The 288,358-nt window shown below is 49.1% G+C and overlaps 2 protein-coding genes and 1 pseudogene across 13 annotated transcripts; 1 reads left to right on the forward strand and 2 right to left on the reverse strand.

Annotated features, from left to right (window-relative positions):
• Positions 1–2,045: 2,045 nt before the first annotated feature.
• Positions 2,046–132,049, reverse strand: coa1 (cytochrome C oxidase assembly factor 1). 7 transcript variants are annotated; one of them, XM_072508798.1, is made up of 8 exons: positions 131,863–132,017; positions 98,569–98,657; positions 69,774–69,859; positions 19,536–19,604; positions 8,245–8,357; positions 6,567–6,730; positions 6,157–6,233; positions 2,046–3,934 (listed from the first exon to the last, which is right to left on the reverse strand). In XM_072508798.1, exons 5-8 carry the CDS (start codon positions 8,336–8,338, stop codon positions 3,844–3,846), a joined length of 426 nt encoding a protein of 141 aa, XP_072364899.1. In that variant the 5' UTR covers positions 8,339–8,357; positions 19,536–19,604; positions 69,774–69,859; positions 98,569–98,657; positions 131,863–132,017; the 3' UTR covers positions 2,046–3,843. The 7 variants fall into 7 exon arrangements, with proteins under 7 accessions (XP_072364899.1, XP_072364897.1, XP_072364898.1 ...); XM_072508796.1 differs by lacking the exon at positions 69,774–69,859 and having other exon boundaries at positions 132,007–132,049; XM_072508797.1 differs by lacking the exon at positions 69,774–69,859.
• On the reverse strand, positions 10,205–11,914 carry LOC140425016 (rab GDP dissociation inhibitor beta pseudogene; annotated as a pseudogene).
• blvra (biliverdin reductase A) lies at positions 131,468–218,817 on the forward strand. 6 transcript variants are annotated; one of them, XM_072508785.1, is made up of 9 exons: positions 131,469–131,745; positions 138,237–138,361; positions 162,226–162,352; positions 185,006–185,125; positions 187,952–188,049; positions 196,742–196,927; positions 199,340–199,447; positions 217,149–217,320; positions 218,502–218,817. In XM_072508785.1, exons 2-9 carry the CDS (start codon positions 138,295–138,297, stop codon positions 218,761–218,763), a joined length of 1,140 nt encoding a protein of 379 aa, XP_072364886.1. In that variant the 5' UTR covers positions 131,469–131,745; positions 138,237–138,294; the 3' UTR covers positions 218,764–218,817. The 6 variants fall into 6 exon arrangements, with proteins under 6 accessions (XP_072364889.1, XP_072364886.1, XP_072364891.1 ...); XM_072508786.1 differs by lacking the exon at positions 138,237–138,361 and having other exon boundaries at positions 131,473–131,745; XM_072508787.1 differs by lacking the exon at positions 196,742–196,927 and having other exon boundaries at positions 131,477–131,745.
• The last annotated feature ends 69,541 nt before the right edge of the window (positions 218,818–288,358 follow it).

Below are 288,358 nucleotides of genomic sequence, written 5' to 3' on the forward strand. Positions count from 1 at the left end.
GTGCTGTGAAGCCACAGTGCTATCCACTTGTGCTGCCCAAAAGGATTGTGACTTGTACCTTAGTACCATTGATAATTAGACTCTAAATATTGGAGGCCTGTGCTTTGCAGGCTATAATTAATGGTCTTTGTTAACATAGAACATAGAAAAATACAGCACAGAACAGGCCCTTCGGCCCACGATGTTGTGCCGAACCTTTGTCCTAGATTAATCATGGATTAACATTGAATTTACAGTGCAGAAGGAGGTCATTCGGCCCTTTGAGTCTGCACCGGCTCTTGGAAAGAGCACCCTACCCAAACTCAACACTTCCACCCAACACCAAGGGCAATTTGGACATTAAGGGCAATTTATCATTGGCCAATTCACCTAACCCGCACATCTTTGGACTGTGGGAGGAAACCGGAGCACCCGGAGGAAACCCACGCAGACACGAGGAGGACGTGCAGACTCCGCACAGACAGTGACCCAAGCCGGAATCGAACCTGGGACCCTGGAGCTGTGAAGCAATTGTGCTATCCACAATGCTACCGTGCTGCCCTTGAGAACAAATAAATCTACACTATCATTTTACTGTAATCCATATACCTATCCAAAATAGCTGCTTGAAGGGCCCTAATGTTTCCGACTCGACTACCCAGAGAGTAGTGGGGGCATGGAATGCACTGCCTGTGGAAGTAAAGAACCTACCTCTGATATCCCTCCTATATCTTCCACCTTAAATTTATGTCCCCTTGTAATGGTTTGTTCCACCCGGGGAAAAAGTCTCTGACTGTCTACTCTATCTATTCCCCTGATCATCTTATAAACCTCTATCAAGTTGCCCCTCATCCTTCTCCGTTCTAATGAGAAAAGGCCTAGCACCCTCAACCTTTCCTCGTAAGACCTACTCTCCATTCCAGGCAACATCCTGGTAAATCTTCTTTGCACCTTTTCCAAAGCTTCCACATCCTTCCTAAAATGAGGCGACCAGAACTGTACACAGTACTCCAAATGTGGCCTTACCAAAGTTTTGTACAGATGCATCATCACCTCACGGCTCTTAAATTCAATCCCTCTGTTAATGAACGCGAGCACACCATAGGCCTTCTTCACAGCTCTATCCACTTGAGTGGCAACTTTCAAAGATGTATGAACATAGACCCCAAGATCTCTCTGCTCCTCCACATTGCCAAGAACTCTACCGTTAACCCTGTATTCCGCATTCATATTTGTCCTTCCAAAATGGACAACCTCACACTTTTCAGGGTTAAACTCCATCTGCCACTTCTCAGCCCAGCTCTGCATCCTATCTATGTCTCTTTGCAGCCGACAACAGCCCTCCTTACTATCCACAACTCCACCAATCTTCGTATCGTCTGCAAATTTACTGACCCACCCTTCAACTCCCTCATCCAAGTCATTAATGAAAATCACAAACAGCAGAGGACCCAGAACTGATCCCTGCGGTACGCCACTGGTAACTGGGATCCAGGTTAAGTAGAGATATGTAATCCTTGAAAATAAATTTGTCCTCTTCTGATAAAGCACAATTATGGTTTCTTCCTTTTGCCCAGCTTCACATCTAAATAGGGGAGTTATTCTATAGAGAAAACACTGGAGCACTGATCATTTCCAAAGGTTTATGCTTGCATAAGGGTGTTTCTTGATTTTTGACACCAAAGAGCTGTGTTGAACATCATGATAACTCCTCTGCTCTATGAAATAGGGATTGTTTATGTTCATCTGAGAGAGCCAAAGGGGTTCAACATCTCATCCAAAAGATGGTATCTCCAACAATACAGCACTCTCTTGGTATTGCAATAAATTGTCAGGCTGAATTTCCCAACCCTTTGGGGATGGCCTGAGGAATGACAGCTATGTTATGGTGGGGAAGATGTCAGGAGGCGAGCTTTGTCTTTGTACCATCATGGCATATTGCCAGTGGCAAGAACCTCAGCAGTGTGGCTGGGTCAACTGAGCCACTGATGGTAAAACCTGGCAATGTTTTGTTTATGTAGACAAGGCAGGTCTTATCAGTGTAGTTCACTTCCCATACGTTCTGCTATGTTTGAGTCTGATGCTGTCTGAAACTTTATTCAACTTAGATTTCTCATTTAATACACAAATGTTACCGTTCCGGTCAGAAGTTCAGGATCTAGCTCACAAGGCATTATACATGATGGGAACAGCACTCAATACAGGCACACAAAAGATCTGAAAGGTACATGTTTGTTGATTTACACACTAGGAAGGAAATGGTTCCATATTTGCCAGTTGAACGACAAGCAATTTGCAAGTGAATGTTTTCAAAGTAATGGCTTCGCTTAGTATCAACATACAGTTGAAGTACTTTCTTAATTATACATATTCTATGAAAATAATAATCTAGCGGTTTAACCTATTGTTGGCTTTACTGATTAAAGTAACTTGAACTCTTCACAAGAATGACAGGCTTCCAGGGCAAAAAGGAATGGAGCAAGAAAAAAACAAAAAAGATGTGCCCAGAGCCAGGGTTCTGCTACCTGAAAGGAAAATAAAATGTAACCAACAAAGAAAAGGAAACAAGGTGGGGAAAATGCTTACAGTCTGAAATTGTTGAACTCAGTGTGGAGTCCAGAAGGCTGTACTACCACATGGACAAATGAGGGCGGGAGTCTCCGTCTTGCCAGCCGGCCAATGGGGTTTCCCATTGTGGGCAGCCCACGCCGTCGGGGAAATCCCCGGGCTCGGTTTCGCTGCCAGCACAACAGAGAATCCAGACAGTGGAGAATCCAGCCCGAGGTCTATTCAAGTTTACGTTGAGCGTCACAGGAACTAAATAGTTGGCCAAGGACAGAGATGTCAGCGCGAGAGCAAAGTGGAGAATTAAACTGACAGGCCATTAGAAGTTCAGGTTCATGCTCGTGGACTGAATTGAGGTGTCCTACAAAGCGGTCACCCAATCTGCGTTGGGTCTCTCTAATGTAGAGGAACCAGATTGTGAGTAGTGAATACAGTAACTAAATTGAAATCACTGCTTCACTTGGAAGGAGTGTTTGGGGCCTTGGATGGTGTGGAGAGAGGCAGGTGTGACACCTCCTACATTTGCATAGGATGGGGCCCTGGCGATGGAACAGGGTATTGAGGGTTACTGTGGAATGGACCAGGGTACAACAGAGGGAAGGGTCCTTTTGCAATGCTGAGGGGAAGATGTGTTTAGTGGTTGCATCAAGCTGAAGATGACAGAAATGGCTGAAAATGATCCACTGATCGTGGAGGCTGCTGGGGTACAATGTGAAGACACGAGGAAGCCTTTCATGGTTCTGGGAGGGAGGGGAAAGGGTGAGGGCAGAAATGCGGCCGATATGGGTGGGAGGGGAACGATCCTTGGTTGAGAAAAAAACATGTCTCAGAAGCACTGTTGTGGAAGATTACATGATCAGAACGTAATCGGAGGAAATGGGAGAATGGAATAGAGTATTTACAGAGCCAAGGATGGGAAGAGACAAGTTGGAGATGAACCATCTAAAGGTAAGAGATGGGTGGAAATTGAAAGCATTGTTTCTGCTCATTCTGTCATTTTCAATCCTGTCTTCCATCCTATAACAGATCTTTTTATTCTTGTTGTACCCACCACTTGCTCAAAACCAATTACATCTCTAACTTTCCCCAGTCCTGGTGAAAGATCATAGAACTGAAGCATTCTCTCTCTACATAGATTTCGCCTCAGCTGCTGAACGTTTTTCTAGAATTTTCTGTTTTTATATCAGATTTCCATCATCACGGTACTCTGCTTTTCAATTCACTTTTTAATTGGCTGTTTTTTTAAAAATAGCATCAGAAATTGAATTGCATCCTGAAGAATCTAGTTTTGTACAAGTATTAACATTGGTGGTCTTCATCCTTGGTCGTGGGGTAGACTGAAACTTGTTGACCATCCCGCAACTGCAACACAGCTTCTCGGAGAAGCCACCTAACAAAAATTAACAACACAGGTAGACTCATAATTGACAATTCTTCAGAAAAATTCCCACTGTTTCTCATAAGCGTGAGTTTTGTTCAGCCACAGACCTAGTGGTGCTGCCTATCCTCAGGTGTCTCATCCAAGTGGCTATTCTTTATGATTTCATAATGAGTGAATGTGCATCATCAGGTCACTCATTCAAAGAGTTCCGCCACAGCCAAGCTGAACCCTGCCCTCACACGATATCAGATGCGCACATTTTTCAGTGGGAATCATTGAATAGAGATGGGTCGGGATTCTCCATTTGGAAGTCTCCCGCCAGCATAGAATCAGGACTGGTCTCCACTGGCGCTAGGAGAGTCCCTGACATGCCATTCCATGGCATTTGGAAAAAAAATGTTTCCGCAAACCAGGTTTTCCATGCCGTTCCGTGGCACACCGGGATCCACGCTGCAACTGAAAGGGGCAGGAGCTAATCTTTCAGGCAGGTCCCGCACCTCGATCAGAGTGCTGTTTTTAAAGTGCGCTCTGATCTCCATTAGCTGCTGCAGCCCCCCTCCCCACCCCAGATCACAGGCAGGGAACCACCCCACCCTAATCACTGGCACGGCCACTCCTCCGACCCCCCCCCCCCCTCATTTAGCCCCCCTCAGACGGCTCCTTCATTCCCCCCTTCAGGCCCCACCCCTTGGCAGTGCCAACCTGCTACCTTGCCATCCGAAGGGTGGCAAGGTGGTGGGTACCCTCCCAACAATTGCTGCCAGGGGCCCGAGGGGGGTCCTTCATGGGAGGTGAGGGTCAGGGGGGCTTGGACTGGATGGGCTCAGGTCTGAAGGGGCTCACGTCTGGGGTCTTCCTTGGAATAGGGCTCCACAGGCTGCTCTCCCCATTTGCAGCCTTGAAAAACCATTAAACAGTCAGTCAGTATGTAAAAGTTAAAGCTTTCCCGTAATAAAGGGAAAATATGCTCATCTGTACCCTTACACCATTTAGACAGTCACTCATTATCTCATAAATACACACCCCTAATAATAGTAAAAATGTTCACATCAGCATCCCTAAACCCTTTAAACAGTAAGCCAGTGTGTATGAAATAGTTTTCTCATAATAGGATGAGTGTGAAAGTGATCCTATCTGTACCCCTAAACCCTTTAAAAACTGCTAGTATGTTAAAAGCCTGTGAGATGAACGTGAAAATTATGCTTTTAAAGTGGTGGAAACCTTTGAAGTGGTTTTCACACAGTCAATTTCATTGCCTTTTAAATAACTGAAGGCACTGCGCCTATGGCTAGGAGGCTGAATGCTTTGAACTGGATTGTTTACATTGAATTTCACACTCCGTTACCTGCTAAAAGCATTGTGATCGACTGCTCGCTAGAACTTCAAAGCGCTGAATCAGATTGTTCATTTTTATAGCTCTGCAGGGATCCATTAAGTCAGGGTAGCAGCTGTTTCTCCAACAGCAATTTTATTTACGGGTCTGCCTCTTTGTTCTCCAGTGCTTCATAGGGACAGCCCCCACAACTGTTCTTTCCTCAAGAAGAGAAACTGCTGCTACCATGACATAATGGACCCGCCTCCACAAACACCAGAGACAGACAGACACCCCCCCCCCCCCCCCCCCCCAAATGCAGCTCCCAGAGGACCCACCCCTGGAAGTCACCCCTGCCAGGGGTACTGCCAATGTGGAACTGCTGGGGGTATGTCCTTCTTCCACCTGGGGTTACTGCCAATGTGGAACTGCTGGGGGTATGTCCTTCTTCCACCTGGGGTTATGCTTAACTGTGCATCCTGGCGAGGTCCCCTCGACTACTTCACATTTTTAAAAGCAGTTGTAAACCTTGCCGACGTGATATTATGTCTGCGAGGGGGAAATTCTAAACTTATTGTGGGGAAGCTAATTTTATTAAAATGTATTAAAATAATCATGATGTCACCGGCGAGGGTGGGGGAAATTTAAAATGCAATCTCGCCGGTGAAAATCTCATTTTCTGATCTTCAAGAGAATTTGCGCCCATGAAGCTGTTTGCACTCACAGTTAACACGGGTACAAAACCACCCCCATAAAACAAAAATATGAGTTGAAGCTGATATCTAGTGTCCATCGCCAGATCCCTTCCTACATCATAACTCTTGCAAACAGAACAAACTGAATACATATTTATAACATCAAAGTGATTTTTAAAAGACATTCAGCATTCAATTAGTTGGTTACACTCATTATAGGTTACCTCTTCTGTACACTGTCTCTAACAGAATAGGTGTGGAGATATCCAGCTGACCTTGTTCCACATACTGGGATTTTGATCTGTAAATCAATAGAACACAATTACTTAGTACATTAAATTTATCTGGATTCCAAAGACTGGCATGCAATTTTTGGAATTATGCACCCCAAATTATACATTCACTCACACCCCTAGTCATGATTTAAAGGAGATCTGTATCCCCTAACATAACATCATTGCAGGGAAACTCTGAGTAAGGTGAGAGGTTAAATCAAGGTGTGAGGTTAAATTAAGGTGTATGAAAACTCCAATGTACACATGGAAGAAGAAAACTGCTTCATGGAATTTCTGCTCCGCATGCAAAGAATCTATAAATCAGGTACAAAAGCATAGCTTGGGTGAGAAATACTAACTGAAAGCTGTACCCTTGCACTTATTCCATCCACTCGATTGTTCCTGTCAGTGAGTTTGATATTTCGGACTTGCAGTGGTGGAGCTCCCAGGGCTTCTAGTGCAGTGTCATGTTTGTTGAGTTCTTCGATCGCCAACTTGTAGTATTCTGACTTGGCAAAATTTTCTATAAAACCAATTATTCATGAGAGATTTGCACCAAATCCACAATCTAGTATAGCATTAGACTATATGTAGGTCTAACTCAGCAACAACATATTTCTGGCAATCAAATGGAACCATCTACTCAGCTACTGATACTAAGAGATAATGGTGAATTTTGAGGAAATTATTATTGTAATGGCAAGGTAAACTGAGGTAAAGTTGTAGTTACCAACGATCATGATTCAGTCCATGAAAAAAGGGAAGGCAGGGTTTCCTGGAGAAGAACTAGGCTCAGGTGGTGACTTGGGCGAGGCAGACAACAAGGAAAAGCAAGAAGGGTAAAACAAAGCAAGGCGTTCAAAAGAGGTGTTGGAGGAATAGGAAGAAAGACAAAGGGGTGAGTTTCTGGTAAGAAACAACAAATGCCATGATTTAAATGGCCATTATTCAATAAAAGGCAAAATATGACTATCTTTGAGCCAAGTAAATGCCAGTCATCCACATGATATGCTATCTGAACAGAAGTAGGCCTTTTAAATCCTGGAGCGTGTTCCACTATTGAATTAAATCAATGTTGATCATTACCTCAATTCCAATTACCCACCGTTGCTGAATATCCCTCGTGATTCCCTTACTTAACAGCTACTGATTTCAGCCTTGAAAATTCCCATTGACCCAGCGTCCACAGTCTTTTGTTGGAGTGCTAGATTTCCAATACCCTTTGTGTGAAGAAGTGCTTCCTGATTTCACACCTGAATGGTCTAATTTTAATATTGTTCTGGATTGCCCCTACCAATTTGCAAGTGAACAGACATTTTGGAGGAGAGTGCAGAGCTGAGGATGAGCTTTGATCTGTTAACAGAAGCTAGTGTGAGCAGCAAGGGAAGGAAATTGGTGACGATAGTTCCCAATGAGCACCACCACAATCCATCATATATGGTCCTTGTATTAGACAGTAACAGACAAAATGTGGTGGGGGTTGTTTCAGATATATATGAGCTTTTCAGTCTTCAGGCGACATCTTTAAATACCCTGATTGTAAAGGGTGTACAAGAGCAATGATTCTCCATCTAATCAGCTCTGTTAGGAAGCCACCTAACTTCAACATGATGACACAAGTGAGGTCAGTAATTGATTGTTTGGGCAAATTGTGAATCTGAACCTGCATTCTATCACTCTGCAGTACACCATCTGGCACTCAAACATGTCGTGTGACATGAGAGGTTTACAAATTAGTACAACAACAAAGATTCTAGACTTTAACCAGGATATATCTGTCCTCAGTGACACAGCAATTACAAATGTTAGCAAGGAGGACCTTGCTAGCATCACAGCAGGCTGAAACAAAGAAGTTTGCTTTCGAACCAGTTTAAGAATTACAAACTATTTTTGAAATTGGCTTCAAGTAATTCAGTCTACTACTAGTGCAGGTGAAGTGTGTGATATTTGTCTTCTGAATACCTACTGCATGTCAGTGGGAAAAAGGTGTCTTGGAAGCAGAACTAGGTTTAGCAGGTTGTGTTTGTGTGTACTCACGCTGCATAAGGTAATACATAACTGCACATCCTCCTCCAGACACTATTCCCAAGTATATAGCCATCTGCTGCAAAGCACTCGTTGGAACCGGCATCCTCCAAGAGTTGCAAAGACTAATAAAAAAAAGAATAACATTCAAATAAACTACAGTTTCAGATATGTTTGTAATGTTATATCTGAGCGAATATAAAGAAACCCTTGCTATCAGAAAAATATATATAAAATGCTGGAAATAACAACAGGGCATTCAGTAAAAGAAAGAGAAACAACAGGTTAATCTTTCAGGTCTGCATCTTACATGAGAATTGGAATTCTGCACATGGATTATATTAATTTATTTTTGTCTATGAGTTGCTGACAAATACACATTGTGATTCCAGCATTTTCTGTTCTTATTTTCAGCTTGCTAAAGGTCCTTCATGTGGTGCCCTGAGCTTCGATTTAATAATATGGTGTTTCTCCACAAGAAAAACTCTGGGATATACTTGTGGACAGTATCCAATATATCTTTATATCCAAAATTTTCTTCCAGGTCTTGTGGTAAATCCTGGGACATTGACAGTTTTAACATTAAAATTGGTACTTGATGGAAAGGAAGGAGAACCTAGCATATGGATACACATACGTACAAAGACAGTATTTTTAATTTAAATAAAACATATATTTTAGAAACCAGTAAAGTGTCTGCCACATCAACAAACCAGGTCAATTTGAACAAGCTGTAAATGCGTGAGCAATATTAAAATGTGACTGTACCCCATTCTGAGTGTAAACTACTTTTACTTCACTAAAAGTGCTTGGCAAATCTTTCTGGTTAGCCTGGTTCAGTTATCCACTGTCCAAAGTCAGCGAGCCATTTTATATTCCTTCGGACATAAAGCCTAGATTTTCCTCCAATTAACCGTGGAATAATATTAATGCCTATGCTAAATTGACATCCCATCTGTTCTGGATATAAAAGATCCCGTGGCATTAATCATAGACTAACAGCATGGCCAACATTGCTAAGGCACTTTAATTGGCTATTTATCTCATTATTGTTTATGGAGCCTTGCTGTGCAAAATTGGCATCCAGGCGTTCCTATCTTACAAAAGTGACTGTACTACAAGGGAATTTTGATTGGTTGTGCAGCACTTTGGAACATCCTGAGACCATGAAAGACGCTCTATAAATGCAATGCTTTCTTTCTCCTTCCTTTATTTACCCAGATGTCTCTGCTGCTAAATGGATGGTCTCGTGGTGCAGTGGGTAGCGTCCCTGCCTCTGACCCAGAAGCTCAGAAGATGCGTTTATAACGCGGCCAAACAGGGTGAGCATCAACCTGTAAATCCTTCCAATATGCCAATGGCAGATGGTAAGAGAGGGCATCTCCTGGTCAGACATGCTTGACGCAGAGTGGTGTTCCTCAAGCTACAGCCTCTCGTGACAGGCTGGTGATCTGTTAAAACTGGTGACCAGGAAAAACTAGTTACGGAAACAGACGTAACCACATGCTTTGTCTCAACCGACGTGAGAAGCAATCTAAGTCTAAATCTGCTAACCTACCAGATATTTCATCCTCATTTGTTATGCTGGATGGGCCTTTGGAAAGGAAGGGAATTCAGTATCAATATAACCTCTAAAAGGCCTGTTAAAGAATGTCTTTTCTTTTTTTTTAAAGAAAAGGCTGGTGGTACATACAAGTTTTTATTGTGACTTGTAGTTCTACATAGAATCAATCCATTATAAACTGTTAGTCGATTACACAAATGAATTTTTAACCCATTAAATGTTAGAGCTGATGTTAAAGCAGATGGCAGTAAATACTTCCACAGACAATATGGAATATTGATTTAGCATTTTTACATCTTTCCACGTTTACAGTAAAGAATGCATCCGAATCAAGTCCTGGCTTCCCCAACAACGCCCCCCCCCCACCCAACAACCCCACTACTCCTCCTGCAGAATCTCTGATCAAATCTTTTCATACATCGGTAAATTGTCTTCTTTGGACAGCACTCCGAAGATATTAGCAAAATTTACACATGATGCCAAAGACAATTGATGGGGTTTCCATCTAGAATCAGTGCAATAATTGTCAGGATCTTGAAGACGCGATATAAAAAATAAGCCGGCCCCACAATATAAACTTCCTTTTCTGCAGTGCTCATTAATTTCCTTAATGACACCAAAGTTGAATCAACCAATTAAGTACAAGATTTCAGGGGGTTTTACTTTGAAGGTTCATTCGGCGCATCATCTCCGAAGATATCATTCTGCTTTCGCTTCATTTCTTCAAAGTCAAATTCAACACCCATCATCCTCCTGTAAATATCTTTGATATCATCACAAGTGGTCTCAAAGTGAGTGGTTGCATCATATGTTCTAGATATGAAAACCTGGCTTTCAGTCCCCACTTCAACAGGAGCACACAGATAACTGATGCCAAAAAAATTCTGTTCCACCGTCTCCAGAAGATCCAACGCTGGTTGAATTTCACTTTCTGGATCATTGGTCTCCACTGTTGTGCTAATAATGGCAATGTACTTTCCTTGAGCAGCTACATTGTGGGCGTAGGAAATCATGCAAATGTAGATGTCAGATTTTCTGTTGACCTGATTTTGGGGAATGATAATCTGACAGGAATTTACATCTGCTATGCTCTTAATGGGATGACTCATGATGCAGATGACTCTAACCACCTGGCTGACTTTCTTCACACGGTCAGACACATAACTGGGGTCACAGATCAGCTGCTTGCAGCGGGCAATCTCTCCCTCAGACTTTACTCCAACCACTTGTCCATTTTCCATAATTATTTCTTCAATCGGCTTGTTTAACATATAGGTGCCACCATAAATGGCACTTAACCTGGCAAAACCCTGAGGCAATTCCCCAAGGCCATAAAGAGGGTAAAGGGATGGACTCTTCCCATAGCGAGCCAGTGATTCACTGTAAAGCTTAATTCTGTTTAACGACTCTAGGCAAGGTTGATCAAGGTAGTCGTCAGTCCTATACAAGGCAAGATCATAGCCTGTAAAGTCGATGACATCCTTCCCCAAGCCAAATTTCTCATACACACCCTTCATTGTTGTATTCTTAGGGTCAATGCCATCCCAAGTCGTGGGGTCATTTTCATCATAAAGGGAAACGCGCTGTAAAAGCTTCCTGAATTGATTTTTTTTCCATAAAACCCAACAAGTTAGATGCCAAGGCTTCCTTTTCAGTAGATAGGACTTTGTAGATTTTGCCTTTTTTGTAAACATAGCTGCCTTCAATGACCTTAAAGTCAAGCTACCGAGTGACTTCAGTATACAGCAGCATCTTCACAAGTTGACCATTCGCCATTAGAAACTTTGGAATCAGATCCACGTTCCAGTCTCTTCCACTGCCCATGGACTCTGGCGGTGAACCAGGGAGATTAAATCTTTTGTACAGATCATCCAGGGGCGTCATAGATGCACTTTCACCTCCATAGTAAGAGTTGCGATCCATGTGCAGCACCTTCTTCCCCTTCACCGGCATTAGACCAGAAAGGGTGCATTCCGTGAGCCCGGTGCCCAGCACGATCACGTCGTATTCCTCATTCATCTTGCAGCCGGGGCGATTTAGAGGGTGGGTGGGGGTTTATTTTCCGAAAGGGGAGGGGTGTGGGGAAAGCGCTCGACTCCGATCTGGAACAGTCGCTGCTCGCAGCGAAAGATGTCTTTTCAACAACAGCAGAATGTGTCCAGCAGCTTACTTTCATCTCCATATCATCGCCCGACTTCACAACTGCCTCAGCCTATCTGCTGTTAAACCCTCGTCCATGCCTTTGTTACCACTGGACATGACTATTCTAATAGAAACATTGGCTGCCCTCCCGTATTTCTACCCTTCCTGAGATTAGTCAAAACTCTACTGCCTATGTCGACGCTCAGACCAAATCCGATTCATCCGTCACCCGTACTCGCTGATCTACAGTGGCTCCCGGCTAAGCCACATCTCCATTTTTAAATTCTTATCCTTGTTTTCAAATCCCTATTTGCCCTCACCCCTCCCTATCTCTGTAATTTACAACCCTACGAGATACGTATACTTCTTTAATTCTGGCCTCTTGAGCACTCTCAATGGTGGCTAAGTGTTCAGCTGCCCTGTGAAGCACTGTAATGCTCTGTAAAGCATTTTGAGGTGTTTAATGCAATTAAAAGTGTTATACATTTAAGTCGTTGTTACCAAAGATCCAGTGATAAAGACAATCACACAGTTACATCATTGGAGATCCGGTCAGGAATTGGACTGGTCACTTTTCTAAGCTCTTTGAAAAGCAGGGCAGGATTTCTTCTGGTCCCATCCGTAGTTTTCGACCAAGAACATGCAGTTCCCTATACTATGAAAAGGAGGATGGGGAGATGGATGAGGTGAAATTGCTCACCTGAACATGAAATGCCTTCTCAACAAGGTTTGTTGATCAGGAAGTTTTTAATTTGAGTGCCTCAGAAGGTGGCACAACACCCAAGAGATTATTGAGAAAATTTGTCAATTGTTGCTTGAAGACCCACTTCCACCAGGAAAACACAATTGTCCAAATCACTAAATATGTAGATATGTAGGCAAAGTAACTCTAATTTTCAGTTGCAACAAACAGAATGCCTTCTTCAAGTAAAGTTCATCTCATGCATATGTAACACCAGTGCCCACTTGATTCTATTGAATGCAGTGGACCTTAAAAGGGACATACTATTTTCTGCCATGTATATTGTGAAAGCCTGGTGTTCAAGGTGTGCACTTTCTCATATACTCACAAATTTGGTAGTTTAAAAAAATATTAACAGCCTGAAACATTTAAAGCAAAGAGCTATATAAAGCAGAGTCAACTCTCGTAAAATCTACAATTTAACTGGAAAAGGTATTTAACAGGCAATGAGTCAAGCAAAGAAAATTATCAAATAGTTTTTCCCTTTTCCTCCTTTTTTCATGGTTTTTCTCCCCATCTCCTCCTTTGTTGAAGTCATTAACTTTTTCTTTGAGACTGGTTCCATATCTCCTGCTCACCAACTTACCCGAGTGTCCATTTCTCATAAATCTGCTTACACAGTGAATTTTCCCCGCCCTCCTCACTTCAAACCAGCAATTTGCAATTCAGGTTGTTTCGCACACATTGGGGGAGGAATTCATCCCTATGGGCCTGTTTTTTAGTTGCAAAATTCATATTGGCCAGACAGATTTCTGGACACGTTCTCATGTCCCCGATCATCGCTCCGCTCCCCTGCCCTAGAAGTATGACAGCTGCATAATTGGTAACCAGGAATTTTTCATGTTTGGCACCTTTATCAAAAACAGGAAATTATTTAATTTGAATAAGCTAATATGGGCCTACAGCCAGTTTTAGAACTTCAATGCCAAATTCGGCAAAAGCAGACTGGATTCACTCGGGTTTCTGGGCCGACCAATTGATCCTTGAAGAGATTGCTGGAGGTCAAAGAACAGGCAAGATGTTATTTTTTTACTGACATTAATGTGGCACCAAGAAGGTCAAGAGTACTTTTCCTAGTATCACAGCAATACTGTGCACATCTGCAGTTCAGTCATAAAGAGCAGAAATAAGATGATTGTGGTTGTTGGATGTTAATCATCTCAGCCTTGAGACATCACTGGAAGAGTTCCTCAGGTACTGTTTTAGGCTCAAACATCTTCAGCTGCTTCATTAATGACCTTCCATCCATCATAAGGTTAAAGAGAGGATGATCATTAATGACTGCACAGTGTTTAGTTCCATTTGCGACTCCTCAGATAAAAAAGTCGCACCAAGATGTAGGCAACATTCAAATTTGGACTGGGACGTGACGAGTAACATTTGTGTCACAAAAGTACAAGGCAATAACCATCTCCAGTAAGAGAGAATCTAACCAACTTCCCATGACATTGAATGGTACTACCATTGTTGAATTCCCCACTATCAACTTTCTGGGGTTACCATTGACCAGAATCTCAACAAGACCAGCCATATAAATATTGTAGCTACAAGAGCAGGTCAGAAATGAGGAATTCTGCAGCGAGTAATTCACCTCTTAACCCCCCAAAGCCTGTCCACCATTTACAAGGCGCAAGACATAAATGTGTTGGAATACTCTCCACTTACTTGGACGAGTGCAGCTCCGGCAACATTCAAATTATGACACCATTCAGGGCAAAGCAAGCTGTTTCATGAGCACCCTAACCACCACCTTAAACATTCATTCCCTCCACCACCAGTGGCAACTGTGAGTACCATCTACAGAATGCACTGTAGCAATTCACCAAGACTCCTTTGTAGCACATTCCAAACCCATGATCTCTACCATCTTGAAGGACAAGGGCTGGAGATGCATGGGAACATCACCACCTGCAAGTTCCTCTCCAAGTCACAAGCCACCCTGATTTGGAAATATATTGCTGTTCCTTCACTGTCACTAGGTCAAAATCTTGGAACTCCCTCCGGCACAGTAGCACAGTGGGTAGCACTGTTGCTTCACAGCTCCAGGGTCTCAGGTTCGATTCCCGACTTGGGTCACTGTCTGTGTGGAGTCTGCACATTCTCCCTGTGTGTGCATTGGTTATCTCTGGGTGCTTCGGTTTCCTCCCACAAGTCCCGAAAGACGTGCTGTTAGGTAATTTGGACATTCTGAATTCTCCTTCTGTGTACCCGAACAGCGCCGAAGTGTGACGACTAGGGGCTTTCCACAGTAACTTCATTGCAGCGTTAATGTAAGCCTACTTGTGACAATAAAGATTAGTGGCAATAGTTAAGTGGCAATAAATGTTGGCCTAGTCAGCGATGCCCACATCCCATAAAAAAGTATAGTCACTACTGTAATGTAGGAAACACAGCAGTCAAAGTCCCACAAACAGCAAAGTGATAACGACCAGGTAATGTGTTTCAATAAGACAGCCATCAATACCGTCTTGCAAAGTCAGAAGAGGTGCATTCCGGGGTGAGGTTAGCACAGTGAAGGATGCTTGAAACACTGCCAATTTATAGAAGCTAAGAATTTCATATTACATTTGTGCTGAAATCACTCCACAATGCACTACTTCTGATGATTCATGACTATTTCAGTAGTTCTCCCATTTGATTTATGAGACCAGTCCACCCTTCTCCTGTCCTGCCGTCACTCCCTTGCCCACCCCATTGATTACGTCAATGTTCCAATCCACTTTGGGATCTTCTGAACTAACAGAATATTGTGCCGGGGGGATCCTTATCTCTGATTCAGAAGCCCACACCAGGAGTTGAGCATGTAATGTAGGCTGACACATCACTGCTGCAAGGTTAGATCTTAAACTAAGATTCTAAATGTCTGTTCAGACAGTTGCTGCACTTTTGTGAAAGAAAAAGGAATTGTCCCAGTGCCCTGGTCTACATTCCTCCCTCAACCAACATCACCAACTGAGATTATCTGGTCACTTATCTCACATGCTGAATGTGGGATCTTATTTTGCACAAATTGTTCGTCACATTGGACACTATAACAAAAGGTGCCACACTTCAAAAAGCAATTCATTGGCAATTTCTTTCTTCTTTCATTTTTGATCTAGGATAAAGACAAAAGTCTTCACCAAAAGCAGATTCCCCACACTTCAACCCATTGTTCTTTCCAGGAGGACGTGGCTTCTTCTTTAATATGGTTCAATGGGACTAGCAGCTTGCCAACACCTCACATAGATAAGCATTCTTTGGAGAAGAGTCCAGCTAGTGATTGTGACTGAGGGGAATCAAGATATTCTGATTCTGTTCACACACACGTGCATTTCAAAGAGCTGCAGCCTTTATACCATCAATATATCATTCTCTGTGCATGTGTTATATTACAGACATGCTATAATATGAGTGACATAACTACAGTAGTTAACTACACTAATTTATTTTAATGTTTGTGACTTGTTACTTTATAACATAGCAAAAATTACCAGCGATACTGAACCATTTTTAAAAATCTGTCCAGTTACTTGTTTTATTCGCTTCCCCTAACAGATACTCAACTAAATAAAGTAGCTGTATAAATGAAGTATCTTTCACAGCTTGCTCCACTAATTTAAGGCAATTTTAGAGTATCTTATTCAATTTTATTGTGAAGCTCATACTATCTCTTGGTAATAAAATGATGTAAATTAGTTTCAAACAGCCTGTCCAAGACAGTTTTTGATAACATCCAATTACTGTCACAAATTGGTGCAGGATGGGTATCCATCACAACTCACTCCCACCAGTGTGATGTGGCTTTAGGTTATTTTTAAAGCTTTTTTTCTCTTTGCCACAATCTTGCTGCATGCCTTCTAGAACCCAGAAGTTGCTGACCTGTGATTTTCAGCTTTTTGTATCCTTTAGAACTGGTACAATCCTAGAGCGCTAATTTTAGTTCTCTCTGGGTGAATGGCATTCTCAACATAAATAAACATTTAGGACATTTGCAGAACACCACATGCTTATGGATAATTGCAGCTGCAAAGGTTGATATTTTAAAATGCCGTTCTTCTCCTGACAGTAGTGAATGATTTTTAAAATATATTTTTATTGAAATTTTCAAATCTTTACAAATATCACAGCAAAACAAGGAAAAAGTGAAAAAAGCCATAGGTATCAATGTAAATAGGTACAGCACATCACAGGAGCCATTACAAACATCCCCAACATGTTCCCTTCACGGATACAAGACCCGTCAGCACCAAAACAGAACACTGTCAACAAGAGTTACATCATACGCATCACTTCAACGAAAAACAACAGAGGAGAAAAACCCACAAGAGCCCCAGTGCTAGGGGGAAAATTACATTACATTGATAGCCCACAATGCAATCATCATATGACTACAATAGTACAAAGACAGGGTTGGTTACCACACATTCAAGTAAAACTCAGACCCCAAACCTCGGACCCTGGGTCTCCCATAGAGAATCACGAAAAGAGAAAGGAGTGAGAAATAAATAACCGAGTCAAGGAGGGTGACCCATATTAAGAGAAAAGACTGACTCGGCCCTCAGGAAAAGTCAGATAAACCCAGTCCTCATCAAGATAACGTGCAGTCTGCTGGGCCCAAATGTAGCTATCTGGGATGGCCACATCCCGATTACAAAATGGACACTTGCAAAGACTGCAGGGAAAATTGGACAATGCTAAGAAACAAGCAGGTGCAAGCTCTGTCAGTTGATTAGAACCTTAAAAGTTCAGACAGGACAGAAACTACCAAACGATTTACATACTAATGAGCCATCTCCGGGGACAAAAAGGAAACATTTAGATACACAATGTTAGGACAGACTCCCCGGCGCCAGAAGAAGCTAAGACAAAGCTGACTGACAGTCACCAGGACACGCCCAGCGATCAGGGAACCACCCCTCTATTGGAGGAAAATCGATGCCGATGATTGAGAAAGACCCAATTAGTTGAGGCCACGTTCAAGGCCCGCCCAAAAGAGCGCGAAGCCCTTTTGGGTATAAAAGGTATCCCCCAAGGGAGAACGCCCTCCTTTGGCTTTGGCTCTCGGCGAAGAAAGAGACCAGCCTAGCAGCTACAGCAGACCAAGTAAGTTCCAAGTCAACGCACGCTACGAGATAGACGCTCCTAGTTGCTACCCTGTAAACAGCTCAACCCAGCAGCCTCAGAATCGAGCAACGGCCATTGTTCCTCTGACTGAGTGGGCGCCCAAAGCTAAGTATAGGCTTTAGTAATAGTGGTAGTTTAGTTTGTAGAGTTTATGCATGAGTAGATTTGATTGTGTGTAAATAAATGAGCATTGCTTTTGAACTTACTAACTGGTGTATCGAGTCATTGATCAGTATTCGGTTCTGAGCCTTGTGGCGGTGTCGAAAGATACCTGGCGACTCTTGAGCAAACGTGATTAAATAGAGACAAATTAAGAACCAACCAAAAGTTAGCAACACAAAAAGGATTAAAGCATAGCTGTTCAATATCAAAATTAAAAGATTTTTTAAAATCCGAAACCGATTAGCTCTAACTGTGGCCCATTCCTCGATCATAGCAAGGACAAACTACCCTTCCAACCCCAGCCTTCCGCCCTTCACCCCGTTCCAGCTCTGCTCACCTTCCTTTTATACATTTAGGATAAAAACTGTGCACAAATCCAAAATTCAACATTCATGATAGGAACTCGTTAAATCAGGATAACCTATGGTACCGGCCATCTCAACCACATTATATACTTCCCTATAAAAGCAAAAACATTTCTAACATCAAGCAGACATGATCAACAAAGTCCAGGATAACAACTGAGATGCAGGGCAGTCCTCAGGATAAAGATTTCTTCATTAGCACACCGAGAAAACAAAATCAAGGATGAAGCAGGATCAGGATTAATGACGACGCCTAACGATTTCTCAAGCATCCCAAAGGTTAATGCACGAGACATCATTACTTCCAACATGCTGTCGCACCCGAATCCAGGCTGTCACCAACCTAGGCTCCAGCTGGGGGATGACTCGACCGGCTCGGCCATCTCCATCCCCTCATGACCAACATCCGGAACTGGACAACACAGGTCAGAAGGCCAAACTGGCCCCAAGCCTCAAAGGTAAGATTAAATGTGCTCCATCAAATTCAGGTGGGCTCCCAGCAGGGACTGTGCTCTCTCCACTGCAAGAACCTCCTTGTGCATCTCCAGCGCCTCCATAAAAACACTCCGCAACTCTTGGAACTGGGCCCTGATGACGTGCACAGCAGAGCCGAGACCTTTAGCAAAAACAATATCTTCGCTGGCTGCCATCATCCGTCGATGCACACCGCACCGTCAGGGAAAGACCCCACTCGAAAGCAACAGCGCCACTAGTGGCAGGGCTCCACCCTGACTTCTAGCTGCCACGACCAGCGAGGATTTAAACATTCTATCTCGGCTCCATCATGCAGAAATATCAGCCAACAATTCTCAGAACAAAGTACAAACCATGTACACCAGGAAAAGACAAAAAGTAATGTGCACAAGGATGAAACAACGGATTAAAAGATGAGCAGAACCAGAGCTCGTGAAAACACAAGCGCTCCTGTGCTCACATCACATGACCTCCAGCAGTAATGAATATTAATCTCTCTAACACCATAATGGAACACATAGCAGACCCAATTTGCAATTCTGTTTGTTTCAGAACCACCATTGTTTCCATGTTCACATTGTTAATTCTATATAAATTGGGTTTTAAACGTATATCTGTTGAGTATTTGCAGCATTCTCTAGTATTCCTAAGAGAGCACTCCTTGTTGGTCTCTGCACAGCTTTGGGTGTGTCCCAATCCAGGTGCCAGCCATGCAAATAAATCCATGTGGTATCAAGATTTGACTGACCTGAAAACTTTGTTGCAGTGATGATAATTATTTCTCAGCCAAGCCACATCACATGTTTTCCGTCAAAATCTGGAATCAGAAAAAACTACACACTTAATTTAGATTGCATACAACCTGGGTGTACTAAGGTACTAAAATAATATGATGTGGAGATGCCGGCATTGGACTGGGGTGGGCACCGTAAGAAGCCTTACAAATTAAGGTTAAAGTTCAACAGGTTGATTTGGAATCACTAGCTTTTGGAGCATAGCTCCTTCATCAGGTGAGTGATTCCAAACAAACCTGTTGGTTTTTAACCTGGTGTTGTAAGACTTCTTATTAAAATAACAGGGGGGGGGGGGGGAGATGCTAAATATTCAATTTCAGTTTCAATCCGGAGGAGCATTGTGGCAAATTTTAAAATGGCATTCATAAATATACAGAAAGGACATATAAATTGCAAATTGACAAGTGCCATCCATTACATTCTGGTAGAAAAATCAGGAGGTTGCTTTTCATTTAGAAAATAAGGAGCTATACTGGGTACAGTAGTAACAGGAAACGGAAGTACAAATACACAAATCACACAGGTTAATAAGGCCATGAAGAAGGCAAACCAAGCACAGGGGTTTACTTATAAAAAGATAGAATTGAAAAGCAGAGAAGTTATGCTAAAATTGTATTGAACATTGGTCAGACCACGTTTGAAGTGCCATGTGAACTTGTGGTTGCTATATTATAAAAAGAATGTGGAGGCACTAAAGAGAGTACAAAAAGGATTTGCAAGCATGATACCAGGACTGAGAGAACATGCTAGATCTCTTCCCTTGTAAAGAGAAGCTGAGAAGTGGCCTACTAGGTCTTGAAAATTATAAAATGTTGATAGAGAAGACAAAGCAAGATTGCTTCTTTCCACTTTGCAGAAGAGCAAAATGCAAGGCCATCAATATAAGATAGTCATCAAAGAATCAAGGAGGAAACTCAGGAGAAACCTCTTTACCCAAAAAAGTATCACTGGGTGTATTGAGGCAAATGGTCTGGGCTCCAGGTTCCAATAAAGATTCCTGATGATCTAATATCAGGATGTCTCATTACCATTACACTGTTGCAAAGATTGTGCTTCAGATCTTTTAACATACACAGTAATGTCACAATAGCCAGTAACCTAATCAAGGCCCTTATCGAATAAATCTTTAGATCAATACATTGACAAGTTCTGAAATCAGGGCTACATAAAATTTGAACCAGGGTGAGATCTTCCGGCTGTTCACACTGGTGGGATCTTCCCGTCCTGCCGACGGCGTACCCCCACTGCGGGTTTCGGGGCAGAATGGGGCGGATTCAATGGGAAATCCCATTGACAGTGGCGGGACCAGAAGGTCCCCCCTCCGGCCAATGGTAGGGCACCTCCCACCGCTGAGAAATAGACCACGGGAAGGCCAGGGAATCCCGCCCCAAATTTAAAAAAATACATAACTCAGTGATTTCTAACACCTTTAGTTATAATTATAAAATTCCTCCCTCACACAGAAGCAGAACGACTCTTGTTCACCTTAACTACAACAGCAATTTGTATTTTCATGGAAACTTGAAGATGGTAAAATGTCCCAAGGCATGACTGACACCAAGCCACATAAGGAGCTATTAGGCCAGGAAACCAAAAACTTGGTCAATGAAGTAGCTGTTCAAAAACATCTTAAAGGAGCACAATAAGAAGTCTTACAACACCAGGTTAAAGTCCAACAGGTTTGTTTCAAATCACTAGCTTTCGGAGCACAGCTCCTTCCTCAGGTGAATGAAAAGGTAGGTTCCAGAAACATATATATAGACCAAGTCAAAGATGCAAGACGATACTTTGAATGCATGCATTTGCAGGTAATTAAGTCTTTACAGATCCAGAGAGAGGGGTAATCCCAGGTTAAAGAGGTGTGAATTGTCTCAAGCCAGGACAGTTGGTAGGACTTTGCAAGCCCAGGCCAGATGGTGGGGGATGAATGTAATACGACATGAATCCAAGGTCCCGGTTGAGGCCGTACTCGTGTGCGGAACTTGCCTATAAGTTTCTGCTCGGCGATTCTGCGTTGTCACGTGTCCTGAAGGCTTCCTTGGAGAACGCTTACCTGAAGATCAGAGGCTGAATGCCCGACAGGCAGGAATGTTCTCTTCCAGTCGGGGAACACTTCAGCAGTCAAGGGCATTCACCCCCTGATCTTCAGGTAAGCGTTCTCACTGGAAACATTTGTGACAGGTTTGTAAAAAATACTTTCAAGAATGGTTTCCACATTTGGAAAGGTTGCCTGCAAGCCATCACGTACAAGTCGGTACAAATCAGCTGATGGTCTCAAAGCACAGAGCTCCTCATTATCAATGAAATGAATGAATTGTTTCACTTCATCTTCAAAAAGATTTGTGTCTATGTCCTCCTGGTAGAATTCAATTAATCTCTTATCGCAGCGGCTCTTAGCATTTGCATTTGTCGAAAAGTACACAAAATAATTCAACACTTTCCTTCAGATTCACTTCTACACTACAATTGCACCATTGTTGTGTCACAAATAACATTGACAGTCCCAATAATAATCTTCTCTTTCCCTTTTAAAGTAATTTAATTGTCTCTAGTTTATTCAAAAAATATCCCCCTGTGGCTTGTATGCGTCTCATCATCAGAGGGCCCTGTATTCTTTTTTTTACTATTAGTGCCCCTGCTTCCCCTGAGGTACAGTCATTTCGACCTTCCACGACAAAACATCTAACTCTGGCGAGCAATTGGGAAGCATTCAATAAAGTGTTTTCAACATTTTGCAGTGATTTGCTGATGGCATTAATTCTTTGAGGTAAATAAATCCACAAAGCAGCAAAACTTCTTTGTTAAGGATTTTGCTTCAACTTTCACATGTGGTTTACTGATTTTGATGTGGCTATGTCTGATAAGCATTCCTTTAAATTGACAAAGTTCAGTTTCAATGTTGAAACAGTATCTGCAGCAGCGGACCACCTGGTGTCACAAATTATTTTGACCGCTAAATGTTTTCCATGTGCTTGATCCAAGCATGATTGCAGCATATTCCACTGATGCGTGGAAACTAAAAAAAAGGCATACACGTTTTGAACAAATTCAAATAAATATATGGATGCTTCACACGATTCAGCTGTTGTGTTGCAAATTAAATTCAAGGGATTCAACAGAAATGGGATGAATAATGCACACGGGCTTGCATTGTTCAGTCTTGCTTGTAGACGTGAATATGTTTCTGCCATATTTGCAACATTGTTGAAGCTCTGCCAAACCTAAATTTGCAATGATTTCCAAAACCGTTGTCTCCAGGTATTCAGAAGTGTGGGATTGTAGCTGGAAAAAAGAGAAATCGCTCTACAATTTCACCATCACTGGTCACATATCTTAAAATTAATGTCAATTGGTCTACATGACTCACATCTGGTGTTGAATCAACCATTATGGAATAGTCTTTGGCATCTTTTACTTCATTAGTGAATTGGTTTTTGAGTCACTCTGCCATTATAATGATAAAGTCGGCGTAGATTCTGTGCATTAAAAAGTTGGTCTTCCCTGAGCCACAATATTGACTTTTCAAATGTTCTTTCAGAAGCTCGTCAAATTCACAGAGATATTCAAGACATTCCTTTTCAAACTGACCTGATACCCCAGAACCAATTCTTCCAGAAAATTTACATCTTTGAACGAACGCATATAGCCTTAATATGACTTTTGGAAGTTTCATGATAAGCAATATCTCTTCCAACAATTCTCCAGTTACAATACCCGTCGATAAATAATTGCTTCTCTTTACTAGCGTCAGAGAATAATTTACAAACATAACAGACTGTCTTAGAGGTTTCCGAAAAAAATCAACCAATTTCTCCTTTCCATCATGCCATTTCCTTCACCCTCAGAGAGTAGGGCTCATGAAGCCTCCTAAACTGCATTACTCCTCTATCCTCAAACCCTTTTCTCAAATTTTCCATATTACCACTGTTCCCTGGCCTATTTATGGTGAAATATTCAAACATTCCCAGTAGAACAGATTTGGCCACAGATGGTGTTTTCAGGGTACGTTTCTTCCCCCACTTCAGCTGCATAGCAATGACTTTGAGCAGTATCTTGTAGTTGTATTCCCATTTCAGAGTCCACTTTTTCTTGTTCAAGTTTTTCAGGCGATGCATTGTCTCTGGAAATTGGCAGGTCAGTCATCAGACAAGTCACCAAAACATTTGGTGGATGTTGTTGTTGAGGACAAATGTGCAGATTAGGCACGATCAATGCTTCAAACCTTTAAAAGTGCCAATCTGTCCTTTTGCCTAGCTTTATCCTATTGCCTCACATTCAACTTTCTGCATTTTTGACTGCCAGATTCATAGTGTCCATAGTATCTTTTCATATTGACTGATCTGTCTTGATTTCAACAAATATGAATGTCAGAAACCTGGCTGCTGTTTCACTCAATGAAAATCAGAACCTTCACTCCAATTCAGGAGATCTATCTGAACCGCTCTTGGTCTCCACCACCTCTCAATATCTGGCACACTGTTTTCCCACTCTAAATGGGTGTCCACCAATCAGAGCCCAATATTGTTCTGCATTGACTTCTGAGCCTATCAGAAAATTCAGAGCTACCAGGCTCTGATTGGTGCTCTTACACCACAGTCGCCTCTCAGTATAGGGCCCTCCCAATGGCCAGGGTCCCGCACTGCAGCCCTGTATGTTTCATTGCAAGTCCACCTCTGCCCCCGCCCACCTCAGTATCACTTCAGTCAGCTGAAATGATACAGTCAACTACACTTACACCTGTAATTTCCAGGACACTGTAGCTTGAGTATATGCAGTGTGGTAATTTTTGCCAGATACATAATCAGTCTTCAAGCTATAAAAGGGTTCTGAATATACATCTCCAATGCTTCATTGGTGGCATTTAATTCCTCTCAACATTAACTTTTTTTAAATTACACTTTTTATGTTCACATTTAAATGGGAAAATCTTACATTAATTTAACATTTTGTAAAGGCGAACTCTTAGGACAATATTTGATGATGAGAAAAGTCCAGGTCAATATTTCCTTGTCATGCAGTAACTGTAGGCCTCTCCCAACTAGGAGAGAATGTTGTAAAGGTGACCCAGGTTTTTCCATTATTTTGTCTTTTACAACTGATTTTCAGGTTTACTTCAGCCAATTTCACCAGCATTTTGACAAATTTAGGGGTATTCACGTAATTTTTCACATAAAACCTGTTGCTTGCAGCTGTCTGACTTCTGATCTTCAACAATAGCCACTTGTTCCTGACTACCTTCTTCCTTCAACAGAAGTGGGCTTGCCTCGTTTTTAGCGCTATCTCGTGGATCCATTCCCTGTGCCTTGATCAGCTTTGGGGTCATTACCTATATTAACCCCCTTCCTACTCAGACTTTCTTTTGGCATTAGTTGAGCCCACAGCGACTTTTTCCTCGGGTGGATGTAGCTGTTACTGGGAGGCATAACTATAAGGGTCATGGTGGAAGATATAGGAGGGATCTCAGAGAATGGTTGGGGCGTGGAACGCACTCCCAGCTATGGTACTGGAGTCGGACACTTTAGGAACTTTCAAGCAGTTATTGGATAGGCATATGGAGTGTACTAGAATGATTGGGAGTAGGTTGATTTGATCTTAGTTTCAGACTAGTTTGGCACAACATCGTGGGCCGAAAGGCCTGTACTGTGCGGTACAGTTCTATGTCCTATGTTCTGGGCGCTGGCTCTTTTTCCCACAAATGCCAGACCTCCTACAGTTCAAAAATACCTAATAATCTTTTATTAGTGTCACAAGTACGCTTATATTAACACTGCAATGAAGTTACTGTGAAAATCCCATAGTCGCCACACTCTGGTGCCTGTTCGGGTACACGGAGGGAGAATTCAGAATGTCCAAATCACCTAACAAGCACGTCTTTCGGGACTTGTGGGAGGAAACCGGACCACCGGAGAAAACTCCGCCCAGACAGTGACCCAAGCCGGGAATTGAACCCTGGCGCTGTGAAGCAACAACGCTAACCACTGTGCTCCCGTGCCACCCACTCTCTCCTCGGCCACACTCTCAGTATATCTTGATGCCAATACTGTTAGCTAGGCTTCCAGATCTCATCATCTCCATCCATCATGCTCCCAGAATCTAACATTCATTCATGTGATCCCACAATCTGCTGCTGCGTGTGCATCATCCTACTTTGTAATATTCCTAAATCCAGGGATTCCATCCAAGTGCTCCGTATTATTGGACCACAAAGCCCAGAGAACCCGTCCCAAAGCAGTTCATTTTTAAAAAGCATCTAACCACAATTTTTAGTTTTGAGATCAGCTAGAATCATTCATATATTATGCTGACAGCAATTTAAAGTTCCGTGCCATTTACTTGAGAGGCACATAAAACCAGCAAACTGGGTTGGAGACAGAGGGAAATCAGCAAGAGAAAAGATGACAAAAGGAGTAGTCTACAATCATTTGTAGCATATAGTTATGGAAGTCACATGACAGGAATACAAAGCACTACATTGAGGTCACAAGCAAACTATTAATTATAGAATGAAAGTTGACTAGTTATTTTGTTCATTACTATACCCTGACTATATCTGGCCTCAGGCTGTATCCCCGCTAAGAGCTGCTTATTCTTTGAATGTGATCCTCACTGTTTTAATTATGATTTTATAGTCCAGGATGGTAGTGCTAGAGAGCTCAGCTAGCTACTCTTAAAGGTGCAGTGTCTTCATTAAAAAAAGGTGTTTAATAAATCTTTCTTTATTTGATTACAAACATGTGATGAAATAGGATAAAATGTGGCTAAATGTCGTCACACTGACATAAGATCATTATGATAAATTAAAGGGGCCTCTTCTACTGGCACAAATATTTACATTTTTTGATGAAATAGAGCATGTTGATTTTTGAGGTGATAAACTGAGGTTTGGAAATGGTACGCACACACAGCACGCGCACACAGCACACACACCCACACACAGCCTTTTCTGCTCATTAATAATGAAAAGATGATGCAATAAGTTTATTAATTTGAAAAAAAACAAGTAAGCAACTGGTATGTTTATTTTGCAGTTTATGAGAAGCTACTTTCTTCAAGTGGACCTACAACCAGCACAAAATTACTGATTTCCACTAAAGGAGGACTATAGCAGTGTAAATTTGTCATGTCATCAATGCTCAGCCGAATGTGTAGTAGTTATGGCAACAACCTTGCTATTGAGCCAACCTTTTTCTCATGAACCAGGCTAAAGATTGTCAAAGAAAAGGAAGGCTGAAGCAATCCGGATTGTAAACACTCAAGTCTCAATAACGATAATTTCTGCAGATCACAACCAGCTCGATAAACTATAATTATACTTTTGGTTGAATGCTAAATGCACAATTGCAAAAGGCTACCAGTATGGCCCAAAGGAGCTTCAATTTATCATACATTAAGAAAATATTTGACTGGATAGATTGGAAAATTCAAAACTTGAAAACATGACATGTGCCATTTATCTTCCTGTGGCTTTCCTTCTGCTGAATTGCACAGTTGTAGCAGTCATTCCCAGAAACAATGTGGCACAGTTCACAAAGTTTTAATTACTGCTTCAGTTTCAGAATTATGTAACTACCTCTTCTAACTGTCCCTTAGTAATGTTCAGACAAAGTGATAAACATTGAGGAATATGACGTTTTGATAAACATTTGTTTCTTGCCAGAGCTTTCTGCATGAGTGTTACTGCGTCCGGTAAATGCTGGTACCGAGCACTGTTAACCCACTCATTTATTGCTGAAAACCATAATTGGAAATAGCATCTTACTTAAAGGCCACCTCATCTTAATGTGCTGTGGAGTATTGGGAAGTCTGAAAGTCTTTATACTGATTCCCAATTTCAGTCATGCTACACAGTGTCAATTATAACATTGTTGACAAAGTTGTTTGCTTTTTCCATGTGTAAGTATTTTTAAGTAATTGTTTATTCTTGGATTCAGTCACATCGTGCCTAAACTAGGAAGAGAGGTGGTGTACTGTGGACAGCCTCAGGCACAAAGAGGTAAGTAACCCGAGTTTGGATTAAGTACTTTAAATGTATTGAAACTCAGCAGATATCAGTCTGTTTTTGCAATCTTTCACTCCCAGCAAAGAGGATGGGAATCTTTGTGGTTAAAGTGTAAGATGCACTAACAACTAGCTGGACACTGGTTACAATGGAGCAAACACACGTTTTCCATGTTGATCAGAGTTTCCATAAATGTTGTCACATCCATACAGCATATTAGACAAGTCTTTTCCCTCTGGAATCTTTTTCTTAATAAATTTAGAGTACCCAATTATTTTGTTTTCCAACTAAGGTGCAAATTAGCATGGCCAATCCATCTACCTGCACATCTTTGGGTTGCAAGGGTAAAACCCAGGCAGGTACAGGGAGAATGAGCAAACTCCACACAGACAGTGACCAGAGGCCGGGATCGAACCCGGGTCCTCAACATCGTAGGCAGCAGTGCTACTCACTGCACCACCGTGCCGCCCTGGAATCACGGGTTGAATTCTCCACACCCCGACGCCAAAATCGCATTCGGCGACAGGGCAGGGAATCCAGTTTCCCGCATGAAATTGGGACCAGCGTCGGTTCAGCGTTTCTCCGCCCCCCCGAAAAGTGGCATACTTGGGGAGTACGCCGCGCCGATTACCTCCACCTGCGGCCACTGCCTGAGGCCTGTCCCCCTATTCTCCACCCCCAACTGGCCGAATTCCTGACGGCATGTGCCACTCATGGTCCTGCTGGTCGGGATACATGCGAGATGGCTGTGGACTCAGTCCGTGGCCGCCACAGTCGGGGGCGGGCCAATCGGAGAGCAGGTAGGGCCTCATTCGGGACTGGGGTATTTTTGAGCGAGCGGTCCGGGCCAGGCGCGCGGCCGATCAGGGCTCTATTTCCGCGGTCCAGGTCCGCGGTCTGTGTCCGCCATGTACACGGCGTGGCCGCTGGAAGCCGCCGTTGCGCGCGTGCGCGTGCACGGCCTCTGACCCGAAAGTGTGGGGAGGGGGGCGTATTGGCAGCTGGAGCTGCGAGCTCCACGACAGCTGCCTGTTAGCCCACTCAAGGTTGTGAGAAAGCTCACATAGCAAGACATGAACATGGTAATTCGATTTGATACAGAGCTGGCGCAAGATACCACAGTTTTCACAACGGCGTGGGGACCATGGGCGGCATTCTCCGACCCCCTGCCGGGTCTGAGAATCGCCGGGGGGGCGGCGTGAAACCCGCCCCCACCGAATTATCCGGCACCGGGGATTTGGCAGGGGCGGGAATCGCGCCGCGCCGTTCGGCGGCCGCTGGCAGCGGACCCCTGGTGATTCTCTGGCCCCGCAATGAGCCGAGTGGCCGCACGTTTTCGGCCGGTCCCGCCGGCGTAAATTAGAGTAGGTACTTACCGGCGGGACCTGGCTGCGCGGCGGCCTCCGGGAGGCGCGGGGGGGATCTGGCCCCAGGAGGTGCCCCCACGCTGGCCTGGCCCACGATCGTGGGCCCACCGATCCGCGGGCGGGCCTGTGCCGTGGGGGCACTCTATTCCTCCGCGTCGGTTGCTGTGGTCCTCCGCGATGGCCGACGCGGAGATGATCCCCCCTGCACATGCGCTGGGATGATGCCAGCACACTTCGCCGCCGGTTGGCGTGGTGCCAAGCCCCTTCCACGCCAGCCGGCAGGACGCAAACCATTCCGGCTCCGCACCTTCGGGGAGGTCCGACGCCGGAGTGGTTCACGCCACTCCTTCGTGCCGGAGTTGCCCGCCCCGCCGGTTTGCGGAGAATCCCGCCCATAGTCCCTGAAACGGAGAATCCAGCCCTACATCGTTGTTGCATGGTATGTACTATCATTATTTTTCCTTTACTGCTGTAAATATGGCAAAAATGGTTAGAAAGTAAGTAACGTGTATTCACAAAAGACATCTGTGGAGTAAATTGAAGTGCCCCCTTTCCAACTGACAGTAAACAGAGAGTAAATATTATTTTATTCACATGTGTCATGTCAGCAGCCTTGTTCAAACTTGCATCTTTTCATTTTACAAACTTGTGGGAAAAAATGGCTTTTTTGATCTATCGTTGATCCCCTTTGGCATGTGGATTGTGATGCGCAATTGCACAGTGGTTAGCACTGTTGCTTCACAGCACCAGGGTCCCAGGTTCCATTCCCTGTTTGGATCACTGTCTGTGCGGTGTCTGCACGTTCTCCCTGTGTTTGCGTGGGTTTTCTCCGGGTGCTCCAGTTTCCTCCCACATGTCCTGAAAGATGTGCTGTTAGGTAATTTGGACATTCTGAATTCTCCCTCAGTGCCGAACAGGCGCTGGAGTGTGACAGCTAGGGGCTTTTCACAGTAACTTCATTGCAGTGTTAATGTAAGCCTACTTGTGACAATAAAGATTATTATTAAATTATTATCTGTGCCTGTTTACTCCAATGATGCCAGGATACCAGGCATTGGTCTTACGTGGCTTTCTGCCTCTGCTCACACTACAGCTGGTTGTTGAGGGAGTGGTATCCCGATTGGTTTCAGTATTCTGCAGAGTTAACATGCGGCACCTGCAAAGCAATGTGTGTGTAGTCAATGGAACCCTGCACCATGGGGAAGCCTTCAGTGGCCTCTGACATGCAACAGTGGACAACAAAATGTGCAATGTGGCAAACATCACCAGCTTCAGCCTAGATATTACCAATATGACCCAACCTCTGGTCTGAGGTTGCAGTTGTGGTGCCGATCGATATCACAGACATTCTTCATCGCTGAGGCTCAGATAGCAGAATTGTTCCCTGAACACCCATGGTGTATATTGCCTTCTGCAACAAGCCCTTCTCCCCCTCCCCCACCCTCCTCCCTCCAGTAGCTTCATCCTGCTCTGCGTGACCTCTGCCAAGTTAAATGGATACCAGTGGAACCATGTTTGGAGCAAACAGTTTGTACAAACACCTTGAAGTCAGCAAAACCTCCTTCAGCACTTGGCACACCACTTCTTGTAGATTTTGGCAACTTTAAATAACTACAAAATTACCGAAAACTTGTAGAATCGAAGCAACAGAGAGAAGAAATCAACCATCAATTAATTCTCAAGTACTTGATGATCCATTTATATAGTGTTGGGTGAGGATTCTTTCCATGTATTCGGCTGTTATGAGCTTAGAAGACAGCATTAGCTAGAGCGATGAGCTAAAAAAATGGCACGGCTGCTGTCAAATACCATGATCTGTCTGTTCGATCTACTCCCAATGGGTGCTTACCAATATGGGGCACGATCTAACGGAAATGTTTTAGGTGTCATTTGTTTTGCTGGGGGTTTCCCCTCGGCTCTGCCCGTTAGTTCGCCACCACTATCTAACCACACTTAATCACATTTTTGTACCTTTGGGAGTTTCTCCCCAGTCAAGCCCACACTTATAATTATTTTCATCACTGGGGAGTTGAACTTGCTGGCCAGATCGCTCCTCAGAGATCGGACTGCCATTTTGAAAGGGTTCCCCTTACAGGACCCCCCAGCTTCAACCCCCCAACCTCTCAGAGGCCCCTTCTTACATGCCCTGCACCATCCCCACCCCCTTCATAACCCTCCTTCACCTTCCTTTCATGGGCATGGTCCCCCTTAAACCCTGACCCTTGGCAGTGCCACCCTGGCACCCTTGCACTGCCACCGTAACAGTGCTCCTGGTGGCTTTGCAGTGCCACTCGGGCAACTTGGCAGTGTCGGGGAGCCAGTTCCAAAGTCCCCATGTCCCAGAGCGAGGGCCAGGGAACCCCCTGCACTGTCTCAAGCCACCCAGAGGCCTCCGATGGCCTTCGAAATCCCCCGGTGCCGTTTCGCCTGGTCCACCTTAGTGTGGACCAGTACTGAATGGCGCCCAGCTGGCAGTAGATCCCGAGAGGCCAGCAGATCTTGGGTGAGCTAGTTTAAGCAGATTTACAACCTACTTGAGCGAGCGCGGCTTGATTCTGCATGGTGGGCAGGATCTTGATCTTGCAAGGCGTACTGGCTGCCAAGAAACCCGTGGGAGGTTTCACCAGCATTTACCGGCCACACTGCGCTCCCGGTCGAGCACAATGCGGCCGGTAGATCATGCCCATAGTATCCCGCACAACTCACCTGAAAATAGTGTGTACATCTCATGGACACCATATTAGACACCAAACAGCGGCTATTTCACCCAAAGAGCACTACCAGTTCAGATTTCATGACAATCTAGCTGTCACCTATATGTTGCCCATTAGTAATTATTATCTGAAGATATGAGATCAGCAAGGTGATCCAGTTCTGTGTTTTTCCTGATCCCTCCATTACTCTGGCAGATTGCCCGTCTGATGTGTGCTGGTCTTGGTTCAGTGGCAGAACTCTGGTCTTTATGTCAGAAGGTAGTGGATTCAAGCCCCACTCCAAAGGCTTGAGAGCACATGAGAAAGTGTTGTACTGTCAAAGGGATCATCTCCCAGGTAAGACTTTAATCCAAGGCCCCGCCTGCCCTCTCACGTGGACATTGACGGCCCCAAGACAACTATCTAAAGAAGAGTTAAATTCTGCTGGTGTCCTGGCCAACATATATTGGAGAAGCTAGGATTATTCTTGAAGCGGAGTGTTGAGAGGAGATTTAACAGGGGTGTTCAAAATCGTGATGGATCTGGACAGAGTAGATAGGGGAGAAAATGATCCTATTGTCAGAGAAGTCAAGATCTAGAGGACACCAATTTAAGGTGATTGGTAAATGAAGAAACTGTGACATTGCAAAAAAACTTTGATACATAAGAACGAAGAGCATGAGTAGCAATTCAGCCTACTTCGCCATTCAAACCTGCTCCGCCATTCAATACAATCATGGCTGATCTCATTTCCACCTTCCTGTCGCCCCCCATGACCATTTATCGCACTACTAATCAAAACCTATCTATCTACTCCTTAAATTTAATCATAGAATCATTAAATTTACAGTGCAAAAGGAGGCCATTCGGCCCATCGAGTCTGCACCGGCTCTTGGAAAGAACACACAATTTAAGCCCACACTTCCAACCTATCCCCGTAACCCCACCTAACCTTTTTGGACACTAGGGCAATTTAGCATGGCTAATCCACCTAACCTGCGCATCTTTGGACTGTGGGAGGAAACTGGAGCACTCGGAGGAAACCCACGCAGACACGGGGAGAACGTGCAGACTCCACACAGACAGTGACCCAAGCTGGGAATCGAACCTGGGACCCTGGAGCTGCGAAGCAACAGTGCTACCCACTGTGCTACAGTGCTGTCCAGCGTACACTACACTCTAGGGTAGAGAATTCCACAGATTCATGACCCTTCGAGTGAAGTAATTCCTCCTCATTTCAGTTTCAACTTTTTTAGTAACCCTTTGTTGGTCTTTAAACATTTTCCAATCCTTCAGCCTGCCACTGACTATTGCAATATGATGTACCTTAGCTTTGACAACGAGTCATCGGACTCGAAACGTTAGCTCTTTTCTCTCCCTACAGATGCTGCCAGACCTGCTGAGATTTTCCAGCATTTTCTCTTTCGTTTCAGATTCCAGCATCCGCAGTAATTTGCTTTTATGCCTTAGTTTTTGTCTTTATGTAATTTTTAACCATCTTGCTTAGCCATGGATCAAATTCCCTTCTCTTAAAATCTTTCTTCCTCTCTGGAATATATTTCAGTTGGGAGGAATTGAATATCTCCTTAAATGTCTGCCACTGTTCATCAACTGTCCTATCTTTTAATCTTTCTGCCCAGTCCACTAGGGCCAGATCGGTCTTCAACTTGGTTTAACACCAGAACATTAGTCTGGAACTCATGTTCATTGTCCTCAAACAGAATTTGAAATGCAAGCATGCAATGATCACTCTTCCCGAGAGGATCCTTTATTGCAAGATCATTAATTGACCCTCTCACATTACACAAAACTAAATCCAAAATAGCCTGCTCCCTGGTTGGAACAACATAATATTCCAAGAAACAATCTTGAATACACTCTATGAACTCTCCCTGGAGGCTACCCTTGCCAAGCAGGACGGGTTGCATCTGAACCAGAGGGGCACCAATATCCTGGGAGGGAGGTTTTCTAGTACTCTTCGGGAGGGTTTAAACTAATTTGGCAGGGGAATGGGAACCGGATTTGTAGTCCAGCAACTAGGGTAACCGATATTCAGGATGCCAAAGCGTGTAATGAGGCAGTGGGGAAGGGAACACTGACAAAGGAGAGTACTTGCAGGCACAGAGATGGGTTGAAGTGTGTATACTTCAACGCAAGAAGCATCAGGAATAAGGTGGGTGAACTTAAGGCATAGATCAGTACTTGGGACTACGATGTGGTGGCCATCACGGAAACTTGGATAGAAGAGGGGCAGAAATGGTTGTTGGAGGTCCCTGGTTATAGATGTTTCAATAAGATCAGGGAGGGCGGTAAAAGAGGTGGGGGGGGGGTGGCATTGTTAATTAGAGATAGTATAACAGCTGCAGAAAGGCAGTTCGAGGAGTATCAGCCTACTGAGGTAGTATGGGTATAAGTCAGAAATAGGAAAGGAGCAGTCACCTTGTTAGGAGTTTTCTATAGGACCCCCAATAGTAGCAGAGATGTGGAGGAACAGATTGGGAAACAGATTTTGGAAAGGTGCAGAAGTCACAGGGTAGTAGTCATGGGTGACTTTAACTTCCCAAACATTGAGTGGAAACTCTTTAGATCAAATAGTTTGGATGGGGTGGTGTTTGTGCAGTGTGTCCAGGAAGCTTTTCGAACACAGTATGTAGATTGTCTGACCAGAGGAGGGGCAATATTGGATTTAGTACTTGGTAATGAACCAGGGCAAGTGATAGATTTGATAGTGGGGGAGCATTTTGGAGATAGTGACCACAATTCTGTGACTTTCACTTTAGTAATGGAGAGGGATAGTTGCATGCAACAGGGCAAGGTTTACAATTGGGGGAAGGGTAAATACGATGTTGTCAGACAAGAATTGTAGTGCATAAGTTGGGAACATAGGCTGTCAGGGAAGGACACAAGTGAAATGTGGAACTTGTTCAAGGAACAGGTACTACGTGTCCTTGAAATGTATGTCCCTGTCAGGCAGGGAAGAGATGGTCGAGTGAGGGAACCATGGTTGACAAGAGAGGTTGAATGTCTTGTTAAGAGGAAAAAGGAGACTTATGTAAGGCTGAGGAAACAAGGTTCAGACAGGGCATTGGAGGGATACAAGATAGCCAGGAGGGAACTGAAGAAAGGGATTAGGAGAGCTAAGAGAGGGCATGAACAATTTTGGCGGGTAGGATCAAGGAAAACCCCAAGGCCTTTTACACATATGTGAGAAATATGAGAATGACTAGAGCGAGGGTTGGTCCGATCAAGGACAGTAGCGGGAGATTGTGTATTGAGTCTGAAGAGATAGGAGAGGTCTTGAACGAGTATTTTTCTTCTGTATTTACAAATGAGAGGGGCCATATTGTTGGAGAGGACAGTGTGAAACAGACTGGTAAGCTTGAGGAAATACTTGTTAGGAAGGAAGATGTGTTGGGCATTTTGAAAAACTTGAGGATAGACAAGTCCCCCGGGCCTGACGGGATATATCCAAGGATTCTATGGGAAGCAAGAGATGAAATTGCAGAGCCGTTGGCAATGACCTGTTCGTCCTCACTGTCAACAGGGGTGGTACAAGGGGATTGGAGAGTGGCGAATGTCATACCCCTGTTCAAAAAAGGGACTAGGGATAACCCTGGGAATTACAGGCCAGTTAGTCTTACTTCGGTGGTAGGCAAAGTCATGGAAAGGGTACTGAAGGATAGGATTTCTGAGCATCTGGAAAGACACTGCTTGATTAGGGATAGTCAGCACGGATTTGTGAGGGGTAGGTCTTGCCTTACAAGTCTTATTGAATTCTTTGAGGAGGTGACCAAGCATGTGGATGAAGGTAAAGAGACATAGATAGGATGGAGAGCTGGGCTGAGAAGTGGCAGGTGGAGTTTAACCCTGAAAAGTGTGAGGTTGTCCATTTTGGAAGGACAAATATGAATGCGGAATACAGGATTAACGGTAGAGTTCTTGGCAATGTGGAGGAGCAGAGAGATCTTGGGGTCTATGTTCATACATCTTTGAAAGTTGCCACTCAAGTGGATAGAGCTGTGAAGAAGGCCTATGGTGTGCCAGCGTTCATTAACAGAGGGATTGAATTTAAGAACCGTGAGGTGATGATGCAGCTGTACAAAACTTTGGTAAGGCCACATTTGGAGTACTGGGTACAGTTCTGGTCGCCTCATTTTAGGAACGATGTGGAAGCTTCGGAAAAAGTGTAAAGGAGATTTACCAGGATGTTGACTGGAATGGAGAGTAGGTCTTACGAGGAAAGGTTGAGGGTGCTAGGCCTTTTCTCATTAGAACGGAGAAGAATGAGGGGCGACTTGATAGAGGTTTATAAGATGATCAGGGGAATAGATAAGAGTAGACAGTCAGAGACTTTTTCCCCAGGTGGAACAAACCATTACAAGGGGACATAAATTTAAGGCGAATGGTGGAAGATATAGGGGGGAAGTCAGAGGTAGGTTCTTTACCCAGAGAGTAGTGGGGGCATGGAATGCACTGCCTGTGGAAGTAGTTGAGTCAGAAACATTAGGGACCTTCAAGCAGCTATTGGATAGGTACATGGATTACGGTAAAATGATATAGTGCAGATTTATTTGTTCTTAAGCGCAGCACGGTAGCATTGTGGATAGCACAATTGCTTCACAGCTCCAGGGTCCCAGGTTCGATTCCGGCTTGGGTCACTGTCTGTGCGGAGTCTGCACATCCTCCCCGTGTGTGCGTGGGTTTCCTCCGTGTGCCCAGGTTTCCTCCCACAGTCCAAAGATGAGCAGGTTAGGTGGATTGGCCATGATAAATTGCCCTTAGTGTCCAAAATTGCCCTTAGTGTTGGGTGGAGGTGTTGACTTTGGGTAGGGTGCTCTTTCCAAGAGCCGGTGCAGACTCAATGGGCCGAATGGCCTCCTTCTGCACTGTAAATTCAATGATAATCTATGATTAATCTAGGACAAAGGTTCGACACAACATCATGGCCCGAAGGGCCTGTTCTGTGCTGTATTTTTCTATGTTCTAATCCAGTTTATACGTATACTAAAAATCACCTATGATTATTGTCACACCTTTCTTACAAGACCCCAGTACTTCCTGATTACACTGTGTCCTACTATAGAACTACTGTTTGGGGAATCATAGATTACTCCCACCAGGGGCATCTTTTCCTTGCTATTTCTTATTTCTACCCAGACTGATTCCACACCTTGATCTCCAGGGCAAATATCATTTCTCAGTACAGCACTGAGCCCTTCCCTTACTAAAAAAGTGACACCACCTTCTTATCTTTTCTGGCTATCCTTCAGAAACACTGAGCGCCCACAGATATTCAACTGCAAGACCTGGTCTCCTTGTAACCATGTCTCAGTAATCACCTCCAAATTAGACCCCTTTGTATGTTTTTATTTGAAATGCGTCGTGTATTCAGATACAATGGGCGCAATCTAATCAAATCTGTTCTACATGTGGTAGCGAGCGGAAAATGCCAGAAGTTCTATGACAGCCAGCCCAGCAAGGCCGTCACCAGCATCGAACGATAATTAGGCCACTTAACAAGGCCCCATGGGCTTCATGCTGCAAATAACTGTCCTACCATTAATTCCCCAGGACCACCCTCGGTAGCTCCTGCTAACGAAGGGAAGCAGCACTTAAACTGGTCCTGCAGAGCAAACACCAGACAGCACTCAGCCATGTCATTAAGGAGACCAGGTCCACAATTCGGGGATGCAGACCTGGCCGGGCTCATGGACGCAGTGGAGTCGAGACGGGACTCCCTGTTCCCACAAAAAGGGCGGAAGGTCAGACACAGGGCAGCCAGTGCGGTCTGGGAGGCAGTAGCAGGAGCTGTCAGCTCAGGGAGTGTGGCCAGGAGGACCGCCCCACAGTGCTGCAACAAGCTCAATGACTTCCATGGGCCGCTAGGCTGAGATGGCATCGGCCCCACGTGTTACCCCCGGGGCCCCTGAATCACCCTGCTCCTGCCCCCACCCCCCCCCCACGCGCCGCCCTGCACTCACCCCCGCCCCCCCCCCAGTACAATACCGCCATGTGCCCCAGCATGCCCAGGCATCCACCGGCACACCCCACCCATGCCCAGCGGTTGTGCACCTGCCTGTCCTCTGCCATGCCCTCCCGCAAGCATGATGCATGAAGCATGGAGCCTACAAAGCCCTCTCTCTGTCTCTACAGGAGAAGTTGGCCGACAACAGACGAAAGAGGGTCCTGATGGACGGCGGGATGCCGGATCCCAGGGTCCTCACCCCCTTCGAGGAACAGGCCCTGGAAGTCACAGGGGTGGCCCAGAACAGATCGGTCACCGATGTCGAGATTGGCCTACGCTGCAGACGTGAGGATCCACCTGCCCCCACCCAGGTGACATGTCAGACCTGAGTTGTCCATGCCAGGATGATAATCCTCCCTTCTCACTGACCACACATTCATTCTCCCGTAGGATCACAACCCGGCGATGCCAGCTCATCTGGGGTGGGCCTCTCCCCAGCTTCCCAAGAGAACACCTCGGAGGAGAGTTCCGAGGATGCCACCATCATCGCGTCATGGCTGTTGTCTCCACCCTCCACCAGCGCAGGTACAAACCTCAGTGGGCGAAAGTAGTGGAAAGGCTTCTGGGCACATTCTGCTGAGCACCACACAGTTGCTGATATACACCAGGTGGAGGCAAGTAAGTCAAGGCGATGCAGCAGTCGGAGGTCTGCTGGATCCCAGGACCAGTTAAGTCTCAGTCGGATGCTGAGCCTCTAGACCAGGTTATCCGGAGTTGATGCAGCCGATGGAGTGCGGCCGTGAGATTCAGAGGGGGTGTCAGCGACACTCCAGCAGTCCATAGTTGGCGGAGACCCAAAGGCTAAGGACGTAGGAGGCTGCGCCGGCAATGCGTGACACTGAGGCCAACACTGCTAGGGCGGTGACCACAGTGGAGAGCCTGGAGCACAACATCAGCATCATGATTGTTGGTGTCCAAGGCATTGCCCAGTCGGCGATGGCCATATCTTAGCACCTCGACAGCATGTCCCAGATGCTGGGGGACATGTCCTTGGTGCAGGTGGACCTTTCCCAGGCACTGTGGAGCATGTCCCAGTCTCAGGTGGGCATTTCCAAGGTGTTCCTGAACGTGTCCCGTTTGCTGAGGACCATGCACAGGCATGATGGGCTGAATAGCCTCCACTGGACCGTAAACTGGTCATCCATTTCACAGCAATTCGTGGGTGATTGTAAATTCTTTCTTACATTACAACGGCAGTTACACTTCAATCATATTTAATTGGCTCTAATGAACTTTAGTCAGGCGATGTTTAAGTGTAATTTTTTTTTCCTTTTCTGACATCCAATGTTGGATGAGCAGTGATTTCTCTGATTCACATTGGGAAACTGAAATCATTGGTTGGGGAGGTTAGGCGACGCGAATAGAAAATATCGTGAGGAGGTCAAAGCAGTGTTTTACACATGGAATGAAATCTTGACATGTTGGTTCCCCCTCCCCATCAGTGGTGGGCTGCGAATCCCACCATTCAATGTCGGGAACCTCCTCATGTGAATACATTAGAATCTCATTTTCGGGCCCATAGGCCAGAACCATACACCCTCCCTAACCCGTCAAAATTTCACCCATGACTAGCTTCAAAAGGAGTGCACCTGGAAAAAACACGTCTGAGGGGAGCTCGGCGATGTGTGCAGTGCTCGCAGAGCGGCTCCGCGTATTAAGGAGGCTGACTTGTGGGTACCGGCTCTGACCTGGGGGCGACTAGGCTCTGACTGGGTGTGACTGTGTTCAAACTCAGGGGTGACAGGAGTCACACTGGAGAGAGATCGGAATCACACCGGAGGCAGACCAAAGTCATACTGGAGGGAGACCGCGGTAACACTTGTGGGAGGCTGTGTAAGGGCCGTTCGTGTTGATTTCCCATTTATTTTATTTTGCTGTTATCAGTTTGATCCATCGATGTTTAATGGAAACATACCTTTAAGTCGAGCAGAGGAAGTGAGGAACTCGCAGAGGAAGCGAGGAACTCAAAAGTTGCAATATAGTACACTGTGCTATCTTTTGAACAGCAATACTCAGTCAGACCTTTTGGCACCCGAGAGAGATTGGATCGATTCAGTTCGATTGGTTGGCTGGTGACCAGTGAATTTGCAAATGGCTGTTTTCTGTGAGATTGGGTCCTACATAAATGGGAAGAAGCTGTGAAGAACAGAGAAGAAGCTCACTCTCTCTCTCTTTTGCCAGAAAAGCTGCATACTTGCTGTATTCCTGAACCTACAGAAAACCTGGATGAATCTACAGTGAAAACCATTACAGATTGAAAGCAGAAACTTCAAACTTAAAGCCGAGACTGAAAGAAGGTGTGCTAGAAGACAACCATCTGAAATAAAGACTCTTCATCTTTACTCTCATCATTATTTTTACACCCCTCTTTTCCCCTCTGTGTTTGTCTGTCTGGTGTGTGTGTGTGTATATATATATATATATATATATATAGAGGGTGGGGCAAGTTAAAGAAGGGGGGTGAGGAATTAGATAATAGTTAACCAGTTGTATTTGCTACTTATTTATTTATAGTTATTAATAAAATGAATGGTGTTTAAATTTACAAACCTGGTGACTGTGGTTATTGGGCAGCCAAGGGCCAAAGACTTTGGGTGTTTTTCTAAGAAATATTTGTTAATTTCAATTGTATTGCGACTCCAGGTCAAGTGGGACTGGAATTAACCATGCACTAGCCAGAGGTTCGTAACACTGGGTTCACACTGGAAGGGTACGAGGGGCCTAGGGGGAGGGTACCAGGGGCATTTAGTCAGGGGAGACTGGGGGCGTTGACCCAGGGAAGACCAGTGGGGAAGCAGGGGGCAGTTGACTCTTGGGAATTGACTTTGGAGATCAGGGGATTGACTCGAGAAGACCCGGGGTTGACTCAGGGGAGACAGGGAGAGGGAGTTGACTCGGGGAAACGGGGGACTTTACTCGAGGAGCGATCGGGGGATGATGACTCGGGGAGGGAGTGACTCGGGGAGACCAGGTCCCTAGCACTGTGAGGCAGCAGTGCTAACAACTGTACCACCATGCCACCCCAAATCTGCCACATTCTGCAGGATTTGGCACCATGGAGACGTGGAGGGCAACCATTACCAGTATTGATTCCTGGCCTCCTGCAATCCTCTGATTGCCAGCATCGTGGGATGTCCCTGTTTCTGCCTGTTGTGGCTCTGGGAGAGTGATGTGCTCACCAAAATGTGACCCTGAAGCTACTCTAGAACTATGTCCCATTGAGGTGCGTGTCTCTGTGCTGATGGAAGGTGTGGCTGAGTGCTGAGACGTGTCTTCTATATAAGGGTCCATGAATACCTCCACTGTGCTGTTCTTGCGGGTGGGGTCAAGGACTTGACTGGTGATCTCCCTGGGCTGCTTCCCAGATATGCCTGTGAAAGGTCATTAGTGCATGGTACGTGTAGCCATCTAAAATGGCCACCTGCAAAGTGCCATGGGAATTGTGGTCAACTTGGACACAGACAAGTACACAGCCTCTGTGTATTGTGCAAAGAAGCCAGACCTGACAGAAACTTGCACCCATTAAAGGTCAATCACCATTTCCCCCAGGACAACAAAACTCGAATCAAGGAATGGCAACAGTAGCAGACTAACCGGCTCCACTTCCCCTTATTTGGAAAGGCCTACGTGCGTGGGACAATGACAGCTAGGACCCGCCCAGCCACCGATGTATCCGCCCCCTAATTGGCCAGGATCAATGAGGGTGATCAAAACCCTATCGATCCATTGGATCTGGAGTTAGGACCGCCCAAAATGGCACGAAAGAGAAGAAGGATAAGAAGCCCTGCGCACTAGGGATCGGCCTCTTTTGGACCGGCCTGTGTGCGACCAATTGCAGCATATCGACCAGCCAAGTTCAAGGACCCGTGATCGCTACCTGAAGGACGAGCCCAGACGAGACGAACCTGACGACTTCCAACCGACCCACGTGGACACAGATAAAGGCCTTATCTCCCGCACAGAGCCGGTCACCCCGAAGTTAAGTAAAGGTCATCTTAGTTATTAGGTCTAGTTTAGTGCGTAGCCACGTATATCATTGCATATAGAAATAAGTCTTGTGTTTGTTAATAAACTGGCTTTTGAACTAATATACTGGTTGTGAGGTCATTCGCTCAATATAAGAAACAGCTTGTGGTTCACATAGAAATAAATAAGTCAACATAAGGACCTTTAGAAACAGGAGACATGATCCACAGCATTGTTTTCTGATGAATATTGCCATGCTAGAATGTCACACGGTTTATCTCCCCAGCCAGTTTGATGGCTCTCCTCAAACTGTGTAAGGACCCAGTTCTGGCATCCCTCGGCCTGTCTGGGATCTCTCCCTCTTGTTGTGTGCCAGCTTCTCCTTCATGACAATAGATGGAGAGAGTGGAAGCAGGATGCAAGCACAGGAAGATGATAGGAATGCCTGATATGAATGGGATCAGCGAGGTGATGAGGACACGACCAGCAGGTTCTTGGAGGTGGCATCTCTCAGATGAGATAAAAAATGACATTTTGTGATTCTGGCATAGTTCAGCATGTACAGTTGTGTGTGATAATCGTCAAAATTGACAGTCTGACTGGAATATTCCATAATTTATTTATATTTATTTTTCAGATGTGGAAAATTCTGGTAATTGTTTGTACAACTGTGTGTTGCATGTGGGAGAGCAAGTGGTGGTTTTCTTTGAGCTGGCAGTGAGTGAGATGCCTGTGGATGTGTGATGGGTGTGTGAATGTGCGAGTTGAGAGTGATGAAAAGAGTGACTTAGCCTGGCAGAATGGAGATCATCATGCATCCCCGGCTGTCCTCTTATGCATGGCGTTGGCACTGGCAACTGCTGCTACAGCCTCCCATGCAGCATTGGTGACCTTGATAGTTGATTTTCTTCCTGGACGCGGGTACAGCACATCACGTTGGGCCTCTAGTGCATCGAGCAGTCTCTCCAAGGAGGCATCCAAAACATCAGGGTAGATTTCTTTGCAGCTGTCACTTCTCGTTGACCTACAAAGTGTGGCTGGTGTGCGCTGAGGCAGCCTTGAAATGATTATTGCAGCACTGAGGTAATGGCAGGGTATGGCATGGGACTCGTGAATGAAAATCTTTGGCACTGAGTGTCGTACTATATGGCAGGAAAAACTGCCATTGCTATCAGAAGGAACGGCCTGTTCTCCTTTCCAGTTGGCCAATTTCCACACTCTACAAACATGGGTCTCATAGAAAATTCTCGATTTCATTTTAAGTTTTATTTTCATAGACTAGGAGAATTAGAAGGTTGTCAGTACAATTCCTACTCCAGGACTTCAGCCCAGAATCTAGGAAGCCATTTTGGTGCAGCACTGAGGGAACTCAGTTCTTGGAGGTGGCATCTTTCAGATGAGATAAAAGAATTACATTTTGTGATTCTGGAATAGTTCAGCATGTACAGTTGTGTGTGATAACCATCAGAATTGACAGTCTGGCTGGAATATTCCATAATTTATTTATATTTATTTTTCAGATGTGGAAAATGCTGGTAATTGTTTGTGCAACTGAGTGGCTTGCTGGGCACTTGAGCGATGTTCAAGAGTCAAGTCATAGTCACACGAAAGCCAGGGCAGGGAGGAGTAACATGTTCAGCAGCAAACCAGCTAGACAATCAATTGTCGAACCAATCCACCATGATTATGCAGACATCTGGTTTAATTGCAGTGGTTTGGGATCAGGCAAGTAAGGATCATTAATTTTTTATTTATCAATGATGTTGAGTGCCTCAGATTGAAGCAGCCATTTGGATTTAACAGCACAGGTCTGGTTTACCAGGGCTTGAGAAACGTATCACGTGAAGAAAAGCAAGAATTGCCAGTGCCAGTAGGGAAGTGCTTTTCCGGCACTGCTTGTGGACCAAGAGGAACAGCAAGGCTTCTCTCCTGTCCTTTCAATTAATCTGCTTCCCTTCCTTCACCCTTGGTCACCCTTCTCTTCAATCTAAAGACTCCCCTGTTCTCTGTGCTTTTGGCGTATCTTCACACATTTCTTTTCCCTTTGGGGAATAGTAGGCAGGTGGTGGAAGGATTCCTAGGCTGATAATCAGCATGTCGAACCTTGTCATGAATACTCCTTTCATGGCCAACAAGTACTGATGCAGGACTCAAACTCAGAGCTTCTGGTTCATAGAGGCACTACCAGTGTGCCACCTCTCCAATGTCTCCCCCTGCAATTCATGTCTCTTCCCACACCATGACCCCAGGCCACTCTATGATCTCTCTCTGGTTCTTGACTGCATTCTTGTACTGCAGACCTTAGTTAGCTGGCCAGCCTCATGATCTGACCGGCTGCTGCGTGGGAAATTGGGTATAAATATTCAAGTGAAGTGCTGGTGTTAAGTTTGGTTTTCTCGCCGTTGATTCCTTCTCCAGATCCCCATAAATATTGAGCCATGGTGGTCTGGGTTGCTATTCCAGTATCATAACCACAGCACTACTATATTCTAATCAATTATTTTAGTTACCACAGCACGATTTTGACAATAAGAGACTTCAAAATGGTATTATGACAAAGGTTTGCCTGAGTCACTTTGCAACAAAAACCACAGATACAAAGAGTATAACAGATACAATCAAGTTAATAAAGTTCCATCCCAGAGATTACTAACTAAAATAATTGAGGCATATCGGAATTGAAATATTGTAGCACAAATAAGAAACTGCTTGAAAAATAGCAGACAGAAACTTGGGATGAAAGGGACATTCTTGGATTGGTTACAAGTGGCGAGAAGTAATTTTCCTAAGCGATTGGTGTAAAGATTCCTGATTTTTCCATGGGTGTGCATGATACCTGGGATAAAGGTGATGATAAATAACTGGGTAAATTTGAGATATACATAGATACATAAGTAGAAGATCGTAACAGGAGGAGGCCTTTTGGCCCTTTGAGCCTGCTCTGCCATTCATCACGATTATGGCTGACCATCCAACTCAATAGCCTAATCCTGCTTTCTCCCTATAGCCTTTGACCCCATTCTCCCCAAGTGCTATATCTTGAATATATTCAAAGTTTTAGCATCAACTACTTCCTGTAGTAATGAATTCCACAGGCTCACCAATCTTTGGTTGAAGAAATGTCTCCTTATATCTGTCCGAAATGGTTTACCCTGAATCCTCAGACTGTGACCCCTGGTTCTGGACACACCCATCATTGGTAACATCTTCCCTGCATCTACCCGGTCTAGTCCCATTAACATTTTATAAGTCTCTATGAGATTCCCCCCCCTCATTCTTCTGAACTCCAGCGAGAACAATCCCAACCTAGTCAATCTCTCCTCATATGATAGTCCCGCCATCCCTGGAATCAGTCTGGTAAACCTTTGCTGCACTCCCTCGAGAGCAAGAACATCCTTCCTCAGAGAAGGAGACCAAAACTGCACACAATACTCCAGGTGTGGCCTCACCAAGGCCCTGTATAATTGCAGCAACGCATCCCTGCTTCTATACACGAAACCTCTCGCAATGAAGGCCAACATACCATTAGCCTTCTTTACCGCAAGCTGCACCTGCATGCTGACCTTCAGCGACTGGTACACAAGGACACCCAGGTCCCGCTGCTCACTTCCCTCTCCCAATTTACAACCATTCAGGTAGTAATCTGCCTTCCTGTTTTTGCTTCAAAAGCAAATAACCTCACACTTATCCAAATTATACTGCATCTGCCCTTGATTTGTCCACTCGCCCAACCTGTCCAGATCACGCTGTAGGATCCCTGCATCTTCGTCACAATTCACCCTCCCGCCTAACTTGGTATCATCTCCAAACTTAGAGATGTTACATTTTGTTCCCTCATCCAAATCATTAATATATATTGTGAATAGCTGGGGTCCCAAAACCGATCCCTGTGGTACCCCACTAGTTGCTGCCTGCCAATTTGAAAAGGACCCATAAATCCCTACTCTTTGTTTCCTCTCTGCCAACAAGTTTTCTATCCACCTCAATATATTTCCCCCAATCCCATGTGCTTTAATTTTGTACAACAATCTCTTATGCGGGACTTTGTCAAACGCCTTCTGAACGTCCAAATATACCACATCGACTGGTTACATCTTCAAAGAATTCCAACAGATTTGTCAAGCATACGACATGTATGATCGACTGGTAGAAAGGGTCGACACCGTACTGGCACAACAAGAAAGGAATGGGAGGAAGACCTGGGGATTGAAATAGGGTGGGGACTCTGGAGCGAAGCACTGCATAGGGTTAACTCCACCTCCACGTGTGCAATGCTCGACCTGACGCAACTAAAAGTGGTACATAGTGGCACTTAACAAGAACTCAAATGAGTAGGTTCTTCCCGGAGGTGGAGGATAGATGTGAACGGTGCCAAGGAGGCCCGGCCAACCATGCCCACATGTTCTGGTCTTGCCCCAGACTTGCGGGGTACTGGACAGCCTTCTTTGAGGCAATGTCCAAAGTGGTGGGGATGAGGGTGGATCCATGCCCGAAAGTGGGGGTCTTCAGCGTATCAGTCCAGCCAGAACTATTCCTGGGGAGGAGGGCGGACGCCCTTGCCTTTGCCTCCCTGATTGCCCGCCGTGGAATCCTGTTCGGCTGGCGGTCAGCAGCACCACCCAAAGCTGCAGACTGGCTGTCCGACCTCTCAGAATCTCTCCAAATGGACAAAATCAAATTCGCCACCAGAGGGTCAGACGACGGCTTCCACAGAACGTGGGAGCCATTCACCCAATTGTTCCGGGACCCGTTTGTGGCCAACGAACAAGCAGAAGAATAGCTAGGTAGCCAAGAATCAGGGGAAAGTCGCCAAGGCGTGAGAGGGAGGGATAGACAGGGGGGTGGGGGTGGGACAGCTAAACCTAAGAGAAAAGAAAAGCGAACCACGGGATAAGGGGAGGGGGAAGGGGGAAAGGAGGAAGGGGGGGGGGGAGAGGGAAGAGGGAGGAGACAGGGAACAATAGAGGGGAACCAGAGGGGGGGGGGGGCAAGGGAATGATAGCCAGAAGGCGAGCGCGGGAAACAACAACAAACTGGGCAAATGCAGTAACAGTGAACAAGGAAAATACGGGCGAAAAACAGGACGAACGACCGAAGCGGAGGTGAGAAGTAAGTAACAACACCAACACCAGATCCATTCTCGTATTGCCCTCTCTGTATTCGACATAACTAACGTAATTGTTTCTCCGGCACCCAAATGTATATGTACCTCGTACCTCCCCAGTTTACCCACCCCCCTCCCCCCCCCCCCCTCCCACAAACAGGTGCCTACTTATTTGTTAAAAATATTATTGCTAACTGTACAGAGTTACCATTGTTAAGCTAGTGCACAATATCATACCAGGTTTTTTTTTTCTCTTCTCTTCTGTATATATATATATATATATATATATGTTATTTTGTGTACATAACTGTAAATATACTCTGTTCAAAAACCCAATAAAAAACATTTATAAAAAAAAAGATTTGTCAAGCATGATTTTCCCTCCATAAATCCATGCTGACTCTGACTGATCCTGCCACTGCTTTCTAAATGTTCCGCTATAAGGTCCTTGATAATGGATTCAAGCATTTTCCCCACCACCGATGTTAGGCTTACTGGTCTATAATTCCCTGCTTTCTCTCTACCTCCCTTTTTGAATATCAGAGTGATGTGAGCTACCCTCCAATCTGCAGGGACAGCTCCAGAGTCTATAGAGTCCCGGAAGATGACCACCAATGCATCCACTATTTCCAGAGCCACCTCCTTAAGCACTCTGGGATGCAGATTCTCAGGCCCTGGGGATTTATCCGCCTTCAATCCCATCAATCTTCCCAGCACCATTTCTCTACTAATGTTGATCTTCCTCAGTTCTTCCCTCTCACTAAACCTTTCATTCTCCAGCATTTCTGGTATCTGATTTGTGTCCTCATTTGTGAAGACAGAACCAAAGTATGTATTCAATTTCTCAGCCTATTATGCATTCCCCTGTTTCTGTCTGTAGGGGGCCTACATTTCACTTTACCAATCTCTGCCTCTTCACATATTTGTAGAAACTTTTAGTGTCAGTCTTTATGTTCCCTGCAAGCTTCCTTTTGTACTGTACTTTTCCCTTCTTAATCAATTCCTTCGTCCTTCTTTGCTGAATTCTAAACTGCTCCCAATCTTCAGACCTATTATTTTTCTTGGCCAATTTGTATGCTTCTTCCTTGGATCGGATACTCCTTCTAATTTCCTTTGTAAGCCATGGATGGCTATGGGTATGTGAGCCGAGGATGTTTTGGTGTATTAAAATGTTAATGCAAAGAATTTGATTGGGGACCATTATTTCTTCTTGTAATGGAGATGACATTGTTTTAGGATTTGAGCTAATTTGGTTAAAAGTAAATCGAGGGGAAAGTTCTTCACACAAGGGCTGCCCCCCACAAAGCTACAGATACATTTGGGAGCTTTTTCATCTAATTTGCTTGACAGGAGTGGGACAGGTTCCATTTGGAGTCCACTGATTGAACACTTGGAGGGCATGTTATATGGGTGATATGTTATAAGGACATCCAAGCCAAGCTTGCCCCATAACCAGCAGGCAGGTTAGGTTAAAATTATCCTCAAAGCCAAATGAGATATTTGGATTTGTTTATTTTACAGTCATGTGTACCGAGGTACAGTGAAAAATATTTTTCTGTGAGCAAATCAAACAGATCATTTAGTACATGAAAAGAAAATACATAATAGGGCAACTTTAAATGGGAGATAAGTTCTCACTCGGCTCATACGGTTATTAACAAATATGGAGTTAAGACAAGGAATTTGCATTAAAAAACTAGAACAGTAAAGATGGGTGAAGCAAGTTTAATGGTATGAGTGACCTTGCTCAATTCCTATGCAAGAGATTTAATTCAAGGCATTAGGAGAGAGATGTTGACTGAACTCACTGGTGTCAGTGTTTAGACATTGATTGCTTTTAATCTCCCTCCATGACCTGAATATCAAAACCAAATGTAAGATTTTGTTAATCAGATTAATATAATGAAAGCTGCAGAGATGGGTGGTGCTAAATATTTGCAATTGAGTAGACAAATGGCCATGAAATTTAATGCTCATAAATACAAAGGTTCTCAGTGTCAAAAACACTTAAGTTTGCAATAACAATACAAAGTAGATTTGTTTTAAACTTTTGGAAATGAAAGCCGATATCAGTAAAAGTGAAAGCTCTCAAAGACAATTAAAGCAGTCACCTGTTGTGAAAACCCAACAGGTTCACTGATATCCTTCAGAGAAGGAAACTTGCCGTCCTTACTGGCCTGACCTGTAAGTGACCGCAATCCCACAGCAACTGAAATGCCTTCGCAAACCACTCCAACATATAAAACCACATATAGTTCAAGAAGATGATGAATACCGTCTCAGGGCAACTAGGGAGAGGCAATAAATGTAAGCATTGCCAATGGTGCCCACATTCTGAAAATTTATGAAAGGTTCAGTGACAGCTTAGCTGGTGAAGTGCAACCTCTTCATGCAGTTATAAAGGTTGGTCCTGTAGGCTGGAAAAGGATTTTTACAAGCATCACGCCCTCACTTGCTTCTGGTAACAGGCCTAACTGTTACTCCTCCTAACTGTTCAACCTGTTGCTGCTCCTCTACCCTCATTCAAATGAAAGCAAAGCAGCAAGAATGTCACACATCATAAGCTCAGTGTGCTTGTTCACAGTGAGCAAGGCAAAATAAATATCAAAGATCACATGGCATTCCAAAATGTACAATAACCCAGAGACCCCTATGCTATGAATGTCAGCAGGCGAGAGCCTTTTAAAACAGTGATTCCAATGGTCCTCTGAAACAATTCTGACTAGCTGTTCCTCACTGGCGCTGGGCAATAAATCCACTATTTTGTGTTAATATTGCATCCGGGCTCGAATAACATCTCAGGACATGTATTCACGAGGCACCCACATGCTTCCTGCAGGAGCCCGGATGGTTATTAAAAAATACATTTAATGGTTTAATAAGCAGGCCATAGATTTGGCATGACCAACTTCCATTCAATTCATTCATGAAGAAGTGAGCAGCAAAGTTGAGGGTCAAGTTGTCATTTAGGTTTAATCTATGATACTTGATCTTGAGTCCAATTTGAACTGATAAGACAAAAGCTTCCTTTGCTATTGATGATTCTAGCTACTTGGGCATGGCCACTGGGGGTTAAAGATCGGCAGAATAAAGAGACAGAAATTTGGCAATCTAAATCACAGAAGCCATTGGGTCCTCGATCTGTTGTGAGGAATGAAAATGGAGTACAGGAAAGATACTCTTCTGATTTTAGGATGGAGTTTGTTGTGGTGGTGTGTAGAATCAATTCTCTGTCTCTTCTACCTGTTATACCTGATTCAGGAGTACTCAATTAAGATTTTGGACAATAAATGTTTACTCACTAGCATGGACATAACACAAAATATTTTGTCCCATGGTCTTTGCGAAAGGGTATTTGACTACCTTAACTTGAGATAAAAGAAGTGTGTGTTATTTTCAATGTTAAGGGCATGTACTTAAATCATGCTTTTTAAACAAAAATATACCAAAGGGTGTTGTGCATTTAGTAAATAAAAGCCTTGTTGTTAAATATTGGAGGAATTTCAACTGTTGGCCACTCATCTTTCACCTGAAAAATGGGTAAAGGCAGAAGAATATCAGAGTGGCTTCTTATGCAGCCATTTCCAGGACTTTAACTGGGATGCTCTTTAAATATGCAAATTGCGGTCCTAAATAGGATACCAATTAGAATTTTCATGGAGAAATGGCTGGATCAAGCAAAGTGATGCCCAGTTTTTCAAGGCATTAAGAGGCTTAACCAGCGATCTTTAAAGGAAACACTTAAGGACGCTTGGAAAAATTATGATTTTCTAGGTATTTTTTGCGTCCAGGAGGAGCATTTGTTCAAATTCTTTCTGCCTGCTCCCAGCCCATTCTCTGTTTCTTCCCCCCTAGGATCTGGCCCCTATAGCCTTCTACAACCCAAATTGGAAAATGGTCAACTTAGCATTAATCATATGTGCCTCCTGCCTCTGCTATTTTCCATTTAGAATTTTTCCTTGGTGATTGATGCAGGAGAATCAATTGTACCAGCCAGTTTCAACTGAACTGCCAGTAAAAGCTATTTTTGTTGCCACACATCAATTTAAAGTAAATTACTACGTTTTCCAAATTTGCTTTAAAATTTAGCAGCAGACTGAGACAATTAATAGTATTAACATCAGAGACTCCAAAACAATGCAACTCCCTGGCAATTGTCTTGGGTGCGGCACTTAATTGTCACAACACAGTTCCTACTATAAGGTAGCTGACTGTGGTGATATGCATCACTGTAAATACATAAGGGGTTAATGTAAATACACTATGACTAAGTAAACACTAGAGGGAGCACCAGAGACATCATGACATGCAGACATACAGCTAATGAACACATAGAATAGGACACGACCAATGGGCAGCCAAGACACCCAGAGGTGACACTACCACAAGGGGGCATTACACAACCCATATATAGGGACAGGGCACACATGCTCTGTCTCTTTCCACAGGCGACACTTAGAGAGTAGGGCAGGGGTAGATCAGAAGCATCACACCCACCACGTGGCTTAGAGCAGACTGGTTAGTTAGACTGAGTTACTATAGCAAGATTAGCAGGAGAGTCAAACTCATAGAGAACTGTGCTAATGGTTCAATAAATCACATTGAACTTACTTCAAAGTCTGGAGTATATTTTGGTCAAAGCTGCATCCAGTTGCAGCCTGTGTTATCCCAGAGTACCTAACACAACATTGATAAAATGGAAGCAGCTTGGAAAGTTTTAATACCTACAACTACACTGTGCACTGTCTCTCCTTCACACCCAAACTCCAAATTATTCATGGTTAACCCTATTATTAGACCAAAGAAAGTTACATTGCATTATGAACAAATCCATCAGAAAACATGTATCTGTGAATCTCATCACAGACAGGAAGCAACGTTTTCGAGTCGGTCAACTTCTTCAGTTCCATCATGCGTCAGTTTTCTTTTTAAATGCTAGGTGGTTTGGTGGTTCAGACTTAAATGGGGATAATGGAAAAAATATAAATTATATTAGAGCTTTGCTTTTGCAAAAAAAAATTAACATAAATGGTAAGGGGTTAGCAGGGGAGGTTGAATATCTATTGGGACTACTGCTCCAAGATAGACAGTAGCATAGTGGTAATGTTACTGAGCTAGTAATCTAGAGGTCTTGACTCATCCTCTGGTTACACGAGGCAAAACTGTTGGCATCGCGGAGCTTCCCACCTCTTAGTGGCTACTTAAAGGCATCAGCTGGAGCAAGGACAGGCAGGTCACCTTAGGTCTTACCTGCATCACCCCCATCCCCGCGCCTCAATAAAGTTGCGGACAGATGGAGTCATGTGGGAGGGTGGCAGGAAGACGACCCAGGGAAAGTTATGGGCCAGGTCGCAGGCCAGGTCACTGTGGATCCCTCTGCCCCCCCATTTGGACAGCCCCCGCAGCCAGAACTCTGAGGTCCCGCCGGGTAGGACCATACGTAACCTACGTCGGTTGGACTCGGCCGAATGCGGCGGGCACCTGGCCCGTCGAGGCACGGAGAATCGCCGGGGGGGCGCTTTCAAAGGCCCCCGACCGGCATGGCGTCAATCCCGCGGGCGCCCGAGAATCAGCGCCAGAGAATCGGCGGTCCGGCGACGGAGCGGCGTGGCGCAATTCTTGTGGTGGGGGATAGGAGAATCCCGGCCAGGGTGTTTAGACTCTTTAGCAACATCAGTTCACCTAACAGTAAATGAGTGACATCAGTGACTGGCAGCTGCCAATTTATATTGCAATACAAGAGCCATTTTTCAATATATCCAAATTCAGGACAAATGATATTTGACTACAGCTGCAAATTCAGTCAGCTACTTTCAGCAGTTTCCTATATTTTTCTTCTGCAACATACTGTGCATTGTAAAAGGATCTCAATACGTTAATGTCATTTAATTTGAAAGAATGCTTTTGAGCTTTTTAATTAAATGCTCTCCATAATTTTGCATATTTCTACCTATATCATGCAGTATTATGACTTGAGAGTGTATTCAGTGTTTCTCCGAAACGTTATATTTGGACATACATGTATCTGACACATGCAAACACATCAACACTGTGAAACTACTCAGATACACACAGGTATCATTTCTATTTCCATTTTGTGCAGTGCAAATCTTCCCAAAGAGACAGACCGCACTTAACTCAGCCTAGAGATCGGTGATAGATCGAAGGCAAAGGGGTTTTGCTGAAACTGTACTAACTAAATCTGTAGTCTGCTCGCACTTCATACTGCTTGTCCAGTCTGGAGCACACAGGCTGTTAGGGCTTCTAAGGTTACGTGAAGTAGAGCGGGAAGAATCACATTTCCCTCCCATGACAGACAAACTGGTTTCATTGCTAAGTCAGGTTTCATTACGAAGTCAGACTGGCCGGACACTCCTCGACAGTGCCATGAAATATTAATAACCTGCTCAGCACAAGTATTGGACTCCAATACAAATGAAAGGTCATTGACCTGAAACATTGGGGTAGTTTTCCCAGGGTGGTTTAAAAGTTGGTGGGAATGAAATGTAGGAATAAAATGCGGGTTTACGGTTGAGTTTCCGCTTCCAGCCGCTTTTCCTAGAGGTGGACTGGATTTGATGCCAGCAAATGGCACATCCGCAGCGAGAAGCTAATTATTGATTGATTGATTTGTCACATGTGCCGAAATACAATGAAAAGTATTTTTCTGCGGCCAAGGGAACGTACATAGTACATACACAGTAGACAAAAATAATAATCGACAGATGGTACATTGACAAATAGTGATTGGTTACAGTGCGGAACAAGGGACCAAACAAAGCAAATACATGATTAAGAGCAGCATAGGGCGTGGTGAATAGTGTTCTTACAGGGAACAGATCAGTCCACGGGAGAGTCGTTGAGGAGTCTAGTAGCTGTGGGGAAGAAGCTGTTCCTACGTCTGGATGTGTGGGTCTTCAGACTTTTGTACCTTCTGCCTGATGGAAGGGTCTGGAAGAGGGCAAAGCCTGGGTGTGAGGGGTCTCTGACAATGCTGCCTGCCTTCCTGAGGCAGTGGGAGGTGTAGACAGAATCAATGGGAGGGTGGCAAAATTGTATGCTGCATTGGGCTGAGTTCACCACACTCTGCAGATTCATACGATCCTGGGCCAAACAGTTGCCATACCAAGCTGTGATGCAGCCGGATAGGATGATGCTCTCTATGGCACATCTGTAGAAGTTTGAGAGAGTCGATGCAAACTTGCCGAATTTCTTTAGTAGAGACGTAGGGCTTTCTTGATTGTTGCATCAACGTGAGTGGACCAAGACAGATTGTTGGTGATGGTGACCCCCCAGGATCTTAAAGCTATTGACCATCTCCACTTCAGAGCCATTGATGGGATGGGTGGGTGGGTGGGGTGGGGGGGGGGGGGGGGGGGGGGGGGGGGTGTCGTGCTACACTTTCTGAAGTCGATGATCAGTTCCTTGGTTTTGCTGACATTTAGAGAGAGGTTGTTTTTGGTACACTATGCAACCAAGTGATTTATCTCACTTCTGTAGTCTGACTCGTCGATGTTTGAGATACGACCCACCACAGTCGTATCATCCGCAAACTTATAGATCGAATTGGAGTTAAATCTTGCTACACAGTCATGTGTGTACAGGGAGTATAGTAGAGGACTGAGCACACATCCTTGCGGGGCCCCGGTGTTGAGGACTATTGTGGAGGAGGTGATGTTACCTATCCTGACAGATTGCAGTCTGTTGGTGAGGAAGTCAGGAATCCAGCTGCACAGGGAGGGGCCAAGTCCAAGATTGCAGAGTTTGGCTATTAGTCTTGTCGGGATAATGGTGTTGAAGGCGAAGCTGTAGTCTACGAACAGCAGTCTGACGTAGGTGTCCTTGTTGTTGAGGTGTTCGAGTGATAATTGTAGAGCCAGGGAGATAGCATCTGCTGTGGACCGGTTGCGACGATAGGCGGCAAGACCGTTTGGGAGGCGGGTGTTGATACATCTCATGACTAGCCCCTCGAAACATTTCATGATAACAGATGTCAGGGCCACCGCTGAGGCCGCTACCTTGTTCTTCTTTGGTACTGTTTTTATGTTGGTCTTCTTGAAGGAGGTGGGGACCTCAGAGCGGAGAAGTGAAGTGGTGAAGATATATGCAAATATACTCGCCAGCTGGTTGGCGCAGGCTCCGTGTGCTCACCCAGGGACTCCGTCAGGGCCCGTCACTTTCCGTGGATTCACTTTCAAAAAGGCAGCTCTTACCTCTGAGGCTGTAATAGTGGGTATGGGTGTGTCCAGGGCTGTTGGGTGAGGTAGCACTGATATATTGGCTGTCTGTTCAAAGCGGGATGCTCCAGCTCCAGAGAATCTGCCTGGCCTTGCTTGTAGCCTGTCATTTTGTGTAAGCCCTGCCAGAGACGTTGTGGGTTTGTGTAGTTGGCCTGGGACTCTAGTTTGATCCGGTATTGTCTTTTGGCGTCCCTGGTGGCTTTCCATATGTCGTACTTGGATTTCTTATATAGGTCAGGGTCGTCAGGCCTGAACGCCTCTGTCCGGGGCTAAGTTAGTTGGACAATCAATTTTCAGCAATTTACCCAGCACAATAATTATTGCCAGCACCGCATGGGCTGTGTTCCTAACCTGGTAACTCAGATGAGGTATTGCACAGCGGGAGGTCAGAGCTGTGTGAGTTGAGACTTTTGGCAGCTAGAAATGGCAAGGCTCCTGGATACTGTTGTCCCCTATAGTGCTGGGACTGATGTTGTTTCAGCACTATCTGATAATGATGGCTCCTTTATTGTGTCCTGACTGTTCCTGCTGCTTACCCCTCAGCAGTGCTCTCATTGGTGACACTGTAAAGACACTCGTCACCTGAGTTACATCCACCTCTGACTATGGAACCTGCCTGAGGGACAGCACTCACAAAGGTGGTTCAGCTCGTATAAGATCACGCCCGAGTGCCGCTGCAAATGGAGTGGAGAGCCTAAAATGATCCTGACGCAAAACATTTTCAAAGTCCGGAAGATTCAATCTATTAACTATTTCTCTCTCCAGAGATGCTGCAAGATCCGCTGAGTATTTCTGTCATCTTCTGTTTTTATTTGAAGGATTTTGACAACTGTATTTGCCAGAGAGCTTTCTCGCTTCTAAACGTCACTCGTCAGGCACATCACATTGGAGTCACTTCAACTTCAAAGACACAACGGCTCCCACTGGAGACAAGCTGGGAGGTGGGAGGCCTTGTAAAATGGCAGCAGAAGGGGAGCCTGACATCCTCTTGCTACCAAGGGATATTGTCCATAGTGGGAGTGGTAGCAGGATGGCTCCCTACCAACCAAAGGAGGGAAGCTGATTAATGGAATTATTTGGCCAATTAAAGGCAACTTCCCACCCCACCATCATTTTATTGGCATTAGGACTGGCCCCCACCTCATGGTGTAACTATCAGGTGAACCATGGTGGCCTCCACCTGCCCACTCCATGGAAGGCCTGCCACTGCCATTATTGAAGGGTTTACTCTGTCCATAGTCAAGGCCTGCCTGGCCCATTAAGGGCAGCACGGTAGCCTTGTGGATAGCACAATTGCTTCACAGCTCCAGGTCCCAGGTTCAATTCCGGCTTGGGTCACTGTCTGTGCGGAGTCTGCACATCCTCCCCGTGTGTGCGTGGGTTTCCTCCGGGTGCTCCGGTTTCCTCCCACAGTCCAAAGATGTGCAGGTTAGGTGGATTGGCCATGATAAATTGCCCTTAGTGTCCAAAATTGCCCTTAGTGTTGGGTGGGGTTACTGGGTTATGGGGATAGGGTGGCGGTGTTGACCTTGGGTAGGGTGCTCTTTCCAAGAGCCGGTGCAGACTCGATGGGCCGAATGGCCTCCTTCTGCACTGTAAATTCTATGATAATCTATGAAAAACAAACTTACCCAGCTTTCTGGGACACCTCAAGTTGAATATAAACTCTCTTTCACCCGCTAGTTTGACTAGCGTCACTTCTATTGGTGGCGATGCAGATGTTGTCAACCTGCTGGCCTTCTGATTGGGTCAGAAGCTTTGAGAGACAAGCTAGCCTCCTCAATTGAACGACAGCCACCAGCAGTAAAATCCTCCCCACCCCCACTTCTCGGGGATCCTGGCATTCACAGCAGAGGCTCAGGATCTGCTTTTTGTCCATGTAGCAGGACTACCTTTTGGAAAATTCCAGCCCCACATTTTTCCTCTCCAAGGACTTTGAACTGCATTTTAAGTTCCAATAAATACTTTCCGTTTTTATGCCATGGGTTCTTAAATACCTCTGGCTGCCCTTATTAGTTTAAAACACACAAAAGAAAAAGTATAGTCTTGATGATCACGTTAACTAAAAAACAACAGCCAAAATACAAAACTTACTTCATCTCCACGTGTTTGAAATTGGACTATTTATGCAACTATTAAATCTAATGTAGTTTCTTCAAATCCTGATTTATTGCAAGCTTTACTTTGTCCAACAGATGTGGTAATTTGTCAAATGGACAAACATTCAGAATGGCTGAATTGCATGATGTTACGCTTTTGATGTAAGGCCTCCTGTAGGCCTCAATTAAAGCTCAGCTTCTTCCGCAGCAGCAACAGGTGGTCAAGTTTAAAGCAATTTCTGACAGTCAGCTATTTAAACCATCACTAGCACTTACTCCCATTTTTGGAAAATCATAGCCCTAAATTTGGCAGATGCTTACTTCTAATCTCCCACAGCCTGCAACTACTGAAAAGGGATTATACTGTAACTGACTGGCTGGTCAACTGTACGTGCCATTTAGTGAATCAAATACCCTGTAGTTACAGCAACTTCAAACAGGTTCACAACCTTCAAATTACCCGAGTCTTTCACATTGCTTCCTCACATACACTCCACCCACCACAACCCTCGGGAGCAATACGTGTTAACGTGTTACAGCTAGGTGCCTTCGTAATGCAGCATGAAGTGGAATAGGGAGAAGTGCTTAGCTCTGGCTTTGTAACTAAGCTGTTGATACACAAGAGTTTTATAATGAATGAAAAATACAAGTCTTTGATACCATAAACAAAAGAAAACAGACTTCAGACAAGTTGCCCTTGGATCAATTAACTGAATATTTCAAACACCTTTCAGAAGTGAAAGAATACAACATGGATTCATCTAATTTTCATTAACCATTACACAGATTAAAGATAAGAGGAAGAGAAATGTGCATCTATATAGTACCTCTCATAACCGCCAAATATTGCAAAGTGCTTTACAGCCAATGAAATACTTTGTGAAGTGTAGTTATTATTTTACGAAATGTGGCAGCCTATTTGCGCAGATCAAACTCCACAACCAGCCATGTGATAGTGAGCAGATAATCTCTTTTTGTGATTTTTAAAGTTTATTCTTTCATGGGATGTAGGCAGCATTTGTTACAAATTCCTAACTGCCCTTAAACTGAGTGGCTTGCGAGGCCATTTCAGGGGGCAGTTAAAAGTCAACTACATTGCTGTGGATTTGGAGTCGCATGTAGGACAAGCCAGGTAAGGTTGATAGATTTCCTTCCTTAAAGGACAATAATCAACTAGGTGAGTTTTACAACAATCATGGCATCATTTCTGAGACTAGCTTTCAATTCCACATTGTGGGACTTGAACTTATCCCCAGAGCATTAGGCTGGCTCTGGATTACTAGTTCAGTGCAACATCACCATCAGGACACCAGGGACACCCTGCTCTTTTTAAAAGTATTGCTTTGGGATCTTTTGCATCCACCTGAGGGCAGAATGTGATTGTGGGGGGCTGAGGTTTGAAGACTCATTGGAAACTCAGTTTCTGTGGGTTTTTATCATATTGTACTGCACAACAGCCTAGTATTCAGATTTCCAAACATGCTCAATGCCGTGCTGAACTGGGGATTTCACAAAGGAAGTTTCCAAATTTAGGAGCAGGTAAATCTCAGCGATTCCAACCGAAACTGTATCCTTCAAAGCCAATTACTGATATTCTGAGGCATCTTTACTTTGAGAAAATGCTTGAAAGCTGTATAAAAACAGGAGGCTAACAGTGACAGAGTGGATACAAAGGGCGTGATTCTCCCAAAGGGAGACAAAGTCCCGACACCGGAGTGAAAACCGGAGTGTTTCACTCCGGAGTCGGAGCCCGCTCCCAGCGCCCTATTCTCCCGCCCCCGGGGGGCTAGGAGCGGGGTCGCGTATTTTACGCATGCTGGGCATTGGCGCCGCATAAAAAGCGGTGCCGCGTAAATGACGCGGCCGGCGTCGCGTAAATGAACTCACCCGTGCATGCACGGTTGCCGTCCTCCCAAAGGCCGCCCCGCAAGAAGATGGCGGATGGATCTTGCAGGGCGGCGGAGGAAAGGAGGTCCTCCTTTAGAGAGGTCGGCCCGCCAATCGGTGGGCCCTGATCGCGGGCCAGATCCCGTCGGAGGCCCCCCCCCCCGGTGAAGGAAACCCCCTCTCCCCACAGGCCACCCCCCAGGTGTGGACGGCGCCGGCGGGAACCTGTCGTGTCGGAGCAGCCGCTCGGCCCATCCGGGCCGGAGAATAGCCGGGGTATCGGAGAATCGCCGTTGTGAGTGTCTCGGGCGATTCTTCGGCCGGCGCAGCGCAGAACTTGACGGGCCGTTCTCGCCGGTTGGGAGAATAGTGGGGCGGCGCCGGACCGGCGTTGGCGATTTATACAGTGAATGGTAGAACCCTCAAGAGTATTGAAAGTCAAAGAGATCTAGGAGTACAGGTCCACAGGTCATTGAAAGGGGCAACACAGGTGGAGAAGGTAGTCAAGAAGGCATACGGCATGCTTGCCTTCATTGGCCGGGGCATTGAGTATAAGAATTGGCAAGTCATGTTGCAGCTGTATAGAACCTTAGTTAGGCCACACTTGGAGTATAGTGTTCAATTCTGGTCGCCACACTACCAGAAGGATGTGGAGGCATTAGAGAGGGTGCAGAAGAGATTTACCAGAATGTTGCCTGGTATGGAGGGCATTAGCTATTAGGAGCGGTTGAATAAACTTGGTTTGTTCTCACTGGAACGAAGGAGGTTGAGGGGAGACCTGATAGAGGTATACAAAATTATGAGGGGCATAGACAGAGTGGATAGTCAGAGGCTTTTCCCCAGGGTAGAGGGGTCAATTTCTAGGGGGCATAGGTTTAAGGTGAGAGGGGCAAGGTTTAGAGTAGATGTACGAGGCAAGTTTTTTTACGCAGAGGGTAGTGGGTGCCTGGAACTCGCTACCGGAGGAGGTAGTGGAAGCAGGGACGATAGGGATATTTAAGGGGCATCTTGACAAATATATGAATAGGATGGGAATAGAGGGATACGGACCCAGGAAGTGTAGAAGATTGTAGTTTAGTCGGGCAGCATGGTCGGCACGGGCTTGGAGAGCCGAAGGGCCTGTTCCTGTGCTGTACATTTCTTTGTTCTCCCAACCAGCGCGGCCACGGATTATCGCGCCCAAAATATTTCAAAATTAAAAGACATAAAAATTAAAATCCAAACTGACAAGATAGGTTTTGCATACAACACAGGGAATGAAATGTGAGATATAAGCCAGTTTCAGCTAAACAAATTCCTCAGAGTTAAATTGTTTCTCTCCTCACAGATGCTGTCTGACCTGCTGATTGTATCCCAGTATTTTCCATTCTTATTTTATTATAAATTGCATGACAGGACTTGAGCTAAGCTGAGGCGATGCTCAGCAACTGAGCACAAATGAGGCGGGTATGAGGTCATGACCCTGACAACAGGCATCATCGTAGTCATGAGGCACCTCTTCTGAGCATCACCTCCAGAAAACATTAAATTGCATAATAAGGAGGGCAAATATAAGGGGACCACAAAAATATTAAACTGGAACTTTTACCCAAGAGACTGAATATCACAGCAATGCGTTAGCATATGATCCTTTCACCACAGAGCTGCATTCTGATCTCGGTCGGGCTGATATTTCAGAAACAGTGTCAATCCAGACTGCTGTTATATATTCCCGAGTTGAAGTGGCTCAAGAGGGAGAGGTAACACAATGAGTTGCCATCAGTCTCTTGCTTGGTAATTGACACAGGTTGTGGTGAATTTTCTGCCAATTATTTGCAATGAAATTTTAAAGGTGTTTTTTTTATTGGCGTTAACTATATTCATTCAAATTGAGATCAGTGAAAGTTTTCTCCCACAGGTGACCTAATGCAAACAACAGAGTGGTTGTGGGAGAACTTCTCTGATGGGGTTGAGGATGGGAACCACAAAATGATGAACACGCTCTGTAAAGCATCGTTAAACAAATAACCTACATCCAGGAAATGTGCAGTCAAAAGCTTGCGCCAACAACTGCCAAGCTCTACTCTGAATTATTCAAAACGTTTCAGTACCATCAGTTCACATAATTTAGGCGAGTCCAATGAAATAGAAGCACATATTTTAATCAGCACCATGCCGTGCCACAAAGCTTAATGTTGTGTAATTAATAACATGCAAATTTCTGAGTAAAGGCACTTCCAGAAGGTTAAGTGGACGAAATACAGAATCAAATCCACTGATGCCAAAGCTGCATCTTTAGTCTTTGTTATCTGCACCCTTAATAAGTGATCCCTTGCGATGAATATGGGAGGGAGCAGTGCACAAGCCAAACTGACAGCCAAGCCCTTTCCTGTTATAGGATACTTATTAAGCAGCGACACATCCCAGAGCCAGGAAGCAGCAAGGATGCTACTGGGAATAGTTAGAACCTATCATATTCCTGTCAAGAGAAAAAAGGAAAATTTATACTGGCTGTTCAAAACGGGCAGTCCACGGTCCTCAGACACACCTCATGAAGGGGCAACCAAACAATGCCACTTACAGGAGTATCTATTCAGATCACCACAGACTGAAACTTCCCACCCGCCCAACGGGCTGGAATGCACTTGGACATTACAGAGTAAGGGAATGGATGGAATCAAATTGCAGTGAAACACAAGTTAAATGAAAGACAACTGGTGTTGATTCAATTGAACAACAACAAACCTGCATTTGTATAGCATCTTTAGAATAATAAAACATCCCACGGCACTTCACAGGAGCAGTTTAAAGCAAAGTTCAGCAGAGCCATATAAGGAGATACTAGGGCAGATCACCAGAGGTAGATTTTAAAACGCAACCAATGGGAGGAAAGAGAGATAAAGAGGCAGGGAGGGTGAGGGAGTGAATGCGAGAGCTTAGGGCCAAGGCAATTGAAAACACGACCATCAATGGTGGAATTAATAAAATTGGGGAGGTACAAGAGACCAGAACTGGAAGATCGGAGGGCTCTTGGGAGGGTTATGTGGCAGGAGGAGATCATACAGATTTAGAGGTGCAAGGCCTTGGTGGGATTGGAAAACAAGGATGAACTATTTTAAATTGAGGTGTTGCTTAACTGGGAGCCAATATACATGTGTGATGGGTAAAACAGGACTGTGTGCAAGACATGGGCAGTGGAGCTTTGGGTGGTCTTAACCTGGAGTGTAGACCATGGGAGACCAGCCAGTAGTGGGTTCGAACATTCAAACCTAGCGTAACAAAGGCAAAGATGAGAGTCTCAGCAGCAGGTGATCTGAGGTTAGAGGGGGAAAAAGGCAGTCTTTGTAATGACATGGATGTTCACCTTGGGGTCAAATAAGACACCAAGGTTGTGAACAGGCTAGTTCCAGCCTCAGGTAGTTTCCAGGAAAAGGGCTGGAGTCCATAGCTAGGGAATGAAGTTTGGAGTGGGAAGTGAAGACAATGGCCGGAATTCTCTGGTCATTGCGATTCACTTTTCCTGCCGGCAGCGCAGTCCCGCCCGCAGTTTTCCCAGCAGCGTGAGGTGGCGACAATGGGAAATCCCATTGACAAGCGGCGGGAGATAGAATCACGCCACCAGTGAACAGCGCACGGCTGAGAAACACACAGCTGGGGAACTGGAGAATCCAGCCAATGACTTTGATCTTCCAATATTCAATGAGAGGACATTTTTGCTCATCCATTATTGCACATTGGATAAGAAGCCTTATAACTTAAAGAAAATGGAGAAGTCGAGAGATGTGGTGGTGAGGTGTCATCAGCATGCATGTGGAAACTCATACTGTGTTTTTGGATGATCCCAAGGGACAGCATGTAATTGAGAAATCGGAGGGGGGAGGAACAAGTACGGATTTTTGGGGGACACCAGAAGTAACAGTGCAGAGCAGAAAGAGAAGCTATTGCAGGTGATTCTCAGGCAACAACATCGACAGATATGAATGAAACAAAGCGAGTGTATTCCAACCCAGCTAGGCATCAGTGGAGAGACATTGATGGGGGATGGTGAGGTCAACCATGTTAAAGGCTACTGACAGGTCAAGAAGGATGATGAAGGGAAAATTTACCTTTGTGATGGTCACATAGGATGTCATGCAACTTTGATAAGAGTTGTTTTGACAGAATCAGAAACCTGATGGGAATGATTCAAACATGGAGTTCTGGGGAAATGGGCATGGATTTGGCAGGTGACTAGATCAAAGGCAAAAGGAAAATACTGCAGATGCTGGATATCTGAAATATAAACAGAATGCTAAAAATGCTCAACAGGTCAGGAAGCAAGGACAGAGGGAACAAGGGTTGATTTAGTCATAGAGTACAGAAGAGGCTCTTCGGCCCATCATTTCTGCACCGACAAAACTACACTAAATCTACACTAATCCCACTTTCCAGCACTTGGCACATAGCCTTGAATGTTATCGCATTCCTTGAATGTTATGGCATTTAAAGTGCTCATCCATGTACTTTTTAAATGGTCATTAGGGTTCTCGCCTCTGCTACCCTCCCAGGCAGTGCATTCCAAATTCCCACCTTCCTCTGGGTGAAAACATTTTCCTCAAATTCCCTCACCTTAAAATTATAACCCTTCGTTATTGACCCTTCAACTAAGGTGAACATCTGCTTCCTATCCATCCTATCATACCCCTCATAATCTTATACACCTCAAACAAGTCCCCCCTCAGCCTTCTCTGCTCTAAAGAAAACAAACCAAGCCTATCCAGCCTTTCTTCATAGCTCAAATGTTCCATCCCAGGCAAAATCCTAGTGAATCTCCTCTGCATCCTCTCTAGTGCAATCACATCCTTGCTATGTTGAGGCGACCAGAGCTGTACACAGTACGTCAGCTGTGGCCTAACCAAAGTTTTGTACAGTTCCAACATAACCTCTCTGTTCTTATAATCTATGCCACGACTGATAAAAGCAAGTGTTCCATATACCTTCTTAACTACCCTAATAACCTGTCCTGCTGCCTTCAGCGATCTGTGGAGAAACACCCCAAGATCCATCTGAACTTCCTCGTGTCCTGCCATTCATTACACATTCCCCTGTCTTGTTATTCCTTCCAAAGTGCATCACCTCGCACTTTGCAGGGTTAAATCCCATCTGCCACTGATCTACCCATCTGACCAACTTGTCACCCTCTATCTCCGACCACTAAGCCAGATTTGGATCTAACTTGCTGTGGTAGTATGTATTGGGGGTCATGTGGGACTGGAAGCCCTAATGTCATTGGCTAACAGATCCCGGGTCCTGGTTGGCCGTTGACCTCATGCTCCGCCCTGAAGGCGAAGTATAAGAAGCCGGTGCCTTCCCCCGCAGGCCAGTTTACTATCGGGCTGCTGGGGAACAGACACGCTTAATAAAGCCTCATCGACTTCACTCTATTCGTCTCACGGAGTCTTTGTGCGCCACAATTTATTAAGCGTGCCTAAAAAGGACTATGGAGCTCAGGATCATTCCGGAATGCCTGAGGATCAGCCCCCACGCAGTGAATGCGGCAGCAGCCTTCAAACACTGGCAGACTTGCTTTGAGGCCTACATCAGATCGACCACAGGCCGAGTCTCAGACGAACAAAAACTGCAGGTCCTGCACTCGAGGGTGAGCACGGAGATTTTCACCCTCATTGAAGACACCGACGATTTCCAGACGGCGTTCACAGCACTGAGAAGTCTCTACGTTCACCCAGTTAACCAAATCTACGCTCGCTACCAGCTCGCGACGAGACGGCAAGCTCCCGGAGAATCGATGGACGAGTTCTACGCCGCGCTGTTGATTTTGGGACGAGCCTGCAGCTGCCCGTCGATGAATGCAAACGAACATACGGACATGTTAATGCGCGATGCTTTTGTGGCAGGTATGCAATCCTCCCAAATCCGCCAAAGACTTCTAGAAAAAGAGTCCCTAGGACTCTCAGAGGCACGGGCCCTGGCAGCCTCGCTGGACGTAGCCGCGCGTAATACCCGCGCCTACGGCCCCGACCGCGCAGCAGGCCATTGGGCCCCGTACGTACCCGTCGCGGCAAAACCCCCCCCCGGACACCCCACAGGCTTGCGCAGTCCAAACCCCGAGTCGCACCGGGGGCGCCCGCTGCTATTTCTGCGGCCAGGCGAAGCACCCCCGACAACGCTGTCCGGCCCGCGCAGCCATCTGCAAAAGCTGCGGGAAAAAGGGCCACTATGCGGTGGTGTGCCGATCCCGCGAGGTCGCCGCCGACCCGGGGCCACAGGGAGCCCTACAGGCAGTCTATGCCTCCCAACCCCCCCAGCACGCCATGTGCGACCCGCAGGCGCCGCCATTTTGGGTCCCGACCACCGCGGCCCCGGGAGAACTGGGAGCCCTGCACGCCGCCTACGCTCCCCAACCCCCCTCCCCGCAGTCCATGTACGACCCGCCGCCGGCGCTCCCGATTTGGGTGCCGGCCAACACTCTCCACGGAGAGGAAGGAGTCTTTCGCGTCCCGAACGCCACCCTCACCCCCGTCCCATGCCCCACGCCTGACCCGCCGGCGCAACCTACCTGGACCCCGACCACCGCTGTCCCCGGCGAGGGAGCTCCGCACGGTCCCAGCGCTCGCGGCCCCACGTCTGACCCGCCGGCACCGCCGACCTGGGCCCCGACCACCGCTGTCCCCGGCGAGGGAGCTCCGCACGGTCCCAGCGCTCACGGCCCCATGACTGACCCGCCGGCGCCGCCGACCTGGGCCCTCACCCCCGTCCCGCGCCCCACGCCTGACCCGCCGGCGCAACCTACCTGGACCCCGACCACCGCTGTCCCCGGCGAGGGAGCTCTGCACGGTCCCAGCGCTCGCGGCCCCACGACTGACCCGCCGGCGCCGCCGACCTGGGCCCCGACCACCGGCGAGGGAGCTCTGCGCGGTCCTAGCGCCCGCGGCCCTGGCGCTCGCAGTGAAGGAACTCCGCGCGGTCCTAGCGCCCGCGGCCCTGGCGCTCGCAGTGAAGCAACTCCGCGCGGTCCTAGCGCCCGCGGCCCTGGCGCTCGCAATGCAGGAACTCCACGCGGTCCTAGCGCTCCCCAGACCCCCCAGCACACCATGTGCGACCGCAAACGCCGCCATTTTGGGTCCCGACCACCACGAGGGGAGGATGGGCGCCGCCACCTTGGACCGCCCCCGACCTGTACGACGCATGGGGGCGGCCATTTTGTCCACCCCCGACGCCATCTTGTGACCCCCCCAGCCACGTGCGATGTATGGGGGTGGCCATTTTGTCCATCCCCGACGCCATCTTGGACGGCAACAACGGACCCCACCCCACTAGTACAACCACGGCTCGCTTCGGTTACGCTCGATCAGGCTCGGCCCCGGACTCTCCAGACGACGACGACAACGGTCCTAAGTAACGGCCACGAGACGCCATGCCTAGTCGACTCCGGGAGCACGGAAAGTTTTATACATCCCGACACGGTAAGACGCTGTTCCTTAACTACCTACCCTAGCGCACAAAAGATTTGCCTAGCTGCAGGATCCCACTCCGTACAGATCCAGGGATTCTGCATAGTTACCCTTACGGTGCAGGGGAGGGAATTCAAAAACTACAAACTTAACGTCCTTCCCCAACTCTGTGCCCCCACCTTGCTGGGCTTAGATTTTCAATGTAACCTACAGAGCCTTACGTTTAAATTCGGCGGCCCCATACCCCCACTCACTATCTGCGGCCTCGCCACCCTCAAGGTGTAACCCCCGTCCTTGTTTGCGAACCTCACCTTGGATTGCAAACCCGTCGCCACTAGGGGCAGACGGTACAGCGCCCAGGACCGGACCTTCATTCGGTCCGAAGTCCAGCGGCTACTAAAGGAGGGCATAATCCAGGCCAGCAATAGTCCCTGGAGAGCGCAGGTGGTAGTAGTGAAGACAGGGGAGAAACAAAGGATGGTCATTGACTATAGCCAGACCATCAACAGGTACACACAACTAGACGCGTACCCTCTCCCCCGCATATCCGACATGGTCAATCGGATTGCCCAGTATAAAGTCTTCTCCACCGTGGACCTCAAGTCCGCCTACCATCAGCTCCCCATCCGCCCAAGTGACCGCAAGTACACAGCCTTCGAGGCAGACGGGCGATTATACCATTTCCTACGGGTCCCTTTTGGCGTCACAAACGGGGTCTCGGTCTTCCAACGGGAGATGGACCGAATGGTTGATCAACATGGGTTACGGGCCACGTTCCCGTACCTCGACAATGTAACCATCTGCGGCCACGATCAGCAGGACCACGACGCCAACCTCCAAAAATTCCTCCAGACCGCCAAAGCCTTGAACCTCACCTCACGTACAACGAGGACAAGTGCGTTTTTAGCACCGATCGGCTAGCCATTCTGGGCTACATAGTGCGCAATGGGATAATAGGCCCTGACCCCGAACGTATGCGCGCACTCATGGAATTTCCGCTCCCGCACTGCCCAAAAGCCCTGAAACGCTGCCTGGGGTTCTTTTCGCACTACGCCCAGTGGGTCCCCCAGTACGCAGACAAGGCCCGCCCCCTAATACAGACCACGACTTTCCCTCTGTCGACAAAGGCTTGCCAGGCCTTCAGCCGCATCAAAGCGGACATCGCAAAGGCCACGATGCGCGCCATCGACGAGTCCCTCCCCTTCCAGGTCGAGAGCGACGCCTCGGACGTAGCTCTAACGGCTACCCTTAACCAAGCGGGCAGACCCGTGGCCTTCTTCTCCCGAACCCTCCACGCCTCAGAAATCCGCCACTCCTCAGTGGAAAAGGAAGCCCAAGCCATAGTGGAAGCTGTGCGACATTGGAGGCATTACCTGGCCGGCAGGAGATTCACTCTCCTCACTGACCAACGGTCGGTAGCCTTCATGTTCGATAATGCACAGCGGGGCAAGATCAAGAACGACAAGATCTTGCGGTGGAGGATCGAACTCTCCACCTTCAACTATGAGATCTTGTACCGGCCCCGAAAGCTGAACGAGCCGTCCGATGCCCGATCCCGCGGCACATGTGCCAACGCACAAATTGACCGCCTCCAAGCCCTCCACGAGGACCTCTGCCACCCGGGGGTCACTCGGTTTTACCACTTCATCAAGTCCCGCAATCTCCCATACTCCTTAGAGGAGGTCCGTACAGTCACAAGGGACTGCCACATCTGCGCAGAATGCAAACCGTATTTTTTCAGGCCAGATGGAGCGCACCTGATTAAGGCTTCCCGCCCCTTTGAACGCCTCAGTCTCGATTTCAAAGAGCCCCTCCCCTCCACCGACCGCAACGCGTATTTCCTTAATGTAGTGGACGAATACTCCCGCTTCCCTTTTGCCATTCCCTGCTCCGACATGACCACGGCCACAGTCATTAAAGCCCTGAACAGCATCTTCACGCTGTTCGGTTACCCCGCATACGTCCACAGCGACAGGGGGTCCTCTTTCATGAGTGACGAGCTGCGCCAGTTCCTGCTCAGCAAGGGCATAGCTTCAAGCAGGACGACCAGCTACAACCCCCGGGGGAACGGGCAAGTAGAAAGGGAGAACGGCACGGTCTGGAAGGCCGTCCTACTGGCCCTACGGTCCAGGGATCTCCCAGTTTCACGGTGGCAGGAGGTCCTCCCGGACGCTCTCCATTCCATCCGGTCGTTATTATGTACAAGCACTAATCAAACGCCTCACGAGCGTCTCCTTGTCTTCCCTAGGAGGTCCTCCTCTGGAACGTTGCTGCCGACCTGGCTGGCGGCCCCAGGACCCATCCTGCTCCGAAAGCACGTGCGGGCACATAAGGCGGACCCGTTGGTCGAAAGGGTTCACCTCCTCCACGCAAACCCCCAGTACGCCTACGTGGAGTACCCCGACGGCCGACAGGACACGGTCTCCCTGCGGGATCTGGCGCCCGCCGGCACCACGCACACACCCCCGACACCATCAACCCAACCGCCCCCCTTCCTGCCACCGCCGCACCCCGCGACCGCCCCCTTCCCAGGAGGATCAGTCCCCCTCCCCTTTGCACCGACAGCTGAAACCGTGCGGCTCCCGGAGGCGACAACGCTGGTACAAGCACCACCACCACCGCCGGGGCCGAGGCGATCGACACGGACGACCGGCCCGCCCGACCGACTCGTGGCGTCGATGTAAAACAAAGATGGACTGTCCAATGAACATTTTGTTTTCCCTATACACTCTGTAAATAGTTGTAACAGGACAATACTGTACTACCATGTAACTGTTCTATCCTCCCAGGACCAGCCCTGTAAACCCTTACCACCATACGAAGCATCACCCCGCCGGGTTCATTTTGACAAGGGGTGAATGTGGTAGTATGTATTGGGGGTCATGTGGGACTGGAAGCCCTAATGTCATTGGCTAACAGATCCCGGGTCCTGGTTGGCCGTTGACCTCATGCTCCGCCCTGAAGGCGAAGTATAAGAAGCCGGTGCCTTCCCCCGCAGGCCAGTTTACTATCGGGCTGCTGGGGAACAGACACGCTTAATAAAGCCTCATCGACTTCACTCTATTCGTCTCACGGAGTCTTTGTGCGCCACACTTGCCAAGTTACCCGAGATCCTATGAGCTTTTACCTTCTTTTTCAGTCTTTCGTGTGGGACCTTGTCAAATGCTGTGCTGAAATCTATATAAATTACATCAACTGCACTACCCTCATCTACACACCCAATTACCTCCTCGAAAAATTCAATCAAATTCATTAGGCATGACCTCACTCTGACAAAACCATGTTAATTATCCCTGATCAAATCTTGCTTCTCCAGCTGGAGATTAATTTTCTCCTTCTGAATTTTCTCCAATAGTTTCCCTACCACTGATGTGCGACTCACCGGTCTGTAACTCCCTGGTTCATCTTTACCAGCCTTCTTGAGAAGTGGAACCAAATTAATTGCCCTTCAATCCTCTGGCACCTCCCCTGTGGCCAGAGAGGAATAAAAAATTTGAATCAGTGCCCCTGTCATTTCCTGCCTTGCCTCCCCACAGCAGCCTGGGATAAACTCATCCATAGATGTTGATTTGTCCATCTTTAAGCTCGCCAAAATCTCCAATACCTCCTCACTCCCTATGCCAAACTGTTCAAGAACCTCACAGTCCGTCTCCCTGATTCTGTACCTATACCCTCCTTCTTCCGTGTAAAGACAGATATGAAGTACTCGTTTACCAATGTCCATTGCCTCCATGCATAGATTGCCCCTTAGTCCCTAATGGGCCCTAATCTTTCCCTAGTTATCCTCTTCCCTTCATATACTTACACAATACCATGGGATTCTTCCTAATCCTACCCAGCAGTGCTTTCACGTACCCCCCTTTGCTCTCCCGATTGCTTTCTTAAATTCCCCCCCTGCACCTTCTATACTCAACTAAGGCCTCTGCTGATTTACTCCCTTTGTGCTTGCTAAATGCCTGTCCTTTTTTTCATATCCAGTCCTGAATATTCCTATCCAGGGTTCTCTGGGCTTGTTTATCCTACATTTCACCCGGGAACATTTTGGGCCTGTATTCTCCCAATGTCTTTTTGAACACTCCCCCCACTGCTCTGCTGTAGATTTTCCCACAAGAAGCTGACCCCAGTCTACTTCGGCCAGATCATGCTTGGGCAGCATGGTGGCATAGTGGTTAGCACTGCTGCCTCATGGTGCCAGGGACCCAGGTTTGATTCTGACCTCGGGTTACTGGCTGTGTGGAGTTTGCTCCCTGTGTCTGCGTGGGTTTCCTCTGGGTGCTCCGGTTTTCTCCCACAGTCCAAAGCTGTGCAAGTTAGGTGGACTGACCATGTTTAATTGACCCTTAGGGTGGAGTTGCAGGAATAGAGTGGGGAATTGGGCCGAGGTAGGGTGGTCTTTTGAAGGGTTGGTGCAGATTCGATGGGCCTCCTTCTGCACTGTAGGTATTCCATTCTAATTAAATCTGCCTTCTCCAATCCAAAACCATTTTTGTAGACCACCTTTTTCTTTTCCATAACAAACTTAAATCGTATTTTTTGTTGGGGTCGTTATCACTAAAATGCTCCCCCACTGCCACCTCTAACAGTTGTCCTGCTTCGATCCCCAGAATCCGATCCAGTACCCTTATCGCAGGGTTTTTCAAACTGTGGGTCATGACCCGCGAGTGAGTCGTGGACGGGTATCGGGAGGGTCACGGCATTCCCGATCACAGCGGAAGAGCCCAATGGCCGAGATCAGTTTTTAAATTGAGAATGCCAGCGGCGACCAGCTTTTAAATGGAACAGAAGCGGAGGCAGAAAGCAGGTCACATGCCCTCTATGTCCGTGCTTTTGGCACAAAATCACAGAGGAGAGATTCTTCCATTTTCTAGCTGCAAGCAAGGCAACAGGACTATAAAGAACAGAAGATGGATCATTTTAAACAAAGACAAACTGAAATCAGGAACAAAGAAGTATAAAGGTGATTTCTTGAGCTATGGCTTTGTTAATTGTGTCAATGCGATTCAAGATGCAAAGCCCATGTGTGTCATATACAGGGAAGTACTTTCAAATGAAAGTTTAAAACTTTCAAGACTTCAAATGCAGTTGAAGACTAGGCAGTTGAAGACTCAGCATGGCGAGTTTGAGGACAAACCTCTAGATTTTTTTCAAAGGATGCAGAGAGAACTTAAATCATCAGCTGAAGCTCTTAGCAGAAATGTAACATTGAATGACAAAGCAAGTGAGATTGTGAGGACCAAGCAGGCTCACCTGCCACATTAAAGGTAAGCGAACATGGTGTGTCGCGGTGTGAGTCGGGAAGGTTGGTAAATTGAAAAACACCGTCTTATTGGATCCTCTACATATTGACATAAAAGCCTTCCTAAATATATTTCAAGAAATCAACCCCCTCTAAACCCTTTAAACTCTGACTATCCCAATTAATGTTGGAGAAGTTGAAATTCCCTAATATAATTACATTATCATTATTTTTACACACCTCGGGCGTCATTCTCCGCCGGCGGGAGTCTCCGTTTTGCCGGCGCCCGGGGGTTTCCCGACGGCGTGGGGCTGCCCCACAATGGGAAACCCCATTGACCGGCCGGTGTAACGGAGCATCCCGCCGGCGGGTCGGGGCAGAAATGTGGCGGGGCGGGATGGAGAATTTCGCTCCTCTTGTCTACATGAATAAATGAATAGTTTACATGTCTGCTCCACTATTGCCCGCTGACTGTTTGGGGGCTGGTTTAGCACACTGAGCTAAATCGCTGGCTTTGAAAGCAGACCAAGGCAGCACGGTTCAATTCCCGTACCAGCCTCCCCGAACAGGCGCCGGAATGTGGTGACTCGGGGCTTTTCACAGTAACTTCATTTGAAGCCTACTTGTGACAATAAGCAGTTTTCATTTCATTTCATTCATTAATATGAGGCTGTTTGGGCGGCACAGTTTCGGGTGCTCCGGTTTCCTCCCACAAGTTCCGAAAGAATTGCTTGTTCGGCAAATTGGACATTCTGAATTCTCCCTCAGTGAACCCGCACAGGCACCGGAGTGTGGTGACTAGGGGATTTTCACAGTAATTTCATTGCAGTGTTAATGAAAGCCTACTTGTGACACTAATAAAGATTATTATTATAATACATCCCCAGCAAAGTGACGAATCCCTTTTTATTCTATGCTGCAAAGCCTTATTTGAAGATCCTTCCAAGGTATTGTCCCTCCTTACTGCAATAACGGATTCCTTAATTAATAATGTGACACCACCTCCTCTTTTACCCTCTCCCCCCGTGAAGATCCTACCCTGGAATGTTGAGTTGCAAGTCGTGCCCCTCCCTCAGCCACATCTCTGTGATGGCAACAATATCACAATTTCACATGTCAATCCACCCCCTTAACTCATCATTCTTACCTTTAATACCCCTAACATTAAAGTAGAGGCCAGTCAGCCTCGCCTTATTCCCCGGAACCCAACATGACTGAACTCCCTCGGTCGAGGCTCCTTTACTAAAGTATGCTGTGTCCCTATTGTACTAACGCTCTGTGTCCTCTGCCCTGCCAAACTAATTTAAACTCCTCCCAACAGCACTAGCAAACCCACCCACAAGGATGGTCACATTCTGGTTCAGGTGCAGACCATTCCTGCTTGTATATGTCCCACATTCCCCAGAAATGGTCCCAGTGATCCAGGAATCTCAAACCCCCTCTCCTGCACCAACTCTTGAACCACACATTCATCTGCCTTATTCTCCTGATTCTGCACTTTCTAGCATATGGATGGCCCCGTGAATAATCCAGAGATTGCAGCCTTGGAGGTCCTGTTTTTTAATCTGGTGCCGAGCTCCCTGAATTCTTGATGCAAGATCTCATTCTACCTATATTGTTGGTATCAACGTGTATCATGACCTCTGACTTATCATCCTCCCTCTTTATGATGCCATGCAGCTGTTCAGTGACATCCCTGACCCTGGCCCCAAAGAGGTAACAAATCATCCTGGAGTCACGCTTGCGGCCACAGAAACGCTTGTCAGTTCCCCTAACTAATGAATCCACAATCACTCTTCCTTCCTTCTTCCTCCCTTCCTATACATCAGTCTGGTAATGGAGCCAGAAACTTGGATCTGACTGGACTTCCTTGAGAAACCACCATGCTCATCAGCTTGAGGACATTTGAAGGAGATGGGACAAGATGAGTTCAGAGAGGGCATGAGGAGAGATAGGAGAGAAACGGGGGCGGGATTCTCCTCAATCGGCGCGATGTCCGCCGACCGGCGCCAAAAACAGCGCGAAGCAGTCCGACATCGCGCCGCCCCAAAGGTGCGGAATTCTCCCCATCTTGAGAGGCCGCGCCCTCACCTTGAGGGGCTAGGCCCGCGCCGGACTGATTTCCGCGGGAAAGGCCTTCGGTGCCCCACCAGCTGGCGCGGAAATGACTTTGCCGTGTGGCGCATGCGCGGGAGCATCAGCGGCCGCTCATGGCATCCCCGCGCATGCGCAGTGGAGGGCTCTCTTCCGCCTCCGCCATGGTGGAGACCATGGCGAAGGGCGGAAGGAAAAGAGTGCCCCCATGGCACAGGCCACCCGCGGATCGGTGGGCTCCGATCGCGGACCAGGCAACCGTGGGGGCACCCCCCGGGGCCAGATCGCCCCGCGCCCCCCCCAGGACCCCGGAACCCGCCCGCGCCGCCTTGTCCCGCCGGTAAGAGAGGTGGTTTGATTCTCGCTGGCGGGACAGGCATTCCAGCAGCGGGACGTCGGCCTATCGCGGGCCGGAGAATCGCCAGGGGGTGCCCGCCAACGGGCGCGGCGCGATTCCCACCCCCGCCGAATATCCGGTGCCGGAGAATTCGGCAACCGGCAGGGGCGGGATTCAGGCCAGCCCCCGGCGATTCTCCGACCCGGCGGGGGGGTCAAAGAATCCCGCCCCAGATGTGAGTTCAGGTCTAGCACAGGGGAGCAGTATAGGAAGTTGGGGGGAAATGATCTTGCAATCCAGGCTGATCTGGTAATAGTGAGCAATGCTCAACTGAAAGAGTGCTTCTCTACAAAGAATATATCCTATTAAGGTCCATCCAGACCTAGAATTGGATGCTGGTGAATGGAGAGTAAGGAGTCTTAACTTCTTAATCCTTTGTAAAAATTGAATTTTGTTTGTAGTTAGTATGTACCCGAATCCAGAGTTTAAGTTCTAAAGTTCACAGCCTTAAGCAAGGTTTTAGTTAGGCTTGCACTGGAAGAGCTGTTGGGCGTAGTTAATTAATGGTAGCTCTAACTGGTTCCTGTGTACCTGACACAGCTAGCCTTTGTCCCAGCAGCATGTAAAGTCGCACTCGTGTGTTGAGTAAGGCTCAACACACGAGTGCGACTTAGAATAAAGTGTTGGGAGTTGGGTAGTTGAGGAAAGAGGTGGAGCGCGATTCTCCGACCCCCCACCGGGTTCGGAGAATTGCCGGGGACTGGCATGAATCCCGCCCCCGCCGTGTCCCGAATTCTCCACCACCAGAGATTCGGCGGGGGCGGGAATCGCGCCGCGCCGGTCGGCGGGAATCGTGCCGGTCAGCGGGCCTACCCCCGGCGAGTCTCTGGCCCGCGATGGGCTGAAGTCCTGCCGCTGTCAACCCTCGCCCGCCGGCGTGGATTAAACCACCTTTTGAACGGCGGGACAAGGTGGCGCGGGCAGGCTCCGGTGTCCTGGAGGGGGGGGGGCGCGGGGCGATCTGGCCCCGGGGGATGCACCCATGGTGGCCTGGCCTGCGATTGGGGCCCACCGATCCGCGGGCAGGCCTGTGCCGTGGGGGCACTCTTTTTCTTCCGCCTTCGCCATGGTCTTCACTATGGCGGAGGCGGAATAGACCCCTCCTCTGCGCATGCGCGGGGATGCCGTGAGCGGCCACTGACGCACCCGCGCATGCGTCGCCAAGCGAAGACCTTTCGGCCATGGCTGGCATGGCGCCAAAGGCCTATCCCACCAGCCGGCAGAGCGGAAACCACTCCGGTGCGGGCCTAGCCCCTCAAGGTGAGGGCTTGGCTCCTAAAGGTGCGGAGAATTCCGCACCGGAGCGGCCCGACGCCGGAGTGGTTCCCACCACTCCATTACGCCGGAACCCCCCGCCCCGCCGGGTAGGGGAGAATCCCGCCCGTGTTCCTTTGCTTTTTGCTTTCTAACTTTTGAATCCTTCAGGGATTGGTCTTGCTCTCCTACAAGAGAAGAAGCTAGTTATTTGGTGAATATCTGGTAATTGACCAAGGTTTATTCTATTCCCAAGGTTCAAAATAGTATAACAACTGGTGGCAAGATTAATAAAATATATAAAAACAGAAGTAAAATATTTAATTGAATTAAATAGTTAACTACAACACATTAAGGGTGGCTGTACAGGTAATGTGTCACAGTTGCAGCATGTTGGAGCTCCTGGATGCCATTTTTATCGAGGGCAAACACATCTGCAGGAAGGATTTGAAGTTCGAGCTGCTTGAGTTCAGAGTTTAAGAGCTGGAGGGTGAACTACAGACACTGCAACTCATCAGGAAGAGGGAAAGTTACCTGGATTCTTTGTACCAGGAACCATTCACACCTCTAAGGACAGGGTCTTCTGATTTGATCAGCGGTCAGGGCCAAGAGAGTGTGACTGCAAGGGAGGCAGGTAAGCAGACACGGAGGGAAGGAATAAAGGACCTTCAGCTTTTACAATTATCCAACAGGTTTGAGTTTTTTCCCGCTTGTCTGGATGAAAGTGGGGGCTGCCTGGTGGATGACCATGGCACCTTGGTACAGAAAGCCATTCAAGTGGGGGGGGCAAAAAGGAATGTAGTGGGAGTAGGGGATAGTATAGTCAGAGGGATTGACACCATTCTCTGCAGCAAACGGTGTGAGTCCAGATGGTTGTGTTGGCTGCCCAGTGTCAGGGTTCTGGACATCTGCTCAGGGCTGGAGAGGATCTTGCAGTGGGGGGAGGAGGGCCCAGTCATTGCGGTCCATGTAGATACCAAATTCAAAGGCAGGACAAAAGAAGGAGATTCTGCATAATCAGTATGAGGAGCTAAGCACCAAATGAAAAAGCAGAACCTCAAAGGTCATCATCTCTGGATTATTGCCTAAGCCACGTGCAAACTGGCATAGGACATACCAGAATGGAGAGGCAAATGCGTGGCTCAAGGACTTGTGTGGGAGAAGTGCATTCTAGTTCCTGGAGCACTGGCACGAGTACTGGGAAAAGTGGAATCTATACCGTTGGGACGTCTACGCCTGAAGAATTATCTTCCTGAGAAGGTGGTGGAAGCAGAGTCTTTGAATATGTTTAAGGCCGAGGTGGATAGATTTGGGGTGATAGGTTATCAGCGGTACGTAGAAGGGGGATTTGAGGTTACTGTCAGATCAGCCACGATCTTACAAAATGACAGAGCTGGATCGAGGGGTTGAATTGCCGATTCCTACATCTTGTTCGTACAACAGCCAGTGACAATGCCAAGGGGATCAGTTAGACTCCTGGAATAGGCCACCTCAAATCATCCTGTTGAAGTGTCATTGTCTGGGCCAGTAGTTAGTTCAAACTGTAGTAGGCGTTCTACCTCCTGCATCGCAAATCTGTACGTTTGCTGTAATCTTAGATAAGATTGACGGGTAAATCTCATCCCTGCACGTACTCTATTTCTATTGAGGTTATTCATGAAGACCCTGCCTTCTCAACCTTGACCCTCGCCCGAGCTGTGCTGATCCTCAGGTTAAATCACCACCAGGCAGCTCTCCCCCTCAAAGAGGAACGCAGCCTATGGTTATCTGGGACGATGGCAACTTTACCTTTTTTGAGCAGTCGATTGAAGGGGAACTAGAATTTAGGTGGGAAAATGCAAAATTAAATACTCCAAAAGTTATTATGCTGATTAATGGGAGAATTCAAAAGAAGCTTCCCAACCAGTCCAGTTAAATTCTAAATAAAAGCAAAGTACTGGAATGTCTCAGCAGGTCTGACAGCATCTATGGAGAGAAAACAGAGCTAACATTTCGAGTCTGGATTCGTCAGATTTGATGAAGAGTCATCAAGACTCAAAACATTAGCTGAGTTCTCTCGCCACAGTTGCTGTCAGACCTGCTGAGGTTTTCCAGCATTTTCTGTTTTTGTTTCAGATTCCAGCATCCACAGTAATTTGCTTTTAAACTCTAAATATGCTGTCAGGGGGCAGCATTCCTATCCTCTGCCACATCACATAAACCAAATAGAAGACATCTGCATCGGTCAGCATGAGGCTCTATTTTGACCAGCTTCCTTCCCATTCAAGATCTTAGTTTGTTCCAACATCATCATAAATACAGTATTCAATTCCTATGCCTGCAGAGCAGTACAATAGCACTCTGTAAAATTGTTGCAATTTCGTCAACAGCTTCCAAACCTATGGCCTCTACCACCAGTGACCTCTTTTTGAACTTCAGGTGGGTTTTTTGGCCCAGCCTCTTGAAGCTTCTCTGATCAAATTGCCAGGTGGCACCCACGTGTATGTTCACAGAAATTCATTCATGAAGAAAGTGTGAGCTTTGTTAGATAATCTAGAGCCCAAATAGTTAACAGCACCCGTTGTATATTGTATGTTTTGGCTGACTTGCCGTACTTCGTGAGCCAGTGCATTGTGGGATCGCAGGATCCGCGTTTTCTCATTAGTTCGATTGCAACATCAATAAAGAACAGTGGCAACGTTATTCACCAGACTTGTGTACTGATTGATCTTTACCAGGACCAAAACCATAACAGCACCAATCAATCATTGGTTGGGGGGAAAGAAAATAGGCAAACATACACACATATAAAGGGAAATGGCTGCAGAGAACACTAGTGGCGAACAAAGAACGTGTTACTTGTAAACTTTCCAAGGGCCATTCGCCAAGGCACCAGAGACTTTGGCATTCAATCCCTTTGTCTCAGGGACCTTTGCGAGTGTCATTTGGTACTAGTCCCCACAAACGGGAACCAGACGGAACGGCACTCATGGGCTCTCCTAGGGGATTGGAGGCCCCCAGCCATATGCCTTTGGGCAGGGTGGTGCCCTGGCACTGCTGGTGCCACCTGGGTATAGTGGCAGTGTCAGTCTGACACACAGGCAATGGCACACTGGCACTGTCAATGTACTGCATGCGCAATCGGGCCAGGGTTGCCTGGTGTGGGTGATGGGGGGCTGCAGGGGGACACTCCCAAGTCGTGCTTGGGCTGGGAGGGAAGGTCAAGGATTCTTTTCAGGGCCTCTCGCTACAATGGGGAGTTCCGGCGAATGGGGCTGTGTATGGCCTCGGCCGAGCGTTTCCCATTCAGGCCCCTTATTCAAAGCGAGTCACGTTGAATAGCTAAACACGCTCACTCAGTGACTTTGTTGCCTTTTAGGAAGATCGTGCCCTATATCGCATTCCTTCACTGTTGCTGGGTGAAAGTTATGGCACTCCTTCTCTAACAGCACCGTGAGTGCACTTATGCCACATGGACTGCTACGGTTCAAGGTGATGGCTCATCATCACCTTCTCATGGGCAATTAGAGATGGGCAATAAATGCTGTCCAAGCCGGCGACGCCCACATCCTTATAAATAGAAAAGAAATGATAGCATTTCATTATTACACGGTTTGGTGGTGATTTTAATGCTATATTTCCTTTTCAAATCATGTCTAACATTCATTTAGTGTCCATAGCTGCGCTTAATGTGGCAGGGAAGGCCTGTTGAGAGAATGTCTTACTAATTTTAAACAGTGACATTGTCCCTCTGGTTTTCAGTCAAGCAGTGCCCTCTGCAGATGACGTCTGGCATCAACCAGTGTAACAAAAACTCATATACAGCCTTTCAACAGGCTGGTAATCAGCTCATGAATCCACTCTTACCCAAAGGGAAAAAGTGTGCGTGTGACGATATGCTTTAAAAAAAAGTGCAATGAGACGTCTCAAGGGACTTCACAGGACCACTTTAAAACAAAATGTGACACTGAGCTACATAAGGAGATATGAGCTCAGATGACCAAAAGCTTGGTCAAAGATGTAGATTTTAAGGAGCATCTTAAAGGAGGGAAGCAAGATGGAGAGCAGGAGAGAGATACAGGGAAGCAATTCCAGGTCTTAGGGTCCAGGCTGATTAAAACACGGCCACCAGTAGTGAAGCAATTAAAATTGGAGATGCACACAAGGCCAGAATTAGAGGAGGAAAGATATCTCAGAGGCTTGTGGGGCTGGAGAAGATTACAGAGGTAGGGAGAGGTGAAGCTATGGAAGAACGTGAAAGCTAAGGACGAGAATTTTAAAATCAAGATGTGGTTTGACCCGGAGAGGCGGTGGAGGAGGATGGTGTGGTTATCCCCGTCAAAGGCTGCAGATAGCTCAAGGAGGGCAAGCAGGGATGGTTTACTTAGTCACGGCCACATGGGATGAATTTGGTAAGAGCTATTTCAGTACTATGGTGGAGAGGAACGCTGATGGGAGGGATTCAAACATGGGGTTCTGGGAAAGAACAGCACAGATTTTTGATGTGAACTACACTGTAATTCAGCCTTCAGGCTACAAACATATTGGGGCTAATACCGACATACACCCCCACGCCAAAGTGCCACTTCAACTGGTTCCAAAACTTGAGGGACGATGACACCACCGGGCTCACCGAGTACTTACCTGGGAGAACGGAAGTGGACTGTAGCCACGGCCCTTAGGCACACCCCAAATACGAAGCCTCCTCCACCTGCACCCAATAGTAGTGTGTTAGATTTTGGCACCAGCCACCCCCCATTGTCTCCTCTGTAAAAAAAGGTGGGGTGTGGAGGGCACAATGACCCCCTTATAGGTGCATTGGAGGGGGGGCGTCTGGGGGCCATGTTAGGGGGGGGGGGGTCTCGAGATCACAGTGCCATCTGTTCCTGCTCTGGCGAGAGGAGCTAGTTTGTGCCGGAAATGGGACCGAGTGTGGCTTCAGCAGGGCGTTCCTCACCAAGGTTCCGAAATGAAATCCCGTTGGATAGCAGGGTCATTTTCGCCGATGCCGGGAAACATCCGGCTAAATGCGCTGTTTTATTTCTGTTAAATCGTGCCCACAACTACTTAGCCCTCCTCATTCCTTTACTATTGGGCTGGAAACATACTATTGTAGAAAATACTCCTGAATGCACTTATTGGGCGAAATTCTCCCGAAACGGCGCGATGTCCGCCGACTGGCGCCCAAAACGGCGCCAATCAGACGGGCATCGCGCCGCCCCAAAGGTGCGGAATGCTCCACCTCTTTGGGGGCCGAGTCCCAACATTGAGGGGCTAGGCCGACGCCGGAGGAATTTCCGCCCCGCCAGCTGGCGGAAACGGCCTTTGGTGCCCCGCCAGCTGGCGCGGAAATGACATGTCGGGGCGGCGCATGCGCGGGAGCGTCAGCGGCCGCTGAAAGTTTCCCGCGCATGCGCAGTGGAGGGAGTCTCTTCCGCCTCCGCCATGGTGGAGACCATGGCGGAGGCGGAAGGGAAAGAGTGCCCCCCACGGCACAGGCCCGCCCACGGATCGGTGGGCCCCGATTGCGGGCCAGGCCACCGTGGGGGCACCCCCCGGGGCCAGATCGCCCCGCGCCCCCCCCCCCAGGACCACGGAGCCCGCCCACGCCGCCTTGTCCCGCCGTTCAAAAGGTGGTTTAATCCACGCCGGCGGGACAGGCAATTTATCGGCGGGACTTCGGCCAATCCGGGCGGGAGAATCCAGCGGGGGGGCCCGCCAACCGGCACGGCCCGATTCCCGCCCTCGCCGAATATCCGGTACCGGAGACTTCGGCAACCGGCGGGGGCGGGATTCACGGCAGCCCCCGGCGATTCTCCAACCCGGCGGGGGGTCGGAGAATGACGCCCATTAGTCTTGCCCCTCTCTGCTCTTTACACTATCCCAGTGTATATTTGGATAAATAAAGTCCGCCGTTCCAACAACTCTAATTTTTGAACCTCCCTGTAATTTTCTTGCAATTTGTTCCTCTCCACCTTTCTCAATAGTTGATGCCCTCTAGACCACATCAAGAAATGTAACTCCACCTTTTTTGTTCCTAAACTCTAACCAAATAGATTCTGTGCTTTAATTCTTCTGGGACGTCCTCTCTCCAGCTCTGCATTATTCACCTTAATCAATATTGTCTTCCCTCCCCGTTTTCTAACTTTCTTTGTATCCAGGAATATTTAATAATAATAATCTTTATTGTCAAAAGTAGGCTTACATTAATACTGCAATGAAGTTACTCTGAAAAGCCCATTAATACCCAGTCCTGCCTTCTTTGAGCCAACTATCCCAAGTTTGATTTTCTGAAAGCTGGAGAAAGGAGTCAAGCTACTTATGAACAAACACACATTGTAATTTACTTAGTTATATTTAGTGTGATCAATTGTTTTCAAATGTAATAATTAAAAACCCAGCTAATTATGGTAATTTTTGGTAATTTTTCTTTGCAGAATTTTCAAGAAAGTTGTTTAAGCAACCACCAGTTCCTGCAATAATAATTAATACAAGACGAAAACTTCCACTGCTTGTCAATGGGAATTCCCATTGAAGCCACCCCACGCCACCGGGAAACCCACGGGCAGGGTGAGCTGCCTGCGGGACCAAAGAACGCCACTGTCAGTGACCGCCAGAGAATTCCGGCCACTGTCTATATCTACTCATTCCGCCAAAGAAAGGTTTTGTGTAATTGTGACCTTTTAGTTTTCTTTTTTCAGGATTATTAATGTAGATACATAATGACTATTAGCTATTATATCGGTCATCTCGTGTTATAAATTCACTCAACAACTTAAACGCATAGCTGCACCACGTCAAATTTTATTCAATTACTCAACAAAGAAGAATTAAAATGTTATATCTCTGGGTTTGTCACAAAGAGAAACAGTATGGAGGTGCCACACATTTGGATTCTTACAAACAAGATGTTTTATTCGGGATGTTGCTCATACAATCGAAGATGGAGAACTAAAGCCCACACAAACACTCACTGCTGACCTCACTACAGATCACGTGACGATCCACCAGCAGGGATGTATTCTCTGATACATTACATAAAATAATCAGAATTAATGTTCTGTTCAATGTTGTGGGGATGCTACTGAAAGGTTACCTTGAAGTCAAGACTACTGAAAATCCCATCAAAGGCAAAGCGAGTTGGGCATCACCTATCAAAGTAACCTAAAGTACAAAAGCTGACTAAAATCTAGTACACATGAGCCAGGGCTTATGTCATGCTTCATTTTATTTTTTTTCAGCTACATTAAAACATCTCTGTAATAATGCTAAGGAAGTCAAAGACAATCATTTTACAAAATAAATTGGAAAGGAAACGGGAAGTTGAGCAAAGGAAACTGCAAATTCACAACTCTCAAAGCTGTATGCAGACAGTAGTACACCTGTCCTGTGGTTCTGCTTAACTTCACAGACTGCTCAGTTGCAGCTTTTATAGCTAATGGAATCATCAAAAATTCTCTGCCTGCAGCTTTGAACTCTCAGCTGCCTTATTCAAATCACCAGAATGTACAACCATCCTGAAATATTCCTTACGTGCTGCAAATTACAGAGCACTGCATAGCTTCAAGGAGATAAAAACCATATCTAATGTAACACACACTAGTTAATAATGTATACTGAATCCATTGATGCAGTGCCCAGCTTGGTGAATGCAACCGCATGCACATATTCTAGGGGTTTTTACATTTCATGTTTTCTCAATTGCTCTCACTGGTCACTCACATTAATGAACCTGCCATCTCCTCCAATCTGCCGTGCGCATTTTCTACTCGGCATCTGAGTGAGAGCATTGGGCCATGGACGATAACGGAGAATCCTTATTACATATGCTGCCAATTGGAATGTATCACATGCTGCTTTGTGAATTATCTTCTCTTTAGAGATAGCACATTGGACAAGTTCTCTATTGAATCAAGATAGGGCTGGATTTCACATGATCCCCGCCCTACCCAGCTAAAAAAATCATGGAACCATTTGCAACCATTTAATGGGCTAAGGCTGAGGGCTGGATTCCCATCCCTCAGGTTCAAGCTCAGAGTATTGTCGGCCAATTAGAGGTTGGTAGCTCTCTAGTACTGGCAGCGCTCCCGGTAGTACAGTCCACTGTCTGTACTGCACTTGAGGAGATGTTCAGCACTGGATCGGGTGTTGAGAAGTGTTTGGAGTTTTCACTGAGGGAGGTGAAGGGCTGGGATTTGAGAGGCCATGGGGAAGGAAGCCTAGGGAAGTAACACTTTGGAGGAGGCACCCTCCAAAGGGCACAGAGGCCCAGTTAAGGAGGACCCGTCACCAGGCACACAGGGAATCTGTGACACTTGGTCTGGGTCTCTCTGCCGTCTGTTAAATCCTGGCAAGAGCTGGACAGGGGCCCTTAGGTGGGCATTAACTGCAATCAGCAAATGCTATAATTATATAAAGTACATGAATAACAAACACAGGGAGATATCTTTTCTTTACATTCCTTTATATGTAAAAAACAAAAGTTCAATTCTCTTATGTTTTCCCCAAATATAATTACTAACTATACATTCAGGGTGGCAAGGTGGCACAGTGGTTAGCACTGCTGCCTCACAGCACCACGGACCCAGGTTCGATTCCAACCTTGGTTGACTGTCTGTGTGGACTTTGTACATTCTCCCCGTGTCTGCGTGGGTTTCCTCCGGGTGCTCCGGTTTCCTCCCACAGTCCAAAGCTATGCAGGTTAGGTGGATTGGCCATGATCAATTGCCCCTTAGTGCCCAAAGGTTAGGTGGGGTTATGGGGATAGGGCGGGAAGCGGGCCTAGGTATGGTGCTCTTTCGGAAGGTCAGTGTTAACTCAATGGGGCGAATGGCCTCCTTCTGCACTGTAGGGATTCTCTGAATCTATGATGTATCATAGCTGCAGTGAATGAGTCCAACTCCATTCATCAGACTGCCACAAAACTTGAAAGTCACTCAACAATGCTTCTAGTAGCGACATAGTGTAAACTCATTGGGGGTAATTTTAAGACCCCCTCCCCACTATAAAGGGCTGCACAGGATCAGGGTGGAGGTTTGATGAGTAAGTGGTCATGTTTTCAAAACCCGACCCAACCCACCATAAACGTGACTGCTTCTGTTTGAATTGTGGATGTCTGAGCAATCTGTTCCAGCGAGGTGGTTCAGAATAATAATATTCAAAGATGATTCTGTGACTGATATTTAACACCTCATTACACATTTCTCCAGTGACCCAGGATCCAGCAGCTCCAGAGAGCATGAGCATCCGGATCCAACAGAAAATGCATTTCACAGCACTGATTGTGGACTATGAGGTGCAGGAGTACTCCAAACTCCCCCCCCCCCCACCCACTCAGGTCCCTCAAACAAACCTTCTGCGGTGATTAACTCTGTTTCTCTTTCCTCACATTTACCTCAAGTGTTTTTAACATTCTGTTTTTTTCATTTTATAAATAGAATGACACCCAAAGTAATCAAGTGTTGCAATGCTATTCCTATGTGACAATGGACCAGCTACAAAATATGTTTAGATTGTAAATGCTGGCCACCTCTGAAGTGATTAATACTTCAAATCACTAATGTGCAAACAAAATTAATTTGAATCTTGACAATCATCTACTAAAGAAACAGAGTAGTCCAGTTTTCTCAAAAGCTATTTGATAAAGCACCACATCATAAACACATTGACAAAACTGAAGCCCATGGGATTACAGGGACAGTGGTTGTGTGGATATAAAATTGGCAAAGGGACAGAAAGCAGGGAGTAGTGGTGAATGATTGTATTTTCAAACTGGAGACAAGAAAACAGTGGCGTCTCCTCTGGGTCGGTATTAGGACTGTTTTTTAAATATATATTAATGATCTGTGCTTGGGTATACTGGACATAATTTCAAAGCTTGGAGATGACATAAAACTTGGAAATCTAGTAGACAATGACAAGGATAGTAAATGGACTGCAGGGGAACACAAACAGACTATACAATGGACAGATACAAGGTAGAGTAAATTTTTAACGCAGGTAAGTGTGAAGTGATTCATTTTGGTGGGAGCACTAAGTGGCAACACAAGTTCAATTATACAATTTAAAAGGAATAGGATGCCCTGGAGCATACATACACAAATCTTTGAAGATATCAGGACAAGCTGAGAAGGCTGCTTTAAAAAGACATATGGGATCCTTGGTTTTGTAAATAAAGGAAGAGTGTACATAATGCCCGAGCTGGAGTATTGTGGCCAGTTCTGTGCATCACACTTTGGAAAGGATATCAAGGCCTTGAAAAGGAGGCTTACTAGAAAAGTACCAGGGAGATTGGATTTTGGTTACAAGGTGAGATTTAAAAAACTGTTCTCCTTAGAGAAGAAATGGTTAAGGAAAGATTTGATATAGGCAATCAAAATCATCAAACGTTTTGAACGAGTAAATAAGGAGAACCTGTTTCCTGTGGAAGAAGAATGAGTCATTCTAATGAGTTGCATTACTAAGACCTGTCTTTGAGTATTGGTGAATAAGGTCAGGAGCAAGATAAAGCCAGAAATTTCAGCTCTTCAATGTGGCTTTGTAGGAGATAAAGAAATAAGAAATGATTTATTTATGGTATGCATGCTATCAAAGAGCCAGAGAGATGAATAAAGATATGTTTTATTGATTATAGTAAGGCATTTGATAAGATGAAACATGAGGAACTGAGCATATTACAGGCTCTTGACCTTGGTGGTAAATATCTTAAAAGTGATAAGAAATTTTTATTGGGAACAAACTGCAGCAAACATAAATCTGAGAATGATCAAAGCAACTTTGTGAAGATTAAAAGAGTGATCAGATAGGGGAGTGCTTTCTTCCCAGATTTATTCAATTTGTATAATGAAAATATTCTTAGAGATTGAAGACCTTCCTGGATTATTAGTTGGAGGTTACAACTTTAATAATATAAGATACGCCGATGACACCATTCTTATTGCCAACTCTGAAGAGAAACTGCAAAGACCTTGGACAGAGAAGGGAGTGAAAGTGAGAAGAAAGGGCTGAGCATAACTTGTCAGAAAACAAAATGTCAAGTCGTGTCCAAAAAGAAAACCATAGCAGGATGTAAAATTACAGTGAAGAATGAAAAGATCAAACGGGTAGACAAATTTTATTACCTGGGAAATATGTTAACATCAGACAGAAGATGCGACCAAGAAATAAGACGAAGGATTAGAATGACCAAAGATTCATTTTTAAAAATAAAGAAGATTATGATCAACTCAAATCTGATGATCCTGGAATGTTACATCACAGAAACTTTCACATACGGGATTGTTGATGGTCAGTGAAGCAATGCAGGGAAGAATTGAGGCTGCAGCGTTGGTGGTTTTTGAAGTCAATAATGGAGATTTCTTGGACAAGTCACATTACCAGTGAAGAGATGATAGTAAAGTCTGAGACTAGAAGAACTCTACTGACCAAGATCAGGACGAGGTAGTTGGAATTTCTTTGGCACATAATAAGAAATCATGATTTAGAAAGTCTGATGCGGATGGGAAAGATCGATGATAAAAGAGAGCGAGGTAGACACAGAACGATCTTTTTCAAAAGTCTTGCATTGGATGAATCTACCATAAACGAGGGGGATCACACCTCTAGAGCAAGGTACCTGAAGAGAGAGAAGGTATCCGCACAGGTATCCACTATGCGGAGTCTGCACGTTCTCCCCGTGTGTGCGTGGGTTTCCTCCGGGTGCTCCGGTTTCCTCCCACAGTCCAAATATGTGCAGGTTAGGTGGATTGGCCATGCTAAATTACCCTTAGTGTCCACAATTGCCCTTAGTGTTGGGTGGGGTTACTGGGTTATGGGGATAGGGTGGAGGTGTGGGCTTGGCTAGGGTGCTCTTTCAAAGAGCCGGTGCAGACTCGGTGGGCCGAATGGCCTCCTTCTGCACTATAAATTCTATGATTCTCTATGATCAAAGGAGACATGAGAATTTTATTTAATGCAGCAAGTTATGATGATCTACATGGCACTGCCTCAAAGGTTGTGAAAGGAAATTCTATGGTAACTTTCAAAAGGAAAGGATACTTCAGTTTCTGGTAAAAATGCCCTCCCTCTTCATTCCTGGAAATAATTCTGTTCTCCAACTCCAAAGCCTCGATAAATCATGGGTAGAAAAACGAAAGATTGTGGTGCACTGTGAGAAGCCTAGTTAAAAAACAAAACTGAGGCATTTATATGCAAACTGAGTTTCCTTGACATTGGCTGCTAAGTGAACCTTAAGCTAAGTGTACCATGATCGAGGAACTGCTTGTCAGCAAATATGGTGCTGAACTGAAGCCTAAGTTCTTATTCAGAATAAGCAGAGTATCATAGCTGTTTTCATACTTAAATAACTAAATGTAAAGACATATAGGTGCCATCTCAACCGCTGAAACAAGCAGAATGACTGCAATCTCCATAAACAGCATCATTCTGGTCAAAGAGTGCACTGATCACTGTTTGTTCCTTGTCTTTTTTCCCACTCAACCTTTGCCTTTTTCATAAGAATCATAGAATGGTTACAGCAAGGAAGGGACCCTGTATATTTATCATCTTCAGGTGCATCACTGATTCTCTTTTGAAAACCACGATTAAATCTGTCTCCACCAGGCTCTTGCACAGTGCATTTCAGATCCTAACTACTCACTGTGAAAAATAATGTTTTCGCTTGCCACTTTTTTTCGTTGGCCAATCATCTTAAATCTGGGCCCCTGGTTCTCCACACTTCTTTCAACAGCAACTGTTTCTGTCTAGCGACTCTGTCCGGACCCTTCATGATTTTGAACAGCTCCACCATATCTACTTTCAACCTTCTCTTTAAAGAGAACAACCCCAGCTTCTTCAGTACATACAAAAGCAAAATACTGCAAATGCTCAGAATTGGAAATCAGAACTGAAAATACTCAGCAGGTCCAGCAGCATCTGCGTAACGAGAAGTTGGACTAATTTGCAAGTTTATGGGGAAAAAGCTGGATTTGGGACTAAACAGCACAACTCCTTCAAAACGTCAGCAGAGCTGTTAGGTTCCATGGAGGTAAATTGGGTTGTGCAGTGCCACTTGTTAGGCCATTCATCTTCCCCAGGACATTGAGCCAGTGACAGTGAAGGAAAGGGTGATATGGTTCCAAGTCAGGACGGCATGCTGGCACAGTGGTTATCACTGCTGCCTCACAGCGCCAGGGACCTAGCCTTGGGAAACTGTCTGTGTGGAGTTTGCACATTCTCCCTGTATCTGCTTGGGTTTCCTCTGGGTGCTCCAGTTTCCTCCCACAGTCCAAGGATATGTAGGTTAGGTGAATTGGCCATACTACAAATTGATCCTTAGTGTCCAAAGATGTAGTTAGGTGGGGTTATAAGGTTACAGGGATAGAGCAGGGGAGTAGAGAATATTTCATCACACTGTTGACTTCTGCCTTGTAGATCGTGGGCAGGCTTTGGGCGTTAGGAGTTGAGTTATTTTCTGCAGAATTCCCAATCTTTGACCTGCTTTTGTAGCCACGATATTTATATGGCTGATCCAGTTCAATTTCTGGTCAGTCATAACCCTTGGGATGTTGATTGTAGGGGATTCAGTGATGGTAATGCCATTGAGTATCAGGGGGTGATGGCTAGATTCTCACTTGTTGAAGATGGTCATTGCTTGTCATTTGCCACTCATCAGCAGAAGCCTGAATGTTGTCCAGGTCTTGTGGCATATGGACAAAGACCGTTTCAGTATATAAGCAGTTGCGAATAGTGAATGTGAATATCCTCACTACTGACCTTATAATGGAGGGAAGGTCATGGGTGAAGCATCTGAAGATTGCTGGCCCTAAGACCCTGCCTGAATCCAAGACAATGGGCCTCCCCCAACGACAACAATCTTCCTTTGTGCTAGGTATGACTCCAACGAATTGGGAGTCTTCCCCCATGCTTCTTATTGACTCCATGGTTCCTTGAAGCCACACTTGGTCAAATGCTGACTTGGTGTCAAGGACAGTCACTCACACCTTACCTCTGGAATTAATCTCTTTTGCCCATGTTTGGAACGAGGCTGTAATAGGTCGGAAGCCAAGAGGTCCTGACAAAACTCAAACTGAGCAGGTTAATGCCAAGTGAGTACTGCTTGATATAATGTCGTCAACACCTTCCATCATGTTCCCATTGTTGACACTGTACTAAAACAGCTTGGCTAGTGGCATGGCTAGCTCCGGAGTACAAGTCTTCAGGCCAATTTCTGGGATGTTGTCATGGCCCCTGGCCTTTGTTGTATCCAGTGCCTACAGCTGTTTCTTAATTAACCAAAATCTGGCATCCGTGATGCTGGACATCTCAGAATGAAGCCGAGATGGATCATCCACTCAGTCCTATTGGCTTAAGATGGTTGCAAATACTTCAGCCTTATCTTTTGCACTGGCCACATAACCACATGGTTTGCCCATTTTCTAGGAGCTACCGTCCCAGACAGGCAGTCATAGTTTCAGGAAACTCACACCTCATTGTGCAGGCCCCTTGTAATCACAAAAGACCAGGAGGTGAGCTCACCAGAACTCATCATGCCTAGAGAGCTGCTGACAGATTTATATCACACCAGGGACTGGCCAGGAACATTGCAAAGGGGAATCAAAGGGGAGTCATTTGCATCTGACCAAACCACCTTACTAGCGGAGACAGTGGGTCCGCCTAGACAAAGATTTCCCAAGACCAGACCCTTAATATGGAAGCTAACTCTTTCAACAACCAATGACTATCAGTCCTGAAATCAAAGTCAGTTCCAGACACTGGATAAACATTCCTTTTGAAGTAATTGTGGCGAAAGAAGGTCACATGACTTGAATGACCATTTTGAAATCTCTATGTCCCTGAGAACTGGGAAATCCTCAGACTGTTGTTTTATCAGCTGAACAGAACACCAGCAGCCTGGCTGAGTAAATAGTATACATGTTTTTGCAGTCAGCTGGGAATTGAGAAATGTTATCCCACCACCTCTCCCCGACATAACACCATATCTCCCCAAACATGCAGAAATACATACGCACAAGAAAATATGTTTTCTAGAGATGTAACATGCACCGGAATTACTAACAGCGTAACAAGAAATAAGTCACCTATTTTTAACCAGTCCTTTATGAAAATGAAAATCGCTTATTGTCACAAGTAGGCTTCAAATGAAGTTACTGTGAAAAGCCCCTAGTCGCCACATTCCGGCGCCTGTTCGGGGAGGCTGGTACGGGAATTGAACCGTGCTGCTGGCCTGCCTTGGTCTGCTTTCAAAGCCAGCGATTTAGCCCTGTGCTAAACAGCCCTGCATAATAATAATTGTCACAAGTAGGCTTCAATGAAGTTACTGTGAAAAGTCCCTAGTCGCCACATTCCGGCGCCTGTTCGGGGAGGCCAGTACGGGAATTGAACCCGCGCTGCTGGCCTTGTTCTGCATTACAAGCCAGATGTTTAGCCCACTGTGCTAAACCAGCCAAGATGGAGGCGGAGGAGCATTACAGACCTAAAGAATTTGTTCTCTTTGTTCTTTGAAGATAAATGGAGGTTAGAGCTTTTTGGCATTTTCAACAAAATTGTGGCTAAGTCCGGCACAGAAGAAATGTATAATCTTGCAGGTAAAACAAATTAACCCAATTTTACTGCCTGAGTTGGTTGGTTGTTCGAAGCAGGGTTCTTCTCTTCTGGCAGGGTGTGATCCCTCTGTGCTGCTGGCCCCAGACTTGCCGGGTTCCCTGATAGATTAATGTGTTTCCACCAACATCTCCCCTCGCTCCCTCGCTCCCCCGCGCGCCCCCCCCCCTAGCTATGATGTGGAGATGCCACCACTCTCTAGCTATGATGTGGAGATGCCGGCGTTGGACTGGGGTGAGCACAGTAAGAAGTCTTACAACACCAGGTTAAAGTCCGACAGGTTTGTTTCAAACACTAGCTTTCGGAGCACTGCTCCTTCCTCAGGTGAATGAAGAGGTATGTTCCAGAAACATATATATATAGACAAAATTCTAGCTAGTTTTGATCATGTGATGACATTGTTCATGCAATGGTTTGGAGCGATATAACTGAAACACAACGGGAGGGGTGGGGGGGCACATAATTGATATATTGATATCCCAGCAACATTCTAGCAGTGACTATCCTCACTGAGTGGCTTTCTTTGGGGTTCCATCTTCATGGGGCTGACAGGGCTAGTAGCCATTGTCCCTTAAATCTCTTCCATCAAAATGGTGAGGGGTAGTCATTTGCACCTGGGGAAATCTATTTCCACTTGTGACTTGCCAGATATATTGGCCGAAATTCTCCGAGCTGGATCGTGGTTGGGATTCTCTGGTCCCAATGAAAGTGAATGGAGTTTTGGCTGGGACACCAAATTCCCCCTTCCCTCTGTGACAACAGATGAGATCAAAGAATTCGAGCCATTATCTCTGTCTATCCAGAAACCACAACAGAAGTCACCTGACTTTCTAGTATCCATTTTGTGAGGGTACAGCATCGGTTATTCCATGTTGCTTGCTTTTTAAGAGTACAATGTCCACTGCACAATCATCTTTGTGTGCATGAGGGGACCGTCAAACTGGATAAAAGTTGGCAGCTTTCCTTTCCTATAGGAAACCAGACAGAGTTTATGAAAATAGTTTCATGGTCGCTGTGGTGTTGGGTGTTCTGACACACAGATGAGCCAACACGGTTGTATATGGTACAACGCTATTTTATTTAAACTTACTATGTACAGTTTTGTCTTTGCACCCTGCACGTGGGGGTTCCCTGGTTGTGATGTTTTAACAGCTCTTTCTTGTTTCTTTGTCCCCAGACCTACTGACCACCAGGTGTCGTGCTCGTGCTTTTTATGTGGTTGGTGTTCTTGTCTGTGATTGGTTGTGGTGTTGTGTGCTCTGATTTGCCTGTTGGTGTGTCCATCATGATGTGTGTGTTTGAATATCATGACATCCCCCCTTTTTACAAAGATATGTGCCTACGTGGTAATAAATATGATCGTGTCGTGAGTGCATCTAAGAGTGTGTGTGTGTCGTGTGCAGCATGTGCATATGACGGAACTATGTACATGGGGCGATGTCGGGTGCGTCACATGAACCAAGTTGTACCATAACATAACATAAATGCGAGCGAGAGAAGAAGGAAAAAAAAAAACTTGAACAGTTGTCCAGTCAGACGACATCTGGAACGATAAACAACAACAGGTTATCATGTAAAATTGTGCAACTTGTTAAACATATGAACGGTATTATAAGTCCAGTCTAATGGGCTTGCGACGAGTTCGGGTTGATCGCCTCAAGGGTGGATCAAGAACCACCGGCTGCTGTGCAGGCATGGCCATGGGTGGCGATGGAAAGGGCGTGATGTGCGGCAGCTCCACAAAGTCATCCTCGGAAGCCTGTTGAGGATCTGGCGTGTGCGTACTGTGTGGCTGTGAGCGTGGAAGTCGGCGAAGGGCGCGCCGATTGCGGCGACGCACGGAACCATCCGGCATGCGAACCAGGAACGAGCGGGGAGCCACTTGTCGGAGGACTTCGGCCGGTGCTGACCAGCCACCATACGGTTGATGGACGCGTACTTTGTCTCCGGAGGACAGGGGGGGCAGGTCCGTCGCTCGTGTGTCGTACCGACTTTTCTGGCGATCACGCTGCAGTTGCATGTTCCGAAGAACCGCCTCATGGTCTGTTGTTGGTGCCAGGATGGAAGGTACCGTCGTCCTGAGGGAGCGACCCATTAGTAGCTGCGCTGGCGAGAGACCCGTGGATAGCGGGGCCGATCGATAGGCCAGCAAGGCAAGGTTAAAGTCCGATCCGGCAGCAGCCGCCTTGCACAGGAGCCGCTTGGCGATGTGGACACCCTTTTCAGCCTTCCCGTTCGATTGTGGATGCAGAGGGCTGGATGTCACATGAGTGAAACCATATGCTGCGGCAAAGGACGACCATTCACGGCTGGCAAAACAGGGTCCATTGTCTGACATGACAGTCCTTGGAATGCCATAGCGAGCAAATGTTTCCTTGCAGGCCCCAATGACTGCGGACGACGTCAGATCATGGAGAGGCATGACTTCCGGGTAGTTTGAGAAGTAGTCTATAATAACGATGTAATCTCTGCCGAGCGCGTGAAATAGGTCAACACCCACCTTCGCCCAGGGGGACGTCACCATCTCGTGTGGTAGAAGTGTTTCCGGAGGTTGCGCCGGCTGAAACCTCTGACAGGTTGTGCAGTTGAGCACCATGTTGGCTATGTCTTCATTGATACCCGGCCAATATACCGCCTCCCGGGCCCTTCGTCTGCATTTTTCGACGCCCAAGTGGCCTTCGTGTAGTTGATGAAGAATCATCTGGCGCACGCTGTGCGGAATAACGATCCTGTGTGATTTCATAAGGACCCCGTCTATGTTGGTAAGATCATCTCGCACATTATAAAACTGGGGGCACTGCCCTTTGAGCCACCCTTCCGTCATGTGGCGCATCACTCGCTGCAGAAGGGGGTCAGTCGCCGTCTCTGCGCGTATGTGGGCCAGACTAGGATCATCAGCTGGCAGATTTGCTGCTGTCAGAGTTACGTGTGCCTCAATTTGACGCACGAACCCCTCCGCATCTGGTGGTGTGCTCACTGCTCGGGAAAGAGTGTCCGCCACGATGAGCTCCTTCCCCGGAGTGTAGATCAGTTCGAAATCGTACCTCCTGAGTTTAAGTAAGATGCGCTGGAGGCGAGGAGTCATGTCGTTCAGGTCTTTGTTAATGATGTTGACCAGGGGGCGGTGGTCAGTTTCGACCGTAAATCGTGGCAGGCCATACACATAGTCGTGGAACTTGTCCAGTCCAGTTAACAAGCCCAGGCATTCTTTTTCGATTTGCGCGTAGCGCTGTTCGGTAGGGGTCATGGCTCGTGAGGCATATGCAACCGGGGCCCATGACGACGTGCTGTCTTTTTGCAGGAGTACCGCTCCAATACCAGATTGGCTGGCGTCTGTTGAGATCTTTGTAGGGCGAGTCGTGTCAAAGAAGGCCAGCACTGGTGCCGTGACCAGTTTGTGCTTGAGCTCCTCCCATTCCCGCTGATGCGATTGGTGCCAGTTGAATTCTGTCGATTTTTTTACGAGATGGCGCATATTTGTTGTATGAGAAGCCAGGTTGGGAATGAACTTCCCAAGGAAGTTGACCATGCCCAGGAATCTTAAGACAGCCTTCTTGTCAGCCGGCCGTGGCATGGCTGTGATGGCGCTAACCTTGTCTGCATCGGGACGGACCCCTGACCTTGAGATGTGGTCCCCGAGGAATTTCAGCTCCGTCTGGCCGAAGGCACACTTCGCACGGTTGAGACGCAGGCCATTTTGTCGTATGCGGGTGAAGACACGTCGTAGACGATGCATGTGTTCCTGCGGAGTGGTGGACCAAATGATGATATCGTCCACATATACACGTACCCCTCCGATGCCTTCCATCATCTGCTCCATAATGCGGTGGAAAACTTCAGATGCTGAAATGATGCCGAATGGCATCCGGTTGTAGCAGAATCTGCCAAAAGGGGTGTTGAATGTGCATAGTCTTCGGCTGGCCGGGTCCAGTTGGATCTGCCAGAATCCTTTGGACGCATCCAATTTGGTGAATATTTTGGCTCGCGCCATCTCGCTGGTGAGGTCCTCTCGTTTCGGGATGGGATAGTGTTCCCGCATGATGTTGTTATTCAGATCTTTAGGATCTATACATATACGGAGCTCACCAGAGGGCTTCTTTACACAGACCATGGAGCTGACCCATGGCGTGGGCTCCGTGACCCTGGATAGGACCCCTTGGTCCTGAAGAATCTGCAGTTGTGCCTTGAGGCGGTCTTTGAGTGGCGCAGGAACCCTGCGAGGTGCGTGAATGACAGGGATGGCGTCCGGTCTGAGTCGAATCTTGTACGTGTATGGCAATGTCCCCATGCCTTCAAAAACCTCCTGGTTGTGAGCAAGGAGGGAATGGAGATTTGCGTGGAACTCAGCATCCGGGAAGTCGGATATCTCATCTGGAGAGAGAGACATAATGCGCTGTACCAGGTGAAGGACCTTACACGCCTGTGCGCCCAGTAACGAGTCCTTTGATGAGCCGACAACTTCGAAGGGGAGTGTGGCCGTGTACAGCTTGTGGGTCACCTGTAGCTGGCAAGATCCTATGGACGGGATGACGTTCCCGTTATAGTCAACCAACTTGAGCCGGGATGGCGTGATGGGTGGTTTGACCTTCATGGCCTGGACTGCAGAATATGCAATCAGGTTGGCGGATGCGCCGGTGTCCAGACGGAAGGCGACGCGCGATCGGTTGACCGTCAGGGTTGCACACCACTCATCGGCTGGATTGATGGCATTGACCTTGTTGACATCGATGACGGAAACGCGGAAGGCATCCTGGTCATCTGCATCACTTAGCTGGAAGTCTTGATGCGTGGGCTGGACGGTCCTGACTTGTCTGCGAGATTGTCGAGGATGCGCCGGATCCATGGGTTGAGCCGAACGACAGTGGGCTGCGTAGTGGCCCATCTTGCCACATCTGAGGCACTGTCGGTTTTTTGCAGGACATTGCCCTTTTAAATGTAGAGCTCCACAATTGCCGCACGTCATGACGTCACGGCGTTCGTTGCGCCACTGCGCATGCGCAGTGCGATCTTGCGGTGGGCGCGCCTGCGCAGTGCGTCTCTCGTTGTGGCCGTTATTTTTGGCGCGCACCTGCGCGGGAGACCGCGAAAAGCGCGGGAAGCGGCCGCTGTCGTCCGGGCCGTGGGTCGGGAAGTGATCGACGGCCTGGATGCGTTCGACGTCGTGGGCGGCCTGGCTTGCCGATTCGACGGCTGGGGACCCCCTCCGTGCCAACTCGGACGCCTGAAATTGGGCAAAACGGCAGGTAGCATTTTCGTGGAGGACACAGGCTTCCACAGCAGATGCTAAGGTGAGGCTTTTTATTTTAAGAAGCTGCTGGCGTAGGCCACTAGAGGCAACGCCAAAAACAATCTGGTCCCTGATCATGGACTCTGTGATGGTGCCGTAACCGCAGGACTGCGCTAGAATCCGGAGGTGCGTCAAGAAGGGTTGAAAAAGCTCCTCCTTACCTTGCAGGCGTTGCTGAAAGAGGTATCTTTCAAAACTTTCATTTACTTCAACTTGAAAGTGCTGGTCCAGCTTGAGGATGACCGTGTCATATTTGGATTGGTTTTCGCCTTCTTCGAACACCAGTGAGTTGAAGACGTTGGTGGCGTGCTAACCTGCGTAGAAGAGGAGCATTGCAATCTTCGTGTCATCCGAGGCACTCTGTTTTTCGGTGGCACGGATGTACAGGTCAAATCGCTGCCTGTAGAGCTTCCAATTGGTGCCTAGGTTCCCCGCGACTTGCATCGGCTGCGGTCCGTCGGTGTGATCCATGTCCAGAATGGCAGGTTAGTAGGCAGGTATCGATCCACTCCTGTACCATGTGGTGTTGGGTGTTCTGACACACAGATGAGCCAACACGGTTGTATATGGTACAACGCTATTTTATTTAAACTTACTATGTACAGTTTTGTCTTTGCACCCTGCACGTGGGGGTTCCCTGCTTGTGATGTTTTAACAGCTCTTTCTTGTTTCTTTGTCCCCAGACCTACTGACCACCAGGTGTCGTGCTCGTGCTTTTTATGTGGTTGGTGTTCTTGTCTGTGATTGGTTGTGGTGTTGTGTGCTCTGATTTGCCTGTTGGTGTGTCCATCATGATGTGTGTGTTTGAATATCATGACAGTCGCCATTACTGGGACTAGGTTTCAATTCCAGATTATGAAAACTAATTAATTGAATTTATTAATGAATCCTACTTAAGTTCCACCAGCTGCAAATGTTGGCGTTTGAACCCATGACCCCAGGGAGGACTTTGCAGGGTCAAACAGAACTGGATGCGCTAGTGTCAAAGTGAATGTCAAATAGTCCATCAGGTTTTATTCTTATTCTACTTTTCGGTATCCATTGATACAACTGAGCAGACTGCTGGGCCGTTACATAGAACAATTAAGAATAAATCACTTTGAGTTGCACTGCAGCACTCAGACTTTTGATGAATGCTGCTTGTGCTTCAGTGGAAGCAGAATACCCATCAGTCTTTCATAGAATTTACAGTGCAGAAGGAGGCCATTCAGCCCATCGAGTCTGCACCGGCTCTTGGAAGGAGCACCCTACCCAAGGTCAACACCTCCACCCTATCCCCATAACCCAGTAACCCCACCCTACACTAAGGGCAATTTTGGACACTAAGGGCAAATTATCATGGCCAATCCACCTAACCTGCACATCTTTGCACTGTGGGAGGAAACCGGAGCACCCGGAGGAAACCCACGCACACATGGGGAGGATGTGCAGACTCCACACAGACAGTGACCCAAGCCGGAATCGAACCTGGGACCCTGGAGCTGTGAAGCAATTGTGCTATCCACAATGCTACCGTGCTGCCCCACAGTCTTCTGTTGTAGCCTGGCTCATTGAAGTACTCATCTGATTACTTTGCGGCATAACTAGAAATATAGAATTCCTACAGTGCAGGAGGCCATTTGGCCCATCGAGTCTGCACCTACCCTCTGAAAGAGCACCCTACCTAGGGCCATTCCCCCACCCTATTCCCATAAAGCCACCTAACCTGCATATCTGTTTTTTTGGACTCGAAGGGATAATTTATCATGGCCAATCCACCTAACCTGCATATCTTTGGACTGTGGGAGGAAAAAGCCACACAGACACGTGAAGAATGTGCAAACTCCACACAGACAGTAACCCAAGGCTGGAATTGAACACGGGTCCCTGGTGCCGTGAGACAGCTGTGCTAACCACTGTGCCACTGTGCGCTATTAATTAATAGGATCATCGTATAGAACAGCACAGAAGGAAGCCACTCAGTCTATCGAGATTGCCCAGGACCGTGTGAAGAGCAATTGAATTCATCCCATTCCCCCACACTCCTTATATCTAATTTTTTTCTCTTAAACATATCTATCAAACTTTCTTTGGAAAGCTAAAATTAAATCTTTCCACCACCTGATTTCAAATCCTAACCACGCCAGGTATTAAAAGGTTTCTCCTTGTCACCTATGGTTCTTTTGGCAATCATCTTACATCTGTGCCTTTTTTTGACCTTTCAGCTATTGGAAACAGTTTGCTCCATCCAAGCTCTTTCAGATTTTAAATATTGCTTTGTAACCTAAATGCTGTGGGGTCTCCTAAATGCTACCCTCTCCTATAATATGAACACTAACAACCAAGCTTACCTTATTTCCATCCCACCTTTTCAATGTTAGCGTGTCCTGGACTGTGACCTCAATTTCGCAGTCAAATCAATGGAATTATTTCACTTACTCTGCAAAAGAAACACACATGTTGGACAGGAATTGCTGCAAATTATATACTTGTACTCTCAAATTGTACATAATAGAGATGGGGGCGAGGATTTATTTCTTCTCCTATCAAAGCCAATCAATAGCTTTAGATTGAAACAAAAATTGAGAACAAGTTCAGGTGAGATGACACCTGCGCTATCATTTACACCTATCCTGACTCCTGTGCACTTGTGCCTAGTGTCTCACAACCTGTAGATCCCTCTTCCAACTTCGACTCCTAAATATGCAGAATGCCAGTGTCCAGGCTGGTGACTGCAAGATCACATCATGTTCTCTTCACCATCATTGTCTTCTTCCTCCAGTGACTGGGCAGTTCATGAGCTTTGAAATGAGAAAGGGACAGACATGGAATTGGGGTGAGGAGTCAGAAATGTCTGTTTACACCACCTGCTGCACATAGCGAATCAGAAGAGATTGAGGGATGAGGGAGAAGAGGAATGAGAAAAGGAGAATTAGGTATGCGGATACTCTCATTATCATTCACTTCAGGGTCACCTGTGGCCATGGGCTCAGTGCCACTGCTTCCAATGATGAACGTCAGTGTCTCTGACCTGCCTACAGGTGCACTCACTATGCGGTTATGCACCACTTTCTCCTGCAAAAAAGAGGGAAGTGTGTCAGTAAGTGTCACGCAATGTTTTGGTGACACGGCTATACAATTCAATAGCTTCCACTGCATGTGTGCTGTGAGCTGTGGGGCGAGACCGGCAGCAGTGTTAAGTGTGTGAGCTTGATGCAAAGTTTAAGGTTGAGCACCGATTAATAGATTGTTGGTAGATGGGTGATGTGGATGTAGAGCTGAGCAGCAGATAAAGCTAGTGGTGCAGTTGAGAGGATCTGCCATTTGAAGATGAACTCACTTATCGTAACAACTTGTATGAGCTCATTAAACCTCTTCCCGCACTACATCCATGTTCTTGGAGCAACACTCTCAGCATTGAACTCCACCACTACGGCCTCCTAAATGTCACCTGACACAACCAAACTCTCTGGAGATACACAATGTCTTCTTCTTTCCATCTCTTCCACCAAGACCTTCAATGCACTGTCTGAAAACCTTGTTGATTACGCTCTCACATGTTAAGCCACTGTATCATAATCAATTTGACTTTAGGAAATCTTCCATTACTTCTTGCAGCCACAATACAGCTCCCCATTTAAGAGGTGCAGGCTGACTAAGCAGCTAAAGTCATTCACAATATCAGTTCCCTGCTGAGCATGCAGCCAATGAACATACGGACATATAAAGAGTCGCAGAAGGCCATTCATTCCCTCAAGCTTGCTCCACCATTTGATAAGATCATGGTTGATCTGATTGTGACCTTTACTTTGTGTCTTCCTCCTATACCCTTTGACTCCGTAGTTAATCGAGAATTTATCTAATACAGCCTTCAAAATATTCAATGACCCAGCCTCCACAGTCCCTAAAGACGTGCTGTTAGGTGAACTGGATATTCTGAATTCTCCCTCTGTGTACCCGAACAGGCGACAGAACGTAGCGACTAGAGGTTTTTCACAGTAACTTCACTGCAATGTTAATGTAAGCCTACTTGTGACAATAAAGATTATTATTGTAATCACTTACAATGTACCTGCATACTAACATTTTGTGATTCATGTACCAGGACACCCAGAAGTCTCTGTATCTCAAGAGCTCTCTCAATTTAAATAATATGCAGCTTTTATATTCTTCCTTCCAAAGTGGACAAGCTTACTGTTTCCCATATTCCATCTGCCAAATTTTTACTCACTTACTTAATCTATTTCATCTCTGCAGACTCTGAGGGCGGGATTCTCTAAAAATGGGGTTATGTCCCCACGCTGGCGGGAAAACTGGCGCCAACGACTCCGGCGTCAATGACCGCCGAAAGTGAGGAATTCTCATCTTTCTAGGGGGCTAGGTTGCCGCCGGAGTCGTCTTCACAGTTCCAGCCAGCGCGAGTTCACACATGTGCGGAACGGCCGGCATGACCTCGCACAAAGTGCGGACCGGCCGGCGTATTTCTGCGCATGCACGGGGGTTCCCTTCTCCGCGCCGGCCCCCGGGCAACATGCTGGAGCCCTACAGGGGCTCACTTATCGTAACCTCACGGAACCAGCCCACCCGCAGATCAGTACGCCCCAATCGCGTTCCAGGCCACTATGGGGGCCCCTCCGGGGTCGGATCCCCCCCCCACTCTCTCTCTTCCCCCCCCCCCCTCCACCACCAAGGATGGCCCCCGCACAATTACCTGCCCTGTCCCGCCGTGTGTGAGGTGAGTAATCCACGCCGGCGGGACTGGGCAAAACTTGACAGCCACTCGGTCCATCGGGGCCCGGAGAATCACCAGAGGGGCCGCTGTCAACGGCCCCCAACCGGCGTAGCAGGAATTCCACCGTCGCTCGAATAACAGCACCGGAGAATAGAGAAGCTGGCGCGGGGCGGGATTCACGCCTCCCCCCGGGAATCTCCAACCCAGCGCAGGGTCGGAGAATCCCGGCCCTTATGTCCTCTTCACAACTTACTCGCCTACCTATCACTATGTCATCAGCAATTTAACAACCATAAATTCGGTCCCTTCATTCAAGTCATTGATATGGATTGAACAGTGGGTAACATTAACTGCATGCAGAAAGTATGTAAAAAAGCAGGTGCCACTGCAATGCAATGCACTATCAGGGTCAATCGCATACTTCAGTCCCCACACCCATTTTCGGGAGTTGGTCATGTTCTCCCCCTAAGACTATTTACTGTAAATTTCACCCAAATTGAGGTTTACAAATAGTCTTTTATAGCGATCTTGTCAAATGCCAGATAAAAGTTGAATTATTCTTCTTGTAAAGTGAGTGAAATTTGCATTCTTTCACCCTACAATTATTTTACATTGCTTTATCAGAGCTCTCATCTATTCAAAAACCTCAGACTGGTAACATATCATGCAGGAACAGTAAAACACAATCAGGCATGGAATCAGGAATTTTTTAAAAATATAAATGAGCCATGAACTGGAAGATGAAAAGAGCTGATTGGTGTGATTAAATATTAAGACATAAAGCAGACTTCCAAGAAGGAACTCATTTTGTTAAAACTAATGCACTATTTAAAGTGTGAATTTTAAAAATTGCAATATTTATTCAATCCAAATTTCCCAAGATTAGCACCTTCTGTCAGAATACATGGTGGTGCTTTTGAAAGCAATTTTTGTCATCTTTGGAAATAACATGGTAAAATAAGATATGGTGCTATCCCCTATCCTAAAGGTCCTGTGCACAAGCCAAAATCAGATAAAATGCTTCTGAGTAATTCAACTAGAATGTAAGTACTTCCTTAAAGGGAAAGGAAAGGATTTTTCCAAAGTACTCCTCAATTCTTTATGTAAAAATAGATAATGGCTATAAAAATGATTTGACTTCTTGTAAAAAAAAGGTCCTTGGTATATTAACACTTTGGCAGTAACTTGTCTTCCTGCAGTATTACAACTGTACCAGCAGCTGTTAAAGTCCCTCATAGCCACTCTACAGGGAAGGATTGGATTGGATTTGTTTATTGGCACGTGTACCGAGGTACAGTGAAAAGTATTTTTCTGCGAGCAGCTCAACAGATCATTAAGTACATGAGAAGAAAAGGAAATAAATGAAAATACATAATAGGGCAACACAACAAATACAATGTAACTACATAAACACTGGCATCAGATGAAGCATACAGGGTGTATGTAGTGTTAATGAGGTCAGTCCATAAGAGGGTCATTTAGGAGTCTGGTGACAGTGGGGAAGAAGCTGTTTTTGAGTCTGTTCGTGCGTGTTCTCAGACTTCTGTATCTCCTACCCGATGGAAGAAGTTGGAAGAGTGAGTAAGCCGGGTGGGAGGGATCTTTGATTATGCTGCCCGCTTTCACCAGGCAGCCAGAGGTGTAGATGGAGTCAATGGATGGGAGGCAGGTTGGTGTGATGTCCTGGGCGGTGTTCATGACTGAAGTTTCTTGCGTTCCTGGGCCGAGCAGTTGCCATACCAGGCTGCGATGCAGCCCGATAGGATGCTTTCTATGGTGCATCTGTAAAAGTTGGTACGGGTTAATGTGGACATGGCGAATTTCCTTAGTTTCCTGAGGAAGTATAGGCGCTGTTGTGCTTTCTTGGTGGTAGCGTCGACGTGGGTGGACCAGGACAGATTTTTCGAAATGTGTACCCCATGGTATTTGAAACTGCTAATCATCTCCACCTCGGCCCTGTTGATGCTGACAGAGATGTGTACAGTACTTTGCTTCCTGAAGTCAATGACCAGCTCTTTAGTTTTGCTGGCATTTAGGGAGAGATTGTTGTCGCTACACCACTCCACTAGGTTCTCTATCTCCCGCCTGTATTCTGACTCGAAGCATTGGTCTATGCTAGTTAAAGAAAAAAAAGTCAAGTATGAAAAGCTTTCCATCTCTCATTTCAGGTGGTGCACTTCAACTGAACAATACTATAAGTAAAAATGTAAGAGAGTTAATCACTTTCTGCTAGGTTTTGTAAATTGTTCTTCTGCCCAAGAGTAAACGCTGGGGACTTACAAGCAGCTACTGATCTACAGAAACTTTTGGTGGAATTAAAATGAAAAAAAAAGTTGAATTTGAATTCAATAGAATCTGGAATTCAAAATCCAACGGTGATCATGAAACCATTGTCGATCATCGTAAAAACCCACCTGGTTCACTAATATTGTTTAGGGAAGGAAATCTGCCATCTTTACCTGGTCTGCCTACATGTGACTCTAGGTCCACAACAATGTGGTTGACTCATAAACGCCCTCTGAAATGGCCTAGCAAGCCATACAGTTCAAAGGCAATGGGCAATAAATGCTGGTCAGCCAGCAACACCCATATCCCATTCACCAAAAAAAAAAGTAATTAGCCTCGAACAAGCCTCTGGATGTACCTAGTCAGGCCACTTCTCCATATGCAGAGTCCAAACTTTAATCTTGAAGAGACAGGCTAAATGAAACAACATATAAATGTTATGTCCCCCTTGGGGGCAAAGGATTGTGCTGCATTCGATTTCCCCCTTACAAAGCCGATAACTGATACTGTCCCGGTAATTGGGAGCAGGGTTCCCCCTACTCTGTATAAAATCCATGACCTGGGTGCAAGACGAGGAGGGTGGCCCTTAGAGGAGAGGAATAGTACTTTTGTTAATTTGTGTATACCACAATAAGTCAGTCATTTATTTTTATCCTACCGTGTGTTCCTGTTGTCTCTCCCCCTTGGGTTCTACAATAAACGCCATCCTGAGCCCCAGACAGTCAATGAGGTTCACCACAGAAAATTAGCTGACATCATTTCTCATATATATATATATATATATATATATCCACAAGATGGCAGTCTTGATTACAAATGTAAAACAATCTTTTGAAATCGCCTGAAATTTACAAATTACAACATGCTGTAAAATACAGGAAAAGCTTACCAATAGCACCAGAAAACCTGGCAACAACCCCAAGTAGCTGCTGGGATGAGAAGGGTTCTGATAAGTGAAGACAAATCATTGCATGTAATATGATTTAAGTGGTGTTGTCACACAACATCCCTTCATTTGCATTGGAAATAAATAAAAGCTTGGAAATCCAAAAGCTGAAAATGTTTTAAACACCTCTACATTTTCCTTTCTCCCAAAATTAAACAAACTAGCCCAGATCATTCCAAAGACAATTTCAGTCTTTACTCTCCCCCACATATATTCTCTTGATCTCAGTTGACAGATGTTCTACCACTCAGGATCCACTTCATAGGCGGGCTCTTTACCATAACTCTGCCAATTCAGTTCATCATTTGTCTCCCTCGGTGTTCAGCCTATTAAGCTGTTACTCTTCTCCCACACTGCCCAATTAATACTGACAGTCCTCCCACTCCATTAGTTAATGCTTGCCATTTCCACCCCATCTCCAAAGTGTCCCCCTCAAGTTTCTTATCACATCCTGCACTCACCCCCATTAATGCTCCCAGCTCCTGGGAGTAAAGCACGAGTCCCAGCCTCTGCTCCTTTCCTTCTCCCCTTCATTACCTTCCATTTCCCCATTCCCTCAATGCCAATAATTTATTACCCTTTTCATTGCTAGCACTTGTCCTCTCATTTGTCCCAGGTAGTTATTAGTTTTAAGTATTACTGCTAGACAATACTCAAATGTAGTTTAATTTAAAAAGAAAATACATAAAATTCCACCTGCTATTCCTGATCTCATCTGTGTCATTGTCATTGTTTACATCACCCAACCTGGTAACCTGACAATACAGTTTTGTGTCAACAAAGACTTATAAAAGCGTGCCCAGATCACAAACATCATACTCTGATCATAACATAGACCAAGAATAGACCACTTATCTCCTCCAGCCTTTTCCACTATTCAATAAGATCATGGCTGACCTGTGACCAAACTCCATGTAACCCACTTTATTCCATATAGAAATATAGAAAAAAGGTGGAGTAGTAAGCCATTCGGCCCTTCGAGCCTGACCCACCATTCAATATGATCATGACTGATCAATTTGATCAAATTCAGTATCCCATCAGCCTGTCCAAGTCACCCTGTAGCCTCTTTGCTTCCTCCTCACAGCACACACTGCCCGGTAGCTTAGTGTCATCTGCAAATTTGGAGATATTGCATGCAATTTCTTCATCCAAATCATTAATGAATATTGTGAACAGCTGGGGTCCCAACACTGAACCCTGCTGTACCCCACTAGTCACTGCCTGCAACTTTGAAAATGACCCCTTGTCTGCCAACCAGTTCTCTATCCAAATCAATATATTACCCCAATGCCATGAGCTTTAATTTTGCTCACTAATCTCTTGCGTAGGACCTGGTCACAAGATTTTTGAAAGTCCACATACACAACATCTACTGGTTCACACTTGTCCACTCGACTGGTCACATCCTCAAAATATTCCAGAAGATTTGTTAAGCATGATTTCCCTTTAGTGAATCCATGCTGACTGACTTGGACCGATCCTGTCCCCACTTTCCAAATGCTCAGTTATTTCAACCTTAACAATTAACTCCAGCATTTTCCCCACCACCGATGTCAGGCTAAACAGTCTATAATTCCCCATTTTCTCTCTCCCTCATTTTTTTAAAAGTGGGATTACATTCGCTAACCTCCAATCCATTGGAATTATTCCAGAGTCTATAGAATGCTGGAAAATGATGATCACCAATGCATCCACTATTTCTAGGGCCACTTCCTTAAGTGGGCAGGAGCAGAGCATCAGGCCCTGGGGACTTATCGGGTTTTAATCCTATCAATTTCTCCAATACAATTCCTGAATGACAAGTATTTCCTTCAGTTCCTCCTTCATGCTAGACCCTCCCCTAGTATTTCCAGAATGCTATTGGTGTCGTCCTTAGTGAAGCAGATCCAAAGTATTTGTTCAACTGGTCTGCCAAATCTTTGTTGCCCATTATGAATTCACATGTTGTGGCCGGTGGCGTTCATGAGTGGATTGGTCGCAGCAAAAAGGCTCCCGCAGTTTTTAAAGTTTCCCGCAAAACCGGGAGCAGGGGAACTGGGCCCTGGAGAGAGGAGCGATCCTGCGGCACACACCCCCACGCACGGCAGCAGAGCACAGGGCAGGACAAGCGGTGGCCAGGACTGAAGCGGCTGCCAGGACTGAAGTGGTGGCCAGGACCGAACCTGTGGCCAGGACTGAAGCGGCTGCCAGGACCGAAGCGGTGGCCAGGACCGAACCTGTGGCCAGGACCGAAGCGGTGGCCAGGACCGAAGCGGCGGCCAGGACCGAAGCGGCGGCCAGGACCGAAGCGGCGGCCAGGACCGAAGCGGCGGCCAGGACCGAAGCGGCGGCCAGGACCGAAGCGGCGGCCAGGACCGAAGCGGCGGCCAGGACCGAAGCGGCGGCCAGGACCGAAGCGGCGGCCAGGACCGAAGCGGCGGCCAGGACCGAAGCGGCGGCCAGGACCGAAGCGGCGGCCAGGACCGAAGCGGCGGCCAGGACCATAGCAGCGGCCAGGAACGAAGCGGTGGCCAGGACCGAACCTGTGGCCAGGACCGAAGCGGCAGCCAGGACCGAAGCGGCAGCCAGGACCGAAGCAGCAGCCAGGACCGAACCTGTGGCCAGGACCGAAGCGGCTGCCAGGACCGAACCTGTGGCCAGGACCGAAGCGGCGGCCAGGACCGAAGCGGCGGCCAGGACCGAAGCGGCGGCCAGGACCGAAGCGGCGGCCAGGACCGAAGCGGCGGCCAGGACCGAAGCGGCGGCCAGGACCGAAGCGGCGGCCAGGACCGAAGCGGCGGCCAGGACCGAAGCGGCAGCCAGGACCGAAGCGGCGGCCAGGACCGAAGCAGCAGCCAGGACCGAAGCGGCGGCCAGGACCATAGCAGCGGCCAGGAACGAAGCGGTGGCCAGGACCGAACCTGTGGCCAGGACCGAAGCGGCAGCCAGGACCGAAGCAGCAGCCAGGACCGAACCTGTGGCCAGGACCGAAGCGGCTGCCAGGACCGAACCTGTGGCCAGGACCGAACCTGTGGCCAGGACCGAAGCGGCGGCCAGGACCGAAACGGCGGCCAGGACCGAAGCGGCGGCCAGGACCGAAGCGGCGGCCAGGACCGAAGCGGCGGCCAGGATCGAAGCGGCGGCCAGGTCCGAAGCGGCGGCCAGGACCGAAGCGGCGGCCAGGACCGAAGCGGCGGCCAGGACCGAAGCGGCGGCCAGGACCGAAGCGGTGGCCAGGACCGAAGCGGTGGCCAGGACCGAAGCGGCGGCCAGGACCGAAGCGGCAGCCAGGACCAAAGCGGCGGCCAGGACCGAAGCAGCAGCCAGGACCGAAGCGGCGGCCAGGACCATAGCAGCGGCCAGGAACGAAGCGGTGGCCAGGACCGAAGCGGCAGCCAGGACCGAAGCGGCAGCCAGGACCGAAGCAGCAGCCAGGACCGAACCTGTGGCCAGGACCGAAGCGGCAGCCAGGACCGAACCTGTGGCCAGGACCGAACCTGTGGCCAGGACCGAAGCGGCAGCCAGGACCGAAGCGGTGGCTAGGACCGAAGCGGCTGCCAGGACTGACGCGGCTGCCAGGACCGAACCTGTAGCCAGGACCGAAGCGGTGGCCAGGACCGAACCTGAGGCCAGGACCGAAGCGGCAGCCAGGACCGAAGCGGTGGCCAGGACCGAACCTGTGGCCAGGACCGAAGCGGCAGCCAGGACCGAAGCGGCAGCCAGGACCGAAGCGGTGGCCAGGACCGAACCTGTGGCCAGGACCGAAGCGGCGGCCAGGACCGAAGCGGCAGCCAGGACCGAAGCGGCAGCCAGGACCGATGCGGCGGCCAGGACCGAAGCGGCAGCCAGGACCGAAGCGGTGGCTAGGACCGAAGCGGCTGCCAGGACTGACGCGGCTGCCAGGACCGAAGCGGCGGCCAGGACCGAACCTGTGGCCAGGACCGAACCTGTGGCCAGGACCGAAGCGGCAGCCAGGACCGAAGCGGTGGCCAGGACCGAACCTGTGGCCAGGACCGAAGCGGCAGCCAGGACCGAAGCGGTGGCTAGGACCGAAGCGGCTGACAGGACTGACGCGGCTGCCAGGACCGAAGCGGCAGCCAGGACCGAACCTGTGGCCAGGACCGAACCTGTGGCCAGGACCGAAGCGGCAGCCAGGACCGAAGCGGCGGCCAGGACCGATGCGGCGGCCAGGACCGAAGCGGCGGCCAGGACCGAAGCGGCGGCCAGAACCGAAGCGGCGGCCAGGACCGAAGCGGCGGCCAGGACCGAAGCGGCAGCCAGGACCGAAGCGGCAGCCAGGACCGAAGCGGCAGCCAGGACCGAAGAGGCAGCCAGGACCGAAGCGGTGGCCAGGACCGAAGCGGCAGCCAGGACCAAAGCGGCGGCCAGGACCGAAGCGGCAGCCAGGACCGAAGAGGCAGCCAGGACCGAAGCGGCGGCCAGGACCGAAGCGGCAGCCAGGACCGAAGCGGCAGCCAGGACCGAAGCGGCAGCCAGGACCGAACCTGTGGCCAGGACCGAACCTGTGGCCAGGACCAAAGCGGTGGCTAGGACCGAAGTGGGGGCCAGGACCGAAGCGGTGGCTAGGACCGAAGCGGCAGCCAGGACCGAAGCGGTGGCTAGGACCGAAGCGGCTGCCAGGACTGACGCGGCTGCCAGGACCGAAGCGGCGGCCAGGACCGAACCTGTGGCCAGGACCGAAGCGGCAGCCAGGACCGAAGCGGCAGCCAGGACCGAACCTGTGGCCAGGACCGAAGCGGCTGCCAGGACTGACGCGGCTGCCAGGACCGAAGCGGTGGCCAGGACCGAACCTGTGGCCAGGACCGAACCTGTGGCCAGGACCGAACCTGTGGCCAGGACCGAAGCGGCAGCCAGGACCGAACCTGTGGCCAGGACCGAACCTGTGGCCAGGACCGAAGCGGCAGCCAGGACCGAACCTGTGGCCAGGACCGAACCTGTGGCAAGGACCGAAGCGGCAGCCAGGACCGAACCTGTGGCCAGGACCGAACCTGTGGCCAGGACCGAAGCGGCAGCCAGGACCGAACCTGTGGCCAGGACCGAACCTGTGGCCAGGACCGAAGCGGCAGCCAGGACCGAACCTGTGGCCAGGACCGAACCTGTGGCAAGGACCGAAGCGGTGGCTAGGACCGAAGCGGTGGCTAGGACCGAAGCGGCAGCCAGGACCGAAGCGGTGGCGAGGACCGAAGCGGCTGCCAGGACTGACGCGGCTGCCAGGACCGAAGCGGCGGCCAGGACCGAACCTGTGGCCAGGACCGAAGCGGCGGCCAGGACCGAAGCGGTGGCTAGGACCGAACCTGTGGCCAGGACCGAAGCGGCAGCCAGGACCGAAGCGGCAGCCAGGACCGAACCTGTGGCCAGGACCGAAGCGGCGGCCAGGACCGAACCTGTGGCCAGGACCGAAGCGGCAGCCAGGACCGAAGCGGCAGCCAGGACCGAAGCGGCTGCCAGGACCGACGCGGCTGCCAGGACCGACGCGGCTGCCAGGACCGACGCGGCGGCCAGGACCGAACCTGTGGCCAGGACCGAACCTGTGGCCAGGACCGAAGCGGCAGCCAGGACCGAACCTGTGGCCAGGACCGAACCTGTGGCCAGGACCGAAGCGGCAGCCAGGACCGAACCTGTGGCCAGGACCGAACCTGTGGCCAGGACCGAACCTGTGGCAAGGACCGAAGCGGTGGCTAGGACCGAAGCGGCTGCCAGGACTGACGCGGCTGCCAGGACCGAAGCGGCGGCCAGGACCGAACCTGTGGCCAGGACCGAAGCGGCGGCCAGGACCGAAGCGGCGGCCAGGACCGAAGCGGCGGCCAGGACCGAAGCGGCAGCCAGGACCGAAGCGGCAGCCAGGACCGAAGCAGCAGCCAGGACCGAACCTGTGGCCAGGACCGAAGCGGCTGCCAGGACCGAACCTGTGGCCAGGACCGAAGCGGCGGCCAGGACCGAAGCGGCGGCCAGGACCGAAGCGGCGGCCAGGACCGAAGCGGCGGCCAGGACCGAAGCGGCGGCCAGGACCGAAGCGGCGGCCAGGACCGAAGCGGCGGCCAGGACCGAAGCGGCGGCCAGGACCGAAGCGGCGGCCAGGACCGAAGCGGCAGCCAGGACCGAAGCGGCGGCCAGGACCGAAGCAGCAGCCAGGACCGAAGCGGCGGCCAGGACCATAGCAGCGGCCAGGAACGAAGCGGTGGCCAGGACCGAACCTGTGGCCAGGACCGAAGCGGCAGCCAGGACCGAAGCAGCAGCCAGGACCGAACTTGTGGCCAGGACCGAAGCGGCTGCCAGGACCGAACCTGTGGCCAGGACCGAACCTGTGGCCAGGACCGAAGCGGCGGCCAGGACCGAAACGGCGGCCAGGACCGAAGCGGCGGCCAGGACCGAAGCGGCGGCCAGGACCGAAGCGGCGGCCAGGATCGAAGCGGCGGCCAGGTCCGAAGCGGCGGCCAGGACCGAAGCGGCGGCCAGGACCGAAGCGGCGGCCAGGACCGAAGCGGCGGCCAGGACCGAAGCGGTGGCCAGGACCGAAGCGGCGGCCAGGACCGAAGCGGCAGCCAGGACCAAAGCGGCGGCCAGGACCGAAGCAGCAGCCAGGACCGAAGCGGCGGCCAGGACCATAGCAGCGGCCAGGAACGAAGCGGTGGCCAGGACCGAAGCGGCAGCCAGGACCGAAGCGGCAGCCAGGACCGAAGCAGCAGCCAGGACCGAACCTGTGGCCAGGACCGAAGCGGCAGCCAGGACCGAACCTGTGGCCAGGACCGAACCTGTGGCCAGGACCGAAGCGGCAGCCAGGACCGAAGCGGTGGCTAGGACCGAAGCGGCTGCCAGGACTGACGCGGCTGCCAGGACCGAACCTGTAGCCAGGACCGAAGCGGTGGCCAGGACCGAACCTGAGGCCAGGACCGAAGCGGCAGCCAGGACCGAAGCGGCGGCCAGGACCGAAGCGGTGGCCAGGACCGAACCTGTGGCCAGGACCGAAGCGGCAGCCAGGACCGAAGCGGCAGCCAGGACCGAAGCGGTGGCCAGGACCGAACCTGTGGCCAGGACCGAAGCGGCGGCCAGGACCGAAGCGGCAGCCAGGACCGAAGCGGCAGCCAGGACCGATGCGGCGGCCAGGACCGAAGCGGCGGCCAGGACCGAAGCGGCAGCCAGGACCGAAGCGGTGGCTAGGACCGAAGCGGCTGCCAGGACTGACGCGGCTGCCAGGACCGAAGCGGCGGCCAGGACCGAACCTGTGGCCAGGACCGAACCTGTGGCCAGGACCGAAGCGGCAGCCAGGACCGAAGCGGTGGCCAGGACCGAACCTGTGGCCAGGACCGAAGCGGCAGCCAGGACCGAAGCGGTGGCTAGGACCGAAGCGGCTGCCAGGACTGACGCGGCTGCCAGGACCGAAGCGGCAGCCAGGACCGAACCTGTGGCCAGGACCGAACCTGTGGCCAGGACCGAAGCGGCAGCCAGGACCGAAGCGGCGGCCAGGACCGATGCGGCGGCCAGGACCGAAGCGGCGGCCAGGACCGAAGCGGCGGCCAGAACCGAAGCGGCGGCCAGGACCGAAGCGGCGGCCAGGACCGAAGCGGCAGCCAGGACCGAAGCGGCAGCCAGGACCGAAGCGGCAGCCAGGACCGAAGAGGCAGCCAGGACCGAAGCGGTGGCCAGGACCGAAGCGGCAGCCAGGACCAAAGCGGCGGCCAGGACCGAAGCGGCAGCCAGGACCGAAGAGGCAGCCAGGACCGAAGCGGCGGCCAGGACCGAAGCGGCGGCCAGGACCGAAGCGGCAGCCAGGACCGAAGCGGCAGCCAGGACCGAAGCGGCAGCCAGGACCGAACCTGTGGCCAGGACCGAACCTGTGGCCAGGACCAAAGCGGTGGCTAGGACCGAAGTGGGGGCCAGGACCGAAGCGGTGGCTAGGACCGAAGCGGCAGCCAGGACCGAAGCGGTGGCTAGGACCGAAGCGGCTGCCAGGACTGACGCGGCTGCCAGGACCGAAGCGGCGGCCAGGACCGAACCTGTGGCCAGGACCGAAGCGGCAGCCAGGACCGAAGCGGCAGCCAGGACCGAACCTGTGGCCAGGACCGAAGCGGCTGCCAGGACTGACGCGGCTGCCAGGACCGAAGCGGTGGCCAGGACCGAACCTGTGGCCAGGACCGAACCTGTGGCCAGGACCGAACCTGTGGCCAGGACCGAAGCGGCAGCCAGGACCGAACCTGTGGCCAGGACCGAACCTGTGGCCAGGACCGAAGCGGCAGCCAGGACCGAACCTGTGGCCAGGACCGAACCTGTGGCAAGGACCGAAGCGGCAGCCAGGACCGAACCTGTGGCCAGGACCGAACCTGTGGCCAGGACCGAAGCGGCAGCCAGGACCGAACCTGTGGCCAGGACCGAACCTGTGGCCAGGACCGAAGCGGCAGCCAGGACCGAACCTGTGGCCAGGACCGAACCTGTGGCAAGGACCGAAGCGGTGGCTAGGACCGAAGCGGTGGCTAGGACCGAAGCGGCAGCCAGGACCGAAGCGGTGGCGAGGACCGAAGCGGCTGCCAGGACTGACGCGGCTGCCAGGACCGAAGCGGCGGCCAGGACCGAACCTGTGGCCAGGACCGAAGCGGCGGCCAGGACCGAAGCGGTGGCTAGGACCGAACCTGTGGCCAGGACCGAAGCGGCAGCCAGGACCGAAGCGGCAGCCAGGACCGAACCTGTGGCCAGGACCGAAGCGGCGGCCAGGACCGAACCTGTGGCCAGGACCGAAGCGGCAGCCAGGACCGAAGCGGCAGCCAGGACCGAAGCGGCTGCCAGGACCGACGCGGCTGCCAGGACCGACGCGGCTGCCAGGACCGACGCGGCGGCCAGGACCGAACCTGTGGCCAGGACCGAACCTGTGGCCAGGACCGAAGCGGCAGCCAGGACCGAACCTGTGGCCAGGACCGAACCTGTGGCCAGGACCGAAGCGGCAGCCAGGACCGAACCTGTGGCCAGGACCGAACCTGTGGCCAGGACCGAACCTGTGGCAAGGACCGAAGCGGTGGCTAGGACCGAAGCGGCTGCCAGGACTGACGCGGCTGCCAGGACCGAAGCGGCGGCCAGGACCGAACCTGTGGCCAGGACCGAAGCGGCTGCCAGGACCGAAGCGGCTGCCAGGACCGAAGCGGCTGCCAGGACCGAAGCGGCTGCCAGGACTGACGCGGCTGCCAGGACCGAAGCGGTGGCCAGGACCGAACCTGTGGCCAGGACCGAAGCGGCAGCCAGGACCGAACCTGTGGCCAGGACCGAAGCAGCAGCCAGGACCGAACCTGTGGCCAGGACCGAAGCAGCAGCCAGGACCGAACCTGTGGCCAGGACCGAAGCAGCAGCCAGGACCGAACCTGTGGCCAGGACCGAAGCGGCAGCCAGGACCGAACCTGTGGCCAGGACCGAACCTGTGGCCAGGACCGAAGCGGCAGCCAGGACCGAACCTGTGGCCAGGACCGAACCTGTGGCCAGGACCGAAGCGGCAGCCAGGACCGAAGCGGTGGCTAGGACCGAAGCGGCTGCCAGGACTGACGCGGCAGCCAGGACCGAAGCGGCAGCCAGGACCGAACCTGTGGCCAGGACCGAAGCGGCAGCCAGGACCGAAGCGGTGGCCAGGACCGAACCTGTGGCCAGGACCGAAGCGGCAGCCAGGACCGATGCGGCGGTCAGGACCGAAGCGGCGGCCAGGACCGAAGCGGCGGCCAGAACCAAAGCGGCGGCCAGAACCAAAGCGGCGGCCAGGACCGAAGCGGCGGCCAGGACCGAACCGGCAGCCAGGACCGAAGCGGCAGCCAGGACCGAAGCGGCGGCCAGGACCGAAGCGGCAGCCAGGACCGAAGCGGCAGCCAGGACCGAACCTGTGGCCAGGACCGAACCTGTGGCCAGGACCGAAGCGGCAGCCAGGAGCGAAGCGGCGGCCAGGACCGAAGCGGCAGCCAGGACCGAAGCGGCAGCCAGGACCAAAGCGGCGGCCAGGACCGAAGCGGCAGCCAGGACCGAAGAGGCAGCCAGGACCGAAGCGGCGGCCAGGACCGAAGCGGCGGCCAGGACCGAAGCGGTGGCCAGGACCGAAGCGGTGGCCAGGACCGAAGCGGCGGCCAGGACCGAAGCGGGGGCCAGGACCGAAGCGGTGGCTAGGACCGAAGCGGGGGCCAGGACCGAAGCGGGGGCCAGGACCGAAGCGGTGGCTAGGACCGAAGCGGGGGCCAGGACCGAAGCGGGGGCCAGGACCGAAGCGGTGGCCAGGACCGAAGCGGCAGCCAGGACCGAAGCGGCAGCCAGGACCGAAGCGGTGGCCAGGACCGAAGCGGCAGCCAGGACCGAAGCGGCAGCCAGGACCGAACCTGTGGCCAGGACCGAACCTGTGGCCAGGACCGAAGCGGTGGCTAGGACCGAAGCGGGGGCCAGGACCGAAGCGGTGGCTAGGACCGAAGCGGCAGCCAGGACCGAAGCGGTGGCTAGGACCGAAGCGGCTGCCAGGACTGACGCGGCTGCCAGGACCGAAGCGGCGGCCAGGACCGAACCTGTGGCCAGGACTGAAGCGGCAGCCAGGACCGAAGCGGTGGCTAGGACCGAACCTGTGGCCAGGACCGAAGCGGCAGCCAGGACCGAAGCGGCAGCCAGGACCGAACCTGTGGCCAGGACCGAAGCGGCGGCCAGGACCGAACCTGTGGCCAGGACCGAAGCGGCAGCCAGGACCGAAGCGGCGGCCAGGACCGAACCTGTGGCCTGGAACGAAGCGGCGGCCAGGACCGAACCTGTGGCCTGGACCGAACCTGTGGCCAGGACCGAACCTGTGGCCAGGACCGAAGCGGCAGCCAGGACCGAACCTGTGGCCAGGACCGAACCTGTGGCCAGGACCGAAGCGGCAGCCAGGACCGAACCTGTGGCCAGGACCGAACCTGTGGCAAGGACCGAAGCGGTGGCCAGGACCGAACCTGTGGCCAGGACTGACGCGGCTGCCAGGACCGAAGCGGCGGCCAGGACCGAACCTGTGGCCAGGACCGAAGCGGCAGCCAGGACCGAAGCGGCTGCCAGGACCGAAGCGGTGGCCAGGACCGAACCTGTGGCCAGGACCGAAGCGGCAGCCAGGACCGAACCTGTGGCCAGGACCGAAGCAGCAGCCAGGACCGAACCTGTGGCCAGGACCGAAGCGGCAGCCAGGACCGAAGCGGCAGCCAGGACCGAACCTGTGGCCAGGACCGAAGCGGCAGCCAGGACCGAACCTGTGGCCAGGACCGAAGCGGCAGCCAGGACTGACGCGGCAGCCAGGACCGAAGCGGTGGCCAGGACCGAACCTGTGGCCAGGACCGAAGCGGCAGCCAGGACCGAACCTGTGGCCAGGACCGAAGCAGCAGCCAGGACCGAACCTGTGGCCAGGACCGAAGCAGCAGCCAGGACCGAACCTGTGGCCAGGACCGAAGCGGCAGCCAGGACCGAACCTGTGGCCAGGACCGAAGCGGCAGCCAGGACCGAAGCAGCAGCCAGGACCGAACCTGTGGCCAGGACCGAAGCAGCTGCCAGGACCGAACCTGTGGCCAGGGCCGAACCTGTGGCCAGGACCGAACCTGTGGCCAGGACCGAAGCAGCAGCCAGGACCGAACCTGTGGCCAGGGCCGAACCTGTGGCCAGGACCGAAGCGGCGGCCAGGACCGAAGCGGTGGCCAGGACCGAAGCGGCTGCCAGGACTGACGCGGCTGCCAGGACCGAAGCGGTGGCCAGGACCGAACCTGTGGCCAGGACCGATGCGGCAGCCAGGACCGAAGCGGTGGCCAGGACCGAACCTGTGGCCAGGACCGAAGCGGCTGCCAGGACCGAAGCGGTGGCCAGGACCGAACCTGTGGCCAGGACCGAAGCGGCAGCCAGGACTGACGCGGCTGCCAGGACCGAAGCGGCTGCCAGGACTGACGCGGCTGCCAGGACCGAAGCGGTGGCCAGGACCGAACCTGTGGCCAGGACCGAACCTGTGGCCAGGACCGAAGCGGTGGCTAGGACCGAAGCGGCTGCCAGGACTGACGCGGCTGCCAGGACCGAACCTGTGGCCAGGACCGAAGCGGCGGCCAGGACCGAAGCGGTGGCCAGGACCGAAGCGGCGGCCAGGACCGAACCTGTGGCCAGGACCGAAGCGGCGGCCAGGACCGAAGCGGCGGCCAGGACCGAAGCGGTGGCCAGGACCGAAGCGGCGGCCAGGACCGAAGCGGCAGCCAGGACCGAACCTGTGGCCAGGACCGAACCTGTGGCCAGGACCGAAGCGGCGGCCAGGACCGAAGCGGGGGCCAGGACCGAAGCGGGGGCCAGGACCGAAGCGGGGGCCGAACCTGCAGGGAGGAAGGAACGGAGGAGCGACCGACACCCCCCCCCCCCCCCCCCCCCCCACAGCAGGAGAGCGCAGGGTGCGACGAGCGTTGGCCCGGATCGAGCAGCGGGGACAGCAGCGGGGAACGAAGCGGGGACCGTCTGACCAACCCCACCCCCCCCGCCCCGCCCGGCGGCGACCACCACGAGGCAGGAACAAAGAGGGACTCCGGACCAGAAGCCACTCTCTCTCTCTCTCTCTCGATCTGGGTGAGTGAGGGAAAGGAAGGAAGAAAGAACTTTTGCAAAAACAAAACTCCGAAAAGAAAACTTTAAAATTTTAAAAACTTTTTAAAAAAACTCTTTTTGCACTTTTCTTGTTCTCACCCAAAACAAGTTCACCTGAGAAGAATTTTATAAAAGAGGGAAAAATAAAGTGGAGAGAAGGGAGGGGAGAAGAAAAAGGGAAGGGGGGGGGGAAATAAATAAATAAATAAATAAGAGGGAGGGGGGGAATGCCAGAAGGGAGCCAAAGCAGAGGGAGAAGGGGCACCAAAGGCAGACGAGGCAATGGACGAGCCAGTTCAGACGAGCCAATCAGCGAGCAAAGCGGCAGAACGGAAGTATCGCCGCATCAAAAAGAGCTGGGCAGACAGGTGCTGTCTCCCCCGGGGCCAGGGGGGAGCTGGAACTGGAAGACAGCCTTTGCCGATGCGCTGAGGGAACATCAGCAGGTAAACAAGTCAAAGGCTAGGGCAGACATAGAGGCCGCAGTGCAGGCAGCAATGGCCAAGGCCCTGGCGGAGGTGCAGCAGACCCTGGGCAGAGCAGAAGAGAAATTGGATGCCCAAGGGAAGAAACTGGAAGCCCAAGAGGTGACCATCAAGGAGCTGGAGAAAGCAGCGACTGACGTGAGCGACTGGATCATGGTCCTGGAGAGGGAGGTGGCGAAACTGGGCACAACACAGGGGAGCCTGAAGGGCAGAGTGGATGACCAGGTAAATCGCTCAAGGAGGCAAAATGTCAGGATAGTGGGCTTACCAGAGGGGATCGAGGGTAGAAACCCCACGGCATACGTGACCGAGATGCTGGGCAACTTAGTGGGGAAGAAAACCTTTCCCACCCCACCAGAAATGGACAGAGCACACCGGTCGCTGCGCCCGAAGCCCAAAGCAGGGGAACACCCGAGAGCAGTTATAGCTAAACTGCACCGGTACCAAGATAGGGAAACAATCCTATGCTGGGCCAGGAAAAACAGAACCTGCAAATGGGAAGGACATGCCATTAGAATTTATGAGGACATTGGGGCAGACCTAGCCAGGAGACGGGCCGAATTTAATAGAGCGAAAACAGCTCTTCACAAGAGCAACGTGCGTTTTGGTATGCTGTACCCAGCGAAACACTGGGTCACATACCAAGAAAGAGAATACTTCTTTACAGCCCCTGCCGAAGCAAACATGTTTGTCGAGGAACACGGGCTGGAAAACCACCAGCGAAGGTAGAAATGAGGGGCCCCTGGCAGGGGAAACAACACGCCGACGGGGTGGGGGGGGGGGGGGGTGAGGCAACGCCAGGCCCCCCCCCGCCACGGCGAGCGCACCCTGAACTAAGAACAGACCACTGCCCGAGGGACCGCTTCAGGTGGGAGGCCAGGCCCCAGCACGAGGGAACAAGAGTAGCGGAGAAGGGAGAGCAAGCAAGAGGAGTGCAGGGTAGGCTATGGGAAGAGCGGGCAGAAAACCACAGAGGCCGGGCAAGGGAGAAGCGAGACAGTAACTCCCGAAAGGAGGGCCACCGTACTAGCGGGAAAACTAGCGCCGGGGGCATGCAACAAAGCAGGGCCACAGCGCGCCCCCAACAGGGGGAAGGGGCCAGGCTGGAGGTGGGGGGGGACCACTCAACAGAGACGGGAGAGCAAACTGGGACAGGAACAGGGGAAAGAGGGACAAAGGAGGGGTACAAGGGAGGGGGGAAAGGGGAGAGACCGGGAGGGGAGGGGACACAGGGAAGGAGAGACCAGGGAGGGGCGACACAGGGAAGGAGACAAAAACAGGGCTAGAAAAGGAATTGGGCTACAAAGTGCCACAGCCAAGGGCTCGAAACAAGGAATCGCTGCAAGCATCCCCCAGTAGTCTCTGGGCGAAGGGAGACCCCAGAGTGCAGGGGACTACCCGCGTGGCGGACGCACAGAGGGCAGCCATGTCGGGTGCCCCGGGACAAAGGGAAATCCTGGAGCGCAGGGATCCGACCGCATGGAGAGAGCAGTGACAGCGGCCACCTGGACGGCCCAACAAAGGGAAACCCCAGAGGGCAGGGGCGCGTCCACCAGGTAAGTATGGTTAATCCCACAGGAGCGAGGGGGCAGAAGCCCCCCACCAGGATAGTCACCTGGAACGTAAGGGGACTCAACGGCCCAGTGAAGAAATCCAGAGTCCTCACCCACTTTAGAAATATGAGGGCCGACATAGTCTTCCTCCAAGAGACACACCTGAGAGAGCAGAACCGACTGCGGGTATGAAAGGGCTGGGTGGGACAAACCTACCATTCCTGCTATGGAACAAGGGCCAGGGAGGTGGCGATATTGATCGGCAAGAGGACGACGTTTAGGGCGACAAAGACAGTTACGGACCCAGGGGGACGGTATATCATGGTCAGCGGGGCCCTGGTTGGGGCACCGGTAGTACTAGTTAACATGTACGCACCCAACTGGGCCGACACGAGCTTCATCAAGAAGACCATGGCAGAAATCCCTGACATAGCGACGCATCGACTAATCAATTGTGATATCAGACCATGCTCCACACTACATGGATGCGAGGCTGGAGACGGGCAGGGCCCAACGCCCCACATGGAGGTTGGACGTCGCCCTACTAGCGGATAAGGCCTTCAACGAAAGGTTATCACGGGCCATTGCAGAGTACACAGAGAACAACCAGAACGGGGAGGTCTTACCCTCCACGCTCTGGGAAGCACTAAAGGCCATACTAAGAGGGGAAATCATCGCTTTCAAAGCGCGAAGAGATAGGGAGGAAAGGGTGGGAGGCAGCAGCTGGTTGACTCCATACTGGAGGTAGACCGTAAATACTCCGAGGCCCCGACCATAGAGCTCCTGGCGGAGAGGAAAGAGCTACAAAGGAACTTTGACCTACTCTCCACCAGGAAAGCAGTGCACCAACTCCGCCAGGCACGTGGGACCCTATACGAACACGGAGACAAAGCCAGCCACCTGTTGGCACACCAGCTGAGAAAGCAGGCAGCCACCAAAGAAATTGCACAAATCAGGGATACCAGAGGCACAATAGAAACAGAACCAGAAAAGATCAACAAAACCTTCAAGGCCTTCTACCAAGGGCTGTACACCTCAGAGCCCTCAATGGGGGAGTCTGGGATGAGACGGTTCCTTGATGGACTGGACATTCCAGTCGTGGGGGAGGGCAAAAAACGGGGCTTGGAAGCACCACTAGCACTGGGAGAGATCATGGACAGCATTAGCTCCATGCAGGCGGGGAAGGTGCTGGGACCAGACAGGTTCCCGGCAGACTTCGACAAAAAATTTGCGACAGCACAGGCCCCGCACCTGCGGGAGATGTTCACAGACTCGCAGACCCATCTCACTGCTGAATGCAGATGCCAAAATACTGGCCAAAATCCTAGCCAAAAGGCTAGAAGACTGTGTACCTGAGGTGGTCGCAAAGGACCAGACGGGCTTTGTCAAAGGTAGACAGCTTACCTCGAACATCCGGCGCCTGCTGAACGTGATAATGACCCCCTCCGGGGAGAGAACACCAGAGGTGATCGTCTCCCGAGATGCAGAAAAGGCCTTCAACAGAGTCGAATGGAAATACCTCATAGAGGTACTGGAGCGGTTCAGGCTTGGAACAGGGTCCACCTCCTGGGTAAAGCTCCTATACAACGCTCCCATGGCGAGCGTACGGACCAACAATACCAACTCCCGATACTTCCAGCTGCACAGGGGCACCAGACAAGGATGCCCACTGTCCCCGTTGCTGTTCGCTCTAGCGATCGAACCACTAGCAATCGCGCTCAAAGCAGCAAAAAACTGGAGGGGGATCCGAAGGGGAGACAGAGAGCACAGAGTCTCACTCTATGCAGATGACCTGCTCCGCTACATTTCGGATCCACAGAGCAGCATGGACGGAATCATCGCGCCCCTGAAAGAGTTTGGCGCCTTCTCGGGCTACAAACTCAACATGAGCAAAAGCGAGATCTTCCCGGTACACCCACAAGCAGGTGGGGCAGCCCTAAGGGGACTGCCGCTTAAACAAGCCCGACACAAATTCCGCTACCTGGGGATCCAAATAGCCCATGACTGGAAAGGGATCCACAAATGGAACCTCACCAGTCTGACAGAGGAAGTAAAAAAGGACCTGCAAAGATGGACTCTCCCTCGCGGTGAGAGTCCAGACGATCAAAATGAACGTGCTGCCCAAGTACCTCTTCCTATTCAGATCCATCCCGATCTACATCCCCAAGGCCTTTGTCAAAGCACTAGACAAACTAATCATGGCGTTCGTATGTGGGGGGACTACGTCTTATAGTCCTGGACTCTCCAACCAAAGAAATAGTTTCTCTCTAGCTACCCCTGTCTGTTCCCCTCGACAACTTGAAAGCTTCAGTCAACCTTTTAATTCCATGGAATAAAATCCCAGGTCGAGTACTCTCCCCCTGTAATTTAACCCTTGCAGTTCAGGTATCAATCTGGTAAACACACACTGCACTTCCTGGAAGGTCAATGCTGAGGTACCCAGAACAGCTCATAGTATTCCAGGTAGTGTCATGTGAGAGTACCTTTAAAAAATGGGTGTTTATAAATGGGTGTGTATATAAATATCTGTAGTGAGAGTACCTTTAAGAAATGGGTGTTTACTACTGCAGTGATGTCAGAGAGTGGGTGGAGCTTTTTACTTTTGTTTTGAGCAGGCTGCAGGGTGTGTTTTAGTTTCGTTTTCAGTGTTGGAGCTGAAGCCAGACCAAGCAGGTGTACTGCTGTTCTCTCTGCCATCAAAAGACTATCTCTTGACCATTTGGTGAATTCAGAATTATAAATGTTTTCACTGCTGAATGTAACCCCAATGTGCTTCTGTTAAAAGGTGTTTCTTAAGTCTTCTGGATGTTAAAAGGACAGCTTACGGATTACTTAGTGTTGATTTCTTTGGGGGTTAGATTTGAATTAATGGTTGCTAAGTTGTTCACTGTATGTTTTAAAAAGGTTAACTTGAGTTCACTGAATAAACATTGTTTTGTTTTGTTTTAAAAACTTTTCCATTTCTGCTCTACCACACCTGTGGAGTGGGCCGTGTGCTCCCCATAACCACAATCTATTAAAAGCTGTGGGTCAGGTGAACTCCATGATACACTTTGGGGTTCTCTGAATCCTGGCCCATAACAGTAGTCCAATTAGGGCTTTGTATAGCTTCAGCAGGACTTCAACCTCCTTCTATTCTAGTCTTCCAGATATGAAGGCCAGCATTCCATCAGGCCTTTTGACTATCAGTACCTGTTCATGCTATTATAAGGAGTTATGTACCTGGATCCCTAAGTCTCTTTGGACCTCCACTGTTTCTAGCTTCTCAGAACTTAAAAAGTGCACTGTGCTATCCTTTTTAGATCCGGTATAGCTACACTGAAATCCATTTACCACAATTTTCCCCTTCACTTAATCAATATCTCTTTGTAATGTTACACTTCCATCAACACTGCAATTAGCAAATGTGCATATGTTGCTTTCCTTCCCATTCTGGAAACATGGTGAATAATTGAGGCCCTAAAACAGATCTTTGTGGGGTGCCACGAATCACATCCGCACAATAGCACTGTGGCTAGCACTGTGGCTTCACAACGGCAGGGATCCAGGTTTGATTCCCGGTTTGGATCACTGGCTGTGTGGAGTCTGCATGTTCTCCCCGTGTCTGCATGGGTTTCCTCCAGGTGCTCCAGTTTCCTCCCACAGCACAAAGATATGCAGGTTAGGTGAATTGGACATTCTGAATTCTCCCTCTGTGTACCCGAACAGGTGCCGGAGTGTGGCAACTGGGGGCTTTTCACAGTAACTTCATTGCAGTGTTAATGTAAGCCTACTTGTGACAATAGAGATTATATTATAATTATATAATTAGAGAACCTGCCCATTATATCTACTCTCTATCCCCAAATACTCAGCCAATTTCATGATCAGTTCAATAAATTACTTTCAATTCCAGGAGTTTCAACTTAAGCCTTATGAGGGACCTTATCAAATGCCTTCAGGAAATGCATATAAACAATGTCTATATACATTCCTCTGTCCACTACTTTAGTCAGTTCTTTTAAAAATTCACATAGGTTTATCCAAGACCCTTACAAATCTAGTGCTGATTCTCTCTGATCAGTTTAAAAATTCCAAGATGTTAAGTCACCCTATCATTAATTATAGACTCCAATTACTTCTCAGCAACAGCTGCCAGGCTAATTGGTCTATAATCCCCTGGTTCCCCTCTCTCGGCTTTCTGTTTACTGTTTCATGTTGTTGTTTTGTATTTTGCCTTTGTATACAAAGGAACTGTTACTAAACTAAAATATGCTCAGCATTCTAAACAGCAAAGGACGTGATTTCAAAATCTCAAGGAACCTTGCCCAAATCGAGACAACTTTGCAAGCTTATAGTTGGAACATCTGCAATGTTCTCACTGAACAACTCATAGAATCATAGAGGTTTACAGCATGGAAACAGGCCCTTCGGCCCAACCAGTCCATACCGCCCAGTTTTTACCATTAAGCTAGTCCCAGTTGACCACACTTGGCCCATAACCCTCTATACCCATCTTACCCATGTAACTATCTAAATGTTTTTTAAAAGACACAATTGTACCCACCTCTACTACTACCTCTGGCAGCCCATTCCAGACACTCACTACCCTCTGAGTGAAGAAATTGCCCCTCTGGGCCCTTCTGAATCTCTCCCCTCTCACCTTAAACCTATGCCCTCTAGTTTTAGACTCCCCTACCTTTGGGAAAATATGTTGACTATCTACCTTATCTATGCCCCTCATTATTTTATAGACCTCTATAAGATCACCCCTAAGCCTCCTACGCTCCAAGGAAAAAAGTCCCAGTCTATCCAGCCTCTCCTTATAACTCAAACCATCAAGTCCCGGCAACATCCTAGTAAATCTTTTCTGCACTATTTCCAGTTTAATAATATCCTTTCTATAATAGGGTGACCAGAACTGCACACAGTATTCCAAGTGTGGCCGTACCAATGTCTTGTACAACTTCAACAAGACGTCCCAACTCCTGTATTCAATGTTCTGACCAATGAAACCAAGTATGCCGAATGCCTTCTTCACCACCCTGTCCACCTGCGACTCCACCTTCAAGGAGCTATGAACCTGTACTCCTAGATCTCTTTGTTCTATAACTCTCCCCAACGCCATACCATTAACTGAGTAGGTCCTGGCCTGATTCGATCTGCCAAAATGCATCACCTCACATTTATCTAAATTAAACTCCATCTGCCATTCGTCGGCCCACTGGCCTAATTGATCAAGATCCCGTTGCAATCCTAGATAACCTTCTTCACTATCCACTGTGCCACCAATCTTGGTGTCATCTGGGAAGGAAACCATCTGGTCCTGGGAATTTGTCATTCTTTAGGGCAACTCTTTTTTTATTATTACTATTATTTTGCTTTCTTTAATTTTGATTGTCCCCCACCCTTGATTCTGCATGTCAGACATCCCAAGGAAAATAATATTACTATTCTCTCCCTCGATACTGTAAATGCTGTAGCCATGTAAAATGGCTGACTCCCGATTAGAATGGCCAAACCCCGATTTATGTCGAGGACGCGCAGGGATGCGTCCTTGAGGAAATAGCATTGAAACTACCGGACACTTAGGCGCGCAGGCAGCAGCGCTTGCAGCCATTGCATATATAGTAGAGCACCCAGATTCCTTCCCCAGCCCAGCAGACATATACTCGGATAGCCTCTATGTCTGTAACAGCCTTAAAGAATTTCTGCCCGTGGGGAGCAAGAGGATTTGTTTCCGCAGATGGAAAACCCCTCCCCTCAGCCCCATTACTCCGCCATATTTTAGAAAAAGCCCAGAACAGGACTTTTGGGATCATAAAAGTCCGCAGCCACCATCGTTCCTCCCCCCCTGGAAATGTGAAAGCCGACGCACTGGCTAAGGCAGGTTCCAGACATGGGTATTTTTGGAAACCCCCCTAAAAGTGCGCCAGTGAGTGCAGTTCAGGTCACACAGACTAGAATCGAGGATCTAGTAGAGGCCCAGAAGCAGGACAGCAATCTCGCGGAGATTGTGAAAGGAAAGTTTCCGGCCTCCTACGAGAGATTCAGAAATACACTGACCACACATGACGGTGTGGTGTTAAAGTATGTAGTTCCTGAACAGGACAGGAACCAATTGATTTGTTTGTTCCATGATGGTCATGGACATCAGGGAATCGATCCCACTACAGCCCATCTCAAACAGCTTTGTTGGTGGCCAAATCTCAAGGAAGATGTAAGCCATTACATTGAAAATTGCCTTATCTGTGCGCAGAATAACCCCGACAGATATGCCAAAAAGGCCCAACTCAGCCACACCCGACCCGTTAACGGCCCCTGGACTAACCTCCAGATTGATTTTATAGGTCCATTGCCCCCTTGCAGGAATGGCTATAAATATGTACTTGTGGTCATAGACACATTTACAAAATGGGTGGAAGCATTTCCAGCCCGCACAAACACTGCAAAAACCACAGCCAAGGTTCTAACCCACCACATCTTTACAAGATGGGGACTCCCCCGCAGCATTGAATCGGACCAAGGTTCTCATTTTACGGGACGCGTCATGCAGAACGTCCTCACGATATTTGGCATCACCCAAAAATTCCACATTGCGTACCACTCACAGTCGAGTGGTATCGTGGATCGCATGAATCGGACCCTAAAAAACCACCCTCAGAAAAATGGTCCAGCAGAACACCACTTGGGACTCAGTCCTCCCTTTTGCGCTGATGTTTTTGCGTAACACTATTTCTACATCCACAGGTTACACCCCACGCACTCTCATGACCGGACGCCCCATGAAAGGGACAGAATACTTGTTAGGTTTAGACCTGACCAGCCTTGAAGTAACGGCCCTCACCCACGAGAAAGCCTTGGAGCAATTAGTTGTTAATGTTAAAATGGCTCAGTTAGCAGCCGCAGTAAAATTGGGCACCTAAAAGAAACAGAGCAAGGCTTGTTTCGACAAGACAGTGCATGCAACGGAGTACGATATCGGACAGCAAGTGATGCTGTCTGTATATAACCCCAGCACATTCCTGTCACAAAATATCCCAATGGTAAGACTGCGTGGTTTCATATAAACCAGTTAAAGGCTTATGGAACACAGTCGAACCACGCACACCACGTCATGCTTGACGCAGCAGACCACACCCCGCCCACAGCCAACGTAACCCGACCAACCCCCACCACGTCCAGCCTAGCCACGGACTCGACCTCGACTCCACCCCTGAAATATACACTCCGCCCCGGAACGCCCACAGACTGCAGCAGCAGAGACAGCGACTGTGATTCGGACGATAGCCACAGCACGCCTCCCTACTATCCCCATGCAACCGGACCCACACCCAGCGACTCCGACTACAATCCAAGTGATCCCTTCCTGATTACTTTTCTAAATAAACCCCACCACCGAACCACACGGACGACCCCGACTTTGTCCCCACACAACTCGACACAAATTATTGGCACCGCAACAACTCCTACAGACTCGTCCGCAACGACGAGAGCAACCCCAACTCATACCAAGCAGCCCTGTCAGCCCTAATCCACTCCAGAGTTTGGCACCCGGGAGAAGGTGACGACCTCGGGTCTGACTCCCAAACTGCCAACCCCTTTGCGACCCTGTTCGCAACCGAGAACGGAGGTGTCCACATGATGTTTAAAGGAAACGCTTGGGAAAAGTGTTGTCCTTCCTGATGGAACCTGCAGAATGTTTTATGTTGTTTGTACGTTTGTTATATGTTGTATGTCCAACAGGAGAATTTTTTTCTCACTGCCACATGCCCATTCACCTGAAACTTCTGAACACTTGCCCTCAAGAGACCCACCGTTGCCAGACGCTTGTTCAGCGGAACTAACTTATCTGCAGATACCTGGTCAACAGACCACACTCTTGTTCAGTGGAACTAGCTTTTCAGCTGATACTTGTTCGGGTATCAGACGCCCGATCGTAACTGCCCTTCTGGCTCGAAGGATAGAACCACTATGGCAGCCCCACGATGATGACTACATTTTTGCCCGTTGTCGGTTGCTCAGGCAGTGGAGAAACGGCGTGAGACCCGCCCTGCCTGAGGGCCCCCCACGCTGGTCAATCACGCTTGGGTAGGGGAGATACGGCATTGGTAGCCGTCCTACCCGGGGACTCCATCCAAATCTTACCCGTCGCGGCCCATACGCACATCATTTGACATTTTTCATTTCAAAAAGTTTTTGGTTTGTTTAGGGAACCTTTAGGTTGCCCGCCATCTGCTATTTACATCCTGGAACATCTGGATGGTAAATCAGCACTGGTCCGTCATTGGGAAGTGTGCCGTATCCCCAAATTTGTTTTTGAAAAAAAAAATGAGGGAGTCACACATAGTGACCAATTATAAGGGAATAATTGGCACCAAAGGACAGAACACTAGCATACCGGATATTAAACAAAGATAGTTACAGATACTATGCTTGTTTCTACAGAACTCCAGAAGCTCCAGGACTGGAGAAAATAAAGAGAACACAAAGAAAGAAAAGGAAAGAGGACAGCCATGAGGACTTCCTTCATCGTGATCAACATTTTATTTTTGGACATTTGGTTGCGCGTGAACGCGAACTCCATGACTTCAAACCCCCCAGCCGTTAATGTTTCACTGCCCCGCAGTAAACAGAGCCCAGTCACCAGCGACACTGCATCTTCCTGGTGTGCCAGGTTCATAACCTGGTACTCCCTGTCCTACGTGATCGAAGCACTGTTAGCATTGGCGATACTCTGCTGTGTAGCGCAGACTATGCGCCTACGTAAATGGAGGAGAGCATACCGCGCTCGAACCCCAGTATATAGGATCAGATCCCCTATATTCAGTTACGACCAGACCCTCGACCCCCGCGATCTGTAATAAAATAATAAAGTGCATTCACTTGCGTTTATTGTTGTAAATAAAGAGATGTACAAAAACTTTTTCATGAACAAAAAAAGTTGTATGATCCTGAGCTTGACTGCCAAGCCAGGAAAGATTATATGAAATGTTGTGATTTTTGTTGTATGATTAGGGAAGATAGAATAATGGAATGTTTAGCGAGGGTAGGATATTAAGGATAAATTAGAGGTTCCAAGTTTGTTATTTTGTAATGCATGTCCCTGTCTGACATAGCGCCCTTAGAACTGTTTGTTAGTTACATTTTTTTGTGCATAGCTATGGTCAGTGCAGAGGCCATGTAGGCGGTGTCCCCCCCGGTCAGGGAATGGAAAGTAACAAATTGATGTGATCCTTCACGCTTCGCGTTAGGATCACAAGGAGGGAATGTAGCCATGTAAAATGGCTGACTCCCGATTAGAATGGCCAAACCCCGGTTTAAAATGGCGAACGGAAGAGGCTGATGGGAAAATCAGCCAACAGGACTCAAACAGACAGCTGCAGGTAAAACAGTGTATTCGCCTCTGGAGAAGCCAGACCAAACCGATACCTGCAGCCATCAACATCACAACACCCCAGCAATCTGCATAGTAATCAGCCATCCCCGGGAACAATTGCTACAAATTAGCAACACAAAGCCGACCCAGACCTTTCGGCGCCAGCAGGAGCTGACACCGAGAAAGGTAAACAACCACCCCTCGATCAAGGAATCGCTCCAGTATTGGAGAATATCGAACCAAGTGATTGGGACCAAGCCCAATCACTTGGAACCAGGTACAAGGTCCACCCCGAGAGGCGGGAAGCCCCTGGGGACTATAGGAATAGGGGCCAAGTTCAACTCGACCCTTCTTCTCCTCTCCGCACCCTTCAAGTCCCTTGCTGAAGGAAACCGTAAGTTTTACTCCAACGATGGCTACCAGATAGACACGCCTGACTATCGACCTGTACCAGCTTTTGAATCCCGCAGGCTCAGAACCCATTCGAAATGCCATTTGTTTCCCTAACCTGGTGGGCCATTTCCAAAGTTAAGTATTGGCCTGTTAGTGGTAGGTAGTAGTTTAGAAGTAGAATTATTGTATAAGTATTAATTGCTGTATATAATAAATGAGCGTTGATTTAACTCTTACTAAGCGGTGTGTTGGATTATTAATCATTACTCGGACTTGAACCACGTGGCAGTATCAGAAAGATACCTGCCGACTCAAGAGCAAAGGTGACAGAATTAGAGCAATTAAACTAAGGCTAAAACGAGCAACAACGCTGATGCAAAGTAACTATTCAACATATCCATCAATTCTGTATATTCATTGGCTATAATCATAGTGCAGGAGGCTATTTGGTTGATCGAATCTGTACTGACCCTCTGAAAGAGCACCCTGCCTAGGCTCACTACCCTGCCCTATTCCCGTAACCCCACCTAACCTGCAAACTTTTGTACACTAAGGGGCAATTTAACAGAGTCAATCCATCAAATTTGCACACCTTTGGACTGTGGGAGGAGACCAAAGCACCTGGAGGAATCCCACTCAGACACAGGGAGAATGTGCAAACTCTGCAGTCACCCAAGGCCGGAATTGAACCTGGGTTCCTGGTGCTGTGAGGCAACAATGCTACCCCGTGCCATTGTGCTGCCCGATGGTTTTGAAAGATCACACTGCCCCTGACGACCATCTTTTTTCCCCTAATAATTGTTAATTTGTTATGTTGATACCCGATGCACGTTTCTTTCATTCTCCCTTCTTGTTACTCGTACCTGCCCAGTCATCCTTTCAGGTCTCTGGTTACCAGCTGTCGAAGAGTCATACCAAACTCAAACAGTCTCTGCACAGATGGTGCTAGATGGTTGGAGTCATATGTGGCACAGGAAGATGGCTGTGGTTGCAGGAGTTCCTCAGAGTAGTGTCCTAGGCATAACCATCTTCAGCTGCTTCATCTATGACCTCCCTTCTGTTGCTTTTTCTTCTCCTCGGTCTTTTCCTATGGCTCTGTTCCAATTATGGCAATCAGTGAGTTTGCCCTCCTTTCTTTTGATATCTATGTTCGAATGCTCAGAGCCACCAGGTATCGAATGATACCACCACAAGGTTCAACCGGCTATCAATCAAAGAGCTAAACACCAGTTTGTTAGTTCAAAGTCAAGGGTACTTTATTTACACACAATTAGTCATGCAATATAAACACTGCTAGTTAACTACACCAATCGACTAAGACAACCTGTACTTAACTTCGGGCACCCGGCTTAGATCAGAGAAACAGTGGCCGCTGTTCGATTCTGGATCTATCGAGTCCGAAGGAGTAACTGCTGCTCAGCTAGGCTCATTCGTCTGGTAGCGAGCGTTGAACTTGGACTTGCTTCTCGCGTTGTTGCAATTGGAGATGGTCGTGGCTGGAGCGCCAGGTCCAAGAGAGGACGAACACATGGCGAACCCTTCTTCTTATACTTGGGAGTTTTCACGCTCTTTTGGGCGGTCCTTCAGTTTGGGCCCCACTAATTGGGTGATCCCTGATCACTCTGTTCCTAACCTATACGTGGGCAGGGATCTGGATGGCTGGGTGTGTCCTAAGCGGTCACTGACCCCGTTGTTGACGCTTCCCTAGAATAGGGAGTGGCGCCAAAATGTCTGGGACTGTACCGGTCGCTCAAGTACTAATCCTTTGTCTTGGTGGAGATGGGCCATCAAATGCTAATCAGTCCCATCAAAATGCTAATTGGTCAGAGTTTCGATACAGTCTGGTACCCGCTAGGCTTTGCGAGTTTCTCTGTCCCTAGTTGTAAGTGGCCATCCCAGATGGCTGCACTTCCATCATAAGATCAGAAGTGGGGATATTTGCAGATGACTGCACAATGTTCAGCACCATTCGCAACTCATCAGATAATGAAGCAGTCCATGTCCAAATGCAGCAAGACCTGGACAATATCCAGACTTGGGCTGAGAAGTGGCAAGTTATATTCGCGCCACACAAGTGCCAAGCAATAACGATCACCTACAAGAGAGAATCTAACCACCACCCCTTGACATTCAATGACATTACCATCGCTGAATCCCCCACAATCAACATCCTGGGTTACCACTGATCAGAAATTGAACTGGACTAGTCACATTAATACTGTGGCTACCAGGGCAGGTTAAAGGCTAGGAATCCTATGGCGAATAACTCACCTCCCAAAGCCTGTCCACCATCTACAAGGTACAAGTCAGGAATGTAATGGAATACTCTACACTTGCCTGGATAAGTGCCGCTCTAACACTCAAGAAGCTCAACACCATCCAGGACAAAGCAACCTGCTTGATTGCTCCTCCTTCCGAACATTCAAACTCTCCACCACCAACGAACAGTGGCAGCCATGTGTACCATCTACAAGATACACTGCAGTAACACACCAAAGTTTCTTAGACAACGCCTTCCAAACCCACACTCACAACCATCTACAAGGACAAGAGCAGCAGATACCTGGGAACCCTACCTGGAGGTTTGTCTCCAAGTCACTCACCACCCTGACTTGAAAATATATCACCACTCCTTCGCTGGGGCAAAATCCTGGAATTCCCTCCCTCACAGCACAGTGGGTGTACCTACACCTCAAGGACTGCAGCGGTTCAAGAAGGCAACTCGCCACCACCTTCTGAAGGGCAACTAGGGATGGGCAATAAATGCTGGCCTAATCAGCGATGCCCACATCTCATAAATGAATTGTTAATAAACAGCATTTTCTGTTTTCATACCAGGATCTGCACTTTTGTTTTTTGCGTTATTTGTCTTTTCATTTAATAACTACTTTGGTCACCTACAAATTCATTTTGGCAAAGAGGGCTCCAGCCCCTCCCACTGATAATCGGTCGTTTTACTTATTTGCCCATTTCACTGTGCGCAGCAACCACACTCTGATCACACACACTAAGCTAAGGAGCCAGGGGTGATAGAAGGATGCACAGTCTCACTGAGAAGTGGGTGAATTTGGAAGATTAAAAGGTGGAGGATTTCCCTGGAGGTCACCGGGCTCCCTCCTCACCTTCAGCAGCTGTGAAACGGGAAGGAGATATTGGCGGCTACAGAGGAAACCGCAGAAATAAACACTAGAAATTACCGGTTAGTCTAACTGCTCTTTAAAAATAGCAATTTCATGAAACAAAAACCTCCCAACGAGTTCATAATTAAGAGTTGAAAATATTGGAAACACTCGGCGGGACAGGGTTGGGGGCCCACCTGTTGGGAGATTAAAACATAACAATTTCGGTTGCGGTGACTGCAGAGAAAATGATTCACATTTAGATTAGCCCCGCTCTCCTTTGGCGCTGCTGCTGCTTCATTTGCAATAAAAACCCCATCATGTTCCCCACATTGACTCACGTCACACGGGCGGCGCCATTTTCTTAATATCACAATAACTTTATTGACACTCTGTCCCCAGCCTGAAATGTTCATTTGAAAATAAGGGTGGGCGTGTGTTTTACCCTAAATAAAACAGGCTGATCAATGTCCGTAACTACTCCAAGACGATATTTATCAACGCCGATCATCCGATCTGTTTCCCAGCTGCTATAGTTTAATTATAAAATGGATAACTTCTATGGTGTTCCCAGTCAGAGTTGCACAGGGATGGCTGGCTTTCCCTGATCCTGATGCCGTCTTGCGTGTGCACCAGCTGGTCTGTGGGTACGGGACATCCCAATTATTTTATCCGCCTGGTGTGTGGGGGAACACGGTGCTGAAACAAAACATCTCTAATTCCCTGGTTTACTTCTTTCATTTTCTGAAATAGAGTGATGCGTGATTTTCCAATCTAAAGGAACATTTCCCAACTCGGGAGAACTTTAGTTACCATCCCAGTCAATGTCACTTGCGGCACAGTGGTTAGCGTCACAGCGCCAGGGACCCGGGTTCAATTCTGGCCCATAAGTGCTGCAAGCTCGTATATACCTTACATGTCATAAACTCTCAGCACAATGGGCAGCACGGTAGCATAGTGGTTAGCACAGTTGCTTCACAGCTCTAGGGTCCCAGGTTCGATTCCCGGCTTGGGTCACTGTCTGTGCGGAGACTGCGTATTCTCCCCGTGTCTGCGTGGGTTTCCTCCAGGTGCTCCGGTTTCCTCCCACAGTCCAAAGATGTGCAGGTTAGGTGGATTGGCCATGATAAATTGCACTTAGTGTCCAAAGAAAAAGGGTAGCTGGGTGATGTACCGTCAATTACCACGAGATGAGAATGGTGAAACAATCGAGGCTTTATTGCACAAGATTTTGTGCCTCCTGCAGCTGGAACCAGAATGGAAGCAGTGCAGGAGAGCTTACACTTTTATACGCTGCCTACTGGGAGGAACAAGCAGGCAGGAATTTACCATAGTACCTTTAATACACAGGCAGTGCCGTAATACATACAATATATCACTAGTGGTGTTTACCACATTCACCCCCTGTTTAAAGAACAACATTACAGATTAAGTCTGTCAGGGGCTTTGACCCTCCGCTGCGATCACCTCAGTCCTGGTGGTGATGTGGGCGCCGACGTGGTCACCTGCGACTCCAGGAGCGTGTTGTCCTCTCCTTCATCACCCCTGAGTGGATCCAGTGGGAGGACGGATCCTGCTGGTGTGGGGGCTGCGGTGAGCTGCGCTGGAGAGAGGGTTGGTGGCGCAGGGGTGAATGAGGCAACGGGGGGGGGAAGGAGCGGTGTCAGGTCGTGGGTGGGGACCAAGCGGGTGCAAGGTCCCGGAGGGAGACTGTGTCCTGGCGCCCATCGGGGTGTGCCACGTAGGCGTACTGCGGCTTGGCATGGAGGAGGTGGACTTTCTCGACCAAGGAGTCCGATTTACAGCTCCACACAAGCTTCCGGAGGAGGATGGGTCCAGGAACTGTCAGCCATGTTGGGAGCGAGACCCGGAGGTGGACTTCCTGGGGAAGGCAAACACACGTTCGTGAGGGGTCTCATTAGTGGCGGTGCAGAGGAACGACCGGATGGAGTGGAACGCATCGGGGAGGACCTCCAGCCAGCAGGAGACCGGAAGATTTTTAGACTGAAGGGCCAGCAGGACGGCCTTCCAGACCGTCCTGTTCTCCCTCTCCACCTGCCCGTTTTCCCGGAGGTTGTAGCTGGTCGTCCTGCTCGAGGCGATGCCCTTGCTGAGCAGGAACTGACGCAGCTCATCGCTCATGAAAGAGGATCCCCAGTCGCTGTGGGTGTAAGTGGGGAAACTGAACAGAGTGAAGATGCTGTGCAGGGCTTTGATGACCGTGGCAGAAGTCACGGGAGTACTCATCAATTACGTTGAGGAAGTACACGTTGCAGTCGGTGGAGGGGAGGGGCCCTTTGAAGTCCATGCTGAGGCGCTCAAAGGGGCGGGAGGCCTTCACCAGATGCGCTCTATCTGGCCGGGAGAAGTGCGGCTTGCACTCTGCGCAGACTTGGCAGTCTATAGTTACGGTCCTGACCTCCTCAATGGAGTCGGGCAGGTTGCGGGCCTTGACAAAATGGAAGAACTGGGTGGCCCCTGGTGGCAGAGGTCAGAGTGGAGAGCTCGGAGTTGGTCCACTTGTGCGCTGGCACAGGTACCGCGGGATAGGGCATCAGGGGACTCATTGAGCTTCCCCGGGCGATACAAGATCTCATAGTTATAGGTGGAGAGTTCGATCCTCCACCACAAAATCTTGTCATTTTTTATCTTGCCCCGCTGCGTATTATTAAACATGAAGGCAACCGACTGTTGGTCAGTGAGGAGAGTGAATCTCCTACCGGCCAGGTAATGCCTCCAATGTCGCACAGCTTCCACAATGGCTTGGGCCTCCGTTTCGACAGAGGAGTGCCGGATTTCGAAGGCATGGATGGTGCGGGAAAAGAAAGCCACGGGTCTGCCCGCCTGGTTGAGGGTGGCGGCCAGTCCACGTCTGATGCGTCGCTCTCCACCTGAAAGGGGAGGGTCTCGTCGACCACGTACATCGTGGCCTTGGCGATGTCCGACTTGATCTGGTTGAAGGCCTGGCGGGCCTCAGCCGTCAGGGGAAAAACTGGACTTGATAAGTGGGCGGGCCTTGTCCGCATGATTTGGGACCCACTGGGCGTAATACGAGAAAAACCCCAGGCATCGTTTCAGGGCCTTGGGGCAGCGGGAGTTCGAGGAGGGGGGCACATATGGTCGGGGTCGGGCCCTAGGACTCCATTTTCCACTACGTAGCGAAGGATGGCTAAGCGGTTGGTGCGGAACACCAATTTCTCCTTATTGTAGGTGAGGTTAAGGAGTTTGGCTGTATGGAGGAATGTTTGGAGGTTTGCGTCATGGTCTCGCTGATCATGGCCGCAGATGGTGATGTTATCTAGATACGGGAAGGTGGCCCGCAGCCCGTACTGGTCAACCATTCGGTCCATCTCTCGCTGGAAGACCGAGACCCCATTGGTGACGCTGAAGGCAACTCTGAGGAAGTGATAGAGGTGGCCATCTGCTTCGAACGCAGTGTATTGGCGGTCCTCCGGGCGGATGGGGAGCTGGTGGTCGGCGGACTTCAAGTCAACTGTGGAGAAGGCTCGATACTGCGCAATCTGATTGACCATATCAGATATGCGTGGGAGCGATTAATCGTCGAGCTGCGTGTACCGGTTGATGGTCTGACTGGAGTCAATGACCATCCTGTGCTTCTCCGAGCCTTCATTACCACCACTTGAGCTCTCCAGGGGCTGTTGCTTGCCTCCATGATCCCCTCCCGCAGGAGCCGTTGGACCTCCAACCTGATAAAGGTCCTGTCCTGCGCACTGTACCGTCTGCTCCTAGTGGCGACGGGCTTGCAGTCCAGGGTGAGGTTCGCAAACAGCAAGGATGGTTGACCATAAGGGTCGTGAGGCCGCAGACGGTGAGGGGGGACAGGGGTCCGCCGAACATTCAAAGTAAGGCTTTGGAGGTGGTATTGGAAATCAAGGCCTAGTAACAAGGCAACGCAGAGGTGGGGGAGGACGTAGAGCCTGAAGTTGCTGAACTCGATGCCCTGAACGGTGAGGGTCGCAACACGGTACCCCCGGATTTCAAAGGAATGAGATCCGGAGGCCAGGGAGATTTTCTGGGTGATGGGGTGTACCGTGAGGGAGCAGCGCCTTACCGTAGCTGGGTGGATGAAACTTTCTGTGCTCCCGGAGTCAAAGAGTCAGGTCGTCTCGTGCCCGTTGATCTTCACTGTCGTCGTAGCGGTCGCGAGGTTGTGGGGCCGAGACTGATCCAGGGTGATGGAGGTGAGCTGTGGAAGATGTTGGGAGGTACCAGGATGATCAGCGGTGGCAGAGGTATTAGTAGGCAGCGAACGGCCAGACGAGCAGGGGTCCAAAATGGTGCCGAAGATGGCGGCGCCCATGGGGTGCACATGGCGGGCGGCATCAAAGGTGGCGGCACCCACAGGCCGCACGTGGCTTGCGGTGGAGAAGATGGCGGCGCCCCTGGATCGTACGTGGGGGCTGTAGTAATGCCGGGCCTAGAAACAGCGGCGACCGACCGGGCCTGGCAAACGGAAACAAAGTGTCCCTTCTTCCCACACCCGTTGCAGGTCGCGCTCTGCACCGGGCAGCGCTGCCTGGGGTGTTTAGTCTGTCCACAAAAGTAACACTTGGGGCCCCCCGGAGTTGGCTGGCTGCCGCGCGGCGCAGGCTTGCGGTGAGCTGGAGTAGGCAGCTGGTGGGCCCACGATGCCCACAAGGGTGCCGCGTGGTCGGGGGTGTAGGCCTCCAGATTACCGGAGTGAATTGGCAAGCTGCCTAGTCTCCGCAAGATCGAACGTACCCCCTTCCAATAGTCGCTGGCGAACATACGTAGACTTCAAGCCTGTGACATAAGCATCTCTGATTAATAGTTCGGTGTGTTGGACTGCCGAAACTGCCTGGCAGTCACAGTTCCTACCGAGAATCTGTAGGGCCCGCAAGAAATCGTCCAGAGTCTCCCCCGGGGGTTGCCGTCTCGTGGCCATGAGGTGCCTGGCGTACATTTGATTCACTGACTTCACGTAATGTCCCTTTAGGAGTGTCATTGTTTCTGTGTAGCTGGGCGCATCCCGGATGAGGGGAAAAATTTCAGGGCTCACCCGTGAGTAGAGGACTTGGAGCTTCTGTGGGTCCAAGAGTTCTTCAGTGGCTGCTCTGAGGTAGCCTTCGAAGCAGGCTAGCCTGTGCTCGAAGGTGGACGTGGTGTTGGCTGCGTGAGGGCTCAGCTCCAAGCGACCAGGCTTGAGTAAGATGTTCGTCCTTTAAAATCTTGTGCAATAAATTGATGTACCGTCAATTACGACAAGACGAGAATGGTGAAACAATCAAGATGTTGTGCCTCCTGCAGCTGGAACCTGAATGGGAGCAGCGCAGGAGAGCATACACTTTTATACGCCGCCTGCTGGGAGGAGCCAGCAGGCAGGGATTTACCGTAGTACCTTTAATACACAGGCAGTGTGTAATACATACAATATAACACTAGTGGTGTTTACCACACTGGGGTTACGGGGATAGGGTGGAGGCGTGGGCTTAAGTAGGGTGCTCTTTCCAAGAGCTGGTGCCGACTCGATAGGCCGAATGGCCTCCTTCTGCACTGTAAATTCTATGATTCTATGAATAGAAACACAGAGCACAATCTTCCCAAAAGGGATCAAAGTACCCTAGCGAGCACATTTAACCGTCTGTTTGCCGGCACACATGGCTATTCAATGCGACTCGCTTTGAGTAAGGAGCCTAAACGGGGAACAAAAATGCAGCCAAGGCCGCACATGGCCCCGCTTTTTACTGTGGGGTCCTCCGCTCACCGGAACTCCGCAAGTCCCCGTGCAACACTGACTGGGAACACAACAGGAAGTTTATCCATTTCATATTTAAAAATGGCGTCCCAATCACCAAGGCCCACAAAAAAGTACCTGACATGCCCAGCCCGACTGCAACATGTGAGGGCCCCTACACCCAGGTAACACTGCCAAGATGGAAAGCTGGCACTGCCAGTGTCCCCAGATGGCATCAGCTGTGCCAGGGCACCACCCTGCCCAACGGGCAGGCATTTGGGGGGCCTCCGATCCCCTTGGAGACCCCAACAAGTGTTGTTCCATCTGGTCCCCAATTGTGGGGACTAGTACCAAATGTCGCGCGCCAGAGGATCCCAAGGTGAAGGGATTGAATCCCAAAGCTTCAGGTACCTTGTGAATCTGGACGTTAGAGTAAGGCTTACTGCCTCACTGTAACATGCAGATTTACCAAAACCTGATCCTGCTCATTGTGGGCAGAAATCCCCATTCATCGTTTCGCGAGATTGCGTTGAATCTCACGAGGCGTTGCGATTCGTGTATGTCCGGGAGCTGGGTCTCCCGGCTTTCGCCACCCACTCTGCACTACAGCGAGCTGGTTTTCCGGCACAGCGTGGCTGGAAGACCGCGCCCACAGTTTGAACTGAAACCAACACCCCATACATTCAAATACCTTTGTCTAACGTGAATCTAACAGGAGTTTTACCCTTGCTTACACAAAACACAATTAACCCCACTTGAATCTATGCCATATTCCTGATATTTAAAACAATACAAATATAGATCACTTAAAGTACCTGTTTCCTGATACTTTTTGCAAAACTATACATTATTCAGAAAACATCTGAAAGGCCATTACAGAAAGCTTTCTGCATAGATTACGTTGCGCCCTGGCATGCTTCAGTTCAATCAAAAGAACATTACAGATGTTTCCCAAATCGAGAGAACTTTGCAAGATTACGGTAAGGCATCTGCAATGTCCTCACGTACTAACAGGGATGGAAACCATCTGGTCATGGGTATTTTTCACTCTTTATTTTTCACTCTTTAGTGCAACTACTTTCTTCATGACTATTATTTTGCTTTCTTTAATTATGATGTGTCTTCATGCCTGATTAAGCCTTAAGATTCCTTGACATGTCTGGCATGTTGTGCTCTTCCTCTACAGTAAATACTGATGCAAAGTCATTTTTTGGCAAAGGGGCGGCACAGTGGTTAGCACTGCTGCCTCACAGCTCCAGGGTCCCGCATTCAAATGGGCCTTGGGTGACTGCCTTTGTGAAGTTTGTACTTTCTCCCATGTCTGCGTGGGTTTCCCCCGGTGTTCCAGTTTCCTCCCACAGTCCAAAGATCTGAGGTGAGTTGGATTGGCCATGCCTGATCGCTCCTTAGTATCCAAAAGTTTAGGTGGGGTTACAGGGATAAGGTGGAGGCATGGGCTTTTCACAAGGGCTGGTGCAGATTCGATGGGCCGAATGGCCTCCTGCACTGTAAATTCTATGATTTTAGGAGGGGAGGCGATAGGAAAAAGGCGACTGGGCCCCGACGTCACTGGAAAACGGTCTATTGGAGACACAGGACTAGGGTCACGTGCTGTAACGCGCTTGCGCAGTGGCCTGGTGGAGTGGAACTTTATGTCCGGAACTGCGCATTGCAAGTGTGTGAATGAAGCGCTCCATTGATTGTTACATTGGAAATAGCAAGGACATCGGAGTCAAGGCTGTCACTGTGAAATTATCCACATTTTCGATACTTTTATTGCACCTGAATGTTTATTTTTTACTGGTATTGTTGCGCTTTTTAAAACTAAATATTCGCTGCCAAATTCTTTTTTTAGTTTCGATGCTATTATGCAATCCACCAAACTGATGCCCCAGTGCCTCTCAGTCATTTTGAACCTCTTCGTAAGATAAATAGCGAAAGTAAAACAAGGGATCAGCTAGCAGAAGATACATTTTAGAACTCGTGTGAGGAAATTAGTTTACACAACCAACAGATGAAATCGACCCCCAGAGAGCACTACAACGAGAGCACTGAACTCTGGGACCTTGTGATTCCAGAGGGGGGATAAACGGAGATGGGTTGAATGACGTTCCTGGTCCTTAACTATTTTATGAAGCTGATTTACAGTCAATACGGAGCTGTCAACACCAGAGGGGAGATGTTATATCAAGATAGTAACATGCGCCCTGATGACATACAACCTGGATTGCATGTTGCATTCAGAAAGGATAGAAATAATCCTTGGTTGAACAAGTTGTGCCAGACGATGTTCACAAAGCGAGATGGGGAGAATGGGTCAAATTTAGACCAGAGGCAGTGACAGATTGGCTAATCTCGTACGCTGGTAGAGGCCACAATACAGGGTAAAAAGCCTATCACTTTTTTGCATTTATATGACGCCTTTCATGAACTCCCGGGGCCCTAAGTGCTTTCCAGCCAATAAAGTACCTCTGAGCTGTAGTCATTGTTCAATAGGAAACCTGATGCACATCAAGCTCTGATAATGGCCAGATTATATTTTTAGTAATGTTGATCAGGACACCAGAAGGATTAAATTAATGAGTGTAAAATGAAAATTTTGTCTGGCAAATCTAACCAGGCTTTTGAGGAAATTAAGTAACGTATCGATTTTTTAAAAATGCACAGAATATCTGGATTTGTAAATGGTTTTTGATAAAGTATATGCAGAGGTCTTGCTGTCAAAAAGGTTGTAAACTATGAAATGGACTGTGGCAGCAGGAATGCAAAGTTTGCTGAAGGATCGTTCTTGTAATTCCAGAGGTGTAAACAATGGTCCCCACCAGAGGTCAGTCTTAGGACTGCTACTCTTCTAATATCTAAATGTAGGGACAATATATCAAGATTTACCAGCAGTACAAAAATAATAATGTGGTTAACTATAAAGAGGACACTAAACTAGTCTTGGAGGACATAAACACTTTAAACAGGTAGATATTGAAACATGTGAGGAAGAATAAGGAGAGGGTACGGATGAGATTTACAAGGATATTGCCAGGACTGGAAAATTGCAGCTATGAGGAAAGATTGGATAAACTGAGGAAGTTCATAGAAGGCTGAGGGGAGAGTGGATAGAGTGGACGGAAAGGTCCTAGTTACCTTAACAGAGAGATCATTGATTTGTGGGTATAGATTTAAGATGACTGGTTGAAGAATTAGTGAGGTGATGAGGAAACTTATTTTCAACCAGAAGGTGGTAGGGGTCTGGAACTCATTGCCTGAAAGGGCAGTAGAGGGAGAAACCGTCTCATTTAAAAGTTGCTGAATGTGCACTTGAAGTGCCGTAACCTTCAAATGCTGCAATGCGGGATTAGGCTGGGTGGCTCACTTTTTCGGCCTGTGTAGACAAGATGGCCAAGTGGCCTTTTTCTTGATCTGTTCTGTGATTGCTACCTGTGATGTGCATTGCATGGACACCATGAAGCAGCCTTGTTGAAGTCTTTATTAACATTCCTGAACAATGTACATATTTGCAATAGTTGACAAAGGTATGGAGAGGACCCCAGAGTAGGTTCTTGCATGTTGAGTTTAGCTCTAGGTCATGTGCCTTCTTACAACCCCGTGTGGCCGAAGCTGTACTTGGTCCCATGCTAACCCTTTAGGTACCAGATCTTTCTACAACACATCTGTGCCATAAATTTTCTATGTTTCTGTGAAAGGAACTGTATATTAACAAGTAAACTTATATTAAAAAGGATTGAAGAGCAAAGGGATTCAGTTTGACAAATCTTTAAAAATGGAAAGACTAGCTTGAAAAACTATTCTTGCGAGAACAAAAACATGTGTAATTCTAGGTTTCATAGATGAGGGTATCAAGTATGGACATAGAGATAATGCTAAAGCTTATCTCACCATTGATGAGGCCACAGTTAGAATCTAATTTTGGATGTCATACTTTAAGAAGAAGGCGAATATCATAGAGAGGTTTAAGAGGAGGTTCAATAAAATTATGCTGGGGTGAGAGACTCTAGAGAACTTCACCGAAAGAAAGAGAGGTCGAGGAGAACAAATGTAGGTGTTTAAACTATCAGGGCTTTTGTTGAGGTGAATGGCGAAAAACAATTTTCACTGTGTTGTATTACGAGGCAAGTGACAAGGCTTTTTCAGTCACTTGAGCCAACTCAACCACATTATCCAAGAATATCTTGGTTTCAGCCAGCAACATCTTCTGAATATTTGATCCTACAGACCTGGCCATGCAGCATGTTGCTGAGAGAACTACCAAGTTCACAACGTTCTGACGTTTAGCCAAGTCAGGCCACAAGAGCAAATACCTCTAAAGGACCGCCAATGGCTGTATGAACTTTATAGCGTTGCATAATGATCGAGGGTCCGAGGTTGTAGTGGTCCCTCAGTAGTTGCACCAATTGATCCAAGGATTTGGGAGTCCGGAGCATCTGGCAATATAAGCTTCACACAAGGTTATATGTTTGAGGGCTGCAAACTGGGAGTAATACTGGGAGTTTGAGGGCTGCAAACTGGGGCTGTTTAGCACAGGGCTAAATCGCTGGCTTTGAAAGCAGACCAAGGCAGGCCAGCAGCACGGTTCAATTCCCGTACCAGCCTCCCCAAGCAAGTGCCGGAATGTGGTGACTAGGGGCTTTTCACAGTAACCTCATTTGAAGCCTACTTGTGACAATAAGCGATTTTCATTTCATTTCATATTACTTCTTGTTTTTGTTCTGTCATGATTTCATTGGCAGTGAAAAGTATTGAAGCCTTTTGACATATTGGCCTCAACTTTCAACCTCCAGATCAAATGGATCAATTTTCCTGAATAGCGGTATCTCTATTCGACTGTTGACGATATTTTATCTTTTCAGCCCTCTGAGAGGCCAGTCTTCCCCCCTCCCCCCACCACTTCCAATTTTCAATGAGTTTCCTTCGACTAGATTGATTTATTCTCATCACCAACGTTGTGTTGCAAGGTAAGCGATGAGGCCGTCTTAAATCCCAACAGTGATTTATCATTTTTTTAAACAAATTTTCAACGTTTTTATAATTTACAACAACCCCACAAACCCTCCCAAACCACCAAATCACCTCCCCCTCAACAATCAATGGTAATCAACTCCCCATAATGCAAGATAAACAACCCCAACAATTGTAGAACCCATCACTCGCAGTACCCTTAAGAGCAAATTTCACTTTTTCCAGCACCAAAAACTCCAACAGGTTCTCCCGCCATGCCGAGGCACAGGGTGGAGAGGCTGGCCTCCACCCCAACAAGGCCCATCTGCAAGCAATCAGTCAGGTGAAGACTAAAATGTCTGACCGCACCAGCCTGCAGCTCCGGCCAGTCCGACACCCTGAATATGGCTTCTGGAGGAATGGGCTCCACGTCCGCAAAGAAAACCCCCGAAATGGTGCTGATCACTGTCCTCCAGCTTCGGGCAGGACCAAAACATATGCACATGGTTCGCAGGGCCTCTCCCAGATCGCTCATGGACATCCTTTCAAACAGCCAGCTCATTCTAGATTTTGTAAAATGCGCCTGTACACTACCTTCAGCAGTATCAGCCCCAGCCTCGCACACAAAGTCGAGGCGTTTACCCTCCTCAGCACCTCACACCACAGTTCCCCCTCCAGCACCACCCCCAACTCTTCCTCAAATATCCTCCCGTAAATTGATGAGATGGCCCCCCTCTCCAGCCCCCCCCCCCCCTCCCCCACTGACAGCACCGCCTTCAGCAACAAGGAGGCAGGCATTATTGGGAAGGTTGGGAAGACCTTCCTTGCAAAGACCTGCACCTGCATATCCCTGAAACTTTCACCTCGCGCCATCCCAAACTTCTCGCCCAACTCCTCCAGACTTGAAAATCGCCCTATCAGAAACAGATTCTTCATTTCCTTGATCCCTCTCTCTTCCCATCCCAGAACCTTGTGTCCATCCTCCTAATTCCCCCTAACCGGCAACCCGCCTGACCAAGCTCCAAACCGAAAATGGTGCCTATACTGCCTCCAGATCTTCAGCATGGCCACCACCACTGGACCCACTGAATACTTCCCTGGGGCCATTGGGAGCGGCACCATTGCCAGCACCCGCAACCCCAACCCCCTGCAAGAGCCTGCTTCCATCCTCACCTACAAAGCCCCCCCCCCCTTCCATCCCTGAATCTCCTCTGCATTTGTTGCCCCATAATAATTCATCAGATTTGGGAGGCCTAGCCCCCCGCCTGCCATCCCCTCTGCAGTATCACCTTCCTAATCCTAGCCACCTTCCCCACCCAAACAAACGAGGAAAACAGCCGATTCACCCTCCTGAAAAACGCCTTGGGCAAAAAGACTGGCAGGCATTGAAACAAGTACAAGAATCGCAGCAAAACATTCACCTTTACCGCCTGCACCCGACCCGCCAACGGCAGAGGGAGATTGTCCCACCTCAGCAAGTCAGCCTTCACCCTCCCTACCAATCTAGTGAAATTGAACTTGCGGAGCCCTGCCCAAACCCGGACCACCTGCACACGCAAATACCTAAAGTGAGATGCCGCCAGATTAAATGGCAGCCCCCCCCCCCCCCCCCCCCCCCCCCCCACTCCCACTCCTGAAGCGGAAACCATGAAGTACTCACTTTTCACTAAATTCAATTTGTACCCTGAAAACGACCCAAATCTCTGAAGCAACCCCATTATACTCCCCACCGGAAAACTCAGCTCCGATATATACAAGCCATCTGCATATAAGGAAACCCTATGCTCCACAGTCCCCCCATCCTTGCTACGCCCTTCCATAACCCTGAGCTCCTCAGCGCAATGACCAACGGCTCAGTAGCCAATGCAAACAGAAGGGGGGACATGGGGCATCCCTGCTTCGTACACCGGTACAATGCAAAATAACCTGAATTCATACTATTTCTGCACATGCTCGCCATCGGATCCTTATATAGCACTGTGCCCATGCCACAAACTTCGGCCCAATCCCAAATTCCTCCAATACTGCCATCAAATAACTCCACTCCACCCGATCAAACGCCTTCTCCGCATCCAATGCCACCACCACCTCCATCTCCCAGAGAAAGCACCACATTAAACAGTCTCCTCATATTCGACGACAACTGTCTGCCCTTTACGAACTCCGTCTGATCCTCTCTGAGCGCCTTCAGAAGGCACCCCTCCAACCTTAACGGTAACAACTTTGGCATTCAGCAGAGATATAGGCCTATACGATCCACACTCCACTGGATCCTTATGCTTCTTAAGCAACAGCAAGATGGAGGCCTGCCCCATTGTTTGCAACAAGACCCCCGTGTCCATCGCGTCTTCAAACATTCCCACCTTCAACGGCATCAACCTCTCAAACATTCCCACCTTCAACGGCATCAACCTGTCCTTAAATCTTTTATAAAATTCGACCGGGAACCTGTCTAGCCCCACAACGTTCCCTGCCTGCATAGTCCCCATCGCCACCTTCACCTCCTCCACCCCCATCAGCACCTCCAACCCTGCCCTCTCCACCTCCCCCAACCTCAGGTAATGTCACCCACCCAGAAACTCCCACTCCTCCTCCAGTGGCTCCGACTTATACATGTCCCGACAGAACTCCTCAAACACCTTATTAATCTGTTCCGGAGCCACCACCAACTCCTCCTTACTGTCCCGCACCGGAACTATCAGCCCCAGCCAACTTTCTTCCCGCAGGACTCACAACCACACTTGCTGGCGGACCTTTGCTCACCCCCTTTTCAGCACCTTTCATCTGGGTTTCAACATTCCTCGACTTCCATATGATTTCCCACACCAACTCATCCACAAACTACCTATGAAAAGGGCATAAAAGTCCAAAAACCAGAGACTCTAGCAGGAGCCACCTAACATGCAACCTCTACCTGCCTGCTGCCACGGTGTTTCACAGTGATTTACCTAACTAAGAAGAATTATATACACAAATCAGTACAACTACTACACAGATCTTGTTCCCACCACTCCCGGGCTAACTCTGACCAAACACCAACTGCCAGATCCACGCCGGAACACCTGATAGGCTAACATTCGTGCACTCCGTTCCCATGGGTTATGGGCTTGTCACATGACCTGGGATCCATCACCCTTTTAAAGGAGCCACGCTACCACAGACTCTTTGCTGAGTCAGTAAATTAAAAATATAAAATTAAGATCATCAGAAGAACAAAGGGAGACATTTGGAATACATTTATCATGCGGAGGATTGTTAGAATGTGAATGACCTACCAGAAGCGGTGGTACAAACAGAATCCATAATAGCTTTAAAAAAGAGGGTGGATAAGTATCTGGAAAACAATGAAATGGGTGTGAGGAAAGGATAAGGGAATGGAATTAAGTGAATAGCTCTTGCTAACTAGATAGCCTAGGCAGGAAAATGGAATGAAGACACAGATCAGGCTTGAACTAATTTAATGGCAGAAAAGGCTTGAGGGAGTGAATGGTTATTTCAGAGAACTGGGAGAAGCAGAAGTTTGAATCACTTTTTTCTATGATGTAAAGTTTATGAAACGAGAGATGCTCACTTTGAATTGAAGTTTACAGGGCTGCTGGAGACAAGAAATTGTTTTGATGTCCTGACTACCATGATGCATAATACAGATCACATAGTGTCTAGTTTTTTGATTTTTTAGAAAAGTATTAATTCGATCTACAGAGAGTTGAGAGTTCTAATCCTGTGTGAAAGTATATTGACAGTAACTGTCCCACTGTGCACCTGCTTGTTATGGATTAGTTTTAAAACTACTATTAAGTTCATGTCAATAACATTATTGTGTAATGTAATATATTAAATTCCTCAAATGGTTGGGAAATACAATAGTAACGAAAGGGGCATTAGGAAATGGTTGAGGAATTGAGAGTGATGGTCTTTCTTATCAAGCTGTGACACAGTGCAGTAAACCATCTGCACTGTGTATCATGATCCTTTAGATTCCCTCGGTATCTTTTCACGATCCTGTGTAAACATGAGGGTTCTGCTGGTGCTAGATACCGCAGTTTCAGCAGCTCTCACATGGCCATTGGGCATTTTAAACAAAGACAAGTTGTTCCAGGAACCCGCAGTTAAAGTGCCTATTCATGATGAGTAGCACAGCTGGGATGTAAGCCGTGACCTTTTTTTGACACATTTCCACCACAAGCCAGGGTTTGTATAAGTCCAATTTTCAAAATTGTTCATTTAGAGAATGTGGGCATGTATTGCCCACCCCTAATTGAAAGGCTGAGTAAATTGGGACTATACTCTCTAAAGTTTAGAAGAATGAGGTAATCTCATTGAAACATACAATATTCTGAAAAGGCTGGACCGGGTAGATACTGAGAGGTTGTCTTCCATGGCAAGGGAATCTAGAATATGGGGGCAGAGTGTCAGGATAAGAGGACGACCATTTAGGACCGAGCATTTAGAGATGAAGAGAAATTTCTTTAAACAAAACGTGGGATGAATCATTGGAATTCTATACCACAGAGAGAAAACGTTCCATTGTTCAATACATTTAAGCCTGAGATGGACAGTCTTTCAGGGAATTCAGGTATATGGGGAGCCGACAGGAAAGTGGAGTTGAGTCAGAAAATCAGCCATGATCGTACTGAATGGCGGGGAAGGTTCAAAGTGACATATGATCTACTCCTCTGCTGTAGCAGATTTTTGTTGAACTGCCTTCGTGTTCAGTGAACCATTTCGTACTAATTCTGTGACACACCCAGCCTAGCAATCTGACACTTGGTTGGGTGGGGTACTTGGAGCCACAGAGCTGATGTCAGCAACTTACTCTGTGAGGGAGTATCCACACTGATCCAGAAAGATGTTGATTATTGATCCTGAGAACAGATCATAGAATTCCAAGAAAGACTATTGTACAACAGAGTTGTCCAAATTGAGGTCCATAGTCCACATGCCACCCTGATGCCCTGGCAACCTGGCTTTCAAAGCTCCATTCCTACTTCTAATATTGCTCATTTATCCCATTTAAATTTTGTAGGTGTAGTATTTGTTATTAATATTTGTATTATAAATCAGTCAGAATTGTGGTATTCTGAGCATTTTGTTATGCTGCCTCTCTGTTGTGGATGTGTAAATAAAGGTTGTTCAATAATGTCTGCCTGCTGTGGGTCCACAACTTAATCTTACTCAGTGCAATACACAACAGAAAGTTAGCGAGGGGGGTGGGATGGAATTTTATTTTACATTTCATTTGAGAAGTTAAAGGTTGAAGAACATTGTGACATATCTTTGGGGTTACTAAAATTGACTTTGAGGAAGCTTAAGCAATTTGAAAGATTGCTCGATGTGCACATCATGTTTCAGGCCTCAATATCTGGAAATAATGCAAAAGGATACTCACACAATGTTAACACATGCTTATGGGCAATGTTGTTAACCTTGGTGTATCAGCATGCTACATAATTGAAAAAAAAGGCACTGAAGACTTATTTGTGGACAGTGGGAGAATTCAACCCTAACAACGAATGAAGGTTTCATATTTGGCTGAAAGCCAGTGAAGTGGGGGCTGAAAATAAAGTAAATGTTTCTCACCATGACGGGATTAAATGCATTTGATGTAGCTGTTGTCCCAGAGACCCAGTTGTAATGTCTGAAAGACCCCAGTTCCATGGGATATGCTGAAATAAATGGACTCATAACATGGCATGACGAAGAATGAGATTACATTGAAAGTTGGAGCTAGTGAAAGGAAACAGTTGCCAAATGAGTCTTTTGCTCTTGAATTAAAGAAACTTTTTTGTCACTGTGGATATGGTGTGAACTTTCTCAAGGGCAATTAGGGATGGGCAATAAATGCTGACCTAGCCAGTGACAACGACTATTCCATAAATTAATTTTTTTAAACTTAAAAATCGACCTTAGAGACATGTTCATAGAAATCTTAGAGAACAATAAAATCCAGGCCAAACGTTTGAGGAAAGGCAATAAGCTGACATGGAAGAAGGCCTGTGATAATGCCACAACCATATAAATGGCAGAAAAAGATGCTTGCAAATTGCAATGGAGTTTTTCCTGGGAAAGCATGGAGGTCCACGTAATCAATTAAATCCAGGCCATAGCAGACAAATTCACAGTCTCAGAGTCAGAAATTAAGAGCTACCTTTGCCGTGATAACCATCAACTATTTATAAATGCCCCATTTCCAGTCATTTTTAAAAAAATATTTTTATTCTCCATTTTCACATTTTCTTCAGAATTTACAGCCCACCAACAAGCAGTAAACGGTAACGAATACAATGTCAATCCCCCTACCAACAAAAACAATCCCATCCTCCCACCACCCCCCAAACAACAGCCCGCCTGACAATATAAGCATCAAATAAAACTAAACCTCACAAGGAGGAAAAAAGAAAAAAGAATCAGGAATCGCCCCTGGTCACCTTTGACACATACAGTCCACCCCCCCCTAATATTCAATGCCATCCAATCCCCGAAAGAGCACCATGAATGACACCCATGAATTGTAGACACCCCCCACCCCCCCTCCCAGACCCCTCCCCTCCACTTCCTCTTGTAAACTCCTCCCCCCCCAACCTCGGTTCCTTCCCCCAACTTTTCACCCCGGCTAGACTCACTGAAACCTGTTCTAACAGGCTCAGATGGCCACAGCCTCTCACCCCACCACACTCCCGTTCACTGCCCGGCTTAAGCGGCCAGCATGGAGGCCCCCGCCCGGGTCTCCTTCCCCCTTGCCTGGTCCCAGGAAAACCAAGAAATCCCCTTTAGCACACAACGCCAGCATACACACCCAAGCCCCAAAGAACCATCATTGCAAATGACAGTCCCAACTCTTCCCTTGTCCAAATATACAGCGTCGACTCATTTAGTACATACACCAACACACAGTGAAAAAATAAAGCTAAATGAGGCTACATCGGTACACGACCCACTCTCAGTCCCATTTCTCAATTCTGCCAAGTCCTACTGCCTTCGCAAACTCCTCCACCACTTCCGCCGTCCCAAAATAAAAGTCCTTGGATTTGGAGGTCACCCTCAACTTAGCTGGATATACTATGCCGCACTGCACTTTGCTGATATAGAGTGCCTTCTTCACCCGGCGGAAGGCAGCCCGCCTCCTCACCAGATCCACCGTAAAGTCCTGGTATATGCATATACCAGCTCCAGCCCACTGCACCACCCGCTTCTGCTTTGCCCAGCACAGGACCTTCTCCTTCACGCTGCGCCTACGGAAACACACAGTTACTACTCTTGGCGGCACACACGCCTTTGGTATAGGCCTCCACGACCGATGAGCCCGATCCAGTTCGTATTGAGAGGGATCATCCCCCTCCCCCAATAGCTCCGCCAACATCGTGGCAAAATTCTCCGTCGGCCTCGGGCCTTGCACCCCTTCAGGCAACCCACGATCCTCAGATTCTGCCACCTGGATCTGTTTTCCAGGTCTTCCATTTTGGCTCGCAGACCCTTGTTGGTCTCTGTCACCTTCTGCAACTCCTTCCCCATCGAGGTGAGTTGATCACTGTGCTGTGATAATACCTCTTCCACTTCCTTCAGTGTCTCACCTTGCTCCAGCACCTCCGCCGCTGCGCTTGATACCGCCGCCCTCACCGGGGCAATCGCCTCCTCCACCAGCACTTTCAATACCGCCCCCATTTCCTTCTTCATCGCTTCCATATGCTTTGTGAACTGTTTTTCAAGTTCCACAACCATCACTTTGGTCATTTCTTCTGCTGTAAGCGATGCGGCCTCCCCTGGTGCTCCAGCCTCCGCTTTCCTTACAGTTCCTGTGCTGACTTTTCCACTCACCGGCGGACTTTCATTTACCCTCTTTTTCATGGCCGTTTTTTTCCCAAGCTTGGACATTTCTCCTCCCTGTTCCTCTTACAGCTTTTTCAGCCTCCGTTGACCCTGGGACCGGGCGTTAAAACCCCAAAATTTCTATTCCCAAGCGGGAGCCCTCCAGTGTGCGGCTGCCTCCCGCCCGCCGTCACCGGAAGTACGCCCCATTTCCAGTCATAAATGTAGCTCGGTCCATCACGCAAACCAACCTCCCATCCATTGACTCTATCTATACGTCCCACTGCCTCGGAAAGGCAACCAGCATAATTAAGGATCCCATGCACCCCGGACATACTCTCTTCCACCTTCTTCCGTCAGGAAAAAGATACAAACGTTTGAGGTCACATACCAACTGACTCAAGAACAGCATCTTCCCTGCTACCATCAGACTTTTGAATGGACCTACCTCGTATTAAGTTGATCTTTTCTCTACGTCGCAGTTATGACTGTAACATTACATTCTGCAGTCTCTCCTTCCTTCCCTATGTGCGGTATGCGTTGTCTGTATAGCATGCAAGAAACAACACTTTTCAATGAACACTAATAAATAAAATAAAATAAACCTTCATCAATCCGGCAGCCCCATCTGCTTTTTGAATGTCCACAAAGGATGCAACCATTCACTTCTCTTCACCTCCTTAATCACCTTTCTTTTAAAGCATGTTCCACATGCCTGTGGGAAAGGCAATCATACTCAGATGATATGCAGGAGTCGTGGAAACAGTAATGCTTCAGGTCATGGTGCAGCTCTAGCTCACAGCCATGAACCATGGTTTGGATTATGGTAAATCGAAAGCTCATTCAGGAATCAGGATATTGTCAAATGTGCACGTGACAGGTAGGGAACTGAATTTGATATCATTGATCAGGTTGATCAAGAATTGTACTTGTCAAGGAGCAAAAAGCTGCGCAAGAAAGATGAGAGTAAAATGGCTGAAGATAAATGTGGTAATCACCACTGTTTGTATAATAAGTATATGAGAGGTTATAAGGTAAGGCTCCTGTACTACAGGTACGGGGGTAGATCCCTGCCTGCTGGCTCTGCCCAGTAGGCGAAGTATAAATGTGTTTGCTCACCGAGCTGCAGCCATTTCAGCAGCAGCTGCAGGAGGCAACACATCTCTGCTTAATAAAGCCTCGATTACTCTCTGCTCTTGCCTCGTCGTAATTGATAGTGCATCAATTTATTAAGCAGAGATATTACAGCGATGGAACTACGCATCAAGCCAGATCGCCTACACTGCATCCTCAAGCAGACAACGCCACGTCGGCCTTCGACCATTGGCTAGCTTGCTTTGAAGCTGACATCGGATCAGCGGCAGAACAACCCTCAGAAGCACAGAAACTCCAGATCCTGTACTCACGGGTGAGCTCCGATATTTTTCCCCTTATCCGGGATGCGCCCAACTACACTGAGGCCATGGCACTTCTGAATGGGAATTACATCCGGCCGATCAACAAACTCTACGCCAGGCACCTCCTGTCCACGCGGCAACAACTCCCCGGTGAGTCATTGGATGATTTCTGGCACGCCCTGCACGTCCTGGCAAGATTCTGCTATTGCCAGGCAGTTTCGGCCGTTGAACATACTGAACTCTTAATCAGGGACGCTTTCGTTATGGGCATGGGGTCGGCGTACATCCACCAGTGTCTTTTAGAAGGGGGTACGCTCGACCTCGCGGCGACCAAGCAACTCGTGACCTCACTAATGGTAGCCTCCTGTAATATACAAGCGTACGCCCCCGACCGCACACCGTCCCCCTCATGGACATCGTGGGCCTGACCAGCGGTCGCCCCCAGACAACCCCAAGCCTGCGCCGCGCAGCAGCCAGCCAACCCCAGGAAGCCTAAGTGCTATTTCTGCGGGCAGATAAAGCACGCCCGGCAGCGCTGCCCGGCGTGGTGTGCAAGCTGCAAGGCGTGCGGGAAGAAGGGACATTTCGCTGCGGTGTGCCAGGCCCGGTCGATCGCCGCTGTATCCAGGCCCATTGTTCCTGCACCCCCTACGTGCGACCCGTGGGCGCCGCCATTTTCGTCCCCGCAGCCCACGTGCGGCCCGTGGAGCCGCCATCTTCCCCCCCCATCAGAACTCGTGCTGCCCGTGGGCGCTGTCATCTTTAACATGCCCGCCACGTGCGCCCCATGGGCGCCGCCATCTTCAGCGTCATTTTGGACGGCGCCCCAGGACCCCTGCTCGTCAGGCACCTCATCTGACTGCTCATCGCCCGCAACCGCCGCCGACCAGCCCGGGGCCCACCAACACCAGCCGCAGCTTGCCTCCATAACGCTCGACCAGTCCCGGCCACACAACCTCTCAACCGCGACAACGACGGTGTAAGTCGATGGCCACAAGACACCTTGCCTTCGCGATTCCGGGAGCACGGAGAGCTTCATCCACCCCGATACGGTAAGGCGCTGCTCCCTCAAGGTACATCCCGCTATCCAAAGAATCTCCCTGGCCTCCAGATCCCACTCCGTGGAGATCCGGGGGTACTGCATCGCCACCCTCACCGTCCAGGGCGTAGAGTTCAGCAACTTCTGGCTCTACGTCCTCCCCAACCTCTGCGCTGCCTTGCTACTCGGTCTGGACTTCCAGTGCAACCTCCAAAGTCTAACTCTAAAATTCGGCGGACCCCTACCACCCCTTACTGTATTCGGCCTCACGACCCTTAAGGTCGACCCACCCTCTGTTTGCAAACCTCACCCTGGATTGCAAGCCCGTCGCCACCAGGAGCAGACTGTACAGCGCCCAGGACAGGACCTTCATCAAGTCGTAGGTCCAGCGGCTACTGCGGGAAGACATCACTGAGGCCAGCAACAGCCCCTGGAGAGCCCAAGTGGTAGTTGTAAAGACTGAGGAGAAACACAGGATGGTCATTGACTACAGTCAGACCATCAATCGGTACATGCAGCTCGACGTGTACCCCCTCCCACGCATATCTAATATGGTCAATCAGATTTCACAGTACCGGGCCTTCTTGACAGTGGACCTGAAATCTGCCTACCACCAGCTCTCCATCCTCAAGGCGGACCGCCAATACACTGCATTCAAAGCAGATGGCCGCCTTTACCACTTCCTTAGGGTTCCCTTCGGCTCACTAATGGGGTCTCAGTTTTCCAACGGGAGATGGACCGAATGGTTGACCGGTACGGACTGCGGGCCACCTTCCCGTACCTAGATAACGTCACCATCTGTGGCCACGACCAGCAGGACCACGACGCTAACCTTTTCAAATTTCTCCACACCGCCAAACTCCTGAACCTCACATATAACAAGGAGAAGTGCATGTTCAGCACCAACCGCTTAGCCATCCTCGGCTATGTTGTGCAAAATGGAGTTCTCGGGCCCAACCCCGAACGCATGCGCCCCCTCATGGAACTCCCACTGCCCCAAGGCCCTCAAACAATGCCTGGGGTTCTTCTCATACTATGCCCAGTGGGTCCCTAACTATGCGGACAAGGTCCGCCCACTCATCCACTCCACAGTTTTCCCCCTGACGGCTGAGGCCCACCAGGCCTTCAACCGTATCAAGGCCGACATCGCCAAGGCCACGATGCACGCGGTCGACGAGACCCTGCCCTTTCAAGTCGAGAGCGATGCATCAGACGTCGCTCTGGCCGCCACCCTCAACCAGGCAGGCAGACCCGTGGCATTCTTTTCCCGCACCCTCCATGCCTCCGAAATCCGGCACTCCTCTGTCGAAAAGGAGGCCCAAGCCATCGTAGAAGCTGTGCGGCATTGGAGGCATTACCTGGCCGGCAGGAGATTCACTCTCCTCACTGACCAATGGTCGGTTGCCTTCATGTTCAATAATACACAGCGGGGCAAGATCAAAAATGATAAAATCTTGAGGTGGAGGATCGAGCTCTCCACCTACAATTACGAGATATTGTATCGTCCCGGTAAGCTCAACGAGCCCCCCCGATGCCCTATCCCGAGGTACATGTGCCAGCGCACAAGTGGACCGACTCCGGGCCCTACACGATGGTCTCTGTCACCCAGGGGTCACCCGGTTCTTTCACTTCATAAAGTCCCGCAACCTACCCTACTCCATTGCGGATGTAAGGGTGGTCACCAGGTCTGTGCGGAGTGCAAACCGCACTTCTACCGGCCAGACCGTGCGCACCTGGTGAAGGCCTCCTGTCCCTTTGAACGCCTCAGCATGGACTTCAAAGGGCCCCTCCCCTCCTCTGACTGAAACACGTACTTCCTGAACGTGTTCGATGAATACTCCAGATTCCCCTTCGCCATCCCATGCCCCGATATGACGTCTGCCACAGTCATCAAAGCCCTCAATAGCATCTTCACCCTGTTCGGTTTCCCCGCTTATGTCCACAGTGACCGGGGATCCTCCTTTATGAGTGATGAGCTGCGTCAGTTCCTGCTCAGCAAGAGCATTGCCTCAAGCAGGACGACCAGCTACAACCCCCGGGGAAAAGGACAGGTTGAGAGGGAGAACGGAACGATCTGGCCCTACGGTCTAAAAATCTCCCGGTCTCCCGCTGGCAGGATGTCCTCCCCGACGCCCTCCACTCCATCCGATCGCTACTTTGCACTGTGACTAATGAAACCCCCCATAAACGTCTCCTTGCCTTCCCTAGGAAGTCCACATCCGGGGTTTCGCTCCCAACGTGGCTGGTAGCTCCAGGAACCGTTCTATTCCGCAAGCACGTGCGGCTCCACAAGGCGGACCCATTGGTCGAAAGGGTACAGCTGCTGCATGCGAACCCTCAGTACGCCTACGCGTACCCCGATGGCCGCCAAGACACAGTTTCCCTCAGGGACCTGGCACCAGCTGGTTCCCCATCCCCCCCCTCCAATTGCCCCGGCGCCACCCATCCTTCCCCCAGCGCACCTCACCACAGCCCCCGCTCCAAGTCGATCCGTCCTCCCATTGTTTCCACCCGGGGATGAAGATGAGGGCTACACGCTCCCGGAGTCACAGGCGACGAAGCCGGCGCCTGCATCACCACCGGGACTGCGGCGCTCACAACGGAGGATCAAGGCACCTGACCGGCTAAATTTGTGAACTTTCACCCAACTGTACACTTTAAAAATGCTCACATACCATGTAACTAATTTTTCCACCACCCCCGCTGGACTCTTTTTTAACAGGGGGTGAATGTGGTAGTCACCACTGTTTGTATATATGACGTATATGAGAAGTAATACGATAACGCTCCTGTGCTACAGGTACGGGGGTGATCCCTGCCTGCTGGCTCTGCCCAGTAGGCGGAGTATAAATGTGTGTGCTCACCGAGCTGCAGCCATTTCGGCAGCAGCTGCAGGAGGCAACACATCTCTGCTTAATAAAGCCTCGATTACTCTCTACTCTCGCCTCGTCGTAATTGATAGTGCATCAATATAATTCCAGTACCAACAGTAAAAATGAATATCAAAGATTCACATTCATTTCATAATAATTGCGCTGCAGCCGTTACTGATATCTAGAAAGCAGAGTACAAGTAATCCCAAAGTCACAGTCCCTCACACAAAACTGCAGTGAAACTGACTGTATTCCATTAACATATTCCAGTGCTAGGTCAGGTTAATGTAAGGATGGAATATGCTGATACATTCTATTACTTGCCTTTGGTACCAGAAGTATGGATCAAAATCTCCCTGATGGCCTGGAATTGTATTTAAGAAAATATAGTTAAAATAAGTTGAGTTATTTACATTTTAAAATTTGGATCAGTAAGTGTATGTCTGTCATTGAGGAAGTGCTACAAGTGTACAAAATGGTCTTTGAGCACGGAGGACCAAATGATCAAATTAAGCATTACAAAATTATAGCTGACATTTCGCAAGGCTAGGCCAGCGCCTTGTGCACAGTTGGAATGGTAAGTAAAGAACTCAATAGCTTTAAAAGAACAGGGGTGATTACGAGGTGACGAGCAGAGAATGGACTGCACCCTTTGTGGATATTCAAAAAACAGGTGAGTGCATCCATATTTATGGAGATTATACACAAAAGGTAAATAAGATGATCAAGAATGATATTTACCCATTGTCTACCAGCAACGATTGTTTTCTAATTTAGCCACTGGAAATGTGTACAGTAAGATAGATTTATGGAATGCATATTTGCTATTAGAATTAACCGAAAGGAGCAAGGAACTGCTTACCATTCATACACAAAAACAACATTTTCCCATATTTTTGCAGAGTATCAGGCTCTGACTGAAATCCAGCGTCTAGCTCTCCAGTTGCACAGCTGGGCTTTTACTCCAGATTTTGAGTCACTCTGGAACAAAAATTCAGGGCGCGTGTTTTGCGCTGTCACTGTGACGGGCCAGAGCCTGATAGAGCCGGAGAGGCCAGCTCCACTGAGATTAGGGTGCTGGGATCAGCACAGAAAATAAGCTCCCCCAAAGAAACGGGGACCCTTCCCAATATCAGCATCGGGGTTCCCCCCACCAACATCAACATCAAGGGCTCCCTCCCCCAACAACAGCATCAGGGGCTCCCCCCCTAACCCCTTACCAACATCAGCATCAAGGGCTCCCCCCAAACCCCCTACCAATATCAGCATCAGTGGTTCTCCCCCCCAGAACATCAGCATCAGGGGCTCCCCTCACCAACATCTGCATCAGGGGCTACCCCCACCCCTCACCCAACATCGGAATCAAGGGCTCTCCCCACCCACTACATCAGCATCAAGGGCTTCATCCACCACCCAACATTAGCATCAAGGCCCCCTCCCACCAACATCGGGGACTGTCATACCCCCTGCTCCCATCACCATCAGTCTCAGTGGGACTCTCAACCCGTCCACCAACAGATCGGGGACTCCACCCCCTAACAAATATAATACTAACCCCTCCCCCAATGGACCTTCCAGAGGGTTCACCTTTGGCACTGCCTCCAGCATAGGTTGGCACTGACAGGTTGTCTATATTTAACTTTGCACCCCCTGGATGGATTCCCATTTTTCCAAACACGGTGGCGAGGTATGAATATTCAGGGGGGGAACATGTGGTGGGGGGCTTGGTAATGAGTTAAAAATGTATGTTAACCTATTAAAATGAGGTTCTCGCCCTTTGCTACACGACAAGCAAAACATTAAGTTCCATGTTTCTCTTCAACACAGGCTAGACAATTTTCTGTTCTCTTACAGAATAACCCCATAGTCAACAACAGGTTGCTCACTTTATGAGTTAGTGTTCAAATACACTCCTAGGACAAGGTTTAGTTTGCTTAAATGTGCCGTTCATAGCAAAGTAAGACAAAATGAAGATGAGTTATGGCACACAGGTATGAAACTTAGAGCTCAGTACTGGTCTGAAGGTAATGTTGAAAAACCACCAAAATCATAAAGAAAAATATGCGATTGGAGTTCTGAAGAGACAAGGTGCATCCGCACATGGACTGAAGATGGGAAAAACTCAGTGAATGTCATGGAGATGATTTGAAAGAGGAAATCTGACAAAGGGAGAACATGATAAACCTCCCATAGGCCAAATTGCTCCTATAATCCAAGTGAAAATCAGAAAGAAAGTGATAATCAGAAGGAAACTGAAAGCTTTCTGGTATCACAGAATCCAATAGTAGAGTAAAATGAGCCAGAGTTTATGATTAAGACAAATCAATCAGTGTCGCAGGTCCTTACATTAAGTGGAGTTGGTAGTAAAAGATGGTGAGAGAGCAGAGTGAAGCCAATGGAAATGGAAAGAGATACCCAGAGAGAAAGAGGTATGCAGGTTGGAAGAAGAAAATAAAATGTTCTTTTCATTACTTCTTGACAAATGATACTTTTGTCAAAATATATACTGGAGGTTTAGATTTTCTTTACATGTAATTTGGCAATACCAGTCATATCTGTTTTGGCTATCATTAGCCTAACAAATTTGCAACCCAACCTGTTAAACGTTTCGGCATTGTTGATCATAGTATATTTTGAGAAATTACGTGCATATACCATTGTGCATTTCCACGGTAGCACAGTGGTTAGCGCTGTTGCTTCACAGCGCCAGGGTCCCAGGTTTGATTCGCAGCTTGTGCGGAGTCTGCGCGTTCTCCCCGTGTCTGCGTGGGTTTCCCCGGGTGCTTTGGTTTCCTCCCACAAGCCCCAAAAGACTTGCTGTTGGGTGAAATGGACATTCTGAATTCTCCCTCTGTGTGCCCAAACAGGTGCCGGAGTGTGGCGACTAGGGGTTTTCACAGTAACTTCATTGCAGTATTAATGTAAGCCTACTTGTGAGAATAATAAAGATTAGTATTAGTTGTTTTGTTTTAGATAGGGACCATTTGCAATGTACTGCAAGATTTGACTCTTCTGCCTTCTCTGGTAGAAAAGTGTAAATACGGTTAGTTCAGTAATGGTTGCCTGCTGTAGGCCCACATGTTACTATTACACAATACACAGCAAGCATTAAATGAGAAAACATCTATCTTAAAAATATGTGATTGTCACATCTCAACCATTTCAATTAGCCACAAATAGCTTTCAATCATTCCAAACACCATTGTGGGTTGCAGGAAGTAGGGTGCTTTCTTTTTTTGGCTGGACACTTAAGTTACACCAAAATTGATACATTTCTCTCTGTAAACCAAGTGGTCACATGATGATGCGGCTACCAAAAGGGTCACTTGATGAAAGCACAGGAGTTTTCCCCGGAGCGCGGGCAGAGCACAAGCATGGAGTAGCTGCTCAGCTAGTGAATGAAGTATTGTTTGTTAAAAGTCCTTGTTATCAGTGTTTGGGAACCCAGCACTTCTACATGACGTCATGAGTTGGCAGTGTAATATGTAGAACATCATTTGTGTATGATTTAATAACCAAACGGTATGTTCGGATAGGTGCTGCATGCATAGCCTGAGATTCTAGCATCTGGCCACAGGTGGCATAGTGACAGGAGTAGGTCACTAGAATACAGGCCTCATGGTGATACGAGATAATCACCTGGACAGCACAGAGACAAACAATCTGGACAACAAGCACAGACACATATCGAGCAGCTCCTGAGTCAACAGTTATTAATAAGAGTAAACCATAGTTATTTGTATTTAGCCATAATATCCAACTGTAATTTTACATCATAGAAACCCTTTAGTGATTTAGTTAATTAATAAACAGTTTTGTTAATTTACAAAGCCGCATGTTCTCTGAGAACTTCAGCTACAAAGACCTTGCCATTCGTGCAGGCAGAGAACATTACAGGCAGTATGGCACAAGGACTTAGTCACATCGGCCCGCTCGTCTTCAATTAAACCATTGGGGACAGTTGGGAAAAGTTTGAGAAGGAGTGGCATGTTTACTGTGGCGCTGCATTATCTGACAAATCAAATAGGGTACAAGTTTACACCTTACTAATCTTAGTGGGCCCTGGTGCCTTTGAGAGGTATGAGTCATTTATTTTCCAATTGGAGGAGGAGAAAAAAGACCCCAAAATAATTCTCAAAATTTTTGAGAACATTTGTTTTCCAGTAAATAAATATAATACTCGACAGGTATGCGTTTAATTCAACAAACAAAAGAGCAAATGAATCAATACAATCTTATATAGCAACCTTGAACTTAATTTGATTGATACCCTCATGCAACGCCGATTGAGAAGCAAAACATATTGTGATCAAAGTGCACACACCCTCAGCCCTTCAATGCCTTGTCAAAAGGTCAGGATCCAGACCACACGTGGCCATGACAAATTAGTGATGGTGCACAGCCATATCCCACAACCGAACAGTTATGTGGTAGCAGCAGACGGTGCCCTCTATGCAAGTGCCGTCACCTCCTAAAGTTATCGCAGCCCTACCAACAGATGCCACAGCACTCTAGTAATTCAGCCTACAAAACAGGCCTCCCACACCAGTGGACATGCAGACTCCTCCAGAGGCCTATGCAGCGAGCCCTGCACCTACTGAGTATACTGAAAGAGTGCCCCAGGTCATCCACTGTGAGGGCAGCAGCCTGAGAAAAACTAGATAACCAACTGGCAAATCTCATCACAACAAGAAAGGAGGGGAAAGAGACGTGATAGGCTATGCACCAGCTGCAACAGCTTAATCTGTGCCTCAACACATGTAAGTAGTTATGTATTGTTAGCCTGTTCAATCTGTATGTTATATAAGGATTCATACACAGTTACCTGTTCGCACACACTGATACATCTTAGTACCACCCATTGTCCCAACTGCAATAGGGAATATGCAGATCGAGTGGTCACGTGATGATGTGACAACAAAAAGATCATGTGTTGGGAGTTCTCTAGAGTGCGCAGGCAGAGTACAAGCATGGGGTAGCTGCTTAACTAATGTATAAAGTATTGTTTGTTGCAAGTCCTTGTTGTCAGTGTTTGGGAACCCAGCATTTCTGCAACAACACTTCAACAGAACAGTAAAATTCAGATATAAAATGCAGCAGCTTTAAAAGTTTGAACAAAGTCCCTCTATTGTTCCCCAGTTTTCCAACATTTATTTACTGATGGTTTCGGCACTCCAAATATTCTGCATTAATGTTGTTTATTTACTGATACCAAAACCTAGCTTACTTGCTGATCATTTTGACAGGAAGTGTTTCTGGTTGTAAAGAATGCTGATTTCAGTTGATGAATATTGGCAATGACAAGGCTCTAAAACCACAGATTTTATCTTGAAGCACTGAGCACTGGCATGGTGCACTGTATTTCCCCAACATGGTCCTTTGAAACATTTCCAATTATTTGCTAGATTAAATTGACATACTTAGTTTTGTTGGGGAAAGCACATTTTGTGAGAGTTTTGTAGAACTGTACAGTGGCTATTCTTCCAGCGCTTAACATTTTTAAATTGTCTTTTCACTGTATGTCGTAATTCCAGGCACCTTAAGTAGCAGGTAACAATCAAGTGAAACTAATACTAGATATTACTTAGTTAAAAAAAACACACAAGAGTAGCGGGAAGCTAGCTTTTCTGGCTTCAATTTTTTTAAATTCCTGTGTCTCATAAAATTACGTAGAATAAAAGTAGAGAAACAAGCCATTTAAACCAATGAGTCCATGCTAGTGTCTATCGCGACGCAATCCTCCTAATTTCCTTTTAAAATATTCTGGCAAATTCATAGGGAGTTCCTTTTAGTTTTTATATTGGTAACAAACAAGAAAAATCTTAACAATGTATATTAAACCACTCATTTTCAGCTAATCACATGAACCATTCATCATTCAGATGCCATCAGGCCAATGAGAACAGTCTGAGAACTTCCTGTTCTTAGCTTATGGATACAAAGTTATATTGATATAATGGGCTGGAAGTTTACAAATGATTGCTCTTAACGTTGCCCTGTTGATAGAAAGCACTTGGAATACATGTAAACTCGCAGAATTGAAGTTTATATTTTACCCCCAAGACCCTAATGTGTCAATTTATGTAGTCCACAAAGACAGAATATCTTAACAATCGTGGGTAGATACAGGGAGCTTCATCTGTTTTGAATAGTTCAAATACAAATTGGAACAGCTGAATTTATAAAGGCAAAAAAAACCTCCATAATGAAACCTGTTGTGCACCACATAGGTCATATTTGCCTGCATTAAAATCATTTGGGGAAAAATCACAAACAACATGGCCTTCATGTGTAAGCTGTACCGTGGATCCACTGCAGCCTCAGCTGTACACACTGTGTCCTTGCATGGTAGGATGGATTGCAACAGTGGAATACTGTGCCAGCTAATGTTAATAAGAGAGCATTGTTTCTCTCAAATGGGAAACTATTGGATTGGAGGAATGGTGCAGCTGCAATAGTACTTTAGGTATAAGTGCGGATAGTGTTTCTTTTTCCAGCTCTCAGAATCTTTGCATGACTCTTCAATCCAAATTGTTAAAGAAATATAGTGTCTTACTTCATTTAAATATATAACAAATGATAATACAATTGTACTAAACATAAATAGAAGTACAGGTTAATATAATTTGTATACAATTGTAATATTTTACTGTTAAACAGCTGTTGCATTAAATTACTCATACCACAAGTTTTAAATTTTCTTCTTTGACACAAAGATACTTGGTATGGAGATAATCTTAAATGTACTGTACTGATTACATTTTTGTGCTTATTTACAGTCATTGAAATGTTGGGCGTGGTTGTTGTTGGGATTGGGATTGCTGGCAGAGTTCGGATCCGCGACCTGTTGAATCCGCTACCAAACAGCGCTGTAGAAAAGCTTAAACTGATGGGCTTCGTCTCCAGGTAATCAAGTTAACACCATGCACTGAAACAACCACCAGGTCATGACATGGAACTGTGACATATTTTGGTTAAATTGGAACCATGGAACTCAGTTCCAGTGTAAGTGATGTGATTTGGCTAAAAGCTTTGGGGTCAAAATTCCTCAGAATCCTGCCCGTCTCCTGTCACAATTATGACAAGAGAACGATGGACATCCTCAGCTCCCCCAGCCCGTCCCCCAATCCAGCATGAAAACAGCAAACATCTGGCTGCAGAAGATCTGGGAGCTCCTGTAAAAATTGAAGAGACCATTAAGGGGTGGAACCCCTGTCCATTACTTACTTGGGTACCTGCAAGGGATAAGACAGGATAATGGGCATGGAATCCCAGTGCTGAGAAACCTTGTGTCTAAATTCAGCATAGGTTAAGAGGCTAGTGCGTCAAGCAAGAAGAGGTATACCGGCCTGCATCTCAAAGTTGTGAACACTGGGGTCCAGGCAGAGATTGGGGCATTGATTCTTTACAATTAAGGTTATTTTCTTGAAATTAAAAACCTTCTCATTTCAAAGAAGGTCATTGGTCCTCACACTGATCCATGATGAATTGCATATAACTATTTAGCTATTCGCTAATCCAGCAATGTCTTCTTGAAGTCTTTTAATTTTTTGAAAGTTCTATGTTTCTTTTACCTCAGCACCAAATGCCTATAAATACAGATCCGGCAAAAAATCCCTGGGATACACAAGCTTTCTTCAGTCAGAACAACACCTTGCCAACCTAATTCCTTATTTCCTGTCCATCAACCACCTTTCTATCCACACTGCTAGATTTTCTTTTATTTCATGCCTCAATATTTCTAACAAGCCCCTTGTGAAACACGTTATTGAACGGCTTCTGAAAATCTACATCCATCCAATCAGTCATTTATTCAAAATATTTAATTAAATTTGTCAAACTTAATGCACCTTCACCTAATCCATGCTGGTGGCCATTGATTAACCTTTACAATTCAAGATCCTACCCCCAACCCTGGCCTGGAAACATTGCAGAGATGTACCCAACTGACCCATTTTGTAAAGGTGTCATATTTAAATGAGGAAACCTCCGCTCACCTTGTAAACTTTAACTGAGTCAAAGACAGAGGCCCCGGGTAGACAAACTTGAGTAGTGGTGGGGATGCCTGAACTTGTAGCAGATTTTTGGAAGTCTGTCTATCGCATAAGAATACTGCCTGTTGCCTAATCATCATTTTCTACAGCCTCCATTATATGGCAAAACAATAAACCGTCCTTTGTCAGTAGGGCATCAGTCTCCCCAGCTTTTCTACTGGATATGACATTGACAAAGATTCACTACAGTCATTTCAAAAGTAACTGTCTTACAAATTTCCCTGGTAGGGATGCTGTCTTTGTAATGACCGCAGTAAATCTTTATTTTGTGAATACAAGGCAGAATAAATTGACAGAACACATTTCCTGTTTGACAGCCAAGTTCAAACCATTTGTTTGCAACTTCATTATTTACTGTACACAAAAAAATTAATTTTTTGCAGTACCCTCATGATGATTATATTTTTTCTGGGGTTTCTTTCGCTTTTCTGGTCCACTTTCACTACCAACTTATCGTGGCCACTCTTTTGAAGGCTTGATTCTCTGATAGGATACAGTTTCACAGATGGCATGCTTCCCTTGAATCTTACCCATCTACATTGATGATTGAACCCTATCCATGATTGTTGATAAGCAATTGTGTCTTGGCCAGGGAGGGATATCATAGCTGACAGCAATCGTTTCCTCTCCTGCCTTCCATCGTTTGTACTTACACATGGGATATACTGAGTAGGAATCAGGGCCGGGATTCTCCCCTACCCAGCGGGGCGGGGGAATCTGGCGTAATGGAGTGGCGGGAACCACTCCGGCGTCGGGCCGCCCCAAAGGTCCCCAAACACCAGCCGGCGCCGAAAGGACTTCGCCGGGCGACACATGCGCGGGAGCGTCAGCGGATGCTCACGGCATCCCCGCGCATGCGCAGTGGAGGGGGTCTCTTCCGCCTCCGCCATAGTGAAGACCATGGCGAAGGCGGAAGAAAAAGAGTGCCCCCACGGCACAGGCCCGCCCGTCGATCGGTGGGCCCCGATCGCGGGCCAGGCCACCGTGGGGGCACCCCCCGGGGCCAGATCGCACCCCCCCAGGACCCCGGAGCCCGTACGCGCTCTCTGCCCCCCCCCCCCCGGTAAGGTAGGTGGTTCAATCCACGCGGGGCAGAGGATCGCCGGGGGGAGCCCGCCTACCGGCGGGGCGCAATTCCCCCCCCCCCCGCCCCCGATTTTCTGGTGGCAGAGAATTCGGGACACGGTGGTGGCAAGATTCACGCCAGCCCCCGGCGATTCTCCGACCCGGCGGGGGGTCGGTGAATCGCGCCCCAGAATCTGGAAGAATTCACCATTCCCCACACAATAGGGACCAAGACACTGAAGCCAATTGTAGCTTTCTATTGCCATCCGAGCTGAGGCCCAAGAATTGAACCAAGGTCCGTCTTGACCTGTATAACTTAACCCCTGAAACTTTCACAAGAATCTTTTCCCCTGTTATTCTTAACCCCACCCGCCCCCAATACCCATATCCAGAGGGAATTCCAAATGAGAACCATGATGAGACTGAACAATTGAAGAGTTAGGTGAATTGGACATTCTAACAAATTCTCCCTCAGTGTACCCAAACAGGTGCCAGAGTGTGGCGACTAGGGGATTTTCACAGGAACTTCATTGCGGTGTTAATGTAAGCCTAATTGTGACAATAATAAAGATTATTATTATGAGTAAAAAAAGAAGTGAATGCAATATCCAGCGAAAGGCGGTGCTGAGCCAGCGGCTTTAAAGCATTGGATATAAGAAAAAAGAGACTTGCATTTCTCTACCGCTCTTCGTGACCGCCGGACGTCTCAAAGTGCCTTAGAGCCAATGAAGTATGTTTTGAAGTGTAGTTGCTGTTGTAATGTAGGAAACACAGCAGCTAATTTACACTCAGCAACTCTCAACATACAGCAAGATCATAATGACCAGGTCATCTGTTATTTGTGATGTTGATTGAGGGATATAAATTGGCCAGGCCACCTGTCCTTCTTCAAAATGGTGCCATGGGATCTTTTACATTCCCCAAGCTGACAGATGGGGCCTCAGCTTGATGTCCCATTAGAAAGCCAGCACCTTCAACAATGTAATGCTCCCTTAGCCCTGCACTGGAATGTCAGCCTTGATTTTCTTTGTGCTCATACCCTTGATTGGGGCTTGAATCCATAACCAAGCGATTCAGAGGCACGTGTGCTACAGACTGAGCTACAACTGACAAGGCAGAAACGGCAGTTAAAAAGTATCAATGTGGGACTTCCGGGTGCGGCGATGACCAGCTGAGTCGCACGTTTCGGCAGCTCCCTGTGAAACGGACTTTTGGGCTCTTGATAGGAGCCCCAACGGCAATTTTAACGGCTGAAAACACCGTGCGGTAAACCAGAAGGGTGTTCCCCCTGGACACGGATGGAAAAAGGAGAGGAAAGTGGCCGGATTGCAGCGGATCCTTTGGAACAACGGCAAGGAAGGCAAGCAGAAACCAAGATGGCGTCGGAAGGTGGCAGTTTCATATGGGGCCCTGAACAACAAGAGTTTTTGAAACGCTGCGTGGAGGAGATAAAAAAGGAAATGAAGAAAGAGTTGTTGGCCCCGATATTACAGGCGATTGAAGGGCTGAAAGAGGAACAAAAGACCCAGGAGCAGGAGCTTCGGGTCGTGAAGGCGAAAGCAGCAGAGAATGAAAACGATATACAGGGTCTGGTGGTGAAGTCGGAGATACAGGAGGCACACCAGAAACGATCTGTGGAGAGGTTGGAGGCACTGGAAAATAACGCAAGGAGGAACAACTTGAGGATTCTTGGCCTTCCTGAAGGTGTGGAGGGGGCGGACGTCGGGGCATATGTGAGCACGATGCTGCACTCGTTAATGGGAGTGGAGGCCCCGACGGGTCCGTTGGAGGTGGAGGGAGCATACCGAGTTATGGTGCGAGGATCGAGAGCAGGAGAAGCTCCCAGAGCCATAGTGGTGAGATTTCTCCGTTTTAAGGATAGAGAAATGGTCCTTAGATGGGCGAAGAAAACTCGGTGTAGTAAATGGGAGAACGCGGTGATCCGCGTCTATCAAGATTGGAGTGCGGAGGTGGCGAGAAGGAGGGCGAGCTTTAATCGGGCCAAAGCGGTACTTCACAAAAAAAAGATAAAGTTTGGAATGCTGCAACCGGCAAGACTGTGGGTCACATATCAAGGGAGGCACCACTACTTTGAGACGGCGGATGAAGCGTGGACTTTTATTGTAGAAGAAAAATTGGAATGATTGGACTACGAAAATGAACGTTTGGACAAAGTGGTGGGACGAGTGGGGGGGGGGGCGAAGAGGGATTGTATGATTAATCCTGCGGTATGGTAACTTTTCTTTCTCCCACAGGTGGTGATGGGGGGAGGTGGGGAGGGAGAGGAGATGGGGCGTTGGCCATGGGAGGCGGGGCCGAGGGAGAGGCGCGGGCTTGGTTCCCGCGCTATGATAATTATGGCGGGAATAGAGAAGCAGGAAGGAGGGGGCGCCGCACGGGGCGAGCCGTGATCACGGGGGGAAGCCGAGGTCAGCCAGAGTTTGCTGACTTCTGGGAGCAACATGGGGGAGTAATTACGCTAGCGGGGGGTCTAGCGGGGGGGAGGGGGGAATTACTGGGTTGCTGCTGCTGGGGAAAGGGGGGAGTGGGTACGGGAAAGGATGGGCGGGGGTGCACCGTCTGGGAGAAATACAGCTGCGTGGGAACTGGGCGAGAAGCTGGAAAAAGATGATGGCTAACCGGCAAGGGGGGGGGTGGGAAGCCCCCCAACTCGGCTGATCACCTGGAACGTGAGGGGGCTTAACGGGCCGATAAAGAGGGCACAAGTACTCGCACACCTTAAGAAACTTAAAGCAGATGTGGTCATGTTACAGGAAACGCACCTGAAACTGATAGATCAGGTTAGGTTGCGCAAAGGATGGGTAGGGCAGGTGTTCCATTCGGGGCTGGATGCGAAAAACAGGGGGGTGGCTATATTAGTGGGGAAGCGGGTAATGTTCGAGGCAAAGACTATAGTGGCGGATAACGGGGGCAGATACGTGATGGTGAGTGGCAAATTACAGGGAGAGATGGTGGTGTTGGTAAACGTGTATGCCCCGAATTGGGACGATGCCAATTTTATGAGGCGAATGCTAGGACGCATCCCAGACCTAGAGACCGGAAAGCTGATAATGGGGGGAGACTTTAACACGGTGTTGGAACCAAGGCTGGATAGGTCGAAGTCCAGGACTGGTAGGAGGCCGGCAGCAGCCAAGGTGCTTAAGGATTTTATGGAGCAGATGGGAGGGGTGGACCCGTGGAGATTCAGTAGACCTAGGAGTAAGGAGTTCTCGTTTTTCTCCTATGTCCATAAAGTCTATTCACGCATAGACTTTTTTGTGTTGGGTAGGGCATTGATCCCGAGGGTGAGGGGAACGGAATATACGGCTATAGCCATTTCGGATCATGCCCCACACTGGGTAGACTTGGAGATAGGGGAGGAAACAAGAGGGCGTCCACCCTGGAGAATGGACATGGGACTAATGGCGGATGAGGGGGTGTGCTTAAGGGTGAGGGGATGCATTGAAAAGTACTTGGAACTCAATGACAATGGGGAGGTTCAGGTGGGAGTGGTCTGGGAGACGTTGAAGGCGGTGGTTAGGGGGGAGCTGATATCAATAAGGACACATAAAGGGAAGCAGGAGAGTAAGGAACGGGAGCGGTTGTTGCAAGAACTTTTGAGGGTGGACAGACAGTATGCGGAAGCACCGGAGGAGGGACTGTATAGGGAAAGGCAAAGGCTGCATGTGGAATTTGACTTGCTGACCACAGGCACTGCAGAGGCACAATGGAGGAAGGCGCAGGGTGTACAGTATGAATATGGAGAGAAGGCGAGCAGATTGCTGGCACACCAATTGAGGAAAAGGGGAGCAGCGAGGGAAATAGGGGGGGGGAGAGACGAAGATGGAGAGACGGAGCGGGGAGCGGAGAGAGTGAATGAAGTGTTTAAGACATTTTATAAAAAATTGTATGAAGCTCAACCCCCGGATGGGAGGGAGAGAATGATGGAGTTTTTGGATCGGCTGGAAATTCCCAAGGTGGAAGAGCAGGAAAGGATGGGATTGGGAGCACAGATCACGGTAGAAGAAGTGGTGAAAGGAATTAGGAACATGCAGACGGGAAAGGCCCCGGGACCGGACGGATTCCCAGTTGAATTTTACAGAAAATATTTGGACTTGCTCGCCCCGCTACTGACGAGGACCTTTAACGAGGCAAAGGAAAGGGGACAACTGCCCCCGACTATGTCAGAAGCAACGATATCGCTTCTTTTAAAGAAGGAAAAGGATCCGCTACAATGCGGGTCCTACAGACCAATCTCCCTCCTCAATGTAGATGCCAAGGTCTTGGCCAAGGTAATGGCAATGAGAATAGAGGAATGTGTCCCGGGGGTGGTTCATGAGGACCAAACTGGGTTTGTGAAGGGGAGACAGTTGAACACGAACATACGGAGGTTGTTAGGGGTAATGATGATGGCCCCACCAGAGGGTGAAACGGAGATAGTAGTGGCGATGGATGCCGAGAAAGCATTTGATAGAGTGGAGTGGGATTATCTGTGGGAGGTGTTGAGGAGATTTGGGTTCGGAGAGGGGTATGTTAGATGGGTGCAGCTGTTGTATAGGGCCCCAGTGGCGAGTGTGGTCACGAATGGACGGGGATCGGCATATTTTCGGCTCCATAGAGGGACAAGGCAGGGATGTCCTCTGTCCCCATTACTGTTTGCACTGGCGATTGAGCCCCTGGCGATAGCGCTGAGAGGTTCCAAGGGATGGAGGGGAATACTTAGGGGAGGAGAAGAACACCGGGTATCTTTATATGCGGATGATCTGCTACTATATGTGGCGGATCCAGCGGAGGGGATGCCAGAAATAATGCGGATACTTGGGGAGTTTGGGGATTTTTCAGGGTATAAATTGAACATGGGGAAGAGTGAGCTGTTTGTGGTGCATCCAGGGGAGCAGAGTAGAGAAATAGAAGACCTACCGTTGAGGAAGGTAACAAGAGACTTTCGTTACCTGGGGATCCAGATAGCTAAGAATTGGGGCACATTGCACAGGCTAAATTTGACGCGGTTGGTGGAACAGATGGAGGAAGATTTCAAGAGATGGGATATGGTAGCATTGTCAATGGCAGGGAGGGTGCAGGCGGTTAAGATGGTGGTCCTCCCGAGATTCCTCTTTGTGTTTCAGTGTCTCCCGGTGGTGATCACGAAGGCTTTTTTCAAAAGGATAGAAAAGAGTATCATGGGTTTTGTTTGGGCCGGGAAGACTCCGAGAGTGAGGAAGGGATTCTTACAGCGTAGTAGGGATAGGGGGGGGCTGGCACTACCGAGCCTAAGTGAGTATTATTGGGCCGCTAATATTTCAATGGTGAGTAAGTGGATGGGAGAGGAGGAAGGAGCGGCGTGGAAGAGATTAGAGAGGGCGTCCTGTAGGGGGACCAGCCTGCAGGCTATGGTGACAGCCCCATTGCCGTTCTCACCAAGGAACTATACCACGAGTCCGGTGGTGGTAGCTACACTGAAGATTTGGGGACAGTGGAGACGACATAGGGGAAAGACCGGAGCACTGGGGGGGTCCCCGATAAGAAACAACCATAGGTTTGCCCCGGGGGGAATGGATGGGGGATATGGAATGTGGCAAAGAGCAGGTATAACGCAATTGAAAGATCTATTTGTGGATGGGAAGTTTGCGAGTCTGGGAGCGCTGACCGAGAAATATGGGTTGCCCCAAGGGAATGCATTCAGGTACATGCAATTGAGGGCTTTTGTGAGGCAACAGGTGAGGGAATTCCCGCAGCTCCCGACACAAGAGGTGCAGGACAGAGTCATCTCAAAGAAATGGGTGGGGGACGGTAAGGTGTCGGATATATATAGGGAAATGAGAGACGAAGGGGAGACTATGATGGACGAACTAAAAGGGAAATGGGAAGAAGAGCTAGGGGAGGAGATTGAGGAGGGGATGTGGGCAGATGCCCTAAACAGGGTAAACTCGTCGTCCTCGTGCGCCAGGCTAAGCCTGATTCAGTTTAAGGTATTACACAGGGCACATATGACTGGAACACGGCTCAGTAAATTTTTTGGGGTGGAGGATAGGTGTGCGAGGTGCTCGAGAAGCCCAGCGAATCATACCCATATGTTTTGGTCATGCCCGGCACTACAGGGGTTTTGGATGGGGGTGACAAAGGCGCTTTCGAAAGTAGTAGGAGTCCGGGTCGAACCAAGCTGGGGGTTGACTATATTTGGGGTTGCACAAGAGCCGGGAGTGCAGGAGGCGAAAGAGGCCGATGTTTTGGCCTTTGCGTCCCTAGTAGCCCGGCGCAGAATATTGCTAATGTGGAAAGAAGCCAAGCCCCCGGGGGTGGAGACCTGGATAAATGATATGGCGGGGTTCATAAAGTTAGAGCGGATTAAGTTCGTCCTAAGGGGGTCGGCTCAAGGGTTTACTAGGCGGTGGCAACCGTTCGTCGAATATCTTGCGGAAAGATAGATAGGGGAGAACAAAGAAGGCAGCAGCAGCGGCCCAGGACTTGGGGGGGGGGGGGGGGGGGGGAGGGATGGGGGGGGGGGGGGGAGGGATGGGGGTGGATTGGGGGGGGGTGGCCTGAGACAAGGCAGTTGCCAATTAGGGCTAGTTTTTATTTTTTGTTATTTAATATTTATTTATTTGTTGTTGTTTTTGTTTAAATTTAAAAAGGTCATTATTATCTGTATTGTTACAATGTTGTGTAAAGGATGCACAATGTACTGTGTTGGTTGACCAAAAATTTTCAATAAAATATTATTTAAAAAAAAAAAGTATCAATGTAAAAAAGCTGGGGCGGGATTCTCCCAGCCCCGAGCAGGGCTGGAGAACCCCCGTGAACGGGCCACACCACCCCGACTCCGGCATACGATATCGGCACCATTGGCGCCAGTGTGTTTGGCGCGGCGCTGGTCGCGGGCCGCTCTACGTGGCCGGCTCACCGATTCTACGACCCAGACGGGCCGAGGAAAAGTGCCGAGACCTGCTGGCACCGTTCTAACCTGCTCTGGGCCAGCGGGACCTCGGCGTGTAAGGGTCGGGCGGTGGCTTGTAGGGGGGGAGGGGGGTCCGACCCCGGTGGGGGGCCTCCGATGTGGCCTGGCCTGCGAGCGGGACTCACCGATCGGCGGGCCGGCCACTGGGCCTGGCGGTCTCCTTTCCTACACGCCGGCCCCTATAGCCCTGCTCCATCTTGCGTTCGGGCCGGCGCATTGAAGGAGGCCACTGTGCATGTCCGCGTTGGCGCCGGCGCAACTGCGCATGCGCGGTTCCCGCGACGCCCAGTGCGTGCCGGGATCTGCAGCTGGAGCGGCGCGAACCGCTCCAGCGCCATGCTGGCCCCCTGAATCCCTCCCCTGATTTCTTTCCATTTTTATGTTATTGGTAGAAATCAGAGTTTTCATTCTGCATCACAAGAATGCAGAATGTTGCATTTGTCTCATCGAGTTTGTTTTTCCCACAGACCATATAAATTATTTATTCAAGTCACTACGCTGCCAGCTGTTAATGTGAAAACCAACATATAAATGGCTGACTCATTGGCCAGGTACTCCCAGCGAGGAGCAGTGCTCACAATTGAGAAATTACAACTCTGTGTGCCTAAAGTTCTGTTCTTTTAAATGATTGGATGGAAAATCAAGCTTGTGGTCCCACCTAGCACTCACAACAAAATTGCTCCATACGAGGACTGTCCAGTTGAGGAATCAGCACCTAAGTATTGGTCGCCTATTTGTCTGTTAATAGTTGAACCCAATCCTGTTATGACACTTATCAAGAGCAGACAATTTAGCTGATTTCTTTCCTGATGCCAATTATAGAATCCCTACTGCCACCTTGAATTTTCTCTTATTTTACACCTTTTTATTTTCTGCCTGTCTTCCTCCTCCTTCCCTCTCACCCAGAGACGCAGGGAAATGCTCTGAGCACCCTAATGCTTGGGACGTCCTGAGAGGCTGAGTTTTCTTTTGATGTGTTTGAATATACCTGGTTGACAGATCCCTTTGTGCACGAGGGCCTGGGGTTGAACCGAGTCCTGTACTATGGTTGATATCCTGTTATGCCAACAACTTATGGTTGGGACATTCCCTTGTTTGAATGAGTAGTTTTTTTCTCTTCCTCATTAATAGCTGATGGGTGTACGCTGGAGGAATATGGATCCGTAGCTTGACACTGGTCCTCTTTTATCCTGTGACCTTTTGCTCCTGGTAATTCTCCCTCTCTTTTTACCATGTTTCGATTAGGATGTTGGGCGGCGCTAATGGCATTGACCATAATTCGAATCTATAGCTGCGGTCCTCTGTATAAATATGTGAAATGATCATTCTGTTCTGTGCCTGAGGTCGGGGTTCTGTTGCGTTGTGTGATATATGCGTAAAATCCTTTGAGAACTGGGTCCTCATGCATTTTCTTTGTATGTTTCCTTTTTTGTTATGGTGATATAAAGAATCCATGATTGGTTCCTGCAGGGGTACAGACAGGTTTGTTATCCAAGGGGAAGAGGTTGCGGTTTGTTATTGATGCCTCTGGTGCTGTTGGAGTTGAGGGAGATGTGTGCTGTTGTGCACCTGAGCATTCGCGAAAAAGTTATCCTGAACTCTGGTGGCCATTGCGAGCAATCGTTGCGTGGGCAAGTGTTTTCATGGCCTTGTCCTTTACTCCCTTGTTTTCTGGTGGTGCACATGGAAATGTCAACCTGAGTCCAATTATTGTATTGAGCCAGCGACATTGTTGTTCCTTTGTTCCCCTCTATTTCCATGTATGCCAAGACATTTTTTCTTGCTGAACTGTATCAGTCCTGTAGTTTTTGTTACGTTATTTGTTGAAATATAAAACTACAATAAGAATACTTTTTTGGAAAAAGAAAATGTAAGGTTTCTGTTGGCTTCAGACTCGATTGAGCAATATCAGGCACGATTAACTACACCCCCTCGGGATGTTCTAATATGTGATGGATTGTTACCCAAAACCTGTTAAACAATCTGTCCCCTCAGCTGTTCTCTGCAGCAGTTGTACACTTACTATCATTTTCTAGTTGAAAGATGAATATATTTTGTATGGCTGAGGAAGTAGTTATATTATAGTTCAATGTCCAGGTTAACAATACATGCAGTGGTGGCGCAGTATGAATGGCTGCAATGCCACCAGGAATATATCTTTCAGGGAAGGATCGCTTATTCAACGTGCATTAATTCATAACGTGACCTTCTTCAATATAATTTAGGGCTTTTTTCTGTTTCCAATTGTGATGAATGCACAAAATTAGTATGTATATTATATTTTATATTTGTGGTAGTAATATTATTAAACAACCTAGGTTAAGGTTTCCAGACTCTGTGTCTGGTAACGCTGTAATGAAGAGATCATAAAAGGTGTGGTTATGACTAATTTTAATCATGGAACTTGTTTAGTTATATTGAGCTAAAGGGATATTGTGGATTTTGCATGGTTCCCTTGGGGGGTAGATAATTTCAGACAATGGGCAGAATTCTCTGTTGCCCGATGGCGATATCGTAATCGACGATCATGCGGAGAACCTCTTCCGATGCCCAAATCGGGGGCAGCGGCGGTTTCAGGCTGGTTTTTGAGTCTCCGCCCTCTTAAAACCGGTGTCATCACCTCACTGTTGGAACAATGTTGGCGCATCATCAGAAGGCGCTCCCCCAATGCTCCTCCCCCGATGGGTGAGCCGCGACCGCGTGGTTTATGCGTGGTCTGAGCGGTCAGGAACCCGGCGTGGCGGTCACGGAATGTGTCCAGCGACGCTACAGTCGGCCGGGAGCCGTGCCGCTGGCCGGGGAAGGGGGGGGCCTCCGCATGGGGTGGGGGGGACTGGTGGGGGTGGGGGGGTCAGGGGTTGTTCTATGGGGCCGTATTTGGCAGGGTGGGTCCGCACACGGCCGGTGCCATGTTATACGGCATGACTGCTACAGGTGTGCATGCGCGGCCACGGACTCAGCCATTCCCCAGCCGTTTTTGGCGCGGGAGCCAGGAGTTTTACCCGGCGCCGCTGCTAGCCCCTCACCGGTCCCGGAATCGGTGAGGGTTCGCCGTCGATTTTGGCATTGTAAACTGCCACAGTTCCCACGCTGGTGTCGGCACTTAGCCGCAGAATCCAGCCCATTGTGTTTAGACTTAGGTAAGTCTGTCATGGGACATCTGAGTAGGATAGATATGATCTAATTAATGGGAAGGGCCAGATATGTAGCAAGCAGTTTAGCTGGGATGTTTTGAGTCTGACAAAGACAGAAGGATTTCCAGGTTGTGCCTGAAATGGTCCCTGTCTTCAATAAATCCCTCCAATAAATCTCTGCACAAAAGTACAGCAAGTAACTGGGGGCGGGATTCTCCGAAATAGAGGCAGAGTGTTCGTGCCGTCGTGAACGGCGTTGAGGTTCACGACGGCGCGAAACGGCCCCTATCCCGACCGATTCAGGGCCCGATAATGGGCTAGGAGCGGTGCCGCATCATTTACGCGCGCCAGGCCTTGTCGCCGCATAAAGGCGGCGCCGCATACATGACGCGGCCGGCACCGCATAACTGCCGTCACCCGCGCATGCATGGTTGCCGTCCTCTCCGAGTCCGCCCCGCAAGAAGATGTCAGACGGATCTTGCGGGGCTGCGGAAGAAAGGAGCTCTGCCTTCAGAGAGGCCGGCCTGACGATCGGGGGCAACGATCGCGGGCCACACCCCATTTGAGGCCCCCCCCCGGTACAGGATCCCCCTCTCTCCCCCCTCCCCCTCCTGCAGGCCGCCCCCCAGCATTCCAGCGCTGTTCCCGCCTGCAGCGACCAGGTGTGGACGGCGCCGGGGGGAACCCGCCGTTTTGGGCCGGCCGCCCTGCCCGTCCGGGCCTGAGAATACCAGGGGTGCCGAAGAATCGCCATTTTGGGTGTCTCGGGCCATTCTCCGGCCTGCGCCGCGTGGAACTCGACGGAGCCGTTCTCGCCGCTTGGGAGAATCGCGGGAGGGTGTCGGTCTGGCGTCGCGGGTAAATTTGGCGACCCAGGCGATTCTCCCAACCGGCGCGGGAGCGGAGAATCGCGCCCCCTGTGTTTGCCAACTTTATTTACAAATGGCTTTTGACCTGTAATGGGCTTTGCTTAATTGGATATAGAGAAGGTATAAGTTAGTAATTAAAGTGGCCACACGGTAGCACAGTGGTTAGCACTGTTGCGTCACAGCACCAGGGTCCCAGGTTTGATTCCTGCTTGGGTACCTGTCTGTGTGGAGTCTGCATGTTCTCCCTGTGTCTTCGTGGGTTTCCTCCGGGTGCTCCAGTTTTCTCCCTCAAGTCCCGAAAGACGTGCTGTTAGGTGAATTGGACATTCTGAATTCTCCCTCTGTGTACCCGAACAGGCGCTGGAGTGTGGCGACTAGGGGCTTTTCACAGTAACTTCATTGCAGCGTTAATGTAAGCCTACTTGTGACAACAAAGATTTTTTTATTTTAAGAATTGTTTAACTTTTAATACTAAAGATATTTTCTGTGATGTTAATGCGGATAATCCTGTGTTAATAATAAAGTTTGTATTAACATACATGATACCTATTCCTGGGGTGAAGTATCCTTTCCTCACAGTTTTACACAAATTAAGAAAATATGTTTGGGGTTCTTTTCCGGTATCCTAACAAATGTTGGGATCTGGTCCCAGATCTTAACACCAATAATCACCAGGCAGAATAAAATTGCCAGACACTTTTTCTTGTTCCTGCTGTCTCTGGCTGCATGCTGTTATGTCACCGAATAAACAAAATTTATATTGTGCATGACCTCAGAATGTCCCAAAACAGCTTATAATCAATGGATTCATTTTGAAGTGTATAATCACTGCTTTGTAGGCAGTGCAGTAATCAACTTGCACACAGTGACAACCCACAACAACAGTGAGATAAATGAGCATTTAATCTGTTTTTGATAGTAGTAGTTGAGGAATAAATGTTGGCGAGAACATCAAAAAAACTGCCCTTCCCCCCCCCATCCCACTGCTCTTCTGCCCCATGTGATCTTTTGCACCCACCTAAAGAGGCAAATGGAGGCTTTAACATCTCATCTTAAAGTAAACAGCACTCCCTTAATATTGTATCTCAACTGCTGAAATGAGGTTTAAGTCGACAACCTCTGACTCACAGGTGAGCCAAGCTGACACAGGTTTAAAAGTGACGGTCAGTTTTCTTTCCACACATACCTTGGAGATATATGATTACAGCTACAGTCTGAAGTGCTGTCCATGGTGAGACAAGAGGCCAGTGATGCAGCACATCAAATGTTCCTCCTTCCTATTCCCCATCCTCAGAAATGGAACTCTTACTCACAAGAACCTGACTTCCTGTTACAGATCAATGGTATCTGGGAAAAGCAGTCACCCCAGAGAGTAAAGTTTGTTGCATATTCATCGATGTGAAATAACGAGTAGAAATCCATTCAGATTGAATTACATCGCAGACCTGTACAAAAAGACAAAATCACCTGCATTAAATTAAGCTTTTTGTGGAATTATATTTTGAACCCAGAGGTAATAACGTAAATTTGTTTTCCTGCTGATTGTAAATCATCAGATACCTTGGGAAAGATTAAAGTTAATTTTGTTTCAGCTGCTCCATTCAATTTGCAAAAACAAGTGTACTGCTAAGAACAGTGAATTAGATGAGTGTTCTATTAATAAATAGATGTTTGATTTACAAAGTGAAGTGCTGTTTTTATAAGTTACAATTATAACTGAAGGGTTTACTTCTCAATTTTCATGCTTAGCTAAGATGGCCCACCTTTTGCCAAATTCTAGATCAGACAAGGGTGGTCAGGATGTGGAGATCAAAGTTTGAGTTCCAAGTGCTCCTCTTCTGACAATAGAATTAATCAAAAAGCTTAACAGCTAGAATAATTGACATCACCCTCGCATCATGAGGAAAAGACGTGGAAGCATTCCTTGGTTTAAAAAAAGTAGACTTTGGTGTCCTGTTTACTTAATAGAAATTTCCAGGCAGTTTCCTCATTTACCATATGGATAGAAAAGAATACCATATCCAAAATATACTGTTTTTTGCAGATGGTGACTAAAACCTTATTGTGCCAGGTCAGGGATGCTTTACTAAAATGCCTCTGTGTTGTAGAAGCACAAGGTTTAGCACAGTGAGAACCAAACAGAAGACAGTAACTGCTGTCAACCTCATCAGACTTTGTTTAATTGGAAATAAAAGCATAAAATGCTGTAAATACTTCGTAATTTAGAGAGAAACAGAATTGACATTTCAGCTCACTAACCTTTCCCCATTACTGGAAAAAGTTAGCAAAGTAACCCCCACTCTAACAGTACTGTGCGTGTACCTACACCTCCGGGTCTGCAACGGTTCCAAGAAGGCAATTCGCTGCCACCTTTTCAAGGGAAACTAGCAATGGACAATAAATGCTGGCCGAGTCAGCAATGCCCACATCGCGTAAATGATGGTTAGAAAAAAAACACAGGTTTTGAGCAAGGACAAAGGCAGGAAAAAGGGGAAGGGAGGGGCAAAAAATGGGAAGCTCTGTGACAGAATAGAAGGCACGAGAGACAAAAAGGAGGATGGTGCAAAGCAAAAGGTGCTGGGTAATGGAATAAGTAAATAAATGCTCATCTGGAGAAGGTGTCAACGCCTGTGACCTTCGCCACTCCATCCTTGACTCTTAAGCTCAAGGAACAAAATCCCATCTTTTGATTAAGCAGCCTTCTAACCTTAACATTAGATTCAATAATTTCATGTGATAACTGCAGCTTTCATTTTTTCAGTCCGTACTGTTGGCAATGATTTTGTGATCGCCATATACATTTTTCATTTATGTTGTATAATTTAACATTGCCCACCTGCATGCAGCTTCCTTGTGCATTTATCCAATAACTTCCAATTGTCCCAGCTGATGTCACCAGTGTTCATTATTTCTGCTTTCGACAGGATTTCTGCTTTCGATGGGAAAGTAAGTTGTGAAGGTGACATAAAGAGGCTTCAATGCAATAGAGATAGACTATGTGAATGGCAAAGATCTGGCAAATGGAGTATAATGTACAAAATGTGAAATTGTCCATTTTGGCAGGAAGAAAAACATTATTTAAATCAGTGTTTTTCAAACTTGTTTTTCCAGGACCCACTTTTGCCAATGGACCAACCTTCGAGACCCACGCCAGCCAGCCTTCGGGACACACGCCACATTCACTTACCTTTAATGCGAAAGGGGACCCTGCTTGGCCCTCACAATCTCACACCAATCAGGTTCACAGGAAGAGAGGGCAATGCCCATATCAGGTGCATACATCAGCCAGTTCCTTTGTGCCTTCCTCATCTTTGTGAGAATGGAAAATCCAGCCTCGCACATTTAGGCAGTTGTGAAGGGAAATAGCAACAAAATGCTTCTTTTACTCAGCGTTGGATACTCTTGCGAAATGCAACTCCATAATGCTGACGGCCTCATGAACATTTGGCGTTTTTTTAATGTGCTGTCACAGGTCAGGTACAGCAGCTTAGTCTTTTCTTTTAGAGTCAGCTGGAGGTTACCTGACTCTGGAGTCTCAACCACAAAACAAAATTTTCACCCACCATTTCTCTTTCAAAATCTGAGATTTTGCCTCTCATTTGCCAGGACTTCAAATGAAGTACTGGCAAATGACCTTTGCACCCTTATTTGCACTGGCACAATTGACAAAACCACACCTTAAGAAATCATTTTTATATTGCTTTATTTTACTTTGGTTTCTTCTCTGTAGGCTGGTAACCAGAGACCAGAAGCTCTGTAGAGAGCTAACACGAGCACTACTTTGTCCAGCCGTGGATTTTCCTGAGCAGCTCTCTCCAGCAGATTCAGATGTGGGATACTGGCCAGGACGCACACTGCCTATTTGTGTCCCTGGCCGTTTCTTGAAGCAAAATGATTCATCTTCACAGTCCTCTGGCCTTGCTTTCTAGCAGCGAGAAAATGGAAGAAACTCTCCTCCATGATTTGGTACCAAAAGCACATACATACGGGGTGTTTGGTGCTTATCCTGTAACAGGACCACCGCGGGAATGCCACGACCAATCGCTCCGTGACTCTCCGGGCACCTGCCGGCGACCCACACTTTGAAAACCCCTGATCTAAATGGTGCAAGAATGCAGAGCTCCGAGATACAGAGGGATTTTGGTGTCCTCGTGCATGAATCACAAAAAGTTAATCTACAGCAAGTAATTAGGAAAGCTAATAGAGTGTTACCATTTATTGCGAGGAGAATTGAATACAAAAGTAGACAGGCTATGCTTCAGTTATACAGGGCATTGGTGAGACCACATCTGGAGTACTGTGTACAGTATTGGTCACCTTATTTAAAGAAAGATGTAAATGCATTGGAAGCAGTTAGAAAAGGTTTACTAGACAAATACCTGGAATGGGCAAGTAGTCTAATGAGGAAAAGGTTGACAGGCTAGGCTTGTATCTACTGGAGCTTAGAAGTGTAACAGGCGACTTGATTGAATCATAGAGTTTTCTGAGGGGTCTTGATAGGGTGGATGTAGAGAGAATATTTCCTCTTGTGGGAGAATCTAGAATTAGGGGTCACTGTTTAAAAATAAGGGCTCACCCATTTCAGACAAAGATGAAGATAATTTTTTTTCTTTGAGGGTCTTGAGTCTTTGGAACTCTCCACTAAAAGTGGCGCAAGAAGATAAACTCTTGATAAGCAAAAGGGTGAAAAGTTAATTGGGGTAGGCAGGAATGTGGGGTTGAGGCTCCAATCAGATCAACTGTGATCTTATTGAATGCCGAGCAGGCGCGAGGGACCGAGTGACCTATTCCTGCTCCTAATTCGGATAATTGTGTGTCCCAAAAGATGGAATGTATTTGTCTACTTGTCTTTCTTTACAATGTTTCCTATTGTTTCGTTAGAAGGGCACTCATGGTGAAATTCATTTTTAAAGGAGCAGAACTCTTCCAACTCAGTCTTTTGTCCGGAAAAATCTAATTGAAATGCAACCCATTAGTCATCCTGAGCTCTTTCACACACTGAGGAAATGCAGCCTATAAGTTAGAAATGCTATAGGTGCCAAGTCAAGAAGAATGAATTGTCGACAGTGATATCATTGCTGCACTTAATCAACAATAACCTGCTGAATGACACTCAGTTTGGATTCTGCCAAAGCCACTCAGCTCCTGACATCATAACAGCCTTGATTAAAATGTGAACAAAAGAGCTGAACTCCAGAGAGTGAGGGTGAGTGCCTTTCAGATGAAGGCAACAATTGATGGAGTGTGGAATCAAGGAGTCCTCATTTCAGAGAGCGGTCAACCACTTGCTGTGGGTCAGGAGTTACATGTAGGCCAGACCGGGTAAGGATGTCAGATTTCTTTCCCTAAAAAGGAGGTTAGTGAACCAGATCAATTTTTATGACAATCGATAGTTTCATGGCACCATTACAGATATTAGCTTTCAGTTCCAGATTGTTTCCTTTTTCACCAGCTGCCATAGTGGAATTTGAACCTATACCCCTATATTGGGCCTTTAAATTACTAGTCCAGTTTCAGAATGATACAGTGGTCTGTACATCATGCAAGACTCTTTTACAGGTGTTTGGAGGGAAGGATACAAGCAGATTGTTGGGTGGCCCAGTGGTGCAGTGGTTAGCACAGCTGTCTCATGGCGCCGAGGACCCGGGTTCGATCCCGACCCCGGGTCACTGTCCCGTGTGGAGTTTGCAAACTCTCCTTGTGTCTGCATGGGTCTTGCCCCCACAACCCAAAAAGATGCGCAGGGTAGGTGAATTGACCACACTTAATTGCCCCTTAATTGGAAAGAAAAATTGGATATTCGAAATTTAATAATAATAATCTTTATTTTCACAAGTAGTTCACATTAACACTGCAATGACGTTACTGTGAAAATCCCCTAGTTACCACTCCGGCGCCTGTTCAGGTACACTGAGGGAGAATTCAGAATGTCCAATTCACCTAACAAACACGTCTTTTGAGACTTGTGGAAGGAAACCGGAGGACTCGGAGGAAGTGCAGACTCCGCACAGACAGTGACCCAAGTCGGGAATTGAACCTGGGACACTGGCGCTGTGAAGCAACAATGCTACCAGGCCGCCCGCACTGTGCCACCGTCCTGCTTGCTTTTTTACTTTAAAAACGATTGAGAAAGCCTTACTATCTCCATCTTGTTCCACTGTCTAATTGTAACTAATCACAATCAATGAGATAATAAATTATTTGCTATTTTCCAAACAATATAGAAAAAGCTCCTGTAATTTCCTCACTCTCATTATTGCAGCCATAAAGAATAGTCAATATGAATTTCTTAAGGGAAATCCTGATGTGACCAACCTCATAGAATGTTTTGAAGAGGTAACATAAAGAGTCGATAAAGGTAATGTAGTAGATGTAATTAACTTAGCTTTTCAAAAAGCCTTTGAGAAGATGCAACATAATAGATTAATGAACAAGGTCAGTGTATAGGAGATCAGTAGCAAGTGACAGAATGGATAGCGAGCTTGCTTTAAAAGAGAAAGCAGAGAGTAGAAAGAAGGGGTAGTTATTCAGAGATAAAAGATGGTATGTGATATACAAGGATCAGTGCTGGGATCACTGTTCACTATTTATATTAACAAATTAAACGTTGGAATTAAAAACAAAAATCCAAATTTGCAGACAACAAAGCATTGAAGGTAGCTGGGAAGCACCAAGGATCAGAGAAACCTTGGTATGCATGTACACTGGTCCCTTAAGGTAGGAGAGGAGGTGGATATAGTGGTTAAGAAGGCATATGGTATACATGCCTTTATTAGCCAAAGCATAGAATTTAACAGCAGAGAGGTTATGCTGGAACTGTATAAAACGTTGGATAGGACACAAATAGAGTAATGTGTGCAATTCTGGAATCCACATTATAGGGGGGAATGTGATAGCACTGGAAAGGGTGCAGACGAGATTTACCAGGATGTTTGCTGCCTAGGCTGGAGAATTTTAGTTATGAAGAGAGATTGAATAGACTTAGGTTATTTTCCTTGGAGCCGAGGAGTTTGAGGGGGGGGCATGATTGAGATGTACAAAATTATGAGGGGTATAGATAGAGTAGACAGTACAAAACGTTTCCCCTTGGTGGAGGGATCAATGACCAGGGAGCATAGATTTAAGGTAAGGGGCAGGAAGTTTCGAGGGGATGTGGGGAAAAACTTTTGCACCCAGAGGGTGTTGGCAGTTTGGAACTCGCTGCCTGAAAGGGTGGTGGTGGCCAAGACCCTCATACATTTAAGAAGTATTTAGATGTGCACTTGCAATGCCAAGGTACACAAGGCTCTGGGCGAAGTGCTGGAAAATGGGATTTGAATAGTTAGGCGGTTGTTTTTTACTGGCGCAGACGCAAGGGCCGAAGGGCCTTTTTTGTGCTGTCGGCCTCTATGATTGCACCAAATTGATGGGGGGGGGGGGATATTCAAAACTAAAGAGGACTGCAACAGATTACAGTTAATATTAATATTTAAAAGGACATATAATTGTCGCATGTATTCCGTCATAGGTAAATGTGAGGTATTACGTTTACCTATGATGGAATCCGTTTGACACAGATTTTCCCATTGTAGCCACCTGAGTTGGCCAACTCCCGATTTAAAATGGCGAACGGCAAAGGCTGAAGGGAAATTCAGCCAACACAGGCAGAAACCAGCAGGTGCAGGTTTGCTGTGTATTTAACTCTGCAAAAGCCCAGACAGCATCGATACGAGCGACCATCAGCATGATAATATAGCAGCCATCTACATACTAATGAGCAATCCCCGGGAACAATAGCAACATTTGGGACACACAAAACTAAGCCAGACTCCCCGGCGCCAGCAGGAGCCAACACAAAAGAGGTTAACGAATACCTCAAGACCGCCCATCGATCAGGGAACCCCTCCAGTATTTGAGAAATCGAACCAAGCGATTGGAACGAAGTCCAATCACCTAGAACCAGGTATTGGGTCCGCCCCAAAAGGCGGGAAGCCCCTGGGGACTATAAAGTTAAGCCCCCAAGTTCAACTCGCTCTCTTCCTGCCCGGGTCTCACAGCAACGCGAACCAACCTTGACCGTGACCGGTGCAGTGACCGCCGACAGACCGTAAGTCTTAATTCAACGCTCGCTACGAGATAGGCGCTCCTAGCTACCAATCCATACCAACTTTGAATCCCGCAGACTCAGAACCCGAACGAAAGGCCATTTGTTCCCCTGACCTGGTGGGCCAGTCCGAAGTTAAGTATAGGCCTGTTAGTTGTAGAAGTAGCTTAGACGTAGAATTTGTGCATGAGTATCGATTACTGTGTATAATAAATGTGCTTTGATTTGAATCTTACTAATCGGTGTATTGAGTTATTGATCATTACTTGGACTTGAACCTCGTGGCGGTATCATAAAGATACCTGGCGACTCGAGAGCAAAGATAATAAAACAGAGCAATTGAACCAACCGAAAAGTTAGCAACACCATTCACTTAATCTCTTTTTCATTTTATGCTTCATTTTATCCCATCATCTAACAATAAATAGTCAAGGCACAACATAATTGCTTCTAAGCAGGTCAATAATTTGCCTTCAATTCCATCAGCAATAAACTCAGAACTAAAGTTGAAATGAGGGACTTTATCCGGTCCCTTCTGGAAGTCCATATAAATAACATTCATAGATCCAAGAAAGCGTCATATTGGACTCAAAATGAGAATTCTGTACCTTTCTTGATAGATGCAGCCAGACCTGGCTTTTCCATGACTGGCTCTTTTTATTTCAGATTTCCAACATCTGAAGTAGTTTTGTTTTTGAATTTCAGATTTCCAACATCTGAAGCCGTTTATTTTGATTATCTGAAGACATTCCCCTGTCCACTATATCAGTCAGCTCTTCAAAACATTCAGTCAGGTTCATCAGGCAGGAGTAGCCACTTACAAATCCTGCCATTTACAGTACCACCCCATCATTGCTGCTCTCAATCTCCTGCCACTCCACCAATTTCCAAGCAAATCCATGCTGTTTCCCTCTGATCAGCTGAAAATATTCAAGGTCACCCTCTCCTTAATTAGAAATTCTAGTCATTTTCTGATAACAGATGTGAGGCAAACCGGTCTAATTCCATGGTTTTCCCTCTCTCACCTTCTTTAAATATGTGAGCGCAATTCAATTTTCTTATTGATACCCCATCATTTGAACATAATAACACCCAATAAATATACAATTAACACATAGGGGCCTCATCAACCTCATCAGTTTGAACATTTAATTCTATAACAGCTGTTGGACATTGCCACCTTAGACAGAAATGAGAGCTTGAAATTGTAATGCTGTATCCTGGGAGAAGGGAAACATTGAAATATGCTTCTCATTGACAGTTCTATGATTCTGCCATAGTGTTCACACTAACTGTCCAGTGAGCCATAAAGTCAGTGCAATGGTGAAGTACTCCTTCATGATGCTGCTGTTTTATCACACTTAAACGTGTTGCTGTGCATCTTCCTTCGAATTGGCAGGCGGACATTAGGAAACATTGAACAGCTGAAGCAGATCACGCTGGAGGAAGCCCTACAAAGTGATGAAATACAAGCTGCCATCATCAGTTTGGAGAACCAGTTTCATGAGGAGTATGTGAGGTATCAAGAACAAAGTTTATCTTGGACATGCATTATCAGTCCTATGCCAATGAGGCAAGCATGCATTTCAGTGGCCTGCACAAGTTTGAACAGGAAGAGAAGAATATATGGGATTGGAACTCTGTTGTTAATCTGGCTGGTCCCCAAAACTAAAATCTTTCACTCGTCGATCCCTCAAATATCAATTCAGTTCTTCCTTAATTTTTTCCAGACCCTCTGATTCCACACATTCATCAAATTATACTTGGGTTTAAATCAAACCCCAACAGAATTAAACAGATTTTCAATGAAAACAGGAAAGGCACAGCAGGTGTCTCAATATCTGAAAGAAAAAGAAGAGCTAATATTTCAGATGGTACTTCTCATCATGACTGCAGTTACAAAGGGCTGGGAAAGCTGAGGTGGAGGGGCAAGGTAGAAATCAATAGTTCAGTTGTAGTAATTCCGCAAAATAACAGCCAATGTCCCCAAACGTTCTCGGGTGGAGTGATGGTGGTGGGGGTGTTTTTTCTTCATTGTGACAAGTTCATTACAGCAGAGACATTGGCCTTTTAGCCCATGCGAGACACTCCGTCCCAAATCCCTGGGTCATCTTCTTGGCTGGGGCAAACATAATTAGTTATGAAGAGAGTTTGGATAGACTTGGATTGTTTTCCTTGGAGCAGAGGAGACTAAGGAGGAATGTGATTGAGATGTAAAAAATTATGAGGGGCATAGATAGAGTAGACAGGAACAGACTTTTCCCCTTAGTGGAGGGATCTATGACCAGGGGGCATAGATTTAAGGTAAGGGGCAGGAGGTTTAGAGGGGATGTGAGGGAAATTCTTTGCACCCAGAGGGTGGTGGGAGTTTGGAATTCGCTGCCTGAAAGGTGGAGGCAGAGACCCTCATAACATTTAAGAAGTATTTAGATGTGCACTTGCGATCCCAGGACATACAAGGCATTAGGCCAAGTGCTGGAAAATGGGATTTGAATGATTAGGTGGTTGTTTTTGACCGGTGCAGACGTGATGGGCCGAAGGGCCTTTTCTGTGCTGTATGTTTCTATGACTCTATGACCACCCTCCCACGCAGTGCATTGCAGACCCTCACCACCCTCTGGGTAAAAAAGATTCCCCTTACATCCCCCCTAAACCTCCTGCCCCTCACCTTGAACTTGTGACCCCTCGTAGCTGAACCTTCAACTAAGGGGACCAACTGTTCCCTATCCACCCTGCCCATGCCCCTCATAATCTTGTACACCTCGATCAGGTTACCCCTCAGTCTTCTCTGCTCCAGCAAAAACTACCCAAGTCTATCCAACCTTTCTTCATAACTTAAATGTTCCACCCCAGGCAACATCCTGATGAATCGCCTCTGCACCCCCTCCGGTGCAATCGTATCCTTCCTATAATGTGGCGACCAGAACTGCACACCTGCTTTTTTAATCTATGCCTCGATTGATAAAGCAAATGTCCCATATGCCTTTTTCACCACCCTATTAATGTGCCCGTCTGCCTTCAGAGATCTATGGACTAACACTCCAAGGTCCCTTTGTTCCTCGGAACTTCCCAGTGTCAGGCCATTCATTGAATACTTCCTTGTCAAATTATTCCTTCCAAAGTGTATCGCATCACATTTTTCAGGGTTAAATTCCATCTGGCACCTTTCTGCCCATTTGGTCATCTCGTCTTTATCATTCTGTAACCCAAGATACTCAATCTCACCGTTAACAACCTGGCCAATCTTTGTGCCATCCGCAAACTTACTGATCCTACCCCCACATGGTCATAGAATCCCTTTAATGCAGAACAAGGCCATTCAGCCCATCGAGTCTGCACCGACCCTGTCCATCCGTCATCTTTGTCGTTTATATAAATGACAAGTAATAAGGGACCCAACACAGATCCCTGTGGTAGCCTTCTTGAGAAGTCTCCTATGTGCGACCTTATCAAAGGCTTTGTTGAAATCCATGTAAACTGCACCAACTGCACTATCCTCATCTACACCCCCGGTCACATGCTTAAAAACATTCAATCAAATGTGTTCGGCATGACCTCCTTTTGACAAATCCATGCTGACTATTCGTGACCAAACCTTGCCTCTCCGAGTGGAGATAGATACTCTCCTTCAGAATTTTCTCCATTAGTTTTCCTACCACTGTTGTGAGACTCACTGGTCTGTAGTTCCCTTTCTTACTCTACAACTTTTCTTAATTAGTGGGACCACATTAACTGTTCTCCAGTCCTCTGGCACCTTCCCCGTGGCCAGAGCTCCTACAATCTCCTCCCTTGTCTCCCACAGCATCCTGGTACACAATTCATCCGGACCTGGAGATTTGTTCACTTTTAAGCCTGCCACACCTCCAATACCTTGTCACTCTCTATGCCAATTTGCTCAAGAATCTCACAGTCTTTCCCTGAGTTCCATATCTGCTCCTCATTCTCTTGGTTGAAGACTGATGTGAAGTATGCCTTCAACACCCTACCAATGTCCACTGGCTCCACCCACAGATTTCCCACTTGGTCCCTAATGGGCCCAACTGTTTCCCTAGTTATTCTCTTCCCATTGATATACTTTGAGAATATCTTGGGATTTACCTTACTTTTACCAGCCACAGATTTCTCATAGCCCCTCTTTGCGCTCCTAATTGTTTTCTTAAGCTCCATCCTGCACTTTCTGTAAGTCATTAAGGCCTCCGCTGATTTGCTCCCCTGGCACTTCCTAAAGTAAGGAGAAAATAATAACTATCTTGTACAAAGAAGTACATTTTCTGAACTAGGTTCTGTTTGTTCCCAAAATAATCATGGAATTTGGTTTGTGCCTGATGTTTTCTTATTTCAAAAGGAAGTTTCTGGATGCAGGGAAGCACGTTTGTGTTGAATTTCCATTGGCACTCTCATTGGCTGCAGCCTATGAACTGTGGGATCTTGCTGATTTGAAAGGTAATTGGATGAAATAGTTGTACCAAAACAGCACTTGACCGGATTAAGTGCTGAAAATATGTATCTTCTTTGCTTCTTCGTTTTTATTTCACTTTTTTAAACATCTCTTTGTTTTATTTGTTTCAAAAAAATTAGAAACAGCAGGGAAAATAAAGTTTAATGCTAGGGATTTCCTGCCTATTCCAAGTTACTCCCAGTTGTACACAGTAGCACTGTGTGGGAATGTTAAGAGTGCTATCTTTATACATCCTGACCAAAGAGTTTTTTACTGTCAGTGATTACTAATAATCTCTAACTGATTATTCAAAAGTTAAATCAGAGTTTACTGACAAGTAACACTTGAGCAAGGGGAATTGTCAACAGTTCAGTTATACAAATGTCTCTTATTAGGCATTATCCTTCTATTTATTTTATTCATTCATGGGATGTGGGCATCACTGGCTAGGCCAGCATTTATTGCCCATTCCTAATTGCCCTTGAGAAGGTGGTGGTGATCGGGCTTCTTGAATGATACAGTCCATGTGATGTAGATACACCCACAATACTGTTAGGAACGGGGGGGGGGATTCCATGATTTTTGACACAGCAACAATAAAGGAACGGCAATATAGTTCTAAGTCAGGATTGTTATGATTCCAGTTAATACTGGACGAGAACATCTCAGAATGGAACCCTGGCTCAAAAGATCAGTAACTTTTACTTCTTACAGAAAACGTGGGAGAACAGAATCACAGAAGCGATAATTTGTTGTTAACAACTGAAAATAACTATTTATTAAATTTGAGAAATTTGACTATAATACAATATCTCTTCACTCCCACTTATCTTCACAAATGTACACCGATTTTAAGAATAACACAGGACACAAAATATATCTTACACTATAATGTTCTTAGTAAATACACAGACCCTGTAAACCAACAGGCCAACTGTGGTCAGACACACCCCACTCTGAAACCAAGTGGCAGATGCCACCCAATCGAACTTGCGTGGATTTCTCCTCAAATCCCACAGATGATAATACACTGTGAGCCAACTGGCCTCACTGGACTCTGGATTCCATGCGAGTGTTTCCCAAACTCAACTCGAGAAAATACTTGTCTTAGAATCCTCTTTTAAACAATGCCTTCCCTCAGATGTTTTCAGCATGGATCCACTTCCAGGATTTTCAACTCTCCTTTCAGCATTCCTCTCTTTGAATTGTTGTGTGCATTCAAGATTCCACACAATCTCTCAGGTATCCAGCTACCAAAAGTACACTACTGCTTCCCAGTGTGTACTAAGGCCACCAACCTTAATATCTTGCCAATTTTAATATCTGAGATATCTTGCTGCATGCTAGCCAACTTCACCTGGTCCGCTCATTTCAGCTCTATCTTTAACTTCAATGACCAGTACCTTGTTCAAGTTCAAGTTCCTCTTTTCCCTTTGAATTCAATATTCATGGAACTTCTCCTTTCATTCCCTGGATTCTAGAATTATCTGTTCTTTAGTTTATGGGACTTCCTTTCTTCCCATTACTCCATTGTCCTGCTTTTGCTTCTGTTTCCGGCAGAGCTGTGAGAGCGGTTTCCTCTCTAGCTGCTAAGCTCCAACTGGCTTGGGTCCTGTTAAAACTAAACTCAAATGGTCTTTCTAACTTAAAGGTGGCCCTTGTTGCACACTTCAGTCTTTCTTTAAGCTTTTGTTTGCTTTTCACGTTGTAAACTCTCTAAGCACAATACAGACACAGTTTGAAATGAAACCAAAACAACCATACATGCAAACACATTTGTTTAACATGAATCTAACTAGAGTTTTACCCATTCTTACACAGAAACACAAAATTAAACTCATTTAAATCTATACCTTGTATCCATTATGGAACAATACAAACATAGATTAATTAAACCTTCCTCTGCTTCCTGACAGTAGGTGTGCGACTTGGAGGGGAATTTGCAGGTGATGATGTTTCCATGCATCTGCTCCCTTGTCCTTCTTGGTGGTAGAGGTCACGGGTTTGGTATATTTTATTGTTAATACTGGACGAGAACATCTCAGAATCGGGGCTGTTTAGCACAGGGCTAAATCGCTGGCTTTGAAAGCAGACCAAGGCAGGCCAGCAGCACGGTTCGATTCCCGTAACAGCCTCCCCGAACAGGCGCTGGAATGTGGCGACTAGGGGCTTTTCACAGTAACTTCATTTGAAGCCTACTTGTGACAATAAGCGATTTTCATTTCATTTCATTCAATTGACGGATGTAGATTTCGTTAAGATTTATTAAACCTAAAATTGAAAGGGAAAAAGTCTGCTTTAAAATTCAACTGAAAATGTGGGGTTTTTGCCATTTGAAAATGTCAACTTTTTATTACAATTTAAATGTTGCTTCGTGGAGCTCAGTAGTTTTCCAGTTACTCAGTCAATGGCAGACTAATGCAACCGATACGTTAAGTACAATTTGTGAGTCGCAGTTTCGGGGCTACAGTCCCCAGTGGGCTTCGGGACTTCTGTGCAGGCACCAGCTGGAGAATGGTCCCATGCGCACTGTTCGTTGATTTCACGTTCTTAAGGCTGGTAGCCAGCCCTGCGTACATATGTAGAAGGAAAGGAAGCAAAAAAGTGAAATGATGCTAAACTGGAGGTCAGGTGAACTGAACCGGAACGCTACTTGAGTGAAGGTGTCCCAGGGAACAGGGCACGGGGAGGGGGCAAGGGAGATGGTCCCAAACCAGGGATTGGGACAGAAAGACAGGGATCAGATTTAGATCTCACTGAGTCAAACAAATGACTCCGAGGAAAAGGCTCCAAGTTAAAGAAAGAGCTGCAGGGGCAGACTTGGAGCTGAGTGGGCTCAAGAGAAGCCGAGGTGATCTGGGACGGCAGCCGAAGGTTAGGTGACCTGGTTAGGTATGTTCTGTGCACCACGTGGAGCTGCACCAGGCTTAGCCCTGCACACGAGGAGATGGAGTTGTTATTGTGTAGCGCCTCAATCCAGAGTCCTCCCCCCTATCCCCACACCCAGTTCCTCCCCCATTTTGTCATGTTTTGTCCAGTGGGATCCTGGTCTCTTCTATGAGTCGTCCGTATATGTCACCACATTTGACTCCACCCAGTCAGTCCAGCACTACCATCTTGTCTAGAAGCGTTGTCCAGGTAACTGGGGGGACGTCTTGATCGCCCTGTGGAAAAAGTTGCGCAGCTGTAAGTAGCGAAGCCCGTTTCCTTTCGGGAGTTGGAGCTTCTCCGGCAGTACCCCCAGGGTCGCTATCCGACCATCCACGTACATGACCTTCACCCTCAAGGTCCCTCTGTCCTCCTTCCAAGCCCCAAATGTGGGGTTGATCTTCGCGGGGTGAACCTATGATTGTTCCAGGTAGGGATCACCAGTGAGATACCACCAGGTTTGAAGTGGCGCGTGTTCAGGTCTTTAATGTGGCTACTACCACCGGGCTCCTTGAGTGGGTGTGGTGGGGCGGGGGGGAGGGAGAGAAGCAGTGACTAGTGCCTGGAGAGCCGTCCCTGTGCAGGAGGCCTCCTCCATTTGGACCAATTCCGCCTCCGGCTCCTGCAGCCACCCCTTCACCCTCTCTGCGTTCACTGTCCAGAGGTAGAATAGGTGGTCTAGCAGGACCAGGCCTCCCACATGTCGCCTTCTCTGAAAGATGGCTTTTCGTATCCTCGGGACCTTTACCCCACAGACAAAGTCCGCGATTAGCTTATCCACCCTGGTGAAGAAAGATTTGGGATGAAGATCGGGAGCAATCTAAATATGAAGAGGAACCTGGGCAGCACGTTCGTTTTGAATGCCTGTACCCTTCCCACTAGCGAGAGTGGGAATGAGTCCCATCTTTGTAGGTCCCTCTTTACCTCCAGCACCAGGCTGGAGAGGTTCCACTTGTCTAGTTGCAAACTATCTGTATCCCGAGGTACCTGAACCTGGTCTGCGTTATCTTAAACGCTCACTGCTCCAGCTCTGCTCTCTCCCTCGTGGGGTTTACTGGAAGGATTTTATTCTTCCCCAGGTTGAGTTTGTAACCTGAGAAGGCACCGAACTCTTCAAGGAGCCCCATTCTGGCCAAGGGGTTCAACACGTAGAGGAGCAAGTTATCTGCATAGAATGAAACTCTGTGCTCCCTACCCACCACTCCGCCAATCTAAGAGCGATGGCCAGTGGTTCAATTGCCAGTGCAAATAGGAGCAGGGACAACGGAACTGGTGGCGTTTGTCCACATGCTCGCCATGGGATCGCTGTACTGCAGTTTCACCATATGGCGAACCCTGATCCAAACCCAAACGGTTCAAGCACCTCCAATATGTACCTCCATTCTACTCGATCGAAGGCTTCCTCAGCATCCAGGGAGACAATCATTTTGGACGTCTCCTCCCCGTGTGGGGTCATTATTACATTCATCAGGCGTTGGATGTTTGCTGTTAGCTGTCTGCCCATGGCAAACCCGGTGTGATCTTCCACTAACACTTCTGGTAGGCAACTCTCCAGGTGCCTCGCCAGTGCTTTTGCTAGGCCTTTCGCATCAGTTTTTAAGAGAGATATGGGTCTGTATGATCCACTCTCTGTAGGGTCTTTGTCTTTTTGGGGGATCAATGAGATCGAGGCCTGGGTCAGTGTGGGCGGCAGGGCCTCCTTCGACAGTGAATCATTGAACATTTTTGCCCAAGTGCTGTTGCAAGTTTTTTGCAAAAGTCTACCGGGAACCCATCTGGTCCAGGCGCCTTCCCTGACTGCATGGAATTAATGCATTCCATTATCTCCAGCCCCAGCAGTGCTTCCAGCCCTTGTCTCTTTTCCTCCCCACCACCGGGATTTCAAGTCTGTCGAGGAACCTTTACCGGAGGTGTACAGGCCCCGGTAAAAGTTTGCAATGGTCCCGTTAACCTTATTCGGGGCTGGCACCATCCTACCATTCCTGCAGGACAAAACGTTCTGGCTGCAGATTTTTAAAATTTATTTTTGGGCTGTGGGCGTCGCTAGTTAGGCCAGCATTTATTGCCCATCCCTAGTTGCCCTCCAGAAGGTGGTGGTGGGTTACCTTTTTGGTTGATGGCTTCCGATATTTTTCTACAGAATTCCATATTTTATCATAGAATTTACAGTGCAGAAGGAGGCCATTCGGCCCATCGAGTCTGCACCGGCTCTTGGAAAGAGCACCCTACCCAAGGTCAACACCTCCACCCTATCCCCATAACCCAGTAACCCCACCCAACACTAAGGGCAATTTTGGACACTAAGGGCAATATATCATGGCCAATCCACCTAACCTGCACATCTTTGGACTGTGGGAGGAAACCGGAGCACCCGGAGGAAACCCACGCACACACGGGGAGGATGTGCAGACTCCGCACAGACAGTGACCCAAGCTGGAATCGGACCTGGGACCCTGGAGCTGTGAAGCAATTGTGCTATCCACAAGGCTACCGTGCTGCTCCGAAGACGAGGAGGGCTGTGTCCAGCCTCCATGAGTACATTGAGTCCGGCCCTTCTCCAACTTTACATCCATATAATGAGGTGCATGGTTGGAGATTACGATCGCGGAGTATTCCGCCCTCACTGGAAGCACCATTTTCCGTACGATAAAAAAGCCTATACGTGTGTAGGCCTTGTGCATGTGGGAGAAGAAGGATAATTATTTTTCTCTCAGGTAGTTGAACCTCCAAGGGTCTACTCCCCCATCTGCTCCATAAAGGTGTTTAGTGTCAAGCCATTCCTATTATGGCTCTCTCCGTGGGATTGGAACTGTCCATTTTTGGGTCTTGCATGCAATTAAAGTCACCCCCCATGATAAATTGGTGGGTGTCTAGGTCAGGGATTGCAGCCGTCCTCTTCTTGATGAACACGGTGTCGTCCCAGTTTGGGGCGTATATATTTACCAGTACTATTGGGGCCCCTTCCAGGGATCTCTGCTCTTCCATGTAGAGACACGCGCCAAACACTTCACGGGACATAGCACAAGCCATGTACACCAAGAACAAATCTGAAATGTGCACTAGGATGAAAAGATGGCTTAAAAGATGAGCAGAGCTGGAGCTCGCGAAACTGCAGCGTCTCCCATGCTCACATCCCGTGACCCCCCCCCATGGACGTGTTATTTAATGTGGGGGTATAATTATACATGGATACATAGAAGATAGGAGCAGGAGGAGACTTTTTGGCCCTTCAAGCCTGGTCCGCCATTTATCACGATTGTGGTGATCATCCAACTCAATAGCTTAATCCTGCTTTCTCCCCATAGCCTTTGATCCCATTCTCCCCAAGTGTTATATCTAGCCGCCTCTTGAATATATTCAAAGTTTTAGCATCAACTACTTCCTGCGGTAATAAATTCCACAGGCTCACCACTCTTTGGTTGAAGAAATGTCTCCTCATCTCTGTCCGAAATGGTTTACTCTGAATCCTCAGACTGTGACCCCTGGTTCTGGACACACCCATCATTGGTAACATCTTCCCTGTATCTACCCTGTCTAGTCCTGTTAGAATTTTATAAGTCTCTATGAGATCCCTCCTCATTCTTCTGAACTCCAGTGAGAACAATCCTAACCTAGTCAATCTTTCCTCATATGACAGTCCTGCCATTTCTGGAATCACTCTGGTAAACCTTCGCTGCACTCCCTCGAGAGCAAGAACATCTTTCCTCAGAAGAGGAGAACAAAACTAAACACAATATTCTAGGTGTGGCCTCACCAAGGCCCTGTACAACTGCAGCAACACATCCCTGCTTCTATACTCGAAACCTCTCGCAGTGAAGGCCAACATACCATTAGCCTTTTTTACCACCTGCTGCACCTGCATGCTTACCTTCAGCGACTGTTGCACAAGGACACCCAGGTCCCGCTGCACACTCCCCTCTCCCAATTTACAACCATTCAGGTAGTGATCTGCATTCCTGTTTTTGCTTCCAAAGTAAATAACCTCACACTTATCCAAATTATACTGCATCTGCCATTGATTTTCCCACTCACCCAACCTGTCCAGATCATGCTGTAAGATCCCTGCATCCTCATCACAGACCACCCTCCCACCCAACTTGGTATCATCTGCAAACTTTGAGATGTTACATTTTGTTCCCTTATCCAAATCATTAATATATATTGTGAATAGCTGGGGTCCGAGCACCGATCCCTGTGGCACCCTACTTGTTACTACCTACCAATTTGAAAAGGACCCATTAATTCCTAATCTTTGTTTCCTCACTGCCAACCAGTTTTCTATCCACCTCAATACACTTCACCCAATCCCATGCGCTTTAATTTTGCACAATAATCTCTTATGCGGGACTTTGTCAAAAGCCTTCTGAAAGTCCAAATATACCACATCGGCTGACTTCCTCTTGTCAACTGTACTGGTTACATCTACAAAGAATTCCAACAGATTTGTCAAGCATGATTTCCCCTTCATAAATCCATGCTGACTCTGACTAATCCTGCCACTGTTTTCTAAATGTTCTGCTATAAAGTCCTTGATAATGGATTCAGGAATTTTCCCTACTACTGATATTAGGCTTACTGGTCTATAATTCTCTGCTTTCTTTCTACCTCCCTTTTTGAATATCAGAGTGACGTGAGCTACCCTCCAATCTGCAGGGACAGTTCCAGAGTCTGTAGAATCCTGGAAGATGACCACCAATGCATTCACTATTTCCAGAGCCACCTCCTTAAGCACTCTGGGATGCAGATTCTCAGGCCCTAGGGATTTATCCGCCTTCAATCCCATCAATTTTCCCAGCACCATTTCTCTACTAATGTTGATCTCCCTCAGTTCTTCCCTCTCACTAAACCTTTCATTCTCCAACATTTCTGGGATCTGATTTGTATCCTCATTTGTGAAGACAGAACCCAAGTATCTATTCAATTGCTCAGCCATTTCTTTGTCCTTTAGTATGCATTCCCCTGTTTCTGTCTGTAGGGGGCCTACATTTGTCTTCACCAATCTCTTTCTCTTCACATATCTATAGAAATTCTTAGTGCCAGTCTTTATGTTCCCTGCAAGCTTACATTTGTACTGTATTTTCCCCTTCTTAATCAATCCCTTCATCTTTCTTTGCTGAATTCTAAACACCCAATCTTCAGACCTATTATTTTCTTTGGCCAATCTGTATGCTACTTCCTTGGTTCGGATACTATTTCTAATTTCCTTTGTAAGCCATGAATTGGCCCTGTTATCCATTTTTCTTTTGTGCAAGGCAAGAATGAACAGTTGCTGCAGTTCCCCATGTGTTCCTATCACTATTGCCATTGCCTATCCACTATCATCCCTTTAAATAACTCTCCCCAATCTATCAAGGCCATCTCATGCCTTATATCTTCATAGTTTCCTATATTAAGATTCAGCACCCTAGTTTCCGAATCAACTACTTCACTCTCCATCTTGATAAAAAATTCTAACATGTTATGGTCGCTCATCCCCAAGGGGTCTCACATAGCCAGATTGGCTATGATTCCCTTCTCATTACACAGTACCCAGTCTAAGATGGCCTGCTCACTAGTTGGCTCCTCCACATATTGGTCAAGAAAATCATCCCGTATACACTCCAGGAATTCCTCCTCTACGGCATTGTGGCTAATTTGATTTGCCCAATTTATGTAAAGATTAAAATCACCCATGATCACCGATATTCCCTTATTACATGCATCTCTAATTTCGTGTTTAATGCCACGAATGTCATATGAGCCTGATAATGAGATGCTAATTTATTACAGTCATGTTCCCAATGTTGAACAGCAGGAAATGTGGCCCGCCCGCCATCGATGGCAGGGAGAGGATGATTGCTTCCTGCTTTTGCTTCAATGTGAATTGCGACTTTGGCCGTCTCTCAATATTTTCCACGCTCATCGCCAAGCCCACCCGAACTCGAATGGGGGCAGATAATCCCGGCCAGAATTTCAGTAAGATTGTTTGGACCACAGTGTAACAAGTGTTTGGGTGGATTGCTGAGAAATCCATAGAATTTGCTTTGGTCACGTCTGTCAATTACTTTGGATTGTGAAAATTTGAATCATTTTCTTATATTTGTATTGAGATCACTCCAATCTCTGGTGTAATATGGTTAATTTTTCTAGTTTTAATAAATATTTTTTACTTTGTGTTAAACATTCATCAACACACTTTGTGAAGAGTTTCACTCTGGGATCCGATTTGGCCAGTAATAACGTCAGCTGGGATTGTAACACTAAACACCTTCTGTTAACATCAGTCAACCTTATCCTTTTAGAACAATCTGCCCTAACAGTGCCAAATGTTTGATCTGTTTTCAAATTTATCATTGAGATGTTGACAGTTTCATCCCTCAATTTCCTCTCATTAATCATGGGGAGAATTTTCAGGTATCATAGATTATCATAGATTATCATAGAATTTACAGTGCAGAAGGAGGCCATTCGGCCCATCGAGTCTGCACCGGCTCTTGGAAAAAGCACCCTACCCAAGGTCAACACCTCCACCCTATCCCCATAACCCAGCAACCCCACCCAACACTAAGGGCAATTTTGGACACTAAGGGCAATTTATCATGGCCAATCCACCGAACCTGCACATCTTTGGACTGTGGGAGGAAACCGGAGCACCCGGAAGAAACCCACGCACACACGGGGAGGATGTGCGGACTCCGCACAGACAGTGGCCCAAGTCGGAATCGGACCTGGGACCCTGGAGCTGTGAAGCAATTGTGCTAACTACTATGCTACCGTGCTGCCCTTTCTACCGGACGCACCTTTAATTATCAAATAAAATTTTGAGAGAATAAGGTGGACACAGGTTACAGTGACAATAAGAGTATTCATACCTACATTTAACTCTGCTTTTAAAAAAGAGTATTCAACCATCCTTTTATAGAATTTGATTTTATTGCTTTGCAAATCTGTGGAATCAACTTCAAACGCATTTTGCAATGCTATAAAATGTGGTACCATGACGAGAGTCTGCATTTATATGAAGTACATTTAGGATTTTTTAAATACAGTAATATTTTTAGAATTTACAGTGCAGAAGGAGGCTATTCGGCCCATCGAGTCTGCACCAGCCCTTGGAAAGAGCACCCTACCTAAGTTCACACCTCAGCCCTAATGTCCCTGTAGCTCTCGCATGTAAATATAATTTGGCATCTCTTCATTTGCCATTTTAGAAAATGTAACAACCAGCACGTAAACATAGTGCTCAGTCTACTATCTTTTAGATTACGTCAGATGTTTGGGGACAAAAGTGAGCGGTCACAGGAGAGTGAAGAAAGTCTCCTCAAAACATAATTAGAAGATGGCATCTGCCCAATATCAATACTTAAGGGAAGCAAGATAAACTCTGATTTTTATTTATTCATTCACGGGATGTGGGCGTCGCTGGCTAGACTAGGCATTTATTACCCTACTCGTCCCTAATTGCCCTTCAGAAGATGGTGGTGAGCTGTATTCTTGAACCAGTCCATGTGGTGTAGGTACATCCATAGTGCTGTTAGGAAAAGAGTTCCAGCATTTTGACCAAGTGACAGTAAAGAAACAGTGATATAGACCCAGGTCAGGGTGGTGTGTGACTTGGAGAGAAACCTGCAGGTGGTGGTGTTCCCATGCATCTGCTGCTCTTGACCTTCAAGATGGTAGAATCATATAATTATTAAATTATTATAACAATTTTTGAAACATCAGGATAATGAAATTTGGAATTGGCACAGCAAATATAAAACAAATTAAGATGTTATAATCAGTTTAATGCTTACTATTTTTAATTTTGTTTAAACTGTCCCAGGAGTATAACTGCATCACTTTACTAGATGTTTATAAACAAAGATGCAATAATTTTACGAGCTTTTTGCTTATAAATTTAACTTTTGTAAAAAGAGAATTTCTTTCTCTGTTTTGACTTCTCTTCCTCTCCCGAAGGAGTTGATTTTTCCTGGAGTCTGATTCCACGGACATTACAAGATCTCCACGTTTAATGTCATTGGGGGTATTGTTTATAGTTAAATAGCAAAACACACAAAAAATTGCACATGGAAAAGTACAAGTTGGAGGCGAAGTACTCACGTGCAGTAAACTGAGGCCCTACAGCACTGCCACTGGCCACTGGCAAAAGTGTCTAAATACATTGGTAGGTTTACATGTGATAGTTGTCATTACAAATGTGGACATAGGAATATATAATGGAAAACTTGTGTCAGGAAGTGTACACGATTAATATTTTTAATATTTGGAGAATGTAGCTGTGTTTTGTTTATATGTTTATATAGCATGTGCTGTTTATATAGTTAGTATATGTTGCATACATGATAATATAATTTATGCTGTGTACATATTCTTTCTGAAATGCAGGAAAAATTCTGCATGTGGAACACATAGAACTACTGTCAGCAGAATACAAACATTTGAAACAGCAAGTAAGCGGAAAAGAGCTGATGGAGGGTTCTCTGCATTTTACAGGTAGTCATATAACAAAACATCTGAAGCTAAAATACATAGAAACATAAAAAATAGAAGCGGGGTAGGCCATTTGGCCCTTCAAGCCTGCTCCGCCATTCATTTTGATCATGTCTCATCATCCAACTCAATAGCCTGATCCTGCCTTCCCCATACCCTTTTATCCCCTTCGCCCCAAGTGCCCCAAATGAAAGCATACAGTGTTTTGGCCTCAACTGCTTTCTGTGGTAACATTTCTCTAATGTAGTAAGATGCTTTGGGTTTCATTTGGACATTTAATTGGCATGAATCTTCACATTAATTGAAACCACCTATTATTGATGCCGTGAAATATCTGCATATTTTTCTGACTTGCAAACATGTATTGTTATCTACTTTCTCAGTGGTAGGTAACGCATTTCCAATGGAGTAACAGTCACCATCTTATCACTTAATTGCAAGGAAATAGGTTCAGTTTTTCCACCAGCTCTGCTAACATCCTGATGCAATCATGGAACCTAGGTGAACACCCTTTTCCTCTCCCATCCCTGCTGAGGTTGGGTGGAGGGGGGGGAATGGTGTTGAGACACAAATCCGCTATAGTCTCATTGACTGGCAAAACAAGCTTGAGGCTTAAACTGCCTATTCCTGTTCCTATGTTCACATTGCATCCTTCCTGAATATTATCTAATCAGGAATAATCAGCCAACTCAATCTAATTCATCTTTCATAGCAACTTGTATCTCCAGCTCACCAGTTTTATTCAGGATACTTTTGGGCATTTATGAACCAGCAACTCCAATCCTGCTTCTATTTGTTTAACAATTCTATTCTTTTATCCTCTCCTCCTTTGTATCTGTTCTCTATTGCATTCCTGTTTCCCAACTGTACCCCTGCCTCCTTAAAACTTTACAGTTTTTAGTTTTAATGTTCCTCTATGTTATTATTTTAAGTCTCTCCCATTCATTAAGACAAAATATCAGTCCTAGCCCTTGTTGTGCTTGTGCCCAGCTGTCCTCACTGAGCTCGACAAATCCTGAAGAAGTTTGGCACTGGAGCTGAAAAAGTCATTGGAAGAATTGCTGAGTCCTCTTCAACCCTCCCTTGATCCATTTGTTTAGCTGTTGACTCTCACGCCAGCACCCTTACCGAAATCAAGACGGCCCTTTTGGACCACGGCGACGGGGTCTGTAGTACACTGGAGTCCAGGCTGACTGCAGTGATTAAGGCAAGCATGTCATTGCGGGGCAAAGGCGATTTTCGATGACCTGGAAAACCAGTCAAGAAGACAAAACCTACGCATTGTCTCTGCGAGTTTTCCTCAGACTCTGACAGTCATTGGGTTCCCTTTAGAAGCAGCTTCTCCTGTTGTGAGTTTGGATGACAAAACCTACGCATTATTGGTACACCAGAAAGGGCTGAAGGCCGAGCCCCAAAACGTTTATGATGGAATTATTCAAAAAGGTGGTGGGCGAAGATACATTCCCTAAACCCCCGGAGCTAGGCCAAGTCCTCCGTACTCTTTAACCAAAACCTCACCCTGGTGATCCCCTGCGAGCCATTGTAGTCCAGTTCCGTTGCTACAAACATAAGGGCGGGATTCTCCATACAGCGATGTTGGAATCACAAATTGATTGAGTGGAGAATCACACATGAGCCGAAAACCGTGGTCCGATGGAATGTCATGCTCCGGTGCCTCGAGAGCTGCGTCAATACTTTCTACTCGGCACTTACAGTAAACGCCGTTTGCATATCATTAACGGGCCCGACCTGGTATTCTCCGGGGCTTCCACAATGCTGCGCCTCTGCCAGAAGGAATGACTGACAGCGAGTTTCACTTGTGGTTTTAAAAATTGGGAAACAGGCGTCGCGGCTGCTGAGCGAGAGAGGAGGTAGGATATGTTCCCAGAGGGCCGACCATGGGCTGCCAATCCTTCCACTGGCTTGTGTGGCTGGGGGGGGGGGGGGGGGGGGCAGCGTCTGCCAGGGCTGAGGGGGATATAATGGGGGGTGACCAGGGGACAGGCCATGGCGTCAGGGAGGCCCCCAGCACCAGCGTGATGTCCAGGCATGGATCGCCATTGCTGCGACCTGCAAGGCAGCCATCCTGCAGCACACCTCACTGACCGCCCACCATGGCCCGTGATTGTGCAGAGTGATGTATGGATGTATCCACCCCACTACACCACCCCCAACCCCTCCCACCTCTACCCTACCGGACACCGACGGAGATGTGGTGTGGAGGGCAGAGTGCCAGGGAGAACAGCCAGGTGTGGGGGTGGGGGGGGGGGCATGCGGGGACAGGGGCTGCAGTGCAGGCCGGGGCCATCGTGTAGCCTGTTGTACTTGGCTGCGGATGGGAATATGCACCATGCTAACACGTCTTGCCTTTCACTCCCTGCAGACAATGGACTTTGGAATTCAACCAGGAATGGTGGTCTTCATCCGAGCAGCTGCTGCCCTGGGGGCTGTACGAGCAGGAGGTGCTCGGGGAGGACCCTGCAGCAGCAGAACCTGCCCCAGAAGAGCCGGCTAGTGAGGATGGAGAGCCGGTTGCCCAACAGGCCAAAGAGGAGCTGGGAAGGAGGCGCTGCATCAGGCCTCGTGTGTACCGGCAGCACCTGTCATTCGTGAACCTGCCGTGTTTTTGAAGACTCTGGCTGAGCAGGAGGACCGTACAGCATATCTGCCGGGTCATTGCGCACCTGGCACCGTGGAGATATGGGGGTCGACACCTGCTCCTGGTGGCCGTCAAGGTAACAGTCGCCCTGAACTTTTTCGCCACAGGGTCCTTCAAGGCGCCAAGTATGGACCTGTCCGGGATCTTTCAGATCTCAGTGCACAGGTGCATCTGCGCCATCACGGAGGCTCTATATGCCCACTCGGGGGCGGGGTTGAGGTGGAGAAGGGTGGGGCCGGGTACCAGGGCTGTGAGCGGTGGCTGAACTGCTGGCCCTGGCTCATGCTCAACTCCAACGGCTGCCGCTCTCTCCCCTCCCCCACCTCCCCAACCTCCCCAGCTCCCTACATCCAGAATCCCTTCTGTAGCCAGTTCAGCCAGCCAAGCCCAGCTCATACCTCACACCCTTCTGATAGAGCACCGATGCAGATTGAAACGTTCGTGCGCAGGTGTGCGCCCCTAACGCTATCCCATGTGCTGCACCCATGCCAACCTCACTGCTGCCTAACCTTCTGGCCTTATGGGCTCTAACGCTACACCTAGGTGGATCTTCAGGCAGTACATCAGAGATGGAGGTGGCCTGCTGCTATTCCCGCCCTGTGACCTGGGTCCTCTTTGGCTGCCATACTCTGGAGTGACTGGGTCTGGACGGGCCCAGCAGCCTCTTGGGTGTCTCGGGTGGTGTGTCACCCTGTTCTGCCCGCCATGAATCAGATGCGCCAGCGACAGGATTTGGGGGAGTCCAAGGCGCTGCGGTGTTCTGGCACCTACCCTGCGGGGTCACCGGCATGGGCCCCATCACCTCCTCCTCCCTCAGGGTGCCCGGTGGCTCCCAGGCTGCTGCTCGGGATGTGGGTGCAGCCGGAGCATGCTCCAGGGGCACCCCTGCCACCTACTGCTGCCCGTCCTGGTAGCCTGCTCTCATCTTGACCAGGGTCTCCATGCTCGCAGAGTGTCTTTTGAGCTGGTGTGGAGCACCGTGTGTGCTTATATGCTGATGTTTGGGAAGTGGAGCTTGGACCTTATGGATGACTAGTGAGAGGAGGCCCTTTTTAGGGTCAACTCCACATCCTCCTATGCTCGGTTAAGATTAATTTGGTTTAAGGTTCTGCACAGAATTCACTTTACCTAGGCCAAAATTAATAGGTTTTTCACCAACACATGTAACAAATGTGACAGGTGCCCATCTGCCCCTGCAGACCATACCCACATGTTCTGGTCATGCCTGAAGCTGGATGGTATCTGGTCATCCTTCTTCGACACTCTTCGCAAAGTTCTAGATATTGACCTACAGCCTTATCCTTTGATAGCCACATTTGGAGTCTCATTTTCACCTGTCAGTTTCACTAAGATTGAGTCAGACATCATTACATTTGCTTCATTAATAGCCCGCAGGCGGATTTGAATAACCTGGAAGCCCCCAAGCAACCCAATGCTTCATCCTGGTTGGAAGACTTAATGTGGAGAAGATTAAGTATGCCGTAAAAGGAACCATTGAGAATTTATTTTGCAGATGGCAACCATTTGTCTCTTTCTGTTGCTGTTGATTATTAATGTTACTGTTGTTTTTGTATAGTTTTTGTTTGTTTATTGGGGGAGTTGCATTATGGTACTGTATTGTATTTTGTTTACCTGCTCCTTTCCTCTTTTGGAAATCAATAAAAAGAATTTACAAAAAAAAGGAGCTGTAACTCATTTCATTCTCCATTCATGCTGATGTGGCCTTTAAATTTGATGTGGGCATTGATTCCGGTGTGGGGCCACAATAATGAAATGCAAATGCATGCTAATAATGTTCACGGCATATGGTGTCCCTCCTGCCATTGACGGGAGAAGACAACTTTTGTAAGGGCCACGAGGAATCCAGCACGGGTTTTAAGGATACAAAATAATAACGTTTATTTACTATAACAATATATACATAACAGTAGCAGTAACTTCCCTTGCTACCTTCTCCTGGTTCCTGAACTGGCCAGCTTATTTATACCAGGAGTTTCTCCGCCCCCCTCATTGGGGAAGTTCATACTCCCATAGGATTGTGGGATAGTCATTAGTCCCCAGCCAATTGTAAGTAGGCAGGTTATAACATCCCCCCCCCCCCCCAAAGTCCAAGGAATCCACCGAAGACCCTGGCGAAGGAAGGCGTCGAACTCGTTTGGCCGCAGGCCGGACGCCATTTGCACGCGGCGCTGGATCAGGCGGCGTATAACGAGACGGAGACCGGCGCTTCCGTGATGAACGGCGCGGTTGTACATCCACGGCCTGTGGACCCGAGGATTCCCCCTCTGATTCATCCTGTGTCTCCATCTCGGAGTCAGAGTCTGCTGCCTCCGTCATGTCAGCGTCTCTATCTCCATTTGGTCCCGTAACGACCTGTGCAGGCTTCGAGTGAGGCACCAGTGGAAGATTTTGAGGACTACCTTCCCTTGTCTCTGGTCTTTGCGGCTGTTGAACTGAGCTCCGGGGGTGGGGAATCTTTTGAGGGGATGATCTTCTGGACCGGATGTGGTCTACATGTTTTCGCTGGAGACGACCCTGGGCTTGCACTTGGTAAGATATAGGGCCCGTTTGGCGAAAGATTACACCAGGAACCCATTGGGCACCACCAGCAAAATTCCGCACGAATACTGGGTCACCGGGTGCAAACTGCCGAATCGGATGATGCCGAGACAATCCCTGTCCCTGCCGTTCTTGTGTGCGGCGTACTTTTGCTCCAATGTCCGGGAAGACCATACTAAGGTGGGTGCGAAGTCTTCGGCCCATTAGGAGTTCTGCGGGAGCTACCCCAGTCACTGCATGGGGGGTGGTCCTGTACGTAAACAAAAAGCGAGCCAGTCTCGTGTCCATTGATCCGGAAGCCTGCTTCTTTAGGCCTCTTTTGAATGTTTGCACTGCACGCTCTGCCAACCCATTTGAAGCGGGGTGGTAAGGGGCAGTGCGGATATGGCGGATGCCGTTCATCTTTGTAAACCTAGCAAACTCCTCACTCGTGAATGGAGTGCCATTATCCGTGACCAGCGACTCGGGGAGGCCATGCGTACTAAATGATAAACAATTTTCAATTGTTGCGCAGGACGTTGTCCCCTGCATCTTATGCACCTCCAGCCATTTGGACTGGGCGTCAATTAGTAGAAGGAACATGGATCCCTGAAAAGGGCCTGCGAAATCTGCATGTAAGCGTGCCCAAGGCCGCCCTGGCCATTCCCAGTGATGTAGGGGCGTGGCCGGCGGAAGCTTCTGATGCTCCTGGCAAATGGAGCAGTTTTGGGCCACCTTCTCAATGTCGGTGTCGAGGCCTGGCCACCAGACATAACTCCGGGCCAACATTTTCATCTTGGTCACGCCCGGATGCCCATTGTGCAAGTCTGATAATATCAGCTCCTGGCCTTTTTCCCCAAACCAGGCTGGAATACCTCTGGGTATCGTCCTAGCACCTCAGTCAACCCTCCAGAAACTGTTTGGAGGATGTGCTGCCATTGCAACCGCAAATGGTGCAACCAGTCCCGACCCAACAGGCTGGGCCCATGGCCACGCACTACGATAAGTGGGAAACGCCCCTCCTGGCGTCCATAGACAACAGGGGTCATTGTAGTTCCTGCAATGTCCAGTGGTTCCCCCGTGTAGGTGGCCAACCTGGCCTGTGAGTCAGTTAATGTAAGGGTCTGTATACCCTGCTTGATGCGGTCGAATGTCCTCTGGGCGATCACGGAGACCGCTGCGCCAGTATCCAACTCCATCTCCAGCGGGTGGCCATTGACCCGTACTGTCACCTTAATGGGGGCCACACGGGGAGCTGCCACACAATGCAGCTGCAGGCAGTCGTCCTCCGTCTCCACGTCCTCAGGAGTGGTCGCCGCAGGTTCATCCACATGGAAGGTATGGCCTCTGGGCTGGTCCCAGTTATGGCCCCTGGGCTGGTCCCAGTTTCGGTCGGAACGACGGCGCATCTGGCGTCCCCAGGACCGCCGTCCGCGACGGGGTAGGCGCCTACAAGTCTGACACGGACATGGCTCCTCATCCATTGGCTCTGGAGAAGGCTCCCTTCGGGGAGGAATGTCCGATGGCCACTGGCGTCGGTCCGGTCGTTGCCTCGCCCAAGGTACCGCAGGAGTGCGGGGGGATGTTTTTGGGCGGAAAGGGTTGCGCCCCAAGGCATGCACTTCCATTCCCTGTAGCTTCTGTACTCCTCGCTCTGCGCTCTCTCGGGACAAGACTATTTGTATTGCCTGTTGAAAAGCCAATGTTGGCTCCGCTAACAACTTTCTCTGGGTTGCTACATTGTTAATACCGCAAACCAAACGGTCGCGTAACATTTTTGACAAGGTCTCACCATAGTCACAGTATTCCGCAATCCCGCATAGCCTGGATAAAAAATCGGCAAGGGATTCTCCAGGGGTCCTCTCAGCGGTATTAAACAAGTAACGCTGGACTATCGTGGACGGGGTTGGGTTAAAGTGTTGCCCCACTATATTCACAAGTTCATCAAACGTTTTGGTGTCCGGCGCAGCTGGGTACGTAAGGCTCCTAATCACCCCAAACGTATGCGGGCCGCAGGCGGTGAGCAATATGACCACCTGGCGCTCGTTTTCAGTGATATTGTTTGCCCGGAAATAGTAACGCATCCGTTGTGTGTACTGGTTCCAGCTTTCCAGCGCAGCATCAAAAACATCCAAACGTCTGTACAGAGGCATGGTATAATAGAAAACAACTTCCAACCTGTATCCAACAAAAATCCAGGGAGGTGGCTTCAGCAGTGTAGACAGCTATTCACTTTTACCTTCGTCGCCAGTTTTGTAAGGGCCACGAAGAATCCAGCACGAGTTTTAAGGATACAAAATAATAACGTTTATTTACTATAACAATATATATACATAACAGTAGCAGTAACTTCCCTTGCTACCTTCTCCTTCCTGCTGGTTCCTGAACTGGCCAGCTTATTTATACTAGGAGTTTCTCCGCCCCCCTCATTGGGGAAGTTCATACTCCCATAGGATTGTGGGATAGTCATTAGTCCCCAGTCAATCGTAAGTAGGCAGGTTATAACAACAACAATCACTTGCTGGTTTCACATCGCTAGGAAAACGCGCCTTGGACCTTCTCTGTGATCTCTCAACCAAACACTCCCGTACCGATTGGCGAGGCAAATCCCAGCCTATGTTTCAAGTGTGCACCTGAACTCCGGTTTTGTTGAGAGTTAACTGTTAAATGAGTGGGATTCCCTGGCTTTCCCGCGGCGTGTTTCTCAGCGGTGGGAGGCAGCGCGCCATTAGCCGGCAGTGTGATCTTCTTGTCCAGCTGCTGTCAATGGGATTTCCCACTGAATCCATGCCGCGCTGCCTGGAAACCCATGGCAGGGGTTCCCTGTCGGCGGGACCGGAAGATCAAAGCACTTCTTCAAAATGGTGGGAGGATGTTTGATAGCAGAAGAAAGAGAAGTGAAAGGAGAATCTGCTCATTTAAATTTAAAAAATATTTGCAATATTCTAAATGAGACTCGCAAATGTGAAAGTGAGCAGTGAAATGTAATTTTTTTTAAAATTACTGCAATATATTTTTAAAAGAGGTAGCTCGTGCTAGAAGGCTAGCATCTGGTTCAGAATAACACCAACAGCGCGGGTTTGATTCCCATTCCAACTGAGGCACACTTGCCATATCCTTCCTCGCCCTGGCCCAGAATGTGGAAGTCAATGTAAATGGCTACTGACACAAAACTACCAAGAAAACGGCTCAGGATGAAGCATCAGCAAACAGAGACAAGGACATGACTTTGGGCGGAGAACATTCAATACAGTGCCATTTTTAAAGATGTATCGTCTTCAACCAAACACTTAAAACCTGCAAAATGTCCCATTTTCTTCTATTTTATAAGTCTTGATATTGAAGTCCATCCTGTGAAATAAATCAATAATACTCTCTCTCACAAAACAATTTTAGCACCAGTCATAGCAAGTGAAGTTGGTCTATCTGTCTTCAGTCATGTATATGCAAACAAAGCTGTATTTCATCACTAGAAAGCATTGAACATCCCCTTCCTGTGCTTTGCCCCCTCCCATTCCTCAGAACGTTCCAAAGGACTTCAAAGCTAGGTCCAATGGCAGGCAGATCTGTTTGGTGGTGTCCATTGTTGTGTTATGCTGCTTCGGATAACACAGGCTGCTACTTGATGCAATCTTAACTAAAGGATGCTCCAGACTCTGAAGTGAGTTCAACGTGTTTATTGAACGATTAACATAGTTCTCAAATGAGTTTGACTCTCTGCTCATCTAACTGTAGTAACTCAGTCTAACTGTACCAGCTTGCTCTAAACCACGTGCTGGGGTGTGATGCTGCTGATCAACTCTGTCTAACTCTCTAGATGTCTGTCTGTGGAAAGAGGCAGGTGTGAGTGCTTCATCCCTTTTATAGTGTTTATGTCATGCCCCCTTGTGGTGATGCCACCTCTGAGTGTCCTGACTGCCCATTGGTTGTGTCCTATTCTGAGTGTTCATTGGTTGCATGTTTGCATATCATGACGTCCATGGCAGGATAAACATTGGCCAAAACATTCCCCCTGATTTCCTTCACACCATGTAATCGGATTGCTATATCCAGCTGAGCAGGCAAATAGGTTCTTGGCTTAACCTTCTCATCTGCAAAATGTTGCACTAAGCCATTATAAAGCATGATCACCCAGTAGTATTCTGGTTTATAAATCCTGAATATCGTTCCGTGCTGCTTGACTCACAATCATTTGGTGATAACTGACGTTTTTTAAATTCCTACCAGGTTTAAACCATTTGTGAAAAATTAGCTTTTAAGTATTCTCATTCCGGCAGGGTAGCACAGTGGTTAGCACTATTGCTTCACAGCGCCAGGGACCAGGCTTGATTTCCGGCTTGGGTCACTGTCTGTGCGGAGTCTACACGTTCTCCCCGTGTCTGCGTGGGTTTCCTCCGAGTGCTCCAGTTTCCTTCCACAAGTCCCGAAAGACGTGTTTGTTAGGTGAATTGGACATTCGGAATTCTCCCCCTGTGTACCCTATCAGGCGTCGGAATGTGGCAACTTGGGGATTTTCACAGTAACTTCATTGCAGTGTTAATGTAAGCCTACTTGTGACACCAATGATTAGTATTAGTATTCCTATTGGTCCAAGAAGGACCAAATCTTGCCCTGGCACAGATACTTCTCTGTTAATTGTCAGTTTAGTTATTCAAATGGGTTCCAATGTGGTTCTTTAATTTGTTAGTCATATTCTGAAAGTTAATATGACGGTAACACTTTTATTTAAAAAATCATTCACATGATTTGGGTGTCTTTGGCTAGGCCAGCATTTATTGCCCATCCTTAATTGTCCTTCAGAAGATGGTGATGAACTGCTTTCCTGAACCTGTACAGTCTGTGTAATGAAGGTATGCCACTGTGCCACTTAGGTCGAGAGTTGCAAGATTTTGACCCAGGGACAGGGAAGGAACGGCAATAAAATCAGATACTGCGATATCTGCAGAAAAACATGCAGCTGCTGGTGTTCCCATACATCAGCTGCTGGTGTTCCCATACATCAGCTGCTGGTGTTCCCATACATCAGCTGCTGGTGTTCCCATACATCAGCTGCTGGTGTTCCCATACATCAGCTGCTGGTGTTCCCATACATCAGCTGGCCTTACCTTTCTAGATGGCAGGTTAACATAATACTGTTAAAGAAGCAAGTGCTGCAGTGTATTTTAAAGATGGTACACACTGCTGCTGTGGTGCATCAGTGGTGGAACGAGTGAATGTTTAAAGTTGTGAAAGCATGTTAAAAAAGTGGGTTGTTTTGTGCTGGACGGTGTTAAGCTTTTAGAGTGTTGATGGTGCCAGCCATCCAAGCAAGTGGTCTGTGCCTTGTAGATGAGGAAAAGGATTTGAGGAGTCAGGAGATGAGTTATGTGCTGCAAAATTTCCAGCCTTTGACCTGCATTTGTAACCACAACATTTATGTGGCTGGTCCAGTTAAGTTTCTGATCAATGGTGCCTCCTAAGGTGTTGATGTCAGGAGATTCAGTGATGGTAATCCCATTGAAAGTCACGAGGAGATGATTAGACAGCCTCTTGTTAGAAGGTCATTACCCAGCACTTGTGAGGCACCAATGCTACTTCTCACTAGTCAGCCAAGCCTCAATGCTTGGGTCTTGCTACATACAGGAAGTATTATCTGAGGAGCTGCGAATGTAACTGAACAATGTGCAATCATCTACGGACGTTCTCAATTCTGACTTTATGATATTGGGAAGGTCATTGATGAAACAGTTGTGCCCTGAGGAATTTCTGCCACGCGGTCCTGGGTTGAGATGATTAGCCTCCAGCAACCACAGCCATCTTTCTTTGTGTTAGGTATGGCACCTTTTCCTCCAGTTGCCATTGACTTCAATTTTACTCAGGCACCTTGATCCCACACTCAGTGAAAAGATGCCATGTTCACTTCACCTTTTATCCATGTTTAGGCTAGGCTGTAAGAGCTCCAGAACCTAATGGAACCCAAACTGAGCATCAGTGAGCAACCTATTGCTGAGTAAGTGCCACTTGATAGCAATGTGAACAACACTTTCCGTCACTTTGCTAATGATTGCGAGTAAACAAATGGGGTGGTAATTGGCTGGATTGGAATTGTCTTGCTTTTAATGGGCACATTATATCTAAACAATTTGCCACATTGTTGGGTAACTGCCAGTGTTGTAGCTGTGCAGAAACAGCATAGCAAGAGCACACAGTTAGTTCTGGAGCAAAGGTCTTTGTGGTGAATTTATTATACCAATAATCCACCATTGTATTTGTATCTGTGCTATGCTGTTGCCCTTGTGGGCTCCTCCTGTGGGCCATTGTATGGCAATATCCGTAGGGGAACATGTTGGGGCCTGTATGGGCTCCGCCCATGGCTCCTCCCCTTGAAGGGCAGTATAAAGAGCAGTCGACCTGTAAGCGGTTCTCAGTACTGGATCAGTCGCAGGCAGGCACTGTTCTAAGTTGATTAAAGCCACAGTTTACTTCTACTCTTGTCTCGAGTGAATTGATGGTCGCATCAGTCTTCAACACTACAGCTAAGATATTGCTGGGGTACATGATGCCTTTGATGCATCTAGTGCATTCAGCTGTTTTTTGATAGCCCGTGGAGTGAATTGAATTGACCAATGACAAGCATCTGTGAGGTTAGGGACTTTAGGAGGCAGAGATGGACCATCTGCCCGGCACTTGTGGCAAAGATAGTTGAAAACACTTTAGCCTCAACTTCTACGCTCTGGACTTCCGGTTGCGGTGATGCCTTGCTAGCCGCACGTTTCGGCGGCTCCAGCTCCGATGGACCTTCGGGCTCTTTTAAGAGCCCCAACGGGAAATTTTTGGGCGACGCAACCCGGTGTGGGGTGAGTGAGAAGGGAGTCCCCCCCCCCAACGAAGGAGGAAAAAACTAGCGGTGGCGGCTGCAGCGCAAGGAATCGTCGACCAAAGAGACAGAAAGGGAGAAGCACAAGATGGCGGCGGAGAAAGCGCAGGCGACATGGGGGCCCGAGCAGGATGAATTTTTGAGACGGTGCATGGAGCTGCTGAAGAGGGAGGTGCTGACCCCGATGCTACAGGCAATTGAGGGGCTCAAGGAGACACAAAAGATCCAGGAGACTGAGCTCCGCATGGTGGAGCAGAAGGTGACGGATAATGAGGACGAGATCCTGGGCTTGGCGGTTAAGACACAGACGCACGAGGCACTTCATAAAAAGTGTATTGAAAGGATCGAGGCCCTAGAAAACGGAGCGCGAAGGAAGAACCTTCGGATACTGGGTCTCCCTGAGGGTGTGGAAGGAGGGGACTGTGGAGCTTATGCAAGTACGATGCTGAGCTCACTGGTGGGTGCTGAGGCCCCTATGGGCCCCTTGGAGGTGGAGTGGGCACATCGGATCCCGGCGAGAAGACCAAAAGCGGGGGAACCACCCAGGGCAATAATCGTGCGATTTCACCGCCTTAAGGATAGAGAAGAGGTCCTGAGATGGGCTAAAAAGGTGCGGAGTAGCAGATGGGAGAATGCAGCGGCACGGGTGTACCAGGATTGGAGTGCGGAGGTGGCGAGAAGGAGGGCGAGCTTTAACCGAGCCAAGGAGGTGTTGCATAAAAGGAAGGTGAAGTTCGGGATGCTGCAGCCGGCAAGACTATGGGTCACGTATCAGGAGAGACACCATTATTTCGAGACGGCGCCGGTGAGGGGGGAAAGACGGGACACAGATGGAGAATAAGGAAGGGGAGGGGGAGGGGAAAGGGAGCTGCGCCACAAGAGGCGGGTCAGGTAAAGGGATGTTCCCGCGCCAGAAAGAATATGGCGGGAAGACAGGCGCAAGGCGGATGGGAGTTCCCCACACGGGGGGGTCGAGGAGTGAGCAGGAGTAGCCGGGGTCAGTTGAAGTCAGCTGACTTACGGAAGTAACATGGGGGGAGCAATCACGCTAGAAAGAGATCTGGCGGGGGGGGGGGGGGGGGGGGGGACAACTGGGTTGCTGCTGCGGAAATCGAAAAGGAAATGGCTAAAGAGTGGGTGGGCGAGGATGGTATGCGACGCTGGAGGAGCGAGTGGGAGCGCGGAGGCGGGATATGGGACTGGCCTAGAGAAGGTAATGGCTAGTCGACACGGGAGGGGGGCAGGTAGCCCCCTAGTGAGGCTGATCACGTGGAACGTGAGAGGCCTGAACGGACCGATAAAAAGGGCCTGAGTGCTCGCGCATTTGAAAGGACTAAGGGCAGACGTGGTTATGCTCCAAGAGACGCACCTAAAGGTGGCGGACCAAGTTAGGTTAAGGAAAGGATGGGTGGGACAGGTGTTCCACTCAGGACTGGACGCAAAGAATAGAGGGGTGGCCATTTTGGTGGGGAAACGGGTAGCATTTGAAGCAAAGAACATAGTAGCAAATAGCGGAGGTAGATATGTAATGGTGAGTGGCAGGCTGGAGGGAATGGAGGGCATGTTGGTTAATGTATATGCCCCGAACTGGGATGATGCGGGATTTATGAGACGGATGCTGGGGCGTATACCGGACCTGGAGGTAGGAAACTTGATTTTAGGAGGGGACTTTAATACGGTGCTGGACCCGGGGCTAGATAGATCCAGCTCAAGGACCGGAAGGCCGGCAGCGGCCAAGGTGCTTAAGGGGTTTATGGACCAAATGGGGGGAGTGGATCCATGGCGATTTCTTAGACCTAGGGCTAGGGAGTTCTCCTTCTTCTCCCATGTCCATAAAGTGTACTCCCGGATAGATTTTTTTGTTTTGGGAAGGTCGTTGATCTCTAGGGTGGAAGAAGCTGAGTATTCAGCCATAGCGGTTTCGGACCATGCCCCACAAAGGGTGGACCTGGAAGTAGGAGAGGAAAGGGAGCAGAGAGCACTCTGGCGATTAGATGTGGGATTGATGGCGGATGAGGGAATGTGTGCAAGAGTGCGGGGGTGTATTGAGAGATACCTGGAGGTCAATGACGACGGCGAGGTCCCTGTGGGAGTGGTATGGGAAGCACTAAAAGCGGTGGTCAGAGGAGAGCTGATCTCCATTGGGGCCCACAAAAGGAAAACAGAGGCCAAGGGAAGGGAAAGATTACTGGGGGAGATTTTAAGGGTGGATAGGGAATTTGCAGAGACCCCGGAGGAGGGACTGTACGGGGAGAGGAGACGACTACAGACGGAGTTTTACCTTCAGACCACCAGAAAAGCGGAGGTGCTGTGGAGGAAGGCACAGGGGAGGAGGTATGAATATGGGGAAAAGGCTAGTCGCCTGCTGGCTCATCAATTGCGAAAGAGGATGGCAGCGAGGGAGATAGGAGGAATTAGAGACGAAAGGGGAGACACGGTGCGAAGGGCAGGAAAGATAAATGAGGTGTTCAAGACCTTCTATGAGGAACTGTATAGGTCTCAACCCCCAGAGGGAGAGGAGGGGATGCGGCAGTTCCTGGATCAATTGAGGTTCCCGAAAGTGGAGGAGCAGGAGGTGGTAGGCCTGGGGGCACCGATTGGGGTGGACGAGGTTATTAAGGGATTGGGAAGCATGCAAGCAGGGAAGGCTCCGGGACCAGACGGGTTCCCGGTGGAATTTTACAGAAAATATGTGGACTTGGTGGCCCCGTTGATGGTGAGGACGTTCAATGAGGCCAGGGAAGGAGGGACTTTAACCCCGACAATGTCGGAGGCGACGATATCGCTAATTTTGAAGAGGGATAAAGATCCGTTGCAGTGCGGGTCCGATAGACCTATTTCATTATTGAACGTGGACGCCAAATTGCTGGCAAAGGTACTGGCATCGAGGATAGAGGACTGTGTCCCGGGGGTGGTGCACGAAGACCAGACAGGGTTCGTAAAAGGGAGACAACTGAATGTTAACGTGCGACGACTATTAGGGGTGATAATGATGTCCCCAGTGGAGGGGGAGGCAGAGATAGTGGCGGCAATGGATGCAGAGAAGGCATTTGATAGGGTGGAGTGGAAGTATATATGGGATGTGTTAAGGAGGTTTGGGTTCGGGAACGGGTTTATTAGCTGGGTCAAACTTCTTTATGGGGCTCCAACGGCAAGTGTAGTTACGGGTCGACAAAGATCGGAGTATTTCCGACTATATAGGGGAACAAGACAGGGATGCCCGCTGTCTCCATTGTTGTTCGCGCTGGCAATTGAACCTCTGGCCATGGCGTTGAGAGACTCCAGGAAATGGAGAGGGGTGATTAGAGGGGGAGAAGAACACCGAGTCTCGCTATACGCAGATGACCTATTGTTATACGTATCGGACCCAGCGGGGGGGATGATAGAGGTTATGCGAATGTTGAGTGAGTTCGGGGATTTCTCGGGGTATAGGCTAAACATGGGGAAGAGTGAATTATTTGTGATACATCCAGGGGACCAGAGTAGAGAGACAGAAGGCCTGCCTCTAAGGAAAGTGGAAAGAAACTTCCGATACCTGGGGATTCAGATCGCTAGGAGCTGGGGAACCTTGCACAGACTTAATCTGACATGGCTGGTAGAACAAATGGAGGAGGACTTCCAGAGGTGGGACATGCAGCCTCTGTCGCTGGCGGGCAATTAAGAATATGGTCCTCCCGAGGTTCTTATTTGTATTTCAATGTCTCCCTATACTAATCACTAAGACCTTTTTCAATAAAATAGACAGGAGCATCACGAGCTTCGTGTGGGCAGGGAAAGTTCCGAGAGTAAGGAGGGGGTTCCTTCAGCGAAGTAGGGACAGAGGTGGATTGGCACTACCGAACTTGGGCGATTACTACTGGGCCGCCAATGTGGCAATGATACGTAAATGGATGATGGAGGGTGAGGGAGCGGCGTGGAAAAGACTGGAGAGAAAGTCCTGTAAAGGGACGAGTTTAGAGGCGCTGGTGACGGCGCCGCTTCTCGCCAAAAAAGTTTACCACGAACCCGGTGGTGGCGGCAACATTGAATATCTGGGGACAGTGGAGGCGACAGAGAGGGGTGCGGGGTGCCCTGGTGGGGTCCCCAATTAGGAACAACCATAGGTTCGCCCCAGGAAGAATGGATGGAGGATTCCAGAGCTGGCACCAGTTGGGAATTAGGAGGGTGGGAGATTTATTTATAGATGGGACTTTTGCGAGCTTGGGAGCATTGGAGGAAAAGTATAAGTTGCCCCGGGGAAACTTCCTGAGATATATGCAGGTGAGGGTGTTTACTAGACAACAGGTGAGGGAATTTCCGCTGCTCCCGACACAGGGGATTCAGGACAGAGTGCTTTCAGGGGTGTGGGTCGGAGAGGGCAAGGTGTCAGAGATATACCGAGAGATGAGGGAAGAGGGGGAGGAGTTGGTGGGTGAACTAAAAGGAAAGTGGGAAGAAGAACTAGGGGAGGAGATAGAGGAGGGTATGTGGGCTGATGCCCTAAGCAGGGTAAATTCCTCTTCCTCATGCGCCAGGCTTAGCCTGATTCAATTTAAGGTGCTACATAGAGCACACATAACGGGAGCAAGATTGAGCAGGTTCTTTGGAGTGGAGGACAAATGTGGGAGGTGCGGCGGGAGCCCGGCAAACCACGCACATATGTTTTGGGCGTGCCCGGCACTGGAGGGGTATTGGAAGGGAGTGACGGGAGTGATTTCAAAGGTGGTGAAGGCCCGGGTCAAACCAGGCTGGGGGCTAGCTCTATTTGGAGTTGCGGATGGGCCGGGAGTGCAGGAGGCGAAAGAGGCCGACGTTGTGGCCTTTGCGTCCCTAGTAGCCCGGCGTAGGATCCTACTCGTGTGGAAGGAGGCGAAACCCCCCGGACTGGAGGCCTGGGTAAACGATATGGCGGGGTTCATCAAACTGGAGCAGATAAAGTTTGCCCTGAGAGGATCGGCTCAAGGGTTCACCAGGCGGTGGCAGCCATTTCTCGACTACCTAAGGGAACGTTAGAGGGAAGACAGATGACCAGCAGCAGCAACCCAGGGGGGAGGGGGTTAGTTTAGTTTATGTCAAAAGATTATGGGGTTTAGTTATTTGGGTATTGTTAAAAATTTCTTTATTGTTACGTTTGCTTTGTAAGAGGGAAAAAATTGTTGTTTGGAAAAAAATTTCAATAAAATATATATTTTTTAAAAAACTTCTACGCTCTGGTGCTGGCCTCCACCATCATTCAGGCAAGACAAGGTCATTGAGCCTCCTCCTCCTAATAGTTGATTATCTGTTCACTAGATGTGACAGCTCTGCAGAGCTTTGATGAGATGTGTTGATGAGATCTGTTGATTGTGAAATTGCTTAGCTCTGTTTATCATGTTGCTTCTGTTGTTTCGCACAGGTATGCACTTCTGTGTTATATTATAGGCAAGTGTTTCTCATCACAAACTTTTGCATAATTGATATCCTCTGTAAGTAATGTACACTAGTAGACAGCTGTCAATAGGATCAGATTTGTGGATTGTAAGTAATTTAAGTAAGTTTGGCATTAAGGCAAGAGAACTTTGAGCTTTTGAGGAGGCGTTTATCATAGCAATGTCTGTACTTGGTATTTAACTTTGTTATGTCAATTTTGTTGTATCAAAGCACATACATTGGAGGTACCTTTTATTTTCTAGGTGGACCACTAGATCGTCAACGCACTGGATTCCTCACCTTTAGTGGGATAGCCCGTCTGTCATGGCTTGTGGATCTCTTTGGGGAGCTCAATTTCAAATCTGCTACATTGGAAGAACTAAAAAAGCAGCAGTACTGGAAGTTGACAACACACTTACACACTAAAAATAGCAGGTTAGTGATTCCAACACTAGTTCTACTCATTCTTGACAAGAGATAACAAGATACATTTGTAAAGTACAATTCAAGCAGTGTCCACTTTCCTGAAGAAAGGGAGGCAAAGAAAGAAGTAATAGGGCTGGATTTGCGGCCCCCGCTGGGGTCGCAGTTAGAGACGGGCAGGAGCTAAAGATAGCACCACCGGCTGGCATTCCAGTTCCCTGGCTCGATCCCACCACTGGACCATTTTTATGGAGGTGCAATCGGGGTTAGGGAGATGGATAATCAACATGGCTCATTTCAGACAGACTTAAGACCCAGTATAGGAGCTGACTGGGAATTTCCAGTCCGTCTCCAGGTTCTCGCAGGTGGTGGAGCACAGTTAGGCTGAGGCCTTCCATGCCATCCTGGATGCAGAAACAGCCACAGAGTGCCCGAAAGAGGGTTTCCGACCTCCCCACTGTTCCTATCCTCCCTTCCCCTCACAGTGGTAGCCTGGGTGCAAATTTAGCATATATTCCAAAAACTTGGAAACAGTACCTTCATCTTGAAGATCATTCTCCCTGACTTACCCTCTACTATAGCCTGCTGCTTCTTTCAGCTAGAAGGCTTCTGATTGGCTCTCCAGCTTTGACAGCCCACCTGCAGTCCTTAGTTGGATGGTGAGTCTCCAGGCCAATTAAGGCTGGGGGCCCCTGAAAATCCTTATTCTAGTCTCCCATCCTCCGAGGGCAGGTTTGGGACCCGGAAACTGTCCCAACGTTTGTTTCCCACCCCCAGGGTGTCTTGCAAAGTGTTTGTTCTTGTCACAAAGTCAATGCTAGAGTTAGTATCCTATCACATTTCTGAAAGATACCTTCCTCCACCCTACCCAGGAAGGTTCTTGTATTACAATTGTATTTGAGCGTAACATTTATATAACTAATCTAATATACTTTGCCTGTATTATTGCAATGGTGATGGGAATGCTGTCGAAATTTGCTTAGATTTTTCTATTTCCTCGTGGTTTAGTTATGACATTTGTTTGCATTTTTCTCGTGATAGAATCAGGTCTAAAGTAATGGAAACTAAGATTCATATTAAGTGAATGACAACTGTAAAGTGACAGGATTAACAGTTCTATCAAGGAGTTGTGTATATGAATTACCAGTTTACAATATTTCATTAAGTGTCTACTCTTTATTCATTTTTTTTAGACCTTTAATCTGGATTGAAGAAAGAGGACCAGGTTTAAAACGCAAAAAATGTATCAATTTCCAGTTCAAATCAGACACTGTGGATCATATTCCAGCAGTGCCTAATAGCCCGGTTGGACTATTCATGCAAGACCTCAGTCTGTTTGCCCAGAAGCTAGCAGGGCAAACACCCACCGAGCCCTCTGAAAAGAATCGCATCATGTACTGCCTAGGTCTGGCTGATGAGATAAGAGTTTTCTGTGAGCAGATTCCACCAAATTAACACAATAATGAATCTTCCTCCTCCTTTTGCAAATAAAATTAGTGCTTTATTGGATTAATGGATTGGCTTTTGGGATTAATATGTATTGCTGAAAAAAAGAGACATGCTGTCGAAGCTTTTCGTCTTGCTCTAGAATTCGCAAGAATACCAATTGTAACGGGACTGCAATTTATACTGTATGAGAAAAGAGCGCTGATTGATTGGCAAGTGGGCAATGATTAGTAGAGTTCTTGCCATGGAGAATGCACCAGGGGGAAATTAACTGCCAAGCTTTTATTTAAATTCAAATCAGGCAGGTCAACTCTGATTGAGCAAAGCACTAAAAACTCACTGAAGCAGGAACGGTTTGGCAACGCAATTAATGGCACCGGCAGACATGAAGTAAACCTCTCTGACCATGTATTCTCTAAGTTTGTTATCACACATGGCTTCAATTTTGGTGTGCCTTCGTTCCACATAAAAGGGAAGGGGTATTTACTGAGCTCCAATTCCTCTACTCCTAGCTACCCCATCACAAACCAGTATCCACTGAACATACTGAATTCTTGAGAGTGCACCTAACTAATCTGGCATGCGCATATTGCAACATCCCAAATGATTTGGCTGATTTTCATGTGCAAAGCGAATATCTGGTAACATTCGAGGTAAATTAATTCCTTAATTTAGTAACTAAAAGCTGCTCCGTTGATTATTGTAGTTTAGTTGCTTTCCTGAAACAGGAGTCAGCTGAGTCACTCTTAACTGTAGCTGGTTAACTGTGCAACTGTTTTAATCCAGTTTCCAAAGCATTTTTGAGGCCTATAAAAAGAGAAGCCACTCAGTGCCTGCTAGGCTAAATGAGAGTGCTTTTGGAGTTGGGTGAACAACAGGGAGTTAGGTGAAACTGGTAGAAGGTGAAGCTGAAAAGACTGAGTGCTGAGCTCAATCTCAGTCCGGGCAGGAGCGGAGCGCGGCTGAGTTTTGTAAACACCAAGGTCGGATTTGTGTTCTCATTGACTTCGCAGTCAGCATCACAGTGAAGCAGCCCTGATTAAAAGGTGCTTTTTTTTTGGAGGAAGGGAGTAACTGAGAAACAGCACAAATAAAGTACAAGTAAGTGAAAGTCTGGGTCATTATAATAAAGTAATATAAGTGAACAAAGTAGGGTAAGGGAAGTAAAGTTAGCATAGGGGAGGTAAGTAAATAGTATTCTTATTTGGTTTTGTAAGGGCCCCGAAGAATCCAGCACGAGTTTTAAGGATACAAAATAATAAAGTTTATTTACTATAACAATATATACATAGCAGTAACTTCCCTTGCTACCTTCTCCTTCCTCCTGGTTCCTGGACTGGCCAGCTTATTTATAGTAGGAGTTTCTCCGCCCCCCTCATTGGGGAAGTTCATACTCCCATAGGATTGTGGGATAATCATTAGTCCCCAGCCAATCGTCAGTAGGCAGGTTATAACATCCCTCCCCCCCAAAGTCCAAGGAATCCACCGTAGGCCCTGGCGAAGGGAGGCGTCGAACTCGTTTGGCCGCAGGCCGGACGCCATTTGCACGCGGCGCTGGATCAGGCGGCGTATAACGAGACGGAGACCGGCGCTTCCGTGATGAACGGCGCGGTTGTACATCCACGGCCTGTGGACCCGAGGATTCCCCCTCTGATTCATCCTGTGTCTCCATCTCGGAGTCAGAGTCTGCTGCCTCCGTCATGTCAGCGTCTCTGTCCCCATTCGGTCCCGTCATGACCTGCGCAGGCTTTGAGTGAGGCACCAGTGGAAGATTTGGAGGACTACCTTCCCTTGTTTCTGGTCTTTGCCGCTGTTGAACTGAGCTCCGGGGGCGGGGAATCTTTTGCGGGGATGATCTTCTGGACCGGACGTGGTCTACATGTTTTCGCTGGAGACGACCCTGGGCTTGCACTTGGTACGATATAGGGCCCGTTTGGCGAAAGATTACCCCAGGAACCCATTGGGCACCACCAGCAAAATTCCGCACGAATACTGGGTCACCGGGCGCAAACTGCCGAATCAGACGATGCTGAGACAATCCCGGTCCCTGCCGTTCTTGTGTGCGGCGTACATTTGCGCCAATGTCCGGGAAGACCATACTAAGGCGGGTGCGAAGTCTCCGGCCCATTAGGAGTTCTGCGGGAGCTACCCCAGTCACTGTATGGGGGGTGGTCCTGTACGTAAACAAAAAGCGAGCCAGTCTCGTGTCCATTGATCCGGAAGACTGCTTCTTTAGGCCTCTTTTGAATGTTTGCACTGCACGCTCTGCCAACCCATTTGAAGCCGGGTGGTAAGGGGCAGTGCGAATATGGCGGATGCCGTTCATCTTTGTAAACCTAGCAAACTCCTCACTCGTGAATGGAGTGCCATTATCCGTGACCAGCACCTCAGGGAGGCCATGCGTGCTAAATGATAAACGCATTTTTTCCAATTGTTGCGCAGGACGTTGTCCCCTGCATCTTATGCACCTCCAGCCATTTGGACTGGGCGTCAATTAGTAGAAGGAACATGGATCCCTGAAAAGGGCCTGCGAAATCTGCATGTAAGCGTGCCCAAGGCCGCCCTGGCCATTCCCAGTGATGTAGGGGCGCGGCCGGCGGAAGCTTCTGATGCTCCTGGCAAATGGAGCAGTTTTGGGCCACCTTCTCAATGTCGGTGTCGAGGCCTGGCCACCAGACATAACTCCGGGCCAACATTTTCATCTTGGTCACGCCCGGATGCCCATTGTGCAAGTCTGATAATATCAGCTCCTGGCCTTTTTCCGGGACAACCACACGCGTCCCCCACAAGAGGATGCAGTCTTCCACGCTGAACTCTGACAGCTTGGAGGAAAATGCCCGTATCTCGCCTGGGAGCTGTCTATGCTGCCCACCATACAGGACTATGTGCCGAACCTTTGACAGGACTGGCTCCGTCTGGGTCCACTCATGGATCTGTGATGCCGTGACAGGCAAGGTGTCGATAAAATTTAGGGTTGCGACCACCTCACCGGTCGTGGGGGTCGACATGGGGCCGGTCGATAAAGGCAATCGGCTCAGTGCGTCGGCATTTGCTATCTGCGTACCTGGTTTGTGCTCCAGAGAATACTCATATGCAGCAAGCAACAAAGCCCAGCGCTGGATCCGTGCAGAAGCAATGGGCGGTATCGGCTTATCCTCTCTGAAGAGTCCCAGCAGGGACTTATGATCAGTCACGATAGTGAAATGGCGGCCGTACACATACTGGTGGAAGCGTTTCACCGCGAAAACCACTGCCAGGCCCTCCTTCTCGATCTGCGCGTACTTCTTCTCCGCTGCAGTCAATGTGCGGGAGGCGAAAGCTATCGGTCGCTCGGCCCCGTTCTCCATCTTGTGGGACAGGACAGCCCCAATACCATATGGGGATGCATCACATGTGACGAGCAAAGGCTTTCCCGGATCATAGTGGGTTAGTAACCCAGACGACGACAATTGTTGCTTTACCCGCCGGAAAGCGGTTTCTTGCGGCTGACCCCAAACCCAGGTGTGATTTTTTTTTAGCAGCAGGTGTAAGGGGGCCAGCGTAGTTGCCAGATTGGGGAGGAACTTCCCGTAATAGTTTACGAGACCGAGAAAAGAACGAAGATGCGAAGTGTCAGTCGGGGTGGGGGCATGTTGAATTGCACGCACCTTCTCTGCGACGGGGTGCAGACCCTCGCGGTCCACCCGATAACCTAGGTAGACTACTTCTTTTGCCTAAAATACCCACTTTGTGTGACGTAAACGGACTCCAGCCTCCGAAAGGCGTTTAAGGACAGCCTCCAGATTTTCCAAATGCTCTTGCTCCGACGTCCCTGTAATCAACACGTCATCTAGGTAGACAGCCACACGTGGTAAACCTCTCAAAATGCCCTCCATAACACGTTGAAAAATTGCGCAGGCAGAGGATACTCCAAAGGGCAACCGTGTATATTCATACAGGCCCCGGTGTGTGTTAATTGTTACATATGGTCGGGAGGCAGGGTCCAGCTCCAACTGCAGGTAGGCGTGACTCATATCTAATTTTGTGAATGAGAGTCCGCCTGCAAGTTTCGCGTAGAGATCCTCTATGCGAGGCATTGGGTATCGGTCGAGTCGGGAAACTGTATTCACTGCAAGTTTATAGTCGCCACACAAGCGAACTGTGGCATCTGGCTTCATTACTGGCACAATTGGTGCTGCCCAGTCAGCAAAACGGACAGGCCTGATAATACCCAAACTCTCCAAACGAGTGAGCTCCCCTTCTACCTTCGAGCAAAGCGTAAGGCACTGGGCGCGCCCGGAAATAGCGCGGTGTGGCTCCTGGTTCAACTTGGATACGGGCTACGGCCCCTTTTATTTTCCCCAGACCAGGCTGGAATACCTCTGGGTATCGTCCTAGCACCTCAGTCAACCCTCCAGAAACTGTTTGGAGGATGTGCTGCCATTGCAACCGCAAATGGCGCAACCAGTCCCGCCCCAACAGGCTGGGCCCATGGCCACGCACTACGATAAGTGGGAAACGCCCCTCCTGGCGTCCATAGACAACAGGGGTCATTGTAGTTCCTGCAATGTCCAGTGGTTCCCCCGTGTAGGTGGCCAACCTGGCCTGTGAGTCAGTTAGTGTAAGGGTCTGTATACCCTGCTTGATGCGGTCGAATGTCCTCTGGGCGATCACGGAGACCGCTGCGCCAGTATCCAACTCCATCTCCAGCGGGTGGCCATTGACCCGTACTGTCACCTTAATGGGGGCCACACGGGGAGCTGCCACACAATGCAGCTGCAGGCAGTCGTCCTCCGTCTCCACGTCCTCAGGAGTAGTCGCTGCAGGTTCATCCACATGGAAGGTACGGCCTCTGGGCTGGTCCCAGTTACGGCCCCTGGGCTGGTCCCAGTTTCGGTCGGAACGACGGCGCCTCTGGCGTCCCCAGGACCGCCGTCCGCGACGGGGTTGGCGCCTACAAGTCTGACACGGACATGGCTCCTCATCCATTGGCTTTGGAGAAGGCTCCCTTCGGGGAGGAATGTCCGATGGCCACTGGCGTCGGTCTGGTCGTTGCCTCGCCCAAGGTACCGCAGGAGTGCGGGGGGACATTTTTGGGCGGAAAGGGTTTCGCCACAAGGCATGCACTTCCATTCCCTGTAGCTCCTGTACTCGCTCTGCGCTCTCTCGGGACAAGACTATTTGTATTGCCTGTTGAAAAGTCAATGTTGGCTCCGCTAACAACTTTCTCTGGGTGGCCGCATTGTTAATACCGCAAACCAAACGGTCGCGTAACATTTCTGACAAGGTCTCACCATAGTCACAGTATTCCACAATCCCGCGTAGCCTGGATAAAAAAATTGGCAAGGGATTCTCCAGGTGTCCTCTCAGCGGTATTAAACCGGTAACGCTGGACTATCGTGGACGGGGTTGGGTTAAAGTGTTGCCCCACTATATTCACAAGTTCGTCAAACGTTTTGGTGTCCGGCGCAGCTGGGTACGTAAGGCTCCTAATCACCCCAAACGTATGCGGTCCGCAGGCGGTGAGCAATATGACCACCTGGCGCTCGTTTTCAGTGATATTGTTTGCCCGGAAATAGTAACGCATCCGTTGCGTGTACTGGTTCCAGCTTTCCAGCGCAGCATCAAAAACATCCAAACGTCCGTACAGAGGCATGGTATAATAGAAAATAACTTCCAACCTGTATCCAACAAAAATCCAGGGAGGTGGCTTCAGCAGTGTAGACAGCTATTCACTTTTACCTTCGTCGCCAGTTTTGTAAGGGCCCCGAAGATTCCAGCACGAGTTTTAAGGATACAAAATAATAAAGTTTATTTACTATAACAATATATACATAGCAGTAGCAGTAACTTCCCTTGCTACCTTCTCCTTCCTCCTGGTTCCTGGACTGGCCAGCTTATTTATAGTAGGAGTTTCTCCGCCCCCCTCATTGGGGAAGTTCATACTCCCATAGGATTGTGGGATAATCATTAGTCCCCAGCCAATCGTCAGTAGGCAGGTTATAACATTTGGTTAATGTTTTGTTAAAAAGGGAGTAAATAAGGGGCTTAAGGGTAGTCATGGCAGGAGAGCTTGCACCATTGATATGCTCCTCCTGTACGATGTGGCAAATCATGGAAGCTTCAGTTGTCCCTGGTGACGACGTGTGCAGCTACTGGCTAACTGCATTTCGGATTCACTATGGAGCATCCGCGATGCTGAGCAAGTTAAAGATAGTCATCAAGTGAGTCAGGAGGGCATATAATGTCTAGACCAGTTAAGTCACAAGGGGGTTTGACAATTTTGGATGGAATTTATTTTAATGCGAGGAGTCTGATGAACAAAGCAAATGAATTGAGGGAACAAATTAAAACATGGGGTATGATTTCATTGCTGTCACTGAGACATGGTTGAACGAGGAGCAGGATTGGTAGTTCAATATTCCAGGATACAGGATCTTCAGGCGAGATAGGGAAGAAGGTAAAAGAGGAAATTATGTCACAATTTTGATCAGGGCATCAATTACAGCAATGAGGAGGGCTGATATCTTAGAAGGCTCTCCAACTGGAGCCATATAGGTAGAACTGAAAACCAAAAAGGAACAATCACATTGCTGGGACTGTTGTATAGGCCCCCTAACAGTCCAAGAGAAATAGAAGACCAGATTTGTAGGCAAATTACAGAAAAGTGTAAAAGTAATAGGGTAGTGATAGTGGGGGATTTCAACTTCCCCAATATTAACTGGGGTAGCCACGGTGTGAAAGGTTTAGAGGGAGCGAAATTCTTAAAATGCATCCAGGAGAACTTTTTAAGCCAGTATGTAGAAGGTCCTACAAGAGAGTCCTGGGCTTAATTTTTGGAAACAAAGTCGGACGCGTGGTTGAAATATCAGGGGGGAAGCATTTTGCAGACAGTGATCATAACTTTGTTAGATTCAAGATTATTATGGAAAAGGACAAAGATGGGCCTGAGATCAAAGTTCTAAACTGGGAAAAGACCAATTTTAATAAGATCAGATATGATTTGGTCAGAATGGACTGGGAGCAGACACTTTTTGGCTAATCTGTGACAGAACAGTGGGACGCATTTAAGAAGGAAATGCGTCCGTCATACCTGTGCAAAGAAAGAACCAGACAACGTGCCTCAATGACTACCGTCCGGTGGCCCTGATATCAATCATAATGAAGTGCTTCGAATGGTTGGTCATGAAGCACATCAACTCCATACTTCCAGGATGCCTAGATCCACTGCAATTCGCATACCGCTGCAACCGGTTCACAGCAGATGCCATCTCCCTGGCCCTACACTCATCCTTGGAGCATCTCGACAACAAGGACTCCTACATCAGACTCCTATTTATTGACTACAGCTCCGCCTTCAACACCATAATCCCAGCCAAGCTCATATCATAGAATTTAAAGGGCAGAAGGAGGCCATTCGGCCCATCGAGTCTGCACTGGCTCTTGGAAAGAGCACCCTACCCAAGCCCACACTTCCACTCTATCCCCATAACCCAGTAACCCCATCCAACACTAAGGGCAATTTTGGACACTAAGGGCAATTTATCATGGCCAATCCACCTAACCTGCACATCTTTGGACTGTGGGAGGAAACCGGAGCACCCGGAGGAAACCCACGCACACACGGGGAGGACGTGCAGACTCCGCACAGACAGTGACCCAAGCCGGAATCGAACTTGGGACCCTGGAGCTGTGAAGCAATTGTGCTATCCACTATGCTACCATGCTGCCCTATCAAAGCTCCAAAACCTAGGACTTGGCTCCTCACTCTGCAACTGGATCCTCGACTTTCTGACCCACGGACCACAATCAGGAAGAATAAGAAACAACATCTCCTCCATGATAGTCCTCAATACCGGGGTCCCGCAAGGCTGCGTACTTAGCACCCTACGATACTCCCTATAATGTTATGGGCCAGGGTTTAGAGAACCCCAAAGGGTATCATGGAGTTCACCTGACCCACAACTTTTAATAGATTGTGGTTATGGGGAGCACATGGGCCTACTTTACAGGTGTGCAACAGAGAGCTAAAGTTCTTTTAAATTAAAATAATGTTTATTTCTGAAACCAGTAAACACTTTATAAACCCACAGTAACCACCTTAACAACTATCAACACCAATCGTCCCCACAGATACAATATTCTATAAGTGACCTTTAATCTTTCCTTGCAACTCCATAAGACAAATACCCTCTTCAACACAGACATCAGGGGCGGAATTTTCCGACCCCCTGCTGGGTCAGAGAATCGGCGCCGTGATAATCGCACCACGCCACCCCCAACGCCGGGAGGCAACCGGCGCCGGCGTGGTTGGCACAGCGCCGGTCGGGGTATGCGCCGACTCTCCGGCCTGCGCCGGCGCGCTGATTCTCCATCCCGGATGGGCCGAGCGGCCGTCAACAAAAAGCCGACTCCCGCTGGCTACGTTCTAACATCCTCTGAGCCGGAGGGACCACGGCGTTGAAGGGTCCGGGGGCGATCTGTTGGGGGGGGGGGGAGGTGGGTCCGACCCCGGGGGGGGTGCTTCATAGAGGCCTGATCCGCGATCGGGGCCCACCGATGGGCGGGCCGGCCTCTCTGTCTGGGGGCCTCCTTTCCTCCGTGCCGGCTCCTGTAGCCCTGCGCCATTTGGCGTCAGGGCCGGCGCGGGGAAGAAGGCCACTGCTCTACTGAGAGCAGTTATCACTTTTAAATTAGCAAGTGATTTGAAGACATTCCTTTCATGCAGAAATAAATCAGAATTACCCCTGATTTTTCTGGATGCAGCTCCCAATCTACAAAACTAAACTAAACACACTGTAGCTGCCTTCTCAAAAACGAAAGTGAAAGACAGACAGCCCAGCTCCACCCACACTCTGACATCACTGCAGCTATCTGATAAACACCCATTTCTTAAAGGTACACCCACTACAGCTATTTGATAAACACTGATTTCTTAAAGGTACTTGCACATGACAATACACACATGCATGGCAAAATTTGGTTCCAACTCCATCTACAGGTTTGCTGACGACACGACTATAGTGGGTCGGAACGACAAGTCAGAGTACAGGAGGTAGATAGAAAACCTATTGGAGTGGTGTAATGACAACAATCTCTCCCTCAATGTGAGCAAAACTAAAGAGCTGGTTATTGACTTCAGGAAGCAAAGTACTGTACACACCCCTGTCTGAGAACATGCACAAACAGATTCAAAAACAGCTTCTTACCCGCTGTTACCAGACTCCTAAACAACCCTCTTATTGGCTGACCTGATTAATACTACACGCCTGTATGCTCCACCCAATGCCGGTGTCTAGGTATTTACATTGTGTACCTTGTGTTGCCCTATTATGTATTTTCTTTTCTTCTCATGTACTAAATGATCTGTTTGAGCTGCACGCAGAAAAATACTTTTCACTGAACCTTGGTACACGTGACAATAAACAAATCCAAACCAGGAAAATAGAATGGGTGCATGGCCAACATGTTCCAATCGGCGTATAGAATGTGCAAGAGCAAACTGAAAAAGGAAATTAGGAGATCAAAAGGGGGACATGAAAGGATAATCGCAAGTAAAATAAAGGAAAATCCGATGTTTTACAAGTAATTAAGGGTAAAAGGATAACTAGGGAAAGAGTAGAACCCATTAAGAGCCAGAGTAGTAATTTGTGTGTGGAGCCAGAGGATGTGGGTAGGGTTCTAAATGAATACTTTGTGTCAAACAAAAGAACAAAGAACAAAGAAATGTACAGCACAGGAACAGGCCCTTCGGCCCTCCAAGCCCGTGCCGACCATACTGCCCGACTAAACTACAATCTTCTACACTTCCTGGGTCCGTATCCTTCTATTCCCATCCTATTCATATATTTGTCAAGATGCCCCTTAAATGTCCCTATCGTCCCTGCTTCCACTACCTCCTCCGGTAGCGAGTTCCAGGTACCCACTACCCTCTGCGTAAAAAACTTGCCTCGTACATCTACTCTAAACCTTGCCCCTCTCACCTTAAACCTATGCCCCCTAGTAATTGACCCCTCTACCCTGGGGAAAAGCCTCTGACTATCCACTCTGTCTATGCCCCTCATAATTTTGTATACCTCTATCAGGTCGCCCCTCAACCTCCTTCGTTCCAGTGAAAACAAACCGAGTTTATTCAATCGCTCCTCATAGCTTATGCCCTCCATACCAGGCAACATTCTGGTAAATCTCTTCTGCACCCTCTCTAAAGCCTCCACATCCTTCTGGTAGTGTGGCGACCAGAATTGAACACTATACTCCAAGTGTGGCCTAACTAAGGTTCTGTACAGCTGCAACATGACTTGCCAATTCTTATGCTCAATGCCCCGGCCAATGAAGGCAAGCATGCCGTATGCCTTCTTGACTACCTTCTCCACCTGTGTTGCCCCTTTCAATGACCTGTGGACCTGTACTCCTAGATCTCTTTGACTTTCAATACTCTTGAGGGTTCTACCATTCACTGTATATTCCCTACCTGCATTAGACCTTCCAAAATGCATTACCTCACATTTGTCCGGATTAAACTCCATCTGCCATCTCTCCGCCCAAGTCTCCAGACAATCTAAATCCTGCTGTATCCTCAGACAGTCCTCGTCGCTATCCGCAATTCCACCAACCTTTGTGTCATCTGCAAACTTACTAATCAAGTGTCAGTGTTCACTGTGAGAGGTATGGTGTGGGAGTATCAATCAGGGAGAAGGACTGTAATAAAATTTAAAAGATTAACGTAAACAGAGAGGGGGTTCTGAGTGGTCTAGTAGGCTTAAAAGTAGACAAATCTCCAGGACCAGTTGAAAGGGCGGCACTGCACAGTGGGTAGCACTATTGCTTCACAGCTCCAGGGTCCCAGGTTCGATTCCCACTTGGGTCACTGTGTGGAGTCTGCATGAATCTGCATGTTCTCCCTTTGACTGCATGGGTTTCCTCCGGGTGCTCCGGTTTCTTCCCACAAGTCCCGAAGGACCTGCTGTTAGGTGAATTGGATATTCTGAATTCTCCCTCTGTGTACCCAAACAGGTGCTGGAATGTAGTGACTAGGGGCCTTTCACAGTAACTTCATTGCAGTGTTGATGTCAGCCTACTTGTGATAATAAAGATTTATTATTAAATGTATCCCAGGCTGTTGACTGAGGCAAGGGAGAAATAGCATGAGCACTAGCAATAACTTTCAATTCTTCTCTGGCCACAGGAGAGATCATGGTGGACTGGAGGATAGCCAATGTGGTACCATTATTCAAGAAGGGAGGAAGCGATAAACCAGGAAACCACAGGCCAAGTCTAACCTCAGTGGTGGGGAAACTATTGGAAGCAATTCTGAGACATAGAATGAAACTGCATTTGGAGAGGCAGGGATTAATCAAGAATAGTCAGCATTGTTTTGTTAAGGGAAAGTCATGTCTGACCAACTTGACTGAATTTTACAAAGAGGCGATCAGGTGTGTAGATGAGGGAAATATATTTGATGTAGTGTACTTGGACTTCAGCAAGACTTTTGATAAGGTCCCACATGAGAGACTGATAGTAAAGTTAAGAGCCCATGGGATTGGCAAATTGGATCCAGAATTGGCTGAGTGGCAGGAAGCAGGGGGTAATGGTTGAGAGGTGTTTTTCTGACTGGAAGCCTATGTACAGTGGGGTGCTGCAGGGGTCAGTATTGGGGCTGTTTGTGGTTTATAGATTTTAAGTAAGTACGCTAATTATACAAAAATGTGTGCAGTGGTAAATAGTGAGGAGTATAACCTTAGATTCCAGGAGGAGAAAGACAGGCTGTCAGATGGGCTGATCAGTGGCAAATGCAATTCAATTCGGATATGGGGAGGGTTTAAACTAATCTGGCAGGGGGATGGGAACCAATGCAGGAAGTCGGAGGGAAGTAAAACAGGGACAGAAACAAAAGGTAGGAAGGGGGGAAGTGTAAGGCAGAGAAGCCATAGTCAAAAATCAAAAACAGCCACAGTACAGGGTACAGTGACTGAGGAGAGCTCAATGAATAGGCCAAGTGTGGTAATACCAGGTATTGCGGTACCTGAGAGGTGGATGACCATTGGTTAGACCCAGGAGTCTACCATTGGCTGATGTACGTAGCTCCGCCCTGAGAGGCGGACTTTAAGAATCGGTGCCGTCCCAGCAGCCTTCACTTTCTGTATCAAAGCTGCTGGGGAAGAGTTCTAGCAGATTAAAGCCTTCAGTTATGAATCACTTGGTCTTGAGAGTAATTGATTGCACATCAATTTAATCTGCTACAACTTCAGTTGGAAGGATGGATCTCCGTATCAAACCGGCGTGCCTTCAGCTCAGCCCCTACGCGGACAACTGTGCTGCTATTTTCAAACATTGGCTGGCGTGCTTTAAGGGCTACCTTGACACGGCCGCCGACACCCCCACGGAAGGACAAAAGATGCATCTCCTACACTCACGAGTAAGCCCTGGGATCTACCCTCTTATCGAGGAGGCGGAGAATTATGCTTCCGCGATCGAGCTACTAGAAGGACATTATATCCGCCCTGTGAACGAGGTCTACGCTCGTCACCTGCTGGTAACTAGGAGGCAAAGCCCCGAGAAAACATTGGAAAACTTCTACCGGGCGATGCTGGTGCTGGGCCAAAACTGTGGCTGCCCGCCAGTTTCGGGGAGCGAGCACATGGAACTTTTGATCAGGATGCTTTCGTGGCAGGTATGACCTCCCCCGATATCCGAAGAAGGCTCCTAGAAATGGACACTCTGGGACTTGCAGAAGCACGGGCCTGGCAGGGTCCATGGACGTTGCCTATAAAAACGCGCTGTCCTTTGCACCCGATCGCACGGCGGCCCCCTGGGCTACATGGCACCCCGTAGCGGCAACCCCACAGGCTTTCCCTCTGACCTCGCAAGCCTGTGCGGTGAGACGGCCCACTAACGCCGCTGGACACCGCTGTTTCTTCTGCGGGTGTGGTAGTATGTATTGGGGGTCATGTGGGACTGGAAGCCCTAATGTCATTGGCTGACAGATCCCGGGTCCTGGTTGGCCATTGACCTCAAGCTCCGCCCTGAAGGCGAAGTATAAGAAGCCGGTGTCTTCCCCCGCATGCCAGTTTACTATCGGGCTGCTGGGGAACAGACACGCTTAATAAAGCCTCATCGACTTCACTCTATTCGTCTCACGGAGTCTTTGTGCGCCACAATTTATTAAGCGTGCCTAAAAAGGACTATGGAGCTCAGGATCATTCCAGAATGCCTGAGGATCAGCCCCCACGCAGTGAACGCGGCAGCAGCCTTCAAACACTGGCAGACTTGCTTCGAGGCCTACCTCAGACCGACCACCGGCCGGGTCTCAGACGAACAAAAACTGCAGGTCCTGCACTCGAGGGTGAGCACGGAGCTTTTCACCCTCATTGAAGACACCGACTATTTCCAGACGGCGTTCGCAGCACTGAAAAGTCTCTATGTCCGCCCAGTTAACCATATCTACGCTCGCTACCAGCTCGCGACGGGATGGCAAGCTCCCGGAGAATCGATGGACGAGTTCTACGCCGCGCTACCCGCGCCTACGGCCCCGACCGCGCGGCAGGCCATTGGGCCCCGTACATACCCGTCGCAGCAACCCCCCCCCCACCCCCCCTGGACACCCTACAGGCTTGCGCAGTCCAAACGCCGAGTCGCACCGGGGGCGCCCGCTGTTATTTCTGCGGCCAGGCGAAGCACCCCCGACAACGCTGTCCGGCCCGCGCAGCCATCTGCAAAAGCTGCGGGAAAAAGGGCCATTATGCGGTGGTGTGCCGATCCCGCGAGGTCGCCGCCATCCCGGGGCCACAGGGAGCCCTACAGGCAGTCTATGCCTCCCAACCCCCCCAGCACGCCATGTGCGACCCGCAGGCGCAGCCGCTCTGGGTCCCGACCACCGCGGCCCCGGGAGAACTGGGAGCCCTGCACGCTGCCTACGCTCCCCAACCCCCCTCCCCGCAGTCCATGTACGACCCGCCGCCGGCGCTCCCGATTTGGGTGCCGGCCAACACTCTCCACGGAGAGGAATGGGTCTTTCGCGTCCCGAACGCCACCCTCACCCCCCTCCCGCGCCCCACGCCTGACCCGCCGGCGCCGCCTACCTGGGCCCCGACCGCCGCTGTCCCCGGTGAGGGAGCTCCTCGCGCTCCTTGCGCTCGCAGCCCCACGCCTGTCCCGCCGGCGCCGCCGACCTGGGCCCCGACCGCCGCTGTCCCCAGTGAGGGAGCTCCTCGCGCTCCTTGCGCTCGCAGCCCCACGCCTGTCCCGCCGGCGCCGCCTACCTGGGCCCCAACCGCCGCTGTCCCCGGTGAGGGAGCTCCTCGCGCTCCTTGCACTCGCAGCCCCACGCCTGTCCCTCCGGCGCCGCCGACCTGGGCCCTCACCCCGCGCCCCATGCCTGTCCCGCCGGCGCCGCCTACCTGGGCCCCGACCGCCGCTGTCCCCGGCGAGGGAGCTCCGCACGGTCCCAGCGCTCACGGCCCCACGCCTGTCCCGCCGGCGCCGCCGACCTGGGCCCTCATCCACGTCCCGCGCCCCACGCCTGACCCGCCGGCGCAACCTACCTGGGCCCCAACCGCCGCTGTCCCCGGTGAGGGAGCTCCTCGCGCTCCTTGCGCTCCTTGCGTTCCTTGCGATCGCGGCCCCACGCCTGACCCGCCGGCGCCGCCGGCTTGGGCCCCAACCACCGCTGTCCCCGGCGAGGGAGCTCCGCGCGGTCCTAGCGCCCGCGGCCCTGGCGCTCGCAGTGAGGGAGCTCCGCGCAGTCCTAGCGCTCCGCAGACCCCCCAGCACACCATGTGTGACCCGCAGACGCTGCCATTTTGGGTCCCGACCACCACGAGGGGAGGAGGGGCGCCGCCATCTTGGACCGCCCCCGACCTGTACGACGCATGGGGGCGGCCATTTTGTCCACCCCCGACGCCATCTTGCGACCCCTCAGCCACGTGCGATGTATGGGGGCAGCCATTTTGTCCATCCCCGACGCCATCTTGGACGGCAACAACGGACCCCACCCCACTACTACAACCACGGCTCGCTTCGGTTACGCTCGATCAGGCTCGGCCCCGGACTCTCCAGACGACGACGACAACGGTCCTAATTAACGGCCACAAGACGCCATGCCTAGTCGACTCCGGGAGCAGGGAAAGTTTTATACACCCCGACACGGTAAGACGCTGTTCCTTAACTACCTACCCCAGCGCACAAAAGATTTGCCTAGCTGCAGGATCCCACTCCGTACAGATCCAGGGATTCTGCATAGTTACCCTAACGGTACAGGGGAGGGAATTCAAAAACTACAAACTTAACGTCCTTCCCCAACTCTGTGCCCCCACCTTGCTGGGCTTAGACTTCCAATGTAACCTACAGAGCCATACGTTTAAATTCGGCGGCCCCATACCCCCACTCACTATCTGCGGCCTCGCTACCCTCAAGGTGCAACCCCCGTCCTTGTTTGCGAACCTCACCCCGGATTGCAAACCCGTCGCCACTAGGAGCAGACGGTACAGCGCCCAGGACCGGACCTTCATTCGGTCCGAAGTCCAGCGGCTACTAAAGGAGGGCATAATCCAGGCCAGCAATAGTCCCTGGAGAGCGCAGGTGGTAGTAGTGAAGACAGGGGAGAAACAAAGGATGGTCATTGACTATAGCCAGACCATCAACAGGTACACACAACTAGACGCGTACCCTCTCCCCCGCATATCCGACATGGTCAATCGGATTGCCCAGTATAAAGTCTTCTCCACCGTGGACCTCAAGTCCGCCTACCATCAGCTCCCCATCCGCCCAAGTGACCGCAAGTACACAGCCTTCGAGGCAGACGGGCGATTATACCATTTCCTACGGGTCCCTTTTGGCGTCACAAACGGGGTCTCGGTCTTCCAACGGGAGATGGACCGAATGGTTGATCAACATGGGTTACGGGCCACGTTCCCGTACCTCGACAATGTAACCATCTGCGGCCACGATCAGCAGGACCACGACGCCAACCTCCAAAAATTCCTCCAGACCGCCAAAGCCTTGAACCTCATGTACAACGAGGACAAGTGCGTTTTTAGCACCGATCGGCTAGCCATTCTGGGCTACATAGTGCGCAATGGGATAATAGGCCCCGACCCCGAACGTATGCGCGCACTCATGGAATTTCCCCTCCCGCACTGCCCAAAAGCCCTGAAACGCTGCCTGGGGTTCTTTTCGTACTACGCCCAGTGGGTCCCCCAGTACGCAGACAAGGCCCGCCCCCTAATACAGACCACGACCTTCCCTCTGTCGACAGAGGCTTTCCAGGCCTTCAGCCGCATCAAAGCGGACATCGCAAAGGCCACGATGCGCGCCATCGACGAGTCCCTCCCCTTCCAGGTCGAGAGCGACGCCTCCGACGTAGCTCTAGCGGCTACCCTTAACCAAGCGGGCAGACCCGTGGCCTTCTTCTCCCGAAACCTCCACGCCTCAGAAATCCGCCACTCCTCAGTGGAAAAGGAAGCCCAAGCCATAGTGGAAGCTGTGCGACATTGGAGGCATTACCTGGCCGGCAGGATATTCACTCTCCTCACTGACCAACGGTCGGTAGCCTTCATGTTCGATAATGCACAGCGGGGCAAGATTAAAAATGACAAGATCTTAAGGTGGAGGATCGAGCTCTCCACCTTTAACTATGAGATCTTGTACCGGCCCGGAAAGCTGAACGAGCCGTCCGATGCCCTATCCCGCGGCACATGTGCCAACGCACAAATTAACCGCCTCCAAACCCTCCACGAGGACCTCTGCCACCCGGGGGTCACTCGGTTTTACCACTTCATCAAGTCCCGCAATCTCCCATACTCTTTAGAAGAGGTCCGTACAGTCACAAGGGACTGCCACATCTGCGCGGAATGCAAGCCGCATTTTTTCAGGCCAGCTGGAGCGCACCTGATTAAGGCTTCCCGCCCCTTTGAACGCCTCAGTCTCGATTTCAAAGGGCCCCTCCCCTCCACCGACCGCAACGCATATTTCCTTAATGTAGTGGACGAATACTCCCGCTTCCCTTTTGCCATTCCCTGCTCCGACATGACCGCGGCCACAGTCATTAAAGCCCTGAACAGCATCTTCACGCTGTTCGGTTACCCCGCATACGTCCACAGCGACAGGGGGTCCTCTTTCATGAGTGACGAGCTGCGCCAGTTCCTGCTCAGCAAGGGCATAGCCTCAAGCAGGACGACCAGCTACAACCCCCGGGGGAACGGGCAAGTAGAAAGGGAGAACGGCACGGTCTGGAAGGCCGTCCTACTGGCCCTACGGTCCAGGGATCTCCCAGTTTCACGGTGGCAGGAGGTCCTCCCGGACGCTCTCCATTCCATCCGGTCGTTATTATGTACAAGCACTAATCAAACGCCGCACGAGCGTCTCCTTGTCTTCCCTAGGAGGTCCTCCTCTGGAACGTCGCTGCCGACCTGGCTGGCGGCCCCAGGACCCATCCTGCTCCGAAAGCATGTGCGGGCACATAAGGCGGACCCGTTGGTCGAAAGGGTTCACCTCCTCCACGCAAACCCCCAGTACGCCTACGTGGAGTACCCCGACGGCCGACAGGACACGGTCTCCCTGCGGGATCTGGCGCCCGCCGGCACCACGCACACCCCCCCGACACCATCAACCCAACCGCCCCCCTTCCTGCCACCGCCGCACCCCGCGACCGCCCCTTCCCAGGAGGATCAGTTCCCCTCCCTTTTGCACCGACAGCTGAAACCGTGCGGCTCCCGGAGGCGACAACACTGGTACAAGCACCACCACCACCGCCGGGGCCGAGACCGCCCGACCGACTCGTGGCGTCGATGTAAAACAAAGATGGACTGTTCAATGAACATTTTGTTTTCCTATACCCTCTGTAAATAGTTGTAACAGGACGAAACTGTCCAATACTGTACTACCATGTAACTGTTCTATCCTCCCAGGACCAGCCCTGTAAACCCTTACCACCATACGAAGCATCACCCCGCCGGGTTCAATTTTGACAAGGGGTGAATGTGGTAGTATGTATTGGGGGTCACGTGGGATTGGAAGCCCTAATGTCATTGGCTGACAGATCCCGGGTCCTGGTTGGCCGTTGACCTCAAGCTCCGCCCTGAAGGCGAAGTATGAGAAGCCGGTGTCTTCCCCCGCATGCCAGTTTACTATCGGGCTGCTGGGGAACAGACACGCTTAATAAAGCCTCATCGACTTCACTCTATTCGTCTCACGGAGTCTTTGTGCGCCACAGCGGGCAAGCGAATCATCCCCGCCCACGCTGCCCTGCCCGCATCACCACCTGCAAAGGGTGCGGCAAGAAGGGCCACTATGTGGGGGTCTGCCAGGCCCGCGCCTTGGCCACGGTCTCCAGCGACTATCGGCAACCCCCCTTTCAGGCCCCGACCGCCCAGCGCTCACCGCCGCCCCCCTATCCTGAGGCCACGTGCGACCCGCGGGCGTGGCCATTTTGCCCCCCCCGTACACCACGCTGGATGGGTGGGTGCCGCCATTTTGACCCTCGCCGCCGCCATCTTCTTCATCCCCGGACACCATCTGCGACCCATGGGTGACGCCATCTTGGATGGGGCCCCAGGCCCCCAGCACAGCCGACTACATGCTGCCCGACCAGAACTCTCCATTACTTCACCTGGCCTCGGTGACTCTGGACCAGAGTCGGCCCCGGACGCTTGCAACAGCTACAACGACGATCTCCATCAACGGCCACGAGACATCGTGCTTGACTGACTCTGGGAGCACGGAAAGCTTTGTTCACCCCGACACGGTAAGGCGCTGTTCTCTTGTCACTCATCCCGTAAATCAAAGGATCTCTTAGGCCTCCGGGACACACTCGGTGGAGATAAAGGGGTTCTGCCTAGCGAACCTCACTGTCCAAGGCAGGGAATTCAACAATTTCCGCCTGTACGTCCTGCCGCACCTCTGCGCGGCCGCCCTCCTTGGGCTGGATTTCCAGTGCCATTTGCAAAGCCTGACTTTTAAATTCGGCGGCCCTATAAGAAACCCCTGAGAAACAAGTATACCGCTTTGGATACTTGTGGGGGGGGGGGGACTTACCAGGGGTAAGCCATGGGGTACGGGCCTCTGGCACGGAGTCTGTCCCTGTTGCTCAGAAGGGAAGGGGGGAGAGGAGCAGAGCATTAGTAATTGGGGACTCGATAGTCAGGGGCACAGATAGGAGATTTTGTGGGAGCGTGAGAGACTCACGTTTGGTATGTTGCCTCCCAGGTGCAAGGGTACGTGATGTCTCGGATCGTGTTTTCCGGGTCCTTAGGGGGGAGGGGGAGCAGCCCCAAGTCGTGGTCCACATTGGCACTAACGACATAGGTAGGAAAGGGGACAAGGATGTCAGGCAGGCTTTCAGGGAGCTAGGATGGAAGCTCAGAACTAGAACAAACAGAGTTGTTATCTCTGGGTTGTTGCCCGTGCCACGTGATAGTGAGATGAGGAATAGGGAGAGAGAGCAATTAAACACGTGGCTACAGGGATGGTGCAGGCGGGAGGGATTCAGATTTCTGGATAACTGGGGCTCTTTCTGGGGAAGGTGGGACCTCTACAGACAGGATGGTCTACATCTGAACCTGAGGGGCACAAATATCCTGGGGGGGAGATTTGTTAGTGCTCTTTGGGGGGGTTTAAACTAATGCAGCAGGGGCATGGGAACCTGGATTGTAGTTTTAGGGTAAGGGAGAATGAGAGTATAGAGGTCAGGAGCACAGATTTGACGTCGCAGGAGGGGGCCAGTGTTCAGGTAGGTGGTTTGAAGTGTGTCTACTTCAATGCCAGGAGTATACGAAATAAGGTAGGGGAACTGGCAGCATGGGTTGGTACCTGGGACTTCGATGTTGTGGCCATTTCGGAGACATGGATAGAGCAGGGACAGGAATGGATGTTGCAGGTTCCGGGGTTTAGGTGTTTTAGTAAGCTTAGAGAAGGAGGCAAAAGAGGGGGAGGTGTGGCGCTGCTCATCAAGAGCAGTATTACGGTGGCGGAGAGGATGCTAGATGGGGACTCATCTTCTGAGGTAGTATGGGCTGAGGTTAGAAATATGAAAGGAGAGGTCACACTGTTGGGAGTCTTCTATAGGCCTCCAAATAGTTCTCGGGATGTAGAGGAAAGGATGGCGAGGATGATCCTGGATAAGAGCGAAAGTAACAGGGTAGTTATTATGTGAGACTTTAACTTTCCAAATATTGACTGGAAAAGATATAGTTCGAGTACATTTGATGGGTCGTTTTTTGTACAGTGTGTGCAGGAGGGTTTCCTGACACAATATGTTGACAGGCCAACAAGAGGCGAGGCCACGTTGGATTTGGTTTTGGGTAATGAACCAGGCCAGGTGTTGGATTTGGAGGTAGGAGAGCACTTTGGGGACAGTGACCACAATTCGGTGACGTTTACGTTAATGATGGAAAGGGATAAGTATACACCGCAGGGCAAGAGTTATAGCTGGGGGAAGGGCAATTATGATGCCATTAGACGTGACTTGGGGGGGATAAGGTGGAGAAGTAGGCTGCAAGTGTTGGGCACACTGGATAAGTGGAGCTTGTTGAAGGATCAGCTACTGCGTGTTCTTGATAAGTATGTACCGGTCAGGCAGGGAGGAAGGCGTCGAGCGAGGGAACCGTGGTTTACCAAAGAAGTGGAATCTCTTGTTAAGAGGAAGAAGGAGGCCTATGTGAAGATGAGGTGTGAAGTTTCAGTTGGGGCGATGGATAGTTACAAGGTAGCGAGGAAGGATCTAAAGAGAGAGATAAGACGAGCAAGGAGGGGACATGAGAAGTATTTGGCAGGTAGGATCAAGGAAAACCCAAAAGCTTTCTATAGGTATGTCAGGAATAAGCGAATGACTAGGGAAAGAGTAGGACCAGTCAAGGACAGGGATGGGAAGTTGTGTGTGGAGTCTGAAGAGATAGGCGAGATACTAAATGAATATTTTTCGTCAGTATTCACTCAGGAAAAAGATAATGTTGTGGAGGAGAATGCTGAGACCCAGGCTAATAGAATAGATGGCATTGGGGTACGTAGGGAAGAGGTGTTGGCAATTCTGGACAGGCTGAAAATAGATAAGTCCCCGGGTCCTGATGGGATTTATCCTAGGATTCTCTGGGAGGCCAGGGAAGAGATTGCTGGACCTTTGGCTTTGATTTTTATGTCATCATTGGCTACAGGGATAGTGCCAGAGGACTGGAGGATAGCAAATGTGGTCCCTTTGTTCAAAAAGGGGAGCAGAGACAACCCCGGCAACTATAGACCGGTGAGCCTCACGTCTGTAGTGGGTAAAGTCTTGGAGGGGATTATAAGAGACAAGATTTATAATCATCTAGATAGGAATAATATGATCAGGGATAGTCAGCATGGCTTTGTGAAGGGTAGGTCATGCCTCACAAACCTTATCGAGTTCTTTGAGAAGGTGACTGAACAGGTAGACGAGGGTAGAGCAGTTGATGTGGTGTATATGGATTTCAGCAAAGCGTTTGATAAGGTTCCCCACGGTAGGCTATTGCAGAAAATACGGAGGCTGGGGATTGAGGGTGATTTAGAGATGCGGATCAGAAATTGGCTAGCTGAAAGAAGACAGAGGGTGGTGGTTGATGGGAAATGTTCAGAATGGAGTTCAGTTACAAGTGGAGTACCACAAGGATCTGTTCTGGGGCCGTTGCTGTTTGTCATTTTTATCAATGACCTAGAGGAAAGCGCAGAAGGATGGGTGAGTAAATTTGCAGACGATACTAAAGTCGGTGGTGTTGTCGATAGTGTGGAAGGATGTAGCAGGTTACAGAGGGATATAGATAAGCTGCAGAGCTGGGCTGAGAGGTGGCAAATGGAGTTTAATGTAGAGAAGTGTGAGGTGATTCACTTTGGAAGGAATAACAGGAATGCGGAATATTTGGCTAATGGTAAAGTTCTTGGAAGTGTGGATGAGCAGAGGGATCTAGGTGTCCATGTACATAGATCCCTGAAAGTTGCCACCCAGGTTGATAGGGTTGTGAAGAAGGCCTATGGAGTGTTGGCCTTTATTGGTAGAGGGATTGAGTTCCGGAGTCAGGAGGTCATGTTGCAGCTGTACAGAACTCTGGTACGGCCGCATTTGGAGTATTGCGTACAGTTCTGGTCACCGCATTATAGGAAGGACGTGGAGGCTTTGGAGCGGGTGCAGAGGAGATTTACCAGGATGTTGCCTGGTATGGAGGGAAAATCTTATGAGGAAAGGCTGATGGACTTGAGGTTGTTTTCGTTGGAGAGAAGAAGGTTAAGAGGAGACTTAATAGAGGCATACAAAATGATCAGGGGGTTAGATAGGGTGGACAGTGAGAGCCTTCTCCCGCGGATGGAAATGGCTGGCACGAGGGGACATAGCTTTAAACTGAGGGGTAATAGATATAGGACAGAGGTCAGAGGTAGGTTCTTTACACAGAGTAGTGAGGCCGTGGAATGCCCTACCTGCTACAGTAGTGAACTCGCCAACATTGAGGGCATTGAAAAGTTTATTGGATAAACATATGGATGATAATGGCTTAGTGTAGGTTAGATGGCTTTTGTTTCGGTGCAACATTGTGGGCCAAAGGGCCTGTACTGCGCTGTATCGTTCTATGTTCTATGTTCTATATACCCCCCCTGACTGTCTGCGGCCTCGCGACCTTTAAGGTCGACCCGCCTTCCCTGTTTGGGAACCTCACCCCGGATTGCAAACCCGTCGCCACGAGGAGCAGACGGTACAGTGCCCAGGACCGGACCATTATCAGGTCGGAGGTCCAAAGGCTGCTGAGGGAAGGGGTCATCGAAGCGAGCAACACTCCCTGGAGAGCTCAAATAGTGGTAGTAAAGACCAGGGAGAAACATAGGATGGTCATTGACTACTGACAGACCATCAACAGGCTTACGCAGCTGGATGCGTACCCTCTCCCCCGTATAGCCGACCTGGTGAACAGGATCGCGCAATACAAGGTTTTCTCCACGGTGGATCTCAAGTCTGCCTATCACCAGCTACCCCTCCGTAATGGTGACCGCAAGTACACTGCCTTCGAAGCAGATGGGCGGCTCTATCACTTTTTAAGGGTTCCCTTCGGTGTCACGAACAGGGGGCGAAATTCTCCGTTATCGGCGGAAACTCCGCCGATCGGCGCAAAAAACGGCGCAAATCCCACTTGCGTCACGTCATAAAAATGGGCCGATAGTCTGCGGCCCGAAATGGGCTAGCAGCGACGTAACGGGATCCGCGCTTGCGCAGTGGTTCACGCCGTGCAGCGTCATACGCGCTGCACGGCGTGACGGCTCATAAGGCCGCGCAGCTCCCCCCCACCCGACCGGAACAGCCGACCGCAACACCCGACTTGATGGCTGGCCGTCGCTCAGCCCCGAGGTTCGAGTCACGCGATGTGGAGGCGCTCCTGGATGCGGTGGAGCAGAGGAGGGACGCCCTGTATCCCGGGCACGGCCGCAGAGTTGCCCCACGCCACAGCCGGCGTCTGTGGAGGGAGGTGGCAGAGGCCGTCACCGCTGTGGCCCTAACACCACGGACAGGCACCCAGTGCCACAAGAAGGTGAGCGACCTCGTCAGAGCAGGCAGGGTGAGCGTCCCCCATATCCCCCATATCCCCCATATCCCCCCTCCCCCATATCCCCCCCTCCCCCATATCCCCCATATCCCCCCTCCCCCATATCCCCCCTCCCCCATATTCCCCATATCCCCCCCTCCCCCATATCCCCCCTCCCCCATATTCCCCATATTCCCCCCTCCCCATATCCCCCATATCCCCAAGTGAATCCAGCCCTAACCTTAACCTCTGCAATGCACGCGCAACCGATGGCGTGCATTCATATACCTGCCTAACACTGTTGCCTTTTACCCCTGCCACCAGCCCCCCCCCCCCCCCCCCCCCCCCCAGGAGAAGCGCGCACACAACAATAGGGAGCATGTGAGGACTGGAGGAGGGCCCGCTGATGAGAGGCCACTGACCGTACACGAGGAAAGGGCCCTGGAACTGGCTGGCGGACCTGAGGACCGGGAGGTTGCTGATGCAGAGGTCGGGGCCCCACGAGCAAGTGAGCCACCAACAGCCCGTCCCCATATCCCCCCTCCCCTATATCCCCCTCTCCCGTATCACCTGATCACTGCCTGATGTCTAACCATGCATGCTTCATTGTGTATCGCAGGACCAAACGTCCAGGCACCCATCCCCGCAGATGCAGACCACCCGCAGGATGCCCCTCGGAGACCACGGGAGACGGAGAGACCCGCACCCTCCAGCATGCGACGCCCGCAGGATGCCCCTCCGAGACCACGGGAGACGGAGAGACCCGCACCCTCCAGCATGCGACGCCCGCAGGATGCCCCTCGGAGACCACGGGAGACGGAGAGACCCGGACCCTCCAGCATGCGACGCCCGCAGGATGCCCCTCGGAGACCACAGGAGACGGAGAGACCCGCACCCTCCAGCATGCGACGCCCGCAGGATGCCCCTCGGAGACCACGGGAGACGGAGAGACCCGAACCCTCCAGCATGCGACGCCCGCAGGATGCCCCTCGGAGACCACGGGAGACGGAGAGACCTGGAGCAACAGGGAGACGACACCCCCGTCACGTGCGGGAGCGACCACCCAGCGATGAGGGGGGCAGCCACAGGCCCCCGTCACATCCGAGCCAGGACACCACTACCCAGGACACCACTATCCAGGACACCCCTACCCGGGACACCACTACCCAGGACACCCCTACCCGGGACAGCACTACCCGGGACAGCACTACCCGGGACAGCACTACCCAGGACACCCCTACCCGGGAAGACGAAAGACCGGACAGTGACTCAGAGTGGATGGGTGGAGACGAAACCCCACCCCAAAGTGCCATGGACTCAGAGTGGGACGAAGAGCACGACACAACGCCACTGCTGTCACCAACACCCTCCACCATCGCAGAAACACTCACCATGGTTGGGCACTTTAGTGATGAGGCGTCTGGTACACTCACTGGTGCGCACAACACAGCCGTCCCGGTACAGCAGGTGGAGGTAGGAGCAGCAGAGGGACCGGGCGGTCGGAGGGCAGCCCAGGCCAAGCGAACATCTGCCGCCCAGATGGATCCCGGGTTCCTGCAGTTACCACACCCACACATAGATCCGATGCAACCACCGACACGGAGACGAGCGAATAGGGTGACGGGTGGCTTGCGGCGGCTGCGGTCGCAGGTGGAGGAGTCCACCCGCGTCCAGGAGCTGGGAGTGGTCCTGGTCATGCGTGCCACCCAGGCTGACACCGCACGGGTGGCGTCCGCGGTGGAGGCAATGGGTGCGACGGTGTCAGACATGGGGAACGGTTTGCGAGGCCTGGGGCCTTCCGTGCAGGCGGCGTCTGTGGCCCAGGAAATGGCTGCCCTCTCACAGGAGGCCATGAGCCAGTGCCAGCGCCAGATGGCAGAGGCGCTCAACGCCATAGCCCAGTCTCAGCAGGCCATGGCCCAGTCTCAGCAGGCCATAGCCCAGTCTCTGCAGGCCATGGCCCAGTCTCTGCAGGCCATGGCCCAGTCTCAGCAGGCCATCGCTGAGGGCATCGGCGCCAGTGGCCATGTGCGAGCTGGCGTCGCACTGTCGCAGACAGGGTTCGACAACCCCCTGGGCTCCATGGCTGCAAACCTGCAGACCCCTGTCGATACCAGCACGGGCCTCCAGGACTGGCAGCGCCAGATGTCGGGGGCGCGTCGGATGGCCAGTCCGTTCGCATCCCCCACCCATGTAGAGGCCTGGGGGCCATCGGGCACCCCGAGGGAGGAGGAGGTGGTGTGGTCCGTCCCGGCTCCCTCTGTAGGGGAGGTCCCGGTACACCGCGACACCTCGGACTCCCCCCCTTCCGTCCCAGGTGCATCGGGTGGGCAACGGGCAGGACAGGCTGGCAGCTCGCCATCCCAGTCGCCCGGGCCGCAGCCTGGCCCATCTAGGCCAGGACGCCCCAGGAAACGGCCGCCAAAGGGATCCAGTGTCAGAGGGCAGGAATCACAGGAGTCCACCTCCAGTTCTGCTGTACCGTCTGGGGAACCACGTAGACGTAGTCAAAGGGCCCGTAAGGCCAAACAATTAGACACTGAGTAAGTTGGCACGGGTGCAGGGCACAGATGAGTTTTAGGCGCTAGGGCACGTGCATGAACTCCTTTGGTTATTAAAGTCAATGTTACACCTACCGAAGCTGCCTTTGTGCTCTGTCCAAAGTGTGCGGGGGTGTCATGTACGTTGAGCGCAAGTGTGTGTGTGAGGGGTGGTCTTACCTCAGCCCCAGGTGAGTCTGCCCCCTTCCCCCTGGGCCGCCATCAACATCCCCCGGGCAGAGGACGGGACCGTGCGCTGCAGTGTCACAGCCGCATGCAGGGATGGTCCGGGTGGATGGTGGTACTGTGGCCATGGGTCAGACATAGTCCAACGATGTAGAGCCAGGAGCTCATCGGAGGCGGGTTGTCATCATTCTCCATGGCCTGCGATAGACACGCGTCCACCCGCAACTGGGTGAGCCCGGCCCGTTGTGCCGCCGGTGGATCGGCAATTGGGAGTGGGGGGGTGGTGTGCATGCGGGTGGGGTGTGTGGGGTTGGGGAGGGGGGTGATGGTGCTGGGTGGATGGATGGGTGGGGGGTGTGGGTGGTCGGCTGTTGTCATGGTGTGCGGTCTGTGGCCATACTACCCGATTCCCACGCCCATCTAGTCAGTGAAGCGGGCGTCTATCAGTCTGTCCCGTGCCCGCTGGGCCAGCCGGTAACGGTGGACAGCCACCCGTCTGTGTCTACCCCGTCTGCCCTGACCATTGCCCCCATCCCCCTCATCTGGGGAGGACTGGGCCTCTTCCTGCTGCTCCTCCACTCCGCCCTCCTCTGCTTGCGGCACATCGCCCCTCTGCTGGGCTATGTTGTGCAGGACGCAGCACACCACAATGATGCGGCCGACCCTATCTGACCGATACTGGAGGGCGCCCCCAGAGAGGTCCAGGCACCTGAAACGCATCTTCAGCACGCCAAAGCACCTCTCGATCACTCCCCTTGTCGCTACATGGGCATCATTGTAGCGGTTCTCCGCCTCATTGCGTGGCCTCCGTATAGGCGTCATCAGCCACGATCGCAATGGGTAGCCCCTGTCGCCCAGCAACCAGCCCCTCAGCCGGGGATGGCGTCCCTCGTACATGCCGGGGATGGATGACCGCGACAACACGAATGAGTCGTGTACACTGCCTGGGTAACGGGCGCAGACGTGCAGGATCATCATGCGGTGGTCGCAGACCACCTGTACGTTCATCGAATAGGTCCCCTTCCTATTAGTGAACACGGCCCTGTTATCTGCAGGTGGCCGCACGGCGACGTGCATCCCATCGATCGCGCCCTGGACCATGGGGAACCCGGCAATGGCAGAGAAGCCCACGGCCCGGGCATCTTGGCTGGCCCGGTCCACGGGGAAGCGGATGTAGCGGTGCGCCATGGCATAAAGGGCATCTGTCACTGCCCGGATGCACCGATGCACCGATGTCTGCGATATGCCGGACAGGTCCCCACTCGGTGCCTGGAATGACCCCGTTGCATAAAAGTTCAGGGCCACCGTAACCTTGACGGACACGGGGAGAGGGTGTCCCCCGCCAGTGCCACGCGGTGACAGGTGTGCCAGCAGGTGGCAGATGTGTGCCACGGTTTCCCGGCTCATCCGGAGTCTCCTCCTGCATTCCCGGTCCGTGAGGTCCTGGTATGACTGCCGGGGCCGGTACACACGGGGCGCCCTCGGGTGCCTCCGTTGCCGTGGGGCTGCGACGTCCTCCTCCCCCTCCTCGTCCTGTCGGTCAGGTGTCCCTCCAGCCTGGGCGGCTGCCGCCTGCCCCTCTGCGGCAGCCTGCGCCGCCTCTCTGGCACGCTCCTCCTCCTCCTCCTCCTCCTCCTCCTCCTCATCCAGGGCAACATAGACATGAGCGGCTGCCACCACGGCGGCCAACATCGCTGGATGATCTGAAAACATGACGACCTGGTGGGGGGGAGGGGAACGACGACATGTCATCATTGCCCATATCCCCTCCTCCCCCCAGCCAGGTGGCATGGACCGCATGGGTCCAACTGTTGGAGGCTGGCACCTGGCCAGGTGGACCAACTCATTTGCCCTCCCATCACCCACCCCGGCACGGAACCCCTCCCCAACCCCCAACCTCCACCCCGGCACGGCCCCCCCCCCAACCTCCACCCCGGCACGGACCCCCTCCACAACCCCCAACCTCCACCCCGGCACGGACCCCCTCCCCAACCTCCACCCCGGCACGGACCCCCTCCACAACCCCCAACCTCCACCCCAGCACGGACCCCCCCAACCTCCACCCCAGCACGGACCCCCCCCAACCTCCACCCCGGCACGGACCCCCTCCCCAACACCCAACCTCCACCCCAGCACGGACCCCCCCCCAACCTCCACCCCGGCACGGACCCCCCCCAACCTCCACCCCGGCACGGACCCCCTCCCCAACCTCCACCCCGGCACGGACCCCCTCCCCAACCTCCACACCGGCACGGACCCCCTCCCCAACCCCCAACCTCCACCCCAGCACGGACCCCCCCCAACCTCCACCCCGGCACGGAACCCCTCCCCAACCCCCAACCTCCACCCCGGCACGGCCCCCCCCCCCCAACCTCCACCCCGGCACGGACCCCCTCCACAACCCCCAACCTCCACCCCAGCACGGACCCCCCCCCAACCTCCACCCCGGCACGGACCCCCCCCAACCTCCACCCCGGCACGGACCCCCTCCCCAACCTCCACCCCAGCACGGACCCCCTCCACAACCCCCAACCTCCACCCCGGCACGGACCCCCTCCCGGCACTCCCCCGGAGCCCAGCCTACTCTAACCACCGCCCCCCCCCCCCCCCCCCCCCCCCCCCCCCCGCCGCACACACACACAAGCCGAGACACACCTCTCCTCAGGCAATCAGTCTGCGGCCACGCCATTTCCTGCCCAGAGCCAACCCCCCAGGCCGTCACTCACCTCCTCGCTGGTCGGCGTGAGCCTGGAGCACCGGGTCACGCCGATGAAAAGGAGGTTTGATTGACGTCGACGTGAACGGTCATCACGTCGACGGGACTTCGGCCCATCCGGAAGGGAGAATATCGGCAGGCCGAAAATCGGCTGCCTTGCGCAGACCCGTGACATTCTCCGCGGCAGCGGCGCCATTAACGCCCCGCCGACTTTTCTCCCTTCGGAGACTTCGGCGGGGGCGGGGGCGGGATTCATGGCGGCCAACGGCCATTCTCCGACCCGGCGGGGGGTCGGAGAATGACGCCCAGGGTCTCGGTCTTCCAGTGAGAGATGGACCGAATGGTTGACCGGTACGGCTTACGCGCAACGTTCCTGTATCTGGATAACGTCACCATCTGCGGCCATGACCAGCAGGACCACGGCACCAACCTCCGGGAATTTCTCCAGACCGCGAAAATCCTTAACCTGACATACAATAAGGATAAATGCATGTTTAGCACCGACCGCCTAGCCATTCTAGGCTACGGAGTGCGAAGTGGAGTCATAGGCCCCGACCCTGAGCGCATGCGCCCCCTCATGGAGTTCCCCCTCCCTCACTGCCCCAAGGCCCTAAAGCGCTGCCTCGGGTTCTTCAGCTATTATGCACAGTGGGTCCGCAACTACGCAGACAAAGCCCGACCCCTGATCCAGTCAACAACCTTCCCCCTGTCGACGGAGGCCCGCCAGGCCTTCAGCCGCATCAAAGCAGACATTGCAAAAGCCACGATGCGCGCCATCGACGAGTCCCTCCCCTTACAGGTCGAGAGCGATGCGTCCGACGTAGCTCTGGCGGCCACCATCAATCAAGCGGGCAAGCCCGTGGCTTTCTTCCCCTGTACTCTCCATGCTTCCGAAATTCGCCACTCTTCGGTCGAAAAGGAGACCCAGGCCATAGTAGAAGCTGTGCGACACTGGAGGCATTACCTGGCCGGCAGGAGATTCACTCTCCTCACGGACCAACGGTCGGTTGCCTTCATGTTCGATACTGCGCAGCGGGGCAAGATTAAGAACGACAAGATCTTGCGGTGGAGTATAGAACTCTCCACCTACAATTATGAGATTTTGTACCGTCCCAGGAAGCTGAACGAGCCTCCTGATGCCTGTCCTGTGGCACATGTGCCACCGTACAAGTGGACCACCTCTGATCCCTCCACGAGGACCTCTGCCACCCGGGGGTCACTCGTGTTTTTCATTTTATCAAGACCTGCAACCTGCCCTACTCCATCGAGGAGGTCAGGACCGTCACCAAGGACTGCCAAATCTGCACAGAGTGCAAACCGCACTTCTACCGGCCATAGAGGGCACACCTGATAAAGGCTTCCCATCCCTTTGAACGCCTCAGCATGGATTTCAAAGGCCCCCTCCCCTCCACCGACCGCAACACATACTTCCTTAACGTGATTAACGAGTACTCCCGGTTCCCATTCGCCATCCCCTGGGCAGCCATGACCACAACCACCGTCATCAAGACCCTCCAGGGTATCTTTACACTGTTCGGTTTCCCCGCATACATTCACAGTGATGGGGGTCCTCCTTTATGAGCGACGAACTGCGTCAATTCCTGCTCAGCAAGGGCAGCGCCTCAAGCAGGACGACAAGTTACAACCCCCGGGGAAACGGGCAGGTAGAGAGGGAGAACGGAACGGTCTGGAAGACCGTCCTGCTGGCCCTACGGTCCAGGAATCTCCCAGCTCCCGCTGGCAGGAAGTCCTCCCGGTGACCCGCCACTCCATCCGGTCACTGCTCTGTACAACCATGTTGCTCGTTTTAGCCTTAGTTTAATTGCTCTTGTTCTATCACCTTTGCTCTTGAGTCGCCAGGTATCTTTCTGATACCGCCACGTGGTTCAAGTCCGAGTAATGATCAATAATCCAACACACCGCTTAGTAATAGTGAAATCAACGCACATTTATTATATTCAGTAATCAATACTTATATATTAATTCTACTTCTAAGCTACTTCCTACAACTAACAGGCCAATATTTAACTTTGGAAATGGCCCACCAGGTCAAGGAAATGAATGGCCTTTCGGATGGGTTCTGAGCCTGCGGGATTCAAAGCGGGTACAGGTCGATAGCCAGGAGTGCCTATCTCGTAGCGAGCGTTGAAGTAAGACTTACGATTCTAGCGGCTGTTGTAGAAGGTCAGCAGAAGGGTCTCGACGGGTGCGGAGAGGAGGAGAAGGGAAGAAGGGCCGATTTGAACTTGGACTCTATTCTTATAGTCCCCAGGGGCTTCCCGCCTTTCGGGGCGGACCCTGTACCTGGTTCCAAGTGATTGGACTTCGTCCCAATCACTTGGTTCGATATTCTCCAATGCTGGAGCGATTCCTTGATCGATGGGCGGTTTTCGGGTTGTCATTCACCTCTCTTTGTGTAGGCTCCTGCTGGTGCCGAAAAGTCTGGGTTGGCTTTGTGTGTCTAATTTGTTGCACATTGTTCCCGGGGATTGCTAATTTATATTCAGATGGCTGGTGTGTTGTTATGCTGATGGCTGCAGGTATCGATTCTGTCTGGCCTCCCCAGAGGCGAATACACAGTTTTACCTGCAGCTACCTGTTTGAGTCCTGTTGGCTGATTTTCCCATCAGCCTCTTCCGTTTGCCATTTTAAATCGGGGTTTGGCCATTCTAATCAGGAGTTAGCCATTTTAACTGGCTACAACCACAAATCAGACACCTCATGAACGTCTCCTTGTTTTCCCCAGGAAATCCTCTTCCGGGACCTCGCTCCCAACCTGGCTAGCGACACCCGGACCCATCCTGCTTCGGAAACATGTGAGGGCGCACAAATCAGACCCGTTGGTCGAGAGAGTCCACCTGCTGCATGCCAACCCCCAGTACGCCTACGTAGCGTTCCCTGATGGCCGCCAAGACACAGTCTCCCTTCGGGACCTGGTGCCCGCCGGAACCCCACGCGCACCCGAACCATTGCCCCCACCCCACCCTCCCCACAGGGTCAGTACTCCCGCCGCTCCTGCCTAGGCCCAAACACACACCGACGCCCCCTACAGGCGCTTTCCCCCCCTGTCCACCTTTTGCCCCAACAGCGCCGCCTATGGGTGACGAAGCTGCCTGGGAGGATGACATCATGCTCCCGGAGTCGCAACCACCGGGACCCACATCAGAATCACCGCGAAGCCCAGACGCTCCAGAAGGACGACCAGGCCACCCTATCGACTGATTGCTGCACTATGAACACTTTGTTAATACCCTTGACATCACGGTACCTCCATACCTGGTCATACCATGCGAAAGGCGACTATTAATGGCCATCACCCCGCCGGGCTCTTTTTTAACAGGGGGTGAATGTGGTAATACCAGGTACTGCGGTACCTGAGAGGTGGATGACCATTGGTTAGACCCAGGAGTCTACCATTGGCTGCTGTACGTAGCTCCGCCCTGAGAGGCAGTGTATAAGAATCGGTGCCGTCCCAGCAGCCTTCACTTTCTGTATCGAAGCTGCTGGGTGCTGGGGAAGAGTTCTAGCAGATTGAAGCCTTCAGTTATGAATCACTTTGCTTGAGAGTAATTGATTGTGCATCACCCAGTAATACTAAAAGGAATAAAGTGGGAAGTAAAAACATAAATGGAAAACAACGCAGTAGGTTGTTACATGAAGATATGGGTTCAACGATAAGGAAAATTAGGAGAACAGTTAAAAGGAAAAATAATTTAGGAGACGTTACTAAGAGAGATGTTAAGATTCAAAACGGAGGGATAAAGCCAACATGAGAGTATTTGACCTGAATGCTCGTAGTATTCGGAATAAGGTAAATTAGTTGATGGCGCAAATCACCATGCATGACTATGATTTAGTGGCCATTACTGAAACACGGTTAAAGGATGGTTACAACTGGGTGTTAAATATCTAAGGGTATCAAACTATTCGGAAGGACAGAGTGGATGGTAAGGGAGGTGGTGTAGCTCTGTTATTTTTTTTTATAAATTAAGAGTACCCAATTAATTTTTTCCAATTAAGGGGCAATTTAGCATGGCCAATCCACCTAGCCTGCACATCTTTAGGTTGTGGGGGTGAAACCCACGCAGACACGGGGAGAATGTGCAAACTCCATACGGACAGTGACTCAGGGCCGGGATTCAACCCCGGTCCTCAGCGCCGAAGTCCCAGTGCTATCCACTGCACCACATGCCGCCCCAGTAGCTCTGTTATTTAAGGATGACATCCGGGCTGTAATGAGGGATGACATCGGTGCTATGGAGGATAGGTTGAATCCATTTGGGTGGAAATCAGGAATAGTAAGGCGAAAAAGTCACTGATAGGAGTAGTCTATAGGCCACCAAATAGTAACATTATGGTGGGTCGGGCAATAAACAAAGAAATAACTGATGCATGTAGAAATGGTACAGCAGTTATCATGGGGGATTTTAATCTACACGTCGATTGGTTTAACCAGGTTGGTCAAGGCAGCCTCGAGAAGGAGTTTATAGAATGTATCCACGCTAGTTTCCTATAACAGTGTGTAATGGAACCTACGAGGGAACAAGCTGTCCTAGATCTGGTCCTGTGTAATGAGGCAGGATTGATTAATGATCTCATAGTTAGGGATCCTCTCGGAAGGAGGGATCACAATATGGTGGTATTTAAAATACAGATGGAGGGTGAGAAGGTAAAATCAAACACAAATGGTTTGCGCTTAAACAAAGGTGATTACAATGGGATGAGAGAAGAGCTGGCTAAGGTAGACTGAACAAAGAACAAAGAAATGTACAGCACAGGAACAGGCCCTTTGGCCCTCCAAGCCCGTGCCGACTATGCTGCCCGACTAAACTACAATCTTCTACACTTCCTGGGTCCGTATCCCTCTATTCCCATCCTATTCATGTATTTGTCAAGATGCCCCTCAAATGTCACTATCGTCCCTGCTTCCACCACCTCCTCCGGTAGCGAGTTCCAGGCACCCACTACCCTCTGTGTAAAAAACTTGCCTCGTACATCTACTCTAAACCTTGCCCCTCTCACCTTAAATCTATGCCCCCTAGTAATTGACCCCTCTACCCTGGGGAAAAGCCTCTGACTATCCACTCTGTCTATGCCCCTCATAATTTTGTAGACCTCTATCAGGTCGCCCCTCAACCTCCGTCGTTCCAGTGAGAACAAACCGAGTTTATTCAACCGCTCCTCATAGCTAATGCCCTCCATACCAGGCAACATTCTGGTAAATCTCTTCTGCACCCTCCCCATCCTTCTGGTAGTGTGGCGACCAGAATTGAACACTATACTCCCAAGTGTGGCCTAACTAAGGTTCAATACAGCTGCAACATGACTTGCCAATTCTTATACTCAATGCTCCGGCCAATGAAGGCAAGCATGCCATATGCCTTCTTGACTACCTTCTCCGCCTGTGTTGCCCCTTTCAGTGACCTGTGGACCTGTACACCTAGATCTATCTGAGTTTCAATACTCTTGAGGGTTCTACCATTCACTGTATATTCCCTACCTGCATTAGACCTTCTAAAATGCATTACCTCACATTTGTCCGGATTAAACTCCATCTGCCATCTCTCCGCCCAAGTCTCCAAACAATCTAAATCCTGCTGTATCCTCTGACAGTCCTCATCGCCATCCCCAATTCCACTAGCCGTTGTGTCATCTGCAAACTTACTAATCAGACCAGTTACATTTTCCTCCAAATCATTTATATATACTACAAACAGCAAAGGTCCCAGCACTGATCCCTGCGGAACACCACTGGTCACAGCCCTCCAATTAGAAAAGCATCCTTCCATTGCTACCCTCTGCCTTCTATGACCTAGCCAGTTCTGTATCCACCTTGCCAGCTCACCCCTAATCCCGTGTGACTTCACCTTTTGTACTAGTCTATCATGAGGGACCTTGTCAAAGGCCTTACTGAAGTCCATATAGACAACATCCACTGCCCTACCTGCATCAATCATCTTTGTGACCTCCTCAAAAAACTCTATCAAGTTAGTGAGACACGACCTCCCCTTCACAAAACCATGCTGCCTCTCACTAATACGTCCATTTGCTTCCAAATGGGAGTAGACCCTGTCTCGAAGAATTCTCTCCAGTAATTTCCCTACCACTGAAGTAAGGCTCACCGGCCTGTAGTTCCCTGGATTATCCTTGCTACCCTTCTTAAACAGAGGAACAACATTGGTTATTCTGCAGTCCTCCGGGACATCACCTGAAGACAGTGAGGATCCAAAGATTTCTGTCAAGGCCTCAGCAATTTCCTCTCCAGCCTCCTTCAGTATTCTGGGGTAGATCCCATCAGGCCCTGGGGACTTGTCTACCTTAATATTTTTTAAGACGCGCAGCACCTCGTCTTTTTGGATCTCAATGTGACCCAGGCTATCTACACACACTTCTCCAGACTCAACATCTACCAATTCCTTCTCTTTGGTGAATACTGATGCAAAGTATTAATTTAGTACCTCGCCCATTTCCTCTGGCTCCACACATAGATTCCCTTGCCTATCCTTCAGTGGGCCAACCCTTTCCCTGGCTACCCTCTTGCTTTTTATTTTCGTGTAAAAAGCCTTGGGATTTTCCTTAACCCTATTTGCCAATGACTTTTCGTGGCCCCTTCTAGCCCTCCTGACTCCTTGCTTAGGTTCCTTCCTACTTTCCTTATATTCCACACAGGCTTCGTCTGTTCCCAGCCTTTTAGCCCTGATAAATGCCTCCTTTTTCTTTTTGACGAGGCCTACAATATCTCTCGTTATCCAAGGCTCCCGAAAATTGCCGTATTTATCCTTCTTCCTCACAGGAACATGCCGGTCCTGAATTCCTTTCAACTGACAGTTGAATGCCTCCCACATGTCAGATGTTGATATTCCCTCAATCATCCGCCCCCAATCTAAGTTCTTCAGTTCCCGCCTAATATTGTTAGAATTAGCCTTCCCCCAATTTAGCACATTCACCCTAGGACCACTCTTATCCTTGTCCACCAGTACTTTAAAACTTACTGAATTGTGGTCACTGTTCCCGAAATGCTCCCCTACTGAAACTTCTACCACCTGGCCGGGCTCATTCCCCAATACCAGGCCCAGTACCACCCCTTCCTTAGTTGGACTGTCTACATAGTGTTTGAAGAAGCCCTCCTGGATGCTCCTTACAAACTCTGCCCCGTCTAAGCCCCTGGCACTAAGTGAGTCCCAGTCAATATTGGGGAAGTTGAAGTCTCCCATCACAACAACCCTGTTGTTTTTACTCTTTTCCAAAATCTATCTACCTATCTGCTCCTCTATCTCCTGCTGGCTGTTGGGAGGCCTGTAGTAAACCCCCAACATTGTGACTGCACCCTTCTTATTCCTGATCTCTACCCATATAGCCTCACTGCCCTCTGAGGTGTCCTCCCGTAGTACAGCTGTGATATCCTCCCTAACCAGTAGCGCAACTCCGCCACCCCTTTTACATCCCCCTCTATCCCGCCTGAAACATCTAAATCCTGGAATGTTTAGCTGCCAATCCTGCCCTTCCCTCAACCAGGTCTCTGTAATGGCAACAACATCATAATTCCAAGTACTAATCCAAGCTCTAAGTTCATCTGCCTTACCCGTAATACTTCTTGCATTAAAACATGTGCACTTCAGGCCACCAGACCCGCTGTGTTCAGCAACGTCTCCCTGTCTGCTCTGCCTCAGAGCCACACTGTCCCTAGTCCCTAGTTCTCCCTCAATGCTCTCACCTTCTTGTCATGATATTCAAACACACACATCATGATAGACACACCAACAGACAAATCAGAACACACAACACCACAACCAATGACAGAAAGATATAAAAGCACAGACACGACCCCTGGTGGTTAGTAAGAGCTGCAGAGGAGAACCAGGACACAGCTATTGCCGGGGACACTCAGGGAGACAGCACGTGCAGAGTATCCAGAACGAACTGTATTATAAGAGTTATAATAAAATAGAGTTGTACCACATACAACTGTGTTGGCTCATCTGTGCACCAGAGCACCCAACACCACATGGTACAGGAGTGGATCGATACCTGCCGGCATACCTCAGTGTACACAGACAACCAGCAGTGCCCAGGCATGATGTACGAGCTCCCGGTTCCGCAGGCGCTCCAGTGCGACGGCGACCTCCACGAAAACTGGCGGCGATTCCGGCAAATGTTCGAGTTGTTCCTGGCGGCAGCTGAACTCAAGGACCTGGATGATAAGGAAAAAATTGAATTTCTCCTCATCGTCGCCGGTGCAAGGGCAAGAGCAATGTTCAGAAGGTTCAGGTTCTTCAGGAGGCAGCAAAGGCACGATTACCAGGCAGTCATGGGCAAATTCGCCAAGTACTGTGAAGAATACGCAATCCAATGGGGACTTAAAGGTAAGAAAAGCTGCAGTACTCACCTCGTGGCTGGGATCCCGGAGCCCGAAATCCCGGGCCTGAGAAAAGGCTGGGTCGAGGTCGGCGGCCATCTTGCTAAAGGTATAACGCTAGCACAGTTGCGCGAGAAGTGCGCAGAACCGGAAGTTTCGTTTGCGCATGCGCAATATGGTGCGCATGCGCAGTTAAGAAAACGGCCATCGGTAAAGGAACAGCGATCTGAGCATGCGCAGTCGCTTCCTACGTGCTACATACCGAGCGTCAGGATGTCAGAGGCCCAAGACTGGATCAATTTAAAAAGGAAATGTCCCAAATCCAATTTAAAAGGGAAACGTCCCAAATCAAAAAAACAAAAATCTGTTAAAGCTGTAAAACAACCTTCCTTCACCTGGAATGACAGCACAGTGCCGCAAATTGACCCAGGAGATGAATTTAACCTCCGAAGAACCCTCCGACAAGCAGTTACCTACGCACAAGCCGATGATTCCGACCTTGAATACTTCGATGACGATTTTTACAGTGTTTCCGGACCTCGCGAGCCCAATGATAGCTCCGTGGTCCTATATGACTATGACTCGGACGAACCTTTCGTGTTGCACATTGGCGGCCCCCATATTGAATCCGACGCAGATGCGGATTCATTTTTCGGATTTGAGGATCTTCAACCCAGCAGATATGACGTTCCAACTTATCAGTACCGGATGATGCTGCAGCCTGACATTACCAGACAGGGAGCGGTGCAAGCACACGGAGAGTGCCCTGCTGCCACACAGAGCGTGGTCCACGTCCCGCTCAACGTTCCCGACTCTATGAAAGAAGACATGCAAGACTCCAGAGTGCAGTCCTCGCATGAACCAGAAGTGACTCCAGTGTCACAAGCTTCCACAGCAAGCTCGTGGACAGCCTCCACGATAGAAGCAACGCAAGACTCCAGAGCGCAGTCCTTGTACGAACAAGAAGTGACTCCAGTGTCACAAGCCTCCACAGAGAGCTCGTGGACGGACTCCACGATGGAAGGAACGCAAGACTCCAGAGCGCAGTCCTTGCAGGAACAAGACCATGAGGGTCTAGCAACCTCTCCTGACCAACCAGCGGCAGACGATGCAAGTCTGCCATGCTCCCGTGAACAGCAAGAAGGCTATAACAGCCTACCATGCTCCACTACACAGCAGCATGACCATGACGGTCTCTCATGCTACAATAAAGGGCGCAGCGCTGAAGACTGTTCAAGCCCAACTGAAGACAAGCCAAAGGAATCGCCTCGTCCAAGCCCGAAGAAAAAAGGTTTATGCGCTGACCTTCAGGATCATTGTAGCCGAACAGAGATTAATAATGCAGCACGGCCACAGAAGGATGCTGAGGATTTGCTAACGAAATTAATTGAATGTTTAACTTGCAAGGAGCAGACTGAGAATTGCCAGTGTTTTAGTACGGATCGAAAAAATGGACAAGACATTGATCCTCAGGTAATGGAAATAACACAACCTGAATCATATCTACAGCAGGGACAAATGTCTCCCTTCAACACAATGCCGCAAAATCCCAACTTCAGAGACCAGCAGTTAGTCAGTAATAACTCTTCAAACCTGGAGGGGAACATTAATTGCATTGAACCTATACACACTCCACTGATTATTGAGCAGAACATTGGAGCAAGAATCCTGAGGACACCGACATCGAGTAGCCAGATAACGAATTTAAAACCCACAGCAGTTTCAAGTGAACCAAGTGTGCTTTCCACTAATGATGAAGATGCAGATAAGGTCGACCCGATTATCCATTGTACCACACTAACCCCAGTGATTAAGCAGTTATGTATGGGGAGTATAACGTGGGCAATTGAGAACAGTAAAAGAGAGACTGTGACCATGCCAGTCCCAGCAAAATCAGACTCAGAGACCATGAAGGCATGTACATCAAACAAAGTTACATATGAGGTACCTGAGAAGAAAAGTGAAACGGAATGTTCTTTGGAAAATGGTACAATGTCGATAGAAACAGTGGATCCTATATTCAAGACCATACATATGGGAGAATTTGGGGGTAATAAACAAGGTTCTGCAATGTCTGGGGGAAGATTTAAAGTTCCAAAGAAGAAAAGCCCAAATGAAGGACAATGGCAAGACAATGACAGTCCACCGACATGGTGTGCACCACCAGATGAAAACTCTGACAATTTACCCAACCCTAGTGAACAGCAAGCTGCTAATGACGATCTATCCACGGGATGTGAGACGAGTGACGACAGCATCCCACTTCCCATGCAAAAGGTGCAAGGTGACAGACCTCGCCTAGTGCGTACCGAGGCACTCAACGATCACGGTGGGACCACTGACGACTGCGGTGGCGGCGCACCGCTTCCACCCTCGATGGCTCGAGCCTCTCCACTGGTTGGTGCATTCCTGCATGTTCCGACTCCAGAAGTGCAGCTTCAGGGAATCTCGGCTGCCTCCAGTGAACCTGTTGGGACTCCGGACGGGGGGCATCGACGGAAGGCAGACCGGACTCCAGATGGGGAGCAGCCAAGCGCCGACTCTGATCTGCGCACGCCAGACCTTGCTCCGGACGGGCGGTGTCGCGGCCTCGGTGATGGCACGCTCAGGGTGACGGCAGATGCCACGGCGACAGGGAATGGATCGCGTGGCAGTCCCACTGGGTCGGCAGTGGCAACCAGCACCGGCGGTCCAAGATGGACACACCAATTCGCGCCATCGCCAGACGTTGATGCGAGCAACAATTCTCTCTCCAAGGCGACATGCTTCGACGTTTCTCTGCGGAGTCGCCCTTCCGGCACAGCAGAAGGCCGGAACCAGCGTACACGGTCTTGGCCAACTTCCACATCTGGCACAGTCATCGCCTTGCATGATATTAGTGATGGTGCTACTTCGATGGCAACGACCCATCGGCTACAAGATGCCGTCCACCACAAACATAAAAAGAAAACAGACTCCACCTTGTTCCTGGCATGCAGGGCGGATGGATTGGTGCGTAGGCGCAATCAGCGGGCTTTGTGCCGCCTTCCACGCTCGCAACTGCACCGTACGCACACGCCGGATCCTCCACTGGTTCCCAAGGATGACTTCGTGGAGATGCCATGGATCATGCCCCTTCCATCGCCACCAGAACCAAACCACAGCCAGGGCACCACTAACAAAGATGTTGAATGTTATATTTGCAAGAATGAAAAAAACCAAGCACTGCATGAAGTACAACAAATGGTAAAGTAGAGACTTCGGCAACAGCATCACCTCCAACAGTCCAAGGTGAACCAGTGTGACCCCAAATCTCCACAGCTGAACCGGCTTGAGGACCAGCCCATTCTTGAGGCGGTCACCCATTAGACTGGACTTATAACGCTGTTAATACGTTCAAAAAGTCAAACACTTCTGTATTATAACCTGTTGTTGTTTATTGTTCCAGACATCGTCTGACCGGACCAATGTTCAAGTTTTTTTTTTCTCTCGCATCCAAGTTTTGTTATGGTACAACCTTGTTAGTGTGACGCACCCGACATCGCCCCATGTAAATAGTTACGTCATAAACACACGCTGTACACAACACAAACGCACACTCTTAGATGCACTCACGACACAATTATATTTATAACCACGTAGGCACTTGTCTTTGTAAAAAGGGGGATGTCATGATATTCAAACACACACATCATGATAGACACACCAACAGACAAATCAGAACACACAACACCACAACCAATGACAGAAAGATATAAAAGCACAGACACGACCCCTGGTGGTTAGTAAGAGCTGCAGAGGAGAACCAGGACACAGCTATTGCCGGGGACACTCAGGGAGACAGCACGTGCAGAGTATCCAGAACGAACTGTATTATAAGAGTTATAATAAAATAGAGTTGTACCACATACAACTGTGTTGGCTCATCTGTGCACCAGAGCACCCAACACCACACTTCTGACCTATTGCTCCCGTGCCCACCCCCCTGCCATACTAGTTTAAACCCTCCCGTGTGACACTAGCAAACCTTGCGTCCAGGATATTTATGCCTCTCCAGTTTAGATGCAACCCGTCCTTATATAGGTCACACCTGCCCCGGAAGAGCTCCCAGTGGTCCAGATAATGGAAACCCTCCCTCCTACACCAGCTGTTTAGCCACATGTTTAGCTGCTCTATCTTCCTATTTCTAGCCTCACTGGCACGTGACACAGGGAGTAATCCCAAGATTACAACCCTCGAGGTCCTGTCTTTTAACTTTCTGCCTAGCTCCCTGAACTCCTGCTGCAGGACCTCATGCCCTTTCCTGCCTATGTCGTTAGTACCAATATGTACAACGACCTCTGCCTGTTTGCCCTCCCCCTTCAGGATGCCCTCTACCCGTTCGGAGACATCCTGGACCCTGGCACCAGGGAGGCAACATACCATCCTGGAGTCTCTTTCACGTCCACAGAAGCACCTATCTGTGCCCCTGACTATAGAGTCCCCTATTACTATTGCTCTTCTGCGCTTTGACCCTCCCTTCTGAACATCAGAGCCAGCCGTGGTGCCACTGCTCTGGCTGCTGCTGTTTTCCCCTGATAGGCTATCCCCCCCGACAGTATCCAAAGGGGTACACCTGTTCGAGAGGGAGACAACCACAGGGGATTCCTGCACTGACTGCCTGCCCTTTCTGGTGGTCACCCATTTCTCTGCCTGCACCTTGGGTGTGACCACATTTATATAACTGCTATCTATGACGCTTTCCGCCACCTGCATGCTCCTAAGCGCATTCAATTGCTGCTCCAACCGAACCACACGGTCTGTGAGGAGCTCCAGTTGGGTGCACTTTCTGCAGATGAAGCCATCCGGGATGCTGGAAGCCTCCCGGACCTGCCACATCTCACAGTCAGAGCACTGCACCCCTCTAACTGACATTGCGTCAATTAATTAGTAAATTAAAGTTAAAAGTTAAAATTTAAATAAATAAAAAGTTACTGTTAACTATCTGTTTCCCAGCACTAGATTTCTACTATAAATGTGAAAGCTAAATATCGTACTCTATGATCTCTGGCTTAGATACCCCTCTAAATTATAATTAAGTAATTATGTTTAATTAGTTACCAATGCTTATTTTTTTAAATTTAGTGTAGATTCCCACCCAGCCACTCAGGTCGCAGCTTTTCTGTGATGTCACTTCAGTCCCCCCCCCCCCCCCCCCACACACACACAAATTGAAAAGGTAATAAAAGTAAAAATGAGTAAAAAGCACTTACTTACCTTCTGAGGGTCTCAGATGTTCTCAGTTCTCTCCCTGCTGATTAAAAGTTACACGCCAGAAGAAAGAGAGAGAACAAAACAGTAGGGAAAAAGCACCTTCTCCCACTCTTCACCGAATTACCTCACTGCACCAAATTACCAAGTTTCAAATTCTCACTCTGTCTGTGTCTCACTCACTCAGACTGTGTCTCCTTGACCAGCGCAACTGGGAGCAAACACTTTATGGTGAAACAGTTGAGGAATAGTGGAGAACATTCCCAGCAATTTTTCACAGTGCTCAGCAAAAGTTTATACCAACAAAAAGGAAGGATGATAGAAAGAGGGAAAATCGACCGTAGGTATCTAAGGAAATATGGGAGAGTATCAAATTGAAGGAAAAAGCATACAAAGTGGCAAAGATTAGTTGGAGACTAGAGGATTGGGAAATCTTTAGGGGGCAACAGAATGCTACTAAAAAAGCTATAAAGAAGAGTAAGATAGATTATGAGAATAAACTTGCTCAGAATATAAAAACAGATAGTAAAGGTTTCTACAAATATATAAAACAAAAAAGAGCGGCTAAGGTAAATATTGGTCCTTGAGAGGATGGGAAGGGAGATTTAATAATGGGAGATGAGGAAATGGCTGAGGAACTGAACAGGTTTTTTGGGTCGGTCTTCACAGTGGAAGACACAAATAACATGCCAGTGACTGATGAAAATTAGGCTATGACAGGTGAGGACCGTGAGACGATTGTTATCACTAAGAAGGTAGTGCTGGGCAAGCTAATGGGGCTAAAGGTAGATAAGTCTCCTAGCCCTGATGGAATGCATCCCAGAATACTAAAAGAGATGGCTAGGGAAATTGCAAATGCACTGGTGATAATTTACCAAAATTCACTAGACTCTGGGGGGATCCCGGCGGATTGGAAATTAGCAAACGTGACACCACTGTTTAAAAAAGGAGGTAGGCAGAAAGCGGGTAATTATAGGCTAGTTAGCTTAACTTGGGTAGTGGGGAAGATGCTGGAATCTATCATCAAGGAAGAAATAGCGAGCCATCTGGATGGAAATTGTCCCATTAGAGAGATACAGCATGGGTTCATAAAGGACAGGTCGTGCCTCACTAATTTAGTGGAATTTTTTGAGGACATTACCAGTGTGGTAGACAACGGGGAGCCAATGGATGCGGTATATCTGGATTTCCAGAAAGCTTTTGACAAGGTGCCACACAAAAGGTTGTTGCATAAGATAAAGATGCATGGCGTTAAGGGTAAAGTAGTGGCATAGATAGCGGATTGGTTAATTAATAGAAAGCAAAGAGTGGGGATTAATGGGTGTTTCCCTGGTTGACGATCAGTAATAATAAGCTAGTGGTGTCCCTCAGGGATCAGTGTTGGGCCCACAATTGTTCACAATTTACATAGATGATCTGGAGTTGGGGACCAAGTGCAATGGATCCAAGTTTGCAGACGACACTAAAATGAGTGGTAAAGCAAAAAGTGCAGAGGATACTGGAAGTCTGCAGAGAGATTTGGATAGTTTAAGTGAATGGGCTAGGGTCTGGCAGATGGAATACAATGTTGACAAATATGAGGTTATAATTTTGGTAGGAATAACAGCAAAAGAGATTAGTATTTAAATGATAAAATATTAAAACATGCTGCTGTGCAGAGGGACCTGGGTGTCTGAGTGCATGAGTCACAAAAAGTTGGTTTATAGGTGCAACGGGTGATTAAGAAGGCGAATGGAGTTTTGTCCTTCATTGCTAGAGGGATGGAGTTTAAGACTAGGGAGGTTATACTGCAACTGTATAAGGTGTTAGTGAGGCCACACCTGGAGTATTGTGTTCAGTTTTGGTCTCCTTACCTGAGAAAGGACGTACCGGCGCTGGAGGGTGTGCAGAGGAGATTCACTAGGTTAATCCCAGAGTTGAGGGGGTTGGAATACGAGGAGAGGTTGAGTAGACTGGGACTGTACTCGTTGGAATTTAGAAGGTTGCGGAGGGATCTTATAGAAACATATAAAATTATGAAGGGAATAGATAGGATACATGCGGGCAAGTTGTTTCCACTGGCGGGTGGAAGCAGAACTAGGGGGCATAGCCTCATATTTAGGACTGAGTTCAGGAGGAACTTCTTCACCCAAAGGGTGAATCTATGGAATTCCCTGCCCAGTGAAGCAGTTGAGGCTCCTTCATTAAATGTTTTCAATATGGACTTCCGGTTATGCCTGGGTAGGTCGCATGTTCGGCAGCTTCCGCCGTGAACGGACTTTTGGGCCCTTCTAAGGAGCCCCAGCGGCACTTGGACGACGATTCCTAGTGTGGGAAGGCAACAGTGAGGTTCCCCCAGCACTGTATGGAGTGGACCAGGAGCGGAGCGGTCACAAAAGTGGCATTAGAGAAGAGAGGAGAACGGGCGTGAAAAAGCAAGATGGCGGTGGGCGGAGACCAGGCAGCGTGGGCTCTGTGGTCGTGGGAGCAGCAGGAGTATTTGAGAAGCTACTTTGTGGAATTGAATGCAGAGATGTTGGCCCCTATGAAGGCGTCGATTGAAAGGCTGGTGGAGACCCAGAGGATGCAGGGGACAGCGATTAAGGAGGTGCAGCAGAAGGCCTCTGATAACGAGGACGAGATCCTGGGCCTGGCGGTGAAGGTGGAGGCGCATGAAGCGCTGCATAAAAAATGGCAGGAGAAATTCGAGGATCTGGAGAACAGGTCGAGGAGGAAACATCTGCGGATTCTGGGTCTCCCTGAAGGTGTGGAGGGGTCGGATGCTGGGGCATATGTGGCTACGATGCTGGGTACACTGATGGGCGCGGGAGCCTTCCCAAGGCCCCTGGCGCTGGATGGGGCGCATAGAGTCCTGGCGAGGAGGCCAATGGCGAATGAGCCGCCGAGGGCTGTGGTGGTGAGGTTTCACCGAAGTGCGTCTTGAGATGGGCGAAGAAGGAGCGGAGCAGCAGGTGGGAGAATCCACATTTACCAGGACTGGAGTGCAGAGCTGGCCAAGAAGAGGGCAGGATTCAACCAGGCCAAGGTGGTTCTCCACGGAAAGGGGGTGAAGTTCAGCCAGTGCGCGGCTGTGGGTCACGTATCAGGACCGACACCACTACTTTGATACGCCGGACGAGGCGTGGACCTTTATCAAAAATGAGAAGCTGGACTCAAATTAGTGGTCTGTAGCATGCTATGTGGGATGTTGGGGAGTGGAAGGGGGCAATATTTGTATTCACTCTGTATGTGTGCTGGCTTGGGTGGGTGTTTCCCTGCGTTCGATGGGGGGAGTGTGGGCCGGAGGCTCCGGGCCTTTGGGGAATGGGGCGAGGTTGCAAGAGAAAGGAGCTGCGCCATAGGGGGTGGGTTCGGCCCAGGCAGGGAGCGCGGGCTTTTTCCTGCGGAAAGGGTGGGGGCGGGGCTTGACGCTGGGGGCGGTACTGGATTGGAGTACACATTGATTTGTAGGGGGAGTGGAGGGGGAGCTTGGGTCACCCCACTTTGGTGGGGGGAGGGTGGGGGACTTTGAGGGGGAATCCAACAGGAGGATCGGTGGCAGGAGCGGGAGCGGCTGGGGTCAGCAGGTGTCAGCTGACTTACGGGACAGCAATGGGGTGTACAGGAGGGTTAAGCAATTGCTTGGCTGAGGGAGCGGGGTTGGGGGGGGAACTGGGTTGCTGCTGTACTGACTGAGGGGGAGCTGGAGGTAAGAGGGAGAGTCGGGGCGGGGAGCCTCCGCCTGGGGGCTGGAGGGTACGGGAGGCGTGGGCACGTGGCTGGCCTAAAAGAGGAGATGGCTAGTCGGCGGGGGGGGGGGGGGGGGGGGGTTGGGGGGGGGGGGGCATAGTCCACCGATCCGGCTGATCATGTGGAACGTGAGAGGCTTGAATGGGCCGGTCAAGAGGGCCCGGGTGTTTGCGCATATTAAGGGTCTAAAGGCAGACGTAGCCATATTACAGGTGACGCACCTGAAGGTTGCGGATCAGACCAGGCTGAGGAAGGGATGGTTGGGGCAGATCTTTCATTCTGGGCTGGACGCGAAGAACGGGGGGGTCGCAATCTTGGTGAGTAAGCGGGTGACTTTTGAGGCGGCGGGTATTGTGGCGGACAAGGGGGGCCGATATGTGATGGTGAGTGGTAGGCTGCAGGGGGCCCGGGTGGTGTTGCGGAATGTATATGCCCCAAATTAGTACGATGCAGGGTTCATGAATCGGATGTTAAGCCGGATCGCGGGTCTGGAGGCAGGGAATCTGATAATGGGGGGGGGGGGGGGGGGGCTTTAGCACGGTACTGGACCCGGCACTGGATCGGTCTAGGTCGAGGTCGGGTAAGAGGCCGGCTGCGGCCAAGGCCCTGAGGGGGTTTATGGATCAGATGGGGGGAGTGGATCCGTGGAGGTTTGCTAGGCCAAGGGCGAGGGAGTTCTCCTTCTTCTCCCACGTGCACAAGGCCTACTCACGGATAGACTTTTTCGTGGTGAGCAGGGGGCTGATCTCGAGAGTGGAGGGGACGGAGTATTCGGACATTGCGATTTCGGATCACGCCCTGCACTGGGTGGAGCTGGAGTTGGGGGAGGAGAGGGGCCAGCACCCGTTGTGGCGAATGGATGTAGGATGGTTGGCGGATGAGGAGGTCTGCGGGCAGGTCCGGGGTTGCATTCAAAGGTATATGGAGGCCAATGACAACAGGGTGGTGCCGGTGAGTGTGGTCTGGGAGGCGCTGAAGGCGGTGGTCAGAGGGGAGCTAATTTCAATCAGGGCTCACAGAGAAAAGAGGGAGAGAACGGAGAGGGAGAGATTGGTGGGGGAGATACTGAGGGTGGATAGGACATATGCTGGCCACTAGGATTGAGGATTGTGTCCCAGGAGTGATACATGAGGATCAGACGGGGTTTGTGAAGGGCAGGCAGCTGAATGCAAATGTGCGGAGGCTCCTGAATGTGATTATGATGCCCTCGGAGGGGGTGGAGGCAGAAGTGGTGGCGGCAATGGATGCAGAGAAGGCCTTTGACCAGGTGGAGTGGGAGTACCTGTGGGAGGTGCTGGGCAGGTTTGGGTTCGGGGAGGGGTTCATAAGGTGGGTTAAATTGTTGTACCAGGCCCCGGTGGCGAGTGTATCGACGAACCGGCTGAGGTCAGAGTACTTTAGACTGTACCGTGGAACGAGGCAGGGGTGCCCTCTGTCCCCCCTGCTGTTTGCCCTGGCGATTGAGCCGCTGGCTATGGCGCTGAGGGAGTCCAGAAACTGGAGCGGTTTGGTCCCGGGGCGGGGGGGGGGTTTGGGGGGGAGAGCAGAGCACCGTGTCTCACTATACGCGGATGACCGGCTTCTGTACATCGCGGATCCAGTGGAGGAGATGGGGGAGGTCAGGCAGACCCTTAGTGAGTTTGGAGATTTCTCGGGATATAAGCTCAACGTTGGGAAGAGCGAGCTCTTTGTGGTGCATGCGAGGGGCCAGGAAAAGAGGTTGGAGGAGCTGCCGCTTAAGATGGTGGAGAGGAGTTTTCAGTGTTTGGGTATCCAGGTGGCCAAGAGTTGGGGGGTCTTGCATAAACTCAATCTGGCACGGTTGATGGACCAGATGGAGGAGGACTTTAGGAGATGGTATGTGTTGCCACTCTCCCTGGCGGGTAGGGTGCAGTCCGTTAAGATGATGGTCCCCCCTAGGTTCTTGTTCGTGTTTCAGTGCCTGTCTATTCTCATCCCTAAGGCCTTTTTCAAGTGGGTGAGCAAGAGTATTATGGGATTTGTGTGGGCAAATAAGACCCCGAGGGTTAAGAGACAGTTCTTGGAGCGCAGTCGGGGGGGGGGGGGCGGTGAAATGGGTAATGGAAGGAGAGGGGGCGGCGTGGAAAAGACTAGAGGTGGCGTCCTGTGTAGGTCCTGGGGGCACTGGTGACGGCACCGTTGCCACTTCCACCGACACGGTATACCACGAGCCCGGTGGTGGCGGCGACACTGAGGATTTGGGGGCAGTGGAGACGGCACAGGGGGAGGTGGGGCCTCAGTCTGGTCCCCGATACGGAACCACCATAGGTTTGCTCCAGGCAGGATAGATGGTGGGTTCCTAAGCTGGCACCAGGCGAGAATTAAAAGGGTGGGGGATTTATTCATCGACAGGATTTTTGCCAGCCTGAGGGCGCTGGAGGAGAAATTTGGGTTACCCCCGGGAAATGTCTTTAGGTATATGCAGGTTCAGGCATTTGTGAGGAGGCAGGTAGGGGAATTCCCACTGCTGCCTGCCCGGAGGATACAGGACAGGGTGATTTTGGGAGTGTGGATCGGAGAGGGTAAGGTCTCGGAGATATACCAGGAGCTGCAGGAGGCGGAGGAGGCCTCGGTGGAGGAGCTGAAGGGCAAGTGGGAGGAGGAGCTGGGTGAGGAGCTGGATGTGGGCCTGTGGGCTGACGCCCTGGGCAGAGTCAATTCCTCTTCATCTTGCGCCAGGCTCAGCCTGATCCAGTGGAAAGTGGTACACAGGGCGCATATGACAGGGCGAGGATGAGTACGTTTTTTGGGGTGGAGGACAGATGTGTGAGGAGTTCGGGGAGCCCAGCGAACCACGCCCATATGTTCTGGGCGTGCCCGGCACTTACAGAATTTTGGAAAGGCTTCGCAAAGGCTGTGTCCAAGGTCTTGGATACTCGGGTAAAACCGAGCTGGGGGAATAGCGATATTTCGGGTATCGGATGATCAGGGAGTGCAGGAGTCGAAAGAGGCCGGAGTTCTGGCCTTTGCCTCCTTGGTAGCCCGGAGAAGGCTCTTGTTAATGTGGAGGGACGCGAAGCCCCCAAGCGTAGAGGCTTGGGTCAGTGACATGGCGGGGTTTCTCAGGTTGGAGAAGATTAAGTTTGCCTTGCGAGGGTCCTTGCAGGGGTTCTCCTGGTGGTGGCAACCGTTCCTTGACTTTCTCGCGGAACGTTAGGTGGAGGTCAACAGCAGCAGCAACCCGGGGGGGGGGGGGGGGGGGGGGGGGGCTGATTTCTTTTCCGTTTTGTAAGGGGTGCATGCCCCATTTCGTTTTGATTTGGGGGTTAGTTTGTTTAACTGTTTATCGTTTAGAGGGTTAAGTTGTTTTTTGTTGGCATGTTGCCCTTCTTTCTTTGTATTATTTTCCTATTTGGAGTGTTTTGTAAATTTATTGAAAAGCTTTGAATAAATACATTTAAAAAAAATGTTTTCAAGATAAAAATAGATCGTTTTTGAGGAATAAAGGGTTATGTTGTTCGGGCGGGAAAGTGGAGCTGTGTCCACAAAAGTTCAGCCACGATCTCATTGAATGGCGGAGCAGGCTCAAAGGGCCAGGTGGCCTACCCCTGCTCCTAGTTCTTATGTTCTTATCTGAGTGAGGAATGCACTTGGGCAGGACGAACAAGGCAAGGGAATACTTTTTAAAAAAAATAATTTTTATTAAGGTTTTCACAGAATATCAATAACAAAATGAAAAAGGAACCCAACAGGGTTAAATACAAAACAGTCAAAAAACAACCCTCCATACCCCCCTCCCCCCTGTACATAAATAATAACTTAACACCCCAACTTATCACAAAGCCAACATAGCATTTATATACACCCCCTCAGATCCCCCAGTGTAAATAAACATAAATAAAGTAACCCTCCCCCCCCCCCCCCCGCCTCCCGAGCTGCTGCTGCCATTGACCAATGTCTACCGTTCTGCCAGGAGGTCTAAGAACGGTTGCCACTGCCTGAAGTACCCTTGTACCGACCCTCTCAAGGCGAATTTCACCCTCTCCAACTTAATAAACCAGGATTCCACGCTTGGGGGCCTTGCGGCCTTCCACTGAAGAAGAATCCTCCGCCGGGCTACCAGGGACGCAAAGGCCAGAATACCGGCCTCTTTCACCTCCTGCACTCCCGGCTCCTCTGCCACCCCAAATATTGCGAGCCCCCAGCCCGGTTTGACACTGGATCCTACCACCCTCGACACCGTCCTCGCAACACCCTTCCAAAATTCCTCCAGCGCTGGGCATGCCCAGAATATATGGGTGTGGTTTGCTGGGCTCCCTGAGCACCTAACACACCTGTCCTCACCCCCAAAAAAACGGCTCATCCTTGTCCCGGTCATGTGTGCCCTGTGCAGCACCTTAAACTGTATGAGGCTGAGCCTCACGCACGAAGATGAAGAGTTCACCCTCCCTCGGGCATCTGCCTACGTCCCTTCCTCGATCTCCTCTCCCAACTCCTCCTCCCACTTACCTTTCACCTCCACCACCGAGGCCTCCTCCTCCTCCTGCATCAGCTGGTAAGTTTCCGAGATCTTCCCCACTCCCGCCCACCCCCCCGAGAGCACCCCGTCCTGTACTGTGTGTGGCAGCAGCCGCGGGAATTCCACCACCTGCCGCCTGGCAAACGCCCTTACCTGTAAATATCTAAAGGTGTTCCCCGGGAGGAGCCCGTGCTTCTCCAGCTCACCCAGGCTCGCGAACTTCCCGTCCACAAACAGATCCCCCAACCTTCGTATCCCTGCCCTGTGCCACCCTGAAAACCCTCCATCTGTCCTCCCTGGGACGAACCGGTGGTTCCCCCGTATTGGGGTCCACACCGAGGCCCCAACTTCCCCCTGTGCTGCCTCCACTGCCCCCAGATTTTGAGGGCAGCCGCCACTACCGGGCTCGTGGTAGTTGCCAGCGCCCCCGGACTCGTACACACACAGGACGCCGTCTCCAGCCTCTTCCATGCAGCCCCCTCCCCCTCCATCACCCACTTACGCACCATCGTCGCATTGGCGGCCCAGTAGTACCCACAGAGGTTGGGCAGCGCCAGCCCCCCCCCCTATCTCTACTCCGCTCCAGGAACACCCTTCTCACCCTCAGAGTCCCTCGCGCCCACACAAACCCCATTACGTTCCTGTTGACCCGCCTAAAAAAGGCCTTTGGGATAACCACGGGGAGGCACCATCATTTTGACTGACTGCACCCTACCCGCCAAGGACAGGTGCAACGCGTCCCACCTCTTGAACTCCTCCTCCATTTGCTCCACCAGCCTTGTGAAATTAAGCCAATGCAGGGGCCCCGAGCTACTGGCCACCTGGACCCCCAAATACCTGAAGCTCCTCTCCGCACTTTTTAGTGGGAGCTCGCCAATCCCCCTCTCCTGGTCCCCTGGGTGAACCATGAACAGCTCGCTCTTCCCCATGTTGAGCTTGTACCCCGAGAAATCCCCAAATTCCCTGAGGATCCTCATTACCTCCGGCATTCCCCCCACCAGGTCCGCCACATATAACAGCAAGTCGTCCGCATAGAGCGACACCCTATGCTCCTCCCCACCCTGCACCAACCCCCTCCAGTTCCTTGACTCCCTCAGTGCCATAGCCAGGGGTTCAATCGCCAGAGCGAATAGCAGGAGGGACAGGGGAAACCCCTGCCTCGTCCCTCGGTGCAACCGAAAGTACTCGGACCTCCTCCTGTTCGTGGCCACACTCGCCATCGGGACCTCATACAACAGCCTGACCCACCTGACAAACCCCTCCCCAAACCCAAACCTCTTCAGCACCTCCCACAGGTACCCCCACTCTACCCTATCGAAGGCTTTCTCAGCGTCCATCGCCACCACTATCTCCGTCTCCCCCTCCCTCGCCGGCAACATGATAACGTTCAGAAGCCTCCGCACATTCGCGTTCAACTGCCTCCCCTTCATGAACCCCGTCTGGTCTTCATGGATGACCTGCGGCACACAATCCTCAATCCTCATGGCTCAGGCCTTCGAAAGCACCTTGGCATGTATGTTTAGCAACGAAATTGGCCTGTAAGACCCACACTGCAGGGGATCCTTGTCCCGCTTCAGGATCAAGGAGATCAGTGCCCGGGACATCGTCGGGGACAAAGCCCCCCCACCCTCCCTTGCCAGATTAAAGATCCTAACTAGCAACGGGCCTAACAGGTCCATATATTTTTTATAAAATTCGACCGGGAAACCGTCCGGCCCCGGTGCCTTCCCCGCCTGCATGCTCCCTGTCCCTTTGGTCAGCTCCTCCAGCCCAATTGGGGCCCCCAATCCCTCCTCCACCTTCGGAAACCTCAATTGGTCCAGAAAGCGGCCCATCCATCCCTCCTCCAGTGGGGGCTCGAACCGATACAATTCCTCATAAAAGTCCCTGAAGATCCCATTGATGCCAACTCCACTCTGCACCACACTCCCTCCCCTGTCCTTAACTCACCCGATCTCCCAAGCTGCGTCCCGCTTCCGAAGCTGATGCACCAGCATCCGGCTTGCCTTTTCCCCATACTCATAAATCGGTCCCTGGGCCTTCCTCCACTGCACCTCCGCCTTCCTGGTGGTCACCAGGTCGAATTCGGCCTGGAGACTGCGCCTCTTCCTCAACAGTCCTTCCTCAGGCACCTCCGCATACCTCCTGTCTACGCTCACCATCGCCCCCACCAGCCTCTCCCTCTGCTCCCTCCTCTCCTTGTGGGCCCTAATGGAGATCAGCTCTCCCCTAACCACCGCCTTCAGCGCCTCCCATACCATCCCCACTCGGACCTCCCCGTTATCGTTGGCCTCCAGGTACCTCTCTATGCTTCCTCGGACCCGCTCACTCACCTCCTCGTCCGCCAACAGCCCCACCTCAAAATGCCACAACGGGCGCTGGTCCCTCTCCTCCCCCAGCTCTAAGTCCACCCAATGCGGGGCGTGGTCCGAAATGGCTATCGCCGAGTACTCAGTATTCTCTACTCTCGCTATCAGCGCCCTGCTCAAAATAAAAAAGTCGATCCGGGAATAAGCCTTATGGACATGTGAGAAGAATGAAAATTCCCTAGCCCCTGGCCTTGCAAATCTCCAAGGGTCCACCCCTCCCATCTGGTCCATAAACCCCCTCAGCACCTTAGCCGCCGCCGGCTTCCTACCCGTCCTAGACCTGGAGCGATCCAGTGCCGGATCCAACACCGTGTTAAAGTCTCCCCCCATTATCAGGCCCCCCACTTCCATATCTGGGATCCGACCCAACATGCGCCGCATAAAACCCGCATCGTCCCAGTTCGGAGCATACACATTGACCAGTACCACCCTCTCTCCCTGCAGCTTACCACTAACCATTACGTACCTACCTCCATTATCTGCCACAATGCTCGGAGTCTCGAACGACACCTTCTTTCCCACCAAGATCGCCACCACTCGATTTTTGGCATCCAGCCCCGAATGAAACACCTGACCTACCCACCCTTTCCTCAATCTTACCTGGTCTGCCACCTTCAGGTGTGTCTCCTGGAGCATGACCACATCCGCCTTCAGCCCCTTCAGGTGCGCAAACACACGGGCCCGCTTGACCAACCCGTTCAGTCCCCTTACATTCCAGGTTATCAGCCGGATCAGGGGGCTACCCGCCCCCCTCCCCCACCGACTAGCCATAACCCCTCCTCGGCCAGCCACACGCCCGCACCGCACGCCCGGCCCGTTCCCCACGGCGGCATCGCTCCAGCTCCCCCTTGACCATAGCAGCAGCAACTCGATTCCCCCCCACCCACCCCCCCACCCCCACCCCCGGCTAGGACCCTTGCTAGCTGCTTTACTGCCCCCCATTGCACTTCCGCAAGTCAGCTGACTCCTGCTGATCCCGGCCACTCCCGCCTCTCCTTCGACTCCTCCCATTGTGTGACACACCCTCCTCTTCCATTCCCCATCCGCAGGCTCTCCACCTCCCCCTTCCATCCCAAGCGCGGGAAACAACCCTCGCTTCCCCGCCCCCTCCTGTCTTCAGCGCGGGAAAAAGCCCGCGCTTACCACCTACCCGGCCCCGCTACCTCTGACGCAGCTCCTTTTACAGGCCCAGTCCCCTCACCCCCGACTCAGGCCAACCCCTCCCCCGCGGGGCCCCATCACACTGCCGGCCATCCACCCCTGTTCCATTTGCTTACCCCCCTCCAAGAACCCCCCCGCCCAACCCAACCAAAACAGTGCCCAACCTGCCCTAACGACCCTTACCAAACCAGAAAGAAAAAAACAAGAGCAAAGGACCCCCCCTCAAAAACTAACATATCAACAACAATCCCCAAACGCCCATCCCGATCCTCAATCTCTGTCCAACTTCTCAGCCTGAACAAAGGCCCATGCCTCCTCCAAAGACTCAAAATAATGGTGCCGGTCCTTGTAGGTGACCCACAGTCGCGCCGGCTGCAACATGCCAAACTTCACCCCCTTCCTGTGCAGCACCGCCTTCGCTCGATTGTACCCGGCCCTCCTCTTCACCACCTCCGCACTCCAGTCCTGGTATATTCGAACCTCCGCGTTCTCCCACCTGCTCCTCTCCTTCTTGGCCCACCTGAGCACACACTCCCGATCGACGAACCGATGGAACCGCACCAGCACCGCACGCGGAGGCTCGTTAGCCTTGGGCCTCCTCGTCAACACTCTATGGGCCCCTTCCAGCTCCAGGGGCCCCTGGAAGGACCCCGCTCCCATCAGCGAGTACGCCAGATCCTTAAGGTCGGAGAACAGATGGATACAGTCGGTAAGGAGGCATATGGTTCATTAACCTTTATTAGCCGAGGCACAGAGTTTAAGAGCAGGGAGATTATGATGGAACTGTTGAAAACGTTGGTTTGGCCACAGCTAGAGTGTTGTGTGCAGTTCTGGAATCCACATTATAGAAGGGACGTGATTGCATTGGAAAAGGTGCAGAGGAGATTTACCAGGTGTTTCTTGGGCTGGAAAGTTGTAGTTATGAAGAGAGATTGGATAGAATTGGGTTGCTTTCCTTGGAGCAGAGGAGACTGTGGGGGACACAATTGAGGTGTATAACATTATGAGGGGCATAGAGAGAGTAGGCAGGAAGAATCTTTTCCCCTTAGTGGAGGGATCAATGACCAGGGGGAAGAGATTGAATGTAAGGGGTAGGTGGTTTACAAACAAAGAACAAAGAAATGTACAGCACAGGAACAGGCCCTTTGGCCCTCCAAGCCCGTGCCGAACATGCTGCCCGACTAAACTACAATCTTCTACACTTCCTGGGTCCGGATCCCTCTATTCCCATCCTATTCATGTATTTGTCAAGATGCCCCTTAAATGTCACTATCGTCCCTGCTTCCACCACCTCCTCCGGTAGCGGGTTCCAGGCACCCACTACCCTCTGTGTAAAAAACTTGCCTCGTACATCTACTCTAAACCTTGCCCTTCTCACCTTAAACCTATGCCCCCTAGTAATTGACCCCTCTACCCCGGGGAAAAGCCTCTGACTATCCACTCTGTCTATGCCCCTCATAATTTTGTAGACCTCTATCAGGTCGCCCCTCAACCTCCTTTGTTCCAGTGAGAACAAACCAAGTTTATTCAACCGCTCCTCATAGCTAATGCCCTCCATACCAGGCAACATTCTGGTAAATCTCTTCTGCACCCTCTTTAAAGCCTCCACATCCTTCTGGTAGTGTGGCGACCAGAATTGAACACTATACTCCCAAGTGTGGCCTAACTAAGGTTCTATACAGCTGCAACATGACTTGCCAACTCTTATACTCAATGCCCCTGCCAATGAAGGCAAGCATGCCGTATGCCTTCTTGACTACCTTCTCCGCCTGTGTTGCCCCTTTCAGTGACCTGTGGACCTGTACTCGTAGATCTCTCTGACTTTCAATACTCTTGAGGGTTCTACCAATCACTGTATATTCCCTACCTGCATTAGACCTTCCAAAATGCATTACCTCACATTTGTCCGGATTAAACTCCACCTGCCATCTCTACGCCCAAGTCTCCAAACAATCTAAATCCTGCTGTATCCTCTGACAGTCCTCATCGCTATCCGCAATTCCACCAACCTTTAGTTTAGAGGGCATGTGAGGGGGAACTTTTTCACCCAGAGGGTGATGCAAGTTTGGAACTCGCTGCCTGAAAAGGTGGTGGAGGTAGAGACCCTCACACATTTAAGAAGTATTTAGATGTGCACTTGCGATCCCAAGGCATACAAGGCTATGGGCCAAGTACTGGAAAATGCTAGAATAGTTAAGTGGTTGTGTTTGACCGGTGCCGACATGATGGCTGACATGATGGCGCAGTCATACATATTTGTAGTCCCAACAAAGGGACTGGAATAGTCATCCTTAAAAAGTGTAACTATAACTACACAATTCACATCATTCTTAATAAAGGGTTCTCATAGGTATCTGTTGGACCTGCCACGAAGAATGCCGAAGCAACCCTCCTCAAAAGCAAGTTTTAAAGTGCTTGTTGGACTTGTGCAAGAGTAATGAGCTGCCGGATGATATAATATGATAGGATTCGTCCTCATGGCTCACTGCCCATGTATGTATGGGTTTCCCAAGACACATGAAAGTGATGTATTATCTATGACAAGTTCTGCACAAGATGAATTGGCCAAATGGTTGGGCGAGTTGCGACGAACAGTTTTGATCAAGTTTTTTTACACAGACAGTGAAGGTTTCCTGCACCTTTGCAAAGACCCCCAACAACTTATCAATAGCAAATCCATTTCTACATTCAACATTGTTAGCCTATTCACCAATGTACCACTCAAGGAAGCCATAGACATTTGCAACATGACACTATATAATGGCAATGCAGACGCACTGCCATTGTCTCGATCTGTATTCATTAAATTTATGAATTCACTTGTGCAGTTTTAACAACAGTATGTAAGCCAAATAGATGGTATTGCCATGAGATCCACTCAAAACCCAGCTCTCACACACACCTTTGCTGGTTTCCATGAGAAACCTGTCTTTGATGGACTGACACCTAACCTATCTCTTGTATATTTCCGATACACAGATGATACTTTTGCTATATTTAAATCTGCAGCTGCATGTAATAATTTTCTTACACACCTTAATGGGCTCCATCCTGCACACAATTTCACCTTTGAAATGGAGCAGTCAAATGAGCTCCATTTTCTTGACATGCTAGTTGAGAAATCTGTCAGTGGGATATCTATTACTGCTTACTGATGGCCTACCTTCACTGGTTAGTATACAGGTTGGGATTCCTACAGTTTCACAGGCTAAAATTTAGCCTTATTGGAAATCTTGTAAATAGGGCACGAGCTATTTGCTCACCATGCAAGCTTGATGGTGAACTAGGGCATATCAAAGCCATCTTGCAGAATAATGGCTACCCTGATCAGATCATTGATCGCGGTATGTCATGTAAATTCATGAATGGACCTAAGGCCACCACTTATGGTGCTGGAAAGAGTCCTGTCCAATTCACATTACCCTGGAAGGGTAAGGTGTCTCAAAAGTTTGAGCAACATTTGAAGCTAGCCATTTCACCCTGTTACTATGTGGTAGCAATACATGTGGTATTCTCCACTAACAGGATGCTGCCATCAAGCCAAAAAGACATTCTGCCTACCACACAAATGATAAATATGGTGTATGAATTTCAATGTCAGTGTGATGCCAGGTTTGTAGGCAATATGTCCCGCAGACTAGTTGGTCGTATCAAACAGCACATCCCTTCGGCTGTTTGTAACACTCAAACTACTGACTACACTCAACCAGCCCATGCTTGCAAAATAAAAACATGGGTTGAGATCTTCCACTCCCGCCTGTCCTGAGACTGGAAATTCTCACCCAAGGTCAACTGACCTTTCAATGGTCCATCAAATTTTCCATCCCACCCGTGACCATTCCCACAGTGGGCGGGACTGGAAACTTTACCCCATAACGTCAACATTAGATGTGATTCGGTGATTGGACAACACTTGCTAAATAATCTTGATTTTGCTCAGACGTACACTTGCAATCAATTTTGAATTATCAGTCGAGCTCACAATACGGCTCACTTGCACATGCTAGAAGCTACATACATTCACACACAGGGCCCTGTACTTTGCGGACCAAAGGAGCATGTCCGCACATTGTGCCTTTCTCAACAAACGAAATCTTGGAGTCAGCCATTCCCTGGTTCATTCCCCACAGAAATGTTTTAACCAGAGTCGACCTGCCTGGTTTAAATTTAAACAACAGCTTGGCAGTTACTGCTCCCTGGTGCATTCTCCACGGCAATGCCTCAAACATTAATTCAAAATCAAATACTGCAGATGCTGGAATCTGAAACAAAAACAGAAAATGCTGGAAAAATCCAGCAGGTCTGGCAACAGCTGTGGAGAGAGAAAATAGAATTCACGTTTCGAGTCCATATGACTTTACTTTGTCTACTAATCATAGTCCACTTGCCAACCAATCTGCACTCTCTTCTCATGCAGTATAAATTGTTGTTCCCTTTACCATTGGTACTCTCACACATTCTGCCTTGATGAGTACAAAACAGATAGTTCCAACATCATGTCTCATTTTTCAGCAGTACTCAAGTTACCAAACACCTGGTTTTAATAAACTCTGATTACGAGATATGCAACCTTCAGACTATTTCATCACTCACATTAATGATGGAAAATAATGAATATTCTGGTCTTAAGAGGTATATACTGGTGTAATAAGCTGTGGGGCCATCTCTGTTTGATTTCACTGGACTGAGTATTCTGTTTTCTTAACTTATGTTATAAATTGCTGTAACTTGAGATGGTTGGAGATGGGTTTGTTTTTTATTATGTACACAACTTTTGTATCAAGCAAAACACCTTGGAAAAGAATTACAAGTCAAATTCGGAAATATTCTTTCCAATTAGTAAGACTAATGGGCGGCACGGTAGCACAGTAGTTAGCACTGTTGCTTCACAGCTCTAGGGTCCCAGGTTTGTTTCCCGGTTTGGGTCACTGTCTGTGTGGAGTTTGCACTTTCTTCCCGTGTCTGCGTGGGTTTCTTCCGGGTGCTCCAGTTTCCTCCCTCAATCCAAAGATGTGCAGATTAGGTGGATTGGCCATGCTAAAATGTTAGGTGGGGTTACTGAGTTACGGGGATAGGGTGGTGGTGTGGGACTAAATAGAGTGCTCTTTCCAAGGGTGCAGACTCAATGGGCTGAATGGCCTCCTTCTGCACTGTAAATTATTTGACTCTATACAATTAGTATAAGTTAATTCTCTTTGGTTGTTTCCATAGAAACATAGTTATTACTCTGTCTTATCAATGTACTCTTATGTGGCCTTGCTAACTGTGCAGAATGAATGCTGAGATTAACAACTGAAAATTGAATTATTATTTAATGAAAAAGAATATTCCCTCCTCAAACATTTGTTGGATAGATGGACTCTCTTTATGGTACTAAAATGCTTTGGGCTCTGGAATGGTTCCTACAGATTGGAGGGTAGCTAATGTATGCCCACTATTCAAAAAGGGAAGCAGAGAGAAAACAAGGAACTATAGACGAGTGAGCCTAAGACCATAAGATACAGGAGTATAATTAGGCTATTCAGCCCATTGAGTCTGCTCCGCCATTCAATCATGGCTGATATGTTTCTCATCCCCATTTTCCTGGCTTCTCCCCATAGCCCCTGATCCCCTTAATAATCAAGAACCTATATATCTCTGTCTTAAAGACACTCAGTGACATGGACTCCAAAGCCTTCTGTGTCAATGAGTTCCACAGATTCATCACCCTCTGGTTGAAGAAATTCCTCTTCATCTCCATTTTAAAGGATTGCCCCTTTAGCCTGAGACTAACATCGGTAGTGAGGAAGTTGCTACAGTCCATCCTCAGGTATTTCATAACACAACATTTTGAAAGCAGTGGTATAATAATATAAAGTCAACATGGATTTACGAAAGGGAATTCATGCTTGACAAATCTACTGGAATTTTTGAGGATGCAACTAGTAGCATTGACCAGGGAGAACCAGTGGATGTGGTATATTTAGTGCTTAAGAAGGCCTTCGACAAGGTATCACATAGCAGATTACTATACAACGTTAAAGTGCATGGAATTACAGGTAGTGTCTTGAGATGGATAGAACACTGGTCAGCAGACAGGTAGCAAGGAGTTGGAATAAATGGGTCTTTTTCCAAATGGCAGACAGTGACTAGTAGGGTACCACGGGGATCAGTGCTAGGACCCCAGCTATTCACATTATATATTAATGATTTGGCCGAGGGAACAAAGTGTATTATCTCCAAATTTGCAGATGATACAAAGCTGGGTGGGAGGATGAGCTGTGGTGAGGATGCAGAGATGCTTAAGTGTGATTTGGACAGGCTGAGTGAGTAGGCATATGCATGGCAGGTGCAGTATAATGTGGATAAATATATGAGGTTATCCACTCAGGTAGCAAAAATAGGAAGGCAGATTATTACTTGAATGGGTGTAAATTGAGAGAGGTGGATACTCAGCGAGACCTTGGTGTCCACATGCACCTGTCACTGAAACTAAGCACGCAGGTACAGCAAGCAGTAAAGAAAGCAAATGGTTTGTTGGCCTTCAAAGCAAGAGGATTTGAGTGCAGGAATAGAGATGTTTTACTGCAATTGCACTGGGCATTGGTAAGGCCACACCTGGAATATTCTGTGCAATTCTGGTATCTTTATCTGAGGAAGGATGTACTTGCTATAGAGGGAGTGCAGCAAAGGTTTATCAGACTGATTCCTGGGCTGGCAGGACTGTCTTATGAGGAGAGATGAAGTTGGTTAAGATTATATTCATTGGCGTTTAGAAGAGTGAGAGGGGAACCTCATTGAAACTTCGAAAATTCTAACAGGATTAGACAGGGTAGATTCAGAAAGAATGTTCCCCATGGTGGGATCAGGGAATGAACGTGATGATCAGCCATGATCATAATTAATAGCGGCGCAGGCTTGAAGGGCCAAATGGCCTCCTCCTGCTTCTATTTTCTATGTATGTTTCTATGTAATGCTAAAAGTACATATTGTTGGCCTCTATCTTTATTAATAACCACAATATGCGAGTGTGTTCCATGTATTGGACAAATGACCACACAAGTATTTCAGTATAACCACAGTTTATTATGACATAGATTAGTTCTATACTTAATAAATTACACGCCACTACACATGAGACTATATCTAGCAGTTTAAACGACCTTTACTTAACTTCCAAGTGACCGGCTCTGTGCAGGTTAGATAAGGCCTTATCTGGTTCCCCATGGTGGCGGCTGAAGGTTGTTTGGTTTGTCTAGGTTGAGTGTTGTCTTTTAGGTGGAGATCACGGGTGTCATTCTCCGACCCCCCGCCGGGTTGGAGAATTGCCGGGGGCTGCCGTGAATCCCACCCCCGCCGGTTGCCGAAGTTTCCGGTACTGGATATTCGGCGGGGGCGGAAATCAGGCCGCCCAGGTTGGCGGGCCCCCCCCCCCCCCGCTGGATTCTCCGGCCCGGATGGGCCGAAGTCCCGCCGATAAATTGCCTGTCCCGCCGGCGTGGATTAAACCGCCTTTTGAACGGCGGGACAAGGCGGCGTGGGCGGGCTCTGGGGTCCTGGGGGGGGCGCAGGGCGATCTGGCCCCGGGGGGTGCCCCCACGGTGGCCTGGCCCGCGATCAGGGCCCACCGATCTGCGGGCGGGCCTGTGCCATGGGGGCACTCTTTCCCTTCCGCCTCCGCCACGGTCTCCACCATGGCGGAGGTGGAAGAGACTCCCTCCACTGCGCATGCGCAGGAAACTGTCAGCGGCCGCTGACGCTCCCGCGCATGCGCCGCCCGGGGATGTCATTTCCGCGCCAGCTGGCGGGGCAACAAAGGCTGTTTCCGCCAGCTGGCGGGGCGGAAATTCCTCCGGCGTCGGCCTAGCCCCTCAATGTTGGGGCTCGGCCCCCAAAGATGCGGAACCCGTCTGATTGGCGCCGTTTTGGGCGCCGGTCGGCGGACATCGCGCCGTTTCGGGAGAATTTTGCCCCACAGGTCCTTGAACTTGGCCGGTTGATGTGCTGCAGTTGGATGACAGAAGCCGGTCCCCCAAAAGAGACAGAATGCTGATTGTGCAGTTCTTCTTATCCTCCGATCATTTGCACTCTTTTGGGCGGTCCCAGGTAGGGATCCAATAGGATTTCAATAACCCTTATCGATTCTGGCCAATTAGGGGCGGATACCTTGATAGCTGGGCGGGTCCTAGTTGTTATTGTCCAAGCCACATAGGCACACCCAAATAAGGCAAATAGGCACCCCTGAGTCTGCTACTAATGTTAAGTTTCAATCTGAAGCCCATTGGCCTGGGGAGACCTGTGAGTGGCCTCCAGCAGGTGAAAGTTTCTGTATAAGGCTGAGTTGTTGTTTGCAATATACACAAGTAGTGTCCTGTCTATGTCCCAACCTGACCACAATTCCCATTATCCCTTCCGGGCAGCCATTTTAGATGGCCACAATATTGACTCAGATTCCAAAATGCTACAATATAGCAAAAGTTTCAGAAAATTCTATGTGCTCCTTATCTTAATTTGCCCTCTCCACCATTTTAATTAATGTAGTCCTGAGATAGCAACATCCTTGTCTTGTTTCCCTTGTTACAAGACAGTTGTTTGATTTTTTTTAGTTGGAGTCTGATCGTGTTAGGGAGAAAAGGTGACTACTATTCAAAAGTAATATGCTTTGACATGCTCTGAGGATGTGAAAGGCACTAACTAATGTCGCTTTTTAAAATTGATTTTCTAGTCATGGAAAATAGTGAGCGGGTTTCTCTGTCGCCGTCGGGATTCTCCGTTTCGCCAGCTGGTCAATGGGGTTTCCCAATTGTGGGGCAGCCCCACGCCGTCGGGAAGAGAACACCCTTGAGAACCCCCAGGCTGCCGGCAAAACGGAGAATCCCAATGGCGGAGAATGCAGCCCAGTGTTTCAAAAACACCAGGTTAAAGTCCAACATGTTTGTTTCGAATCACTAGCTTTCGGAGCGCAGCTCCTTCTTCAGGTGAACTTTCCTCAGGTGAATGCTCACCTGAGGAAGGAGCTGTGCTCCGGAAGCTAGTGATTCGAAACAAACCTGTTGGACTTTAAACTGGTGTTGTAAGACTTCTTTCTGTGCCCATCCCAGCCCAACGCTGGCATCTTCACATCATGTTTCAAAAACGTCACTGCATCATGATTATGATATTCTCTGGCTTACTTCACTCCTCAATCATTGTGTAATCATATTCTATTTCCTATCCAAGTGAAAAGGAAAACATGCATTAATGTAGCAACTTCCATAACCTCAAGATGTCCCAAAGGGTCTTGCAGCCCAATGGCAGTTGCTGCCATGATATGGGAACACAGTAGTCAAATTTAAACAAGTGGGAACAAACAAACTCAGCTGGAGGATCAGCACACCATTAAATACATATTTCTTGTTTATACGTCTAATTATATTAAAAGTATTTTGAAAGAGATTTATATAAATTCAGGAATTTCCTGGGTCAGATGAACAAGCACTTTCGTGGCCTGAGGATTTGGCCAAATTAGAGCTGTTACAGATCTCAGGGGCCTGAATTAATGTTAGAAGATCCTGCAACCTCCTGAGCTATGACAGATTGGAGGGAGAGGCGGCCCTTATAAGGTATATTGTCTGTGTTGAGGAACTCACGATTGTTAATGAAATTTCCCGGATCCTACAGCCATCGTTCCTATGGTGGCCCAGGAAGCGTTAATACGTAGAGCAGACAGAAAACAAATCTTGCAACCACAAAGTCTTACCTTCCCATCACAAATTACATACAGAGAGTGGCAAATGAGAAGCCAGTGGCAAACCTGGTGGGGTGGAAGGAGGAAAATTTTGTTTGGTGCTGTGATGCAGGGGATAGCAGAGAAAATCTTTCCTCTTCATGTTGTAATATTACATCTCCTTGTTTGTGCTAGCCTAACTGTGCTCGCCTGGGGGGATGTTTTGCAAGGTTAGGAGAGTTGGGGGAGAAGTATGGACTGGGGCAAGGGGAAGGGTTTAGGTACCTGCAGCACCGAGACTTTGCAAGGAAGGAGGTCCGAGCTTCCCGATAGCGCCAGCCCCCCTCATTGTTGGAAGAGGTATTGACGGCAGGGGATTGGAGAAGGAGGTGGTGTCGGCGATTTACGGGAAAATTCTAGAGGAGAACAAGGTGTTCATGGAAGGGATTAAGGCCAAATAGGACGAAGAGTTGGGGGAGGTAATGGAAGAAGGTTTGTGATGTGAGGTGCTACGAAGAGTTCTTAATGTCATTCGGAGGTTACATAGATACATAGAAAATAGGAGCAGGAGGAGGCCTTTTGGCCCTTTGAGCCTGCTCCGCCATTCATCACGATCATGGCTGATCATCCAACTCAATAGCCTAATCCTGCTTTCTCCCCATAGCCTTTGATCCCATTCTCCCCAAATGCTATATCTAGCTGCCTCTTGAATATAATTAATGTTTTAGCTTCAACTACTTCTTGTGGTAATGAGTTCCACAGGCTCACCACTCTTTGAGTGAAGAAATGTCTCCTTATATCTGTCCGAAATGGTTTACCCTGAATCCTTAGACTGTGACCCCTGGTTCTGGACACACCCACCTTTGGGAACATCTTCCCTGCATCTACCCTGTCTAGTCCTGTTAGAATTTTATAAGTCTCTATGAGATCCCCCCTCATTCTTCTGAACTCCAGCGAGAACAATCCTAACCTAATCAATCTCGCCTCATATGACAGTCCCGCCATCCCAGGAATCAGTCTGGTAAACCATCGCTGCACTCCCTCAAGAGCAAGAACATCCTTCCTCAGAAAAGGAGACCAAAACTGCACACAATACTCCAGATGTGGCCTCACCAAGGCCCTGTATAATTGCAGCAACACATCCCTGCTTCTGTACTCGAAACCTCTCGCTATGAAAGCCAACATACCATTTGCCTTCTTTACCACCTGCTGCACCTGCATGCTTACCTTCAGCGACTGGTGCACAAGGACATCCAGGTCCCGCTGCACACTCCCCTCTCCCAATTTACAACCATTCAGGTAGTAATCTGCCTTCCTGTTTTTGCTTCCAAAGTGAATAACCTCACACTTAACCAAATTATACTGCATCTGCCATTGATTTGCCCACTCGCCCAACCTGTCCAGGTCATGCTGTGGGATCTTTGCCTCCTCATCACAGTTCACCCTCCCACCCAACTTGATATCATCTGCAAACTTTGAGATGTTACATTTTATTCCCTCATCCAAATCATTAATATATTGGGGCTGATACATCTGAACGTCGTATATAAGACCATAAGACATAGGAACAGAATTATTCGGCCATTCAGTCATGGCTGATATTTTTCTCATCCCCATTCTCCTGCCTTCTCCCCATATATAGGGCGCACCTTACAAGGGCGAGGATGAGCTGACTCTTCGAGGGAGTGGAGGATGTCTGAGAGGTGTGGGAGGGGCTCCGCAAACTATGTACATATGTTTTGATCCTGTCCAAAGATTGAGTGGCATCGGAGGGAGGTCTTTAGCATCATCTTGGGAGTATTACATGTGAACTTGGAACTGGGTCCCTTAGAGGCGTGTTGGGCTGGCCCGAGCTGCAGGTGGGTGCGGTGGCAGATGTTTTAGCCTTTGTTTCGCTGATTACCTGGAGGCGGGTCCTATTGGGGTGGAGGTCAGTTTCCCTGCCCTGTGCCTCTGCATGGCGAGGGGACCTACTTTAATTTTTAACCCTTGAGAAGCTGTTATTTGAGCTGAGGGGGATGAAGGAGAGTTTCTATAATTCATGGGGATTATTTATTGTGCACGTTCAGGTTGCCATTGAACACTAGGGGGCAGGAAGGGAGGGGTTTACCATTTTACTGTTTTGTTGTTAACTTTTAACTGGAATGCGCAAACGGATGTACCGGATTGTATATTGAGGGGGTTGTTGTTTAACAGAGGGATTGAATTTAAGAGCCGTGAGGTGATGATGCAGCTGTACAAAACTTTGGTAAGGCCACATTTGGAGTACTGTGTACAGTTCTGGTCGCCTCATTTTAGGAAGGATGTGGAAGCTTTGGAAAAGGTGCAAAGAAGATTTACCAGGATGTTGCCTGGAATGGAGAGTAGGTCTTACGAGGAAAGGTTGAGGGCGTTAGGCCTTTTCTCATTAGAACGGAGAAGGATGAGGGGCGACTTGATAGAGGTTTATAAGATGATCAGCGGAATAGATAGAGTAGACAGTCAGAGACTTTTTCCCCGGGTGGAACAAACCATTACAAGGGGACATAAATTTAAGGTGAAAGATATAGGAGGGATATCAGAGGTAGGTTCTTTACCCAGAGAGTAGTGGGGGCATGGAATGCACTGCCTGTGGAAGTAGTTGAGTCGGAAACATTAGGGACCTTCAAGCAGCTATTGGATCGGTACATGGATTACGGTAAAATGATATAGTGTAGATTTATTTGTTCTTAAGGGCAGCATGGTAGCATTGTGGATAGCACAATGCTTCACAGCTCCAGGGTCCCAGGTTCGATTCCGGCTTGGGTCACTGTCTGTGCGGAGTCTGCACGTCCTCCCCGTGTCTGCGTGGGTTTCCTCCGGGTGCTCCGGTTTCCTCCCACAGTCCAAAGATGTGCAGGTTAGGTGAATTGGCCAATGATAAATTGCCCTTAATGTCCAAAATTGCCCTTGGTGTTGGGTGGAGGTGTTGAGTTTGGGTAGGGTGCTCTTTCCAGGAGCCGGTGCAGACTCAAAGGGCCGAATGGCCTCCTTCTGCACTGTAAATTCAATGATAATCTATGATTAATCTAGGACAAAGGTTCGGCACAACATCGTGGGCCAAAGGGCCTGTTCTGTGCTGTATTTTCTGTGTTCTATGTTCTATGTTGTTTCTTGGGGATTGTTATTGTGATGGTTTTTCTTTTGTTGTTTATTTGATGAAAATGTTGAAAATATGAAGAATATAAAGATTTGGAAAAAAAAAGATAGATTCTAAAGATGTGAAGGGGCATGGGGGAGCACTGGAGTATGGTGTTGAGATAGAAGATCAACCATGAAAGGCCAAATAGCCTGCTCCTGCTCCTATTTTCTACTTATTTATGTTTCTTTGTTAATGGCAGGTTGGTCTTCCCACTGGCTGGTAGCAAAAACACCATTTGCATCTCATGAATGCTCATTAAAACAGCCGGTTGCCAGTGTCCTGCCAGTCCAGCATGAAATTACGTCGGTGTAAACCCCGATAGCTGAAGAGTGGCGTGCTCAAACATAGAACATTCAGTGTAGAAGGAGGCCATTCAGCCCATCGAGTCTGTATTGACCCACTTAAGCCCTCACTTCCACCCTATCTCCGCAACCCAGTAACCCATCCTAACCCCTTTTGGTCACCAAGGGCAATTTATCATGGCCAATCCACCATGGCCAGTCTTTGGACTGTGGGAGGAAACTGGAGCACCCGGAAGAAACCCACGCAGACACGGGGAGAACGTGCAAACTCCGCACAGACAGTGACCCAGCGGAGAATCGAACCTGGCACCCTGGCGCTGTGAAGCCACAGTGCTATCCATTTGTGCTACCGTGCTGCCCAAGGTGGTCCTTAGTTCGCAAAAGACTTTGAGATGAGTGCAGCAAAGCCTACCTGCCATAGTGCTGCGCTGCTTCAGGTGTGCTGTACAAAACTAGGCCGGGACAGACCGGTTCCTGCCCTACATTTCCATGCCGAGCTTGTCTTCACGGACAAGTGGTTGGCCTGGCGACGACTAGGGGAACAATGTGGAAGGAGGGCTGTGCAAGGAGGGGGGCGGGGGGGGGTGATGCAGGGCGAGGGCTCATGATGACAGGCAGAGGGGCAAGGAGTTAGATGAAGAGGATGAAAGTTGGAAGGCAGAGGGAAGACTAAAGGGAGAGCTAGACCCCGACAAGTCTTCATGAAAAGCTCACAAGCTGGGGAGGGGAGGGGTCGATGGGATACCACATAGTTTACTAGAAGGAGATGCAGCACCCAATCGTTACTGGCACCAACAAACGGAAGAGGCAAGAAATCAAGCCAAAGGCTTAGCCAGCCTGTGTGTCTCAGTTCCACATGGACAGTGCAATTCCCCATTGTGCCATTGTGAGTCCAAATCTTTAGTTTAAAAAAAACAAATAGATTTGTTACATTAAAGGAGTGTTCTTAATTGGATGAGAATGACTATAAAATCCACAACAGATTGACAGTTTTTACTGCACCGCAGATTCTTTTACCGAGAGGAGATGGTGGCATAATGGTATTGTCAATGGACTAGTAGCAGACCCAAGGGTAATGCTCTGAGGACCCTTGCTCGAATCCCACCACAGCAGCTGGTAGAAACTGAATTCAATAAACATCTGTAATCAAAACTCTTATGATGCTTTCTTTATGTGTGTGTTTATATATTAGTTATTTATATTAGATATTAGATGTTACGAAGTTACTATTTTAGTTACTATTTCTGTTGTTTCTTATTTTGTTGTTGGCAGTTGCCGTTAGTTAGCATATTATTTATTTTTTTTTAAAACGATCAATGTATATATTATTACAAAGTTGTAAAATGGGAAAATTTTGTTTGATCGAAAAACTTTAATAAAATATATTTATTAAAAAAAAACTCTTATGATGCCATGAATCCATTATCGATTGTCTTTAAAACCCAGCTGGTTTACTATTGGCCTAAGGAAGGAAACCTGCCACACCTACCTGGCCTGGCCTACACGTGACTCCAGGTTCACAGCAATGTAGTTGACTCTTAAATGGCCTCTGAAAGCGAGACACTTAGGGATGGGCAACAGATGCTTGCCTTGCCAACAATGCCCACATAACACAAAAGAATTTTTAAAAATTCATGTTTCTAAGCATGGTTCACAAAAAACATTTTTTTTTAAATTAGAGTGACAAAATAGAGAGTCAAGATATCTGTGTTATTGAAAATTAAGGCTGTTTTTTTAAGAGTTAAAATAGAGAACATCTTTACTTACATTGGTAACTATGGAAACACAGCAGATTTTATTTTACACTTGGTGCTGCAATTGATGCTACTGATCGAGATTCATTGCAAGATGATAGATACTGAGTGATTGGAATTATCCACTGCCAAGATATCTAAATATGTTTCCAGATGGCTTCTGCTTTATCATCTCTATTGTTTAGAATTACTGGGAATAGCCACAAACCACTCACTTTCTTTAGTCTGAAGTAAACTTTCCAATTTTTTTCAATCCTGTTTTTTCCACAGCATATACTAATTGCAGAGAGAGAGGGAGGTAGGGTGAGTAGTCAGAGCAGATAGCCTTCCAATTTGGCACTTTTCCTGTCATCAATTAACACTGCTATAACATGACTGAGATTGTCATCATCTCAGCGTTGCAGCAGATTAAACCTATTCCCAAAGCTCTGATGTGCAGTGATGCATC

The sequence above is a fragment of the Scyliorhinus torazame genome, chromosome 6 (assembly GCF_047496885.1).
Source record: "Scyliorhinus torazame isolate Kashiwa2021f chromosome 6, sScyTor2.1, whole genome shotgun sequence".
NCBI lineage: Eukaryota > Metazoa > Chordata > Chondrichthyes > Carcharhiniformes > Scyliorhinidae > Scyliorhinus > Scyliorhinus torazame.

What these genes read in the sequence shown, in the direction of transcription:
- blvra (XM_072508785.1), top strand. Translation starts at nt 138,295, where the DNA reads ATGCTTCAGTTCAATCAAAAGAACATTACAGATGTTTCCCAAATCGAG. An exon ending in CTGATGGGCTTCGTCTCCAG is followed by an intron (nt 162,353 to 185,005) that starts GTAATCAAGTTA and finishes TCGAATTGGCAG; the next exon opens with GCGGACATTAGGAAACATTG. An exon ending in TTACACACTAAAAATAGCAG is followed by an intron (nt 217,321 to 218,501) that starts GTTAGTGATTCC and finishes CATTTTTTTTAG; the next exon opens with ACCTTTAATCTGGATTGAAG.
- coa1 (XM_072508791.1), bottom strand. Translation starts at nt 18,012, where the DNA reads ATGACTCGATACACCAGTTA. An exon ending in TATGTATTACCTTATGCAGC is followed by an intron (nt 6,731 to 8,244) that starts GTGAGTACACAC and finishes TTGGTTTTATAG; the next exon opens with AAAATTTTGCCAAGTCAGAA. An exon ending in GTGCAAGGGTACAGCTTTCA is followed by an intron (nt 6,234 to 6,566) that starts GTTAGTATTTCT and finishes ATTGATTTACAG; the next exon opens with ATCAAAATCCCAGTATGTGG.